Source organism: Corythoichthys intestinalis, chromosome 1, assembly GCF_030265065.1.
Source record: "Corythoichthys intestinalis isolate RoL2023-P3 chromosome 1, ASM3026506v1, whole genome shotgun sequence".
Taxonomy (NCBI): domain Eukaryota; kingdom Metazoa; phylum Chordata; class Actinopteri; order Syngnathiformes; family Syngnathidae; genus Corythoichthys; species Corythoichthys intestinalis.
The window spans coordinates 47,862,565-48,114,129 of record NC_080395.1 but is presented as its reverse complement, the minus strand read 5'-3'; the positions used below and the strand labels follow the sequence as shown (position 1 = coordinate 48,114,129).

At 39.8% G+C, this 251,565-nt stretch overlaps 1 protein-coding gene across 5 annotated transcripts; it reads left to right on the top strand.

Annotated features, from left to right (window-relative positions):
• The first annotated feature begins 19,545 nt into the window (after positions 1 to 19,545).
• On the top strand, positions 19,546 to 222,282 carry sox6 (SRY-box transcription factor 6). Of its 5 annotated transcripts, none has more exons than XM_057820051.1 (17): positions 19,546 to 19,584; positions 49,036 to 49,107; positions 59,920 to 59,970; positions 83,287 to 83,527; positions 86,016 to 86,226; positions 113,410 to 113,499; positions 136,089 to 136,261; positions 139,234 to 139,302; positions 159,952 to 160,075; positions 166,479 to 166,558; positions 176,075 to 176,224; positions 177,919 to 178,099; positions 178,415 to 178,602; positions 195,563 to 195,668; positions 211,398 to 211,571; positions 215,379 to 215,595; positions 217,067 to 222,282. In XM_057820051.1, exons 3-17 carry the CDS (start codon positions 59,936 to 59,938, stop codon positions 217,371 to 217,373), a joined length of 2,346 nt encoding a protein of 781 aa, XP_057676034.1. In that variant the 5' UTR covers positions 19,546 to 19,584; positions 49,036 to 49,107; positions 59,920 to 59,935; the 3' UTR covers positions 217,374 to 222,282. The 5 variants fall into 5 exon arrangements, with proteins under 5 accessions (XP_057676034.1, XP_057676183.1, XP_057676106.1 ...); XM_057820200.1 differs by lacking the exon at positions 19,546 to 19,584 and adding an exon at positions 20,384 to 20,771 and having other exon boundaries at positions 83,290 to 83,527; XM_057820123.1 differs by lacking the exon at positions 19,546 to 19,584 and adding an exon at positions 20,384 to 20,771 and having other exon boundaries at positions 159,955 to 160,075.
• Positions 222,283 to 251,565: the final 29,283 nt, after the last annotated feature.

Here is a 251,565-nt window from a genome sequence, read left to right as displayed (position 1 = left end):
CATGAACGACTGTCTCCATTTCAATTATAAATGCATGTCATGAATATCATTGTTAGTCTGTTTAAAATGAAAATGAAACCAAACTACTGCAGCGCGAGATAAATATAATGGTAGTTCATTTCATTGCAATTGGGAAAGATGATTTTGAAATCAAGATTGGTTATCAGTTCAACTCATTAGTTGCCATTGGCAGGGATAAAAATCCAATTAAGTTGAACTGGGAGAGCTGGCATTTGTCATTTGCTCAAATAAATTGGACGTCTATCAGCGTCATCTGCACTGAAAATATTCATTTGTCGGCAGCCCGTCCAGTTTAAACAGATTTGATGTCCACTCAAGCGAGTGAGTTATTGGGATAGTGTGGTGTGCTTTGAAAGCAGCTGAAAGGGAGTATGGGTGCATTTACCTCCTCCCTCTTTCCTTCTTTCTCCCCTGCAGTAGAGGAGCCCCACAGCGCCCACTGGCCCTGGTGGCAAGAAGACCCAGCGCAGCCTCCTTTCTGCTTGTTCGGCAAAAAAAAAAAAAAGAAATCGGATGTTTTTCCCCTCCTTGTGCAAAAATTCATTCAAGGCTTCCCCAGAGCTTTGTGGCATCTCCATGTATTGACGTTTGGCCGCTGGTTTATATACATTTGTGATTCCGTGCTCTGGACTTCAAAGGGAATGTAAGAGGGGCCCATTATGCTAATTGGGTCATATTCTGTTTAACACAATCAAGGCCTCCCACCGTAATGCCTGACTAAATTACTTTCTGCCTTCACATATGAAGCTGAGACATGATTTTTTTTAAAAACACATTTGTGGACATCAATCCAGAAGAAAGCAAAGCAGAAGAGACTCTTGCTAGCACTTGACATTCAGTCGAAGGCTTTTTTTCTTTCTTTCCAAAGGAGGCGGTGAGGGAGATTGTGCGACCTTGCTCTCTCGTCTAAATTGTTCACTGCATTTGTATGAAAGTGGTGCTTTTCCCTACAGAGAAACAGAAGTATTTCATTCTCAGTGATCCTTATTTCTTCACCATAAATACGATTGTTACTCGCTGTCAACGTTTGAGAATCAGAAACACAGTTGGCGCTTCCTTTAACACACGGTGGGGATCCTCATTGTAGTCCAATTGTACAAACACAAAACCGAGGAGGCCCATGCAAGAGGTGCTTTGATTTTGAAACAGTATATTATGCTGTTTTATCATTCCCGAGCTTCACGTACTGTACATTTTTTAATACGTAAGAAACGGAATAGTGATTTGCTGAATAATTGAAGAGCCTGGAATCACTGAATATTCTTGCTGCGTTATGAAAAGAATAGAAGAAAGCTGGATTGTCATAGTGAAAAATAAAACTATCATTTTTTAAAACATAACAAAGCCGGGTGTCGAGACGTTTCACCCTTTGGGCATGATACAATGACATTAAACATGAAATCACGTTGTTTTACATTAAACAATGAATTAATCTTCTGCTCTTTAAACGGGAACCTTTTACAATACCTACAGTGAGCGGGGCTTTTCCCACATAAAAGCAATTGCTTTGTAAATGAAGCAAATGCCCCAGAGCCTCCTCTTTAATCAGCTGCTCTCATACAAACCACACACACAAACTGAGCCGGGTAAAATTTACTTCATTTAGCGACTCCCTTGAAAAAGACAATAAATGCAGCTGGAGATTTACAACACAGCATCAAGGCAACACATTCATCTTTGTTACATCAGGAAAAATACTCTAAGAAAATGTTATTTAGCCTTTGAATGAATCTCAATGGCTCAACAACAATTCAGTTTGTACTGGAGTGTATGGCAGTAAATAAGATAATAAGCTGAAGAAACGGTGGTGTCGTTGGTTGAATTGCTGGCATTTTATTTTTGGGACAAAAACTTTTGACCTGTGGTTTTTTTTGGCAGCCTTTTTACTTCTTAGTCTTAGTCCTTAGGACGATAATACTTATTAGTTATAGTCATATTGTAGTCATCTTAAAATGTGTTTGTCTTTGTCTTTTTTGTTGACGAAATCGAAGACCAATTTCGTATCGTTTTACTCAACGTTTACTAAAAATTAGGGGTGTCAAAACTATAGCGTTAACGGGCGGTAATTAATTTTTTAAATTAATCACGTGAAAATATTTGACGCATTTAACGCACATGCCCCACTCAAACAGATTCAAATGACAGCACAGTGTAATGTCCAAATAATAGTGTAATGTATGTTATGTTGCAAATTTTATTAAAACGAAAACATTAAGAGGGGTTTTAATATAAAATTTCTATAACTTTTACTAACATTTATCTTTAAAGAACTACAAGTCTTTCTAGCCATGGATCGCTTTAATAGAATGTTAATGTTAATGCCATCTTGTTGATTTATTGTTATAATAAATAAATACAGTACTTATGTACCGTGTGTTGAGTGTTTATATATCCGTCTTGTGTCTTATCTTTCCATTCCAACAATAATTTACAGAAAAATATTATAGATTATAGAAATTATAGATGGTTTGAATTGCGATTAATTACGATTAATTCATTTTCAAGCTGTAATTAACTCGATTAAAAATTGTTAAAAATGTTTTCGTCAGTAAAATTAAAATATTTTACACAAAAAATAATGCCTTGAGATATGAGTTTTATTTGTTCAGGGGAACTTGTAACTAAAAACAATCAAATCCTCCTTTGTGACTGAAATGAATGGAAATGCTATTCAAGCTCACACCTAAGAACTTGAGGTGCAGCAGTTAATACAGTAATTAGCAATTAATCAACACTTGTTTTGATAATCAATTCATTGTTTAGAGACATTGCTAAAATTGTCCAAATCCTCAGAATTGCAGCACCTATTTTCAGATTTTTATCAGCCGCCATGAAAGCAGACTCATTCTTATGTTGGATCAAAATAAGACAGAGATCTCTTATTTTTATCTTTTTTTTTAATTGGGGGGGTGCGGTGGGGGGTGTAATATTATAATTGAGGGGGTGCGGTGGGGGGTGTAATATTCTCATATTTGCTAATTTTCTGATATGTTCAAGATCAAACCAGCAACTGAATTGTTAATTAATTTTGGGGTATTTTCTGCACACTCAATTGGAAATAATGTATATATGTTAAATAAGAAAACAAATTTTAAAACAGTCTTTATAAAATTTGATTAATTGATTAATCAAAACGATATTTGACGGATGAAAATTAAGGTGGCTTTACCTTTCAACCATATTTTGACCATTTTGGAACGATCTTAACAAAAACTCATTGCCTCTGGCATGACCTGCCTCTTTTTAACCCACCAAAAAGAAACTCGGCATATTGTTGAAGATCCCTTTCAAAATCGTTGTCAGACTTTCGCTCAAAATGTCTCAACTCCACTCATCTAATCAGTGTGATTAGTCACGGCAAGTTTTTACATGGGAAATAAATCTGGCGGCACCCCACAAATCAAAAATGTTTCAAAATTACTTTTAGTACAATATATTTAATGATAAAATAATTTCTCAATTTTATACTTACTCATTGTGAAACTTGAGCCTGTTTAGATGAACACAAAGCCGATATCCTGGCAGGAATTGAAGAAAGACACACAGGGTTAGCTCTTCTTCAACACCTCTAGCTTTAGCAATGTCTTTAACGACCTCAGGGCCGAGCATCTCGCTGACAACGGCTTTGCAGGCAGGTAATATTAATGTCTCTGCCACAGTGTGGGACTTTTTGGGTTTAGCAACATGTTCAGCAACAAGGTAACTGGCTTTCATTTACCTTTGTAGTTCTTCTCAAAAAAATTGCCTGTTTCTCTGTGTTTTCGCAAAGGCGAACAAAATAGTCCATCGACCTGTTTTGAAGTGACGGTGTTTCATTTGGAGGTGAAGTTAAAGCCTGCTTGGCAGTTGGCACCATGGCGCTGTTGGATAACTGCTTGTGTCGTGTTGAAAAACTGCTCGGATTTCCAGCCATCAGCTACCTTGCTGTCCTTGACAAAGTGTTGGAATAAAACACAGGGGGAGGATTGACGGTCGTCACGTATGGATAAAATAGAAAGGACATTTTCGTGTTTATCGACTCTTGACGAGTCGAATCAAATGATGTACAGTAGACGTGTTGGGGTCCACATTGTCGCGGACAGCAAGGTGGTTGATGGCTAGAAATCTTAGCAGTTCTTGAATGCAACATCTGCACACGAGCGAAACCGAAACCTTTTACCTACTCCTTCCATCATACTGCAACCCCACCCGACGACGTAAAAAACAAAACAAAAAAAATGCAATATTGGAAAATTTCTCGCGGCACACCTGACGATCTTTCAAGGCACACTAGTGTGCCGCGGCACACCGGTTGAAAAACACTGCTCTAGAATGAGAATGAGAACGATCTTTATTGGCCAAGTATGTATGAAAAACACACACAAGGATATTCATTCTTTAGTTTTAACCAGCCAAAGGAACAGTATAGCATGAAGGGAAGGATAGAACAAATGGGTTTCGGTGAGGCACCCTGACTCCTAACATAGTCCCCTTAGGAAATATTTGGCGGACAACAAACTGATTCCACGGAGAGTATTTCTTGATTTCTTCCATCTAAAATGACCGGTTACAAAGCACATTTATGCAACTAGAAACTGCAATTTCTGGAGAAATTACACCTGGTCTTTCCTGTGTGGCTATACAGATCGTAGCCCCGCCCAAGGCTATCAATAGAATGGACAAACATGCCTATCAATGGCATTAAACAAAGTAAATCCCATTAGAAATGAATGGGAAATTTGGACGTCCATGGCCGTCAATGGCGGCACCCTTAATAAGTGTCAATGGAATTGGGGAAGTTTGGGGGACATGTCCTATTGCTATCTGGTCATTATCTGTTGATTTTCGGAAAAAAAAAAAAAAATTCCCATAGAAAATGAATGGGAAAAATTTGGACGTCCATGGACGTCAATGGCATCACCCTCCATAAGCGTCAATGCAATCGTGGACATCTGGGGGACACGTTCTATTGATATCTAGTCATTTTCTGTTGATTTGGGGGGAAAAAAATGTTCCCATTGAAAATGAATGGGAAAAAATTTGGACGACCATGGACGTCAATGGTATCAACTTACATAGGCTTCAATGGAATCCAAGTACATTGGCATCAATAAAGTGTAAAAACATGCTGAAATGCCATTAGAAAATGAATGGGAAATTTGGACGTCCATGGCCGTCAATGGCGGCACCCTTCATAATCGTCAATGGAATTGGAGAAGTTTGGGGGAAACGTCCTATTGATATCTGGTCATTTTCTGTTGATTGTGGGGGAAAAAAAACATTTCCCATTGAAAATGAATGGGAAAAAATTTGGACGTCCATGGACGTCCATGGACGTCAATGGCAGCACCCTCTATAAGCGTCAATGGAGTCAGGGATGTTTGGGGGACAGGTCCTATTGATATCTGGTCATTATCTGTTGATTTGGGGAAATTTAGTTTTTTCCCCATTGAAAATGAATGGGAAGCATTTTGGATGTCCATGGCCGTCAATGGCATCGACATCCATAAAGTCAATTGAATCCAAGTACATTGGCATCAATAGATTCGACATGCATGGACGTCAATTGTATCAACTTACATAGGCTTCAATGGAATCCAAGTACATTGGCATCAATAAAGTGTAAAAACATGCTGAAATGCCATTAGAAAATGAATGGGAAATTTGGACGTCCATGGCCGTCAATGGCGGCACCCTTCATAATCGTCAATGGAATTGGAGAAGTTTGGGGGACAGGTCCTATTGATATCTGGTCATTATCTGTTGATTTGGGGAAATTTAGTTTTTTCCCCATTGAAAATGAATGGGAAACATTTTGGACGTCCATGGCCGTCAATGGCATCGACATCCATAAAGTCAATTGAATCCAAGTACATTGGCATCAATAGATTCGACATGCATGGCCGTCAATGGCATCAATGCAATGTAAAAAATTCAATTGGAAATCCCATTGTAAGTGAATGGGAAATGTTCTCATTAGAAATGAATGGGAATGTTTTTGGCAAATTTCCGGGGGACCGTAATTTTTATCAAAATTCTGTACTCAACTTTTATGCCCCCGGAATTTTTGACGCCCATCTTGTGTGTTTTCGTCAAAAATTGACGGACTAGTAACAGTTTGAAAGTTGTCTTTTTTTCCCATTAAAAATGAATGGGCAGGTTTTTGGCAAATTTCCGGGGAACCGTATATTTTTTCCAAATTGTGTTAATAACCTTTATTCCTCTCCCCGTCCTGGAATTTTTGATGCCCAAATTGTGTGATTTGGTGAAAAATTGTAGGACTAGATACATTTTGAAACTTTTTTTTTCTCATTAAAAATGAATGGGCAAGTTTTTGTCAAATTTCTGGGGGGGACCGTAAATTTTAAAAAAAATTTTATGCCCCTCACCGTCCCGGAATTTTTGATGCCCAAATTATGCGATTTAGTCAAAAATTGTAGGACAAGTAGCATTTTGAAAATTGCTTTTTTTTCCGGAAAATTGCCGTTTACGGGCAAACGGAAAATTTTTCGGGGACTTTTGAAAAAGTCCCTGCGTCCCGTAAAAATTCCGGTCGTGTCGGTACTTGAATGGTGCCGATCGGTCAAGCGGTTCGGGCTGCGCAGCGCGCCGAAGGATTCCCATTCAAAAAAAAAAAAAACAATAACATATAGGGAGGAAGTTGTAGAATCTCACTACCTGATCTTTCCAAAGGAAAGACCAGGTAAAGTGTGTCCACATGAGTGATTTGTAGCAATGTTTTTCTCTTTTCCTCCACCGTTCTTAAGAAGCTTTTTTATTTTTTTTAACCCATTTGGAGCTTCCTCTCTACTTCTCTAGACGACTTGTGCGCACTTTACCTTCACCGCCACTCTCGAGCGCCCCTAGTGGACCGCCAAGGAATTGCTCAACAAACATTGAGCAGTTTACAGCATCCAATAGACCCTGCTCACCTACGTCACAAAATGACGTGTCGCTGTATCCGGCCGCCATATTGTTCGTATTTTTTAGACTTATTCTCATTGTTTTCAATTAGTCGTGCAAGTTATAGAGCAATTCATGGAAGCCCCGGTGTTATCTGACGCTGTAAACTCATTGGATGCGTTGCATAAAAGGCGTTATGTGGAAAAGCTTCAGTTTATCTATTCGCCAGATCCATATTTGATGCCTAAATCGATGTTTTTCGACCCGCTGTCTTCGCCGTCTTTGCCTGACATCTGCTAGCTACCCTGATATTTACAACTATCTTGTCCACACAAAATCAGCCTATTCTCACGAAAGTTTGAAAAACTTTAAGAGCTTGGAGGCTTATAAATACTTCGTTGCTGGTTGGGGGAAACAGGTCCTCGTCCACGAAAATTCGGCAGGAATCTATCTTGTGCTCGGGAAGGTGAGTTACGAAATTTTCAATTCAAAATATTTTTTCTTGCTAACATCCACTGTCAAGTCTAATGTATTTCATGTCATTTGTCAATGGAGCTAGGGCTTTTAATGTTTATATGGTTTAGCGATAGCACTCTCACTACATACATATATAATATGTAATAAATATGAAGTGCGATAGCACTACTCCAGATTGTCCCTAGTTGAATTTATTTTTTGGCTTTTGACCTCAATAGTGAAATTGTAAATTAATTGTATGACAACTGTCTTATTATCCCCTTATAATTATATATTTTCAGGTAGTTCATTCACAACGTCTGAGTGTATGTTGTCGGCGATTAGCCTAGCAATGATCTTAATTGTGGTTGTCAGCCCAAAACCCTCTAAATATATATTAAATGCATTTTACCAGATATAAAATGACTACTACATAATCTGTGGTAGTCGTTTGGAGCCCAGTTTTCTCGTCGAATTGCTGCAGTCAATCTCGCTCTCCTCTCCGGGTCTCTCGGAATACGGTAAAACTTCAAGTCTCTCCGTCTATCTTCTCTGTTTTTGCAACCGACCGCCACACACGACTTCACTATTTTGATTATTAATGTTAACGAGCAGAAAAACACGCCATAATAGGAGGAATTTACGAAGCGCTAATGCATTAACATGACGAGTACACAGACAACATGGTGCGGGGGCGTGGCTGTGACGTCACGTGAGTAGGGTCTATAGCCAATATGTCAAATAAAAGTATCGATACCTGGAGGGAGCATATCGATAACCGATCGGTTTGCAAAATATCACGATATATCGCTGTACCGAGATATTGTCACACTCTTAACCAAAACACTGCAAAACATTGGGGTTACAAATAAATAAATAAATATCAATATTGTCTTTGTTACTCCTGGGCAAATTTATTGGCATTACTTATAAAGTGCAAAACATTTCATCAAACAATGGGTTCGAAGTAGAAGTGATAATGGAGGAAAGATTTAAACCAAGTGCAAACCACCTACTTGACTTGGATATAACATAGGCCTACAGTATGGAGCAGAAACGAATGACTTGTAACTGACTTGAAGTGTTGAACACTGAATTAAATAAAACGATAAAAACGAAAGTTACGTATGTAACTACGGTTCTATGAATCCCGAATGACCGCCAGAGGCGGTGCTGAAAGCACTGAATGATCCCTTCGCGCATGCGCAGTGCGAGTATTAATACCAAAAAAGTCACCTGTGACCCCAGGTTGACCTCCTGCCGGGGTATAAGTTCCGGCGTCAACCTCGTACCAGCCCCTACAGAACCTTCTCGCGTGTGGCACGAGGATTCTGAGTGACGGAACGCTCTGGCGGTCATTCGGGATTCATAGAACCGTAGTTACATACGTAACTTTCGTTCTATTTCATCCCTGCTAACCGCCAGAGCCGGTGCTGAAAGCACTGAATGACCAATACCAGCGGGGTCACGAAGAAACAGACACAAACCTCATAGGGAAGTCCCCTCCGATCCGAAGACCGCACCCAGCGGGTGGGGAGAGGTGACGTCCAAACAGTAGAACCTGAAGAAGGTGCCAGGCGCCAACCATGAGGCGGCGGCACAGATGTCCTCCAGAGGCACCCCTTTCAGGGCAGCCCAGGATGTGGCCACGCCCCTGGTAGAGTGACAGCGCACACCCGACGGCAGGGGGCGACAAGCCATCTGATAGGAGTAAGAAATAGTATCAACGACCCAATGAGAGAGGCGCTGCTTGGAGAGGGCAGAGCCCCGACCACGTGCCCCGTAGCAGACAAAAAGTTGGGACGACCTACGAAAACTTGCCGTGGAGTCCACATAAAGCCTCAGGGCCCTCACCGGGCACAACAGCTCCTGTCTGCCCCCACCCTCCCCAGGCGGGGGGCGGTAACGAGCAAGGCGTAAGGGACGATTGCAACGGGAGCCAGCCAACACCTTGGGCATAAACGCAACGTTAGGCCACAGTGTGACACCTGAACCCTCGGGGTGCCAAAACATGCACGACGGGCTAACCGAGAGTGCGTGCAGTTCGCCAACCCGCTTAGCAGAGGCAACGGCCAGCAGGAACGCCGCCTTGCGGGCGACCCACTGAGGCCCGGCCGCATCCATAGGCTCGAAGGGGGGGCGGCACAAGCTGTCAAGCACCAGCTGCAGATCCCAGACCGGGGCGCGAGGACACCTGCGGGGGTGGAGCCTCAGAGCCCCCTTGAGGAATGTAGCGACCAGGCCGTGGTTCCCCACAGATCCACCAGAGACCTTGGCGTGATGAGCAGAGATGGCAGCGACGTAGACCTTGAGGGTGGACGGAGAGCGACCAATATCAAGGAGGGACTGTAAGAAGTCCAGAACAGTGGGGACAGAACAACTCACCGGGTCATCCCCACGGTCCCCGCACCACTTCACGAACAACCTCCACCGGCCAGCGTACTGCAGCCGGGTGGAGGGCGCCCGGGCGTTCAAAAGTGTCCGCCTGACTGAACTCGAGCAGGCGTCAAACAGCGAGTCGGTCCCCTCAGCGGCCAGACGTGCAGGCGGAGACGGCGAGGATCGGGATGCCATAACTGGCCCCCCAACTGGGACAGTAGATCCCGCCTCTCGGGGAGGCACCAAGGCTCGCCGACACACAGGCTGCGCAGCAGGGGAAACCATAGGCGAGCCGGCCAGAAGGGGGCCACCAGCAGCAATGAGTGCCCCTCCAAAGACACCCTCCGAGGCGTCAGCCAGATCAGAGGGAGCGGCGGGAAGGCGTAGAGCAGGACCCTCGGCCAGGGGTGGGCCAGCGCGTCCTGACCGAGAGGGCTGGAGCGCTCCCCCAGGGAAAACCAGAGAGGGCAATGGGCCACCTCCCGGGAGGCGAAGAGGTCCACCTCGGCTTGGCCGAAAACTCCCCAAATCGCGCGCACCACCTCGGGATGGAGGCGCCACTCCCCCGGCTGGAGGCGACGGCGGGACAAGGAGTCCGCCAGACGGTTCAACTGGCCGGGAAGATAGGCGGCCCGCAGACTCGCAAGACGAGGGGCCGCCCACACAAGAAGACGGCGGGAGGCCTCCAAGAGATGAGCAGACCTCGTGCCCCCCTGGTGGTTGATGTGGTACACGGCGGCAGCGTTGTCTGAACGCACCAGCACGTGCCTTCCCCGTAGGAAAGGGTAAAAGTGCCGGAGAGCCAGGTGAACCGCACGCAGCTCCAGGACGTTGATGTGGACAGCGTGGTCCCGCAGAGACCAGCTGCCCCGAGCAGCCCTGCGCTGCCAGACGGCACCCCATCCCAAGCGACTGGCGTCCGTAGTGACCACCTCGCGACGGACTGGGGCAACCCCCAATGGAACGCCCTCCAACAAGAAAGCCCCGTTCCTCCACGGCGCCAAGGCCACCGCGCACCGGCTGGAGACTCTCAGTAACCGTCGTCGGTGCCGCCTGGCGTCCAGGCGAAAGCCATTCAGCCAACGCTGCAGGGGGCGCAAGAAGAGAAGACCAAGGGGCACGACCGCGGTCAGGGACGTCAGCACGCCCAAGAGACGCAGAAAGGTCAGATACGGACGTACCTGACCCACCGGAAACTGCGAGAGGAGGCGAAGAGCGGCCTCCACCCGACGGGACGACGGTCGAGCCAACATGGCCACCGAGTCCAGAGACACCCCGAGGAAGGTCGCCTGCTGAGAAGGAACCAGACAGGACTTCCCCAAATTCACCCTGATGCCCAAGCGATCCACGTGGGCAAGAAGGACTGCCGTATCGCCGTACGCCTGAGCGCGCGACGGCGCACACAGCAGCCAGTCGTCGAGGTAGGGCAGAATCTTCATGCCCACCGACTGGAGGGGAGCCAGACCAGCCCGCACAACACGGGTGAACACCCTCGGGGAAAGGGAGAGCCCGAAGGGGAGCACCCTGAACTGCCAGTGGCGACCCCTGTAGGCGAAGCGGAGAAACCGCCTGTGGCGAGGAGCGACCGGCACATGAAAGTAGGCGTCCTTCAGGTCCACGGAGGTGAACCACTCCCCCCGGGCGACCACCCGCAATACATCCGCGACGGTTAACATGCGGAACGGAAGTACCTTCAGGTACCGATTGAGGCCCCGCAAATCCAGAACCGGCCGAAAACCGCCGGTCTTCTTCGGAACCAGAAAATAAGTTGAGTAAAAACCCCGGGGGCAAGCCCGGGGATCCACAGGCTCGATGGCCCCCATGGCCAGGAGAGAAGACAGCTCCCGGCTCAGAGCCAGAGCCCTCGCCGGGTCCGAGACAGTAGTCACCCGGACCCGGCGGGACACGGGGGGCCGGCGTCGGAACTGGAGCACGTACCCATGGGTCAAGGTGGATATCACCCAGGGGTCCGAAACTCGAGCAGCCCAGTACCTGAGCTGCTGGTGGGACCAAAATCCGACGGCCGGCCCAACGGCCTCAGTCCCTGCCCCTCCGGCCCCGACGGGCCCTGGGGGGCTGGCGGGCGGGATGCCCCGCCTGCGCCCGACGTGGAGGCAAGCGGGCGGGGTCACGAAAGGAATCGGCTGAATGCCGGGAGGCTGGCTGGGCACCATAGCCCCCATCAGGGGAAAGGTGCGCCGCACGGCGAGGACGAAAACCAGCAGAGGGAGCCCCCAGCCCACCTGCAGGAGCGGAGCCCCGACGCAGGCCCGACAGCTGTTGCCTGGTCGCACGGGCCGAAATAGTCCTCTCCAAGGCAGACACCGCCGCCGAGCCAAAAAGATGGCCGGGTTCAACCGGAACGTCACGGAGCGTCCTCCGGGCAGGCTCAGTCAGGGGGGACTGAGCAAGCCACACCTGACGACGAGCCTGCACAAGATAGGACATCGTCCGCCCGAGCTCCCGCGTCACCAGGGCGAACGCGTGCAACGCCGCGTCGCAGAAGCCCACGGCAGAGGTGTCAGCACCTCTCTCGGGCAAGGACGCCGAGAGGGCCAACAAGAGGTGAGCCATGGAATTACCGATGCGCCCAGCACGCGCACCGGCACCATAGGCCCGGAGAATGAGTTCATCCGTCAGCCGACCCTGTGGCTGAGGGCACCGCACAACCGGGCGGAGAGACTCCTCAGGGGACACGATGAGGGATGCAATGGCGGGCTCAACACCCGGCATGCGGTCCAGGCCCACAGCGGCCGGATCATGCATGGCCGCCAGAGCCCGACCATCGGCCGAAAGACGAGAGAGAGCCGCCGGATCCCTCCAGCCCGCATGGAGCTCCCTAACAAAGTCGGCCGAAGCAGGGACCGCAAAATTCGGGGCGGACCGCTGGTGCCGAAAAAATGCGCTCGCCGGCGCCGAAGCGGGCCGTTGAGGCAAGTCCAGCTGTAGACGCGCCAACGCGCCGCGCAGCACCGCCAGTATGGAAGCGTCAGGGGAGCCGGCTGACGAGCCCAGCGCAGAGGACGAGGAGCCGAGCTCCGAAGGCACAAACGCCGACTCACCCACGTCATCATGGAACATGGAAGCCGAAGCCGCCAGCGAGACGGCATCGGCCTCCAGGTCAAGGTCGGGCATGCCAGGCGAACGCGGATCAAAAGCAGCCGCTGAGTCACCCGGGGGACGGTCACCCAATAGAGACCGCAACTCAGCCACCTCCCTGCGCAGCCGCTCGACATCAGAGGCGAGCAGCTCGTCAACTTTCGATCTCTTCGGACGGGGGCCGGACGGAGGAGCCGAAGGACCGCGACGCTTCGAGCGCCTAAGCCCAGAAGGGGGCCGCGTCTCAGATGCGGACGGGCCCCCGAGCACGACGGGGGAGGGGGACGAACAAACATCCGCAAACCCCCCGCGTGGGTCGTCAGATAGGCCACGGCAAGCCGCACACCGGTTCAGGGTGTCGGACGGCCCAAGGAGGGAACCGCAGGCCACACAGCAGTGAGAGCCCTCCATAGCGACGCGACCGTGAAAACAGCGAGCCGAGGGAAGGTGGCGCGAACGGCACCTACACGGCAAGCGCAGGCAAGCCAGCAAAAATGCTAACCACAGGTAAGCTAGCGAAAAAGGCTACCCACGGGTAAGCTAGCGAAAAAGGCTAACCACGGGTAAGCTAGCGAAAAAGGCTAACCACAGGTAAGCTAGCGAAAAAGGCAAACCACAGGTAGGCCAGCGACCGATCGCCCACAAGCGGCGGAAAAGCGACGCCACACGGCGAATGCCCGCGCGCGGCCAAACAGGGCGGCACGGAAGCCGACGCGGCGGTCGAGCAAGCGCCGGCGGGGACAATCAAACGGGCGAACGGAGCCGGCGGCCGCGCAAACAGCGGGCCAGCCGTGATCACTCACCCAACACAGACGCCGCCAGCCGGGAGAGGGGTCGCGCACGAAGCCGTCACCGGCGCGGGTCGGCAGTAGTCCCAAGTCCGGAAAACGAAACAAGAAGAAAGCCCAAGACTTCCCGATTGCCAATAGAGTGACGCAGCCTTAGGAGGGCGAACCCGCAGCTCCGACTCAAAGTCTAACAAGGCTATACGCGACACAAGTAGCAACTGCCACGCGAGAAGAAAAAAGGGGCTGGTACGAGGTTGACGCCGGAACTTATACCCCGGCAGGAGGTCAACCTGGGGTCACAGGTGACTTTTTTGGTATTAATACTCGCACTGCGCATGCGCGAAGGGATCATTCAGTGCTTTCAGCACCGCCTCTGGCGGTTAGCAGGGATGAAATAGAACTACGGATAAATTATCGAATTGTTTCATAATTGCTGCTGACTGCTGAAAAAAAATGTAACCATTCAGTCAGGCAATTAAACAGTTTGTTTTCTTTCTGTCGCAGGTGCTATTTTACCGCAACATCCAGCGTCCGTGATGAAAACTACAGATAAAACGTATTTTTCTGCACCTCGCTCTGTATTCCGTGTACTGTTTTGATTTTTTCGGAAGACATTGAAATTTATGGTAAATTTTGCGATTCTTGGGAGGCAATTTTTAGATGACAAATGGGAAAACAAAATGGGGAAAGAGGGAAAAACATCTCCAACTATGCTACTCTGGGTCGTGGGCACAGTGTAATTTAAGTAATATGTCACTTTTCACAAAGGATTTTGAGATCATGTCACCTCTGGAAGAACTCAGGACACTTGAAATTCGAGGAGGGGAAAAAAGTCTGTATGCATTCCTGCTATTTCAAATGTTGATGTTTACTCGCTCGGGGCCATGTAAGGACGTCCCTAAAAACTATATGCGGTCATTAGAATTGGCATGTAGCACTTCTTATTTCTACACGACTAATCAGTGCTCCTTGTTGACTTGAAAGAAAATATTAGATTCTGACTAAACTTTGATGAACTTCTGTGTTACAAGTGAGGGATTTGGGTCAGCTAATAAGAACAGAGTGTCCCGCTTTGCGAGGCCGACTATTTGCATGTATGCAGATGGCGTCTTGGTTAATTGCATAACTTTGCATTCACAAACTTGTCATGGGAGTTTTTCAGTCACAGATGGCTCTTTGCGTCATGTCAAAGCACGTGACCTCCCGCTGGTGGGTCAGGCGTGCTTGATGGTGCCTGAAGAAACATTTACACTTTTCACCCCTAAAAACCATCAAGGACAGCGCTGTGAATTGCAGAACAAGCAAGCCGCAGCCTGCATTTATATTCAGAAACTACAAATCTCAAATGACGACGCATCCCCTCATTTTCACATCACTTGTCCCACTTGGTGGCTTCGTGGTAAATGTGGAGCAGAGCGGCAAAAATGTCCTCTCCCTGCCGTCTCTTTAATTCTCCTCATTGGCCATGCTCTACAACAGCAGGCATCGTCCACTGCCATTGACGGCGATGGACTTCCAACCCATTTAGACTACAAGAACAAATGGATTGAATGTCTATCACCTCCAATGGCGGCATATAAATTACAGCAAAATATTGTACATTTGAAAATGTCTGTCTTTCTGTACAAAGCAATCGAGAGGTCCGCAGCTCATCCTCACTCTCATTGAGCATGCAGAACAGGAGATGAACACATGTTAATTTATTGTAACAAAAATGTGGATTTTCATGCGCTCTCCTCTTCAAATATTTATGGGCCAGACTTGCATTTCAAGATGCATCAAAAAGCCTCATAAAGATATGCAAATGTGTCTGTATTGCTGCCCCCCTTACCCACCAACACCAAGAAGATGGACTCTCTTTTGCTCTTCACTATCAAGGCAACGTCGTTATAGTCACCTCTAGAAAAATATCAGTTGTGTTATTTATAATGTCATCCTTGTGTGGGAATCAATGCTTTGTTACAAACTTTATCTTAAATCTAATTGTGACTAGACATGTGCCGTTTACTGGTTTCAAGATATCCCGTGGTATGAAAACATCACGGTTTCAAAACCGCAAAAATTTTCCGTCATACCGTCCCTACGGTATTAGCTATTTTTTATGTCCCAAAAATGCAGGGAAAAATCCCTCACTTGGAGCTGCAAGGCTAAATGCTCACCCATCGGTTAACGCTCAGTGTCAGTGAGTCAGCTGTGCTACATGATGGCTGGAGGATGTGAAACTCCTAAAATCCCCCAACCAAACCCCCCCCCCCGTTGAAGAAAATGAAATCGCTGGTATGGGAATACTTCAGCTACAGAAAAGTTACAGATGGCCGTGGCTTAGAGGAAGAGACCAACCCACATGAAAAACATGTTTGCGGAGGGTGGCTGCTGAGGAGGGAATACCTCCAATTTGATTTCGCATTTATACAAAATTAATGCAAGTTTGAAGGAAAATACTCATGTTTTAGCTTTTGTACTTGCACTATTCTCCGTTCTGACAGACAATGTATTATTATTATTTTTTTCCAGCTCATGTCCTTTGTGCCAGATTACAAATCAAAGGTGATGTTTATTATTATTACGATTATTATTAGTTGTAATATTTCTGTATTTCTGATACACAGCTCTCAGGAAAAACATACAAGACTGTTGTGAAATTAAACAATTGGACTGCAGAAAAATAACTGATCGGCTACCATTGACAGCGATAGACATCTAATATTCTCCTAGTTCAGATAGATTGGATGCATATCATTGTCATTGGCACGGAAACATGATCATTCACCGAGTTATGAGTACAGTGGTACCTCGACATATGATCGCTTCGACACACGATCTTTTTGAAATCGTAAAATTTGACTCGCTATTTATTTCTACATCCGATGAAATGCTTGAAATACGACGATTTATTACAGCGTCGCAATTTCATAGTTTTCCCCCAAGACGGACACATGGCGGATTTTCTTGTGAGAGAAATCAACATGGATTCCAAGAATGTTAAAGCAGGTGGTGACAAAAGAAAAAAGGTGAGGTTTACCATTAAAATGAAGATAGAATGATGGAAAAATATGAGCGTGTGGCGCGCGTCCGTGAACTGCTTGACAATACTTCTCCGACCTCCGTTCGCCAGGCTTTATAAGTTAAGGTGACAATTATTATTGTGGGACCATCGCCAGCTTCGTCAGGTTTTTAATCATTTATTTCAGAACTTGTGCTACACAAAAGCCAACTGCCAGTGACAACAGGACGTTAAAAGAGAAAGTAATACCTCAACTGCACTCTCTCTCACTCTGCCGTCACCCCCGCGGTGCGTTCAGGTACACCACGCAAAATACAACCGCCACATTAGAATCCGATTTGTTACATTATTACAGGTATTATTATCATTATTACTATTATTTGAGGTGCGCGAAATTCCCGATTCTTAGATAATTCGCGATTCGGCCGTGGAAGACTTGAGAAAGATTCACAAACATCCAAATTCCGATTATTGAAATATGTCAAGTAAGGCCGAACTAAAACACAGGCATCGCGTTTATCGGGACGCTTGTCATTACTCGGGTAATGACAATGCTCAACTCACGGCTCTAGCTCAACTCATGCCGCAAGATAACAAAACAGTTGTACCTGACTGCTGCCGACAGCCGCTACAAACTACATCCACATAATGCTACGGTAGATAATAGATATCATGTGTATATAGAACTACATGCGAAATGACAGACTCGACGGCATTAGCAGCACATGTATAGATAACTGGATGCGAAATGACAGACTTGCCGGCGTTAGTAAACAGCCGCCGTCTTAAAGCAGGAGACTTGCCTGGAAGGCTGTTTTAGCGAACCTTCCAAGCAAGCCTAATTAACTTTTTGTCTAAAATACTCTTAAATCGGCAAAATCTTGACTTGAATCTATCTTTAAAACAGTTTTAAAACTTTCACATGTTGAAAGTAGACAGAACAGAAATTATGGAATAACGGGAGCAATTTTAACAACTTTAACAGTTTAGAGTAGGTTCTTGGACTGTGGAACGAATTAATGGAATTACAATGTATTCTTGTGGGAAAATCCTGCTGGACATACGGCCATTTTGACTAACAAACAAGGTCCTGGAACGTATTAACTTCGTATGTAGAGGTACCACTGTACTTTAAAGTTAAGGACCAATAGGGGTCAATGTCAACTTTTTAAAAGTCTCCCTAATAAGCATTACGACAAGTAACACCATCACGATCATGACAGAAAAATGAATGTGTGGCTCATATTATAGTCACTGTGATATTATCCACATTTTGAACATTAACACTCTACTTAAATATAATATAGAACTAGGGCGTAGGTTTGCATAGGGACGGTAGGGACATAACACTACCAACTTTTCAGAATGCTCAAATTGTCCCCACCAACTTTTAAGCAACCTTATTTGCATTATGTAATGAGTTCAGTTATATACTGTAGGTTATTCAGATTGTCCTCCTATATGTTGTAAGGATAGAAGTGACCCTACCATTATTAAATGAATTACTTTCATTATGTTCAGACTTACATTTACCTCTTTAACTTGCTGAATGTGCCAGTCCATTTTTTTCTCCTCAAACACACGTTTGATTGGCTGATGTCTAGAACCCCCACATTCACACAATCCTGGCAGAAATACATTACAACATGCTGCATCCTCCACCCCCTTTGAAGAGGAGGTGTATTAGAAGTTTTTTTCGGCCAGCAGTAGCAGCCACTGTTAGTAATGTAAGAAGACATCAGTGTTGTGGAGGTGGGGGAACACGCCAATAATTTTGCTACTAAAAGTCCGACCTGCATCGGAGTTAGCATAACATTAAACCGTGTGAACTTGCTAACCTGTAAAACTCAAGTAGAAAGCTGCTTAAAGAGGTGTCTTCCTGTGTGTTTCCAACTGTTAAGTTTAATTCAACTGTGCATATTGTGCATTTATTTTCTACATCCTGTTTCCAAAAAATATTTTATTTGCAGCTTATGCACATTTTTAAACCCCCCCCCAAAAAACAACAACAACAACAACAACAAAAAACACAACTACTGTAAATTTCCTTTATATGATACAAGCATTCTGAAAACAGACTTTCTCCCATGAAAATAATTTTTAACTTTTCATTAATTTCATTTTTATGTAGGAACCACCTATTATTGAGAAATGTACCCAATCTGTTTGGTCTTATTAATGTCCCGTCCCCAGAAAAAAGTGTACATGCAGGTTATGCTGTTATGGCGTCCCTACCAATGTTGAAACCAAACCCTCGCCCTTGGTATACAACTTGTAGTAAAATGATTCAACCTTACTCAAACCGCATTACATATAGAAGTGAAACGTTTGGAATCAAACATTGTTAAATACAGCCAATTTGTATTTAATCATTTCGCAGTGGTCTGTTATGTATGTATGCGAAGCCCATTGTGAGAGTGAAAAATGTTATATTATTATTATTAAATAGTTCCTCAGCCAGCTTGGGGGGGACGTTAGAACGTGGTACCATCCACTACCAAAAGGTGGCGTATGAGGCACGTCAAACATGCATTGAAAACTGCGATGCACACAATCAAGTGGTCGCATTTTAATAAATGGTATAACAATCATTCTAACATCCACTAGATTTTATCAATGCATTCTGCTTATCTTGCTGTTAAAAATGACACATGTTCGTTTCTAGTGACATCATTTTAAACGGAGGATCTTAGAGTTGACAACTGCTGGAAAAGTTTATTCCATGACTTTTTTTTTGCGCCAGTGTGAATATAACTTTTGAGGTTTTGGTGTGTAGAGTTTGTGAATTGGTTCGTTAAATTCGGGATGCTCGCAAATGGGACGTGCTGCTGTTCTGGGGTTTGACGTCCAACTCCCTCTTTCTCTCGCACTCTCTCTCTCTACTCGCTTTCTGCTCAGTGTGACTCTACAGATAAGAATCAACATTTCCCCCCCATCCTGATGTCTTCTCAATTTGTAAGTAATTATTTCATATTCCTTCATTTCAAACTGTCGAAATAATGTACAGAATTTGTAAGCGTCACCCATTTAAAAAGTTTCTGGTTTATAGAATTAAATGCGTTAATAATTTATGGAATTGTTATCATCTTTTGTTTCTTTTAAAATGCCATTCAGGAATTAGTGAATGACTGCAATCCTTAATACATAATTGATATAGATCAGTGGAGCGATTGTTGATATTTGTAGTTAAACTATTTCAAAAGTTACCAGACAGTTTAATGATTCAAATAAATGTCTTGCTGTTAATAATAATTATCCTTCTGCAATAAAGTCAATATTATTCATATTTTGTAGTTAAATCATACACGGCAGTATTTTTAAGACACACTCTATAATATTTCTTCACTTGTATTCATGGAATAGCGATGAAAAATCCAAATTTTGTCAAATCCAGTCCGGTTGAATTGTTCCCCAAAATCGCACAAATTGTTGAGCCACATTGCGAAGGCTTCGGACAATTATCACAGCAATATTTTCGAGAAAACAACTTTAAAAACGAAGTTGCGCTGCAGAATATAGAACAATAAAATTGGAAAGCAACAAAATAAGGGCGAAACGGCAAGTTGTGTTCTGCCATTTATGCACATTATGAGTCTTATTGAAATCTACATTTCTACTCCGCTTGATTTTTAGTCAACATATGAACTTGATCGCTCGCTCTCATCTGGGAGGAGGAGGAGGAGGAGCGGGAGGAGAATGGGGGGGCTAAGGGGCGAGGAGGAGGAAGAAGTCCTCCCTCCCTGCAGATCAATGCCCTGGCCACTCACTTTGTGATGTCTCGCGTGGGGGGAAATGCTTTGAATACCTGCGACATGGCAGCGAGCATTGATTGTCAAGATTGACAGCACCAGAGAGAGAGAGAGGGAGCGAGCGAGAGAGCGAGAGTGTTGGAAAAAGAGGGAGGGAGATAAAGAAGAGAGCAACAAAAGCTTTACTTGTACTTTTGGACAGCTCAAGTTGGCCGAACGCGTGCGGGACCTTCTCTCATTCTGATGCCGGCGCCGCTTTGACACCCAGAAAGACAACAACAAAACCTATTAGAAGACTTTTCAAGTTGAAGCAACTCCACTTGTCTTTTTTTTGTTGTTACGACGCGGAGGAGACCCACGCGCGCCACATGCTCCTCGACTTACGTCGTCAAGGTAAACAAAAACGTCTTGCTTGCATTGCACTCGCTCTTGTTTGACTCGAAAAAGTTAAGACCACGCGTGTTTTGGAAATGAAACGACCGGACCAAACTGTCGCAAAATCGCTCACCACTGACTCAAACGTGTTTCTGTTGGACTTTTCAAGCTCTTCTCGGTCACGTTTCGTCCACGGAACATGCGGAGAGCACACTTGCCACTTTATGTTGAGCGCGCGCGTCAACTTCAGACTAGATTTTTTTGAGCGTCTTTTTTTTTTTTGATAGTGTCCGCGTTTAGCCTGGGAATGATTGCGCTCTCTTTTCACTTTCCGAGAGGTCGAGGGAAATGACCTGTTCAAGAATGCACAAGTCATAAATTAAATTGAAACAAACGCACGACCATTTACAGAAGATGCACTTGCACGCAACTCGTCTCTATTTACGAGCAATCTGCAAAAAAAAAAAATTCAAAAAAAAAAAAAATTTATAAAAACAAAAAATGCAAATATAAACTTAAAAAAAGTACTTTTAAAATTAAGGATAAATTTGAATTAATGCAACCAAAATCTAATCTTCAGAATATACTTTTTCGAATGCACTGTGAACTGGGGTTCTAAAAACGCAAATATTATTTATTAAGTTGGAATTTGATAATGGATATTTTTTATCAAATGAAAAATGGGAAATGTAATTGCAGTCAAAAATTAATTGGAGACTAGAAGGCCTGCCTCTTTTTATTAGTAAGTTCAAAAACCACCAATTGCAATTGATATTCAGCTGGACTCATGTATTGTTTCACATGAAAAAGTATCATGTCAATTGTCATCTCGTGAGCAATTAAAAGAAAAACACCCTTCTCAATTTCTTGAAGCAATTTTCCCCAAGTTAAAAAAACAGAATTTGAATGAAGCTATTTGTTCGTGCCCAGCTGTGAGCTTTCCACATAAGGTAAGGTGGTCGTGGACAGCAAATGCACACGTCTAAATGGCACATGTATAATTAGACTGGCCATTCAGCACATTGTCGTGATGGCAGCGCAGCTCGTGGACAGTGCACGACGACAGTGCAACACCTTCACGCACATTTTCTTACAAGTTGATTAAAAAAAAAAAAAAACAAAAAAAAAAAAACAACTCATCAAATGATAAAGACTATGCGTTTCATACGCAACCATTTAAAGATGAACCCCAGACTTAATTCATTTGCCTTTACATCACCTTTGCTCCTATTTCAAACTGATTGACGTGAGACTGAGTAGCACTTTATTAAGTTGATATATTGGGGATATATAAATATAAGTATACGATAAATATACATAAATATAATAATCTAAATATATATATTAGGACTCAATGGCATGAAGTTAACATGCATGCTTACCTGTATAAACATGTGTCCAACTTTTATGCTTGAACCCTCATGAATTTCTATTAAAAGTCTGATTATTAGTTTTAAGGACATCAGCAACCATTGTTTAGTCTAAGTGTCACAAATGAAGATCTACAGGTTGGATTCACTTAGCAGGAGATTTTTGTAGGAAAAATGATGAGAAGGAAAAGTGCATTTGATCATATTGCCGGTACAGATTTCTCTGAATAAGTACACACTGCTTCTGGTTTGGTGATGCACAAAATAATTTAGTAGGTTATGCGTGTCATTTAAATTCACAACAGTTCCATTTTTGTACACAGCTGAATTAAAACATTGGGATACTTTAAAACACTCACCATGCAAGCATATTTAAAAAAAAAAGAAAAAAAAAAGACCCTGCAGAGCAATGAGATTTATTAATTCTCAAAATATTTGTGTGTTATCTTCATGATTCAGTGTTAACCAAGCTGCCGATTTGGATTTGTGATTTCACGGTCATTCAAATCAGCATCCGAGTGACAGGACGTGTGTGGTGAAGTGTGGCCACAGCACACTGGAGTGCGTGCGTGCGTGTGTGAGTGTGTGTGGGTCTCCTGTTCTTTATAGTACAAGAGCCAAGGAGAAACAAGATGTGAAGAAGTAAACAACAGCAGGCCTGGTTAAGTTGGAGCAGAAGGCTCGCAGATAATAAATGTGGCGACACATGTTGTGACATATGTCTTAAGTGTTAACCAATTTGCAGGCACAATATTTCCGCAAGGATGCAAAGTGATTTGGAGTACGCGGCCGGCGGATTTGTTTTTGCGTCTTCTCCAACGAGAACTTTTTGAGCAGTCGGTACAGACACCATACTCTCTTAGAAGGAGTGCTGTGGAATTAATCGTTTCTTCCTAAGATTGTACTTTATAGTTTGGTAGGTAACATGCCACAGTTGGAAGCAAGGTGTTTGCGAATGAACAACGGCAGCAAAGCTTTAGTTCCATCAGTAGTTATCGAAATTTTTACACTTAGTACCACTGAAAAAGTTAACACTCCAAGTAACACTAGTATGGCCTACAGTGAAATACAGTAACATAGTAGGCTGAAGTGTTCGTCAAAATCGAAAGGTTTTATTTCTAGAAAGGATTTTTAAAAAGCTTGAATATGTACAGAATTATTCATATCTGCTGCAAGTTTACTGCCCCCATCCTTATTGTGCATTTGGCGAGCTTTGCAAAACTAAAAAAAAATATATTTGAAATCTGATTAGAATTGACAATTACATTTTACTCTTTAAATATTTGAAGAAAAACATTCCAAAATATCTGAGAAAATTGCCAAAAAAAGGCATGTAGCATATTTGTTTTTCAAAAGTCGATCTTTTTAAAATAACACTTCATAAAAAAAGCAACTTTGAAGTATTGGTTATCTCCTTTCTAAATGCTAATGAGGAGTCTTCTTACAAAAGAATGCTCGAACGCAATTTTACAATGCACAATTTGAAGTGAATTTTTCTGAGGTGAGAGTTTATTCATAAATCATTTGTAAAATATCCCTCCCAAATTTGTCAAATAAACACTGCATCCAGAAATCATTTTGACACTTAATGTTAACTGTTTGTTTTTGCTTGAACGAATTTCAAATACAACAAAACAGTGGTTAAACAGTTATTCTGCATACCACTAGAGGGAGCCCATGATCCAGTGACGGCACATGTAGCACACTTTGAGAATCACCGCTCAATTTGAATTGCAGTCTTTCCGACATTAAAGGATTGAAGATGAAAAAAAAATCTAAATATGTGCACATCTTCACAGGAAGCGTCTAATTGCGCGAGTAACTTAAGTGGCCCATTTTGGTCTGTATCATTCATTCTCCCACCCAATGTTTTTCTAAAAAATAATTGGCCATTTTCCTTTCGTCCATAGCATACTTTTGCATAATTAATGATGACTTCAAAATGGAACAGTCCGGCCCCTGTTGATTTGTGTGATTTACAGCACACATTAACATGTATACTAAATTGGACAGGCCTTGGTTTGTGTGTGTGTGTGTATTTGACTCAGGTCTTGGTGGGTAATCAGGTGCAGGAATTATTCAGGTTGATTGTTTTTTATGAATCGGATAAGCTCGTGTACAGGGAGGACACTCGCCTCGATTGCCGCATCAAAGACAAACGCGGAGTAGCCGGCCAGTAATTAAAATGTGTCGGTTTCTGGAGTGCCTTCACACACGCGTGCACACACACGATTTAGAATCATTTCTCGGACACTTACCCTAAGCCAGTGTGAACCTTAAACTACTTCCTCTGCTTTAAAATGTAGCTAAATATTGACACACCGAGGATGTAATTTTGTCCCCAGAAGGGAGGTGAGTCGCCGCACTGGCTGTGTAAACACTTATGTCCCCGCAGCATGAACAATACGCACACATACACACACAAGCAGAACACAGACCAAGGCTGAGAACTGTCAGGTTGTGTGAAAAGTGTGCAGGTGGTTGAAAGTGAATTTTAAACAAACACTCATGTCAGTCAGTGCTAATTGTTCAGAGTTTGGCTTATGAAATCCAAAGAAAACTCTTCTACCCCTCTGGCAACCAATTGAAAGCTTTTGTGTAATTATTTGTACCGCAGAAGCACTCGTGTTCTCCCTACCTAACCTTCACACTCAATGTACGTTTAAGTGTTTTTACAGTACGTCAGTTAGATGATCAATATCGTCTGTGTCCAGAAACTGCAGACTCTCGTTGGGGTCCTGTGAGGGAATGAGGCAAAAGAGATTAGTGTTTCCAACAAAAGGCAACCCTTGCGATTCCTCCCATTATACTCAGATCAGGCCTCCACATAGACAAGCCCTCAGGCTTGGAGAAAGTGTCAAAGGATCCGGCACTCCGGTCCTTCGCTTGAACCGGTGCAGCTGTTCAACTAGATACAAACCCTTAAAGCCATCACCTTGCGTTTGATGGATGGCATGCAAATATAGCACGGAGAAGCCTGCGTTCACAAGAATGTAACATTTGCTATGAAAACTCTGCATCGATAACAGTAACACGTTGCTCTTACAACTGTGGAAGTAATGCAAGACAGTGCAGGAGAATTAATGCAGTTCATATTTCAAGACAAAACGTCACTATCATTAATTGTACAGAAAACACAGAAAACAAATTTTTAAACTGATTTGGAATTCACATACAAGTGTAAAATAGTTTGACTTTGGAACAACTTGATCATTTTTTTTTTTCGTTGTACATGTTGAACAACAGTAAAAAGTAAAGATGTATGCCGATTGATCGGGTCCGATCACGTCATTTTCAAAGTATCGGAATCGGCAAAAAAATATAGGTCATGGCTTTTTAAAATATATATATATATATTTTTTAATTAAATCGTTTTCTAATTGTATTTAACGTTACAGACAAAATGTCTTACACTCATCCAGAGTCTTTAGTTTTGGCTTAAAGTAGGGCTATCAAATTTATTGCGTTAATGGCGGTAATTATTTTAAAAAAAAATCATTAATCACGTTATAATATTTAAAGCAATTAACACATGCGCTGCACGACCCACTCACGCATTGTCGCATTCCATCTATAATGGCGCCGTTTTACCTAAATATAGAGCTAAAAGGCAGCGTAAAATGAGTAGAGTGAATTTTGGCAGTCTTTGGAGCCGTTTTTTAGTTGGCTAAAGCCTTAAAATCCCTCTCTCATCAATTAGAAATCTCGTGGGAAGCAATGTGGGGAAGAAAGGTAGCAGTTGATCTTTTTCTTAACACCCTATGTTATTTCCCAACGCAGAGAAGATATATCAATTGGTGCCACTACGCACAGTCATGGTTGCACTTCCCATCATGCATTTGGGCAGAACAGTTAAATGGCTACAGTATCATTTACTGAAAGCTCAACAAATACACTAGATGGCAATATTTAGTCACAATATACAAAGTCACATTTATCCTTTAAGAATTACAAGTCTTTCTATCCGTGGATCCTTCTCACAGAAAGAATGTTAATAATGTAAATGCCATCTTGAGGATTTATTGTCATAATAAACAAATACAGTACTTATGTACTGTATGTTGAATGTATATATTCGTCCGAGTTTTATTCATTTTTTTCTTAATGCATTGCCAAAATGTATATGATGGGGAAAAATTATCGGGAATGATTGGAATTGAATCGGGAGCAAAAAAAAAGCAATCGGCTCGGGAAATATCGGGATCGGCAGATACTCAAACTAAAATGATCGGGATCGGATCGGGAGCAAAAAAACATGATCGGAACAACCCTAGTAAAAAGTATAACCATCTCCAATTTAGATCGAATAGGATGCGTAACCTCCATTTTGTGAGAGGAAAAGAAGTGTTTTCTACATCGATATTCATCTTTTTAACTCATTGGCTGTCAAGGACGGCGATAGATGTCCAATCCATTTTAATTGGCAGGGCTGGCAACTCAAACAAATCAGATGTCTATTGCTGTCGATGGCAGCAAATTAGTTATAAAATCATGGTGTTGTGTTGAGTGTACAGCATGCTTTTTTTGTAAGTGTTTACCGCTCACAAGATATCTACCTTTCCAATGTTTCCATAGCACTGAGATGCAAGTGAAAGGATCATTGCATGTATCCTAACACAAGTCTCCCCTGTCTGTACGATTACAAATGATCTAGTTGGTGAAAGCTGACAGACGGCTGTGTATCTGCCAGCTCGATCTGACATGAGACGTAAAATATGCTCCACGCTTGTGACTTGGCCCGGCGATCTGGCCTCTTCTCTCCCAATTATGGGGGTAAAGAGGCTGGAAGCCATTTTTATTGGCACGTGAACATTTTCAAGCTCGACGCCGCCATTCGCACAACATATAGAAGAAGAATACACTACGTACACTACTACTAAACTTTACGCGGTTGGTGTGTATTGTCTGGATGGAAACAAATACCAATCGGGCAGCTAATGTGACATGTAAAACAGGCGTGGGAAGTTCTGGAAAAGAGAAGACATATTGGGCTAGAAATCGAATTTCTGATTGTTATTCCAATGGAACATGCTCATGCCAAATATAAATCAACGTGACGAAGAGGGAGGAGGTGGAAAGGGTCTGGTGGCTTAAGTTCTGATGAACTTAACCACAGTGTCACAGGTCTTTTGTTTCTGATTAATTTATTTGAACACTGACTTGGAATGTGCATGCATCTTCTCTTGCTTTAATTCAATGACTGAAGGATGATAAAAATTACCTCACACTATCGCCTGGAAGTCCAGAAACTCATTAGTTACATTAATCAATGGTTATTTTGTAGTTGTATTTCTGGTTGATTCTCACATCTTTGCAACTAAAAATAGTTTGATTTCCATTTTTTATTAAAAAAACAAACAAAAAGAAATAGTCCATGATAGAATCTTGCCTTTATTTTCATGACAGAAAGTCTCGTTCCACTGTCTTGTGTTTAATAAAAAACATGTGAATCACGAGTGGAAGGGGTACCGGTAAATGTACGGTAAATACATCAGTTTCAGTGCTGTTAAAAACATGCAATCATGCCACACACAACATGTTTTTTTTCTCGGCTTGTAGCTGAAGGCTTCGTTATTTTGAGGAATGGACTGTGAACTAAACAACAGGCTTCTGTTCTGAATAGCCCACTTTTACTCTCTTATTATACACGCTCGTCACCTGATTCAACGGTGATGCGATGCCGTGACTTTCATGTAGGATGTTTGCGTTTCTGGGAATGAAGGAAATGGACGGCAGTGAATAAGCATGTGTCAGAGCTGTTGATGGTGAGACGTTCAATCCATTTTAACAGGGAATGATCACTATCAAGTGCCAACCCTCCCATTGCAAATGGATCTGACGTCAATCACCGTCAATGGCAGCGAACGAGTTAATGAAAATATTGGCTTGCTGCACGTTTATAAGCAAAGTACAGCTGCGGTGAGGAAAACCCAGAGAGCCTGAAGAATAAAGCCAAGAAAGTAAAGTTCTGCTATAATCACTTTCTTGAATGGGACTAAAAAAAGAGAAATCTGCTGAAATGATAGAGAAAGCTTGTGGTTTGGCCCATGCTGTAAATTTCCCATGAGCCTCTTTGACAATCTGAGGGGATAGCCACTCTGGCACACGACACCAGCCCACATCGAGAACACACACACAAGCACACGCACACCCACGCGCATAATCAGAGTCAGTTTGTTGAAGAGGGATGATTGGCGGATAAAAAAGAAAATAAAAATGGCAAATAAAAAAGCATGGATGGAATGGTTGTTATCCACAAATTTGTGTAAATCGAAACCATAAGCATGATGTACTTACTGTGACCGCTTGCCCTAACATAGCGCATTGTCTAAACAGTGGCGTACGCCGATCCCTAACTATACGTTAGCGAGCAATGTATCAATGTAAAGGCTTGCTTTCAAACTGACTTTACGCAAGAGAGCAAACACTTTTCCTAGATCTGCCCTTAAATGTATATGTTTAACCCAAAGTATCGGGTATGTCTGTTTCTCTGTCATTGCATTTTTCCCCAAACGACATTCAATGACGATAGTTTGTGTGTAGTTCTCGCTACCGTTTGATGAGTGGGGAAAGTTACCATCTTTGTTTGAGGTAAAGATAATGAAAGAATATCAAATGTTGCACAGGAGCCCTTGCGGGTCCGGAAAATGTGGAAGCAATTCCACCAGAATGCATACGAGCGCAGTGTATAAGAAGCACGGTCGAACTCTTCCGACACACATGGCCGTCGCTGGTTGTGGTCGTGTGTCAACAGGGAGAAAAGCTTTATGTTCTTGGTTAGGGGTGGAGCTGAGGATAGCCCGGGGAGGTACAATGTTCCTCCTCATCCTCAAAAAAGCTAAATTTATTGGTTACCATCTGCAGGGTGGAGGAGTTTGGGTTATGGTCAGGCCAAAGAAAGGCTTCTAATTAAACAGTCATCATTATCAAATTGTGGCCAGTGATCATCTTCTCCAACACTGGTTGTCCAAGGAACATGGAATCCTTGAGGCTTCACTCGGAGGCCTGAATTAGAACGGAAGAAACAGCGGAGAAAAGTGCAAGCGAGAATTTTCCCCCCCAGTCTTGGTTGAATTGGCTGTATGAGGCCTTGCACCAAATCAGGTTTAAACAATTACCCGACATCAGAAAAACCAGTAAAGCCTCACTGCTGGCATATGCGCTTGCCTGCTGTACTGGAGCCGAAAGTCCGGGCTAGGCTTTCGATAATTTCAATTAGCCTGAGGTCTGTCTTTAGAAAAACCGCTTCGAGAGGAGCACTCCTTTTGATTTTGACAGCCCCATAATATACTATTTCATGGTCTGATCATGTGGGAGTGACACAGAGGGGCTCAGAGAGAATGGTGGGGGGTTAGTTCATTAGAACCTAATTAGAACCCTGTGATTAAGGGGATCGGGACTGTGATTAGGTGACCTGCAGATCATGTGGCAACATTGATGAATATTCACAAGATTGGATTTATTATGATGTTTTGTCTGGGATGCCTTGTCAACTGGGAGAGTGCATATTAGCAGAGATGATGTTTACAGATACAGTATTTGATCATTTCGTCAACATTTCCTTTAAGTCACTCTAGAGCAAAAATAAGTCCTCTAAATCTGACACACCACAGAGAAGAGTGCTGTTAACAAACCTGCCAAATTTGAACATTCATAATATTGCCAAGTGTATAAAATGAGGCTTCAAAAACCTTTCTCCCTGTGATATGCATGCACTCGCAGCTGATGAGGCGCTCTAAAGCGGCTAGAAGATTCGATCCACGCACTAGCTGCCATGTTAGTTTTTCCATTCTCTGCTCACTCTTCTGTCTGACAATGAGGAGCTGTAATGCGTCCATAGCTGTAGTTCAAAGGAAAGATGCGTTTTTGGGAATAACCATACCGTAGGGAAGGGTGATTTCTTCCTTTGTCAAAGTGTGACATTAAGCATCATTTTAACCGCACACACACAAAAATCAGGAAAATTGAAATGGTGAAAATCAGTTTAAAACTAATCTCCACAATTTAATAATAATTAATTGAAATATCTATGTTTTCTGCAATTATTCTAAACAAACATACAAGTAATGTATTTAAAAACAAAACAATGAATTTATTTAACAGGATCTTTGAAGAAAAAAAAGTCTTGTGGTAACATCATGGATTTTTGCCTACAAGCAATGTTAAACCATTGACGAATGTGTAATATATGTCTGCTTTTAATCTAAAAAATATATGATCCAACTATCATTTGGGTCAAAAAACAGGGAGATTATCTGCAGATTTTCTTTGTAACACAATAAACCAGGAAGTTTTTGTCACATGTGTGTCTTACAAATCTTTTATGGGAGTATGCGAAAGGCCCAATATTGTGAGATTTGACAATTTCACAACTGACTTCCTCCTTCAAATGACACTGGCTTACCTGCACATTACTCCTTTTGATTTCAGCAGTACATGCCTCTGCGCTTCGAGGGGTATTCATAATAAGCTTAAACTCTGCTGGCTGCTTCGCTAAAAGGTGCTTATCTCAAGGCTATTCAAAAAAAAAAAAAGGGGGGGGCAGGGGTTAATATTTTTCCAATTTCAAAATTCGACTTTACTCTACCATTTGGCTACAGTTCCACCCCTTTAAAAATATTCACGATGTAAAGAGGACACACTCAAATAAACGCATACAATACTGTATATATTCACATAAGCTGACATAAATTGACATTCTGCCATGAATGGAAAAATAATATTATGAATGATATTTTTATGCCAGTGGTTCTCAAAGTCTGGTAAGTGGTACGCAAAAGATTGATTGAATTAAATGTTTAAACATTTTTTTTTAACCCACTTAGTGCATTAATCAAGTGTTGTTCTCAGCCGCTTATCTTCACGAAGAGTCTAGCCCAGCTAACTATGGGCAGTAGACGGGGTACACCCTGAATCGGTTGCAAGCCAATTGCAGGGCAAAAGGAGACAAACAACCATTCACGCGCACACTCATACCTAGGGACAAATTAGAGTGTTTAATCAGCCTACCATGCATGTTTTTGGGATGGAAGAAACCCACGAGGGCACAGGGAGAACATGCAAACTACACACAGGATGGTTGGAGCCTGGGATTGAACCCTTGATCCCAGAACTGTGAGGCTGATGTGCTAACCATTCGGCCAATTTCCCGAATATAAGGTGCACACGTGTATAACGCGCACCCTAAATTTACTTGTAAAATCTAGGGGAAATTATTGTACCCATGTATAATGCACACCCTAACTTTAGCACCAATAAATAGAAGAATACAAGAAAACAGAGCTCGTGTACGGATACAGAAATGTCATTTTACTGACTGGTGAAACACAGCACAAGCATAGCACATTGGTGGTTCAAAACATTACAGTAAACTGATAATATGTACGGTAATAATATGATCTGACAACTTCTCCAACTTAACAGAATCCAGGAGAAAACAACACAGATATGACTTTTCTTTTAAAGGCTGCTGTATAACTTGCTCGTTTCATCATGATGAATAAATGTTTCTTCCACGGATTGATACGGTAAAATAAAAGTGAGGACTGAAGTCGGAAACCGGAAAGAGCGCATCACAGTAGATCGTAACAAGAGGAAGTATTGTTATTTGGGTTTGAGTTTCTCGAGGGACAGATATAGTTGGCGGACACAGGAAGTCTGTGTTGTGTTATGTTTGTTATGGTCCGAGTTGCCGAGTTGCAATAAACGTCGACTCAAATGAGTTCAAGAAACTAAATTCTGTGCTTTATGAAGAGTGAAAAAAAGCACAATTTATTCGACCAATCAGAGTGAACTGAAACAAAATGGTGACGTCATGTACCGTAATGGTCGGCAACGGATCGCCGCATACGTTTTCTTCAACACAACATCGCCTTGTCGAAAAAAAAAAAAAAAATCGATCTTTATATATAAGTATATAATATATATATATATATATTTCTGTCTCCATCCCTGTACCCGTGTATAATGCGCACCATGATTTTACAAGTTGATTTTGGGGAAAAAAAGTGCGCGTTATATTCGGGAAATTACGGTAGTTAATTTTTATTCAATTATTATTATTATTGATTGTTTTAAAATCACATTTAAGAATGGTTTTATTTCAAATATTTAGGAACAAATTCTAAGTGTAATACACTTTTTATCAATCCTTAAGTGCAGTATCTTTTCATTTATTTCTACCAAAATCTAAGAGCAGTTCTCAAACTGACATAAAAATAACTAAAACCTCTTCCTTTGATTTCAACATTTGGCCTGCAAAAATATGTACAGTGGTACCTTGACACATGATCGCTTTGACACGCGATCTTTTCGACAGCCGACGTAAAATTTGACTCGCCATTTGTTTCAACATTCGGCGAAATGATCGAAATACGACGAATTATGACAGCGTCGTAATTTCATTGTTTTCCCGCAAAACGGAGACACAGCGGATTTTCTTGTGAGAGAAATCAACATGGGTTCCAAGAATGTTAAAGCAGGTGGTGCGAAAAGAAGAAAGGTGAGGCTTACCATTGAAATGAGAATGGAATGATGGACAAATATGAGCATGAGGTGCGCGTCTGTGATCTGCTTGACAATACCCCTCCGTTAACATGACAATTATTATTGTATTGTGGGACCATCGCCAAGTAGATCGCCAGCTTTGTGAGGTTTTTAATCATTTATTTCAGAACTTGTGCAACACAACAGTCCAACTGCCAGTAACAACAGGACGTTAAAAGAGAAAGTAAGATCTCAACTGCACTCTCTCACTCTGCCGTGAGCCCCACGGTGCGCTCAGGTACACGACACAAAATACATCTGCCACATTAGAACCAGATTTCATATATTATTACAGGTATTATTATTATTTTTGCTATTATTATATTATTATTCCGATTTTTATTCATAATGTATTTGTTTTGCTCTTTGTAATTGCTATTTGCAATAATAACAGCAGTATTTATTAAGGATTTAGTATAGGTTTTACAGCTGTGGAACGAATAATAGAATTATAATTAGGGCTGTCAAACGATTAAAATTTTTTGTCGAGTTAATCACAGATTAAAAATTAATTAATCTTAATTAATCGCAATTCAAACCATCTATAAAATATGCCATATTTTTTTGTAAATTATTGTTGGAATGGAAAAATAAGACACAAGACGGATATATACATTCAACATACTGTACATAAGTACTGTATTTGTTTATCATAACAATAAATCAACAAGATGGCATTAACATTATTAACATTCTGGTAAAGCGATCCATGGATAGAAAGACTTGTAGTTCTTAAAAGATAAATGTTAGTACAAGTTATAGAAATTTTTATAATAAAACCCCTCTTAATGTTTTCGTTTTAATACAATTTGTAAAAATTTCAAACAAAATATAAATTAGTAGCTCGCCATTGTTTGATGTCAATAATTAGACAATGCTCATGGATGGTGCTGAAACCCATAAAATCAGTCGCACCGAAGCGCCAGCAGAGGGCGAAAAAACACCAAAAAACACAAGTAACAAATGGACATGACACTGTCATTTTAATCTGTTTGAGCGGGGCATGTGCATTAATTGCGTCATATAATTTATGTGATTAATTAAAAAAATTAATTACCGCCCTTTAACGCGATAATTTTGACAGCACTAATTATAATGTATTCTTATGGGAAAATCCAGCTTCACATACAACCATTTCGACTTACTGGGAGAACTGGCTATGAATGCTAATGTTTAAGTGCCATTAACCGAGCTAAACAGTCATAATGGATTGGACGTCTAGCGCTGTCAATGGCATTCAATGAGTCATTGTTGGCTCTGATGATGGTACTTGGAGAGCCAAGTATTTGAAAAAGTCTGGAGGTTAGTTGGAAAACAAGATGATTTCATGAAGATTTATTTGATGTACCTTTCTGAACTGTACAATGCACTCTATTTACACTGGCATCATACATTTCAATGTGCACTTATGTAAAGAGCAGTTTTCAGTGAATCAGTCACTTCGGATCGGCGCGACGTCAGTTTGTGTTGTCGAATAATGAGAAGCATGTGTTGCACTAGCGAAATGAACTGGACTTGATCTTTCATGTGACCCACCTGTCATGCTTTCAGCACCGTTAACACCAACCTCATGTTACTGCTGTCGGGTCAGCCGCTTAGAAGAACCGTTGCCTCCTGCCACCTCACGCTGCACTCTGCGACAGAATTTCAATGCTCACTGTTTGACAGTGTAATAGGAGCTACATCTTTGTCTTGTACTTCATTTAAAGTGTGCTGTGAGCCTATACAGATTCCCTCCTGCCGTCAGTCTGTAGTTTTACTGCTTCTTGTCCCATGCTGTAATAGGCTCACAGAACATGATGGGGCTGTAATAACGGCTTGGCAATGTTTTTTTTACCCCCTCCCCACCCTCCCCAATTCTCCTCTAAATCCAACATGTACGCTGAAGTATGGCATACATGGCTCATGCTGTGATGTCACTTGTTATTGCTGGACAAGGTGAAGTAGTAAATTTGGGATTATTTTCCACAATCTGCTGCATTATGTCACAAAGGCCACATTGTAGGAGTGTGGGTGCAGCGCAGTGTTGTCTGCCTCCTTCCCTTGTTCCGTTTCAGTCCAGACTGAAGATTTGCTTTATGCCTGTTTCCTTTCCTTGTGCTGGAATCAATGGACAATGGGCCTGTAGCCCAACTCATATAATGGAAGAAAATTTAATACACTGGAGGGTGCAGACTAATAGGGAAGAATGATGTCCAGACAGATTGTATTTTTGGGTAATAAGGTGATATATTTTCTTCTAGATGTATTTTATTTATTGTTAAACCTCTAGTATCCAATAGAGAAAGCCTGCTGTTTTTTCCCCTCTAATTAAATTTCCCTTTAACATTCACTGGCAGGAACCTCTTACCTTGTTTGATTTATTTATTACCCTACTCTAGAGGTAATCTGACCTTTTATTTCAAAGGCTCTTTTTTTAATCCAGAAAAGGAGTGTTAAAGTCAATTAAGCGAGTGATCAGTGGCTCAAACACTACATTTGTTTTCTCTGAGGGGGAAGAGCCAACCCGAGTCCACCGCTCCTGGCCCTGCCACCCCGGGGGCAACAAGGGGGAGAGGTGAATTAGGAGGGAGTGATGGGGAGAAGGGGCGGGGCGAGACACGAGTCAGACGAGAAAGGGAGAAACGGGAGACCAAAGTGCCCATGTCGCTGGAGATTTGTGTCCCCCTTCTAAATCATTTCCCTCTTTAGAAGATTACCAAGGCAGAAATATTCTCAAACTCCGCTTAAATGAACCCATTTGCATTTCCAAATGCTGGTATTAACTCATTCACTGCCACTGACGGCGACGGACAGCCAAACCATTTGATCATTCTCTGCCAGCCCTCCCAGTTCAAATGAATTGGACATCTATCACTGTCAATATTTTCAGACTATAAGTTGCAACTTGGTATGGGTTGCAGGCCCAGCCAAAATGTGAAAATGTGCAAATTATACTCCGAAAAGTACGGTAAATAGATTTGATGTCTATCGCTGTCAATGAACGCGAATGAGAAAACCACCTTAGAAGAAATAAAAATCTTTTTCAGTGTTAATTATTGGCTACGGTTGGTGATATTACTTCTTCCAACACTGAAACTAAGGAACCTGATTAACAACCTGCCCACTATTGTAACTGCTTTAAAGGTATTTACTACATGAACCCATTGGCTACTCTTGAAGCATGCTCATTCGATACCAGCAATCCAAGTTTATATAGATTTGACATCTATCGCTGTCAATGAAAGTGAATGAGTTAAATGTGAAAAAGGCCAATAGTGAAATATGACTATCCTCATTTACACGTGCCCTATTGTATCACACATTTGTGCGTCATCCATTCCATCCAATAATGACAAGGAATTCCTTGTAAAAGATGCTGCACATCAACATCCAATGAAATGATGTCACCTACTCAACCACAAATGTTTTCCACCTCAGCACTCAGTTGGAAAAAGATTATTGGTCAACCGAGGACGACTTTTGCACAGCAATAAAAGTCATTGGTGGAAAACTCTCCTAAACTGTGCCAAACGCTTCTGGAAAAATAAAAATTAAAAAAAATAAAAAAACAGCATTATTTTCAGACACCACTGCTCTGTTGTAACCTGATCACTTATGGATCAGTTGTTTCTTTTCTGGATTAATTCTGCATGTGATGAATTTTCAGTGCAGTGCTGTTGGAAATATCCATGTTAAGCTGTGCCCGAAATAGGAAATCATTTACATACAGATCCTTAGGACTCGGGCCACTTTGCTGACAACAGCGAGACAATTGCAGATTGATTACATTGCCTCTGATGGAAATCGAAGCAGTTTCTTAATGTATATTGTTGACAACACAAACCAGCACAAGCAACAATTGGTACTCATTAGCTATGGTCTTGTTGTCACCACTTACTGATTGTGCTGCAAAGTCAAGGGACAGACAAGGGACAGACACCTTAACAATGAGCCTCCATTATACATAATCTTGTTTAATAAATTGAACAAACACTAAGGCTGTCAATCGATTAAAATTTTTTATCAAGTTAATCACAGCTTAAAAATTAATTAATCATAATGAATTGCAATTCAAACCATCTATAAAATATGCCATATTTTTCTGTAAATTATTATTGGAATGGAAAGATAAGACAAGACGGATATACACATTCAACATACTGTACACAAGTACTGTATTTGTTTATTTTAACAATAAAGCAACAAGATGGCATTAACATTAACATTCTGTTAAAGCGATCCATGGATAGAAAGACTTGTAGTTCTTAAAAGATAAATGTTAGTACAAGTTATAGAAATTTTATATTAAAACCCCTCTTAATGTTTTTGTTTTAATAAAATTTGTAAAATTTTCAATCAAAAAATTAACGAGTAGCTCGCCATTGTTGATGTCAATAATTACACAATGCTCATGGTGCTGAAACGCATAAAATCAGTCGCAGCCAAGCGCCGGCATAGAGTGAAAAATCACCAAAAAACGTAAACAAAAAAAGTAACAAGTGGACATGACACTGTGCTGTCATTTTAATGTTTAAGCTGGGCATGTGCGTTAATTGCATCAAATATTTTAACGTGATTAATTTAAAAAATTAATTGCCGCCCGTGAACGCGATAATTTTGACAGCCCTAATAAACACATAATTTCATTTTTATGATGTGTAAAAGTGGAGAAAAACATAAATAAAAAATGTGAATTAAAGCCTGTATATTTTCTTGAATTGCCCGAATGACATGGTGGCAAACATTTATCAATGTCGGAACTATTTTAGCCAATCAAATGTGAGTATTCCAAATTGCCTACCATTCCTCATGTATGTAAGTACTTTTGTCCTATGCACTTCTGTTCAACAATCAGTGTTTAAGTGATAGTGAAGATATTCGGGATGTCCTAGGCTACTAGGTGTTTTCTGTCAAAAAATCAAGGCAAATGACAAAGCAAATTATACAACAATATACTTGGTACTGTTTTATTGTATTGCATTTCCAGATGAATGCAGCTTTCATTCATGTCCATTCATTCTTTTCGAATTTAGGTGCATTTACAGTATGTATGTCGGCGCATGTGTGCGGCTGTGCGCAGAGTGATGCCCCCGCTGATTTTGCTCGTCGAGCTCTTTGTCCGGCACCACTCAGTGTGTCTGCCTCCTCTGGAGACTGCCGGCTTTCTGTAGTGTAGCTCCACAAAGACCCTGCCTCTTTTGAGGTGTTAAAAACTTCCATTATGCATCTCTCCGGACAAAAAAAAAAAAAAAAAAAAAGCACCAAGCCCATTTTAGCTGAGTTGCAACACAGGCAGACATTGTGGCCACGCTTCTCGAGCATTCATTTCACAGATTCTAAAACCAGTATGTGGTGAACAGGATTTGAGAGGCTAAAATGCCCCACGAGGGCCAGGCGATAAGAGGGCAGAAACACCGGCACACAGTAAACTAGAAGATGGGCTGAGGAAAATAAACACATTACCTGGATGAGAGGGACAGGCTTGTTGTACTCCTGCACCCTCTATGAAACGCTGATAAAAAAAAGACAGTGGCAAAATAAAAGATCTGCATATATCTTGAAAGTCAAAGGCAGAGGTTTCATTGGTGTGCAAGAAGACAAGCCTATTTCTGCGTTGTCTGTTTTTATAGGCTTTGGAGTAAAGAATACGTGAGGGTATCAAAGAGAATTGATAGGTTGCAAAGCCGCCTGCTAGGAGCACTGGGAGCCAAATATTCTTTGCCTTTTCTTATTTGAAAGATAGAGAAGATAAAAGTATATTTGTGCAGAGGCTCGTGAAAGTGTTGTAATTTCATCTAGCAGTTCCTTTGAAACAAAACCCAACTTTGCACTATAGCCAATCCCATTGTACCCTGGACAAAGATGTTTCACCAAAGTGTCACTCCAGTAGACATTCCTGACACACTGGTGCAAGACATTTTGTGAGTGTCTGGTCTGTGGTGGCTCAGTGTTGGGATGAGTTCATTCAGAGAGACAATAATGAAAAGGGGAGAAATGCGAGGTTAGGAAGGCAGAGACAGTTAATGCTGTGAGGGTAAACGAAGCAGCTGTTTGCAAGTGACTGACTTGTTTCCAACACCAAATAACTCCACCTAAATGGGACAGGCTGGCAGAAATACTTTAAAAACTGACGGCAGTGGACCTGCATCAGCCTTGAAAAAAGAGACTCGGTGGGTTTTATTTTCTGCTGAAATAAAGGTTTGGATTAGGGCTGCAGCTATCGATTATTTTAGTAGTCGATTAATCGATGAACTAGTTAGTTCGAATAATCGAGTAATCGGATAAGGAACATAAAAAATTAAAATACCTGAGCTGAGTCTCAAACGGTATCAAAAAATAAAATGAAGATCTGTGTACAACAAAAGAACAATTGGCTAACTTACATAGCAAAAGTCTGCTAGCTTAAATGCTATAAAACGCTAACATTATTTTTTTTCTACAATGCCCTTAACAAATGGTTAAGACACATATTCCCACAAAAAACGGCTAAATATACTTTACGAAAGCATTAAAAAAACTTTAGCTCAAACAAAAATTTAGCTTATGTTGGTCTTAACAGGGAGCAGCTGGATTCAGCCACGTGAAATGAGGCAGACTAGAGGGCAGTGCATCCACCCAAATCAATAAAACTAAATGCAAACACTTTTAAAACAAACCATTACAACGCCACTTCAATTAAACGAATACTCGAAGCAGCAAAATTTATTTCAAATCTTTTTTTCTAATTGAATACTCGAGTTAATCGATTAATCGTTGCAGCACTAGTTTGGATTATCTGATATTTTGCCAAGAGACAGTGGTACCTCAACATACAATCGCTTCGACACACGATCTTTTCGACATCCGACGTAAAATTTGACTCACCATTGTTTTCTACATCCGACAACACAACGATTTATGACAGCGCCGCAGATTCTATGTTTTGCCACAAGACAGACGCACGGCGGATTTTCGTGTGGGGGAAATCAACACGGGTTCCAAGAAGGTTAGTGCAGATGGTGAAAAAAAAGAAAAAGGTGATGCCTACCATGGAAATGATAGAAAAATATGAGCGTGGTCTGTGAACTAGCTCGACAATACTCCTCCTCCGACCTCCATTCGTCAGTCTTTATAAGGTGACAATTATTATTGTGTTAACATCGCCAAGTAAATGGCCAGCTTCGTCAGCATTTTAATCATGTATTTCAGAACTTGTGCAACACGAAACGCCTACTGTCTCCGTAGTTGACGTCATCAACAACAGAACGTTAAAAGAGAAAGTAAAATTTCAGCTCTACCTTTCTTGCTCTGCCACGTCAGCAATGCGGTGCGTTTAGGTACAGCACGCAAAACACGTCCGCCACATTAGAACGCGATTCATTACATTATTACAGGACTTATGATTACTATTATTATTATTAAATTATTCCAATTTTTATTTATAATTTATTTTCTTGCTATGTGTAATTGCTATTTGTAATAGTACCAGCATTATTTATTAAGGATTTAGTGTAGGTTTTCAAGTTGCGGAACTAATTAATGTAATGGAATTATAATGTATTCTTATGGGAAAATCCGAAATTTCGACTTACAAACAAGGTCCTGGAATGAATTAACTTCGTATGTGGAGGTACCGCTGTACATTTAATAACAAATTCTCAAGCTATTTCTTAGGATTAGAAAAAAATATTTTCATAAATAAATAGACCAATAATAATATTTTTAAATAAATGTTACTTTTACCGTAATTTCCCGAATATAAGGCGCAACCGTGTCTAGGGAAAATGATTGTACCCATGTATAACGCGCACCCTAATTTTAGCACCAATAAATAGAATACAAGAAAAAAGAGCTTGTGTACGGATACAGAAATGTCATTTTACTGACTGGTGAAACACAGCACAAGCATACCACATTGGTAGTTCAAAACATTACCGTAAACTGACAATATGTGCGTTAATAATATGATTTGACAGCATCTCCAACTTAACAGAATCCAGGAGAAAACAAAACAGATATGACTTTTCTTTTAAAGGCTGCTGTATAACTTGCTCGTTTCATCGTGATGAATAAATGTTTCTTCCATGGATTGATACGATAAAATAAAAGTGAGGACTGAAGTCGGAAATCGGAAAGAGCACATCGCTGTAGATCAGCGGTCTCAAACCGACTCCACAAAGGGCCGCAGTGGGTCCTGGTTTTTGTTCCAACAGATCCAGCACAAACAGTTCAACCAATGAGGTTTCTACTAACATAAGCAGCACCTGATTGCAATCAACTGATTACACTTGTAAGAAACCAGATTGGTGAAAAGGTATTTGTCTCGTTTGGTTGGAATGAAATCCAGTACCCCCTGCGGCCCTTTGAGGACCGGTTTGAGACCACTGCTGTAGATCGTAACAAGAGGAACTATTGTTATTTGGGTTTGAGTTTCCCGAAGGAAAGATATAGTTGACGGACACAGGAAGTCTGTATTGTGTTACGTTTGTTATGGTCCAAGTTGCCGAGTTGCAATAAACGTTGACTCAAATGAGTTCAAGAAACTAAATTCTGTGCTTTATGAAGAGTGAAAAAAGCAGAACACGGACGAAACCATTCGACCAATCAGAGTGTATTATTAAAAAAAAAAAATGGTGACGTCATGTACCGTAATGGGCGGCAACGGATCGCTGCATACGTGTTCTTTAACACAACATCGCTGTGTCAATTAAAAAAAAAAAAAAATCTGTTTTCATATATATATATATATATACATATATATATATTTTTTTTCTGTCTCCATCCCTGTACCTGTGTATAATGCGCACCCATGATTTTACAAGTTGATTTTGGGAAAAAAAAGTGCGCATTATATCCGGGAAATTACGGTAGTTTAAGTTTTTAAAAAAATCTACTGTATTGCTGTCAGCGTCAGTGAATAAGTTTAAAAAATAAACGTTCTGATGTACAGTGCTGCTCAAAAGTTTGTGAACCCCCTCAACATTTTGGAATTTTCTATTATTTCAACCTGATTTCCTAATCAATCAATTCAGTAGTTTTTTTTTGTTTTTTTAACAGTTGTGTTGTCGAGACTAAAATAAAAAGAGTTTTCATCAACTGATGTAGGTGCAAAATTGAACTGTTTGGTCACAACCAAAACCGCCATGTCTGGCGAAAAGTCAACACTGCATACCACCAAAAGAACCTTCTCCCAACAGTGAAGCATGGAGGTGGGAATGTCAAGATCTGGGCTTGCTTTTCATCCTCAGGACCTGGACAACTCCACATAGTCCAGGGAATCATGAATTCTGAGGAATATTGTCAAATCCTAGAACATAACCTGACGCCATCTGTTTTGAAATTAAAGCTTGGCAGAAGGTGGATCATGCAACATGATAATGATCCAAACCATTCCAGCAATACAACCAAGGAATGGCTGAAAAAGAAGAAGATTCGTGTTCTGGACTGGCCCAGTCAAAGTCCTGACCTAAATCTCATTGAAATGCTGTGGCGGGACCTGAAGCGAGCAGTTCATGCCAGACGCCCATCAAACCTCTCTCAACTGACTGCGTTCTGCAAGGAAGAATGGGCAAAAATCCCCCAAAGTAGATGTGAGAGGCTGATTAGTCACTACAGAAACCGTTTGGTTGAGGTAATCTCTGCAAAAGGAGGCGCAATATCCTATTAACTGAAGGGGTTCACATACTTTTGCACACATGATATCTGAGTTTTTCTTAAATCAACCACTTTTGTTAAATAAAGAATGACAATATAACTATTTCTTTTGTTTCAGTCCATTATTTGGAATGTCAGTATTGTGGATTTAGGTATAACTTAACATTTAATAAGGTTATTTTAGTTTTTTTTACAAAAAATCTGACCATCGCTGTGGGGTTCACAAACTTTCGAGCAGCACTGTACGTAAGCACATGTATATAAATAGACACAACATAAATACAACATTTTTCAACACTGCACTTCTTGAAAATTTCATGCTCACACTTACAGTATACATCGATTTATTAGTTGGCCGAATTACTGATTTTTCCACATGTGAAATATTAACTATTACAGCACATAGGCAAGTGTCTGTATTAACGGAACTAGACGTCCAATCCTTTTGAAGTGGCTCGCCACCCATTTCTATTGGACTTGACCTCTATTGGCATTAATACCATTTAAATATGATTAACACCTGCCATCTCAGCCCCTTCCAGTTAAATTGGATTGGACGTCTATCGCTGTCAAAGGCAGCGAATGATGCATGAAAAGAGGAGTTGAGATGCCAGTTACACATATGATTAAGGAAAAAATAAAACTCATAAGTCAAAGCACCGCTGTACTATGGTGATTTTCTTTCTTTTAAACTCACAGAACAACACACTGTGAAAATCAAGCTTAGCCGTCAGCAAGCACACACTAAACTGCAATCTTTCACAAAGCCCGACAAGAGGCTTCAGTTCAAACAGCGATCCCGGGAGGCTAAGCGTTTGCTTGATGTCTACTTTAAAGATACATGAACATCTTCAACATGGGAGGTGCCACTACAAAGGAATGGCCTTAGTCTATGTTTTCGAAAGTCATTCAAGATATCCGTCCATTATCTCAACCACTTATCATAGGTGTCTGTGAAGAGCTGGGTGAGAGGCGGGGTGCATCCTGGAAAAATCTAAGCCAGTGAGACTGTATTCAAGTAAAGTTGATATCCATTCATCCATTTCCTATGGCGCTTTGTCCAACTAGAATCATTGTCATGTCATTGTTGATTTTGCCCATATAGACTGGATATATGTACTCTCTTCTTTACATGTCTACACTCAGTTAGACACCTGTGTACAATTTTGAGTCTAATTCTTCCAACTAGGCATGTGCGGGATGATATTCTGACGGTATTGTAACCTTTAGCCAAAATATCCCGGTTTCACGGTATCACGATCTATTAGATATCTCAAAGTTAGACAGTTGCCAGAGAGCAAAAAAACACTACATGGTTTCGCACCGTTAGACACACCAAAAGCGCAGGAGTTAAGTCTCGTAGCTGGTGGGAAACGTTCACGACTGGGTTTACTAACATTTAATTTTATATAAATGTATAAATCATCAAATTTGTATTAATCATATCGGAGGTATTGCCTCCTCGGCAGCCACCCTCCGCAAACATGTTTTACATGTCGGTTGGCCCTCCTCCTCTAAGCCGCGGCCATCTGTAACCTTTCTGTAGCCGAAGTATTCCCATACCAGCGATTTCCTTTTCTTCGATGGGAAGTTCAGGAGTTTCACCTCCTCCAGCCATCATGTAGCACAGCTGACTCACTGACACTGAGCAACCACTGGTGGGTGAGGGTTGAGCCATGCAACTGCAATCGAGGGATTTCTCTGTGCATTTTTGGGACATAAAAAATAACTCATACCTTAGGGACGGTATGACGGAAAATTTTTGCGGATTTGAAACCTTGTTTCATACCACGGTGTACCTTGAAATCGGTAATCGGCACGTGTCTACTTCCAACATTCATGTTTTTGGAATGGAGAGGCCAAAGTAAACAAAGAAAACGGATGTTTAAATCCAAAATAGTATGAACAACAAAGCCACCTGGTTCAGCCCAATATCAGTGCTGGAGTTTGGACCTGGAGTGTATGCATTTTGAGGTCATATTTGGTTGAGTTGGCTCCTCGTATGCTCTGTGTGCTTGTAAGGTGTGATGAACTTATCATGAATGTTGGAGAAAAAATGACACTCTTATTCACAAATGCTGTGACCATGAGTCTTTAGTCCTTTACTGAATTTTAATTATTTTTTTTTGTAAAACAAAACACATGACAAGACAAATTCAGTTTTGTGGATTACGCTTACCTGGATCACAGAGAATCTGCACAAACATACAACAACCCACAGAATACTTAGCAAGCAAATATCAATTTTTATTGATAAAGTGGCAGAAGTTTTAGAAAATGACTCGGGCAATTGTGCGACGAGACTGCTGAATATTTTTCCACTGTGTATAAATTATTCACATTACAGCGAAATATAATCTATTTAGCTGCTGTTGGTTTATGTGGAATATGCCGCCTTGTGTAACTAACTAATGGAAAAAAATGAATGTATTATTTTATTAGGGAAAGTGTTTTGACAATCGGTTTGGAAAAATGTGGTGAAACTAATAATTTGCCCTTCACTGCAATTGTTTTTAACAAGTCCCCAGTCCTCTAATTAGGAGTGCTTTAATGTTTCCTGCCTGTAGGTCTAATTCACAGCAGGAAAAAGAGGGACTGCATGCTGCTACAATAGGCCAGTTGACACACACTCTTATTACCCTGCAGGGATTGCAGCATTTCATTAGAACATCATTCGGGCTCCCTCGTTATTAGCAATTATAAATTCTTTTGTTGTTATCCCTCACTCATGTAATTGACATAATAAGTCCGGGATAAGGAAAACATTTACCCATTTATTTTATCCCCTATTGTTCTCCATTACCATCAGACAGCAAGTTCAAGGGTTGGTAAACTCTACGTAATTACCAGAGCTCCCGTTTAGAGGAATTAGGCCTTCAGTCGGAATTCTGACAAGGCTGGCATATTGAATTACCATCCATGTTGTGTGTGGGTGCTCCAGCCAGACTAAAGAGCTGGAACACAAGTTAATCGTGAGTGAATGCGGAGGTGGGTGGTTGCGGCTCAAGCACCGGTCCAAACAGTGAAATTGTGAGCATTTGAAAGGCAGAGGTGCTATTCATGCAACGGCTTCCTATTGAGCCAGGGTCAGTCCTTGCTCCCCTCTCCTCCATTGTCACCTCGAGGCTCAAGGCTACCACATTCAGACCTGTCTGCAACTCTTTGCCTTTATCTACTTGCTTGTGTTTATCCACTGGCTGCCCACGCACACAAGCACACAAACTGATAACAATGAGCAGGCCGCATTTATCTGCTCGTCTCGCTGATGACGTATGGGCTGGAGACCAAGGTGCTGTAGCGCAAATTAGTGACAGATCAGTTAAGCGTGACCTTAGAAAACCCTTGGCCTTGCTTAATTGGCAGCGCTGATGCAGCCTAATTGTGCAAATCAGCTAGTAATGAGATAGAGGTTTATTGTGGAAAAACAAGATAATGCGGGAAAATTAACAGGAAATTATCTGCTGAGATGGTTCATCTAATATGTGTTTCTTCTGTTTTTTGACATCTGTCAGCAAGAGACAGGACAAGGGGCATCATCCAAGTTCTAGGACTAAAGTCAAAACAGATAGAATTCAAACTACAAAATGTGACTTTTCCTTTTGAGAAGATAGATGCCACAGGGAGCATCAGACAGTTCCTAGATGAGAAGAACATTGCTATCATTGAGCAACCTTTCTACTCACCTTCTGGAGCTAGTTCCTAATCCCCAAGGAGCGCCATTTGAAGATGATGGACGGTATGACAGTGCTACAGAGGATCATATAGGAATATTCCCAGAATTGCACTGAGGACTAATGCAGAAGTCCTGGAACATTTCTGACACACTATGTATGCGCACTCAAGCAAGGTGTTTAAAAAATGTGCACGCATTGGCTTTCTACTCACAAACAGTTTTGGGTGCCTGAGAATTTGTGTCTAATTGAGAAACTACATGCCCCCCCCCCCCCTTTTCAACTTATATTTAAGAAGTTTTATTTAACACTTGACTGGTTCTAACGATTTTATGGTATTAAGCATGCCAATTAGCATAGCCGAGTCAATCCGCTAAAACCGTACACTTCATCCAGTGTCAAAATGAGATATGATGACCTCCGGAGGCAAATAAAAAATATATATGTTCAAGATTATTTAAGAATAAACTCACCTCAGAAACTTTCACTTCGAGGTTTGAAATCTAAAGCTTTGTTTGAGCTTGAGTTTTTTGTAACGAGATCTATCATAAGCATTGACAAAAGAGCATAAGTGCAATACCCCAAAGATGCCTGTTGGTTAGAAGCTTTCACCATGTTAAAGATTCATTCATTCATTCATTCATTTTCCATGCTGCTTATCCTCACGGGGGTCGTGGAGGTGCTGGAGCCTATCCCAGCTAGCTGTGGGCAGTAGGCAGGGTACACCTTGAACTGGTTGCCAGCCTATCACAGGGCACAAGGAGACATTCAACGGCTGCGTTCCAATCACGGTTTGAGTTGCCCTCGCTCACTTGCCCCGAGCACTTGCTATGACGTCACACTGAGGCCACTAGGAGGGTGGAGGGAAAGTGGGTAGAGGGGGAGCGAAAGACGTAAATGGAACACACCTGCCTTCGTTCACTCACAGGCAAGAAAATCATGGAACAACCACAAGGTGTTGGAGTAGCGCTCTACTGCCTATTTCAAATCAGTAATGCCTCCAGAAATTCTTCATAGGGGTGGCCAAATGGGGCCACTTAAAACCTTGGGGGGCACACCAAAAAAATAAAAGCCATAATTTTAGGTTTTTACTATGTTGTAGTATTAAACAGGCCAGTAGAAAATTGTCAGAAAGACTACAAGACACACCTTCTGATATACTGGAGAGTTGTTGATGGTGTTATATTGTTTATTGTATGCTATTTTATTGTGTTAATGTACATAGTCCATAATAGTCCAGTCAAAATTTCGAGTTCGGCAGCTACTACAATCTGACGTTATACTGGCAAGTGGGGTGACCAGTGGGGTAGCCAACAAATTCATTGGGGGGAGCCATGGCCAGGCCTCGCCACCCCCTTGTGGCAGCATGATTCCACATCGCACAAAATATACTGCGACTCATGTCAATAAACCGGAGAAGTATTCCACCCTTGATGGCAATACGTTTGTACCTGGGAATTATCAGAATCATAAGTTTTGTATCAAATTTTATTTGGGCATTTCATTATTTATTTATTTATTTATACTTTACAATCTGTAAACAGGTTTGTTGTTCAAATACATTTAACCTATTTGAAGTTTAAGTTCAGTCCCTCCCTACGCCTTGATTGACAGACCATTCCTTTCGTTAAAAGCAAAATAGAAAAGGCAAGCGAAATAGAAACATCAATGACAAAAATTGTCATTGTTTTTTCCTTTTCTTTACTGACAAAAGTGAAAGTCAATAAAAAGTAACTTTAGTCTTTATTTATTAATTTCTCTTGACGTTTATTTATTTATTTTTTTATTTTGGCACTCCTGGGATTCCATACGCCCTCCTATAACTGCCACAAACAGTCTATTTTTTAATTTTTATTTATTAACAACAATGATAGATTTTACAATTCCAAAGGCAGTTTGGTATCACATTCAAACACCGTGCTGCTCTTCCATTCATTTTCTTCTTCTTTGGTAGTAAATAGACAGCAGCCAACGGTATTTGAGCTTCATTATCCCCACCGCATGGACATATTTTTCGTGTACCACTGCAATGCATTGTGGGATACAGGGAGCTCCGGAGTGACCATTGTTTTTCACTCGATCACTGAGCCCTCTGAGAGTCCATCTCACCAAGTTCACTTCGCTGTTTTGGGAATTGGAACGGCCCCTAAGATGGCAGCGGGGATTCCACCGGGGGGCGGTGGCTAGGGCAAATGAGCGAGGGCTCATTTAAACCGCGATTGAAACGCAGCCAACCATTCACGCACACACTCATACTTACAGACAATTTAGAGTGTTCACGCATGTTTTTGGGATGTGGGAGGAAACCAGAAACCATGTTACCATGTAACCATGTTACAGATATCAAGTGTAAATTTAAAACCCCAAGTGGCACTTTGATGGTGCTAATTTCAGTAAATGGTCAGATGTCCATTTATTTGCAATAAAAGGTGGTTTTTAAGGTTGTTTGAAAGGCAAAGACACTTAATAACTTCTTTGTCCATTTTCTTATATGATTGTGAATTTTCACAAATTTGAGGCAGAAAGTTTAAATTCTTTCTAATCGGATTTTTATGTTTGCAATTTTCTAAAGCATAAAGAGGACAGTTGACCCAGGTTTGACCCTAAATCTGGTTTCGGTGGAATAGTTCACATATGTAAATATGTACAGTAAGTATGTACGTATGTAACGTCACATGGTGTTAAGAAAAAGAGGCCTGAGAATACTAACTAATGGGGTTTTGTTGCTTTGTCAGACAACTAGTGTTGGGTAAAATGGCACTTTTTGTAAACTGCTAATACATGAACCAAAGTAGATTTTACAAAGAGAACAACGGCCAGGTATTACATAGTGACCTTCAGCCAACAGTGACCATGGCCCTGATTCACTTTCACTTGTTCTTTTTCTGTTTGTTCTGATGTCGGTAAACAGTGTTATCAAACGGCCTAGTTGTTTTAAAAAGCACCGAAAGTCGTCCTGTAGCATTCTTTTATCTCGTATTTTTCAATACCTGATTTTGGCTGTAATGCTACATTTTGTTTTGTCATTTAACAGCACTATTTAAGTATTTTTTTTCTCCTCTCTGTGTGCTTCTATTTCAGGTTATTTACATGAATTCAAAATCAACGTGCCAGTGAGTAGCTGGAAACTGGGGAGCGAGTCTTTCAGTTTTTGTAAGTATCAATTTGCACCTTGAGCTGTTTCTGCTCTTGACACGTCTCGTCGTCTCCTGCTGTTTGTCACCCACACTGAACACCTGCAGCAAATGAGCCGGACAATCGCATCGTCACAATGCGTGCCCAATTACATGCTTTTAGAGAAGCTAACTTTCCACAATTAGCTCCTAAAGCTGCTTTTATCTCATGAGTTGCCACTGATGGCGATAGATGTCCAATCCATTTTATCAACTGGCAGTGGCCATTGCCAGCCTCACAAGTAAAAACGGATTGGACGTGTATCGCCGTCACTGGCATCAAATAGGTGAAATTCCACACCCTATATTAGCTGAAATGATACAAGAAAACTAATTGCTGCACACCTGATTATCAGACAAGCATGTGAAAGCCCTACTTGAACTTAATAACATGGGATAACTAGACCTCTGTTTTGCTTGATGTACGATCTTATGATGAAGTCATTAAAGTAAAATATGCTCTCAGCGGATTAGATGCGGTGTTGTCTGGCTTCTCTTTACAGTGGTGATTAAAAACGGACGATCTTGAGTCGCAGGAAAAGGATCTAACCTCTAGGTTTATTGTTATTATTTAAATGAATGATAAACATGATTTATTTGATGAATAAAAATCCAATATAGATTTGGCTGCTGTCCTGTATCTCAAGGTATGATCCCCGCGAGTGTTAGACAGAGTTCACTTAGTAGCGGTATACGGCGAAAAACAGGAGCAAAGAACACGCCATTAATCTTCTTCCTACCCCAGCTGTGGAAAGTAATGCATAACTAAAAGTCCGCTTAAATGAATTAATGACTTCAACCATGAACTTTTCTCCCAAAACGCCATGAATCCTCTCTGACTGATAATGCACCGCGACCCTGGAGTGTGAAGTCCCTGTCGCCTTCAGAGTAGCCACTTAATTGATTTGCAAATTATTTAAAGTTTGTGGCGCCCATGGGAGTGCGCGTCTCTAATGCTGGCTCATTTCAGAGCCTTTACGGATTGGTGGCATGAAGACAAGCAATATGAGAATAAAGGCGATGGCTGGATAAACAATCAGTTTTCCTAGTTTTTTGGGCGTGTGGCTGAGAATGCACTTCCCCAAAAACAGACATTTAATGCGGGCACAGTGTCAAAATGGTAGATGGTGCCCTCTGGATGCAATGTGTGTGTGTCGTAAATATTTCGGCATATTTTCTAAGGGATTTACTTTCACCTAGGATGGAGGTGAGCAACTCATGGCTTGAGAGCCGCATGCCCTAGTGCTGCCCTAGTGGCTCCCTGGAGCTTCTTCAAAAATGTTTGAAAGTTGAAAAAGATGGGCAAGGGAAATATAAATAAATTGTTTTGTTATGGTTTCTGTAGGAGGACAAACATGAAACAAACATTCTTCTAATTCAATAATATGGGAATGGAGTTAAACTTGAGGTGGCATCGTACAACAGAGTAGTCACATGGTGCGTCATTGTCCATAGGATGCAATGCGGGGAAAATAAAGATTTAATCATGAAGGCTCATTATGTAGTGTATCACAAAAGTGAGAACACCCCTTGCATTTCCGCAGATACAGTATTTAGGTATATCTTTTCATGGGACAACACTGACAAAATGAAACTTTGACACAATAAAAAGTAGTCTTTGTGCAGCTTATATAATAGAGTCTATTTATTTTCCCCTCACAATAACTCAAAATATAGCCATTAATATCTAAACCTATCTAAAAAGTGAGTACAACCCTATGAAAAAATGCACATCCCTAAATGTCCAAATTGAGTACTGCTTGTCATTTTCCCTCCAAAATGTCATATGACTCGTTACAGGAGTTCTGTCAGCATTGCTTCAGAGATTGAAGAGGTGTTGGGGTCAGCCTGTTAGTGTTCAGACCATACGCCGTACTTTACATCAAATCTGTGTGCATGGCTGTCAAGACAGCCCGCAAACAATTTGCGAAGAATTGTCAACAAAGCACATGGATTACTGGAACCATGTCCTATGGTCTGATGAGACGGGCGGGCTTTCTTGTGTACCGTCTTCAGAAGAGGCTTCCTCCTGGGGTGACAGCCATGCACATCAATTTGATGTAGAGTGCGACGTATGGTCTGAGCACTAACAGGCTGACCCCCCACCTCTTCAATCTCGGAAGCAACACTGACAGCACTCCTGTAACGAGTCACATGACATTTTGGAGCGATATTCATGGCTATATTTTGAGTTATTTTGAGGGAAAAAAAAAAACTATCATACAAGCTGCACACAGACTACTTTTCATTGTGTCAAAGTTTCATTTTGTCAGTGTTGTCCGATGAAAAGATATACTTAAATATCTGCAGAAATGCGAGGGGTGTACTCACTTTTGTGGTACACTGTATTTGTAGCCAACTTAGTATTTAAAAGTAGGCTAATAAAGCTAATATAAATATATACTGCATGTGTTGCCTTCATTATAAGGCTTTTAATATTTTACGGCTCCATAGTGTACATATTTGATTTTTGTTTTTTTGGTCCAATATGGCTCTTTCAACATTTTGGGTTGCAGACTCCTGACTTAGGAAAACGTTCCCTTCAAGGTTTATATCTAGAGTTGTGTTTGTGCATGCTTTTGTAGGCAGACCCATCATGAGCTTTGAAAAAGCTTTTTAATCAAATGTCACCTTTGCTTTTTTTGCTGTTGTTGTTGACGACAGATATCAGCTTTGACAAGCATTATCCTGGGCAGCAGGGTGCTGGTGCTATTTTTGTTAATAACCCAAAAGAAGCAAGAGGTCAGTTATCTGTATAAAGCATGCTTTCAAATAGCTTTTAAAAGGCGAAAATGTCTCATCTTCGCCCATTTTCTCAGATCCGTATTCTTGAATTACTTTGTACATTAAGATCTAAAGGAGAAAAAGGAATTGGATTAGCCAATTCCAATCAGATTTTAAATATAATTTTGGAAGGTTTGTCAAAAACAATAATGAAATAACAAAATAGCCTACTGGTGTTTTGAGTGCCTCATTGTCGACCATGAGTGTATGAAGGTCACAGAGTGAGGAGTTATGCACGTTGTTGTCACTGTGTAAAATATCCACGCGAAACCTGTTTTTAAAAAAATACTTGCCAATAAGTTCGGCAATGTTGTTAGCCTCACTTGACTTGAGTTTTTCAAATGCATTTATTTATTCATTTTCTGTACTGCTACATACAGGTGACATCCTTTACATCTTGACAACAATTCAATGAATTTGGAGACTAGATTAAGTAATTGGATCATTGTTGAACAGGTTAATGAAATGGCTTCCACGATTTAGACTAATGCCGCTGTGAAGAAATCTGCGTTAATATCAAGGAGCCTCTAATCTGGAGCCATTAGCAACTGCTGTCATTCAGACACACGGTGTCGGCCTGATTTAAATAAAATGAAATGAAGATAGTTGTTTCCGGTCCCTCGGCTTCACTCATTGCCATAAACATATGCTCTGCGCCCCTCTTCTTTCCATCTTATTTATGACTTTAATTTGTTGTGTGGGCTGCGCAAGAAATCAAATTTAATCCAATCCTCCCAGGGACCCTGTCATATAATAACATGGTAATTTCTGTATATCCTTTTGAAAAATGAGGAAATTAATTCCTCCTGACATGTTCTAATTATTCCAGTGTGAACGGCGGACGGGCTCCCCTTTTTTCCTCCCCCCCAGACCCACCAAAGTGTCAGTTGCCGACGGGTGGCGAGGTGCTAATGCTGACCAGCAGCGCGTTTAATTTGAAACATGGGCAGACACCTTTCAACACACCTTGCTAATGTTGGAGTGGCTCACACAAATTAATTCACTACTCATCTGGCAGCGCTGTCAGAGGTGTGTGCGTCTACATCAGGGGTGCATGTGTGTGTGTGTGTGTGTACATAGATATCAGTGGGGCGAGGTCAATTGAAGCTGACTGACACAAACAAAGGTATACTTTTAGTGTGTATGTGCATCCAGGACATGTGAATGTATGACCAAATGTGACCAAATGGCACTGTATTCTCGTGTGATTTTGTGACCAGAACAGCATTGGGACACCTTCTTCCGAACTAACAGTACATTTCACACGTACACCACTCCACAAATAGACTTTATTTAATGAAACTGTCATCAAGCAGTCTTTAACTTGTCATTTTATTTTGAATATAAGGACACTTGTGCTAAAAGATTGTGCAAGTAATGACACATTTAGTATTCCTATCAGAAGAGGCACAAAATAAAAATCTTGGTTGCGGTACCAAAAACAGCAGTTGGTGTTTGACCTTATTATGGCAACATATACTGTCACAACGCCTCCTCAAAATTTCTTCTAAATTCAAATTTTATGAGAAATGTATTATACAGTTGTTTGTTTGTTACATACACATCAGCCATTAAAGCATATGTTTGGCCCGACGTTAAAACTGACAAACGCTATCAACAGTGGTTAAGTCATCTCCCCAAACTGTATTTCAAAATACTAAGCACCATGAGGAATGAAATATTAATTGCTGACTTGACAGTGTGAGAGAGGTGTAAATTAAGCTCACATTACTTACCTATAACTTCCCTCGCTATCAATCTATACATTAGAAAATACAAAATCGACATACAGTACAAGGTTTCCGCCTGAAAGACTAAATATACAGTTCAATACACTATACAAACATATTTGCAATTATTTTTGAAATACTCTATATTTATAACCTACCTACCTACCTACCTACCTACCTACCTACCTACCTACCTACCTACCTACCTACCTACCTACCTACCTACCTACCTACCTACCTACCTACCTACCTACCTACCTACCTACCTACCTACCTACCTACCTACCTACCTACCTACCTACCTACCTACCTACCTACCTACCTACCTACCTACCTACCTACCTACCTATCTATCTATCTATACATATACATATGGCGGAAAACACTCAGGTGACTTGAAGTTCCGCTCTGAAAACTGTCCTATATGCATGTGCATCATTGGAAAGCTTAAAATCTCAATTTTCTGTAGGAAGAAAAATTTTGAACAAAATGGCATTAAAAAAAAAAAAAAAAAAAAAATAATTTTAAACCCCTAAACCCTAACTCAAGGTGAGAGCACGAGAGAGCATAACGAAAGACACCATTATTTTAACGAGGTATTATGGCGTACTTACCTTGTTTCGATCCAAAAACTCTGTGTAGCATGTATCACCGAGTGTCAAGACACAGCTGTGAATGGTCACAGCCTGATTTTGGGGGGATTTTATTGGTGAAACACAGTAAAATAACAATGGTGGCAATGCAGAAATCACGGACATCAAAGTGTGGTCGAGATTTTCTTTTTCAAGTATTTACCCTTTAAATTTTTTCCCCCCAATTTTTCTTTGTTTTGATCAAGTATTTATCACCTAAAATATTGGGGAAAACGCGACAGTAACAAAAAAAAACTACAATTAAGCGATAGTTATGAGGTAGATATCCGTGACCTAATTACAGATACTGTTTTTATCATTGTGACATCATTTTTTAAAAAGTTTAAAATATGCGAGTGAATAATTTTATTAAGTGGTTTTTTTAAACTAAATATTAGACATCGATTAATGATTCCAAGCTAAAAATGATAGACATTCCAAATATTAAATATAGTTACTTACCTTCTTTTTATGGCTGGGTTGAAACAAAAGCGGTTGCGGGGTGTCTGTAAACGGGGGTCTCCAGGGTAAAACGGAAACATTAAAACTAGTTCGGGTTGCTTAATGTGCCATGAAACTGCCATGGCAGCATATAGACATATTGTTCTACCAAACACAACAGTTCTTTTGGCTTAAAATACAGCCGTTTATTTAAAGAGGGGTGCAAGAACTGTTTTTTTCAGCCTTGTAAATGTGTTCCGCCATATATAAATACATAGAGTTTAAGTTTATATATACTAGTATATATGTACATATATACTGTATATACTCTACCATAAATTTAGGGACGTAAATAGAACATTTAAAATGTAAATTTACTCACATAGTATTCACAATTCCACTAATTGTCCCTATAGTACTGATAAATAATTCAACAGCTCTTTCTTGCATTTTCTCAAACAGCTGGGTTTAGGTATGGAACAGAAGTTTGTCAGAAAAAAAAAATCCTCAAAGCAATGGCTATACATTTTTTAAAATCGATTTTCACAATCGGGCCAGCAAATAGTAGTCGACCTTATTCACTAATGAGCAAAATTTGATCTAAATGGGATTTTTTTTTTTTTTTTTTTTTTACATTATGTTATGACATACAGGCATCATTTACCCAGATTCACCTGAAATTGTACATGTGGTTAGCACAACTGCATCACAGTTCAGAGGTTTAGGATCGCATTTTCTGGGGACACTCTTACCACATTCCAAAAACATGATTTATTGGCTAATTGGAGAGCTGTCCTTAGGTATGAATGCTACCCAATGAGGATAAGTGGAATAATAATGCATGCATGGATAGAAGTAGTTCAGAGTACTCGACTGATGTGTGTGTGTCTGCCTCAGTACACAGAAACGTGTTTCTACTCCAAAGCTGAATAGTATCTAAGCAGTTGAGACAGGAGGATAAAAAAAATAAACAAACAAAACTTAGTGAGCAATGGAGTCGCCTTGAAACCACAGAGCTGTAATTGATTTGCTGTGTGAGCGTGTGTGTGTTGTCTCTGGGCCGCAGAACAGAGGACTCATGGTCGTGGCGTCATGGTCGAGGAGAAGAGAGCACGGCTTTGTGAGCGGTGGGTGGGTCCCCCATGAGTCAGAGACGGGAGAGGCGTCAACATGGCCGCCACGGCCCACTGGGACTCAAGTCCCCCCTTACCCCGCTTACACCCTTGTAGGGTTAATCACTGTCACTTTGGATCCGTGTAGAAGGAGCAAACAGTCTGGATGTGCTCCTCAGATAGTTTCCATTCAGCGTTTTTACTTGACTACTTTGGAGAAACTTTTGGAGACTTTGCTCAGCATCCCTCATTCTGAACGGCAATATCTCGGTTCGGAGTGACACCACGGCAGGATGTGTGCAGCTAATTTCTGAGGCTCACAGTGCTCTGCACACGACGTGAGCCCGCTAATGACTGAAGACTGAGAGCACCGTCTCATGCCAAGACCCACATGGCTGCTGGTGATGCATTAAATCAGCAGTCAATTTGACTGGAAGTTTGAAATCTGGCCTAGGTTAAGGGGATGTGCTGAGGCCGTGTTAATAGCGAGCTTGTTGTCCATATGGTAGTGCTTTAATAGAGCACATTTGTTGCAGATGGTGGGAGACTTGGTGAGGCAGAGGGAGCTTTTGGCAGGGGCTCGTTCTTCGAAAGGGCTGCCGCGCTGCATCGCCTGATCCGACTCGGGCCAACTTAGTGATGTCGATCCTCCCTGCCCTTGAATTGTGGTTCGGCTTTAATTTAAAGCCATTCTTTTTTTCTCATTCTTTTTCTCCAAGAGGAGCAGATATAATGGAGCTCACTCACATTTTCCTGAATTTGGTCGTTTGAGTTCCAAACCACTCCTTTGCTTCCATACTCTTAAGTTCAGTTGTTCCTGACCACAGCGGGACTGCAGACAGCCGACACAGCTGAGGAAACACTGGCAGTGAGAGTGAAAGAACAAGGGGTAATGGAATGAAACCCAAGATATAGATAGGACCCCAGCGTGGCCTAATCTGTTACGTCTTGTTGAAGGATTGAGGCCACACATACTCTTTGTCATCAAACAATACGGTTCAAAGTCAAATTTCTGAACATTCGTATTCGAATGGCAGTGAATATAGTCATTGTTTATATAGCCACTGGTGGCTTTTGCTTTTTGCACTCCGAGAAGTGAGGAGACACGCTTGATCTGTTCTGCACTGTTTGACGGGTGTTTTCTCACGTTGTCACCGACTTGGTGTGGTGATGGTATTATGTGCGCTGGGCCCAGCTGAGTGGAAAAAAGAGGCGAGCAGCGGTGCCCCTGGCTATTGCTCTCCCGCCTCCCCAGACACCTTATTGTGAGAAAAGTCTCAACTGAGCCCTCTGGGCCTTGCAGATCCACTGTCTCGCTAAGTGCTGGCCAGACTGAAAGGCACGGTGTCCTTGGGCCCGGTTCATTCTTTCCATTGTCTCACGAGCCAAGACGGCAAGCGGAGAAAATGCCAAATTACACACATATCACTACAAATCTTATGTCTAACGTCCTTAGCTCTTGTGGTATTCATGATGAGGTGACTGACTTATTGGGGCTGAAAATGACTGACATTGAACACAGGGTGAATATTAATCTGTGACTCTTGAGTTGAAAGGCCTGCACGGTGAATTTGGAAGGTTGTTTCTAAGTATACGTTTGAATACAATATCTGAAAAAACTGAAAAGAATGCAAACCATGGAGTTCCCAGTTGAGGAGATTTTTAATTTGCAGTGACCCACTTCGGCATCTGGCACAACTTGGATACCTTTGTTCGCATTAGGGGTTCTTTTTTTCTGAAAATTTCTTGAATTAAAAAAAACAAAACAAAAAAACAAATATATCCCTGACGTCGTGAAAACAGCCTTTGTAGTCTACGGGAGCTAAAAGTGAGTTCACAAAATTTAGTTTTTGTTACAGTGGCTTGTTTGTTGTAATAGTACAGTGGCTTTCACTACTGGAGACATATTCCTTGTGTCTTTCCAACATACTTAGGCAATAAAGATAATTCTGATTCCTGATTGGCTAAATTCCGTTTCAGGTCAAAGTTCAAGAAGAATGATTTGTAGGCATGTTGGCTTTCCCTAAACCCAAAGATTTTTGGTCGTATGTATTGAACATGGCAGATAGGTTAGCACGTCCGCCTCACGGTTCTGAGATCAAGGGTTCAATCCCAGGCTCTGGCCTTCCTGTGTGGAGTTTGCATGCTCTCCCCATGCCTGCTTGGGTTTTCTCCGGGTACTCCGGTTTCCCCCCACATCCCCAAAACAAGCATGGTATGCTGATCGAACACTCTAAATTGTCCCTAGGTATGGGTGTGTGCGTGAATGGTTGTTCATCACCTTGAGCCCTGTTATTGGCTGGCAACCAATTCAAGGTGTACCCTGCCTACTGCCCATAGTTGGCTGGGATTGGCTCCAGCACCCCCGTGACCCTCGGGAGGATAAGCGGCTTGGAATATGAATGAATGAATGAATATTATTGAACACATGATAAGACACAAAATCCTGTTTGCAGATATGGTCACATTAACGTATTTGCATCTGAGCCATTGCAATGTAAATTTTGTTCGGCCTTAAAATGTCCAGTTCGGACAACATGGTGGCTCCTCGACAAAAAAATTGAAGAATTTATTTGTTTATTTGTTATTTCACAAACAATATACCAATCAAAATGCAGAGTTTAGATCCATAGTTGTGAATACAACAAAAATAAAAAAGAAATTATATACACTTTATCTATGTAGTGTATCTACTCTATTGGCCCGAATATAAGACGCTGTTATTTTTTGCATGGAAATAAGACTGAAAAAGTGGGGGTCGTCTTATATTCATTACACCGATTCACGACGCTAGATGGCGCCAGATATCATTGAAGAGATGTTCTGTCATGAGAGATCTCAGCTACTCTCAAGTTTAACCAGTTTGCATTATTTTATTGCAATGTTTTTCCTTATTCAGATATGTTTCAAGACTACAGTTACAGTTAGACTTCACTTTGATGGTTAATGCAGTTATTGCAATTTTGTTGTTTTATCACAATAGATTGGTTTATTTACATTTTAAAAAACCAGAAGCCATTCATTTACGAATGTGATTGCCCTTTAGTTTACATATTTAAATATTCAGATATTAAGATTTGAATGAGGCAAAATAACATGCTTTTTCTCTCAAATATGTTGTTATAATCATTTGTTTCTGATGTACTGTAATTATTTTCTGTATAAAAATTAATTTGGTGTTCAAAAATTCTTTTTTCAAACTTGAGTCTTGAAAAAGAGGGTGTCGTCTCATAATCAGGGCCGTCTTATATTCGGGCCAGTACGGTATGTAGAAGAATGTTGTCTCGACCCTCCATTCTGGACAATGTCAACCCTTAAACTATATGAAATAAATTTTCATATCATATTGGATTTCGAAAAAAATCTGCTATTTGTCGTTTTTCGGAAAGATGCAAAAACTGTTTTAATGCCAAACAGCCCTAAACAAGGCATTTTCTCCTGCTTCGCCACTTGAAGCACATAAAATTCTCGAGCTTTCCAAACCAAGCCTCTAACAATAAAAGTGTAGAGGCCCCGCACCAATACCAAACTCTGTCGAAAGTCATTTTTAGCCAGGCATCCCGCGTACTTTGTGGATAAGGCTTCTGAACGACCCCTACAAGCGGTGACATCATGACCACATCCTCCTGCCTCATTGACGCTGCACGCCTCATCTCGGGTCCCTTGCGGCCGGGCTCCGAGCAGCCGCAGCGCCCTCGCCACACATGCGCTGCAGCTGGACCACCGTTTGCTACTCTGAACAAACTGAAGTTGCGCTGGGATCTGCGGTCAGAGTGCTGGATGTTCATATATATATCCGTACACAGTTGTGGGAAAGGGCTGTATAGTGATCAGTAGTTTATGTGATGCAAACATATCATCAAGCTCTCAGCACAAACCGACGTTGTATGCAAATCTGCTCCCTCGATGCGATAGGTATAATTAATGATGTCAGTACGTAAAAAGCAGTGCATGGATGCGTAGCCGTATTTCTGATTTAATTAAAGACACGCTGTATTATAAAGAGGAACATGCATACTCTATGTGTTTTCTGTTACTTCATTGTTACTATAGTTTCATAGTGAAAATGGTTCTCTGTGATTTCTCCTGCCAGAACCCCACACGCTGACATGGAAGGCTTTCTTCGTAGCAGCTTTTTACTGAGGTTAGTTTCATTTTCATTGAGGATCACAGGACGGGCCAGGGTGGACGTGGGCTGCCAGGGGGTTCAATTTCTCCACACATTTTTGGCTTCAGACTTTGTCCTGTGTGTACGTCCCCTTGTTTGTGTACATTTGAACGTGGATTCTAACATAGTCATGTGTGATGAGTGCGACCATGTTGCAGACAGGCATGCTCACCCTGACAGCCCCAAGTCAGACTGAAAGAAGTCATCAGCACCAGGGTTCGATGTAGATGGGGTGTCCCCTTTCTTTCCCCTTCACGTCTTAAGGGATCAGCAGATGAGGCTTTCTGGTCTTTGCACCGCATGCTTTGGTCCGACCATTCCCCACCGTCTGCCCTCCCTCGCTAACCCACCTCATCAGGGCCCATCATCTTTGTCATGTACTGTTCTTTCCTGTGGTTTTTTTTGTTTGTATTCAAGCCACCCTAAAGATTTACATTTTTTGCCTGTGATTCTAATTAAAAAAGTGTTCTGTCGTTAGACACAGAAAGTAAATAAGAGAACGTATTTATCATTGGCTTCTCTTCTAGTCAACCACCTTCTCTAGGCTCCAGTGTTGCTCCCTAATTAGGGTGGGCTCATTAGAAGCCACAGCAGCAGCATCTGCTTTTCAAAGCCTCTGTCAGCCAAACTTTACTAAAGCTAATGAATCCTCTTTGATTTCCTTTTCAAACGGTCACTTATTTGATTAAATTAACAGCATTTTTTTGTTGTTGTCTCGCTCTGAACAGTTGGGGCCATTTAAAAAGAAAGAACAATTTGATACTATTGCCCTCGACAGTTAAAGCATCATCAAGAAAGAATATGACCTAAAAGACTTTCATGCATTAACTTGTATTTTCTTCATCAATTTACTCAAATCATTTTGATCCAAACAAATGGCACGCTGCACCTAAGACGGAAACCAAACATTTTGCAAACAATGAAAATAAGGGTAACGTAACCCCTGACCGTTTCCGTTTGTCCTAAAGCTGTGAGAAAACACACCATTATTCACACACTAATCTACATCCTTCTGTCCGAATGTGTTCTAATTAAACAAGACATGCCAGAGGAAGGATAGTGCTGGGCTTTGATTCAGGGTTAGCCCATTCACTTGGATTGAACTTGTGTGTCCTGGGGTTGGGGGGAGGGAGGGTATGTGGCATTTAAGACATTCCTCAAGTGAAGAATCCCAGCATCTTTTCTCAAGCAAGCGAATTAGGTCAAAGGAAGCTTTGTGAGTGCGCATCTCTGCAGTCTACTATATATGATGATTGGATAAGTCTTTCTTAAATCGTGGAAAGTCAACATTATGACTCAAAAGAAGTCATTTGATGACATTGTTGAGAAACACATCAAAGTCAACTCATACCATGGAAGAGTTCAAACTTCCTAATAAGTCACAGACTGGTGAAAACACTGTCAAACAAAATACGCTCTTCTTAGTTCTGTAAAACAAAGCGACATCACTAACAATACACATCACTATATTTCACTGTTACTTTCTTTTAAAACTATTTTATATAGCTGCGGAAGACCCTATATATTGGTTTAGTCAAAAAGAGATTGTGAGAGAAAAGGAAAGGAAGACAAACAGAGATATGAGGAAAGGAAAGAGATGTCTTCAGTGTCTGTCTACTCCCAGTAGGCTGGACCCTTGATTCCCCCCCTGAATTTCTGCCATTATTTGATGTAATGAAAGGAGAAAGTGTGTAACATTGAGATTGTTAATTAATTTAGTCTAACAAGATGAAGATAAATGAAGCCCACTGAAGGTTGACTAGGCTAAGGGGCCCACTTAGCATTCCTCCTGGCCTCCAGCTCTGTCTCCCTCACTGGCTTGCAATGCTGGTACACAGCTAAAAGTGCTGCGCTGTACTTATCTCACCCCATAGGAAGTTTATCTTAAAAGTCTACACACCCCTGTTAAAAAAATAGAACAAAAAACATTCAAAGAAGGGGCTGTTCTCAGACATGATCTTTGTTGTTTATTTTTTATTAGCCCTGCATCTATTGACTTTCATGGTTCCCCTTAAGAGTAGACAAGCTTTCACAAGGATACTTGTTGGCAGCAAGTTTTAAATCACAAGAAAATCCTTAGTTTGAAAATGGGTGCGTTCAGTGGTGTTACCAGGATGACAGGGGTGGGTGGGCAATAGTCTTACCTGGGGGGGGGGGGGGAGCTACAATGCTCAAGTAGGTCGAAATCCAGCGTAGGGCTACTGCACCTTGAAACATGTTTTGTTTTCTCCTTGAGATAACTGCTGTTGTGATTTGGTCTAAACAAATAAAAGTTGATTTGATTTCATTTCACTTTACAACAGTATGGACATGCAGGTGACAATGTTTTTTGAGGTAACCTATTGTGGTTGTTTTATTATTATTATTATTATAGTTATTCTTTGTTCCAGAGCCCCTTTGAGCTCAATTTGACCCCCTTAGAATGCTTCAAAATGCACCAAAATCGGCAGACAGGCCAAGATAGGTGCAATCTTTGATACCGTGTAAAGACAAATTCCAAATGCACTATGTGGCGTCCCCTAGCAGTCATTCTTTGTCATGCCGACGCTTTGAGCCCTACTTTGATCCCCCTCATAATGCATCAAAACTCACCAAACTCAACAGCCAGGTGAACACTGGTAAAAACTTTGATAAAATGTAAAAAAAATAAATTAAAAAAATAAGCGTAATAGGAACAAAACCAACATTTCATTTCTTTTTTTTTTTTTGTAGGTGAAAGGAGGTAACAACGCAAAGGTTAAAACTTACAACACAGCAGTACAATATGAATGGGACACCATACGAGGTGCCCAGACTGCCGTTAGTACTATATCCAGTTTTCTTTGGGTGGGCAGAGCGTGTCCGTGGGTGGGCACCCCCCCCCGGTAACGCCCCTGGGTGCGTTGACTTTTTATTTTTTAATATCCACTCTGTAAAAAGCCATCTATCTTTGTCTTCATCTACAAAGGGGTTGGGCTAGCACCATAGATTAGCAATTATCTAATGGAGTCATGTTGACATGTTCAATAAAACTCAGCTGACATTCCCAATTAAGGAATTAGTCATTTGAATTTTTCCGTGTATTTACCGAATCACATTTTATCAAACTCTTTTGAATATACTATGCTACAGTACACATTTCCGCCACAACTGAGGCACATGATGGAAATGTGCATTCTGTCTGACATTGTGCCGCTCAACGGAAGGTTTGTTATTCTGTGAGGCCAGACAGTTGACAGTTAGGAGGATATCTGTAGTCTATCAGGCCCTTTCTTCCTCAGTGGAGCCTTTGTACAGGATCTTCATGACAGCACAGGCCAATCATTATCACTCCCATTCCTCACTCCCGCTGTTTTCGGTCTTAACAATGGCTTGTTGATTGTATGGAAAGCATCGGAACAAATGCGTCTTCTGTTTTGTCGGCGGAACATCGTTTCAAAGTGCAATAATTGATAATGGCCTCATTATTGTTATTATTGAAACTGCTTTTAGGAGAAACAAGTAGCATGTACATCGCTATTTACTAAAACGTCGATTGGCTCATCACAAAGATTTCTGGCCAAGAGAATCATTGCTGATTAAATGTGAGAAAGTGCTCTTGTCCATGACTTAACAAGGTTCATTTTGTTGGCAACAAAGTGTGATTTTGGCCAGTTAGGCCCATCAGTGCGAAAGGTTTACCAAGATGATAGAGGAGCATTAAGAACCATGGAGATTGTCAAAGTTTTTGCAATAGCTGTTTCTGTGTATGTTGTTCGGTCTAACATCAGTCACTCAATGAATGGCCAACAATCGACAACAAGTATTTTCGGTGAATTTAAATCTCTCTTGCTATGTCATTGATGTGACGAGCCACTCAAAATTGCCATGTTGTATCACATGTGCTTGGACGACAAAAATGATATTTCTGGGCTTGTAGCATAGACTTCATAATGATATTGACGGGAAACAGGGCGTGGGGCTGATTAATAGGGGGCCTATCTCTGTCAAAGCTGACCGAGTTGAAACACAGACAAAGAGCTTTTTTCGTTGAAAATTCTTGTGAATAAATGCTTAAATCCCTGAATTCTTTATAAAAATATGGGCGTAAAACCGTCTCGATTTTTGGTTGAAAGCAAAGAAAAAAGGGCAGTTAGCATTATTTTACATAAATATGTCGAATGTGCTGCTAGTCTTTAAGCCACTGTGGCACTGCCTTATCACCACAAAGAGCTTTTTACATTGAAAATTCTTGTGAATATATGCTTAAATCCCTGAATTAATTATAGATATGGGCGTAAAACCGTCTCGATTTTTGGTTGAAAGCAAAGAAAAAAGGGCGGTTAGCATTATTTTACATAAATATGTCGAATGTGCTGCTAGTCTTTAAGCCACTGTGGCACCGCCTTATCACCACAAAGAGCTTTTTACATTGAAAATTCTTGTGAATAAATGCTTAAATCCCTGGATTAATTATAGATATGAACTTAAAATAGTCTCGATTCTTGGTTAAGAGCAAAAAAAAAAAAAAAAAAAACAACGGACAGTTAGAATTTATTTTACGTAAATATAACAAATTATGGCGTCAATGCCGCAGCGGTTAATTTCTCCCATTGATTTTTTTCACAACGTTTCAAAATGTCCGCATGGTACGAAAAATACGATAATTACCTTGAATCCTCGAACAAATCACTCCTGAGACAATCCTTCCTGTTTGTATGCGGTACAGCTCTCGTACCTTTTCAACCTAAATCCGGCGTTGGATCGCTGCATGTGTTGAATAACTGCGACTGACTGCGAATAACTGAAGCGGACTGTGGAAGGTGTGTCTGTGGAATGTGTCCTGTCAATATCATTATGAGGTCTATGCTTGGAGTGTCATCCAAACGCTCACCACATTGTTTTCCAACAGTATGTAACTATATTAATAATTTCAAACATACCGAGTGCTAAAAAGCATAGTGTGCAGAATATCTATCTCGCAAAAACTAAAAGAATAAAAATAAATAAATAACACGTGCCCTCACTCGCGTCTTGACTTTCAGCCATTCTATTCATACTATTAGAGTCTGATTCCTTCTTGACAATCACAGCATGTTGTGGCTCAATTAAAAATATAAAATTAACACAATGCTGTTTTTTAAGTTACAGTTTTTTGTTGTTGTTGTTGTGGTGCGGCAGTTGTCTATAATATTTAGTTCTGTTGCATTTGTTTGGTTGGTGATTTTACATTAGGCTATTCCTAAAAACTGCTGCTGGTCAGAGACACAACCACCAACCAATTAATAAAACCCTACAACTACTATTGCTTTTGTTGATTTTTTGTGTATTTATTAATTCATCTTCTGAACCGCTTATCCTCACGAGGGTCGCGGAGGGGCTGGAGCCTATCCCAGCTAACAAGGTAGGAGGCAGGGTATACCCTAAACTGGTTGTTAGCCAGTCGTAGTGTTTTGTGTATTTACTATGTACTATATGTTATTCTGCAGTGTATCTGTAACCTGCTGCTTAACAAATCGCCCTGCAACAGACATCTAATAAAGTAAAATGAACCAACAAATAGATCACAAAACTGTCCAGTGCTTGGATTGCTTTTCATTTCCAAACCGTTTCCTCAGCCTGGCTCATAGTAATCTCAGTACATGGAACTGTTGTGCATGGCTGTTAGTTCTGACTCCAAGATGGCCCTCTGATTTTTAGTCAGAAGCACTCAGTGAAACTAAGAATAAAACCACAAAGTAGATAGCATTTTTCATGTGTCACTGCAGTTTGTGTTGGAATTGGGCGACATAATCGGCTCAGTGTTATGTTAAGCTACTATAAATCAGTCTCCAATCATATTGGAAAGGGACCTCTTGCATAAAACTCTTTTGTTGTTGTTGCAGACATATTGACTCTTGGACTCACTAACATGGCCACTTTTTAATTTAATCTTTAAAATCTGTCAGTCATATTACAGTTTTGAAACTGTCTTTAATATAATAGAATTTTCACAAGCCCGACTCAAATTGAAGAGCGCTGCTTCTCTGAACATGATCACTGCCCAGCTATAATGATCCATGACTACGGAGGAACAGTATCTGTTTCTCTTTGAGTTTTATGTCCCTTATTACAGCTGCAATACGTCTGCTCCCATTAAGCTAATTTATGGCTGAGGCCAGTGCAACAGCAGTATAGGTTAATGAATTTGGCATTACTAATTAAATGTTATTGAAGGATGAATATGAATCCTCTAGCAATAGCAGGGCAAAGAGGCGGAGAGGAGAATGGGACAGAGGACTTTTCTGCACTTTCTCTTTGCCGCAGTCAGACAATGAGGACAGACACGGCGCCCTCGAATGTTCTCTTTATGAACTTCTTGGCTGCCATTGACGGCAATAGACGTATGCTCCATTTGGATTGGACATCTATTTTGTATTCACAGGACTCTTTAGAAATACAAGTCACTCTGAGAACAACCTATTGAGCAATTATTGAATTCTGAGGCAGACTCTCCACTTAGTGTGTTGAGGAAAAAATGATCGCTTTATTCCTGGATTTAAAATATTTCCCCAACCTGTAAAAATAAGCCAATACATAAACTAAATCATTTTCAAATCCATCAGCTGCCTGCACAAATTTCAAACCAATTGCGGCTTCCACAAACTAAACAGCGGAGAACAATTTCATGATTCATAAAAGTTCCACAGTCCACATCGCTCTTTTGGAGGGTTGCGCCTACTGTATATTTTTCAAAATCATGACTTAGTAGCTCATAATAAATATGGAGTTCACAGCTTACTTTTCACACTTGGTGAAATATCAGATATGCTTTGTGAGAGCTAAAGCATTCAATTTAGATTTCAATTATCATGTTAGTTTAGTGATTAGACTTTTTAGTCCTTCAGGAATCAGACCTCTCAGCTCCACTCTATTCCACTTCCCCTGCAATCACATCCCCTTGATGAATTGCGCATATAATTACGGAAGTTATTGAATATGCAGATCGCTGCTGACTCTTCATGTGTGCTTCATATTGCATCAACTCTAACTATATCAAACAGGGCTTTTTCAGTGGTAAAGACCCTACACTAATAATGAGAGTGAACCACTGTGAACTCAAATGTGAGATCATAAAATGTTCAGACTCTTTGCTGTGACCGTGTTTTTGTCTGTTCTTGGCCAAGAATCGGTTTGAAGTAGATACTTGGCACCATGCAGCCAGGTGTGCCATTACAACCTGTCTGAGTGACCGGCCAGTCAGTGTGCGAGGCCTTTATGAACGTGTCTTACATGAGGTATTTCTTCCATGTTACAATATGTCACTGCTGTGCCCTTACACCCTTCTCCGTGATGCAATTCTCAGAAGTAAAGAGCACTTTGCAGGCAGGCACACCCACAGGAGAGGGACCAGGAAATTTGGAAAGTTCTGATAGCTTTATAAAAGCTTTCTTATTATGTGACTGATGGCACAAAAGCTTTTGGCCTATATTGTTTGCATACTGTATATGTATTCACATATATACCAACAGTTATTTTTTCATTCATTTAAACTGGAAGGATTGGCCATTAATGCTCATCTTTCAGTGCCATCATTTGCCCCTCCCAGTCCAAATGGATTGGATGTCTAGCACTGTCAATGTGTATAAACATGCACAGTATGTCTTTGACCACTAAATAAACAAACCCAAGAGAAAGAAGGCTTGTCATGGTGATAGCAATATACAGTATACATTGCTAACCTAAACCAGAATATTATTTGAAAAAAAAATGAACAAAAAGTTATCCCTTTCATTTAAAATAAATTAATTATCTTAGAGAAAATGCTACAAAATGTTTTTAAATTGAAAGCCATTCTTTGTGGACTTATTACATGCTCCAGAAGCTGTGAAAAAGGCAGGTGTTCGTTATACTTGAGTAGAAAGCAAATAGAGTAGTACGATTGAGGCCTGTGTGTGTAGGCGGAGAGTAAAAACACTCTCGAGCAACTTCAATCCCTTATCAAATATTTGCTCGGCCTTCACTCACTATTTGCCTTCTGTTTATATCTTCAATAAGATTGAATATGGGCACAATATATATCCATATGCATTTTCTTTTCAATTTTATGATCTAGAACATTGACTGCCATGGTCAATTGACCATTGCATTGGTGATGTGGAGTCAACCTAGGATATTAGACAGTTATTGATGAAATTCCTTTTACAATATTTTTCAAAAATGGAAAATACATACTTATCCAACAGGATTGATTTGCAGCGTAGGAGTAATGTTTGACAATAGCCCTCTTTGTGTAAAGGACGCCTTAGTTGAAATCGAGGAATATATCTTGAGATGACCAGATTATTTCCTAACTGAAAAAAGCAGCTGCAGTTCAGTGCCGTGCTGTGCTGAGGCTCAGCATAATGATTGTGGTAGCAGGGAACCACAACAGAGCCGGCCGGGGCGAGAGGCTGCCCAGGAAACACGGACTAAGCGCACATAAACCCTGCAGCAGTACACTTGTGGCTTTTTTTTTTTTTCCCGAAAGAGTAATTGACTTAATGATTTCATTTCTAAGTCTTGCCTCATGATTTACAATGTCCACTTTAAAACTTAGAACAAGACGATATATAAACAAAGAGCTTTCATTTACTGACATTCAACGAATAAAGATTCTGTACGAGCAAATATAGCAAAAATAAATAGGAGACATTTTCAAAATTATCTGTGAAAGAATCCAGACACTTATTGCAGAGTGTCAAAATGCACGACGCCCTTTTTGAAATAGTTGACAAATATACCCTCACCTCAGAAACATTCAATTCAATGTTTGCACCCTTAAGTTATTTGAGTGTTTTGCATACCTGTCAACCTGAGGCCGTTGGCAATCTTACAAGTAGTGTCGTATGCCCTCAAAAAACAGTGACTAATCTTACAACACTTTATATAGCGTGCAATATGAAACAAAAATAAAACTCAATTTTGAAAATAATATGAATTTATTGGTAATATTGTCACACATAACCTGGTGCAATCAAAGAACAATCAATATCTTCAGCTACATCATGATTACTAAAATTTAACAGTGACTTTTGTTATAATTGTATGTAGCACTTGCCGAAACAATGACAAAATCAGAATGGAGAAAAAAAAAAAGTAATGCATGAAAAGAATAACAGATTCTTAACGTACGGCGTACACATTTAAAAATCATTGCTCACTTGTACATATTACGCCGAAACTGTACAACTTGACAGGTATGGTTTTGTAAATACACCAATCATAAGCATACAGCTAAAACATTATTCCAATGTTCACTTTTTGAGAAGCTTTCCCTAGGCATGTGGCGGTATGAGATTCTGATGGTACGATAACCTTAAGCAAAAATATCACGGTTTCATGGTATCACAGTATTGCAATTACAGCCCTAAAACGCCTACTTGTCAACCCGAGGCCGTTTTCAATTTTACAAATAGTGACGTATGCCCTTACAAATTGGTGACCAAGCTTACGACGTCGTATATAGCGTGCAATATGAAACAAAAATAAAACTCAGTTTTTAAAATAATATGAATTTCTTGGTAATATTGCAACATATAACCTGGTGCAATCAAAGAACAATCAATATCTTCAGCTACATAATGTTTACAAAAACTCAGGCAAAAACTCGGACATGGGAGGAGTTCGGCAAGGCCATGGAAAACGACTTCCGGACAGCTTCGAGGAAATTCTGGTCCACCATCCGACGTCTGAGGAGAGGAAAGCAGTGCACCATTAACACTGTGTACAGTGTATAGTGAAGATGGTGTACTGCTGACCTCGACTCGGGACGTCGTGAGTAGGTGGGGAGAATACTTCGAAGCCCTCCTCAATTCCACCGACACGCCTTCCTTTGAGGGAGCAGAGTCTGGGGACTCTGAGGTGGGCTCTTCGATCTCTGGGGTTGAAGTCACTGAGGCGGTTGGTAAACTCCTCGGTGGCAAGGCCCCAGGGGTAGATGAGATCCGCCCGGAGTTCCTAAAGGCTCTGGATGTTGTGGGGCTGTCATGGCTGACACGCCTCTACAACATTGCGTGGACATCGGGGACAGTGCCTCTGGATTGGCAGACCGGGGTGGTGGTCCCCCTTTTTAAAAAGGGGGACCGGAGGGTGTGTTCCAATTATAGAGGGATCACACTCCTCAGCCTCCCCGGTAAAGTCTATTCAGGGGTGCTGGAGAGGAGGGTCCGTCGGGAAGTCGAATCTCAGATTCAGGAGGAGCAGTTTGGTTTTCGTCCCGGCCGTGGAACAGTGGACCAGCTCTACACCCTCGGCAGGGTCCTCGAGGGTGCATGGGAGTTCGCCCAACCAGTCCACACGTGTTTTGTGGATTTGGAGAAGGCGTTCGACCGTGTGCCTAGGGGAGTCCTGTGGAGGGTGCTCCGGGAGTACGGGGTACCGAGCCCCCTGGTAAGGGCTGTTCGGTCCCTGTACGACCGGTGTCAGAGTCTGGTCCGCATTGCCGGCAGTAAGTCGAATTCGTTCCCAGTGAGGATTGGACTCCGCCAAGGCTGCCCTTTGTCACCGATTCTGTTCATAATTTTTATGGACAGAATTTCTAGGCGCAGCCGAAGCGTTGAGGGTGTCCGGTTTGGTGGCCTCAGCATTGCATCTCTGCTTTTTGCAGATGATGTGGTGCTGTTGGCTTCATCAAGCCGTGACCTCCAACTCTCACTGGGGTGGTTCGCGGCCGAGTGTGAAGCGGTTGGGATGAAGATCAGCACCTCCAAATCCGAGACCATGGTCCTCAGCCGGAAAAGGGTGGAGTGCCCTCTCCGGGTCGGGGATGAGATCCTGCCCCAAGTGGAGGAGTTCAAGTATCTTGGGGTCTTGTTCACGAGTGGGGGTAGGAAGGAGCGGGAGATTGACAGGCAGATCGGTGCAGCGTCTGCAGTGATGCGGACTCTGCGCCGGTCCGTTGTGGTGAAGAAGGAGCTGAGCCAAAGGGCGAAGCTCTCGATTTACCGGTCGATCTACGTTCCTACCCTCACCTATGGTCACGAGCTGTGGGTCGTGACCGAAAGAACTAGATCCCGGATACAAGCGGCCGAAATGAGTTTCCTCCGCAGGGTGTCCGGGCTCTCCCTTAGAGATAGGGTGAGAAGCTCGGTCATCCGGGAGGGGCTTGGTGTCGAGCCGCTACTCCTCCGCGTTGAGAGGAGCCAGTTGAGGTGGCTCGGGCATTTGGTTCGGATCCCTCCTGGACGCCTCCCTGGAGAGGTGTTCCGGGCATGTCCCACCGGCAGGAGGCCCCGGGGTCGACCCAGGACACGCTGGAGAGACTATGTTGCTCGGCTGGCCTGGGAACGCCTTGGAATCCCGCCGGAGGAGCTGGCTGAAGTGGCTGGGGAGAGGGAAGTCTGGGCTTCCCTGCTAAAGCTGCTGCCCCCGTGACCCGACCCCGGACTAAGCGGAAGATAATGGATGGATGGATGGATGGATACATAATGATTACTTAAATTTAACAGTGACTTTTGTTATAATTGTATGTAGCACTTTTGGCAATTTCTATCATGTCTTTTGATGGCTGCACTTCATGGCACTTCAGCTCGCAATTCAGTTTGACTTGAAGATAGTTCGTTAGTGTGTCCAATTATAATTTAAAAAGGTCAATTGATAAAATTAACTTACCGATGCAATCTTTGAGTCAGGGAACATTTCTTTTGCTAATTCTGAGAAGTGATCAGCAATAGTTGCGGGCAAATTGTGTTCGGCAACAAACTGGCAGAATAAAATCTCCGCTTTCGTGACTTTTCATTCTGCTGACTTCATCTTTATGACCAGTGTTGTTAATCTTACTTTTAAAAATGAATTACAGTTACAAATTACTTCTCCCAAAAAGTAATCGAGTTAGTAACTCAGTTACCTGAATGTAAGAGTAATTAGTTACTTGGCAAAGTAACCGGTGTTACCCTTCATGTTTTTTTTTTTTCATTTTAAAAACAAACAAACAAACAAAAAACAACATAGTAGTATTTGCTATGTTTGGAAGTCATTTAATGTTGTGAATCAACTATTAAAGTTGTTAAAATTGCTCCCAGTTTTGCATTAGTTCCCTTCTGTCTACTTTCGACATGTGAAAGTTTTAAAACCGTTTCATCATTTAAAGATAAATTCAAGTCAGGATTTTACTGATTTATGAGTATTTTAGATAAAACGTTACTAAGGTTTGCTAGGAAGGTTCACTACAACAGAGCCTTTCTGAGAAGTCTACTACTTTAAAATTGGCGGCTGTTTAGCAACGCCACCGAGTCTGTAATTTCGCGTGTAGTTCTCTATGCTCGTGATATCTAGGCGTAGATTGTAGGGTGTCGGCTATAGTCAGGAAATATTGGCGCCACCTAGCCTAGCATCGCGTTTGCTACAGCGTCACAACAAACACTCTTCTCTCTCTGTGTCTCTGACTTTTCTCGCGTCATTCAACCAACGTAGTAACGCATAGTAACGCAAATTGTCTCGTTGCCGAAACGGTAACAAAATCCGAACGGAGAAAAAAAAACGTAATGCACAAAAAACGTACGCCGTACACATTTAAAAATCAGTGCTCACTTGTACTAATTACGTCAAAACCGTACAACTTGACAGGTATGAAAACGTGTTACTTTGAGATATCTGGGTTTAAAAAAAAACAAAACTTTTTTCCAGAACAGGATTTTTATTTTTCAAAACATATTAGAAAATTTGAACATAAGTATAATGTTTACTTAAAAACAAAATAAAATAAAATAACTGAAATATTTTTAATAAGATTAAGTGACAGTGTTTACTAACCTTACATGTCGGTGGTCTGCAACTTTTCTGTGGCCGAAGTATTCCCATACCAGCGATTTCGTTTTCTTCGATGGGGGGTAAAAAGTTCAGGAGTTTCACCTCTTCCAGCCATCGTGCAGCACAGCTGACTCACTGACACTGAGCAACAACCAGTGCGAGAAGGTTGAGCCTTACAGCTGCAAGCGAGGGATTTCTCCATGCATTTTTGGGACACTAAAAATAGCTAATACCTCAGGAACGGTATGACGGAAAATTTTTGCTGTTTTGAAACCTTGACGTTTTCATACCACGGTATACCTTGAAAACTGTAATCGGCACATGCCTAGCCTTCACTATATTACAGATATAAGTAGATAAATGCATTGCACTTGCAGCAGTGCAGTGGCACCAGCTTTCAACAATGTTCAGAAGTCTATTCATAAAGGAGAATGTTGCTGAGGACCTTTACAAGGCAAACATGCTTTATGAATTCTCTGTGCATTTTCTCATTTTTTATGATCTTTAACTTCCTCTAATTTAATGGAGAAAAAAATGAGACGTCAAATAGCTTTGCAGTTTTGGAAAGTTGGGCAAAAGCACAATAAGGACAATAGGAAATATTTGTTTTTTTCTTTTGAACGAAGTGTCTGGTTTTGGTGGACTAGTTCACATATCGTGACAGGCAGACTAATCTTAGGGGTTTCTACAATAATCTGGTGGATCCACCTGTTGCCATTCATACAGCAGAACAATAGCTTTTGGTCAACTAAACAGCCACATTTTACACTGAGGAAGTCCATTTATACAGTTAGTAAATGGAGACTCTTTCATGTAAATGTAGACCTAGAATTCCCTTTTTTATCATGACTTTTTGTTTGGCGGTGCGGCGTGAAATCTAAAATGGGTTCCGCGGCTCAATAAAAGTTGGGGAACACTGGCCGGGCAAACAAACGGTTCGTGGCAGACTGATGAGACATTTTGTGTTTCGGTTAGCGTCTGGGCCCGCTAAGGCGCGTACTTCCCTGGAGCGCACAGAACATTTTTCTGTTCAAGCATGACTGTCAGCCCGTTGATTTTTACGACCGGCATGTTTCACATTCATTTACTCAACTTTTCTCTGTGCTGACCCGTGAATCTCAGCATTGGTAAAAAGCACTTCATTCATGTCTTGTGTGAACCAGATTTTGGGGCAATTACTTGGATTGGTGGGTCGAGCGAGGTTTCTTTCTTTTTTTTGTATCAGCTGTCAATCACTTGAGGTAACTTTTAACCGCCTCCAAACAGAGCTTCATCGAGTCCTTCACATTTGCCGCACTTCTTCCTGTCCAACCTGTCAGAACGCCACACACTGTTGACCATGCTTTCTATTCAGTGTGGGCAAATTAATTGGTTTCAGTGGCTTAAATCAGCAATCAATGTCAGTTTCCCCAAAATAATAAGGTTAATCATAAATCTTGTTTGACCCTTCTTGCTCATGGCTTTCTGCTAGAGCAAATGAATTACTGGTTTGATTTTCCAATTGACATGTCACATAAAACATCACCCCTCCTCGGCCCCTGTTGTATCTCAGCAACTCTTGCCAAAGACACATGCAACTTTTGGTGCGGTCAAGTCAGTGATCTAGAAATTACCAAGAGTTGTCTTATTCCGAGGGACAAGTTGTCCTCCTAAAAAAAAAAAAAAAAAAGCTTAGTTTAGCTGCAATACTTTGATGTTAATGACAAATAGTAATTATTTTGCAGCAACACATGTAAAAAAGCAATCTGACTCGTGTCGTAATGGTGAGCTGGGAGGAGTTGTGACAAAAAGATGATTGTTACAAAAAGATGGTTTATTTCTTGTTTGAATCTGACAAATTATGTGGTTACAATTCATTTCTTGGGAGAGTTTTGATTTAATAGATTAATTTAATAGATACATTTTCACTAAGCGAGAAGACCTATTGATGCTGTACTGAAGGCATTTGGGGTTTGTTGCCTTCGCTCAAAAAACTTTGACCAATGGATTCAAAATCCAAACTTACATCCATCACTCAAAATATTCTAGGATAAGAACAAAAGGCAATCCATACACCATGACCTGTTGTCATGAAGCATTTTTGTGACTCTAAGGATCCGCTTTCTGTTCCTGACTTCTCTTTCTGGTTGGGGTTTTGATGCCCTCCTTACACTTTTGTGCTTCTCTTTGGTAACATAGGAGGTTTGCCCTAATGCTCTGCCACCCCCTCTTTGCTGCTCAGTTCACTCCTCTGGCAACTGTACAAGATGTTCCACTGAATTTGCTGAAGGGCAGCCATTTGTTGCAAAACCTTGCAGCACACAGAAGAAGTTATCTTTATAAATGACAGAGTGGACATGGCTTGAATGGCGCTTTGTTTACGCTTGTACAAAAAGGGGGCCCCGCTCTATATTTCATCTGTCACCATTGCTTTTCTTTCCCTCAACAATGCTTGATTGTTACCATGAAAATTTCACGTTCCACGAACAGGAGATTTCTGTATTATTATGCTCCTGCCAAATTCCGATCTCTGTTTTCCTTCTCCTGCTCACAAAGGGCTCATAACTTACTGTCAAGTGTGGAAAGCCACAAAGCGCCACTGTTGCTCGGCAAATAGGCTTGTGTCATGGACAGCTTGACTCGCTGTGAAGTTTGCTTAAGTGTGGTTGCACCAACAGTGGCAACGCAAGACCCTTCGGGATCACCGGCGCTCAGCGGGTTAAGTGAAAGAAAGAAAGTGAAAGAAAATCATCAATAGCTTTTCTTGTCTATGTCTTTAGTTTTGTGCCAAAATATTTAGCTGCCAGTATCAGTACAGTAATGTCATGAGATACTAGTGACTTAGAGGTCTTTCAATAGACAAGTTGCTCTTTGGCCGATTTTTTATTTTTTTTTGTTCCTTGACTTACTCAACTCACATCGTAATAAGAAGCTTTGGCAAAAAAAACAACAACAAAAAAATCATGCCAAGAAACTAGGGCTGTCAAAATTATCGCGTTAATTTTTTAAATTAATCACGTTAAAATATTTGACGCATTTAACGCACATGCCCCACTCAAACAGATTAAAATGAGAGCAGTGTCATGTCCGTTTGTTACTTGTGTTTTTTGGTTTTTTTGTCACTCTCTGCTGGCGCTTGGGTGCGACTGATTTTATGGGTTTCAGCACCATGAGCATTGTGTAATTATTGACATCAACAATGGCGAGCTGCTAGTTTATTTTTTATTTTTATTAAAACAAAAACATTAAGAGGGGTTTTAATATAAAATTTCTGTAACTTGTACTAACATTTATCTTTTAAGAACTACAAGTCTTTCTATCCATGGATCGCTTTAACAGAATGTTAATAATGTTAATGCCATCTTGTTGATTTATTTTTATAATAAACAAATACAGTGCGAATGTACAGTATGTTGAATGTACTGTATATATCCATCTTGTGTCTTATCTTTCCGTTCCAACAATAATTTCCAGAAAAATATGGCATATTTTATAGATGGTTTGAATTGCGATTATTACGATTAATTAATTTTTAAGCTGTGATTAACTCGATTAAAAATTTTAATTGTTTGACAGCCCTACAAGAAACATAAACATAAAATAGAATTAAACCTTGTGTATTTAGAATTGAAACTATGCTTAATGTGGAATAGCATTTATGTTGCAGAGGTATAAACCTGCTAGCAAATGGTTGAATCTAAACCATGTCTACACTACTGATAGTCATGTGTTTATTGTCATCCTCTGCGAAGAGATGGGAGGACTCACAATATAGTGGTACCTCGAGATACGGAAGCTTCTAGCCACGAATAATTCCTTTAACGACATTTTTTTTGGTTTGTTTGTTTCATATTACGAAAAATTATTCAGCTTACGAAAGATAATAACTACTATTAAAGATAATTCCTGCTTGCGGAAATATTGTAAAGTTGTGCCATAATCATGCCTGTACTGTTGTCTCGAAGTGCTCAGCTTAAGTTTGACAGTGAGCTAAAGTCCGAAAACATGAAGTCTGTGCTTCGCTGCCTTTATTGAGTTGTTCCTGACATCAACGCTTTGCAGAGTGAAACTAAAAATGAAAATTACATTATCACTCTGGTCCTCAATAACAGACATTCACAACAAGGTAAATCCGTGATTAATAATTTGTTTGTAATACAGCAGTAACACCTATACATAAAGTTAGCATGCATTAGCTAGCGTCCGCACATCGTCCAAAACAACTATATAACTCGCTTTAAGTGTCCGATTACGAGTGAAAACACACAACAAACAATATAAATCATTGTACTACATACAGGCATTGCTTCTGTAGATGTTTTACAAGCATCAAAATATGTGGTTAGGCTTAAAAGTCCCAGTCACTCCGCTATGTGACTTCATCACGTGCCTAAATTACTTCTTCGCGTGTGTAAATGCGTTCTTCTTCTTTACGTGTGGAATTCTAAAGCACTAAGTGGTCGAAGCTGCTCGAGCCAAAATAAAGGAAAGGTTCCACCTTTTTGTAGTTTCTTTCTTTTTTGGGAGTCCCCCCATGTTCTATTATAATAATGGTTAGACTAGGTATATTGCATGATTCAAATGTATTCAGGTCTTATTTTAATCCGGTTTTACCCTTATTATAACATTTAATGTGGTGTTTTTGGTATTATTTGGAAAGAATTAGGCGATTTACATGTCAAACGCGGTTCATTATGCAAAAAAAAATCATGATACAAAAGCCACTCTGGAATTAAGTACTTTCCTATCTTGATGTACCACTGTACTATAAAAAGGTGTTTGCCTGATAATATACGCATAATATTCTTATTACTAGGGTTGTTCCGATCATGTTTTTTTGCTCCTAATCCGATCCCGATCGTTTTATTTTGAGTTTGTGCTGATCCCGATATTTCCTGATGCGATTGCTTTTTTTTTGCTCCCGATTCAATTCCAATCATTCCCGATAATTTTTCCCGATCATATACATTTTGGCAATGCACTAAGAAAAAAATGAATAAAACTCGGACGAATATATACATTCAACATACAGTACATAAGTACTGTATTTGTTTATTATGACGATAAATCCTCAAGATGGCATTTACATTATTAACATTCTTTCTGTGAGAGGGATCCACGGATAGAAAGACTTGTGACTATGTATATTGTGACTAAATATTGCCATCTAGTGTATTTGTTGAGCTTTCTGTAAATAATACTATGGCCATCCCAAATGCATGATGGGAAGTGGAACCATGACTGTGCGTAGTGCTACGAATTGATATATCTTCTCTGCGTTGGGAAGTAACATAAGGTGTTAAGACAAAGATCAATTGCCACCTTGCTTCCCCACATCACTTCCCATGATATTTCTAATTATAGGGAGAGGGATTGCAAGGCTTTAGCCAATTAAAAAAAGGCTCCAAAGGCTGCCAAAATTACTTTACTCATTTTGCACTGCCTTTCATCTCTCTATATGGGTAAAACGGCGTCATTACATATTGAGCGCGACAATGAGTGAGAGTGTCGTGCAGCGCATGCATTAATTGCGTTAAATATTTTAACGTGACACATTTTAAAAAAAAATTAATTGCTGCCGTTATCGGGATAAATTTTATAACCCTACCTTAAGCCTAAACTAAAGATTAGATTGTGTGTGTGTATATATATATATATATATATATATATATATATATATATATATATATATATATATGTACATATATGTACATATATGTATATATATGTATTAAAAAAAGGCATGGCCGATATTTTTTTGCCAATTCCAATACTTTGAAAATGACATGATCATACCGATCGATCGGGACATCTCTACTTATTACCGTAATAACCGTTCGGACTATAAGCCGCTACTTTTTCCTTTCATTTTCAATCCTGCGGTTTATAGTCCAGTTTGCCGTATTTGTTGATTTATTTTTGTTAATAGGTGACTTTATTTGACAGCTGCGTCATAAGACTGTCATAAGACATAATTATGACGACATGGGCATTACTGAATGCTTATGACAGATGTTTTTAAGTGTCTTCCGGCAAATTATGTCACTAACTCCACTTATGTCCAGCTTGGATCTTTTACATCCATTCAAAAGTGAGATTTGCCGGATAACGTGAAATTAACATCTGTTATAAGCATTCATTAGTGCTCATGACAGTGTCGTGTCATAATTATGATTGTCTAATGATGGTCTTATGGTGCCATTGTCAAATAAAGTGTTACCAAATACCATAACTAGCAATTAATGAAACAACTGGAACAGTAACTGAAGAAATAATTAGCACAGAACATGAATTTTTATTTTTATTTACATCTATAGTGCTGCAATGCATGCCAGGAGGCATGTTAGACAGCAACAGTGTTGACAGGAGGTGGCAGCAGAGGTTGACTGTTTCCCCCAAGGGAGCAGTAATGGCAAAATGAAGCCTCTTGAAGCAATGATGTTTTGAAGCCAATTGGTTCAAAACTTCATGGTGCTTCATTTTGTCTTAAAGTGTTACTGGTTAATAATCTTTTGGTGTAAATATCCCATGATACTTTGAGGATAGCTGTGGCATATAGTCCAGTGTGGCTTATCTACGAACAAATTCCGTTTTCGTGCCAAATTAGGTGGGTGGCGGCTTATAGTCAGGTATGCCTTATAGTGTGAAAAAGTTTTTTTTTTTTTTTTTTTTTTTTTAGTAACTCACTCTCTGACACCCCTCCCAGTTATGATAGAATTGACATCTATGACTGTTGATGCCAGTGAACACATAAAGGAAAAGCTAGAAGTAATTAATGCCATTTCCATTCATTTCAGTAGGGAAAGAACATTCGAGATAAAAAACAAATGTTATGAACATGGTCAAGGAATGAATTTAACTCATATATCAAGGATTCATACTACTCCCTTTTTTTCTAGTTAAACATACTGTAAGGTGAACTTGTATGAATTTCAAGGAATTGACATTTCTGATCTACTTTTGCGAGATCATGAAAGAGGCCACGGGCACAGGGGAGGAGGTAGTAGAGATGGGTGCGTGGAGGGATTTAGTGTGCGAGTGCTCATCGACCCTTTCTGGGGAGTCAGACAGTAACACTTAAGCACTCTCACACCTGCGTGTGCCTTTGCCTCGCGCTGAGCAAGGACACCAGGCACAGCATCCCAGCAGCTGCATGAGTATTTAAAGCGGGGGACGAGGTACTTCCTCTCACGGCATATTATTGCAAATAATTTACCCCGCAAAGTAATTATCAATACTCAGCTCGATATGTAAAGTGTGCACTTCAGGTGGCTCACTTAATTTGCTCTAGGCGGCACTCGTTTGGGTTTTAGGCAATGCGGTAACGGCGGACATGTCTAATAGAGAAGCTATCAGGAGAGAGTGTGAAGTGGGGATGAAGTACAGATATAATTGAGTTGACTTTTTGCAGGGGAAGGTCAAGAATAATGGAGGAACAATTTTACAAAATTAATTTGGACAACTCTCCAGCCTCTTCACTGCAGTAGTTGGAAAAAATTCCATCTTCCCCACCATTTACTTTATTTGAATACCATTATATTTCATGACATTGTCAGCTGAGGCTTAAGACATTCTCACAGACTGCACTGAAAAAAAAAAAAGAAAAATGTACTATTGTTATAATTTTTTAAATATTCCAAGACTTCTGTGTTTGAATTCCCCAGCGCCCTGAAATCTCTGCGTTTCGGCGAGTGAGTGTGTGCGGTTTACAGGCTTTTATTATGAGTTGATTATGTACCCAGAAAGCTGGCGGCTGCACAGCATGGCACAATCACAATGGAGGGTGATAATTTAATTGTGCTAAACGGTGGCTTCCGTGTCAATGCTCCTCCAGCTGGGAGCTGTCAGGTAGTAATATCTCATTATGGCAGGTGAAGAACCCCGAGGAACCCTACCATGACACCTGTTAGAACAGGAGGAACCCCTGAAGGAAAACGAGCAGATGATTTTGCTCATCTTGTGCGCACACTCATGTCTTTAAATCCCCTAAGTAATCAGTTCACAAGCTGCATTCCAAATATTTCTACAATTACGCTTTGTATTGGTAATTTATCATGGTAATTAATGAAGATGTGAGTGATTAATGGCTTGTAAAGTGACTTATTTATACTGTAGCTCATTCGCCTTCATTTTTAGCTCCGTCAGACAGTTTTTTTCTGTTACAGAATGTGTTTCCGAGTTTACATGTGTCTGTGATGTACAGTATCTCCGCAGCACACATCTTGTAAGTCATTTATTAGGCACTAGGAGTTGAACAACTAAAGATTTCTTTTTATCAATGCTGCAATTTATGCACTTGTAAAAAATCTGCTGATGAGTTACTTGTTGCCAGTGTCAATAAAAGGTTAGTAGTGGGTTCAGGCGGGCACAGCAGGTGAAAGTCAGTCGGACCCTTTCGCGATGAAAGAAGAAAGCGGATAGCTGAGGACAGTTTGCCCCCTAGTCAAAAGAGTGCATAGATGAGTGGTGCACAACACCCCCTCTAATACTTTCCAATTAAACAGAGCTTGTTTTGCTTGACGCTGAAACATTATCACGGGGAACAATTCATGAGTCAAAGCATTCCAGGCTATATGAGCTTGTAGCCAGGGAACATAAGTCCTTCAATATTGTCACTTGTATATATATATAGAGTGAGAGAGAGAGCCCTTCTCTTTGGTAGCTGACCCTTCCTCTTGGGGCTGCCTCCTCAATATCACTAGGGGCTTTGTCTTAGAGAAAGTGGGCAAGAAGACAGCATTTCATGGACTTATTGATTAGTTTGGCTTGTTAGCTGTCCATTGTTACGTTGTAATCAAGCGTGAGGGATGGCAGCTTGTCAGGAATTTATGAACTTGAAGTACCGACTGTTTTTTTTTTTTTTTACCGTCTTTACCATATAAAGGCAAAGTTGCCCAAGGTGACGTCGCTCCAAAGTTCCAGAATACATTTGATGGCTGTTTTGTTTGCATTTTAGACCAAGCTTGTAAAATGTGTGATTTCTTTTGGGGAAGATGATTCATTTGCACATGCTTACACCCACACTGAAATGAATATACTGTAACTCCTTATTTTTCTCCTCATAAATTGCTTTTATTGTGTCAGCACCGATCTACCGCTGAGAAAAGCCGTTAGATCACGTCACTGTGTGATCCCAGCTCCTCTATGAGAAATAAATACCATACTTGCCTTTAGATATTTTTCAAAGAGTTATTTCCCCTTTCAATGATATGAGGTGGTATTGTATGGGGCTCGTCAGAGAAGGGGAGGAGGGGCGGGGAAAAGGCAGCTCTCGGCACTCTTTAGCTGCCTGAGCACAGAACCTCCTTGCTCTGCGAATAAATTATTAACTCCTGCTGACAAATACTGTTATGGAGCCTGCCGCAGATCTGTTGCATTCTTTAACAAGATTGCTGTAGACACATGTTACAGGAGGATGGAGTCTCCATCGCTCTACCTCCATCCCCTTGTCTTGCTCACGCCTCAGCAGTTTGACTGATGGCTGGAGACTCAAGTAAAAGTGCCTGAGAGACTGAATATTTTAGAGGTAAAATAATGCCACTTGATTTAATGTGTAATACAAAAGCAGTGCTTTGTTTCACTCTCACACTCCATTGAGGACAGGGCGTTTGTTGTACTTCTGGCCCAGGCTTTTTGGGAGCATTAATAAAAAATACGTCAGTGTAAAAAGTCCCCTAGCGCACATGCAAACTTCCATTTCTCAGCCCTCGATTAGAATTGTAATGGACTTTCTGAGCTTTATCAGGATTTGGGGATTTTCAATTAACAGTACACGATGAAAACACTTTACAGGAGAACGGATTCAAATTAAAGGCAGAGTCCCGCTACACAAAGATATAAGCATAATGCTTATAAGCACTGACAGACTTGCAGACAGGTAAACATACACACAGACAGGTACGTTTAGTGGGCTTATTTGTTCAGCTGCTTAGACATGTGACATGAACTTAGGCCACCTTTGTTTCGGCCCACTCCCTGTTTAGGCTGATCTGTCACAGTGCACCAGTGTGTGATGAATGTACCACACTTGAATAGACAAGTCAATGTTTGTTACTCACCTAGAATGGTCATTTGAAGTTATTTATAACACACTTATGAGAAAATGTTAGTCAGATTTATTATAGTTTAGAATTTGTTATAACAAAAATTACATTAAAATTATTGAACCGTGTTACTTTTTAAGCAGGAAAGTTTGGATGCGCTTCTTAAAATCCAAATTTGCTTTCCAAAATGCATGAATGGTTCAATTATTTGTGAAGTTGTTTTCTATTCCTGGCTGATAGCCCCACTGTCTGGCTGACCCACTGCCTGAGTATCAAGGGGTTTGGCCCAAGCCCCAAACAGGCACAGTTCCAGGCCAAGATCAAGCCATCCATCTGCATTAAACAAAAGATTAGGGACCCCACAGCTTGCTCTGGACCCTGCAGGCAGTTAGGTGGAACTTTGTTGCACAGGTGCACTTCTTGTAGTTCCTAAAACTAACTTCCACCACATCTTTGAGGCTTTGTGGCGAAACCAGCCTTTTTTTCTGCATTGCTCATACCTATTCCATTAGTAATAATAAAGTGTATTTTTCTCACTCTATAGCAGAGTCATGTCTTCCAAGCAAGCCACATCTCCTTTTGCCTCTGTGGTTGATGGAGATGATGCCATGAGCCAGGACCACTTGTCTTGGGAAAAAGAGGAGACGGCTGACGCCCACTGCACACCACAGCTGCCGCTGCACAATCTGCTCCATGGAAAAGCCCACCCAGATGAAATTCAGCCGCTGAGCAGTGTACCGCCAGAGAATGACTGGGACAGTTTGGTATCTGCCCAGCAGCGCATGGTGAGACAGAATACAAAACGAACAATTGCACCTGCACTGAAGCTGACAAAAAACAAATACACGATTTGAAATAAGCCAGGGGGGGTGTTTATTTTTGTTCACCCCAAAAATCATGATTTCGGTTCATAGAAAAATGAAATGTATTTTATTGCAACCCTATGATTCCAGTCAGAAAAACAAATAACTTGCAATTCTTTAGGCTTCCGTTTTAGACTCGCAAACATACACCACAGTATTACTAATCTCCCCTTGGTTTTGCCGATCCAGTCTCAGTAGGCATTCATTGTCCCTGGCTTGTACAAAGAAGCTGATATTCTATCCGTGGCTCCAGCCCCTTGGAGTAATGAAACCTCAGAGGTCTCTGTATAAGTGGCTCTGCCAAATACTAAAGCACCATCTATTCTCAGCGTAAACAGAGGAACTTTCCCCTAAACATTAGCAATGACACAAATCCCAACTGTATCATGGCCAGAAGACTTGGCCTTTTCTGCTTCCCTTGAGCTTGCATTCTTGTTGCTATAAAAGACGCATGTCTTGTCCTTGGTAGCTGAGTGTTGTTCGCTGGCTTGTTTTGTCAAGCTAAATCTGCAGCCACTCTCCAGATGCTGTGCATTCTTAGTACGTAGCTACTTTGATGTTAGTGGAGTGAAGAGTAGAGCGAGCACTTGTGAGCGAGATGCGCACAAGAGGCAGGTGGCTGTCTTTGACAGACGGCAGAACAGTAAAGACACCCAGAGGGCCTCTGAAGTGGCTCTGCAGTTGGTCACAGAGACCCTCAACACATATACAGTATGCACACACATGCATACAGTCACAAAATGAAAATCTCCTAGTTATGTGAGTGCAAGGTACTTTGTATTAGTGCTGTTCGCTCAAACAGGTGTTGGTTGAGGACCACACATCTGGATTTGCTTTCACAAATCAATTGGTCTTGGTCCTGGCCCAGAACCCCAAAAGTCTTGTAGTGCATTCTGGTTTTGTACAAGTCTTGGTCTGGACTTTGTTGTGGTCTTGAGCACAACACTGTAAGGTAGTGAAGAAAACCTACCTAAACATCATCAGGAATTTGTAATTGAAACTCAGCTGAAACCTCATTAGTCTAGTTTCTTTTACGATATAACAGTTGTTAAAGGGTCTGAAAATAAAAAAAATAGAATGAGACAAGTCAACCAAAACAAGGGTACAAAAGAAAAGTATCAGAAGACTGCGTGGCATGATACAAAGGAGAAAATAGGCATAAGGCAAGAGGAATGAGAGTGTGTTGATTACCTGACTCCACTGCTGTGCCATGCGTCTGTGGAGGCTGTGCCCTGAACCCGTGCCAGCTGATTAACCCAGCACTCCTCCGCTAGCCTCAAGCACTCTCCACTGTCTCTGCCATGCTGCATAATCATCCAACACAAGGTTGGGAGGCGCACAGCGGGTCAGACAGTCGTGCCACCATGGCGCTTGGTACCAGACCACCCGACGCACTGTTGTAGCTCTGCCTGCAATGGGGAATTGCATTTTGGTGCATTAATTTTACTCACCAAATATTGATCCAGAAATGGCTATCACGTAGATTGTTTGCTGGATACAGAAATGCTTCCTCAAGTTGTTTGAGAGCATGACCAAAACCAGACCAATACTTGCCCAACACCAGAAATCCCAGAGACAAAGTCAAAATCAAGACTTTTTAAAGACCAGATGTAGACTTTCCAAATGTGATCATGATCCAAGACAGGTCTTGAAAGTAAAACACTACCTTCCGCTCCTTACTATGAGGGCGAATGTTTAAATCACACCTAACTGTTCCCCTGTTAAAGGCAGTGGCTCCTTGCTGCTTAGCGACCTTCTGCTCCACAAACCATAATTAACACCACCTTCTGTCAGATGTAGTGCTCAGCAATGGCCCATGTGCCAACTATAACCCCACATCTGCAGTGTATTGCTCCCTCTCTCTCCCATTCAAGCGACATCCCATTCTTTTCGACTCCCTTCATGTGTGCTTGTGCACAGGGAGCACTCAGCCAGCCGGCTAAAGACAAGATTCTAAGTTAAATACTAAACCGCGCACAGGTGGGATTGGGAAAAACAACAAAAGCTTGTGACAGGACACAGATTTACGACATCTCCAGGCACTCAGCTGAGAATAGGTCTGCACTAGAAAATGAACAAATTACACAGTAGTCACCTGAACACAAATGCACGCTCAAAGGCAATTTGACGAATTACAGTCAGGAGATTTCTCTGAGTAGTCTGGGCAGCTGAAGTCAAACCGTGTGAATATACCCTATGCAAGTGTATCTCATAATTTCATCTCAATTTTCTACATCAAGTCCTATTTAGCAATGCTGCGAGTTCTGTTGAAGACACAAGACACTGCTGTATGTAATCAGGAAAGCAGGCATTACATACGTCCAGATCAGTGTTTACAATGTTGACATTGTGTCAATCAGCTTTAAGGAAACCACTCATCTCTTGTCATTGTCAACTCTTTGTCATTCAGGAATCTGACAGCAATAAAGTATGCTCCTTGTACTCCTTTCGCAACAATTCCACTTCCCCACATAAGCCTGAGGAGGGGGCCCGGGAGCGAGGCGACCTGCTGAGTGCATCAGCATTTGGAACTCCGGAGCGCCGCAAAGGAAGCCTGGCAGACGTTGTGGACACACTGAAGCAGAAGAAGTTGGAGGAGATGACAAAGACAGAGCAAGACGGTAGGGCTTTCCTCTCTGTTTTGTTCTTTTGGATGAAGAAAAACATTTCCTGGAATGCAGCTTTCAAAGTGGCTTTCTGCAATATCTGACTATCTTCTTAACTTCTTCTGCGTTACAGTAATACTTCAGCTCATCCTTAGGCATTTTACAGGTCATACAAACTTACCTGTCAGATAAATTTCTTCATCTCACTGCCATTGCAAATTCTGACACTTTTTAAATCTTGACGTCTGCGTCCTATCTGAAAGACATCTTCCTATGTTGGTTTCTCTCTGCCAGAGCCTGCAGTCTATAAAGAGTAGGCTGGTGAAAGAAACAAATATTTGAACAAGCTCCAGGAACACATCCCCCTTCTTAATTAGGGCTGTAGTAATGTAACTACATCCAATCAAATGTTCAGCCCCCTTGGGAATGCATGTGTCTCATTTAGTGTCTGGGGAGCTCTTAGCTTAAGCACTACATCAGATGAATAAATTAGACCTCTGTTAGCCCAAAAATAATTTCCCCATTCAACTTTTAAGTATACGTTTGCCAGTCTTTTTATGACACTGGTAATAAGAGACTTGTCCTTTTACGGCAGATAAATCTGCTTCTCTTCACTGTATATGAATGTGTATTTAACCAAGGAGATGTCTCAAACAAATCCATTATTCTAAAATGTTGAGACTTTTCACTATATATTTGCTTCATCAAGTTGCTTTTCACCCTGATCTCTCTATGGCAATGCCAGGCGTTATGGTAATGAACCTCAGCTGGTGAAGCTTGGTTGGTGCCGTAAATTTAAATGGTCAAGTGCATCTTGTAATCCAGGGCCGTATGTCAGTGCGGAGAGGAGAGGGTACGTTGGAGTGTCATACAGCTGTTTTAATCTCCTGCTAATAATAGAGACTTGGTATGCCTCATGCACTATGTGCCACAGCCACCGAAATAAAGTCCCCTGTCAGAGGAAATTAGTTTCTAAGAAGGAGAAATGGCAGAAGACAAGAGAGGCACAAAGTTCAGAATATTGTTCCCATGCCGCAGGAACTGAGAGACACTCAAATTCGGAGAGCTCTTGAGGAAGCTTCATTGGTGATGATCAGTGATTACTGTAAAAAGGGAGGGAAAAGGACTCTCCAGTAAAAAGAAAAGGGAACTTCACTGAAAATGAGTGAAATCAAATTGTGACTTTTTTGTTTATGGACACAGATATAGCAGAAGACTGAAAAGGCCAGGATGGAGAGAACACAAGAAGGTTAGAGAAGCCATTTGTTGTCTTAATGACACTGCTAATGTGCTGCAAGCAACAGATGAGCTAAATATACCGCTTATCTAAGCAAGACAACTGTTGTGTCCAATTCGGCCGCTTTGGTGTCTGTGTGATCAAGATCACCGAGGTCCTTGGAGACTATTCACCATCTGCTACCATTCTTCTTAGGGGTTCCCTCACACGGTCAGAACAGTTCATTGTCCTTACTGACTTGGACTCAAATGGTGACCACAAGAGTTGTGGATGAGCACATGTCTTGTCAGTGTCATAGACATCCAATCGATTTTGAGTGGGAGGGCCGAGCGATCATTCGTCAATGGCAGCCAATAAATTAGGAATTGTTTAATGGTACTGAGCCTCACAATGACTTTTAATTACTCAGCTGGATTAAAAACAATAGCCAGCTTGCACAGAGTTGTGCAGGGCAGCACTCGGACATTCCTCAGTCTATATTTGTGCCCTTTTACCCGCAGAATGCGTCTACTCTTCTTTTCCATTGTGGGTCCTTAAAGTGCTTTAAGTGCTTGTGATTGTGCTAATGAATGAAAATGTCCTCCAAGCAGTGTGCGCTGCATTTAGCTGAATAGTCACCTTTGCTGTAAAAGCCCTATTAGGCGCAGTTGCCAGCAGGGCTAACGATTGTGCCCCATGTTTACTTACTAGCTATTGTAAATGCATTATTTACGGCTGCGTCTCCCGACAGCATTCGTCAAGAGTTGAAAATGTAAGTATAAGAGGTTGAGGTGGGTACAAAGAAAAATGGCCAGCATTATTAAAAAGACAAGGTGACTGCCGTCATTGGTCTCGCATGCAAGTAGAACAGTTTTATAAAATGTACTAATGTGGCGTCTGAATCAATACTCCACAAGTCAATGCAAAAATACTCTGTGTGGGGAGTCGAAGATGTGTAGGCTTTGAACTTCCAGTCTTTTAAGGACTTCCACTCACGCATAGTTCTACTTGTTGAATCATCCTTGAGCATGATAATATATTCTTTAGTTATCCTGTTTTTGATGAATATTCATTTTAACCTGCTGAATCCATTGGGCTAAATTATGATTTTTCTACAGAAAAGGAGTTTTACCTGAGCAGTTGCACAATCTCAACACATGATTCAATTTCAAATAAACTAATGTAAATATGGACAGGATAACATGTGGCTCAAGGTCAAGCTGCTTGTCAGCAGGTGCAATCATTAGACACTGCTGTTAGTTGGCATTGTGGACGTTTTCATCCATTATTTGACATTAAACACACCAAATCATTATCTCAGGGGCAGTTTACATGGCGACTCTGCGACAATAAGACGCAATGACTGTGTTGCGGAGTTTCCTCGCGTGCATATGGTGTCAGCGAAGACGCAAAACCTGCCTCCAAAGTGGATGAATTCGATTGCGGGGGATTGAGGAGGGCTATCTCCTCATGCATATTAAAGGCTCCCGCGGCGCGACACCGCGCCGATAACGTCAGCACTCGTACACGTCACATTGGGCGTGCGCAGCGGGGCTACTAAACATTAAAAACAGCAAATATGGCGGAATGTCAGCTTTAATTTACTGTTTTAATAATATTTTTAAATTAAATATGTTGAATGTTTCCATTTTTGTGCCTTTTTGAACAAAAGAAAAATGCCATCGCTTCAAGTGGGCAGGAATATTTTTTACCGGGCTGAGGAACTTTGGTGGGGTCATTCGCTGTCGCCTTGTAAATCTGCACTGCCCCCTAGGGCCTGGCATGATTACTACATCGTTTTCATTCGGAATTGCAACATTGTTCCAATGGAGACGGGCCCATATAAATGAAAACATGAAATATTTCGTCTTCTCGGAGAGCCACCATGTAAACGGCCCCTCAGATATCATTTTAGATGTGTGGATTAGATTATTAACTCATCCGGTGCCAAAATTGGTAAAAAATCTTCAATCCAATAAATCCACTCATTAGTCATGATGCATGACACAAGTGAAAAGTTGAGCCACCTCAGGATTACACTACATGGAATGGTAGTTAAACTCGTAATGCCACATTGGACCCACCTCAGTCTTTATTCCACACTCTGTTATCTGTAACTTTAATCCCCCTTGCGCGGTTGTGTATTATCACTGTCTAATGACTGCACACCAGGCTGAGCGATCATCATTGTGCGGTCATTACGCTCTATTACGACAGGCGTGTAATGAGATTCGAAGCTGCGGGAAAGCTTTGGAAGAGAATAGTTTGGGCGCTGATTAGCGCTGATCAACTCTGTTGTAACACTTTCTCCATCAGCGGCGCGACCCCCGCTGAGTCCACACGCAGCCTTGGAGGAAATTGATTGCAGGTGCAACAGCGTACCATCAGATTTATTTTGGGGCTAATTGAATAATTTTGAAAATATAACCTATAAAATCAATCAATCAGTAGAGTCGTATTACTAAAGTACAGAATATATGTGATATTCCATAAAATATGGTGTACTGTATATTAGATATGATAAAATGGTCCTTCCCTTCCCCCAGACAGACTGATGCACTTTTTTCCCTCCTCTCCTCGTTCCCTCCCTTCTCCCCTCTCATCTCATCCCAGCTGCCGTGTCATCTGCTTCTGCTTTACCCCACCTAATTAATAGGAATCTTTGTTATAATGATCTGAGCATGAGCCTCTGACTCCATGCATATGCAATGAGGGTTTCGAGAATCCGGTTGCCTTGGTTGCAGATTTCGAGGCCTTCTTCAGCCACGTAGCTGTTTGTGTTTCCTCTGGGTGCAGCGTCCCACTGCTTAGGCCCAGGATCTTCCTGGCAGGACTCGTGTGCACACTGGCCAAATACCAGTCAAGCATTTTCCCATCCCCTTTTAATAATACGCTGCTCATTTTTTTCATCAAAATCTTTCACTCACATATCTTGATGCAATTTATCTGTCTGATTAATGACTTACTACAGGTTTATGTCTGCTACAGCAGGGTGGGGGGGATTTTTTTTTTTTTTTTGGTGGGGGGTGCATAAATGTGTGTGTTCTGTCTTGGCCTGAGGCGCTGCGTACCAGCCCAGCGGAGCAGCGCTTGGGTCTGTCACTTTTGTTTGAATAGGTAATGCAGATCTGTTCAGGCTGAAGAGACATGAGCTGGAATCGCTTGTTAGGACATATGATCAAAAGCTGCTCTCTGCTCTCTGCCAATCAAGCCTCTTGTCGCCCTCTGAGGCAGACGTTAAATAGATTTTTCGGCTGTACAGCGTGGGCAGTCTGCCAGTCTGACATTATAACTTTAGGGGGAAAAAACTGTAGCCTGGCCCTCACAATCTCTGTTTCCTATCTAGTCAAAGTTTTTTCAAACTTTTACTCTTCTCGCGTTTAAGTGACATAAAAATTTCTACATTGTGTTCTTCAAAACTGAAAAAAAAATGACTATACTGTATAATATTGCAATATTAAAACACATTTAGAATATGCCGCAATTCATTTGATTGTGCTTTTCCTTCTGGTGTACTTGCCTTGTCCAGAAGGAGGGAGTATAAATCAGTCACGGAAACGCAAATAATTATTGTTTTTACTATTTTCTTCTCCTTCAACTGAAATTGAATCAGTTAGTGTTAATTCGTATTAATGGAGGATAAAAAATTTACACCCGGGGATGTCGTGGCTCAGTGGTAGAGTAGTTGTCCCCCTACCCGGAGGTTGTGGGTTCGGTTCTCTGATACTGAACCCCACATTGCTCCTGGTGCTGCGTCACTAGTAGGTGGATCGCGATGTAGAGTAAAGCGCTTTGAGTGCCTTGAAAGGTGTAAAAGCGCTATACAAGTATAACACCATTACCTCTGAGTATTTTATATTAGTATTTGTCTATATGTGTTGCTTCACTGTTTGTGTCCAAATATCATTGCTTCTAAAACTTTGATGATCAATGCTAATGTTAGAATCAGAATGTTTGCATCAGTATTTGTACATGTTATTTTATTTGTTTTTTGCTTGCAATTTGCATAGCTGCTGTTAAGTGGAAAGTGAGTGAATTGAGTTCACTCCCACTTTGCAATGCTCTTATCTCAAGTTTGCACACAAAAGTCAAAGCAAAACATTTGGTCCCAAAAAACTCTTACGTCAGCTCACTTGAATCTCGAGGCACCAACCACTGAACTTATTTTAGTTCCGCATCTTTAGGTCAGCCTCAGTTCGTTCAACATTTGTCCACTTTTTGTCTGATTCCTGGCTATGCTCTCTGGTGAAAAAGCTCCTCGTGTGCCAGGCAGAGATCCGAGCCCGGGGCTAAACAGCGTGTGTACAGGCCAAACATAGTGCCCGGTCCTCTTCCTGAATTATGTATTTACTATCAGTCCCAAAGCAGATCTGTCGCACAACACACCCGGACGCACTCCCTGCAGGTTTCACTTTACACAAGTGAAGATATAGATTTTGTCGCCCCTTTCTGCCGCTGTCTTCGTCATTCACATGACAAAACAAGCAGCTGCTTCTTCAATGTTCCATTCTTTGCATTCAAGATCACCTTCCCCACTTCTCATATTCCGATTAGTCAACAGTAGCAACTGCTGGGGAGCATTCCAGGGGCCATCTTCCTGGGTTTCAGCTGTTCAGCGTATCCCCCCCTTGCACCCGAGCGGCACAAAACTCCCATTGTGATCCTGGCCATTCTGGCTGCACAGGAACCCCTTGATAGGAGGAAACGGGTGTTTCTTAGAGACAAATCACAGCCAGAGTTACACAGAGCCTTGTTTGTCCTCACACGGTATACCTCGTCAACTGCATATCAAATCCAGTTAATTATATCACCGCTCACCAGTGAGAGCCTTGTGTTTTGTTTCGTGAAGAAAAATAGCAGCAGTATCACTTTGACTGTTTTATTTGACGCGGCAGCATTTGGAGAGGTGCAGTGATGGTGAAACGCTGACACATAAGAAGGCTGAGGCCATTAATGCTGCTATATTTGTCAGGAGGCTGTGAAACCTCCCTCACCATTGAATAAATAATAGCCGGCTATAGCCTGGGAAACAGGGCATGACAGGAATGGGAAACAATCAAACCTGAAATTGTTTTAGGGAGGAGGAAGAGGAGGTAAAAATTAGGGAGAACCCTTGTTTAGATTCAGCGTTGCTCATTGTCGCCGCCCTAGCTCTCAGTTCTTCGAACTTCGTACTTGTGCCCACAGGCCCACAAAAGAGCCGGTTTCATCTGACCAAGGATCAAAATAGTTGACATGTAACCCACACCCTGGGCACACACTACCCGTGTGACTCGCTAATGATTTCAGAGCACATCGCAGGCTTGTTCTGTAAGTCGCAGGTACGTCAGCTACGCGGCACAGAGATCCGCCTTGACACCAGACAACATGACAACACACGTACTCAGGGCCTATTAACAAATTTGCATTGTTTTCCTTCTCTCTGCAATCATGCGTGTCAAACACGAGTGACAAAGAGACTCTTTAATCCGGCAGGATGAAACAAGTGTTTCCTCCCACTCACAGCCTTTCTTTTCCATCTCCTTGTTCGAATGTAATATTACGAGTGCCATATGCATCTCAGGGCGAACAAATAGAAATGTGTTTTATTGCACTGTAAAGCCGGAGTGGCAATGAGTATAGTCATCTGACGAATGTCATATCCTTTTCGATGTTCACTGTTATTTTTGTCTGCTCTGGCGCACTGCTTAATAGGCTTTAATGTCACATTATCAGTTGAATATCATCAAGTTTACAGTGATGAATAGTGACTTTAAAACCACAGAAAACGTGGATGTTATATTGCTGGCACAGCATTTTTCTTAACCGTACTAACTTTTTATACGATTATAAAATGAAAAAAAAAAAAGGTTTTCTGAAATTGTCCAATGAAAAGGATAGGAAAATATTTTTGTGTATAGTTAAAAGTGCTTTTCCAAAGTCAATAGTTGTTAGATTGTCAGAGTTAAAGCTTCAAAGTGTATACTATTCTACATATAAAGTTTAAGCTTTCACTTTATAGGGAACCTCAGACTTATAATTGTAGGCTTTAACCCTTTAACACCGAACGTGTCGGCATGGACGCGTTTACCCATGTCGTCTTTGAAGCTTCGTCACGCCGTAATTACATCACCCACGTGCCGCTGGTTGGTCTCATTTGAAAGTACGGAAGTTGATGTCCACACCAGTTTTTATTTGAAGTCAATCGACCAAGAAAAACGGGAGATATTGTCATTTGAGTTTTATAGTTTTATTGCACTCATAAATATGCATTAAAACGCTGCATGGACCATGTATCTATCTCCATATTTCCATCATTTCTTGTCCTTTTTCAAAACCGAAAGAAGCACAAAAGACTACATATCCCAAGAGTTGTTGTGATGTCAAGAAGGACAAACCGAATGTGGACAGTTGTTGGAAAAAATATAAATAGATACATTTCCGAGCGAGGTGCCAGCTAAGGAAAAGGAGGCATGCTGAAGCAAACAATGGCCAGTTTGAGCAAGCGACTTTGAAACGTGCAGAATGAATCTAAAACTAAATTTAGCGCAAGCTAATGCATTATTTCATTAACTCAAGGAAGAAGATGAGCTGTATTTGCCGTTGTTTTCCTAGGATGAGTCGGCGTTTCTACGAGTAGAAGTGACAGGCTGACAGCAGCGCGCAAACGGGACGGAGATTGGTCATTTTACAGGGATAATTTTCATTTTACAACCTCACTTCTTTTGGCACTATTCTATCTCCATAAGTAGGCTGTGTGACGTTGTGTGTGACGCAGCTCCGTGACCTGTTCATGCAGAAGCTTTATTGAGTTCGCAAAAAAAAAAAAAAAAAAACTTTATTGGTCTGTATGCCAGAAAAATTTGAATTGAACTGAACTACTTGTCAATATTTTTTTAAATACTTTTTTTCAATTTTATATATATTTTTCTTCAAGAGAATTTTATAAAGATGAGTGTTCGAGAAGCTTGGTTGCATGTACGTAAATACTTTAGATAAGGTGATGGGTATAATACCTAACTTCACAAAGAGATATCCTCCAAACCCTTTTTGTGTTAGATGATATATATATATATATATTTTTTTTTTTTTCTCACTATTTTGCACTGTATATAACCCGTTTTGACCATAGTATGTGTAAAGGCCAAAAACGCCTATGACCATACTTGCTGTTTGTGTTGAATTGTCAAACATAAAACTATTCAATCTTATTTTTTTCTATTGAATGTTCATCCTAACAAGTAGAATAAATATTATCAGGCTTCAAAACATTTGGTCGAGCATGTTTGGTTGTCAATGGGACATCAACATTACAAATTTTGAAAAAATATTTTGGGATTTTTTTGTCTTTTTGGGTCCAAAATGTGGATTATAATTGGTCAGTGAAGAAAACAACAGTTTGGACATGAAGTTCAAGGTGTCCTTAAAAAAGGGACCCAACTTGGCCATTGTGAACAATTTTTTCTTTGAAATATAAAGGCAACATCAAATGCATGCAAATTCGGCCAAAATAGGCTTAGGTGTTAAAGGGTTAATAAGCCACAATTGTTCTGTTTTACTGAAATATGTTATTAGAAACACATAAAATATTGCCATTTATTTAAAAATCTATAAAATTTAGTATATGTTTTGTCCTACGGAGGGCGCCAAGTTTAACGTGGCAATGCATGCCGAGGGTGATGACGTGTTTGGGCTGGACTGGGAGAATAGCTGTGCTAGCTAGCAAGTGAAGCTAGTATGACGACTGGCATGAATTTGTCACATTCTGCTGCTGGCCAGATTGTTTTGTTACACAGCTGTGGGATGAGTTCCCAACATCGTACCTGCATCCAATTCCAGCTCATCAGCAGTGTCTTTAAACTGATCCTAGGTGGCTTGTCGAAATATTGACGTGCTGCCATTTGACAGTTTGTATATCCCATCGTTGCTAGTTGCATCATTGCCTTTTTTTTTTTTTTTTTTTCCGTTTGTATGACTCTCACATTGTTTTCCCCTCTGCTTTGTTTTTTTTTTTTTTTTTTTTATTTTTTTTTTTTTCACTTTTTAAAATTATTTTTAATTTTTTTATATTGATCCGGACCTACTGTCACGGACCCTTCTTGTGTCTCCCTTTTCACAATCGTGTGATTTTTTGTGTGTTAAATAAACCCTTTTATGCCATCCCTATATGTTATTGTTGTGTGCTTGCTATCTGAAGTGAGCCACGTTTTCGAATTCTTTTCAGTTGCAGTTCCCTTTCAGGTTTTACCGCATTGACAGACAGTGCATGTGAGTTGCGATTGCTTTATAAGGAAAATCATGACTCCAACGTCACGCGGAAGTAAAGCCCTGTGGTCTACGCGCTCGTCTGTCGCACAGGAAATGCGGATTCAAATCCCGCTTGAGACCTTCATTTAATTGCTTTTGCTTCTTGTTTTGTGAAATATCGATCGTGCTCTCCTGCTCATCATTTTTTCGCTTGGGTTAAAATTGGAAGGGGAGAAACAATGACATGTTTATGTAGCTAACAAGTGACACTGTAGATGTAAGGCAGCGCTGACCAGTGACGTCACCGCCCAGAGTGCACTGCGTCGTCAACCACAATGACGACCTACTAGTTAAACTAATTTTTCAAATTTTATAAAAACGAAAACATTCAGAAGGGTTTGAATATCAAATTATCATAACTCATACTAACATTTATCTTTTAAGAACTACAAGTCTTTCTGTCCGTGGTTCCCTCTAACAGCAGTTATATATTATATATCTGTGTGAGTATGTTTGTTTGCGAAAACATTAATGACAAATTTTCATCTGATAAAATGTTTCTATTCATATACTTGAAATTGTTTTTTTAACACTTGGAATCTGAGAATACACATATTGGGCCACAGGAAAACTGTACACTGATACTCTTGGTCAGAAAAAGTACTGAACGTAATAGGCATGTTGACACTGGGCACAGTGAAGCATTTCAACAAAAAATATATTTGAAAAATGAATTAAATTTGATTGTGTCAAATACATTTAGTTAATAGCACTAACCCAGAGTTTTAAAATAAACAAGTTAACTTATGTTTCATCTTCCCACGGGCGGCAGAGAATCTCCATAATGCAACTTCCTGTTGATCATGTGACTTGTGGAATATGAGCAAAAAATCAGAGAAGGTATTTCAGGTAGAATGTGTAAAAAAAAAATAGAGACACTTGACTATGAATTTTAATCCAGTATACAGTACATACAGTGGGGAGAACAAGTATTTGATACACTGTGTGTATCAAATACTTGTTCTCCCCACTGTACATGTATATAGATATGGCAGAAGACACTCAGTTTCGCTCTGCGACCCCCAATTCGGCCAAATTTTAAAATTGTCCTATATGCATGCGTGATACATCATTGGAAAGCTTAAAATCTCAATTTTCTGGGGGAGGAAAAATTTTGAACAAGAGGGCATTAAAAAAAAAAAAATTCAACAGCAAAACCATAACTGGAGGTAAGAGCATGAAAGAGCATAATTAAAGACGCCATGATTTTAACAAGATATTATTGCGTATTTACCTCTTTTCGATATAAAACAAATATATATATATATATATATATATATATATATATATATATATATATATATATATATATATATGTTAGGGCTGTCAAAATTATCGCGTTAACGCGCGGTAATTAATTTTTTAAATTAATCACGTTAAAATATTTGACGCAATTAACACACATGTCCCGCTCAGACAAGAGTCGGTCTTTATGACTCACTCCCATTCGGGAACGAAATGGGCCAATAAAAGAGAGCATGCCAGTTTGTATTGTGGATTAAGCCACTTCAACAACTGGAGATTGAGACAAGTAACAGCAGGGAAGTGAATGTTTCATCTTTAACGTTACTTGATCTCGCTATAGTAGCAAGCAAATACTGCATGGTAAAAAACAAAAAAACAAAACACATAATCCAGCTTCATAAAAGGTTTCACAATGTTGCTAGAGGAATGATACTACATAAGCAGATTTTTCTCTCATTGAAGATTAAATATAAAAAATAATGACCTTTGGTCTTCCGCTCCGGTAAACAAAATCTATGCATTCTGAACTCTGGCATCTCTGTAAACAAACTAAGTTTGCGATTTAATAATTAACTACTTTTGAAAAGGGAAAATGAACTGTGCTGGAAATTAAATACACTCTTGCCTTGACTTTAGTTAGTTTTCTAAGTTGAAATTAAAATATACTATTAAAGCTGAGAATGTTCCCACGCACTCAGACTTATGATTATGTGCAGCTCTGATACAAAGTCCTACAAGTGGCAGTCACTGGCTCCATGTTGTCGCGTAATTTATGATTTATTTATTTATAAATACCTGATGTTACGTTTCGATCTCGCTCGTCGTCCGGCAATTATGATGAAATAAAGTTATGCTGTCTATACAAGACTCTTGGCTTGACTGTAAATTTTAATGAATTCATGTGAATCCTATTAGTCTCTTTTTGTCCTTGTAGAGTCAGGCAGCTATTAATTTACTAAATCACACTGAACGGCCGTGATCACAGAGCTTCACGTTTCCTCTCACACATCTATTAACATAGATGAATAAATGGGAATGTTTTTTTTCCAGCATTGATTAGTTGGCGAGTGTATATATGACAGTTAAATTGCCGGGCATCCTAACAAAAAAAATCCGATGCAAGGCAACTGGTAATTAAATTTTTGAATCAAATTATATTAATTTATTACAGTGCGGGTGCCCAAATGATTACTGACATCAAATAGAAATTATAAATTCAAATCAAGTCCATGTTATGTTCATTTGGAAAGAGATGCTCATCATCACCACTCATCATCACTGTAAGTAATGTCAAACACCATTGAGCAACAACACTTTTTTTTTTTTTTTAATTTAAATAAGGTTTCAGATATCCAATTTGCTTGTTTTTGGGGGCATTGTCCATTGGGATTTACACTACTTAAATGATAAATTAGGCTGTTCTGATTGATTCGCTGCATAACAAAAATGATTTTTGACTTGCCGATCAATTGTGCTGATGCTGGAAGCGAGTGGAAGAAAAAGTTGATTTGGCTGCGGTAGCGTTTAATGGACCCGGTTCTTAAAAGTGACCTTGTGGGGTAGAGAGTGAAGCGGCACAGCAGCTCCTTCCAGCTGCACACATGGCATCCATCGGGGGCACAATCACGCACAGTCCCAACACCTCAGGCTCGGACATATGTTGAGTTTTATTTCATTCTTCTGACATTAATCCTATTCACCAGCTGTTCTGCCAGCTGCCACTCTTCGGCTTAAGGGGAGATTGCAGTTTTGGGGGCTCTGAGTCCTGGTTTATCTTGGCTGCTCGTAGCCTCCTTGCAAAGTTTTGATTGCATCTTTTTTTTGCTCTCTTACAACTTCCCCAAAACTTCCCTTTGACCTTTATTTTATGATTTTGTTTACACCTGTCGAGTACTGCAGAATCAATGCTCACGTCTTGTGAGGTTATGATTTATTACACATGTGCTGACAAAAAAACTTTTTTTCCCCCACAGTACTTTAGAGTGCCTCATAGTTGGCTGTGAGTCCATGCACATCACAGAAAGAAGGCAAGAAATTAGCATTATTATTTTTTTAAGTGCAGCATGACAGGGGCTGTGATAGAGCACCTTGTACTCGTACGATTTATTGCAGGCTTGAAGAAGTCTCGTTTTTGTGTTCGAAAGACGCTGTTTGAGATAACATCCACGTTGTTGAAGAGGGATTTGATTGACCGCTTAACAGTTGAGTGGGGTGTGGTCTCAACATTTCTAGCCGTCACGCCCTCGATGTTTGAAAGAGAGCTAAACGGTTTGATTTTTCACAATTTTGAAGTTGTTTTATTTATTTATTTATCATTCCAATTTGGCCAAGTACTTAACAACTCTCTACTCTTGTGTGTGAAAAATTAACAAGATGTATTTATTTTCACTTTAGAGTGACTTGATGAAAAAAAATGACCAGCACCACTAAGTACGGAGCGCATCCATCTCGCGCTGTCAAACTGTATTTCTGGGCATGGCCTCAGCCTGTACAGTTATGATTATTGACATATCGGGTCCGACATAAGTCATATTTATGTGCATTGTCTGGAGGCTTACTCAAGTGTTCTCAATGTCATTTCTGCTGAGGTACGGGCGGGCGGGCTGCGAGCGGGGGCCGCAATGAATTGATCATTGCTCACTGCTCACTTTAATAATTCAAGCCTGATTGCCAGCGAGTGCCGCAGTAAAATGGATCAGGAGGAGTCACACGCTGCTCGGCTCAGGAGGTGAAGCCTCCCGGGGATGCTTAATTCATATATGCTTGATAGACACATGTATTTAGAGGGGTCAAGGTGCTGCATATGTGTATACGGCCTCTCCAAATGGCCATATCACCTTGGTCACATTGAGGCATGGGAAAGGGGGAGATATGTACCAGTAAATGGGTTTTATTAATTTTTGTTCATTATTACAAAACTCAATTCATGCACATTAAGGATGTCTGCGAAGTGCATAATGTGGTGCTAATTTCATTCAGTTTCCAGGCCCTAAAACGTCTTATATAAAGTGAACAATGAAGATTTCTCCTATTTAAAGTTATCCTTATTATTGCTTTTGCCTTAGCTCTCATACTTGAAAAACAGTTGCATGTTTAATTCATCAATAACTATTTTGTGTAGTCCCTCTCCCTTCAAATGCAGTGGACTATCCCATTTTCTTACCGCACATTTTCAGATATACCGTATTGGCCCGAATATAAGACGGTGTTTTTTGCATTGAAATAAGACTGAAAAAGAGGGGGTCGTCTTATATTCGCGGTCTAGACATTATACCCATTCACGACGCTAGATGGCGCCAGATATCATTGAAGCGATGTTCTGTCATGACAGATCTCAGCTTCTCTCAAGTTTAACCAGTTTGCAATTTTTTATTGCAATGTCTTTCCTTATTCAGATTTGTTTCAAGACTACAGTTACAGTTAGACATCACTTTGATGGTTAATGCAGTTATTGCAATTTTGTTGTTTTATCACAATAGATTGGTTTATTTACATTTTAAAAAACCAGAAGCCATTCATTTATGAATGTGATTGCACTTTAGTTTACATATTTAAATATTCAGATATTAAGATTTGAATGAGGCAAAATAACATGCTTTTTCTCTCAAATATATTGTTATAATCATTTGTTTCGGATGTACTGTAATTATTTTCTGTATAAAAACTAATTTGGTGTTCAATTTTTTTTCTTTTTTTCAAACTTGAGTCTTGGAAAAGAGGGTGTCGTCTTATAATCAGGGCCGTCTTAAATTCGGGCCAATACGGTAAGTCAGAAAGAGTCTCAGTAAAAAAAAATCTTGCTCTGTTGTAAACTAAATATCCCAAGAAGGCAAGAGCAAAAGAAAAAGAATTTGTGAGTTGTTCCACTGAAATCAGGCTCTCCTTGCACTGTCTAGTAAAATTTCACCCAAAAAACGTTCACTTCAGTGTTTGCGTTCAAGAGTTGTTTTTCGTGTGGTTTTGTAGTCTGACCCGTCATAGCATTGAGAAACCAGTTAAAAAAGAACAACAACTTAAGTTTCTAATTTTGGAGGAACTTTCACAATCTTCAGTGACAGGGTGGTGGCGCTGATTTACCATCAATTTTTACCGTCAAAATTTGGGTCAGTCGTCTTTTGTTAAAGCATGGTTACTCAGGACTTTTAAAAGTCAAACATGCCTCATGACTTGTCCATTGTCCATTTCAAACCCTTGTCCTGTCTTTAATTTCCTCAAATCAGAAGGAAAAAAAGTATGATTGCTTTGCCAATTCTAATCACAAATCAGATATATTTGCGTTTTGTAAATCTTGTCAAAAGCACAATAAGCCAGACATTTTTGCCTGTAGTCGCATAGCTGTCAGTGTCAGCTGAGGAAGCTGCAGTAGTAGAAAATGACACAAGTGGAACTTTTAACTATGAAATGTGAGAATAATGGTAAACTATAATAATGTTCGTTAATGTTTTTGTAAAGGCAACAAGATGACTTGTAAGATAATATTCCTCAAAAATGATTGAGGGACTTTACTAAGCACAGTCACGGTTCTCATTAGATAATAAACATTAATATCCCAAATCTTTGCACTTCACAAAGACGGCCCCCATGACTGCCTTAAATATGCATGTGCGCCTGTCTTTCGGTGCATGAACAGGAAAACGATGATTTACAGTTTGGAAAATCAAATGAAAAAACTGAGTTGTCTGTTTCTAAACAGATACACAGCTGAAATAAAACTTAGGAAGAAACCGGAAAGTGTCAAGATTGAACCCGAGATGAGGCGCAAGCCGTTAGATGAGGCCGCCTATTCATAGCAAGTGTTTACGTGAGCAGACAAGATATTCGAAAGGTGCCGAACATCAGACGTTCACCAAGCGGAATAATGATTAGTTCTCAGTTAAGGTGCAGGTGCTCCACAATAGTCTGCCACATCTCAAGGAGGTGGACCTTTTTACGTATGCATGCCAGAACAAGCAATTACATCCTTGGAAGCTAGAATTATTTAACTACAGCAAAAAAAGTCATCTTGAAACGGTGGAGGTTATTAAAAGTGTTGAAAACGAGCAAAGGTAATTGCCTGAAAATGAGCGACAACGCACTGTTGTGCTCAGAATGTTTTTTTTTCATTCCCCTCTTTAGCATTTGCATTGTGCAACATCACCCGGGTGTGTAACCTATTGCGTTCCGATTGCTCCCTTGCAATTAGTGCTCTTTTTGTCTTCGCCTCAATAACGTCATGATTATGGAGAGTTCAGGAGTATTTGTGGCACTAACAGCTGTTGTCTCGGGGACTACCGGCTGAATGACAAAAACATGTTTTCTCCCTGCATTTCATTTCCCTGCCTGCCTCTTGTGATTATTATGTTTTATTTGCTGTGATTATGTGGGTCTTGTTTTTAGTGTGTCTGTGATTAAGATATTCGAAGGACCCCTCAGAACGGGTCCCAGTCATTTTTTTGTTTTTTTTTAATCAATCATTCTCAACTTCTGATTTTTTCCCCCATGCAGTAAATAATGGATGGCAAATTAGTGTCATCCTATCATTGTCTAACTGCCATTCACACAAAATCTAGCCTGGATTCATCTGTCAGTAATGCTAAACGCACACAGAGAAAAGAGAAAAGCTTTCAAATATACTAAATTTTTTTTTTACCCTGTCCTATTCAGCTGCTTATCACAGAGAATGGGAATCTGAGTGTCTCTATGGTCTGAACAGTTTTAATGTATCACATGAGAGTTTGGTGTACTCCCATTGTGGTTGTTCATGATGTTTTATTTATAAAGACAAAGCAGCGAGCAGAAAGGGGGTATGGGTGGACAGAAAGGAAGGTATCAGACTGAAGAAGAGAAGAACAAACAACAAAAAAATACATTACAAGCCTACGCTACCTTTGAACATAGTGGTGCGATTGTTAGCTAATTATATTTACCCGTGGACACCATGTGGGGGGCTTGATGACCAAGGAGAAAGAGGAGGGGAGGTGAGTCAAAAGGAGACCCGACTACATGGGGTGGAGTGGACACAAATAAGCAATGTGCGGTGTGGAACCCAGTATTTTGTGAATCCCAGTTAAGTGTGAATATATTGTAAGCTAATAGCTTACAGTGGGGCAAATAAGTATTTAGTCAACCACCAATTGTGCAAGTTCACCTACTTGAAAAGATTAGAGAGGCCTGTAATTGTCAACATGGGTAAACATCAACCATGAGAGACAGAATGTGGAAAAAACAGACAATCACATTGTTTGATTTTTAAAGAATTTATTTCCAAATTAGAGTGGAACATTTGTATTGGTCACCTACAAACAAGCAAGATTTCTGGCTGTCAAAGAGGTCTAACTTCTTCTAACGAGGCTCCACTCGTTACCTGTACTAATGGCACCTGTTTTAACTCATTTTCGGTATAAAAGACACCTGTCCACAGTATCAGTCAGTCGCACTCCAAACTCCACTATGGCCAAGACCAAAGAGCTGTCGAAGTACACCAGACACAAAATTGTAGACCTGCACCTGATTGGGAAGACTGAATCTGCAATAGGTAAAACGCTTGGTGTAAAGAAATCAACTGTGGGAGCAATTATTAGAAAATGGAAGACATACAAGACCACTGATAATCTCCCTCGATCTGGGGCTCCATGCAAGATCTCACCCCGTGGCGTTAAAATGATAACAAGAACTGTGAGCAAAAATCCCAGAACCACACGGGGGACCTAGTGAATGACCTACAGAGAGCTGGGAGCACAGTAACAAAGGCTACTATCAGTAACACAATGCGCCGTCAGGGACTCAAATCCTGCACTGCCAGACGTGTCCCCCTTATGAAGCCAGTACACGTCCAGGCCCGGCCCGTCTGCAGTTCGCTAGAGAGCATTTGGATGATCCAGAAGAGGACTGGGAGAATGTGTTATGGTCAGATGAAACCAAAATAGAACTTTATGGTAGAAACACAGTTTCTCGTGTTTGGAGGTTAGAAGAACACCATACCCACTGTGAAGCATGGGGGTGGAAACATCATGCTTTGGGGCTGTTTTTCTGCAAAGGAACCAGGACGACTGATCTGTGTAAAGGAAAGAATGAATGGGGCCATGTATCGAGAGATTTTCAGTGAAAATCTGCTTCCATCAGCAAGGGCATTGAAGTTGAGACGTGCCTGGGTCTTTCAGCATGACAATGATCCCAAACACACAGCCAGGGCAACAATGGAGTGGCTTCGTAAGAAGCATTTCAAGGTCCTGGAGTGGCCTAGCCAGTCTTTAGATCTCAACCCCATAGAAAATCTTTGGAGGGAGTTGAAAGTCCGTGTTGCCCAACGACAGCCCCAAAACATCACTGCTCTAGAGGAGATCTGCATGGAGGAATGGGCCAAAATACCAGCAACATTCTGTCTCTCATGGTTGAGGTTTACCCATATTGACAATTACAGGTCTCTCTAATATTATCAAGTGGGAAAACTTGCACAATTAGTGGTTGACCAAATACTTACTTGCCCCACTGTATTTTGCATGGACAATTACGAATGTTGTTAATATCTGCATTAGAGTATAACTGCGTTACTAAAAGCGTTATTTTTTGTCAGTAGTGAGTAATCTAATTAACTACTTTTCCCATCTTTGCAACGCCCTTACCGTTACTGGGAATGTGAAGGCACGCATTACTACAATTTGGTTGAATGACGCGGGAGACACGGAGAGAGCAGAACAGGGCGGGGGAGGAGGAAAGGGGGTTGTAAGGCCATTGCAAACGCGATGCTAGGTGGCTCGGGCCGTTAGCATAGCATTCGCGTTCTCGCGTTCTTTTTTATCTCATCATTTGAAAGTTAAAAGTTTGTATACCATGCTAGGTGGCTCGGAGCGTTAGCATTCACGTTCTCGCTCGTTGGGCAACTTTTTTTTTTTTTTTTTTTTAATACATACAGTCCGTGAACAGTCAGGTGGATACAAAATAAATTGGAAAACAATGGACTGTTTTCCGTTTGAGTATGCATTATCATCACCAAGTGGGTGTTGTCCTTGTAGATGCTGCAATATAATAATATTTTTTTTGTTGTTTTTTATTACCAAAAATAATAACTTGCCTTAAACTTAGTGAATGACGTATCCGTCTACAGTATATATATTTGGGGTGTGACGGTACACACAAGTCACGGTTCAGTACATACCTCAATACGGGGGTCACGGTTCTGTGCGGGTTCATTACAACAGGAAAAACAAAAATTGAAAGTTAAACATCATTTGAAGGTTAAACGTTTGTATATCATTACACACTTATATAGGTGAAATTTTAAAAAATGTAGAAAAACGTTTTTGGGGCGAATGAAAAACATATTTGAGGTGAAAGACTGTATAGAATGGATCATGTAATAACGTGCAGAACATGAAAAGTAACATCAGTTACTTTATCAGGTAACTTATTTCTCTTACATTGAGGTAACTGAGTTACTAACTCAATTTATTTTTGGGAGAAGTAATTTGAAACTGTAACTAATTACTTTTCAAAAGTAGGATTAACACTGACAATTACAATGACCTGTTCAGTCAGACATCAACATTTCAAATAAATCCATGTAGTGTGTATTTTAAAGAGGATTAAAATAATATTGGTCGATATCTTTAATACAGTACTTCCTCCTGAAGACCTCCATTAATCCTTTCCTGTATGTTAACAGCTGATTTACTGTGAACATGTGCAAGAAATAATGTCTGCCATTCATCCAGTGTGTCTCTCTAAATCCTACTTTCTCTGCACATCCTGACAGAACAAACCTTTTGTAATGTTTTATGTTTGTAGGGAGAAAAGAAAAACATATTCTGATATGAGAAGCAAACTTAATTTATTTGGATTCTTTATAAAACCTTTCAGCGACTATACAACGAACAGGAGTAAGCAATTAAAAAACATGACGATGTATCGTAACCTATAATAGATAGGAATAGGAAAAAAATGTGGCAGCATCACACTTTGAGGATTCAAAATTCAACAGTTTCATTCTACTATAGATGCAAAAGTGGTGCAAACGTAATAGACATTTGCCATGTTTACATGGAGCCAAATATTCCAATTACGATCGGAATATTTGTTCAAACCGAATAAATGTGTTCCATATAAACACCTCATTCGGAATGAACAGGCCCAAACCGAATGGAATTTCATTCCGATTCACAGGGGTGGAATATTCCTTTTCCCAAACCGATTAGAAGTAAAATTATATCATGTAAGCAGGGAAGCGGAATGGTGTCTGGTTGCGTTCTTTCTGCGCATGCTCCGTACTGACGTGGTGACGTCACTTGGTGACGTAAGTAACGTCACTTGCAACATGGCTTCCAAGCACACGCACAGCGCACCCACACAACTTTTTAAATGAACGGCGTATCATTCTGAAGTTTTGTTTCCACTCGAAAAGTTAAAACAGCAGATGATCTGACGATCGATCTCCATGTTTTGCAACGTGACGCTTTGTTTTGATTAATCTGCGCATGTCAGACGGCAGTTGTCAAACGTCCTTTCGGAATAAAGGCAGTCACATGTAAACGCTGGATCGGAATAGATGAAGTGACATGTAAACAGCTGATGTGAAATTTCCATTCGGAATGATTTGAATCGGTATGAATAAAAGTCAGCATGTAAAAGTGGCAATTGACATGAGTTTGAAAGTTTATGGTTCATTGTGCCACAGCCAAATCACCAATTATATGAAGGTGTGTACTAGGGCTGCAGCTATCGATTATTTTAGTAGTCAATTAACCAATTAACTTTTTAGTTCGAATAATCGAGTAATCGGATAAGGAACATAAAAAATTACCTGAGTTGAGCCTCAAACGATATAAAAAAAATAAATAAATGAGGATGCATCTACAACAAAAGAACAGTTGGCTAACTTCCATAGCAAAAGTTCGCCAGCTTAAATGCTATAAAATGCTTACTTTTTTTTTTTTTTTTTTTACAATGCTCTCAACAAATGGTTCGGACACACATTCCCACAAAAAATGGCTAAATATACCTAGAAACTAAATTACGAATGCATTTAAAAAAACATTAGCTCAAAGAATAACTTAGCTTATGTTGGTCTTAACAGGAAGCAGATGGATTCAGCCATGTGAAATGAGGTAGACTAGAGGGCCGTGTATCCACCCAAATCAATAAAACTAAATGCAAACACTTTCAAAACTAACCATTACAATGCCACTTTAATTAAACGAATACTAGAAGCAGCCAAATTTAATTCAAATCTTTTTTTCTAAATGAATATTCGAGTTAATCGATTAATCGTTGCAGCACTAGTGTGTACACTGATGCAACCACATTATCTCAGGTGTTTCTTTTTACTCCCACCTCTTGAAAAATGCAGTATTTTCAATCAAGAGGTTACATTTCATCCTTTGGTGTCAAAGGTTTGGAAATCATACATAGAATACGTACAATCCACACTGCCCGAACCTGGACACGCAAGCGTCCATGCTTTGGCTTTTTCTTTCATTTAGCTGAAGCCGGCCGCCCTCTATAGTCAACGAGAGGAGATGCTGCTTAGTATGGAACGCCAGGCTGCAAATCCTTCGGAATATCCCCCACGGACTGTTATCCTTGACTTGTGGCTAATTTCTTTCTAGATAGTCCTCTCCTCTCTGCCAGTAGCTTTTTAGCTCAGCAAACACTCAAAGGCGAGTATCATCTTTCTCCCAGGAGAACGGTGTACACGGAGAGGCTCGGAATGCGGCGGCAGACAGTTGAAACCATTTCATTGCTGACAACACACTGTAATCAAACACCCATTGGCAGCGTGTTGTAACAAACCATTTTGTCAGGCTTTTTTCAAACATAGTGTTGTGTTACGTCAACAAACTTTCTTATCATTTTTTTTTTTTTTTTGAAATCAAATAAAGGAACACCTTTGAACTCAATACCAGAAGAAGAACAAAGAAGAACCGCTTCAGAATCATAAATTAGCATTATTTTTTTGTTTGAAAGAGCGACAGAATATCTCATTTTAGCATAATACATTGACCAAATCTACCAAGTGAAAGATATGACTCCCTATTTTTATTCTAGCGTAGTCATCAGTTGAACATTTTCTGGATTTGTATCAGCTTTTCACAAAAGCTGGTGGAAATGACCTTTTTGGGAAAAGGACATTACCTAACAGAACAGCACTTTGACGCTAATATTTTTACTGCTAATATCTGAACAATGGTTTACAGTTTGGAATGCATTTTGATTGCAAAATAATCCCATATTAGCAATTCAGACACGCGTTGTCCGTGATGTAACTTGCCTAAATGCACGCCATTTGCTGTTCACATAGCGACAGTCAGACTTGCGATGGTTAAATACACTGTATATCTGAGTTGTACTCAATTGTAAATGTCAAATTCTTCATTCAACTACCGCAAGACACGTGCTACTAAATCGACACATATACTGTACTTAAACTGCACAAGAGCAAATTGTTTCAACCACGACGATTTCAATTCACTCATCCATGTCCCGTGTTGAAGGGTCGAATTTACACAAAACAGATGATACTGAAGTACAAAAAATAGCACATAACTGAGTTTTAGGAGTGATTTAGCCCATTCATCAGCTCCAGAAACTTTGTATATCACTAATACCTTTGGAAAAAAATGTACAGAATTATGTACAAAATACGTCCCTGGGAGCATACCGGGAATAAGACCTGGGAAAAGGCTTGCTTGTTACAACAGACTCACCGCTGTTCCAGTGATTGAGTCTGGCGACCGTCTGGCGGACAAAATTCCCAGGGTGGAGCAAGCCACAGTAAACAGACAGCGGAGTGGACCAATCAGCGACGGGCAGACGTGACCGTGGTAAAGCGACAAGCAACTAATGCGAGCGGAGAATGGAGAAATTTATTCAATATGGCTAGCACGAGACAGACTGTTGTCAATGATTTGTGTCGATGTGTTTTTGGTAATTTAAAACTGATTTTACCGCAGATTGGAACATATTCTCGGCTCTCCTGTTCGCCATCTGTGTTGTCGTGGAGACGACTTCCGACGCGCAAGAGTGACGTTGCTCGATAAGAACACGTCACGCAAGTAATCGAATCTGATTGGACACATGATTTCGTTCGCCTCGAGAGGCCATTAAGGAGATGGGTCCCAGACTATTCTCACAGTGTTTGAAAAATACAGGGAGAATAGTCAGGCGGTGCCAGGCAACGAAAAGGCATAAAAATCCGTCTTTGGTACTGAATGAGTTAACTCACTGGCCGCCAATGATGGCGATAGACCATCCATTCAAACTGGGAGGACTGACAATGATTGATCTCTTAAAATTGCTGGGTGTCCACCCAACGGATTCAATCATTTAGTGGGTTATTCTTTTGGCTTTGCAAACATTGTAGAAATTTCACACAGCAGACATCGTTGTTTGTTTCAATAGCTAGTGTCTGCCTGCCTGGCTGCGAGGGCTTATTATCCCTGAACAAGGGGTTTGCAGGCTAAGTAGCTGCTGTTTGCAAGGTGGTAGTACCCTAGATGTGGGTTGTAGGCTTACCCAAGATGGCAATTTTTGGTATTTTGATGAGTGATAAAAGGCATGGATTGGATGGAAATTGTTTGATAATGATCGGTGGCTGATTGATAACGCATTCCTTGTTAAGAAATTCATGGATATTGTTACGTCCCAAGAACGGCTCGCGAAGGGCGTAACATAAAACGAGCCACACAAATTCACAAGTGGCACAAAATTATTTACACAGTCAAACTCGCAATGAACAATATAAACAAAATGTGGATGAAGGGCGGCTTCAGGGTAAGCCCAGGCCAAAACAACAAACAAAAGGAGTCTACACTTGAACCCCACCCGCTAACTAAACTTTGATCGTGTAAAAGGAACAAAGAAAAGACAGCCACTAACCTATCTTCTTACACTAAACAAAACAGGAGAAAACGATCCAATAACGAATAAACACAAAAGACCTCACCGAAAAAGCGAGAGTGTATCAAAGTAGCGATCAAACGCACACGAGAGTGAATGGCGAGCAAACAGCTGGCGAGGAGGACCGCGGCAGAATGCTGTCAAATGCGACCTCCCAGAGGGTTGACAGCAGCAGGTTTAAGAAGCTTGGCGCCTTTCTTCGTGGCCAATCAGCGGCGGCGACGTCGTCGGTCCATTCAGTGTCAATCAGTTTTCATCATAGTGGGAGGGGAAGCAGCCAGCTGGCAGAGGTGACGATCAGCTGACTGGAGGCTTCTCAAAATAAAACGGCCAGGGCCGTCACACTCCCCACCTTAAAAACAAACATATACTGCATAATACCTGGGCATAAGGGCCTGACGTTACAGGGGCGCAAGCCCAGGAAAGTGCATCAGTGATCACATTGTCAGTACCCTTTTTGTGACGAATGTCCAGGTTGAAGTCTTGGACAAAAAAGGGTACTGACAATGCACTTTCCCGGTCTTGCGCCCCTGTAACGTAGGGCCCTTATGCCCAGGTATTACGCAGGGCTGTCACAGATGTACTGATATTTAAGCGTAAAAGAGTAGAAATAAACTTTTTTTAAAAGACGAAAGATAGGAATCTAATCTTTATTATTGTAAGTTCTATGTTCGTGTCGCCATAGAACACGATATTCTGTGGTGCTTTATAGAAGGGCATGTCTTGTGGCATAGTTGGCAGTGAAGGAGTTAATAATATGACCTATGACAACAAAAATTGGACTAACTTATAAAATAGCTGGGGAACCTATTTGTAAATAAACAAAACAAAACAAATGCGGTGAACAGAGGCAACTTAAGAGCTATATAGTAATATTCTGTCAGTGGTAGTACATAAAACTGGAAAATGTCTATCTCTATGTATAAAAGTTACTTTGTTATTATGACAGGGAAGAAGGAGGACTGTAGTTTCTTATCTTTTTGGTGTTAGGTGTCGCCCACATCAATAAGATCACACAAATGGTCCACAGGAAGATGATAGTTGTGATGGAAGATACTCTAAACATTGAATTTGGCAGATGACTTCACTTTCAAAGTGCCACTTGGAAACTGAAGAAGTCTCAGGGAAAAAAAAGGTTAAGGGCAATTTTCCAGCAATACAGCACCAGCCCCATAGGGGACAATGCGACCCAGACAGGCTTAGCGGTCCAAAAAGCGTTCCCCATCTCAATGGGAGCACGTCTTGGACACAGACTCCTGTAGTTTTGTCTTGTATGTTGCTATCTGTGCTCGCCGCAGAGCGGAGGAGGTTCGTGCCAGGCGAGGGTCCACAGGGAGCGCTGGAATCGCTGGGGCTGGAGGAAGTTGGTCCAGGTCCAGTGGGGTGATGTGGGCTTGGTGACGAGCCAAGCTGTCTAGTGCGGCGATGCTGGGAAAATGTAAATAAGCGCCTGATAAGGGCTATTGTTTTCATTCCATTCTCATCCCAGCTGAATGGTCTGCTCCCGGGCTACAGAGCATTTTATCGGCAAAGGGGGAGGAAAGGCAACGTGCAGAGAGTTAGGAGCCCCCATAAGAAAATAAAAATAAACACACAAGAATCTCTTGTCGGAATTAATTCCGCTCAATGTGATGTCCTTCTGTTGGGAGAGAAAAGAAATTGTACACAAATGTTTTGTTACTCAGTCGCTTGGCAATCAAAGAGAGTTTGGACTATTTGTCAGACATAATTCAAAATGAATATAATAGAATTCAGTGTCAAGGCAGCAATTATTTTATCAATACCAAGCATCGGCATTTATAATTGCTCCAGAGAAAACAGACAGGCATTTCAGAAACTGAAATAGCATTCTTTTAATTAATTTAAATTCTTGGGTTAAAAATGCACGTCTGTTTACTTCACACACAAAAAAGTGAGTCTGAATTCATTGGGCAGCCTGTTTTGTTGACAATGTGCAAACACTGAAAGGTGTTTGGGACTTTTTTTATTGACTAATCCCAGCCCATTATTCAGTCCTTCCAGGTGGAAGGCAGGGAGGACAGCGGCGCATTCCAGCTGCAGTCTTTCCTGTCGGAACGCTTGGCAGGTCGGCTCTGGAGAAGTGAGGGAGTGGTGCTTCTCCTGGGAGGGAGGGCAAGGACTGGAGTAGAATGGAAGCTGGCACCACATTATCTCTACCAGTTGGTGCATTCCTTAATGATCAAGCGCTAGAGCGGCATCTGCCATGAAAGTGTGTGTACGTCCAGGGAAAAACACTGGCATATGTGTTCTTCCTGACATACGTTGACTGTTTAATCCTTTTCCATGCTTTGGGATAAAATAATTCGAGGGGCTTTTGTTAGTTGTAGCGGACTTGAGGTGAGCCAAGCCGCCTTTTGATAGCTGTGATCTTAGTGCCACACAGGAAGTCAAAAAACGCGCAAATACACATTGCCTTTTTACTCTCTCACTCGCAGGGTCAAGGGGACATACTGTGAGTTGGGAATTGGAAAGTCAATAAAGCAGAAATAATGTTATAATGACCCTGAGCTGAAGATGTCCTGTCGACCCCATCGCATTGGAGGAAGTTGACAATCAAACAAAATGGCCACTCTGCTTGATCTCGGAGAATGTCCTCCTTAAACAAGCCAACAGCAACACTCGCCCCCTGTTACTCCCCAGTCCCTCTGAAGTTTGTGTGTTGTCAAAGGTGGCAAATAGTGTCGGCTCGCCTAGAGCAGAGCTAAAGAATTACAAAACAACAAATAAAAGGATAAACCGGGGGAGAAAGGAATCGATTATTTCGTGCAGTGTGGTCATTGTGCTTTCAATGTGTGATTGACACCAAGGATGGTGAAAAGAAAGGCTAAATCACACATTTGAATTAAAAGGGGTCTGTTGTCACTAGATTTTGGGAGGGTAATTACGAGAAGGATTGCTTGAAAAGGTTTTTCTAATTTGATAGTTAAGAAAAGAAGAGTATTTTTGTCTGTCAAACTGTCAATATGTTTCGTTCACATTCATGCCATTACAAAATAGGAACTGAACCTGAATTGGCTGCCATTGATGGCGATAGACATCCAATCCACTTGATCACTGCCAGCCTTGCCAGTTCAAATTGATTGGCCTTCTGTCTATAAGTTTGAAGGCATTCGACTTGGAATGGCGCAAAATGAAATTGCATAAAAATTAAATAAAAGAAATTTGCGTCTTTGGTGCAATTAAAGCCTCGAAAGCGTTTGTGAGCATGAAGCCTCAAGGTGAAAGATTGCGTCCGCTGCTTGCGTTTCATGAGAGCAAGTTGACCTCCAAGCGGTGCTGGGATGGCCGAGGTCCGGGTCAGCTGGCCTGGTGTGTTCTTTATCAGCTATCCCAGCGACAGCGTGGCAGATTGCTACCATTCCTCCCCTGATTCATTGTCAGCTGGACAAATGTTAATTGTTTTCATCATTGGCAGCCATATCCACACACTGACCAACCTAGTCTCAGTCCTTGCCTTCCAATAATGTCTGCCTGCTTCCTTGCTCAGCTCTTTTCTGACTTGTTTTCCAAGAAATGTCCTAAATTTGTTCCATTGTTTGAAGTATTATCTTTATTTACAGATTCATCCTGCATGGAGAAACTACTCTCTAAAGACTGGAAAGAGAAGATGGAGAGGCTCAACACAAGCGATCTTCTAGCCGATGTAAAAGGTACCGCGAACGTATACAAATATCACAATCCGTCTGTCATTCCTATCGGTTTCTGCGTAATCTCAGAAACAAGCTTTTACTTTGTAAGAAGACAAAGGCCTTTGGCTGCACTCTTCATTGCAATCACCCCCATTTATCTTTTGTTGGAATGTCCAACCCTCTTCAAAGTGCAGCCTCTTTAATTCTGGACTATTTACACACATTCATAGTCTCAAAATATCGCGGTGCAGTTGTCCCTTTCCATAGCCGCTCGGCTGCATTTCATGCTGAGCAATTTCGCCACCCAGGTAAGTTCTGAACCTGGCGTGTGCTTGATGTAAACAGAGCAGGAGCAATGCCACTTAGGGGAGAGGCGCACAATCGTCTCCTCACTGAGTCTGCATCGGAGTGGAATGTCTCCACTCTGACAGTGAACGCCCCGTGCCGTGTGCAGCACAGCAAAGCACAAATCAGTACTCCCTGAAAAAAGTTGTTTATGATAAGGTGAAGGTGGGCCGTGGATGGGTTGGGCAGGACTGCTTCTTAGTTCTTAGCACCGACTGTTACCGAGTACTCTTGAGTGTTTATACAGCACAGGAAAGCACAATACCAGCTGGCTGATAACAGCGGGCTGTCACCAGCTCTTCATCTACTCCTTCATGATTTCTTTCAGCAAAACAAAAACAAAATCATCCTCACGGCAGTTTGCTTCCATTTTTTTTCAAATGACTTTTCAAATATAGATTTTTCTGAATCAAGCTTTGAGAAGAGGGAATTCTCTGAAAGTCAACTAAATCGCACAGGTACTCAATTGATTGTGCTTGCTGTTGTTTACTGTGCTCTATGAGAAGTGACAGGACCAGTGTCACAAAGGCTTTAAGTCCAAATTAACTTTTCCCCTCAGTAGTAATCATCAAATTTGTTGATGTCGTTCACTTTGAAGTGGCCATCTCGAGCTTGATGAAGAGGTGGACCCCCCCGTTGCGCCATTACATTGAGGCTCCTGGCCGGCAACTATCAGATGGTCAGAAAATAGTGGTGTTGCCAATTTTTCATAAATTTTCAAAATAAGGATCAGAAGCCAGCTGATTTGAATTGAGAAGTGATGCAAAGGACTTTTGTAAGGCAATCATGCCTCAAGGCTTTTTTTGGTGGCCATTTTCTCTTATTTCATAATTTTGAATTTCCACAAATTTTTTAGCAGTTTCTTTGTCAAGACCTATCTGGTTTCAAATATCTGCAGTTTTGGGAATCTCACCAAAAGCGCATTAAGGACAGCCAAATGTCTTTTTAATAGTAAGGGTTTTGCTTTTTTTCAGGCATACGGTATCATTCTACAGCACGTAACAATGTTACCTTAAGTTGATTTGTGATATCTATACACTTTGTACACAATCTAATATAGACTTGTCTTTGCACCATGGCTACCTCAAACGGCTCGAAATAGGGCTCTTTAAGAAACTCTCCTCTTTCTTTCTACTTACTCAAGATGTTTGGTTTACTTTCATTTTAGAGTGAAGCCATTTCTGACAAAACACGTCATCATATGGAAGTGTGTAAGTGAAAACTCTCCCTTGCATCAAAAACTAAATTTTATATGTATATAAATTATTTGATTAAAAAGGCTTCCTTGAGCGTTTTTCACACTTGAAGTCTGCCCAAGCGCTAAGTGTTAGCTAAGCTGTAGCATTACATGCAAACTTGTTTTAAGGGGAAAGGGAGGTGGGGTGCGGAGGAGGGGAGTGTTGCAGCACATCTTAGAGCAGAGGAGAAGGTAGGGGAAAGAGGCGGAGGGAGGTACCTCTGAGCGTTTCAACAGTCCCAAACGGCAGATAGGAGACACTTGGCGATTTCGCAAAGATACTGTATTTTTCGGACTATACGTCGCACCTGAGTATAAGTCGCACCAGCCAAAAAATGTGCAATAAAAAAGGAAAAAAACATATATAAGCCACACCGGAATATAAGTCGCATTTTTTGGGGGAAATTTATTTGATAGAATCCAGCACCAAGAACAGGCATGTCATCTTGAAAGGCAATTTAGAATACAACAGAGAACAACAGACTGAATAGGTGTACGGTATGCTAACATTACATGACGCGAGAAGTCCGGCCTAAAAAATCCAGCCCGACCCGACCAACCCAAGCCCGATCAATTAACTTGATTTGCTTGACGAGCACCAAAACCCCCAAAATTTTATGTTTTATTTGTAGGCACGAGCCCGGAAAACCCCCCGAAATTCTATGTTTTATTTATAAGGACTCAGGAGAAGGAGGAAATGCGGGGATGCGATGCGTGATTGAGTTTTGTGTGATCACGTTTGTGACGATGCCAGTGCATATATGCATAATGATAACAAATTAAAGCCTGTCTTTTGTAACGAATTTTCCCAGTTAAACAAGACTGTATGATGGATATTCAATAAACATTTATATCTTTTATATTTGCATGTCTGTTCTAACAGGCGGATAGTGGTTTTGACATTTATTTTAATCTCCTGGAGTTTTCTCAATGTTTAAATAGTCTATATATTTTTATGATCATTATGAATGCATTTACACAACGAAATAAAGCTGAAAAAGTTTGTTAAATATATTTTTCGTATGAGACCAAAGCGCCACATTCGTTTACATTCAGCAAAGCCGACACAGGTTTCCGTATAGCAACTTCAACAATCAATTTGATTCCTTTCCATATCCCACTTCAATCGCAGTTGTTTGCTTTTCAATTCTCCTGACTTTAGTTTGTTTTTCACTCCTATAGCTGCTCCATATCAAAAAGGAAATACCAGGATGCTTGCGTAGGACGCCAGGGCACGGGAGGGGAAGATTGAAAAGAGAGCGGGGCCACTATGTTCACGTGCGCAGGCATGCACAGCGCCTTCTCTGTTTTATCCAAATTATTTATTTTATTTAACATCCATACATCATTTTAGTATAAATATATGAATATATATTCATTTTTAAAAAAGTTAGCGAGAGAGAAGTCGGCCCGACCCGACCGTAAATAATCACTAATAAGTGGCTCCAGAGTATAAGACAGCCAAACTATGAAAATTTTTTTTATCATCAATGGGGTTGGGACCTTCATTTGTGTTGCATTGGATAAGGTGTGTCCAATACGTGTTGCCTGTACTATATATATGGTGTCTAACACTCAGGTGACTTGAAGTTCTGCTCTGAGACCCCCGATTTGGCCAAATTTCAAAATTGTCCTATATGCATGTGTGATAGATCATTGGAAATCTTAACCTCAATTTTCTGGGGGAAGAAAATTTCAAAATTGTCCTATATGCATGTGTGATACAGTGGGGCAAATAAGTATTTAGTCAACCACTAATTGTGCAAGTTCTCCCTCTTGAAAATATTAGAGAAGCCCTTTAATTGTCAACATGGGTAAACCTCAACCATGAGAGACAGAATGTGAAACCCCCCCCCCAGAAAATCACATTGTTTGATTTTTAAAGAATTAATTTGCAAATCATGGTGGAAAATAAGTATTTGGTCAATACCAAAAGTTCATCTCAATACTTTGTTATGTACCCTTTGTTGGCAATAACGGAGGCCAAACGTTTTCTGTAACTCTTCACAAGCTTTTCACACACTGTTGCTGGTATTTTGGCCCATTCCTCCATGCAGAGCAGTGATATTTTGGGGCTGTCATTGGGCAACACGGACTTTCAACTCCCTCCATAGATTTTTTATGGGGTTGAGATCTGGAGACTGGCTAAGCCACTCCAGGACCTTGAAATGCTTCTTACAAAGCCACTCCTTTGTTGCCCTGGCTGTGTGTTTGGGATCATTGTCATGCTGAAAGACCCAGCCGCGTCTCATCTTCAATGCCCTTGCTGATGGAAGGAGATTTTCACTCAAAATCTCTCGATACATGGCCCCATTCATTCTTTCCTTTACACAGATCAGTCATCCTGGTCCCTTTGCAGAAAAACAGCTCCAAAGCACAATGTTTCCACCCCCATGCTTCACAGTGGGTATGGTGCAATTCAGTATTCTTTTTCCTCCAAACACGAGAACCTGTGTTTCTACCAAAAAGTTCTATTTTGGTTTCATCTGACCATAACACATTCTCCCAGTCCTCTTCTGGATCATCCAAATGGTCTCTTGCGAACCGCAGATGGGCCTGGGTGTGTACTTTCTTCAGCAGGTGGACATGTCTGGCAGTGCAAGATTTGAGTCCCTGGCGGCGCATTGTGCTACCTATAGTAGCCTTTGTTAATGTGGTCCCACCTCTCTGTAGGTCAATCACTAGGTCCCCCCGTGTGGTTCTGGGATTTTTGCTCACCGTTCTTGTTTTCATTTTGACGCCACGGGGTGAGGACGGAGTTGAAAGTCCATGTTGCCCAACGACAGCCCCAAAACATCACTGTTCTAGAGGACATCTGCATGGAGGAACGGGCCAAAATACCAGCAACAGTGTGTGAAAAGCTTGTGAAGAGTTACAGAAAACGTTTGACCTCCGTTATTGCCAACAAAGGGTACATAACAAAGTATTGAGATTAGCTTTTGGTATTGACCAAATACTTATTTTCCACCATAATTTGCAAATAAATTCTTTAAAAATCAAACAATGTGATTTTCTGTTTTTTTTTTTTTTTTCCACATTCTGTCTCTCATGGTTGAGGTTTACCCATGTTGACAATTACAGGCCTCTCTAATATTTTCAAGTGGGAGAACTTGCACAATTAGTGGTTGACTAAATACTTATTTGCCCCACTGTACATTATTGGAAATCTCAATCTCAATTTTCTGGGGGAAGAAAATTTCAAAATTGCCCTATATGCATGTGTGATACATCAGTGGAAATCTTAATCTCAATTTTCTGGGGGAAGAAAAATTTTGAACATGAGGGCATTAAAAAATAAATAAATAAATAAATAAATAAATAAACAGCAAAACCCTAACTGGAGGCGAGAGCACGCAAGAGCAGAAAAATAAAGACGCCATGATTTTATTATATTATCGCGTACTTACCTTGTTTCGATCCAAAAACTCCATGTATCATTGAGTGCCAACACACAGATGTGAATGGCCACAGCCTGATTTTAGGGGGATTTTATGGGTTAAACATGGTCCTATAACAAGGGTCGTCATGCAGAAATCGCAGTCATCAAGGAGTGGTCAAGATGTTCTTTTTCATATATTTACCGTTTTAAACATTTTTTTTTCTTCCAATTTTTAGTTGTCTGGATCAATTATTTAACATCTAACATATTGGGGAAAATGCGACAGTAACAAAAAAAATACAGTTAATTGATAGTTATGAGGTAGATATCCGTGATTTTTTTTACAGACGCCATTTTTTTCATTGTGAAGTAATTTGTTTGAAAGTTTAAAATATGCGAGTGAATAATTTTTCAAAGGCGTTTTTTTTTTGTTTTTTTTTTAAACAAAATATTAGACATCATTTAATGATTCCAAGCTAAAAATGACAGACATTTTGATTAATAAATACAATTACTTAGGTTCTTTTTATGGCTGGGTTGAAACAAAAGCAGTTGCGTGACGTCTGTAAACGGGGGTTTCCAGGGTAAAAGCGAAAAATTAAAAATAGTTCGGGGGCTTAATGCACCATGAATCTGGTATGGCAGCCTAAAGACATATTGTTCTATCAAACACAACAGTTCTTTACTAGTAGGCTTAAAATACAGCAGTTTATTTTAAAGAGGAGTGCAAGAGCAGAAACTGCTTTTTCAGTCTTGTCTGTGTTTTCCGCCATATATATGTGTATATATATATATATATATATATATATATATATATATATATATATATATATTTTTTTATTATTATTTTTTTTTAACCTTGTTTCAATGTATCAATCCTGAAACGTTTTACACACCTTGCACGTTATTATCATTAGTGCACCATGTGAAATAGTTTGGTAAGTTTGCCTTTCAAAACTCATTTGGTAAATTAGAGACAGAGCATTCCCACCGTTTGATCAATAGCAACCAGAAGATTACTTGATGGTCTGTAAACAGCCTGAATATACACATTACAGCTTGTGCGCGCCAATGAGTTATAGAGCCAGTCCGTGCACCTCGGTTCTTAATAGAAATGTTTCTGCTATCACAGTGGCAGACTTAGATTTTTAATTAGTGTGCCATTTCATATGTCTGTAGACATTTCAAAGGGCTGCTTTGTGCCCCCGCTTACAAATGTCTCGCTCTCTCTCTCTCTCCACGTTTGAAGTCAGCCTCATGTAAATACGGGCAATTAAAAAGAAGCCCAGGGTTGGAGACTCACAAGGTCCGCCTAATTAAAACACAAACAAAGGTGCCAAGTAGAAAACACCTTCTGATTAAGATCTTAAGTGTTATGATGAATTTGATGTGCCATTCATTGTTTGGTTAAAAAGCAGTGCAATGATGAATAAAAGAGAATGTGTAATAAAGGCTGACATACACTCATTACTGGCTGTGTGGCCTTGGATCAGCCGTGTTAATCGCTCACCATTTACTACTCCAATTATAGTCAGCAGGCAACCTTTTGTTATTGCTCTGTCTTTGTAATTGTTTTACAGTTGAGAGAAAATAATTTCATTTCACAATACGTCTGACACAGATTGACTCTTGATCTTTATTTTCCACCCTTGAAAAGACATCCTTAAACTCGCTTTGTGTTGGAACACGCCTCAAATACCTCGTCCTCTTGAGGTGATCACACATGTCAAGTAAACAAATAGTTTGAAAAACAATCACATCCAAGCCAACAGGACATTTAGAAAAGATAATTCAAATCACAGTATGTTAAGAGCAAGTTGATTTGAGGCCAAAGATACAAAATTGTACATGTTTATAGGGTTAAAGAGTTCAGATAGTTGACTGTAAATGCTCACATGTTGTTCGTAGTATCAACAGCAAAAAACATTGTATGGCGCATTCTTGAGGGATTTCTTTTCAGGAGTCAATTCATCAGCACTATTTGTTTTCATACCTGAGCTTAGCTGTCAGTCTAAAAGCACCACGAAGAGGGAGATGAAATCTCCTGAACAAAACCACAGAGCAAAAAAACCAAGGTTGGCTGGAAAGACTCCAAACCGCAGCGAATACAAGATAAGAAAGAAGAATAGAAGAGACAGATCTTCAGTGGACATGTTTACTGTAACTCATCTGGTTATCAAAATACATCTTCGAACCCAATACATACACGAGGACAATGTGATGCACTTTACTGAGGCCAATCAGATCATAGTGGGTGGCATTCACGTTAACAACCTGTTCTCACAAGAAGTAGTGCAAACAGCAAATCACTGTCATTTGTAGACACCTTTAATTACATATTATAAGTTCTTTTATTAGAATGGGTTTTCTTCATCACTGGATTCATTGCACAATTACAAAAATTTGCAAATCCAATAGTAAACCCTTCTGATATACAGTGCATCATAAAAGTGAGTACACCCCTCACATTTCTGCAGATTTGTTTAAGTATATCTTTTCACGGGACAACACTGACAAAATGACACTTTGTCACAATGAAAAGTAGTCTGTGTGCAGCTTATATAATCGAGTTATTTTATTTTCCCCTCAAAATAACACAAAATATAGCCATTAATATGTAAACCCCTGGCAACAAAAGTGAGTACATCACTTAGAAACTACGTACATCCCTAAATGTCCAGATTGAGTACTGCTTGTCATTTTCCTTTCAAAATGTCATGCGACTCGTTACAGGAGGTACAAGCAGTACTCAATTGGACATATAGGGATGTACGTTGTTTCTAAGGGGTATACTCACTTTTGTTGCCAGGGGTTTAGATATTAATGGCTATATTTTGAGTTATTTTGAGGGGAAAATAAAATAACTATTATATGAGTTGCACACAGACTATTCATTGTGTGAAAGTGTCATCTTGTGTGTGTTGTCCCATGAAAAGATATACTTAAATATCTGCAGAAATGCAAGCGGTGTACTCACTTTTGTGATACACTGTATATTTTATCTACAAGTGTATCTGCAGGTTCACAACCGCCAAATGGAATGCTTTGATGAAATCAAGGCCTCTCATTCATATTATCTGACCGCTACGTGTTTTGGTGATTAATTTAAAATTGGTAAAAAAAACACTATGATCGATAGAAGGTTTTCCATGCCTACTTGTGGATTTCATCAGACACTGAATCAATTGGGATTCCATTTCCCAACCAAGCAAATCCAAACAATTCAGATGCAAAAACTCATTGAAAATGAAGGTGTTATTTCAGAAACCAATAGGTGCAATACACATTTTAATGTTGGTCGCGTCATCTCCTATTGAGAAAACCCAGAGCCTAAAAGAATTTATGTCATCATGCACTAGACTCTTAAAACTCCTTCACTGCCATTGACGACCACAGATATAAAATATCCTTGGTAACTGGGAAAGAATAAATGTTTGGAATTGTGGAATTTACATCAACTTTTTATTAAAAAAAAAAAAAAAAAAAAAAAAAAAAAATCTCATTTTTTACAATACAAATATCAAGATGTCTACTTTTGCCTTTGAACTCTTCACTCTTGTTCAACTGCATTACAACTACACTTTTCAAACAGTCCAATGTCATTAGCCTCTAATTTAATAATCAATTTGATAAGAGCATTATTATTTAAATAAAAAATAAAAATAAAAGCTGATATGAGGAAATTTATCCAATTAGATTGTACCCGATGCAGTGGTGAGTAGTGGACAAATACTCAAACTTGCACCAACAAGCAACACACCCTTACCCACAAATACAGTAATATGCAGTGTTATTGCAGATAATGTTGCTCTGTGCTGCTTGCATTGCTATGTGCGGTGGCTTTGAGCCTGCAACTCAACAGGGCTGTTTACGTTTCCCTGCCGAGTGCCAGTTTCCAGGAGGGTGGCTGGGGGGCAGAAAAGAGAAAAAGCAAAATGCTCATGAATGTACTCAAAGTGAAGGAAAATATCTAGTTACTAAATTGGAACACAAGCTGTATTCATTCTCTTGGAATTTGCAAAAGCGGGAGGGGAAAAAAAGCTTAACATTGTACACTGCCGTTCAAATGTGCAGACCCAAATCTTCACCAGCAAAATTGGGGCTCTCACACTGTCACAATCAATTTAGGAATGGTGTCTACATGACAGTGGTCGGGCGCGAACTGGCGGCCCTGTGGCCAGCAGATAAGTGCAAGCGCTTTAGGAAGAGAACACAGGGCAGGGCGAGACTGATTAGATTCTAGCCCAACTCTACCTGTGCTGAACTGACTGTTAACACAGGGATTTGTCACACAACTGGCTTAACATAAATAAAATACTCTCAATTTGAATATATCAAAACACAATAAGTATTTTCGTAACCCGGCAAAGTGCACAGGACCGCAGTAAAGTAAGCCTCCTAAACGACTACAATAAATCAACACCTCACATATAATATTTGCACAAACAAACAAACAGCACAAAACCGTATCTGTCCACTTGCTCACGTCCAAAATGCCTCCGTTAGCATTTTGTGCAAAACACCTCAGTCAAGTGTTTGCCCTGTGCACTCAGGTGAAATATGAGCCACACTAAATCATTATTCCTCGGGCCACAGTCACCAGATGAATGTAGTGGAGTGTTGCTGTGTGTGTTTTTTTTCTCCTCTAATGAATTGCGGAATTTAACTTGTGGCAATGTGAATACAAAAGTAAGCGCTTATGTTTTGCTGGCGTTTGTTTTGCGGCTCTCTTACAGTGTTTATGACTGAGGATGGTATATCAAATATAAGTGACATTTCCACCCAACAAACACAATATAAACTAAAATTCTGTGTTTTGACCTGTGGCAGCATATACAAAATATTTTGGATAAAATAAAGGTTAGTTCCATTTCACGGTTAAAAGAAGATATGACACCAAATACTGTAAAGCCAAGAGGAGTGGCAAGAGGTACAATAGCCAAACAGATCGAATCATGTGAGTCGGTTTGATGGAAGGGACACTTATTTATACTGAAACCGCCATTATAAACGCACTGTATTGTTGAAATAAAAACATGATCTTGCGTCTGTTCAGTCAAAGCAATTACATCCTTGATCCTTGACTGACGGACACAATCTTACCTGAATACATTACCAACAGAATAACATCAGTATTGACACTGTAGCCAATCTTCAAGAACAATGACCTGAAAGTTATTCAAATAAGTCTCTAGCTCAGTCTAATGTAACAAGGACTGTACATTAGGTCCTTATGATCACAACCAATGAAAAGAATGAGGAAACATTCAAATCTTTATTTTTCTCACAGATTTTTCTGTTAAACTCGTTGATCACTGGCTCATAGTCTTTATTGCTTTGTTCACGGCAAACCTTGAAAACTGTTTATTTTATATTCTAAAAGGCACAAGGGTCAAAATCTAGTGCGGATAAGTGGTATATAAAATGGTTCGATAGAAGAATAGAGGGGTCAGAATCAACATAATTAAATGGATAGCAAATAATCTTTATTAGGTAATGTTTTTTGTTCAGTGCTGCGGTCTCTTCTTTGTCAAATTGCATCCTAAATAATGAACACCTCAACACCAGCAAACAAGTTTCTGTTTCTCTTGCCTATGAATTTAAGGGCCATTGGCATTCATTGGAGTGGTAATGTTTAGGTCGAGTATCTATCGACTTAGATGAAGTGTCCTACCTTGTCAGGTGTCACGGACAGTCACTGAAGTGTTGGAGCTTTCATATTAACATAATTAAACTTGAGCGTGTGGCTTCCTCTATCATCAAAATATTAGTCTCCATCAGTGTACAGCTGAGCAGCGCAAAATGAAGTGGGCTGTTATTAATAAACACTTGAAGTTGCAATCGAAAGATTCGAGAGCATCTGTTGGGGCCCCTTAAATGATTTTAGTTCAATAAAATAACCCCCAAATTATGATGTATATGTGGTTCTACCCTCTTGATGTATGAAGTCGTTATGATATCACTCAAGTGCAAACACTTTGGAAGTGGTTGAAACTAAGAGGGTCAGACCTCACCATGCTCATATAGTAAAGAGATTTTGCACAAAAATATGTTGCAGGAATTTTTCCATTTCTTGTCTTTAACTGGTAAATTCTCCTTTCAGATCATAGATTGATGATTGGTCATTGAGAATCATACTGAGATTGGTTCATCTGCTAAAGCGCGACTGCTTTACTTCTATGTCAATCAAAATACTGTATAAACCCAATAGCAAGGAAGGAAGGATGGACTAACAGCAATTTCTTTTATAACGAGGATGCGATGTACCGACAGTATCTTTGAGATCCCTCAGTCGATTGCAATCGATGTATTAAGCACTTCTACTCTGCAGTTTTCTGAGGAAGATTAATTTGATGTATTTAAAGTCCTTTTAGAAGTTTCTCCATTTGTTCTTTATTTGCTTCTGACAAACAATGGACAAAGAGTCAGGTGTCCTGTGACTTCACATGACAAATACACATCCCTTTGTTCATAGAACATGTGAAGACACCTTTATGATAATGACCAACAGCAGGCAAGGCCTCCAGCGAATGAATGTTCTGAGTGCTGTAGAAGCTGTACGCAATCATAGCTTTGAGATATATTTGAACTTAAAGGTAGTCCCCGGGTTACGATGTATCCTACTTATGTGATTTCAACTTTATGCCGGAGTCTCGTCCGTCATTTTGTCTCAAGGTTTTTTTTTTAATAGTCAATTTGAGATATGGGGGTATTTAGGAGTACTTAATGTGTATATGACACCAGAACGCATGCTTATTTCATATTACACGCGGTGTTTTATGCTCCTAAATGAAATGAGCCACTTGGATGTGTGTGGAAGCGATTGATACATTTATTCAAATTTTTGAATTCCACTCCATGAAAATGAGTGACTTCCGGCCAGAGTCTCAGATTGAGGAAGAAGGTGAATGTGATGTCAGCGGATGAGATCATCTTCACTATATAGCCATACTATTGTATGCACAAGGACTGCAGATTCAGCTGATTTTGCGGATTCATTCATTTATTTTTCACGTCACGCCAGCTCAATTTGCTGCAGGCTTTTGTTGCAACACTAGAGAGAGTGGTATGAGCCTTTTTGGGTTTCCAAAAGATCCTGTTCACTGTGACGAATGGGCAAAACAAGTCTGACAATCGAGGAACTAGGGATGTGAATCGAGGACTGGTTCCTATGGAGAACCAGTTCCGTGTGTTTCAATTACATGTAATCGTTTGGCAGTTTATCTGACGATTACCATACAGATTCCAACCAGCACGAATTACATCACGATATTTTCACATGTTACGCACACTCGGACAAGCATGTAAGACTGCATAATTATTCCAGAGAGCTCATTCACCAAGTATAATCTGGAGAGTTATTGCTAAGTGGTTTTGCATTGATTTTCACAAGCCAAGTCATTATTCATGAGACTAGTACTTAAAGAAATTGTGATTTTTTCCCCCCAAAAGTCTATTAATGGGTCTATCGTATTCTTCGTCGCATAGTCTGTAAGAAAAATAAACCATATATGCATCTGAAATAATCCTAAACAAATCTTATTAGCAATTTTAAGAATCATTTAGGTCGGTAGTCAACCAATCAGTATTTTTTTTTGGAATAAATTGAATTTGGTGGGTCGTAGGGCCAATCTGACTACTGATTTCACACAAAAGTATATACCTCCGCATCCGATGGTGGTATTTTTGTGTTGCTACGACTAACGGAAGTGGATGTTCCAAATTACTTCCCGAATGCGCCTGACGACTACAGCCCATCAGCGTATTTTTGCCCGTAATTCGAGATAGGATGGTCCCATTGGTCCCAAACCAAATTTATTCTACTCACGCAGGATTGTGCTAAAATTCCTCTTATATTGTATGAGACCCAACCGTCCTTATGTAATTACACCAACCTAATTATAAACTTGTTAATATTTCGGACAACAAAATAGATACTCTGGACTAGCTGAACACTTTCTGTGTGTGCAGGCTTTCTCCACCCCATCTGAGAGGGTGTTCTCCACTGCTGGAGACACCATAAGTCCAGAAAGATCATGTATCCTACCTGAAAAAGCAGAGATGCTTATTTTTCTGCAAAAGAATTGTTAATTTTGCACATTTGCACTACGTACTGTTCTGTTGTATTTGACAGTATTGATATTTTTTTTATTATAAATTTTGAGTGCTATCAGCTCATATGTCCTTTCAAAAAGGAAGATTTGTGATTTCTATTAGAAAAATGTTTCAGTAAAATGTTACACATTCTTGTCTATTTGCCACAGGTACATATTACCACAGTTAACATCGAGGCTTTGGGCCTCTTTTGACCTCGTTGTGAGTTTGTAAGGTTGTGACTTCTGATTAAACAAACTAGATGCCAATCAAAATGTTTGTTCTTCTGTTTCCCAAAATTAGAATCGATAAGAGAATTGATTAAGAATCGAATTGTTAAGCAATATCGATAATGAAATTGGAACCGTAAAAATCCTATCAATTCCCAGTCCTACGAGGGACCATTGGACGGACAAGGAAGTAAGATTAGTGTTTAATATTGTGTCAAATACAGGGATCATAGCACGTTTTAATAAAGAGGTGGCTTGCATTTTGTGGCTGATAAAGCTTGCCGTCAGCCAGTGAACCAGGGCATGCTTGCCTTCATCGGCCGGAGACCGTGACGTGTGACAAGCCGCCGTTCGTCGGATAGTTAAGGAGGGAGTACTTAGCTTCAACGGGCGGCGACCATGCCGTGTGACAAGCCGCCCGATGTCGGCCAATTTGTCCGCCGAAAATGAGGCATTTTTGGCGTTCATTTCCCTGCTGCGTCCTCTGCGACGAGCACTCCCACCGGACACTCGCTGACATTGCTCTGGGTCCGGCGAGACTGCTTGCCAGTGCCGCAGCAGGGGAATGACGAGCCGTAATAGTCAGCTGAAACTTCCCCGCCGCCGGAGGCTGGCCAATTGGTGAAAGCAATGGTGTTACACTTTTATAGCGCTTTTCCACCTTTCAAGGTGCTCAAAGCGCTTTACACTACATCGCCATCCACGGTGGATGGCGATGTACATGGACATGGAAGCATTTGCATGGTTGAGCACCAACGTGTTATTCCACAACACGTCCAGGAGCAATGTGAGGTACAGTATCATGCTCAAGGATACTTAGGCGAGTTCATCAGGGCAGAGAATCAAACCCACAACCTCTTGGTTGGAAGACAACTACTCTACCACTGAGCCACGTGTGATTTGTATGATTTTTCGTGTTCGAAAGGCGAGGAAGAGACTTGGAAGAGCCACTCGATTCAGGTTGGCATGGACTCCGGTGGCATAAAATACTGTACAGGAGGTTTAAGAAGTAGGCAGTTTTGACCATTATGCGGTAATTTAGCTCTGTCATACAGAAGTACTGCATTTTTAAAATGTCATATTCCATTTAGCATAAGACTTTTATATTTCAAAACAATGCAATTTGTATAGCAGTTGGGAAATCAATACTTACACAAAGAATTTTCTGTAATAATATTGGAGTAGAGAAATAAAAACAATGATGACATTTTGTGCTGTCCACGCAGGCTGCTCTAGTCATCAGCGTCCTGTTTGTTGTCTCTATCGCGCTTTTCTCATTCTGAATCTTCTTTGTCCTCCAAATACGACTCAAACATATATGGCTGTATGTCACATACTTCCTCTAGATCGAGAATATTTTTTGAAAAATCCACACTTGAACCAAAATTGCTGAAAAACGCTTCCTCCGCCATTGTGCCCAATGTTTAATACTTCACCTAGTGACATCATCACTAAGATGGAGGCGCCGGAGCGCTATGATGACAGGAGGAGCTAAACGGCAGCTTTAAAGACATTGTCATCTGCGCTTTGACAAATTATTTGAAATAGTTTAATGATCCCAATGTATAGTTTTTAATTCAAATAATAATGCTTTTTAAGATTTCATTTGTTATGTCACATCCACTTTAAAGGGTTAATTCTGACTTCCGCAGAAATTCGGGTTACATCACCAGCGTAGGAACGGAACTCAGTCGTTACCTGGGGTTTACCTGTATGTAGTTTGGGTTGGAGCATAGGGACATATCCACAAAGCCAACTGATTCGGAGACAAAGACATTCCAGTCTTGTAGCACACAAAAAAAGAAACAGTTCAGTTCTGGTCATAATGGCTCAGCTGTCCTAACCAAGTGAGAGGAAGAGAATAGAGCGCCTTGTGATTTTTCCCCCTTTTCACCCTCGGCCTCCCTCGCTTTTCTTCTTTTTTTGTGCCTGAATCTTTTATCTGTGTTATTCACTCGGGACTCTTCAAAGTAACAAGCCTCCTTCTTTTTCCCTGTACTGGACTTGGAACCCAAATTAGAGACTGCTTGATTAGAGCAGAGAGGAGGGAGCCAAAGAGAGAGGGAGATGTGAGTATTGGACAGAACAAATCGCACCCCTACAAAGTGCCTTTTATCCAAAGACCCCAAGGCTCAAATACCCCCATTCCTCCCCGAGCAACCATGGCTCTGCTTGTTTTCCTCTTATCATTTATTTAGTCACCCGTTGATGTTTTCTGCCCTACATTGTGACATTTAAAAGAAGCGAGAATGTCAAAAGGTGAATGTTGAAGGTACTCAGACTAAACAAACAAATTTCTTCTCCCGTGAGTGTCGCTTCCCAATGTCTGACAGCAGAAGTCTGAGAACACCTTGACCACTCTATCCAGGAACATACCCATCGGCATTGTCTTCGCTCGTCAGGAAGGCGTTTGTCCCAGCGAGTTAGGTGGGGCCTCATGCTCACATCGCTTTACGCAGTGGCGATGTCTGGGCTGTCTGTCTGTGTTCTTTGGTGCAATGCGAGGAGACATGTTAACGGGCTGACCCTGGCCCCAGCACTGTTAAAAGCCATACAATATGCAGGAAACGGCCTCTTTTGTCAGCAGACTGGTCAGACGGAGACCACAATTTTCCTCTTCTGAACCACCCAATAAAACTTTTAGCGGCATTTTAAAGCTGATCCATAATTTAGAGCAGGATGAAGGAGATTTTTACACTAACCAGTGAACAAAAACACACAGGTATACGCTTGATTTACTTCGGAGCTCTTCAGGTATCGTGTTACAAGTTCTCACTGTTAGGTCATTCTAAGTGTCATTTTAAAGGTGTTTCTCTCTCACACGCGCAAGAAAATAAAGAGCAAAACAAATAAATGGCACTATAGGCAGTCTGGGCTTCCCACAAACCAGCTCACCCATCTCAACAATGGACCCTCTGTTTGTCTTCTCTTAAGAGTCTGGACAGGACATTGAATGGAAAGCACCCAGCGGATCCTTTTGTCGGTCGTTAGCACCACATTAAAACAGCCTATACTAGTGATTATTTTTGGTGTGCATTCAACTTTTATTCATTATTATTGACATTCCTGAATAGGGTTGGATATCGTTTGGGTTGTATCCAATACCGGTTGATATTCGGTATATATATATATTTTTTAATGATTCTAAGCTTATAGGTTTCCTGATCAACCCCCCAAAAAAGAAAACACACTTTTTAAATTACGGTACCAAATTGAATGCAATGACTCAATGAGCTTACCTTGTATCTGGCTTACACTTGTATTTTTATTTTATATATCTTTATTTACATATATGTATTTACTAAAATATATAATTTGTTATCATTTGTGTGATATTATTTATGAAACAAAATTGCAAAAAAGTGAAAAACGAGATAAAAATGATTGCACACATGAGTGCCACATTTTTGGGCTAAAATGCCCAAGTTATGTTTCGCCTGAGAATGAGGATTTCACCTCAATCCTCTGTGTGGTGTAGCCCGAAATTTGTGTGCCTTGGGAAGCCACAAGAGTGGCGTCATGCGCCCGGATGTACATAGCTGTATTGTCAGCCAAACATGGTCGAAAACGAACATAAAGGGTCATGTCAAGCGACCAGGCGGGTTCACGTTCATCACACCGTCTCAACGTGCCACATTTTGTCCATTAAACCCAAAATTACATTTCACCTGACAACCAGGATTTCACTCTGGGCCCGCATGACCAAAAATACTGCATCTCTGGTGGTCCCAAGACGAGAGCGATGCAAGTTCTCTAAAGGTTCAAACTACGGGGGGTGTGAAGGGCCACAATAATCACATGTAAAATAATAAAGTTAACAGCGTCAAAGGGAATTTGTGTTATCGCTATTATTAACTTCTTTAACTGAAAGCACAAAAATTTACATACAGTGGGGCAAATAAGTATTTAGTGAACCACTAATTGTGCAAGTTCTTCCACTTGAAAATATTAGAGAGGCCTGTAATTGTCAACATGGGTAAACCTCAACCATGAAAGACAGAATGTGGAAAAAAAAAACAGAAAATCACATTGTTTGATTTCTAAAATATTTATTTGCAAATCATGGTGGAAATAAGTATTTGGTCAATACCAAAAGTTCATCTCAATACTTTGTTATGTACCCTTTGTTGGTAATAACGGAGGCCAAACGTTTTCTGTAACTCTTCACAAGCTTTTCACACACTGTTGCTGGTATTTTGGCCCATTCCTCCATGCAGATCTCCTCTAGACCAGTGATGTTTTGGGGCTGTCGTTGAGCAACACGAACTTTTAACTCCCTCCACAGATTTTCTATGGGGTTGAGATCTGGAGACTGGCTTCGCCACTCCAGAACCTTGAAATGCTTCTTACGAAGCCACTCCTTTGTTGCCCTGGCTGTGTGTTTGGGATCATTGTCATGCTGAAAGACCTAGCCATGTCTCATCTTCAATGCCCTTGCTGATGGAAGGAGATTTTCACTCAAAATCTCTCCATATATGGCCCCATTCATTCTTTCTTTTACACAGATCAGTCGTCCTGGTCCCTTTGCAGAAAAACAGCACCAAAGCATGATGTTTCCACTCCCATGCTTCACAGTGGGTATGGTGTTCTTTGGATGCAATTCAGTATTCTTTCTCCTCCAAACACGTGTACCTGTGTTTCTACCAAAAAGTTCTATTTTGGTTTCATCTGACCATAACGCATTCTCCCAGTCCTCCTCTGGATCTAGCGAACCGCAGACGGGCCTGGACGTGTATCTGACGTGTACTTTTTTCAGCAGGGGGACACGTCTGGCAGTGCAGGATTTGAGTCCCTGGCGGCGCATTGTGTTATTGATAGTAGCCTTTGTTACTGTGGTCCCAGCTCTCTGTAGGTCATTCACTAGCCCCCCCCCCGTGTGGTTCTGGGATTTTTGCTCACCGTTCTTGTTATCATTTTGACACCACGGGGTGAGATCTTGCATTATCAGTGGTCTTGTATGTCTTCCATTTTCTAATAATTGCTCCCACAGTTGATTTCTTTACACCAAACGTTTTACCTATTGCAGATTCAGTCTTCCTAGCCTGGTGCAGGTCTACAATTTTGTCTCTGGTGTCCTTCGACAGCTCTTTGGTCTTGGCCATAGTGGAGTTTGGAGTGTGACTTACTGAGGTTGTGGGCAGGTGTCTTTTATACCAATAATGAGTTAAAACAGGTGCCTTTAATAAAGGTAATGAGTGGAGCCTTGTTAGACCTCGTTAGAAGAAGTTAGACCTCTTTGACAGTCAGATATCTTGCTTATTTGTAAGTGACCAAATACTTATTTTCCCCTCTAATTTGGAAATAAATTCTTTTAAAATCAAACAATGTGATTTTCTGTTTTTTTTCCACATTCTGTCTCTCATGGTTGAGGTTTACCCATGTTGACAATTACAGGCCTCTCTAATCTTTTCAAATAGGAGAACTTGCACAATTGGTGGTTGACTAAATACTTATTTGCCCCACTGTAATAGATATAATTTTTCTCATGATGCCTGACTCTGTAGCTCATGAATCGTGCCACTGATGTCACGCTTGAGTTTTGAACAAGCGGGTGGATAGCGAACAGGCTCTAAGAGTAAAGCTGAATGGGCTTTACTGTTGTCTTCATTCACTTCACAAAGCACTTAATTTGTAAAACTGAAACGACATAACTATATCGTCTCCATGCTACTACGAAATACTGGATGTCACACATGTGTAAACTATCCACAAAGTGTTAAAGTGAAGAGCAGGGCACAACTTATAAGCAAGGTAAAAATGCAGTTCAGTTTGACTGCAACATTACTGCCACTTAAATCTAAACGTAAGCAAACAAAATAGTTATACCACAAATGTGATACATAACATTCAAGTTACATCAAGCAAAGGCAGAATATAACTCAGTGATGCTTGTCCAAGGCATAAAGAGCAAGAAGGAATGGTATAAACTACAGTTATACAATAGCTGTTGAAGTTAGCTCGTATTATCTGGATTGGCTGCGTACACTATGAAGTCAAGACATCATTTGATTACCTCTACAGAAAAAAGCTGGAGTTTAAAAAAAAAATCAGCTAAACCAAAGCGCCTTCGGGTGCGACAAAGTACAAACACGTAATTAGGGGGACATGACAAGGGGTATAAAATAAAAATAAAAACTGAAGCACATAAAATGTTCGTTTGGAACCAAATTGACAAGTGACTGTTCATCAGTGATGTGTAATTTGAAAATGGTTTCTTGCTTTAAGTCCCCTATAAGCCTCCATAATGATTTTCTTTCTCTCATCCTTTGTGGGTTCTTCTTTATAGTTGGCTAGTTGCTTCACCTACAGCTGTTATTTATTGTGACAGTGACTGATGCGTGTAGCGGGTGACCTGTGAAAGCACAGACACTGGCAAAGGTTAACAAAATTGCTGGGGATCGTATCAATTTTACAGATAAGCCATTCACAACAAGTCTAGTTGGGTGAATAAGAAGTCAATTCAAGCTGCACGCAGGGCCAATGAATAGCTGCTTTTAGGTGCTTTTTTTTTCATAAGAAGTATAAATGGAGAATTGCAGCTCTCTTCCATTGCAGCAGGCAGCGAAGGAAGAGAGTTTCATAGCAGCCCGCCAGTAAATTGCCCTGAATGGCTTCTGGAGGTTGACAGACCCTATTAAGACAAACGGCTTTCCTCATTGGAGAGATAAAATAAATCAGGTGTTTAGTCAAATTAAAATAGTTTGAGTGGAGAGCGCCCCTGGGAGCTCTCGCAGAAACACAAGACAGATGTGGCCAGGGACAAGAGGAAGACACCCAGGAAAGAATAAAGCTTCTTCTGGCCCCAAGCCAGCTTTCACTACACTGTTTTGTTATATCACTACGGCTTCATCCTACTCTCCCTCCACTGTCACTTCTCCCTATGTTCGCCACAAACAGCTTGTCACACAGAAGTGCAGTCGGAGGAGAGTGAGTTACTGTCCAGCCTCTCACTGGCAATTATGTTGGCTGTGTAAGTCAATGGTGGGATCACTTAGCATTGATTAGGCAGATGGAGAGCAATGCGGACATGTGACCGCAGAAAGACGGGAACATATGCAAAAAAATGTTGCTTCTTTGTGGCCTGACTGCAGACTTGCTATGTTTATAAGTGGAAAATTGTCCTGGTATTCTGTATTCAAAATAAAGCAATGACATTTTGGAGGTTAAAAAAACTAAAGCCGTACCTGGGGCCAGACACATGAAGGAGTGGTGCCAGATTGCCTAAAGCAAAACTTCTTTTATCTCTGAATATCCCAGAATCTTGGACATTGAAGCACACCGTGACAACTGATGCTCATCTCTCTCAGGGTAGTGTGTTGTCTGTGTTGTCCAAAATCCTTTGGCAACAAATCGTTGCCTTTTATTCTGATGCTAGCTTCCTCAAAATGATCAGAGCGATCAAGTTTGGAGTTTCATGTGGTGAAAACCACCAGAGCTATATGAACCGCAAAAAAAATACGTATATTAAATACAATTGCCACCCCCGCTTTTACACCTGCTTCCAACATCACGCACAACTTGTTTGAATGAGTCAACGATGCTATTTGAAATCTCCAATCTCAGTTTCCAACATCACGCACAACTTGTTTGAATGAGTCAATGATGCTATTTGAAATCTCCAATCTCAGTAGATCATAAGCAACACGAGTACCAACACTTGTATTGCAGGGGCGCCCAAACCAGTTTTCCAGGGCTCCTGTGGGTGTAGGTTTTTGTTCCAACCGATCCAGCACAGACAGTTTAAGCTATGAGGTTTATGCAGAAGCAATCAGCACCTGACTCCAATAGACTGATTAGATTTGGAAGACACCAGATTTGCGAGAAGGTGTCTTCTTGATTTAGTTGGAATTAAAACCTGCACCCACTGCAGACCTTTCTCTGATAGTTTGCCCACCCAGGTTGAGTGTGATCACACAATTTAGTCACTGATATTTGAGATCCTTCCAAACTGGGAACCTCTACCTTTTCCACAATAGCCTGACTTTTCCTGACTGAAACTGCTTCCTGTTAGAGAGCTCCCCGCAGCTTTTCATCAACGCAAGGAACAATCATTTCCTTTTATTCTTCTGAAAGCTATGGCCACCAGCTACAATCAAATGGCCCATTGCAGACTGCATGACCTTAACACTGCTGCAGTCAGGTTCTCCGCGTGCAGTTTTTTTTTGTACAATGGATTGTGAAGTATACAATAGAACAACATAATGCATGTGCAGCATGCACTCCTATATGGTTAGCAGTACACACCTAGCTAAGGCATTTCCATGCTTTTGTACAATGCAATAGCACTAGTTGAGCCATTACCTTTTTTGGCCATAACCAATTTGTTCTTTCAATACTTTCTTTCTTTCAAATGTCTTTTTATTGGTTTTGCAAAAATACAGAACAACCCCCTCCCCAAACTAAAAAAAAAAAAAAAAAAGTTTCACTCCAAGTTATCCAACACAACCAACCATAAGGTCTAAGTCTAATCGTAAACATCCAGGTAGCCATAGAAAGTACTTCCGTGCCATCACTTCCAATGCATACAGTAATGGTTACAGAAACAAAATACAAAACAATACAATACATTCAAATGTCCCACCGTATAGGAGCAGCATGGAAAGCGACCGTACCATTGCCCATCCCCCATGTTCTTTCAATACTCAATCTGAATCATTTTAGTTTCCCCCCATGTCTGTTTTCTTCACTTTTCCATCACATCTTTTTCCATCGAACCCTATAGCCTACATCCTCTCTTCCATTAGCTGCCTTCATCTTTTTCAACCTTATTTAAGGTTTTTCTTTTACCATCTTTCTGCCAATGTACTCACGGTCCTCCTGTCCAAAACATAAAGTCTGGTCAATTACCGTTGTCTCCAAAACATCTGACCCCAGCCGTCTCTCTGATGAGCTTGTCTCTAATCCTTTATCCATCCAAGTCACTACTTATGTCTTCATCTTCACCATTGTGAGTTCTTCATTCTGTTGTTCCTTCAGTGCCACTGTCTCCAAGTCATACCTGGCATTACCACTATCCAGTGTTGTACAGTGGAGATTGGTCTTTGTTCAAGACCACATTTCGAAGTCTGGTCTGGTCGCTGACTCCCGAAAGGCTTAGTCTTGGTCTCTGTATTTATCTTTATATATGTTTTGATCTCAATTTTGTTTCTGTTATGTCTTGTTCCAGGCAAGTCTTAATTCAGTTTTGAGCACAACGCTATTGTTATTATTTTGTAAAAACTTACCTTGAATCCTAGCAAGGACTATACTATTACATGGCACACCTGACATGTTCTTCCATTTTTTCCAGCCCTGGTGCCTGACCTCCTTCATTTCTCTTTTCTAGGTACTCCAGAGAGCCTGGCAGAGAAGGAACACCAACTCTCTACAATGATTAGTCAACTGATCAGCCTACGAGAGCAGCTCCTGGCTGCCCATGACGAACAGAAGAAGCTGGCTGCTTCACAAATGGAGAAACAAAGGCAGCAAATGGAGTTGGCTCGTCAGCAGCAAGAACAGGTAAATTCTCCTCTTGGATTGTTGCTTTCGCACAAAGATTATTTCCTTGATATTCCACATAAGTTTGGCGATAAGACATTAAATACATTCAAACTTAAGTGCCACTTAGCACTCTATTCCTTATTGAATTTCATTCCCGGCACATAAATAAAATCTCACTCCATAGAAGTAATAGGGGATCATTTAAGATTCAGTAGATGCTACTGTATAGCTTTGGATACTTCAGTCATGCTCTCCCGCACACGTTGGTGCTCTACAGCGGGAAAAACATTATTATGACTTGTACTAGGAAATGCAATGGGATGTGAGAATTAAATGTTATATAAACATGAACGTCCTCTAGATCTTATAAATCGACTCCTATTAGAACGAGGCTGGCATTAGATTTGCAGCACAAATCAGGCCAATGAGCCATATTGTACAAATCAGCAAATTAGCAGAGGCCATGAAGTGTGTTAATGTCTGGGAAGAAATAAGGACACAAACTATCCACATGGGCGACACTTTTATTATCAGCAGCCAGCCTAATGGCTATGAGTCAATTATCAGCAAGGAGTTCACTCAGAGTTTTCTCAGCACACTCTCAGACCTTGCTGGGCTAAACGAGCAGATAGACCATATACCTTGAAGTGATGCATTTGCTTAAAGTACACTAATAATACATTAGCTATATTGATTTCTTTTTCAATCCATGATGTTCATTTGCAAACTACATTCAACTACGTGGTCTTTGTGGACATTGTGGCATTAATGAGCGGTCACGCAGGATGTTTTATTATTTCATCTCGTTTGAAATCAGAGGAATATTAATAGGTTGGGGGGAGAAGCACAGGAAACCCGCTGAGAGCGAGAATGTCATCAAGCCATCACCACACAACGCAGTAATTAGCTGTTGACACTCGTGAGGGAGCCAGCACAAATTAATCTTGACACATTTGCAGACGGACGATAGCTTACAGTGAACACTTTGTAATTATATTTAAAAATGAAAATTAAATGACACTTAAAACTAGGTTGTCATGCTCAATCAAGCAGGCGTGTAAGGAGGGAGAATGCTGGAATGAGAAGGATTGCCGTGCGGCTGATTGTCACTCAGACATTGCGGGACCTTGGTTTGGCTGTCCTTTAAATCATTTAGGATCCTTTGCCACCATTTTGACATTGTGGTTTACTCTTCATTCCATATTTATAATGTATTATATAGTTGTAAACAGGTATGTATGTACAGTGAAGAAAATAAGTATGTGTACACCCTGCTATTTTGCAAGTTCCCCCACTTAGAAATCATGGAGGGGTCTGAAATTTTCATCGTAGGTGCATGTCCACTGTAAGAGAGATAATCTATAAAGACAATTCCAGAAATCAGAATGTATGATTTTTTAAACTATTTATTTGTGTGATACAGCTGGAAGTAAGTATTTGAACACCTGAGAAAACGAATGTTAATATTTGGTACAGTAGCCTTTGTTTGCAACTACAGAGGCCAAACATTTCTTGTAGTTTTTCACCAGGCTTGCATACACTGCAGGAAGGATCTTGGCCCACTCCACCACACAGATCTTCTCTAGATCAGTCAGGTTTTTGGGCTGTCGTTGAGAAACACAGTTTGAGCTCCCTGCAAAGGTTTTCTATTGGGTTTAGGTTTGGAGACTGGCTAGGCCACGCTAGAACCCTATTATGGAGCAACTCCTTGGTTTTCCTTGCTGTGTGCTTCGTGTCACTGTCATTTTGAAAGACCCAGCCACAACCCATCTTCAGTGCTCTGACTGAGGGAAGGAGGTTGTTCCCCAAAATCTCACAATACAGGGCCCCAGTCATCCTCTCTCTCTAATACAGTTCACTTGTCCTATCCCATGTGCAGAAAAACACCCCCAAAGCATGATGCTACTACCCCCATGCTTCCCAGTAGGGATGGTGTTGTTGAGATATTACTCATTATTCTTTTTCTTCCAAACACTGTCAGTGGAATTGATCAAAAAGTTCTATTTTGGTCTCATTTGACTCCTCTGTATCATCCAAATGGTCATAGGCAAACTTAAGATGAGCCTTAACATGTGCTGGTCTAAGCAGGAGAACTTTCCGTGCCATGCATGATTTCAAACCATGATGTCTTAATGTATTACCAACAGTAACCTTGGAAATGGTGGTCCCAGCCCTTTTCAGGTCATTGACCAAATCCTGTCACGTAGTTCTGGGTTGATTCCTCACCTTTCTTAAGATCGTTGAGACCCCACGAGGTGATATCTTACATGGGGGCCCACTCCGATTGAGATTGGCCGCCACGTTTAGCTTCTTCCATTTTCTAATGATTGATCCAACAGTGGACCTTATTTCACTAAGCTGCTTGCATTTGCTCTGTAGCCCTTTCCAGCCTGTTGGAGGTGAACAATTTTGTCTCTGGTGTCTTTGGACAGCTCTTTGGTCTTGGCCATGTCACATTTCTGAGACCAACTGATCGTATGGGGTGGACAGGAGTCTTTATGCAGCTAAGGACCTCAAACAGGAGTATCTGATTCAGGATAGTACCTGAAGTGGAGGTGGACTTTAATAGGCAGACTAACAGGTCTTTCAGGGTCAGAATTCTCTCTGATACACAGGTGTTTCTAATACTTGCAGCTGTATCTCAGAAATAAATCGTTAAAAAATGCATTTTGATTTCTGGATTTTTCTTTTTAGATGATCTCATGCACCTACGATATAAATTTCAGACCTCTCCATGATTTCTAAGTGGGAGAACTTGAAAAATACCTGGGTGTTCAAATTCTTATTTTCTTTACTGCACATGTCAGATTTTTTTTTCGGAAAAGAAGAATGATTCGTTTTTCCTTATTCATAATCTTAATGTACCATGTACACTGTATACCTCGACCCTGATGTACTGCATCCATCGGGGACTAGCGGACAAAAATTCTTCTACCTCATACTTTGAGCAGTGTTTTTAATTTCACATCTCATTTTCTTTCATCAAACAGATTGCTAGACAACAGCAGCAGCTTCTGCAGCAGCAGCACAAGATCAACCTTCTACAGCAGCAGATCCAGGTCAGTAAATGTTTCTCTAGGCCATTGAGACAGAAAATGTCTTAGAAGGCAAGGTTAGTCGCCTACGCTGATGGTTGATTCAGGATAAAACATTTCTTATTTACTATTGCCCTCTCCACACAAACTTAAAAAAACATTGCTATCACTTGTTCATTGCCACAATATATGAACTAAATAAAATGTAAAGATAAAATTACTTTCCACTGTGTGTCCCAGCTAATGCTTCTTCACACTAATCATTTGGTGGGCTAAGGAGTAGGGGGTGCTATGAAATACAGGGGAGAATAATTAGCACATGTTAATTAAGAAAGAAAATAAGTAACAGGATCTAATGAGTAGATGGAGCAGAGCCCAGAGGTGGGCGACATGAAAGGGGCTGGTAAATGCCTCTGAAAGTCAGTCAGTCTCACAAGGCCAAACTCAGGATTTATTGTCATTTTGCCGCACGCTTTCTGTCTTACGATTCCTTCATCTCCACAGTTATCAGCTTATGCTTGTGTGTGCTTGATGTGAGCATGAACTGTTGCCGTGAAGGACCACCCAGGCAGAGCTTTGGTGGTGAAGGCAGTGCGCACGGGGCGCTTCAGGGACGATCACTTGATGTGGTCAAGGTTGCAAGCCTCCCTGGCTAAATAAGGCTAATGCAGAGCATTCGAGATATGTGCGCATACTTCTCCACATTTGTGGCTGCTTTCAGTCGCAAATTCATTTGTTTCAGCAATGCGCGAATGAATCATCTTAACAGTATGTGGAATCTTGAATTCTAATCAAACCTAACAAAAGTTATGAAAGATGTTGAAACAGTCAAAGAAAAGACTGGATTCAAACGGCACGCTGTCTAAGAGGCTGCTTGAATTTAAAAGAAATGAAGAAAAATGTGTGTTGGCCTTTTGTTATGTAAGTGGAAGTTTTTGTTGAAGCAGTTGGTAAATGCAGATGGTACTCACCTGCTCTGCATATTAATGTTTGTATTCATTCCAGTGAACCTGTAACTTTTCAAAAATGTAAAGAAAGAAAATCAAACTTTTGTTCTTGTCGCAACATAGTTGTGACACGACTGGCACAAATACCTGATCATGGATTGTCACAAGATCGATATTTTCTTTTGGTTTGGCCACTTCAATTTCAAAACATTATTCGATGCATCGTCGATATCTAATCAGTTAGTCAAAACTGACTTATTTTTGTCAAAGTGGAGAACAACCATGTTACCATTCTGCTTGGCCAAATTCACACTTTTCCTTCTTAACATTACCCAAATGATGCCAGGAAACAGTATTTTTTTGTTTGAAACCTTTTCATATGAAGACAACTGTTGCTTGAATCTGGAAAAAACAAATTTTTATTTTCTATACACAAGGAAGTAAATTGATATAAATTATTTGGTTTGAGTTTTAATTACACAAATGTTTACAGGCCAATAGCAAGCAACCCATGCTACACTTCCATAAAAAGAGAATGTCTTTCAAGAAAAATCTTTTAACAAATAACCATAATAGACAAGTTCAAATGAACTAACCGCCTCCCTAAATGTATCGTAAACAAGTAGAAGCTGATGTATGAAAACGTTTGAACAGTCAGGTCAGTTATTTCATATGTAACTATCATCTGTATCAAAGGGTGTAGAAATTCAGACGTTAAGTGAAATTTAGTTGCCGTTCAAAATTAATCGGTAAGAACTTAGGTACTGTTTCAACAGACATACAGTACTCGCTATATTAACAGGAACATATGACCATCAATGTTCTTTTCTATTGTCTTGAACTTTAATTAAAACGGCCGAACCAAATTACAATACAGACTTTTTTTTGACAAGTCATATTATGTTATAGTATCGGTGACAAAAGACAAATTTAAATTGACAACTCTATAGAACGGCAAATTAGTTCTTTAGATTAACAACTAGTGGTTTGATTAACAACTGGTTTGACAATCGATTATCAACCACAAAATTATGGTTACAAGTCTATGCAGCACAGGTACAATGGGCAAAAGAACAGGTAAATGAAGAAAGATTAAAGAGAGAAGCTATATCCTAACCTACAGCTAACAATAGGTCTGCAATTGACCCCCCCCCCCCAAAAAAAATCACCGAATAGAAAACATTTACTTAACTTCATATTTAACTGTCCACAAATAATTCCACAGTAATTTAACCTTCCCTTAGGGCAGTGGTCGGCAACCCAAAATGTTGAAAAAGCCATATAGGACAAAAACAAAACAAATATGTCTGGAGCCGCATGAACCCTGCATGTATCTGTATTAGCTATATTAGCCTACTATCAAAATGACTAAGTTGGCTAAAAATACATAATGAGCTTTCATGATTTAATGTTTATTTTCGCTGCAGTGCATCCAACGCACCACGTGACTACTCTGTTGTATGATGCCACCTCATTTTAACTTTATTATAACATTAATGAATTGTTTCATTGCTTTCATGAAATGGTAGAAATGCAATAACGAAATCCGATTTTTGATGTCATTTTTATTTTATTTTGTTTCGAAAAACAACAAAATGGAACGTGCATAACATGCCCCTTATCTGGGCATGTCTTTGATTTTCTTTATTATCTTGGTTTTGTTTTTTAAGTCTGCAAATAGGTGTTCTGATATGTTGATGAATGTCTCCTTCATGTACTCACCATCTGTGAACGGTTTTCCACTCCCATCTCCCAGGTTGCAACAAAACATGCAGCAGTAGTGGAATTTGGTGATGCAATCCACTTCTTAAATCAATTTTTGCACTGCTCTAAGTTCTTCAGAAGTAATGGAATCGCACTTTTTCTCTCACTTCCAACTGAGTACTCGGCTGACGGCCAGTTTGTTTACAATAGCCACCTGCCTGGCATCCTGCCCTGCTGATAGAAACGCAAAATCGCAAATCTTCGTAGACAGAAATGTTGAAATTTAATATTTATTCTACACGTTTTTACAGCATTGGTAAACGTAAAGAATGTTTGTGTCATTTTTGTCCTCCTACAGAAACCATATCAAAACAAAAAATATATTTCCCTCAAGCATCTTTTTCCATTTTCAAACATTTTGGAAAATGCTCCAGGGAGCCACTATGGCAGCGCTAAACAGCCGCATGCGGCTCTAAAACATTGGTTGCTGACCCCTGACTTAGGAGGAAAAAATTGAATTTTGACTCACTACAAATTTGAGTGAGAAAACCCTACTCTATAGTACTAATTTAAAATATAAAATCTATAAAATTTTAAAATCTTATTTTTGAGGGAATTTGGGAGAAAGCCAGAAGAAGGCCAGAGACATTTGAACCTGGAACCTCTTTGTAAGCCAGGCATTATAACTAAATATTCTCCCAACGTAAAACATATTATATCGCATCATACTGAGCAGAACCAAAACACACTGAACAATCTTGGAAACACTCTCAAATGAAGTACCTTATAAACTACAGAGTACTGGTATTAGCACTGTCACGAAGGGCCCTCCATTTGAGAGGGCAGATCCTTACTGCATCTTTTAGTGGCCTCTACTTAGTCTCATCATGTAGTTGAAGGTAAATCACACCTGAAAAAGACACTTGATGCAATTTTTGAGAGGATGGATGCAGTACCAAATGTTCAATTCCATGCACTTGAACTGAAGTACTAAAGCCAGATTTTAGCCACAAGTAATCCGTGACATCTCTTGTCTCCTTTTGAATTACATATTAACTTAATGATATATAAAAACTAGGGATGAAACTCACTTAAATAATAATCAATTAATTACTTTTTAATTAATTAACGTTGTTTTTGCTATAATGACTCAAAATTAAAATGGTAAATAATTAATGTCCCACTCTTAACAAAAAAATAAAGTAGAGCGGCCTCTCTTTAAACAAGACCCTCTAATCACCAATAGAGAGGAAAAACAGACCACAGCGTTTTGTTTCCGTTAAAACCATCTTAATACATGACTCTTTTGACTGCATTAATCATGTAAACAAACTTTGTGCCTGTATGTCACAAACCTTTATTGAAGCAATGAGTGTTGTTGAGGGATTGAGTTACTCTGCTGCTCACTTAGAGAGCATTAAACTTTATTGAAGACCTCACAACCCATCAAAGTCCTTCTGTTTTTGGCGTGACGGAAGAAACAAAATAATCCATCTTGCTGATGCGTCACATTGATGAGGCAAGTGATCACATCTGTGGGAATCGTAAAATGCCCGGACAGTAAAACCACAGGTACTGCAACACGAGACTGTTGTTGACAGTTAGTACGTTTTTCCCTTTCAAGGTATTTTTTTTCTTCCCAGGCATGTGGATCGAAGAGACTCTGACAGTTGCTTTTAGGTTGAGTTCAAGAGGTTGAGAACAAGGCTGCATGAGGTTTAATCAAGTAGCCACTCTCTTCATCCTTACGCACTGTTCTTACAAGAGCGAGGAGGGGATTTAGTCTTTGTCCTTTGGGATTACAATGTCACTTGTTTTAGAGATAGCAGATGTTTCGATTGCAATGTTAGGGGCTTATTGAAAATGTCAGCTCACAGCTTTGTGTGTGTTTTTTTTCAGGCGGTAGATCCTTGTTTTTGGCACTAATTCAATCCGACCATGAGATTAGCTCTGGGTTGATTTAGTCTAGAGTTTTTCACAGGATTTTATGCCACACTTGATAAATAAACACACGTATATATTAGCAGGTAAAGAATTTGTCCAGAAGTTTATCGTGTTGTTCTGCAAACATAACTTTAATGAGCAAACTACATTTATCTTTTTTTATTTTGCCTCACATCACTAATGCACATTTAAGAGTATGCCCCTCTGGACTGCGTTTATTTGATTTTTGTTGTTGTTGTTTGTTTGATTGTTTTTAATTTATTTACTTCACAATAACACACTGTTGTATGTGCACATTCACAGAGATGACAACACAAGACACCACACACTGATACAAACATCAAGAGAATAAATAGTATCTCAAAGGTCAAGCTGAACTTTATCTTCACAAACAGACGGGAGAAAGCACATGAAACTGCGGAACTCTTTTAATCAAAACGCAAAAACACAACGGCTCTTTTTCAGTGAGATCAAGAACAACATCACACCATAGGGCTGAAATTAGGTGAGGCATTCTTGTGCCAATTGTGAGAAGTTCCACAACGGGAATGATAACAGCCTTCTATGGGAAGCAAAGTCAACTAATGTTGCAATGTTTTCACTAACATCCCCCCCAAAACTAGTTACTTAATAACTTTACGTTCAGCACATGCACACATATCCCAATTCTCAGCATTCCACTCTGAGCTTTTAAACCCATAAGGACAGGATGAAAATGTGTCTGATGTTCATTAAAAAAAAAGCAAAAAGGATAAAAAAAAAAAAAAAAAAAAAAACTGTTCAAGTGATGTCCAGAGTGGAGGTAAACAAAACTTAAACCCATCCATCTCTTTAAAAATTGTAATTGAAAACGAAAGACGTCCACGGCAGTCAACGTTCTATTCCGTTAGATGCCTTTTCATGTCATTGGCAGTAAAAAAATTAATATGTTGTTACCCCCCAAAAATACGATTTGTCTGTTATATATATACATATTAGGGCTGTAAAATGATTAAAATTTTTAATCGAGTTAATCACAGCTTAAAAATTAATTAATCGTAATTAATCGTAAATCAAACCATCTATAAAATATGCCATATTTTTCTGTAAATTATTGTTGGAATGAAAAGATAAGACACAAGACAGATATATACATTCAACATACTGTACATAAGTACTGTATTTGTTTATTATAACAATAAATCAACTAGATGGCATTAACATTATTAACATTCTGTTAAAGCGATCCATGGATAGAAAGACTTGTAGTTCTTAAAAGATAAATGTTAGTACAAATTATGGAAATTTTATATTAAAACCGCTTTTGATGTTTTCGTTTTAATAAAGTAAATAAAGTAAAATTTTCAATCGAAAAATAAATTAGTAGCTCGCCATTGTTGATGACAATAATAATTATGGTGCTGAAACCCATCAGTCGCACCCAAGCGCCAGCAGAGGGTGGCAAAACACAAAAAAACACAAGTAACAAATGGAAATGACACTTTGCTGTCATTTTAATCTGTTTGAGCAGGGCATGTGCGTTAAATGTGTCAAATATTTTAATGTGATTAATTGAAAAAATTCATTAACGCCCGTTAACGCAATAATTTTACAGCTCTAACATAACAGCCCTAATATATGTATATGTATATATATATATATATATATATATATATATATATATATATATATATATATATATATATATATATATATATATAAGAAAAAGAGCACTTCTAACTTTTAACACAAATTTTAATGATTGCAAAGGATAAAACAGTTTGCTCATCTAAATTCATTCATTCACCATGCAACCCTCCAATCTTTGATTTTTTTTCTTGCAAGTCAAAGCAGATAATCATTCATACGCTACTCATATTGCAAGGCACCACTGTACATATTAACAAAGATCCTTGACTAAGAACTACTGATGAAATCCATGCTTAAGAATTGATAATCCAACTTCATTATGTTCAAATAGAATATGCTTATGCTCTAATGCCAGTGAGTCAGACTGTCTCTGGATGCCAATTTAAAAGGGACAAAGGCTTCAGAAACGACATGATTGTAAATATTTTAAATCAGTCAGATTAGTTTAAATAATCACAGGGCTGCATCACAATTACATAATAGGGCTAATGTGTGTTCTCATATGCTTTTGTTGTCTCGCCTACAAAAACGATTGTCACAGTGTTAGACCCAGTTGTGGAAAGAAAAAAGCACAAAAATAAAAATTAATTAATTAACTAATTAATCATTCAAAATAAATAAATACATAAAACCAACTACAACAATGTGTGATACCCCTAATTAGCACAGACAAACACGAACCGAAAGCATCATAATAAGAGAATAACAGCACAGGGAAATGATAACATGCTTGTGTTGATGTTATGTGGGGCAATAACAGCCTGGTAAGACACACTTGGCCCACACTTACTGAGGTTGAGTCCAGCCCGCCTGTTCATCCCCCATTTAAAGACACTGTTAGCTGATGAAGATGTGTACATGCAAGAGTGAAGATAAAGGAAAACCATGACCTGACTCATTAGCCCCTGTGATTTAATATATTGACACTTGGATACAAACAATTCCCTTTAGTGGACTCTACTGGCAGGGGAGGGCTCCATTTAATTAGTTATGAAATGTGACTTCTTGTCTGGAAGCAGGAGAAACGCTGATGTTATATAGTCGTGCGCAAATTGAACAATAAAGCCATCCTAGCACTGTTAAAACTTAATCACATGCAACAAAAAAAAAAAGGTGGAGCGGATACAATGAGGTTTGGCAAATATGCAGAACACTTAACACCAATTCCTGTTCCACAAATATAAACAGACGGTCTTGCTTGAAGGCTCCCCTCTGGGAAACAAAAACACATTTTCACAGCATGAAATGTGAAAGTCGATAAATATGCATGATAAGGTGCAGCGTTGAACACAAGCTACGAAACTCAACATAACTCTCGATGCCGTGCTCCGCCTTCGCCCGTGATTCAAGACGGTAATTAAATGTGCACTCATTATTGTTGGGAATTACACAATAAAAGGCATGCATTGTTATGTGTTCAGTCACCTCAGCAGTTTTAGCAGCGATCATTAAGGGCTCATGTGAGAGGTGCCACATGAATGTGTGTAATGTGCGAAATCACACCTGAGGGTCTACTTCAAATAAGACACCTGAGGGATCTATAAAGAGTGTCTGTATTATGAATTTTTATCTGCAATTGCAACGGGTTTCTTCTATTAGAGCAGGGGTCGGGAACTTATGGCTCGCGAGCCAGATCAGGCTCTTTTGACAGCTGCATCTGGCTCGCAGACAAATCTTTATTATTATTTAAAAAAAAAAAAAAAAAAAAAAAAAGTTTCGTCATACTCCTTTGCACATTGCGCAAAACAGCGACGGTCACCGGCGGCTGGAACGCAGGTTCGCAGTAATTTTAGTGGGAAAGGGGAAAACATTCAGGTCGTTGTGTCTATCTATTTATCTACTGTGTCTATCAAGCGCATAGGCAACGCAGAGGAGGCAGAGAAACCGTTCAAGTGGTGTTGCCATATTTTGCCGTTGGAAATAGCGGCCAATGTGCGCATGTGCGTGAGATCAGGAAGTGAACTTCCCTCGTTTTCAGTTTCGTTTTCTGCGCTGTCAGCTAATTATAGAAACCTTTTTGAGAAGACGGCTTAAAGAAAAAAAAAAGACAAGGAGTATCGTACCTTTCAGCAGGAACGGACAGAGGAATTTTGCCTTTGTGGGTTTTGTGAGTTTTTGACGACTTTTCGGATAAAGACAAGATAATTAAACGGATAAAAGACATGCCTCTGTCGGCAAGAATTGTTCACGATCGTACCATTTTGATTTCAAATCAAATTGAGGTACCACAATTGAAGGATATAAATGTGGCACCGTTTTGTCCTCTATCTTTGGATGAGTCAACAGACAAAAGCAATTTATCCCAGTTCAGCTTGATTGCAATGTTTTGACTATGAAAGGGACAATAAGAGGGGAGGATTTATTCAAATCCTTCATTTAGTTCGCTTAAGAAAAAATCTACCGATGGATAAACTTGTTTCGGTGTGCACTGATGGTGCTCCGTGGATGGTGGGGAAATACAGAGGATTTGTGGCGCTTCTTCGTGAACATGAAAAGAGACACATCTTAAGTTTCTCAACGCCTCCATGAAGCTTAACCTCACAAAGTATCAACCAGACTACATTAATGGTAGGAAATACTTAGCATTGATTAGCAACAGCATAACAATGTTATTAAAAAGAATTCAGAAACGTATTGTACTTTAAAAATGTTGAAATTCCATAAAATGCACACATTATTTGTATTTTTAGTTTTAAACATATTGTGTGGCTCTCACGGAATTACATTTAAAAATTACGGCTGTCAAACGATTCAAATTTTTAATCAAGTTAATCACAGCTTAAAAATGAATTAATCATAATTAATAGCAATTCAAACCATCTCTAAAATATGCCATATTTTTCTGTAAATTATTGTTGGAATGGAAAAATAAGACACAAGACGGATATATAGATTCAACATACTGTACATATGTACTGTATTTGTTTATTTTAACAATAAATCAACAAGATGGCATACACATTATTAACCTTCTGTTAAAGCGATCCATGGATAGAAAGACTTGTAGTTCTTAAAAGATAAATGTTAGTACAAGTTATAGAAATTTTATATTAAAACCCCTCTTAATGTTTTTGTGTGAATAAAATTTTCCATCAAAAGATAAACTAGTAGCTCGCCATTGTTGATGTCAATAATTACAGAATGCTCATGGGTGCTGAAACCCATAAAATCAGTCGCACCCAAGCGCCAGCAGAAGGCGACAAATTACCAAAAAACACAAGTAACAAGTGCACATGACACTGTGCTGTCATTTTAATCTGTTTGTGCGGGGCATGTGCGTTAAATGCGTCAAATATTTTAACGTGATTAATTAGAAAAATTAATTACAGCCTGTTAACGCGATAATTTTGACAGCCCTATTAAAAAAATGTGGTGTTCATTGCTCTCTCAGCCAAAAAGGTTCCCGACCCTTGTATTAGAGGCTTTACATTGTCTTTTCAAGGTGATTTGTCTGAAATACCGAATTAAATACCCTGTAAAGAGAAAATAAACAGGTTAAAAAATTGGCACTAAAAAGCAGAATTAACTCTTAAATATGTACATCAAATAAACCATGTGAAATTATATAGAACATGTCTTAGTTATTTCAAAATGCTTCCATTTCTCTACAAACCCCTAATATACTGGACTGTCTCAGAAAATTAGAATACACAATATTCTAATTTTCTGAGACAGTCCTGTACATTAATCCACCATTTAAAGCAGGGGTGTCCAAACTTTTTGCAAAGGGGACCAGATTTGGCGTGGTAAAAATGTGGGGGGCCGACCTTGGCTGACGTCCTTTACATAGAACAATATACAGGACTGTCTCAGAAAATTAGAATATTGTCTATTCTAATTTTCTGAGACAGTCCAGTAGACTTAAAACCTGGGCTTATTTCATTTCTAAAATGGCGCATCGTTGCCATCGTCTGGCAGTTATGCAGTAGTGAAATTAAATCCAAATTTGAAATTCACAGTGAAGCAACTTCAGATCCTCTTTCACCCCTCCTCGTTGAAAATCATAAGTGAATGACATGGAAGGGTGGGGGATGTTGGGGGTGATCGCTTATTGCAGTTAACCCCCTCGCTATTGAGAGCTCCAGGTTCATGGTCTCACCCTATCTTAGATTTGGTTTTGGACTGATTTGTACTATTTTTTTCTGCCTCTAAATGATTTTGGGTTGCAATTCCATAGTTGACCACAATATGGTGGCTGTAGAGTTGTCCAGTGACCGGCACTGTCTAAATTTGACTGTAAAAGAAGAATGAAAGCATTGCACATAAGTGTGTCACCTGGCCCAGTTTTAGCGAAATGATTAGAAAAGCTGAAATAATGCTCCATAAAAAGAAATATATCTCCAAAATTACAACCATACAGTACTTCTCAATCGTCTCACGTTTTCAGCAAATAATTGCGAACATTTAATATTCCAGTGTGTTCAGGTTCCGTCAAAGTATTACAATGAGGCACCTGTTTTCTTAGACCTAGACTACACTGAGGCAGCAGTGGAGTGCAATGAGTTGAGGGAGAACACATCTCTCAGTGTGATGCCGACCTGGCGTCTTCTGCCAATATGCATGAACTGTGTTTTTTCTGCTAATGTTGTGCAAACTGTTTTGTCTTTGCCTTGGCTTTACATGCCCATCGTCTTTAGCGGTGGCCACACTCACACCGAGAAAGCATAGCATAAAAAGGATCCACTATGAGTAGGGGGCGCCGACAGTGTGAGAGGGGCGTGTGTTTTCTTAGTGCTGGAGGCGGCAAAGCAAAGCCTTCAACCCATCGGCAACGTAAGAAAAGAGCTTCTTGTCTTGGAGGCGGAGGCGAATCCAAGCATTCCCTGTTGGAGCAGAATGAATGGGCTGTTTCCGTGCAAGGTCTTCATAGAAAAAGAATGGGATGGCCTAGGTTTGGTTGTCTTCATCACCAAAGTAGTTCCCTACAAAAACATTTTTTTCTGTGACACTTCAGTTTGCTTCCAAAGTTTAGAATTAAATATTAGGAACCCCCACCATTTTTGTAACAATAGACAGTGATGAAGTCATGTCACATAAGTGAAAAGTTAGAAGTAGCCCAACATTGCGCCATTTTCCTCATTCCCATTTTGCTGTGCGGTCGATGTATGTGAGGTATAATGATGCAAGCCTCAGACTCGTGGGTTTGTTTGTCTGCTCGCTCTTTCTCGTCATTACAAATGCCGTTTGAGGGGGTCCCTGTGGATATGCGTGTTCTGCGCAAACCTTTATTTCATGGCGAGACCTCGGAGAGGTATTAATTCAGAAGATCCCATATCCTTTGCAAATATAACATTTACTTTTAATCTTGAAACAGTGTTTTAAGGGTGAAATACTGCAAATATGCATGCTAGTGAGGAAATTGTGATTGTTTTTGTATGATGAAACTCATTCCCACCACGAGATAAAAGACCTGAATTAAGGCGGAATTAATCATTTTGAAAGTATTTTTTTTTTCCAGAATGCAGCTATGCCAGCAGTTATCCTCAGAATCGTGATGAAGTGTAGGGGTTCATCTTGGGAGGAGTGGGGGGAGTTAGGGTGTGGTTTGTAAGGCGGGCAAGTGGGTTGGTTTAGCCTGCTTTAAATCTCCCATCGACGTAATACAGAGTTATTGAAATGGCCGTTTTCCAACAAGGCTTGTTTTACTGTGTAAGGAATTAGTAGAACAAGAAGTCATCTATTGGTTGTTCCCTCTTGATGGCTTGACCTCATGACACTCAAATTTGCTGAAGACTGTCTACCCAGTGATGAGTGTTTGCACTGTCCACTGGCTGCTGCTGTTACTAGGGTGGAAGCCCGGCAGCTTGCCCTCAATCGCGTTTAAGTGGATCACAATAAGGTGATTTGTTCTCACTCGCAGTTTTCCGTGTGCAGCAAGCAGGGGGGAAGAAGCAGGGCCGGAGTGGGACTCATTTTCGGCCCTGGAATTTCATGCCTCAGACCGGCCCACTCATTTAAAATTATGTCATTATGCATACACGTGTTAAGTTCAGTGTTCTCTAAAGCCGTGTACTGTAATTCTGTGTATTCCAATTCAGTGCAGGTAATGGTTGTTTAACAAGGTGGCTCTATTTTAACAAGTGCAACACAACATATTTTGAACAAATTTAAAAATGGATTAAAAAAAAAAAAAAACTATATTAAATGATACATTTGCAAAATAAATTAGGCCAGTCAAACGATTAAAATTTTTGATCAAGTTAATTACAGCTTAAAAATTAATCGTAATTAATCGCAATTCAAACCATCTATAAAATATGCCATATTTTTCTGTAAATTATTGTTGGAATGGAAAGATAAGACACAAGATGGATATAAACATTCAACATAAGGTACATAAGGACTGTATTTGTTTATTATAACAATAAATCAACAAGATGGCATTAACATTATGAACATTCTGTTAAAGCGATCCATGGATAGAAAGACTTGTAGTTCTTAAAAGATAAATGTTAGTACAAGTTATAGAAATTTTATATTAAAACCCCTCTTAATGTTTTCGTTTTAATAAAATTTGTAAAATTTTCAATCAAAAAATAAACTAGTAGCCCGCCATTGTTGATGTCAATAATTACTTACACAATGCTCATGGGTGCTAAAGCCTATAAAATCAGTCACACCCAAGCGCCAGCAGAGGGCGGCAAAACTCCATTAAACACAATTAACAAGTGGGCATGTCATTGTACTGTCATTTAAATCTGTCTGAGCAGGGCATGTGTATTAATTGCGTCAAATATTTTAACGTGATTCATTAAAAAAATTAATTACCGCCCGTTAACCCGATAATTTTGACAGCCCTAAAATAAATGAATCAATAAGACCTTTTCTGCAACATCAAATATTAACAAAATGAGTGCTTACAGATAAAACAAACATAGCAACATAACAATATGAAAAATAAAGAATACGTATTGCACATTGTTGTAACAACTTCTAATGATACTATTATCCATTTTCCATTTCCACTTTAAAAACGCCACGTAATTGATTATATTAATTCTAATGTTAACTCGCTGAACGACATGGTAATCTTACCTTCCAACTCTGCACCTGTGGTGTGTTCATTATGGCTAATGCTTGCTGCTACATATCCCTTGTGAGGTGCTACAAGAAGCCAAAGTTTCCACAATTACATATTGTCGTATCACACGGTGCAAGTTGCATTTTATTCGCCATCTGGCCTTACCACTTTCGTTGTAATCCTCTGTAGTTTGAGGCAGCAAGGTCGTTGCATGAAAAAAGTTAGCTATTTTTGCGCATTTTGCCGATTCTTTCACGAGTGCTTTTCTTTTTAATTCTTATTTTTCAGCGCCACCCTTGCTCTTTTTATCCATCCGAGCACCGAGTTAGCAGCTAATTTGGCTCAATACAGACTACAATTAGGGGGCGGAGCTGCATGCTGTATTTTTCGTCTGCACACGTGAGGATGAGTCTGGGAAAAAAATACTGTTTTTTTTTTTTTTTTTTTTTTTTTTTAAGACGGCCCACAGGGACAGCGGTAACAGAATGTAAGTTATACTCAGTGACACTGTCACAAATAAATACCAAACAAAAAATGATAACAGTGTAATTTTTTTTTTTTTTTTTTTTTTTTTTAAATAAAACCCGGACCGGCCCATCTGGCCGGCCGGCCCTTCTGGAATCGTCCAGAAGCTCCCGATTAGTCACTCCGGGCCTGGGAAGAAGTGTGATCTTTCAGTTCTTATATCAACAGCTGGGTATAGTTACAGAAAATCCCTCCTGTAGAATTTGTGAAGAAAAGAAAGAGAAGGCAAGACAGAAGCTAATAAAGTGTGGATGTATGAATTAGAACGAGATTTAAATGAAATGCAAGAACTTCTCTCAAGGATTTTATTGTAATTGGGATATTTTTTCAATATTGAATATCTGCATCTCGACCACAACTTCATAAGTTGCCTTTGTTTTTTTGATAGCTTTTTTCCAAAGTCCTCTTCTAAGGTTTTACTTTCTCAAAGTGTGCTCGAGGCAGATTATTTCCAAGCATCTGTGTGAGGGGTGTGTTTCAGGGCGTCAAGTAGCAATGAATCAGTATATTAGACGCCGAAAGTCCTTTCAAGCTAATAACCATGAAACATGAAGGGTTAAAGAGGCAGGAGTTTTTCCTCACCGCTTCTTTATCTTGTTAACGCTCAATGATTGTGACAGTAAAAGCAACAGCCTCTCCCTGTTCTCTTTACTTGGCAGCGTGCACGTAAGCAAACCCTAGCTTGGATCAGAGCATGTATGTTCATGGGTGAAGGTACGGGGGGTCCAAAGGCCCTATGGGTGCTTTGAAGAGGCTTCTTCATCAGACAGTGAAGAACACGGGTGCTGACAGGAGGCACAGGGCCAGTGTTCTAATGCCAGTCTAATCTCCATTAGCATTCTGCATTTGGGGAATGCGTAGTTGTTGTACATTATTCAAAAATATAGAGATACCCTACTGACCTAGCAGTGTAACTTATGGTAACTAACAAGTCCTCCAAACTGTATTTTGAGTTATAATTTTCTGCTTGGTTCATCTCTAAAATACATTTATATTAACTCATTGGCTGCCATTGACGGTTATAAATACTCTAAAAATGAACTGTTTTTACATTGACCACACAGTAACTTTGACACAGCACTGAAACTGAAAACACAGATCAAAAACCTTCCTACTGTTTTAACTGCTTTAATATTAATTCATAAATAAACTTAATGGCTGCCATTGACTGTGATGGATGTCCAATCCATTTGGACTCGTAACGTATCCCGAACAACCCGATTAACAACTACAGAAGGTTTCAATATGGTTTTCCTTGCCTTACAACTACAAGCAGACTATTTATCAAACACTCAGTAGAGTGTCCCCTCAAAGCCAAACAGCTTGCGCACTGGTCTGCTACAGACTTCATCGGGTCATCTGAATTGATGATCTATGTTGCGAGGAGGCGAAAACCTCTGCTGGAGCGAGTCCTGGCAGAGTGCAAGGCCTCAGCCAAGTCTGTCTGACTGATCACTACAGATGCTCCTCCTCAAGTATTCCGAGTCAGATCCTTAGTGCCGGGTCTTGAGGGACAAACAATAGCACCTGTTCCTCATAAGATTGCCCACTCATGGTTCTTTAATGAAGCCTGAGGGCAGATGGTGTGAAATTACATTATCCAGTAGTTAGTGGCGCTGTGACAAAGAAGCACTGTCGTATCTGCGTACATAGAAAAGGCAATGATGGTGTTCAAGTTCTCACACAAAGGCTCTTTTTCAAAGGAAACACACTCTAGACTTTTTGTTTGTCCAAAAATTCTTATTCTTTCTTCTCGCCTACTTTTAAAACACATGTAATTATGCTATGAACGCCTCTGCAGCTTGCGAGCACTTAATTGACAGCCCAACTAAGCTCCTCTATTTGTTCCCACCTTGAAGCTCCTCAGAATTTGATTCGCCTCGCTCTGACATTAGTTGCTGCTTATTAAACTTTAATGCTCGGAGCTCATTACTGCAAATCACGTCCATTCGAACTTGATACGTTTATTTCTCAACCAATGCATATTTATACTCTCAGTTTTGGCTCGGTAAATCCTGGATATTTTGCACCATATCTTAAAAAGATAAAGGTAATAAAATATGATATCCTGAAGTTAATTATATCGTTTATGGTTAATGTTGCATGGGGGAAATGTCTTGGGTTATCTCCATTAATGGTTTTATTTGCAATTAAGTAGTATCAATTAAATCATAGCATTACAGAAATTGAATATATCTGACACAAAATATTGTGATGTACTGTAGATGTAATAAGCATACAAAGTTCTTGCGTCACACAAAAAAGGCTGTTTGTACACTGACTCGCTTCATGTTGAGTATGAAGTTGTTTTTGTTTTTAGTTGATTTTTTTCATATGGTCCATTCAAATGAGACCAAGAGCCATTGGAAACATACCACAGCAAAAGCAATTTTTTGTCACTGTCTCCTTAACCGTTTGTTTCAACTTGGAAGAAACAAATGTTTAAAAGACGTTTTACAGAGTAGGTGCACACAAACGTGGGACTCTTACCAGGCTAATTTCATCCAGTGACAGTAAGTCCCCTTTTTATTGCGACTTGATTTTAAAGAGGCTTGAATGGTGAAACATTCTGTAAAGTGTTTATTTTAGGGGATGACCTTTAATTAACCCATTTTCCAGGCAGGTTCCTCTGAGGTGCCTTAGTCTGATGTTAGATTAACCCTCTCGGGCCCACAACTGCGGGCCATCAGAGACCCTCAGGAAGCTGGGAGTGACAGTAAGATTGGACCTTGCTGCATGTGTGCAAACCCCCACACAGCACTTTGGAGACATAAACTGCTCACCCACCCTTGACACAAGTGGGGAGTTTGTGTTGATGTTCCCTGTAGGATAGGGAAGTCAGCAAATGACTGCCTAGTGAAGGTTTAATGTGAGACTGCAACAAACTGACATAAAGTGCCAGTCTCATGTTGTTGCAGGAAAATGGCTGTGCAGTAGTGCTTAGACGTACAAGTTGATCAATTTAAAAATATGAGATATAAGATTTGGCTTGACCCACTCCTTGCTTTGACTCTTGAACGCAGGACTGATGTAGAAACATTGTCAGGTAGCTGTGAATTAATTCAAGCTGCTTTTTGCAACTCCTAATTGTCATTTACTGTCAAGCTAAACAGAAAAGGTAATTACAACTTGTGTTTTTAGGGTCAAAAGCTTTTTCAATACAAACGTGCAGCAAAACCTGTAGACACACAATAAAACAAGGCTTAGTCATACATGCACTGTATGTGAGTCATTTCACTAAAACCAGACGCTTTGCACGATGTCAAAATAAAATATGAAACCCTCTGGAGGCAACGTGTATATTTTTTAATGAAATATATTCGAAGTGATTAATAAATAAACCATAACCTCAGAAACTTTGCTTCAAGGTTTGTATCCTACTGTTGTTTTTTAGCGTGCTTTTGTAAGCAGAGTCATATTGACCATTGAAACACCAGCTAAATAAATTTCCCCAGAATTGCCTGATTTTGAGAAACTCTAACCAGACTACCACCAGATATTCTCTCTCTCTCTCTCTCTCTCTCTCTCTCTCTCTCTCTCTCTCTCTCTCTCTCTCTCTCTCTCTCTCTCTCTCTCTCTCTCTCTCTCTCTCTCTCTCTCTATATATATATATATATTTGGGCTGTCAAAATTATCGCGTTATATATTAGGGCTGTCAAAATTATCGCGTTAACGGGTGTTAATTAATTTTTTAAATTAATCACGTTAAAATATTTGACGCAATTAACGCACCCGCTGGCATATTGCCTCAAACATTACAATGAGGCTGTTTATGGACATTAAGAGTGAAGAGAATGCCACCGGCCGCTTGAGGGCAGCGCCGTTCCATACTCATGTTATGTCTTCTAAACGTGGGAGAATTAGTAGTTGTGAGACGTTTATGCTGTATTCACAATGCAATGCAAATTGCTATTTGTGCTCCACACATATTTTGGTAAGTTTTCTTTCTTTTAGTGGCAATTATGTGTCTCTTGTTTTATTTTGGGTAAGATATGTACAGGTACAGTGGGGAGAACAAGTATTTGATACCCTGCCAATGGGTTTTGGCAGTGTATCAAATACTTGTTCTCCCCACTGTATATGTTATACAGTAAAGGCGAGTGGACACAGGCGCGCCGTTTATTGGCATAAGCTTCTCCTTCACAACAAACATAAGTATCGTTTAGTGAAAGCACAACAAAAATAATCTTCCTATCTCTCAAAAAAAAAAAAAAAAAATGTTCTCAAAAAGAAAAGCACTTCAGTCTATAGTAATGAGGCCCTATTCTGACACACAGTTAAACAACAATGCTAAATAAACTGGCATTCATATCAATTTAGCTATGCAAAATACACGTAAAACTTTTCACTCTGTTTTTATTATTGTTATTTTTATTCTTATTATTATTCTATTAACTCTACTTTTGATTGAAAATTTTACAAATTTTATTAAAACGAAAACATGAAGAGGGGTTTTAATATAAAATTACTATAACTTGTAACTATAACATTTATCGTTTAAGAACTACAAGTCTTTCTATCCGTGGATCACTTTAACAGAAAGAATGTTAATAATGCCATTTGTGGATTTATTGTTACAATAAACAAATACAGTACTGATGTACAGTATGTTGTATGTATATATCCGTCATGTGTCTTATCTTTCCATTCCAACAATAATTTGCATAAAAATATGGCATATTTTAGAGATGGTTTGAATTGCGATTAATTGCGATTAATTATGATTAATTAATTTTTAAGCTGTAATTAACTCGATTAAAAATCTTAATCGTTTGACAGCCCTAATATATATATATATATATATATATATATATATGTATATATATATAAATGTATATATTAAAATTATATATATATATATAATTTCTATATATATATATATGTATATATATATATACACACACACACACATATATATATATATATATATATATATATATATATATATATATATATATATTATATGTTAGTCCTGTCAACAATAACGCGTGAACAACCATGATTAATCTGGAAATATTAACGCATTAAAAAAAATGCAATTTACCGCTCACACTAAGTTTGGCCACAACCGCCTCCCGTAGTCCCACACGGTGATGTTTACATTCCCCGCGCGGCAATGCAGAACAAAATGCAGCCAGCCATGATGAGTGAGAATGAGACCCAGGACTGCTTCATGGCAAATTCCGTTTTAAAAAGCCGCCTAATGGAAATCTAGATAAAAGAAAAGTTGTGTGCACATACTGCCGTGATGAACTATCCTTCCATCGGATCACAACCAGCCTAAAGTACCACCTTCGGGCAAAGCATATCTTCGCTAGGGTTAGCAATGACGCTAACACTGCAAAAACAAGCCGCAGTCATCAAACTACACTGGCAGAGTGCGGACTCGGACTTGTCAACAAAAGGACAACAAGTAGGTTGACAACTGCTATCGCTAGATGGGTAGCCAGAGACTGTAGAGACCCATTAACTTAGTCGAAGACAAGGGCCTTGAAAATCTCATCCAGATAGCATCGGGCAACCCAACATACAGAACACCTTCACGGGCAACTATTGCCACAAAAATTCATGAACTTTTTGAAAATGAAAAGGCAACGAAGGTGGAGCAACTAGCCAGAGTTACGTTTGTTGCACTGACAGGAGACCACTGGACAAAAAAAGGGTATGACTGGCTAACTTAAGTAGTGTTTTTAAGCACCGTTACACACATTTGAGTGTAATGTTTTTCAGTTAACTGTGTGAAAATTGACAAATTATTATTATTATTTTTTTAAATATCACACAGCTTTCAGGCAATTTAGTGTAAAACTGCAAATGCTGCATTTATTTGTGTGAAATGTTTTATTTAACAGACAAGTTGTTTACACATTTTTTGAAACACTAGCTATTGTTACTGCATTGTGCTTGTCTGCTCTTTAAGTTGGCAGTTAATTTTGGGCAATATGCCAAACGGTACTTGAGCCACATTGTTAGTCTGAGGCACTTTAATATGTTAAGCTCTTTTCTGTATAATACTGACAATTTATTTTATTTTATACAAGCTGAGTTGTTAAATAACATTTTAAAACTGTATTTGGTTAAGTATTAATTCATTTATACACCATACATTTCATCTGAAAATAAATTTTAAGTAAATTATAGTATTTTCCTAGTTTTTTTTTTTTTTTTTTCCTGAAGAGCAACTTTATTCATCCTGAGGGAAATGTGACAGCACTAATATATATATATGTATATATATATATATATATATATATATATATATATATATATATATATATATATATATATATATATATATATATATATATATATATATATATATATATATATAAATGTGTTATGTTTACATAAATATATACTGTATATTTATATTTTAAGATAAACATTACAAACTGTGCATATTTTTGGGGAGGTGGGCCTGGTAGGCTTGAGCAGATTAATGGCATTTCCATTAATTTCAATGAGATATAGGGTTTCCCCAAAGTTGACTTTATATTTGTGAGGTGTATAGTGCGCTGAACAATCCTCCCACTGAAGAATCTCTGCTGTAACAGTCAGGCAGTTAGTGAAAGCTTCACACAACATTTGCAGTACTACTCTGCAGAAGTCATAAAGACCCTTTCAGTCATGCTGTGACTTCCACTCGCTGGCGCTGGAACAATAAGTGCGGTCTTTGATGTCTTCAAGCGAAACAGTGGTTTGGAGTAAGAGCAGTCGTAGATCTGCCAGGTTTTGTGTGAGGACACGAGGGTCCACCATTGCCACGGAGCGCCCTGTCAGCACGCGTTAGGGAGACCTGTGATCTGGATTCTCCCTCCCTCCCCACCATGAGTGTAATCTGTGTTTCTGTGTACCATGCCTTCACTTAGGCCTCTCTCTGATCTTCGCTCTCTATCTGTTCAGCAGGTCCAGGGTCACATGCCTCCGCTCATGATCCCCATTTTTCCACACGACCAACGCACTCTGGCAGCAGCCGCCGCCGCCCAGCAAGGCTTTCTCTTCCCTCCGGGAATGTCTTATAAACCAGGTATGCTTTGCAACTTAAGCCGTTTCATCCCTCCTGTGCTTTACCGACATACGTACAGTATGGCATTCTTTCCCTCACATCTGCAAGTTTTAGCACTGCTTTTGAAAAAGCAACAAACAAATTAGGTTGAGGATATTGTAGTCTACACAAAATAACAGATAGTATGGTTGCTGAGACAGAGCCAGCCTGATAGGTTTTCCGATGAGAATAAAAACCTTTTTACTGTTGCATGCGACTACTGTCTTTTGAAATAAAAAGTCACACGAAAACCATACATCATGCTTGGTCATAATGTAAGAAACAGATTTGAGAATACAACAAGTATAAAGGTCGATTTCCCTTAGAACGAAAAGGAAAAAATAACATTTTGGTAAAATAAAAAATGCGTAATCACTATAAATGCCTTTTTTCTTATAAACAAAGTGCTTTAAACTCATTCACTCTCATTCTCTTTCAAAGCATCAGAGGATCTTTTGTGACACATAGATGATTGTTTTCTGTAACAAGCCAATCAGTGAACTCAATCAATGATAGTGTAGACTCTTCATTCAGACTAAAAGCAGAGAGGCTCTTTGTAAAAGATAATGCATCAAGTAGAACAGCGACTTTGATGCTATAGTTTTGGTTTTGTGATGCCTAAAAATAGGAAACAAACAAACAAACAAACAAAATCAAGGCAGCATAACTTTTCTGATAACTGACAAAGAAATTTACAGAGAGATGCATGGCTGTCGTTACGTCCTAAACATAAAATCTCTTGTTTGTTGTAATAATGGAGTACTGTTATTACTGGTGACAAATTCCATGCATTGAAATTTCTCCTTGCCATATTCAAAGTGACAAGCTACGATTCACCACTTCCAATTTTTCTTCTTTTGAAGAGCTGATCTGAAATTCGAATCAACTCTGTCTACAGTGATTTAAAAGCCTGAATTTCACAGACAAGGTCGACCAAACCCTCTTCAACCCACTCCAATTAAAAATTTAGTTGACAAACATATTCCTTGATGGCAATAAAGGGTTAAATTATAAATGTTATTTGACCTAAAGAAGAGTTTTTATAAATAGAAGGTAGTGTAGTCTTGATAAAAATGTCAGAGGTAGAACAAAGCGAGCCCATGTGTATTGTAAAAGTTAAGCAGAACATGAAAGATGACTGAAATCAGCAAAGGGAAACACTAGGAAGTCAGCAGGTTTGCAGCGGCAGTACATTAAAAAGGTGTGGAAGTGCAGTTAATGAATTAACTATAAAACCACAGGATGAAATGTCAGCTATTTTAGAACTGTGGAGGCATGACAGCCTAAACAAAGTGCCTGGGGGGGGGAGTCTTTCACCACTGTGCTTTTCGCGATAGGTTGGACATCAAAAATGTTTTAGTTCAAATAACAGAAGCTATTAAAGAATCAGAGGTCACCGTGTATACGCTTGCTGCATAATGCATGACTTGATGAAGAAATAGCTTGGGGAGTCTGGAAATGACTGTTACAAGAGAGGTATTTCAAAACATCTATTATTTCCCCACGTCCAATACAATACACACAATGTGACCGGAGAGGACAATGTTATCACCCCCACCTGCAGCGTACGCAGGATGCTGCCGTGTTCTTTCTCTTCGATGGAAGTGGCCGAGCTATTACTTTCAAGACTAAAGCGCACTAATCTGATGTTATCATTATGAGACAGCTCCCAGGGACCACTGATTATGAGCCCGACCCTATAGTGCTCACATGGCAACAAAGTCGCTCAGGCACCACGGTGGCAAGTCATCACCCCGTCCACCGGCTGTGCTCAATGGCCTGCTATTGTACGGTAGACAAGCACAGTCTTTCAAGCAGCAGCTCATCTTTTAAACAAATAGGACTTTCCACCCCATCTACGCTGTTTACTAAGATTTCAATGCATTTGGGCCCATATGGATGGAAGTCTCATATTACTCCATGACAACTTTTTTTCTGTAATGAGTGCTGATAAAAAAAAGTCCTCCAATACATCTACTGTATTTGAATACACAGTATATGACAGAAAACACTCAGGTGACTTGAAGTTCAGCTCTGAGACCCCCAATTTGGCTGAATTTCCAAATTGAATTCAAAATTCAAAATTGTCCAATATGCATGTGTGATACATAATTGGAAAGCTTAAAATCTCAATTTTCAGGAGGAAGAAACATTTTGAACAGGAGGGCATTTAATTTTTCTTTTTAAACAGCAAAACCCTAACTGGAGGTGAGAGCACGAAAGAGCACAATTAAAGACGTCATGATTCTAACGAGAAATTGTCGCGTACTTAACTTGTTTCGATCCAAAAACTCCATGAAGCATGTATCACCGAGTGTCAAGACAAAGCTGTGAATGGCCACAGCCGGATTTTGGGGGGATTTTATGGGTGAAACATGGTAATATAACAAGTGTCGCAAATGCAGATTTTTTTTTCATATATTTACCCTTTTAAACATTTTTTTTTTCAATTATATTTGTTTGAATCGATTACTTATCATCTAACATATCGGGGAAAATGTGATAGTAACAAAAAAAAAATACAATTAGGCGATAGTTATGAGGTCTATCTGTGACCTATTTATAGACACCATTTTTTTCATTGTGACTTTAAAAGTTAAAATTATGCGAGTGATTTTTTTTAAACGAAATACAGACATTTTTAATAATAAATATAATTACTTACCTTCTTTTTATGGCTGGGTTGAAACAAAAGCAGTTGCGCGACATCTGTAAACGGTGGTCTCCAGGATAAAACGAACAAATTAAAAATAGTTCAGGGGTTTAATGCGCCATGAAACTGCTATTGCAGCATATAGACATACGTATTGTTCTATCAAACACAACAGTTCTTTTGGCTTAAAATACAGCAGTTTATTTTAAACTGGGGTGCAAGAGCAGAAACTGCTTTTTTCAGTCTTGTCTGTGTTTTCCGCCATATATATATATATATATATATATATATATATATATATATATATATATATATATATATATATATATATATATATAATTTTTTTAAAATGGTGTTAAGAGGTGAATTCAGAAGTTCTGAACTACGAATATACAGGGGAATCTTTTCAGATATCTTGAATTAAATTTAAAAGGGGGGAAATTGTATCGTGAATTAATTATGGCTAGTCAAAAACAGTGGCTTTTGCATTGGAGTGGAATACACGCGTACAACTGAATTGTGAATATTTGTATTAAAAAAGTCCTTGCGCATAAATGGCAAATGTGAAATCATTTCTCCCATGATATGTTGCAAATATCTGTACATTCTCACATTCTCAGGCTAACGCTCTCCTAACTACATCTTATTACATTAACTGTAATACAATATATAATATGTATATGTATATATATTCATTCATTCATTCATTTTCCAAGGCGCTTTTCCTCACGAGGGTCGTGGGGGTTCTGGAGCCTATCCCAGCTAACTACGGGCAGTAGGCAGGGGACATATATATATATATATATTCTGTATATAATACCAGCTTCCTCGCATGAGAGAGAAAATGTCTAAAAAATATTAGAAAAGTCCAGTGGGGATCATTTCAGTGCCCTTAGAATGAAAAGACGGGCACATGAAGTAATTCATTCTTGGTGGTGCAAAAATTAAAAACCGATATCTTTGTCAATGGGAATGTTCAGAATCAAATTACAGATATCTTCAACAAAAATTCTGATGGTTAAAATGTAATAACGACTAGTCACAACAAAAATTCTGATGGTTAAAATGTAATAACGACTAGTCAGACTATTAGATACACGAAATGTTCATTTCAGATAGTTGAACCTATTTTATAAACGTTGACTTAATTCAAACCCCCAACTAATTGTCCACCGTGCTACTTAATAGAGACTTTTATTTTCACAAGATTTATAGTTTGCAGTGACCTGGCCAACAAGGGACAAGTCATGGTTAAAATGGTTTTAAAACTTAATACCCTATTCCACCAATGACACCCACCTGGCATCATGCCCGTTCTGCTGAAGCCAAATGCCTGTATCTAAGAAGCATGCCACCCCTCCCCAGCATTGGGCCACTCATAAAGGACCTGACTCTCCCCAGGTTTCACATAACATCTAAAGACACCCGGCCATTTATTCTTCCCAGACATCTACGTCACAGGCAGCACAGAGAGACAAGAGGGAAAGCGATACCGAAATGAAGGAGGTGTAGAAATAACCACGGCGCGAGCCCGCACACCCAAGCCAGCACTATTTGAAACCACTACTGCCGTGTGATTTTATTTGCTCCTAAATGGGGATTGAATTTCCATGTCCCCGTCTCACATTGTGCTGTGCTGTACAAGATTGCAAAAAGAGGCAAGCGGGTGAGGGCAAACTGAAAGAGAAGGTACATACATTTACCTTGTCTGCGGCCTAATGGCTCCATATGTTAGTGAGGAGAAGCGACAGGAAGAAGTGGGGTCTGAACGAAGGACTACTTGCCACACTCGCACGGACGCATGCTATCAAACAGCCATCTAGCTACAAACACCGTGCTACCCCATCTCTCTCTGTTAAACCCCGAGACTACCATGGCTATTAGTCATACAGCAACCTGTTAATGACTGACATTGACAAACAAGCTTTTGTGAGCGTTGCTACTAGGGCTGTTTGATTTTACCTAAAAAGAAAATCCCAATTATTTTCTCTCAAACCCAATTTTCCGATATCAATTACAATTTCTTGGCAAAATAAAAATAATGACAAATAAAACATTCGGAATGTCTTCTATTTAAACTTATTCTTCTTTGCTAGAACTGAATGTGCCAGTGAATTTAACTCTGTTAATGCACAAAGAAGATCATTTTATTTTTACAACAGTCTCCAGCTCTGTTCTTAATTAAAGCGATAATTAAAGAAGAAAGTGCATATATCATTTAAAACAAAATCAAACATGAGACAAGGTAGTCAGTCAGTCAGTCAAATTGTCTGTCAGCAAGTCAGTCTGCCAACCAGCTAGCCAGCCAGTCAAGCATGTCAGTCAGGTGACGTAGGCAGTCAGGCTCAGGGTGATGTGCTGTCACATTTCTCTCTGGTCTTATTTACATAAATTAAAAAAAAACTGTCACTCAATAATAACAATATGCAAGGTGGCAATCACCTTGTCTAAACAAACACAAATATGCACAAGAGTGAAGGTAACTAACAGAATGATCCTTTAGATTTATGAGCACCTCATCTTTACAAAAGACGTCAGGTCAAACACATTAATGGGCCAACGGACATATACGCATATAATTTGATTTTCAAATGTAAACCTATGAATTTTGCCAAAATATATTACTATATTAAAACAAAAAACAACATGGCATGCGTTTATCTACTGTAATCTAGTAGCAGCAATATTGACAGGAAAACGAGACAGAGGGACAGACAGACACACAGACACAAAGCAAGACAGATGGACTCAAACACATGCACACGCATATACTGTACTTTCATACTTGTGGTATAGTGCAATATACACTAAGCCAGACGTGGCGCTATATTACTGTCTGGCGTGTTGTACATGAAAGTGCCGATGAAGTAAATGAGGAAGTATTGAAGGTTTCAAGGCTGCATGTTTTATCTGACAGTCCACTGCAAATCTTATACATATACAACAATATTTTAATTACATCATGATTTACTTACTCAGGGTGTTATACAATTTGTGTCCAAAGTTGGCCGGGAAAAGGTAGCAGAATCGCCGGTAGCCATGGTTGTTGTTCTTGTTGTTTATGACAGCGTGTTCTCGTGGGAGGAAGCTGAAATGCGGAGGAAACTACGACGGCTTAGATAAACCAAAATGGTGCAGTTTTGAAAATCAAACGTACTAATCTCAACGTTTTTAACATTGTTTTAACCAGAAAAGTTGGTTTCGGTACAAAATCGATTAATCAAACAGCCTTAGTTACTGCCGTCTAAAGACCAATTCCTGATCACAATGATGTGTCAATCACAATATGCAGTATTGATTTAAACCAGAATTTGCCAACACTCTTGTAACCAATTCATACACGTTTGTTTTCACTCTGCTGCCAGTCAGAAGCAATATTGTTCTGAACAATAGTCATCCAAGCTGTCAGCTGCATGAACTGCCTGAAAGGGTATTGCATAATTGCTAATTGAATATCACAGGAGCTTATTGTACTTTTGAACCCTGCAAGCACACACAAGCCCGAAGAATTCCTTGAAGAGGGCGAATAGCGCGCCACATTTCCAAGTAATCCTCCTCCAGTCCAACCGGTTGAACCTTTTGTCAATGCAGATGTTCGGGCTTGATGCCGAGGGATTGCCGCTGTGTACCACATTGCCGTGTTAATGTACCACAGGACTCGGGATCCATGTCGGCGCTTGTCTGTACACTCATTGTCTCGACCTGTATACATTGTTGTCTCTCCCCTGACAGGTGATAACTATCCTGTGCAGTTCATTCCCTCTACAATGGCAGCTGCGGCAGCGTCAGGACTCAGCCCCCTCCAGCTGCAGGTATGCACAGCGCTATTACAAAGAATGTTAGGGGCACCTACCAAGCCTCAGCCAGAAAGGATGGCTAAGCAGCTGCACGCTAAGTAATGAGCTGCACACTAAATAATCCTGGAGGCCCCCGCGCACACACATGCTCATCATATTACATATGTAATTCATCTAATTTTATAGAGGCTTTATCCTCTCTGGCCTTCCAACACAGACGAGGTATGGAGATAATAGTTATCAGAGGGAATGAGAATCACTTTAGTTGTCTCAATGGCCCACCAGTAAATGTATTAGGGGTAATTGACAGTGTGAGCAAAGAATCTTTCTTATTGCTTTATATCTTGTAAACCCACTGACATAGTTCTTTTATCACTGTCTCATATCGGAGCGGGGGAAACAAAAGAAGATACAGTAGGAACAAAAATGTGAACAGTCATATCAGATTGTGTGTGCAAAGAAAATGTTGGGAAAGACTCCACACCCTATAGACTGCTCCAGGATGTGTCTTACACTGTATTTAGCAAAACAAAAAAACGAACCCAGGTCAGAGCCTAACCTGAGGCCATAATCTTTAATATAGATGATTATCTAGGTTCTTTCTATCACATTGTACAATAAATACAGCTGTCAGTGTGCGCTTTGTACTCAAGTGATTAAGATTCCTTTGAGGATGTACTTTGACATTTTCATACAGAAGACACTACATAAAAATCAGTGAAAGGCTTATTTTCACTGAAATCTCTTATTTTGAATTAAAGAGGAAAATAGCCGACTGATTAATAGTAGCTTCTTAACATTTTGATTCCAGTTGATGGCTTTTCACATCATTGGCACTGGAAGAGTTAATGGCATCTCGATTCATTTATATGGCGAAAGATGATTTGATATAAGAATGCATTCAGTTATGAGTGTGCATGTGATAAATTATAATGCACCACTAAATAAAGCTACTTCTGTATATCAAGACTAGTGCCAATACGTGTGTTGAGTCAGTTGCTGAAGTAGACCCTGGCAACGCAACAGCCAAAACAGTAAAAGCTGTGAAAATCTGTTATGCTTGATGCTCAACACTGCCAGAGAATCATGTCAAGATTAAACAAGCGAGCTGAAGACGAGTGAGTGGGGGACTCTGCTCATTGATATATGTGGCATTTGTCCTTCGGAAGCAACCACTGTCAGTGTTAACGAGCCTTGGCAAGTTCTAACAGTGTTTGCAGCTGGCTCTGAAGAGTCCTATGTCATTATCTAGCCATGAAACGCACTATCACAGGCATGTAAGGTGTTCTGCTTGTGTTTGAAGGGAGGATGCCCAAGTGGATGTGTGGTAATATTTGGTTTTGTACGTGAGTGTATTGGCGTGGCTCAGCGGTAGTCATTCCTCAACCCACAGGTTGCGGGTTCGATTCCCCACCCTGGTGACCTCGTCTAAGTATCCTTGAACATTGTTCCTGATGCTGTGCCATCAGTAGGTAAATGAGCATATGGTGTCAAAGCGCTTTGAGTGGTGGAAATGTGCTATACAAGTATAACTCCATTTACAATTCACAATAAAGTAGGCCTACTGCAAAGGTCGGGTGGTTCTGAACAGACATGTTCTGACTATCTATAGTGCTATAGGAGGTCAAATGAGATGGTCATATAGCTGAAGGTTAGGGTGAAGGGGGAAGACAGGTTGACAGTCATTAATTGTGACTATGTATCTAACCCTGGGAATGGGCTAACGCAGCGGTTTCACGCCCATGACTTGACTGACCTTTAGTGAACATTGTCAACAAAAAAGAGGTGCATTTGCCATTAATTGAAGTTTGTCAGCCTGTCATATATTCCAAATGCTTTCTGCTATTTACCCTGCACGGAGACTCCCCTTAAAACAGCAAGGAGAGTCAAACATGCCCTTTTCGATATGGCTGGGACCAACAAACCGTGTGACTGCCATTACTTCTCAGCAAGCATGAGATAACTATTATTAAATCTTGTACTTCTGTCTTGATTTATCAGCCACAATATTGTTTTTCCACTCTTCATGGTAGAAAGAATTAATGGTACTTCGAGATGCAAGTGACCTGACTTACAAGATTTTCAATATATAAGCTACCATTCAGTTTTTCAATTTGTGCCTTGACTTTTGGGCAAAGATTTAAAATATGAGTGGTAGCAGTGAAGAGTATGAGTATTTCATAGAATTTTACTTAACAGAAGAGAAGTACAACTTTTGAAGTCAAAACTACATCACTTTGCTTACATAGAGTGTAAGAGAACAAAATAACATACGGTAGTATCTAGGATGTGGTGTTATAACGCTTTTAATGATATTCTAACTAAAGAATAAGCAACATATGGACTAGGACAATATAATATACATTCATAAGCATTAGTTCTTAATCCTATGCAATAAACGACTATTATTTCAGATCACATACCAGGATTAGGCCCAATAACTGATTTATTGCTTTAACTGTATTTACATTGAACAGAATTGATTTAATTATGGTATATAATCATTTTATTAGGTGCTATAATTCAAATTAAACTTCCATAACAATTTCTTTGACAGGCTAGAATAGATGATTGGCATTTCCATTATTTTAATTAAGAATCATGCTTTTGCGATTCGAGTGTTTTTACTAAACTTACCAAACCAATATTATGAATAAAAACGGTCTATTCAAGAATCAGTGTCGGTGGATCTTAAAAGTATTTTTTTCTTATTATAATACTGACCTAAATTAATATCTTTATTGGAAAAAGTTTCATATGGCTGGTAATTGAAGAATCTTGCTCAGTATATTTGTGGCTGGAATTCCACTATACACCCCTAGTCAAACATTCCTGTCATCTGCATAGCAAGGGGTTATTTTCGCCAATTTTCTCCAGTTGGATTATTCAATATATGAACTGTTGAGGTAGAAAAAAATATAATCTGATTGGTAGAATTAATTCCCACAATGCTACCGAGGTAATGGGATCCAGTCAATGAGGCAGGCTGATCCGTCAGTCTTAATGTTGCTTGTGTAAGCCCTTCACAATCTCCTCTGTCATAACATTGTGGGATCCAGGCCTCGCCAAGAATAAAACCTCAACAAGGTAACAAAGGCTCGTAGCTGATGGATGTAAATGAATGTCGCCGGATGTGTTTGACTGCCGGAGACTGTAATTCGCTTGTCAATATGGGGTGCTCGCGTCACAGTCTGCAAGTGGCTTGTCAGCACACACGGTTGTACCACAGGGCAATTTCACTCAATGTGTTCCTGACAGATTGGCTCGCATCCTCAACTCACAGGAGAGAAGGCGGGTAAACTATCCCAGCGCGACGTGCCCCTCTTCATTAGTGCCCACACAGTGCGGCGATGAGGCCGGGATCAGCAGGAAACAATGGCCGCGTCTCCGCCTGTCCTTGCCTGATTGCAAGTGACACCACTCACCTAACAGAGGAAATTGTGCTTAGATTGTGCCACGACATGTCCCGACACAGACTATATTCAGCTGAGTGAACAAACCAGGAGCGAATTTTCCTAATTCTACAAAAGACAAATCCATTTGGGACATGAATTAATGTGTAGCTTATGCTGGTGCAGGGTGCGAAACAATAAGCCGAAAAGCATTGAAAACTTAATGCACACTTGCTTTCCTTTAAACTGTGAAATAATTCTAATAATTAATAATGATGTTATTTAATAAAAACAAATGTGATCATAATGATGTTACGATCACGTTTTTTGGTTTGCACTCGAGTTCAATCCAAATCATTTGTGAATGTCTCCTGATACCGAGTCCCGATCTAAATAAACAAAATAAAAACTGAAAAATACAATTTCAAAAAATTTCACTTAGTTTGGTAACAAGTAACAGTAAAATGAATGACTTTCACAGAGTGAAACTATTTTAGTGATGAAATTAAAAATCACAATCTCGCAACTCTCAATTTAAAGACAATACTGTATAATACGGTATAAGTCGCTTTTGCACTGTTGTCACATTAAAAAGTAAAATCAGTATTTGTGCCTCAAGGTTATGATTAATTTGGTACCTTTAAAAAATATTTTTTTCCCCAGCCAATACCTATTTGGAACTGAATAATGTGACGCTGTCAAACCCACTCTGTTCGTCAACTTTGAAGAACATTTAACGCTTTGCTCCTTCTCTACAGATGTCAAATTTGCGTTGCATTCAGGCTGTTGGTAAGCCTTAATATTATATGCTTTCAAAACGCGCAACAACTCTAAGCGATGAAAACCAGTACCATGTGCAGACCTGATCTCACACAGACAGATACAGTACATCTGAGGGAGTTCTCATTGCTTTCGATGACTCGCGTAATGAGAAAAAAAAACCATTGCAGTGTGATCTTGAACAAACAGGAAGAAAATGCGAGTGAAACTGTGCATTGTCTTTTGTTTGGATATACTTAAATGCCTGTAGCTTGTAGATGTGAAGAAAGACATTCCATCATTAACAAGTGAGGCACTTTTGACTTTGAAAGAGAGAGAAGGGGAGAGAGGAGGGCAGGACACAGAGAAGCGACATACTGTCGAGAGCAGCTGTTTCTGTGTTTATGAGCAGAGGAGGCCAGTCTTTGAAGGTAACCCCGAGCAGTGTGCCGATGCTAGCCGCGTATGGAAGGCTGGCTAATAGGGTGGCTAGGTGAGCAGCTGGATGGAGGCTGTGGCGCACAGAGGGACATATGGACAGATAGAGTGGATAATGCTGTGAGCATCATAGAATAGGGAAGGCTGGCTCAGGGGCCTCTAGCCCTGGAGAGCCAGCCAAACTCCCATCTCAAGAGGAAAATTGTCTTTGAGTGTGTATTGAAAAGAAAACGGGAAGTGAAAGGCCTAAAATATGCTGTGGTACCTTGAGATACCCGCAACCCGACCAGAGCCTTCAGCCAAACTCTATCCTCTGCATAGAACCACTGATTTTACTGACATACTAATGGGCTGAGAGGAGTTGAGACATTGGAATCAAGCCGTTACTATACATTATTACATCCACTGTTATGATTTTTCCGCGCAGGTTTACCTAGAGCTGTACAAATAGTGGGATTCTATTTCAGACAATGTATCTGAGTCAAAAATTAAAACAAATTTTTTTTTGGGCGGTCCTTATTCTGCTTTTGATGAGATTTGTAATCTGCAAAAATGTTAAAATTAAATTAGAATTGGTAACATATTGAAATTCTTTCTCCTTCAAATATGAGAAAATTCAACATCATAAAATACGATAAAATGGCCAAAGAAGCCAAGAAGCATGTTTGTCATTCAGAGGTCTTTGGGGACCATGCTTTATTCAAACTGACTTCTAAACTTCATTTTGATCATTTCTGGAAAAGTGGCACCACTATGCTGCCCCCAGGTATTATTTTTTTACTTCTGTTAGTTAAAAATACAGTATCTGATAATAAAACCATGCTCAGACAACTTGCAAGCAAATTTTGACGTGAAAGTGTCTGGGTTTAAAGTTAATTTTCACATCATTTAAAAATATATTGAATTTTTTTTTTTTTTGGGTGGGGGGCGGTGGGCAACATACTCACATTGCCTCCAGAAAGCATCAGATCTCATTTTGACACCGTGTTAGAAGTGCCTGGTTTTGGTGCAACGCCTCAAGTATTATTTATAAAGGACAATTTTGCTTTCCCTAATGAAATACACACTGCAACAATCCTTTTTTATGAAGGCTTTTAATGGTTAATTTGCTTCTATTCATTTCAAAACAGTTGTATTTTGAATAAATTAAGGCACCGCTGTATACTGTAGATGGCAGAATAACTACAAATGGTGAACCCAGGGGAGATGAGGGGGGGTGGAGAGGAGCAGGTTGGGTGCCAGCAGATGAGACAGATGTTGGGCCATACTGGAAAGAATCGGCACAGTGCACCAGGACGCCGCCTTCTACTCTTGACATCTGGGCTTAGCCCGGGTCAGCCTGCCTGTTTGCCCTGGGCAATGAGCCTGTACAAGCCTTGTGGCAAACAGGGCTGGCGCTGTTCTCCCTTTTAAATGGTGAGGAGCACTGAAGCACACTTAATGCCCTCATATCCAATCCAGTGCTTAACGTCCAGGCCAGGCAGCGGTGAATGACACATTCACACACATGCAAGCGCACGTACACACAAGAAGGTGGTGTGTAATTAGCACAAGCTAAAGCTGACGGCATATCAAAATTTACCCGGTATGAGCAATTGTTATGGTTTGAAGGCAATGTGTTTGTGTTTTATTTTCACGGGCCGTCGTGGTTAAATGTCGCATCATCACTGGCAGAGACAAGTCTGACAAATATCTGCCACTGTGTTTTCCAACACACACTATAGCCACACTGAGCCACTGCCTTTCTTGAAGCAAAACAACTGGCTCATTTGTTTTTCCACAGAAAGATTTTTCCCCCTTTTATGGCATATGTCTACATGGGGAACTATGGGGTGACATTCAGAGATTTTGAGAGGTTAATCATCAAATAAACAAGACTTCATGTTTTAATTACCATCATCTAGTAAAGATTAGTTTTGTCCGACTCATCAGCAAAGAGTGTAATTTAACTTTAATGTCGCAGGCAGCAAAGAAAAGTGCACATCCCGTTTAACCTCTGCTGCGACCCGTGGGCTTGTTTTTAATTAGCACAGGCTGACCTTGCGCATGCCATACTCACTTTGAATCCATGCTCACTCAGATTGGTTCCACTCGATTGGGAGAAGGAATACGGACATCAGGAGGGGGATCTTTGATTTTATTTATGAGTTTCCTTGTGTTGAAACAGTGGAAGTTTTTGATGATGACACTCAGAAGACTGTAAGGTGTGTCACAAAGTATTTTATTTTTCACTTCTTAAAATACAAAACACAATAAACCAACACAGTATATTACATGTTACTGCAGGGATTAGAGATTCACTCATTCTCATTTTGTCCTCAGATAGCCTCAATGACCTGGTCTAGTATGAACCCTCAGCTGGCATAACCATAAGAAGAAAGCACTGTTACATGTAAATGGGGGAAGGGTGGTGGTAGTGTAGACAAATGTCTTTTACTAAGGGAGGGCAGCATTGGGAGGAAGGCATCACTTCTCAGCCATCAGTATAACATTGGCAAAAATCAGCAATGTCCTGAACAGCCCTCAATAATAATTGCCATTCATCAAACTCTAATTGCTAACAAAATGCCCCAAGAATGGGACATTCATTTCTTTATGCACTGAATGGCAGGCCAGCCTACCTTGTTTAATTTTTTTAACTCTTGATTCTACTTATTGTTCCACGGTTCTTGGGAGGTGGACTGTTCCTGGTTAAGAGGGTAGGCACCGCTTATCACCCGATGGCACTGACCTGCTAATCAGAGCTGACGACGGCCATCCTGACAGCGTCTAATTTGTGGCAGAGTCTAATTATGTTCTTTTTCCTGGACAGTAAAGTTCTTCCCACTCAAGGTCAGGGGTATGCCTGTGCACAAGACTGTTAGCCAACATCTGTCCAACAGATTTCACTCGTTTTTTTTTTTTTTTTTTTTTTTTTTTTTTTGTAGTAAAGGAGAATGAATGCCAGTGTTGTTAATCTTACTTTAAAAAAAGTAGTTAGTTACAGTTACAAATTACTTCTGCCAAAAAGTAATTGAATAGTAACTTAACGTCATTGTAACAGTAATTAGTTACTCTACAAAGTAACTGACAACACTTTTCATCTACACGATATTACATTATACATTCTAAAACATCTTTCACATCTTATACTAACGATTGAGAATAAAAACACGAAATACAATATTTTAGAACATTTTGTATTTATTTGGAACAAATAAGTCTTTTAAGAAAACACAAATGTAAACTGACAACTAACCAGTGCAAATCTCTGAAACTATATTAAGTTAGGCCTACTGCACAATAAGCAGAACACTATCCTTAAATATTCTGTGAAGTAACAATATTAAATACTGAAAATAATTCAAGTTTGAGAACGCTACCTTTGAAATTCCCTGGCCCGTCGCCATTATCGCTGACTTGTTATGCTTGCCATAGCGTGCAGTGAAGCAGGCATTATCCGCCCACTGAGCCAATCATCATCGCGTTAGCAACGGCGTCACCGCCTCCATCCCTCCTTCCCCTCCTGCTCTGCTCTCTCCCAGGCAGCAGATGCGTGAGAAAATCAGTCGACTGGCGCTTCATTCAACCAAATTGTAGTAATGTAACCCTTCACAATACTCAGTAACGGCAACTTAAAAATTGATTTATTAGATTACTTCCTACTACTACTGAAAAAATAACACCGTTAAACAAAATTTTTACCTTTAATGTTAACTAAGACTAGTCCAGACAATTACCAAGGTTAAGGAAGACATACAGTTTGGCTAATTCTGAATGGTGACAAGGGCTTTGCTATCTTTTGGGAGAAAGTTTTCATTTGCATTTCATGTGCTTTAATATCTATAAATCTGTTAATCCTTGTCTCTTGTGGTCCTATCTATGTGGCTGAATGTGAGGCTGGCAAGATTAGGTTACTTTTTTTTTCCATTTGCAAATACGCGGTCTGTACATGGCCAAAAGAATCAGGAAATGACACATAGGTTGTTGATTGGCTAAAGGAAGAGAAATTGGATTCCCCATAGACGGCACCATTAGACTGACAAAAAATAAGCCTTACCTTGTGTCAGAACGGCAGACGGTGTGGGAATTAAAGGGTGCATTGTGTCTCGAAGAGTAAAGTGGAGCTACACTGTTTCTTATTAGTTGTATTTGCAAAGACCTTTTACAATTCAAAGCAGTGCACAAAAGCTGACTTCAACGCTAAATGGAGCAATTTTGAAGTGCGGTTTCAGCTATACAGAAGTGTTTTCACAGAATCACACAACTTACTGTGAAAATATAAAACTCATTATCCCCATGCAGTCCGCGTTGGAAATATAAAATGATGCTTGAGACTCCAAAACATTCAGAACACTTGTTAAGTTTTTGGCCAATCACTTGAACCGCCCTCTTGTGTGGTAATGTCACTACCACTTGGATGTTAAACTGACTGAATGCCAAGGAAAATAATATCAGTGTTTTTCATGCAGGTTTCTAAGCCTTCATAATGCTTACGTTTAAGTTCATCTACGACGGCAACTCTACTGAGGTTTTGGGTTTCAAGTATTGTTTAATGGGACTGTCTCACATGGTTGCATGAGGTTAAATATTATGCCAGAAATGTAAATTCGAGGCTGTATATAGAGCTGATTTAGAGCTATGAGAGATCTTCACTAACAACCTTGCACACTGCAAACTTTTCTCTGTGATAAGTGGAAAATAGGGGCTCCAAGTATTCTGAACGTGAGCCATCTCTGTGTGGTTTTCAAGACTGCTGTCTCTCTCTGGGTTACGCCTTTGAAACACAGTTAAGACCTTTGATGGAGGTTCTCTGCCAGCCTCATGGAAAGAGAGGAAAGACACTAAAGAGAGAGCGATGAAGGCAGACAGAAGCTCGGAGAGGAAAAGACAGAATATAAAACTTTGAATGTTGGCTCTAGCTGGATGTTAACATCTTGTGGCTTTCTCCGCCTCCCTACAGCAACTGTACGCCGCCCAACTTGCCAGCATGCAGGTCTCTCCTGGAGCCAAGATGCCTCCACTCCCACAGCCCCTCAATGCCAGTGGGCCCATTTCCCCCTCCTCTCTGAAGAATGACAAGAGTTCCTCCAGCCCTATCACTCAAGTCAAGGTACAACCCTCAACTCTTGAAGCCCGGGCCTTGAGTAGTACTTGACCCAACTTGGTGTTGTCCCAATAAACTAATAACTGTACTGTTGTCACATTGCTCCAGTGTTACAGCAGCCTCCAGCGGCTCATCAGTCTGTGGGGCTGCAATGAACTTTGATTCTGTTTTTAACTCCACATATTAAACGTTTTGTGATGCATTTTCCTTCTTTTCAGTAGAAAACAATGAATTGAGACTCCAAATCAGCCTTCTAAGACAACCAGAACAGTACTGTGGCAATCAGAATGAAAAGATTAAAAGAGCACAGCATGATTTGAAATGTTTTGAGTTAGAAATGTTGGTCAAATATTTTTATCACTTGGCACTAACGTACTGATAAAAGTTAAAAGGAGGGAAAAAAGTTGTTTTATTGTAAAGAAATTGACGTTTGTATTATATGCTGCTGTATGGCATGGTTCCACTAGACCTCCGTGGAGAGGAAAGGCCATATTCAGGACATCATCTTCACTTACCGCACTAATCACAAACACACAGCCACTTGGAGTGGCTCAACTGAATAAAATCACAATGGAGAAAGACCACAAATCATATCTTGGAATAGCAAAACAGTGTTCGATGTTTTGGCTCGTGGATACGCAGCAACTGGCTTGTGATCATCATCAAAATCAAAACAAAACAAAACAAAAAAAAGTCAGATTTACAGCACACATTGTAGAGTGACGAAAGACAAAGCGATTTTAGGTAAGAGCATAAATGAAAATCAAATTTAAAGTGGCAAGCCTCCATCTGTAGCCACAGTGGAAAAAGATTGCCTTTTTATGTTTGTGTGCTTTCAGCTTCACTGCATGACAAACTGTTATTGGCACAGCAAAAACAAGGCCTTGGGGCAGCCTATGTCCGGGCCATATGTTTGGACAAGGAGGCACTTGGGCTTTAAACAAGACTGTCAACAGCAGCACGTCTTCATATACGCTGAAATACTGCTTATTGATACATACTGCCTTTTACTGTATCATGGCAAATACATTAGTCTGAAATGGTATTTCATGTATTCATGCAAATGGGCAGAATTGTACTATTTTTTTCATTTTCGTGTGCTTTCCAGATATTTTGTAATACACGTGAGCTATAAAAGTATACACACATTTAGCGACTACACTGATTCACCTCACTAAGAAGCATGTACATCACCCAAAACATGTCCCCCCTTCAATATCAGAACTACACAATTTAGGCATTTGCTAACTTACATTCTATATTTCAAGGGTGAAGATATCAAAATATAAACATAAGAATGTGCCGACGAGGAATGAAACACGAAAACAAGCTAATTAAGTAGATAATGTGAGTCGAAGTGATGAATGGAACAGCTGTCTTTGATCACTGGCAGCGGCGTTATCTGGTCATTATTTATTCTTGCAACCAGAGTGCACAGCCAGAGAGGAGGGAGAACAGATGAAGATGTACAGAAAGCCAGAATCTGCTTTAATTACTGTGAACAAAGGCTCTAAGCAACTGTGAGGAAGATCACAGTGGCACCGTTCGGCAAACACGAGGATGAGGACAAGGAACGAATGAAACACTTTACAGTACAATAATATAGCACTGTGTTTGCTCATGAACAAGGAGAAAAGTCAAAATTAGAATAAGGGGGGGCTGTCCCACATGTGTGCTTATTTGTATCTCTGCTACTGCAGGAGGAAGGAACACAGCCGCTCAATCTTTCAGCTCGCCCAAAGACGACAGACATGGTCAAGTCTCCGACTTCCCCCACGCAAAACCTGTTTCCCGGCTGCAAAGGCAACCCCAACAGTTTCGCAAACAAGGGCGGTATCCCCAGCCCGCTCGGAGGAGGCCTTGGCCGTGGCTCCTCGTTAGGTAAGCCTTTTTAAAAATGGATCTTTATGTCCATGAGACTGCTCCGCCACGGAAAATTTCTCAGAATAGGGTCTGTTCTACGCAAACCTTGCAGCACAAAGTCTATTATGACAATTGGGGATGAAAACACAGAACGGGCAATTGTGCTAATATGGGGAAAGTATCATAAGATCAACAAAAGCTAAATTAAACAGGTGCCCCGGCTCATGGTAAAGCTTTACTGATATTGACTTCAAGTGCAGGATCATCATTCTCAACAACCTGTAGTCAATACTTGACATCTCTGACTCAAGCATGTGACGTGTCAATATGCAGACATCCTGTCCAGCCTCAACTCTACTGCATTGTTCGGGGACCAGGACACAGTAATGAAGGCCATCCAGGAGGCTCGAAAAATGAGGGAGCAGATTCAGAGAGAACAGCTGCAACACCACCAGCAGGGCATGGAGGCGAAGCTGTCTGCCCTCACCTCAGTCGGCCTCAACAACTGCAGGGTTGATAAGGTAAGGCCTACTTATACAAGTTGTAAAATAACCAATTAAAAATCATAACTCTTAATCATCAATTTTCTAAAATTAGTACCTTGACTTACCAGCACATGAGTTTTCAGAATACAATTTGGAGTTTTATTTTTTTTTATCTAGAAAACTACAAACTACAGGCTCTGTCATGTAACAAATTGAATTATTAAGTGGAGCTACAACTGTGGTTCCAATCAAGCAACAACTGCTGCACCAACCAGTCTTATTTCTAAACAAGAATTCTGTCATCGTCTGCACTTACTAAGCTATTTCTGCCACGTCTGTCACCCTCACAATGTACATAGTGCAAGCTGTCATGTGGCCTTCGGCACAGACAATGTGACTGTGCCAAAAGGAAATGCCCGACATTTAACATAGATTTGACACGTCATAAAACAATTATTTATTTATTCCCTGTTGCTACACAATCTGTTTATGCTTGCAGGGGAGTCGAGTGTATGACATGTTCAGAGTGCACGGTAACAGCACACCTGTTGAGAGTTTTTGTGTCTGTGCGCTGTTATCAAGTGGTTTGCAGGCCTGGTGACACACAACTAAACCTAGGAACATCAATGTTGCTATTGAGCCATTTCAAGGCACACCTGTATTGTTTTATTCAGGTCACTTGCACCTTGATTCTGCTTTTCTTCAAAGTACATGAAAGTAGTTGAGGAAATAAACTTGCACGGTGCCTTTAATAACAGAGTCATTTTAAGAATAAATTAGACTTTCATCCGTGTCCAAATTGGAGGTGCAAGACTTGATGATTTCTGGCGGTGAGCATATGAGCGAGTTGATGTTGCTGATGTTGGTGTGAAGGCCATGACTGGCCACGCCAGTGCCCAGTGTGGCCCAACACCACTCTGAAGTCTTTGCCCACTTTAAGCATACATGCAGCCCTTTGCGTCCCTCAACACAGGCGGGGGCTACTTTGTAGCGGGAGCGTACACTCCCAGGGATTCCCTTTAAAAATATCTTCAATCGATGAGTCAATCAAGGAGAGAGAGGAGAGGGTGTGGGGGGCTGTCCTGCTCTCTTCAGCTTGATGCCATGGTGCCAGTTGGCTGAGAGGAGCATGCAGGAACTGGGAGCGATGCTCATTAATATTTCAACCACGAACACTTTTAAGCAACAGCATCAACTAGGTCAATGGATGTATAAAAAAAATGTTTTTTTTTTTTTTTTTTAAGTCAATTAATATAGATACATGTATTTTCCTCTCACTTGGGTTTTTGAGAGGACCGTTGTCTATTCAGGTGGTAGTGAACTAGTAAAAAGTAGGTGATAGCACTGAGAAGGGACTGCAGAGGAGGCAAAAGTACTAAAACTCTTACTTGTACACTTACGTTTTAACAAAAAGAAAGACTCAGGTAAAAATGAGGTAAAGACTGACATACAGTGGGGCAAATAAGTATTTAGTCAACCACCAACTGTGCAAGTTCTCCTACTTGAAAAAAATTAGAGAGGCCTGTAATTGTCAACATGGGTAAACCTCAACCATGAGAGACAGAATGTGGGGTAAAAAACAGAAAATCACATTGTTTAATTTTTAAAGAATTCATTTCCAAATTAGAGCGGAAAATAAGTATTTGGTCACCTTAAAACAAGCAAGACTTCTTCTAAAGAGGTCTAATGAGGTCTAACGAGGCTCCACTTGTTACCTGTATTAATGGCACCTGTTTTAACTCATTATCGGTATAAAAGACAACTGTCCACAGCCTCAGTCAGTCACACCCCAAACTCCACTGTAACCAAGACCAAAGAGCTGTCGAAGGACACCAGAGACAAAATTGTAGACCTGCACCAGGCTGGGAAGACTGAATCTGCAATAGGTAAAACGCTTGGCATGGTAAAACGCTTGGTGTAAATAAATCAACTGTGGGAGCAATTATTAGAAAATGGAAGACATACAAGACCACTGATAATCTCCCTCGATCTGGGGCTCCATGCAAGATCTCACCCCGTGGCTTCAAAATGATAACAAGAACGGTGAGCAAAAATCCCAGAACCGCACGGGGGGACCTAGTGAATGACCTACAGAGAGCTGGGACCACAGTAACAAAGGCTACTATCAGTAACACAATGCGCCGCCAGGGACTCAAATCCTGCACTGCCAGACGTGTCCCCCTGCTGAAGCCAGTACACGTCCAGGCCCGTTTGGGGTTGCTAGAGAGCATTTGGATGATCCAGAAGAGGACTGAGAGAATGTGTTATGGTCAGATGAAACCAAAATAGAACTTTTGGTAGAAACACAGCTTCTCGTGTTTGGAGGAGAAACAATACTGAATTGCAGCCGAAGAACACCATACCCACTGTGAAGCATGGGGGTGGAAACATCATGCTTTGGGGCTGTTTTTCTGCAAAGGGACCAGGATGACTGATCTGTGTAAAGGAAAGAATGAATGGGGCCATGTATCGAGATATTTTGAGTGAAAATCTCCTTCCATCAGCAAGGGCATTGAAGATGAGACGTGGCTGGGTCTTTCAGCATGACAATAATCCCAAACACACAGCCAGGGCAACAATGGAGTGGCTTCGTAAAAAGCATTTCAAGGTCCTGGAGTGGCCTAGTCAGTCTCCAGATCTCAACCCTATAGAAAATCTGTGGAGGGAGTTGAAAGTCCGGGATGCCCAGCGACAGCCCCAAAACATCACTGCTCTAGAGGAAATCTGCATGGAGGAATGGGCCAAAATACCAGCAACAGTGTGTGAAAAGCTTGTGAAGAGTTACAGTAAACGTTTGGCCTCCATTATTGCCAACAAAGGGTACATAACAAAGTATTGAGATGAACTTTTGGTATTTACCAAATACTTATTTTCCACCATGATTTGCAAATAAATTCTTTAAAAATCAAATAATGTGATTTTCTGTTCTTTTTTTTTTTCCACATTCTGTCTCTCATGGTTGAGGTTTACCCATGTTGACAATTACGGGCCTCTTTAATATTTTCAAGTGGGAGAACTTGCACAATTGGTGGTTGACTAAATACTTATTTGCCCCTCTGTACTGCATTTAAGCTTTAAGAGAAAATATGGAAAGAACAAATCTAATATCTTGGATGTCTGTTGTAACCGATGTCTGTTAGAGGTGGTAGTCTACTAACAGCCACTGCCAGTGACGGCTGTAAACGTACTGTATGTATTTTTAACTGGGAAAGCTAGAAGTGAATGTTTAAACTTGGGGAACGCTGATGAAAATCAGTTACATGTTCAAAATTAAAGTACTAAGCAAAAACTATAATAACTATTGTTAAAATGTTGCAACTTTGATTAAGTTAACGTGAATGTTGGGATGTGGCAAACAGGTTGAGGTGAACGAGTTATTTAATTCTTTCCGTTCTTTTCACTTATGTACTGACTAGACAGTATGTTTTATACAGTTATAATTCAGTGATATTTTCTTTATTAGGTAAACAAACGTTTTCCTTGTTGATTTTTTGGGTGGGAATTGGAAGAGAATAATGACTTTTCCAATTATTAATTAGTGGGAGATATTTTTAGATAAGAGTGTGTTGAACAATGGACAAAAAACTCAGTCACCACAGTATAGTTTTAACCAATTGCTTGAAAGTTATGTTTCCTGAAACAGTGTACGACTGTTCTTTTAAAGAAAAACAAAAACACATTACATAAGCAAGTACTTTATTTCTGTTCATTACATCACTCGTGCGTCTCTCCGTAACACCTAACGCCAGAAAGCTTTGTGTCGGTGGGGCAAATTGTGGTGGAAATAATGTCACCTCTTATTTTAAAAGACAGCGGCCCAATTAGAAAGGTTTGACATTAGAGGGGCACTTATCAGGACTGCTCACAGATTGGGGCCATCACTGTCACCCTTCGCTGCTGTAAAGAACAGTGAGTGATTCAACCTTTTGCTGATACAATACAACGGAAGGTTTTAGCTTTAACTCTGGTCAATTACACAATATGTAGATTTTGCAGACCCCCCACCCCCCCCCCCCCCCTCCATTTACACACACAGCATCTTGTTTGCGGGTTGATCATAGTGAGAGCTGACAAAAGATTGTGAAAAGGTAACCTAAATGGGATTAAGGAGAGGTTAAAATCATCCAGTGTAGCTGTTAGAGGCGGATATTAAATATTGATTTATTCTACTGTAATGACCGAGCTGAGGGGTGGGCTAAGTGCTGCTTACAGATGGATCAATTCATCTTTTTGTACAAAGTGTGTCCGATCAGGACAATGCCTTCCTCCCTAACCTTTATCTCTACAACTCCATCAGTCCATCCCGGCCACCAACCGAGAAGAACACAGTAGATCTGAATGTATGCACGCCTTAAACCCGAAACCATGTAAAATATTTATACTTGACGAGAGACTTGTCTTTTTATTTGTCTGTTTTTACTACAGTATATCCCCCTCAGCACAATAAAACCTTTTACAAGCCTACCGCAATTTATCTTTTTGAAATATTAATCCAAAGGTATTATTGTGTGCTGAGGGCAATTACTTTGTTCCATTATTTACTCTTCCTTCTTCACCCAGAGGAGGCTTTTACCTCGAACCACTATGCCTACAGTCAAATACACTGGATCTGAAGCCATTTGTAACCATTTGAATTGTTTCCTTCTATTATGCACTGGAGCTATAAACAGACACAGTGTTTTTGCACGCCATGGGTGAATGACAAAACGAGTACCGTATTTTTCGGACTATAAGTCGCACCTGAGTATAAGTCGCACCAGCCATAAAATGCCCAACAAAGAGGGAAAAAAAAAACGACATAAGTCGCACCGGAGTATAAGTCGCATTTTTGGGGGAAATTTACTTGTTAAGATCCAACAAATAGAACAGGTATGTCATCTTAGAAGGCAATTTAAAATAAAAATACAATAGAGAACAACATGCTGAACAAGTGTACAGTATGATAATGTTACATAATGCATGAACAACGAAATGCAAACGTGGCCGGTATGTTAACGTAACATTGCTATAAAAAGTGATTCAGATAACTATAGCATAAAGAACATGCTAACAAGTTTACCAAACCATTAGTGTCACTCCAAAACACCAAAATAACATATGAAATGATATAATAATGTGTTAATAATTTCGCACATAAGTCGCTCAGTCAAGTCAAGCAGTCCTCAATTTGGACATTTAGGGAGGTATGTAGTTTCTAAGCGGTGCACTCACTTTTGTTCCTAGGGGCTTCGATATTAATGGCTATATTTTGAGTTATTTTGAGGGGAAAATAAATTAACTCTATTATATAAGCTGCACACAGACTACTTTTCATCGTGTCAAAGTGTCATTATGTCAGTGTTGTGCCATGAAAAGATATACTTAAATATCTGCAGAAATGCGAGGGGTGTACTCACTTTTGTGATACACTGTATATGTTGCAAACACACAGTGGTGGATGAAGTGCTCACTTTGTTTTTTTGTTGAGTAAAAGTATCAAAGTAGAGATCCAGCGGCAAAAAAAATACTTAAAAGTATTTATTAAAGTTATTATTATATTATTATATTATATTATTTATTTATTTATTTGTTATATATTATAGTTATTATTATTAATGTATTAAAGTATTATCTTAGAAACTATTCACGCAAGTAAAAATACTTGCTTATTTATATATTAAACACACAGAGATTTGAGCCAATATTTAAAGGACCAGAAAATTCATTGACTGCTCAATTTTGTTTAAAACCGTGCAGAAAAAAAAAACAAGCAATGCAATTGACTGTACTGTAAACAAAAGTGTAACAATTGTATTAAGTTCATTTTGTCTACACTTACAGATTAGTTGAATTTTTCTTTTATCCCAGACAATGTGTTTTAGGTTGTTTTATTTACCTGCATCCTGGAAGAGTGAAGGATTAGCAGAGGGCGTTACTCGCTTGTCAATCTGACAGATGAGTCACGCCTTCATTCATCAGCTGATAAATGACAAGTCAGACCAACATCATTGACACTCTGATGAAGGCGGAAGTAGTCGCCGAAAAATGTCAGGTAAACAAAACAACCTGAAACACATTGTCTGGGATAAAAGAAAAATTCAACTAAGAAGCTTAACAAGCTAAAAAAAAAAACCTTAAATTTAGCTTAATGGCAGGTTGCAAGCAACTATCAGGTGCATACCGCTACCCGCTGTACAAGATTGTGCAGCACCCATCTGAAGCCGCGCTCCTCTCGCTGTTGGTTTTTATTGGTCAGTATCTTGTTCACCTTCCTAATCTTGCTTGTACTCGTGTTGCTGCCTCTAGTTCTCAAATATGGTATAGTTGCACGGGGCTTATCGATTGCGCCGCAGGCATGAAAACGAAACTATCCACTCATAATGAGAAAAAACAAACAAATAAAAGTTACATGTAACCCAGGCAAAAAATTGAAAAGTAGTGGAGTAAAAAGTACAGATACGTGCTGCAAAATGTAGTGAAGTAAAAGTAAAAAGTACCACTTCATATTTGTACTCAAGTTTAAGTACAGATACACAAAAATGTACTTAAGTACAGTAACGAAGTACTTTTACTTCATTAGATTCCATCACTGAAAACACATTAGGATGCAAATCTTGAAGTCCAAGTTTCTGAAGTGAGAGTTTATTTATAAATCATTTGGTAAATAACAACCAAAAGTTACACAAACTGCCTTTATTGGGCATCATATCATATTGCGACACTGTGAAAGTGTTTCATTGGAACAGCTCACATATTGTACAGTATGTAGGGATACAGTACGTATGTAGGCATAAGAAAGATAGATGGAGGGAAAAATCCTTTTACATGTTCAGTGGTCACACCAAAAGCGTTCGGGAAAAAGGATTGATATTACATGAATTCTAGGCCTCATTTTGAATAACGGTCATTTATTTCTAAATCATTCATGGCAAGGTTGTTACCAGCATGTGGCGTTCCACTTCATTTCAAACATTTTTTAAAACGTCTGCGTGTCAGTTACAATTAATGCTGAGTCATTTCTAACAACATTGCAAGTGTTCAGCAGAACACCTTCAACGCAGACTTAACAGTGCCAATGTTAAGTGTCCTATCTGCCAGTTGGCCACTCGGTGCCTATGTTGGAAATGTATTCATCCTGGGCCAACCTTTAACCAGGTATGATTTGGTTTTGACACTTGAACATGCCTTTGTCTTGGTTAAATTCTGGGAGTATTTGTTAGCATCTGCCTTTGTGATGACCCAGGAGTTCTTGCCAGATAAAATATATTCCTGTGCTGACATGTTCCCTCCTGGAATCAAAAGGTGAAAGGCCAGTATTAACCTATTGAAGTGGCCTCCTTGCCCTAGAGAACCTCCTCTCTTCAGTATTGATGACTACAATTGTCCATTTCCCCTATCTAAATCTCAGCCTGTAAATATTCAGATGGAGCTTACACTTCTCCTAACCTATTGCTCGTAATGGTTACACAGGTCCCGTCTGCCAGCGTGTGTGTGCGTGCTCGTGTGCATGCGATGCCAGGGCTCTATTGAGGCAAAGCCTCCACAAAGACTTTGAATATAATCTTGTCTGGTCGGCCGCCCTGGAAGCAATTTTCTGCTTCTTTTCGACCGCTGTCTTGGAAATTGCAAAGCAAAGCGTTTTAGCTGCAGTGTAAATCCTTGGCATACAAGGCTTTGCCCATCCAAATTAGATTACCCCCCCCCGGCACTCAGACTATGACTACGTCCAGCAAGTGCCATTGTGACAATTACTTAGATTATTGCTTCGTTCAATTGTTACCCAATAGAAAAATAAATTGAATTGTGACAGTGGGCGTCAGAGTTTAGCTTGTTCTTATCAAGAGCGACAAAACATCAAGACCGAGCCTAGGATCGGACGTTTGGCTGTGGTGGGCACGACCATTTTTTTCAGACTGAAGGCCTGTCAAGGCACAATTTAGGTAGTTGCTGTTCTTCTTCTTGTTCTTCATGTGGAATCTAACTTTGAACTCCTATTTTTATTTTAACTGTAGTTTTATCTGGTAAGTTTCTGGCCTGTTGTTTGATCAATAAAAACAATGTTATAATATGGTTCCCACAAAGGACATATGTATTATTCATAGCTTATAACGGTTTAACTTTCCAGGCCCTTTATTTATGTTTCAGTTTTTAATATTTCTTATCAATGCCCAATCAATATCAATATTGTTATCGTTCAAAATCGTTGTTAAAAGCCGTTAAAAATCTAACGACGTCGATGTTGAAAGTATTTCTTCTTCAGATAAAGTACATCATATACTGTATGTAATCATTTTACAAAATGCTACTGTTCAGTCTCAGATGCAGGATAAAATAAATTCTTTTTTTCAGGCTACAGTAAAAATGCCAACTGTGACAAGTGCCACGTCAAATTTCGTTGTTTCCCAATCTTCACTTCGTTTTATACAATAACTATTCTATGCTATTCTATTGTTAGAAAAATGCAGCTGGATGTAAAAATATGAGTAAAAATGTTAAATGTGTGCCTCGTCAAACTGCAAATATCTATTTTTAATGTGATTTAAGTCATTTAGAAAAACAACTATTTTTTTCCCCCTTCAAATTTTTCGTGATTGAAGCCCACGTAATGTGATAAAATGGCAATAGATTAGATATTTTTGCCAAATGATCTTGACTTGTTGATGACAGCTTGAAACTTTAGGTTGGAAATCTAAACGTGAAATTATCAGAAGTGGAAGTTTAGTCATAAGTAATTTTGAAATGTATATTTACTAACGTTCACTAAGAATCACAGGAAGCGTATGGTTTCAGAACATCTGGCGAATTTCTTTAAACATGTTTTCATCACAGACATTATCAAATATCAGTACTCGGCAACAATGAGTACGCAAGAATGTGTACTCATACACTTCACTAATACTCGGTGTTTAACAAATGGTATCACTACAATTCGCATTTCCTCCCTGACTTTTCATTACTTTGATCAAAGAGTGGAAAATTATTCCATATATTTCATGTCATAACTATTAGAATGCAATATCATCAACAACAAAAAACATTTATTTATTCACTCATTCACTTATCCTCAAAATCCCACCTGACTATCAACGAACCAAAAACTGGTTGTCAGCCATTCGCAGCAACAATGAACAGGCCACATAATAATAATTACATTTGCATTAAATATCATTTAGTGACATTGGACTTTTCAGACAAAATATGTTTTAAATTACCACTGAATAGTCATTGAAGTTTTTCTTCCAACAAAAACCAGAAAATAAGTCATCCTGAATAATGATGCTATAGTGTTTTATTAAAAACAAACAATAAATGCCAAATTGGCAGCAAGCCTAGAAAAGGTTTAGCTCCCCTTCACTTACACAGTTTAGGCCCCTTAATTTAATCAAAAGCTTGTGTTTTAAACAAATGAGGTGATGCCCTAGCAGCGTAAATGCGAGGGGAATGTCAAGCCATGTCTACATCTATGTGACGTTTAAGACAACTAGTATGGAAGCAGATGCCGAGCTTTTGCGGCAGCTACTGTTTGATTCGGCTGCTGCCAACATTAGTCCTAACAAAGGCAGAGCAGCGGGTTAAAAAGAGAGCAACAGTCAGCATTAAAGAAACCGCGGGTTCACCGCGTGGCTGGATATGCTTAACATCGAAATGGCTCAAAACTCACAAAACTACTGGAAAGCTGCAGGATTATAAATAACATGGCAACTGGTTACAATAAAAACACAAAACAGATGAGCGTTGAGCAGCCTTTGTCTCTGTAGGACTGTTGAGACGTTTAGCTTTTCTTTTCCCTTTTTTTTTTTTTTTTTTTTTTGAGGGTAGCAGACCACACTGACGACTGAAACGTGATCTACCCAACCCCATATTGTGGTCAGCGAGCCTTCAACTTGCCTTGCACCAGGTGTGCGATATTACCAGAACCACTTCAGCACATTATCAAACTTAAGTGGCTGCTTAGAGTTCTGCAGCTGTTAAAGGTCACATTTATGAAAGTGTGATTGTATTATTTTTCTATGAAAGAAAACACGGCTGAAATTTTAGCCAAAGCTTCAAAATTGTGGATAATCCAACTGTCTGATTTCACTGAGATTTCTAAGCACAAAACTCACTGTATTAACTCTAGTCTACTTTACTGTATGGCCAAAAGTAACAATAACAGAGTGCAGCAAGCTAGAGTGAACCAAAAGGCTTTTGGTTTAGATATTTTGCAAAAGAAAATTGAAAAACTGACTACATATGATTTTCTTAATTTTTTTTCTTTTATCACTTACACAAACATTCGAGTGTCCCGTCCCACACTTTGCCATTGGAAAAACATTCATAACATGGCAAAATGTTCATCCAAGGCTGAATCAGTCCAGTCAGGTATGTTTGGTTGCGGCCGTGGTGCAGTTGGTAGCTCGAGTTGTCCTGGGACCGAAGAGTCAGCAATTCGATTCCCAGCTAAGACTCCCCACTGTCGAAGTGCCCTTGGGCAAGGCACTGAACCCTAACTTACCTCCAATGAGTTGGCAGCGCATTGCATGGCAGCAGCACCATTGGTGTGTGAATGTGTAAATGTGTGCTAATGTAAAGTACTTTGGGCATGGTAACCATTAGAGGTGTGCGAAATTTCCGATTCTTAGATTATTCGCGATTCGGCCGTGGAAGATTCGAGAACGATTCACAAATATCCAAATTCCGATTATTGAAATACTGTATGTCATGTAAAGCGGAAGTAAAACACACTCAGCGTGCCGTGCGGTCTTCGGGACACAATGAGGAAAGGAGCGAGAGTAGCTAAACATCATGCTTGTCATTACCCGGCCCCTCGGGTAATGCCAATGCTCAACTCAAGGCTCTAGCTCAACTCATGCCGCGAGATAAAAAAACAACAACATACCTGACTGCTGCCGACAGCTGCTACAAAGTACGTCCTCATAATGTTACGGTAGATATCATATTTATATAGGACTAGATGCAATATAGACTCGGTGGTGTTAGCAGCACATGTACAGAAAGCTAGATGCAGGCGTTAGTAAACGGCCGCCATCTTAAAGCAGTAGACTTACCTGCAAGGCTGTTGTAGCGAACCTTCCAAGCGAACCTAATTAACTTTTTATCTAAAATACTCCTAAATCGGTAAAATATTGACTTGAATCTATCTTTAAAATAGTTTTAAAACTTTCACATGTTGAAAGTAGACAAAAGGGAAATTAAGGTATTAACGGGAATTTTAACAACTTTAACAGTTGATTCACAACATTAAATTAATTGAATGTAATTTAAAGCTGTTGATACAGAATGGGGATTTGAGTATATTATTTATTGTTTTTAACTGTTAACTTGATACTGAAATAGTCGTTTATTTAAGCCTGCGAGGCTTTTTTTTTTTTTCAATTTTTTTTTCAGATAATAAGGGGGGGATCAATAATCGATTTATAATCGAATCGTAGCCTCCGAATCGTAATCGTAATTGAATTGTTAGCTGCCCAAAGATTCCCACATCTAGTAACGATGTAGATAAATGCAGTATATAAGTGATCTCCATTTTTTGGGATAAATCCTAGAAATTGATTTGCTACTTCTCCAGTTTTTAATTGTGTGTGTGTGTGGTGGAGAAGGAGGTGGGTGCAGAATAGGGTCACATGTCCACCACTGGGTGTATTGGGAGGATGGCTGGCTATTTTACTCAAGTAGTGAGTAGTTAGAACATCATTCATCAAATTAAAAATAAACTACTTTTAATTACAAAAATGATAACACTATTATAGAAATGACACCTTTCCAAATTTTGGGCCTGTTTTTTTTTCTCCCTGTGCACTGCACAAAGAATCATGCCATTAAAGTTTTAAACTTTGCATAATGTTAAAGTGACTTTTACTGTTTTTAAAAGTCCAAAATAATGCATTGTTTTATTTTTTTGTTTATTTTTTTTCTTCGTTCATTAAATTTGATTTAGCTGTATTTAGATTGTAATTACACGTTTTATTGTTTTGAAACATGTATTTACTTTTTAAAATTTAACTTCTGTTTTTACCTTTGCATTTAATTATTCTTTGAATCATTCTTGAGATAGTTTTACATTTGTCTATATTTAGTCTTAAAGTTGTGCATACTATTACAATGTACTTATTTTGATTCAACTGAATACATTTGTCAAGATAAGCTGTATTTATCAGACTTGTTTTTGAAGAACAGGCTGTAACTATTTCATTGTTGGTCAAATACATTTGTTGAAGTTTCATAAACAGAAACCATTTTTATTTGGGGAAAAAAGAAAAGAACAAAAAAATGAGGAAATGGAAAATTCCACTCAAAACAAAGTCAAACTCCCTTATCATTAGAAAACGCCACCCTAACATGAAACCTAGGTCTTTCATCGCAAATCAAATTTTCTCAAGCTCAGTGTTTATGAAGTTGTTAAAAACTTTAGTAACTACTTATCTCGTCTAGCAATCGGTATCATGGACAAAAAGCATGCTGATTTCTATCCCGCCCGTCTATGTTTGCCTTTCATCTCCATTTGAACAATCTCTGGCCATATGGCTTTGCCTATAGCCTGGAGCTATTTACAAAGAAGCTGAAGGAGTGTCAGGATTGGCAGTGCCTGGCTTAAATATAGGGCAGGAGAACGCACAATGCACAGGGCTGTCCGCCACCCGCCTTTGCCCAGAATACACCCTGTGGGCAGAGCAGCACATGTTCTGCGGTCTGCCAGATTAAAGCTCTCTTTACAGCACTGACAAGAGCTCCTTTTGGCTTCCTCTCGCCCGACAAGTTCTATTCCTCCTCATTTCACTTCCTCCGTGACGCACGTCTTCTCTCGGCGGCCTCGTCTGCAACCAACAAATATTTTCAAAAAAGGCGGATGATAATGTGTTATTGTGCAGCGCGGGGCGCATCTCTGTAAGTGGAGTTGCGCTGGGGTGGAGTGCGACATGCTGAAGTCATTTAAGGGAGAAACTGGTGGCTTGCCAGCGGTCGTGGTCAATGTGAGAGACCGATTAAAGTGTTCCCTTTTAGCTTTTGTTTCCCTACTTTTGAACGTCACCTCCTCTCTTCATTTATCCTTCTGGCTTGGTTGATCTACCTTTTTTTGTTATATGTGCCTCTTCTCTTCTCTCTCTCTGGCAAGAAAGACTGCTTCCCTTGATACTGTGTGTCCTTTGCTACTCCTCTGTATCAGAGTGATCAGTAAAAATTTAATGACACTATAAAATAATAAAAGTGCCATTAATTTATCACAGCACTTGATGCGTGGGCAATAAAGAAGCATTAGTTCAGTGAATATTTTCAAGGTTTAAAACAAAACCCTGATGCCATGCGAACATAAATTACCACACGTATAACCAATAAGTATATTACGCTTGGTATATAAAATTTTATGGAAATTTGTGCTTCCATATTGCACTGGCAGCATGAAGATAATTAGCATATCAAGCACAGTAAGGGTACGAAAGTTACTCTGGCTAGACCTTCACATCAGGTATAAATATGTTGGTGCTCATAAAGCAAGATTTCTTTAGCATGCATGGCACAAAACGTATTGCTGGTGTGCAATCTAATCACGAGGCTCATTTGGTTATTCAAGTCCCTCGGAAGTGAAAATATGTGAGCCATTCCACTGAAGCCACACACTTGGACCACAAATTGAATAATTAGACTTTTGACTGTCCTTATTGTGCTTTTCATAACTGCAACAATATTTGAAATCCAATGAGTATTGGTGGAATCATATCGCCTTCACTCCTTTATATGTGAGGAACTGCAAGTTCCTAAAATCTGAGAGAATGTCTAAAGAAGGTACGTATGTTTGACAGAAATGCAAGTTTGTCTTCCAAAATTATGTAGCAGCCATCTTCTATTCAAATAATTTAACTTCTGCCCTCATTTCAATCATTTTGGCAAAATTGGAGGCAACACTAGGCCACTTCTTAATCTATTTTCTCAATGCATATAATTGCTTGCTTACGTACAAAAGCATATATAACTTTAGGATGCAAATTTGAAGTAGAATTTACTGAGGCAAAGGTTTATCCATAAATCTTTTTTGGGGTGGCTGGGTGGTATGGTATAACATGTTGTTAGCAAGGCTGCCAGAAATACGAAAAAAAATCGCTTTTGAAATGAGATTTTAAGATAATTAAAATCAAGCTCTTATATTTGCTATAAGATGCTGCAATGGTCAATCAAATACTTCTACTGGAAAAAAAAATCTGAAAACGGAAAAACAGTTAACAACAGTTTAATGCGTTATCTCCATAACTCGACACTCTGAGCTTCTCAGCCCAACGCAATGCTTAATGATCATGAGTTTATAAAAGGACTTGATTGATCGGAAGGGACCAACAGAGCACGGAGGAGGAACGACGTGACGACTTTATTACAGAGACGCAGCACCCGTGAACGCCGACTGTCCAAGTCACATTTGAAGCAGCCCATTGCCCGCCCGGCTAATCAGACATCAGTCACTTTGTCAGTAGGCTGCTGGCTTCTTTCATTAAGAGTAATAATACGATCGGCTGATGAATACTCTTCTGTGGGCGCACGAGTGCACGCATGTGCTGCTGTAAACGGGACGGCGCACTAAATCTTTTCATTACAAAGTGTTCATATGTCATCATTTAAAAACACTTTTGTAAGCAAAGTGCCACAAGCACACGATCACTCAATTTGCCGCGAATAGTTGTAAAAAAGAACTTGTGATTGGAATCGTGTACAGTGGTTTCTTGCAGGGCCGTTCCTGACCAATTTGGTGCCCAAGGCAACATATTTGTTGCCCCCCCCCTATTTTCACCGCATATATTTAAACACTCACACTGAAAAAGCACGTTATCTCTTTGTATATAAAAAAAGACAACGAACAAGTGCAGAAATTAAAAGAAAAATGCTCTAATAACTATTCAAAAGCACCGATAAAAAACACTATTTTACACTATATTACAATTGTTATTACAATATGATTAACACCCACCAACACAAACCTATATAAAGACACACACAACACTTTAAAATGCAACTTTTTTTTCACCTTGACCTAGAACCTTACTCACCTTGTCTTCACTGATGCAAAAGCATCTATTGCACTTTCATATGACAGTTGTTTTGGAAGGTGCACTTCTTTCCTGGACTTGGTGGGGCTTGGACTTGGTGCTGATGTGGATAAGTTCGCTGTAAAAGATGGCCCAGGATCTACAGAGGTAGAAGGAAAATATTTCAGAAGAGCATCTACAAAGAGAAGAAAGTGGAATGTTACATTATATTAGTCAAATTGCTGCTGATTGTGAAACCAGCATGACATAACCATAATAGTGCCTAAATTCTTGCAGCCTACTGTACCTGTCTATTGGATCCGATGGGCGTAGTTGAAAGAAAATACATTCTTGAAGCACTGCAACTACACAGGACTATCTGATAATTATGAATTAAATAATATATGATAAAAAAATAAAAATAAAAAAAAACTAAATAAATTGAATTTTTTTTTTTACATGAACGTGATCGCCATTTTAATGAATTAATGTCACATTTAAAGTCAAATGTTTGCATTTAAATCCATGGCACTTTTAGTCCCCCATACTACAGAACTTTGAAATTGTTAATTGCATATTTAATGGTGTATTCATTTAATTAACCTTGGCACTTTTAGGCAAGGCAAATTTATTTGAAAAGCACAATTTAACACAAGGTAAAAGTCGGTCACATCACATGAAAGTAAGCAAGACAATTTTAGTACCCCATAGACTTTGTCCAAATTTTTCAAAAATTGGAGGGGGAGTAAATTTAACTGAAACTAATCAACAGCTGGCTGAATACTAAAAATATTTCTAAAACAACAGCCTGGCTAATGATACAGTATAGTTTTGCTTTAGCACTGTCATATAAACTCTATGTAAATAACCGCTAGCTTGCAGTTGCGCTAAGTCTACGTGCTTATGCAGTTGAAAAAAATCATCACAACAAACCTCTGTTTTCTTCACGTTTATGGTCTCGACTTTCTTTTTCTTCCGACCCAGAGGGCTTTTGTCTTTGTCTTCATGAAGTTGACTTGTCACCGTAACGTCGCTCAATTGCGGAGGCTAAAAATAGCACCTTCAGGTAGCTCGCTCGTCTGCTGGTTGGTGAGGGAGACTAGGGTCTGTGGTGAAATTATCACATCACAGGAAAAAGTGAAACGGGCAGAAGGCACACTAAAAAATGATTTCATTATTATTTAAAGACGTATTATGAATGGTTTTGTTGTTCTTTTTTTATTGTTTTGTTTAATTTTTTGAATACTGCTATCATCAAATATTATTTGAATATTTTTCTTGATGCCCTTAGGACGCTGCTGCGCCCTTAGGCAGTTGCGTAAATCGCCTTATGGGCGGCACGGGTCTGGTTTCTTGAGATATAAATTTTTCAAATTATTTTTCCCCACTGAACAGAATTAAATCGCAATTAATATGTCGCCCCCCACACCCCAAAAAATATGTTTTTTTCTTTACATAAGGAGAAACTCTTCACAACTACATAGAGTATTGAAACAATTTGGCAGTTTTGCCACGTTTTGCTTTTTAATTCAATATATCATCTTTGTATCATAGACTAAAGTGTCCATCTTCAAGTTAAGTCTTTGGAGAGCAAGGCAACCCCTTGCTAAAACCCTGTCTATTCACTGAGGAAGTAGGTCATTTAACAATAGAGCCAGCGGCAGTCAGTACTCTCCCCCCTGCATAATACATTAAGTGTAATGTGCATCAACTATTCAAAAGCTGTTATTTTATTCTGGAAATGCACATGGACATGACATTCGATATTGTCACGGCGCTCTGAATGACAGGGTTTCATTGTGCGTCAAGTACAACACTGTGCCCAGTTTAATCACAGCTCAAGAGGCGACACAGCAAACGTTGAATAAATGATGGTGGCGGGGCTCTGCATCGTTTCGAGAAAATCACAGCGATATGGCGTCACTTGTGCGCTAAGTGTCTTACTGTTAGCCTTCATAATAAAGTATGTTGTTCAGTCCACCTGACTATGTATTCTTCCTTTACAGGAACGGGCCCATTTTGAAGGACTCGGGCACCACCTTGGCAAGCTGGCTGAAGATGGGAAAATTGGGCACAGAGTAATTGATCTGACCAGGCCTGAGGATCTTGACGGTCAGGACATTTTTTTTTTTATCGTACATATACTTTTTGCGTTCTGCTGTATGAGTACTGTAAATTTCAGATTCCAAGCTACTTGTAAGTCAAGGCATGGATGTGTACTGCAACTTTACATTTGGAATTTGGTTCACTGAACCAAAGCTGAAAATAACACAGATGTTTGGTTTTGGTTTACTTCATTTGGTTCATATTCTTAACAAGGTGCTCGGTTAAAATGTGTGATTTTAAGAGCAGTGCTGTTTCTGCTATTTTTACCATCTGTGGTCTCACAAAAAACAGATACGTGAAATGAAGAGTCTCTGCATTTAACACACAGATTTCCCTGTCATTACCACTTATCCATGTGGTTAATGCGTTACGTACATTTCAGATGACGTGAATCAGTTTGCAAATGGAGCAAAATTCTAGGTTCATATCATCACTTTCAGAGGGAATCCTCATATTGACCAATCACACCACACACAAAAAAGTTACAATGCACCACATTGTTCAAGTAGGTTTTATACATTACTGTTCTTTTACAATACGTCTCAGACAGTCGAATGGTCAAGAGGTTTGTTCTGGATTTGTTCTGGGCAAAAGTATGTTATAAACCAATCCAGCATGGCAAGCATGAACAGTGCGCCTCCATCTGGCGACGACTGACGAATGACTGGTGTAGAGGCGAATGCTTGGTAGACATGTGGGGGCTGGGGTGAATGCTGCTTCAAAGGTTATCACAGGTAGGTGAGCTGGAGGACAAGGGCACCTTAGGACAAAGCTGGCTTTTCTCCAAGCTTGGACTCCTGCTGCTGTTGTGCTTGTTTGAGGTCTCGGGCACAGGAGAGTAAATTTTGCTTGCACCATAGTGACAAAGCGTCACCTCTCTTTGTGGCCCAGGCTTCTTCACAGGAGAGAGCAGTACGCACACAGCGGCACTGTTTGTCCGGCATAAATATTTGTGGCTGTTTCCATGGCATTTGAGAGCTCGAGCAAAGAAGAAAAAGGTTGTGACTCACCTCTGATACCTCAAAGTGTCTCAGGGAAGGAGGATAGATATTTCTCAGTACAATGTAACCCAACATCTTGCAGCTGGCATCACACACTCACAATACTGCATCTACTAATTACATCTACAGCTACCACTGAGCAAGTGTCAAGAAGGTTATATTTGGGGTGAAAGTGGACCGGAACAGGTCGGAACGGTACTTTGATCCCGAAAATATGACAGCAACTGTCAAAACCCCATGATGAAAAAAAACCCTGCCAGGCTCCAAGAAGGAAACAATCTACTAAACGTCAGATTTACATAAACCAGTGTTAACAACAAGGCTAATAAAGTAATTGTGTAGTGTAATCTGTTTTCACCGGTATTTATTACTTATTTATTCCGCGGAGTTCTGCCCAGCGGCTCTGTCTCAGTGTATCTCAGTGATGAGTCGTCCGTTCAATTGGCTGACAGACTGGCACGTAATCAGCATGGATAGTTAACTCTGATTGGTTCAAATGCACAGGTTTTCTAGAACAACAAACAAGAAACAAAACAAGAAAGAATGAAAATGATAAAAAAGGATAATGCCATGGAAAATTGAGAGAGAAAGACACTTATTTTTGTTCATTTATGTTAGGCTACTTATTTATTTCCTTATAGTTTAAATTTCAATGTTTGCATTATCTTTAAAATATGCTCCATTTCAACCTGCATAATTCAAGAATCAAAATAGCAAGATATTCTGGCTACTTTCACCCCTAGTTAAATTAAACTGACTCTGTGTGCAATACTAGTCGTGCTTTGTAGATTTATTTGTCATTATACATACTGTAGTACAATGAGATTAACTCATTTGCTCCCGGAAACGAATAAATACGTTTTATGTTTTAAATGCTTCACTGTCCCAAAAACGTATTTATACGTCTTTTGCGTTTTTTGTTTTTTTTTAGTAAGAAGCATATATACCTTCCACTGTATCTGAGAAACAAAGAACAACACTCCAAACCCCTTTTAAAGCAATAAAACTGGCCACTGGAGGGCAGTAGCGCATTTTGCAAGACCAGACAACCCGATTCAACAGCAGTGAACGGCCGGTGTTGTGCCGAAAAATAGCCGCCCCGCGTGAAATGTCCCCCCTGACAGGAACGCTTATTTATAACGCTTTATTGAGCGTTTATTTGATTTATTTGTTCATTTATTTTATCATTGAGCGCCCACACATCACTCGTACAGCTTTTCCGACCAATCGATGGACATGGAAACGATTTTCTTGTACCGTGAATGTATGTATTATTTTACTCTGCCTGAACAAATAAATGTCATACCTGTGTGATTGTCATTGAGATATGGTCGTGAAAACCTGTAGACCAATAAATTTCTGTTCAAAGATGGTTATGTGGCCCAGTCCACGATTTGTTACTAAAATAAAGTACGAGTATTTTGTCAAATTTATTTATTTATAACTGATCATAGTCATAAATCCATTACTGTAATGCGTCCATGAAAACATTAGATGTTTTCACCTCAATAAAGCGTTATAAATAAGCGTTCCCGTCAGGGGGGACATTTCACGCGGGGCGGCTATTTTTCGGCACAACACCGGGCAGCATGGTCGGAGCGCTGCCGGCAAGATGCCATCTTTGTGAGACAGACAACGATGAGGGAAAAGTTTACACGGCTGACGTGGCGACAGCGGCGTCATGTCGGCGACAAACCGTCATCTCTCAGTAGTCATGTGTGAATAAATTGCTACTTTGCTATCAAAAGCTCTATTTGGCTGGTTGTTCATGTTATTTTGTAAAAGGAAAACATTATTCAGATGTTTGGAATGTCACTGAAGCAAAAAATGGCCATGTTAAAGTCAAACTTATGTTTGAAATGTATGCGTTTACAAAAAGCTCATTTTCTCAGTTTTTTCATCAGAAATTGAAAAACTGCTCAAACTTAACTATTTTCTTTTTTTTAAAAAACCTGTCCTGTTCAGCTGTTTGACACAGAGAATGGAAGTCTAAGTGCCCGGATTCTGAACAGTTTTAATGTTTCACATTGAGAGTCTGACATACTCCCATTGTGATCATTCAAAATACCTTTTTATTAAGACAAAGCAGCGAACAGGAAGGGATTATGGGGGGACAGAAGAAAAGAAATACAAGAGAAGAAAGAAAAGAAACACATACACAAACAACAACAAGAAATACATTGAACATCTAAACTAGTTACTAATATGCTGGTGCTATCGTCAGCGAGATGTATTTCCGGTTTACACCATGTGGGGGCCAATTGGCCAGTGAAAGAGGAGAATGGGGGTGGGGCCCATCCCTCCTCTTAACTATTTTCTAATGCTTATTTCTAAAGAATGGAAAAAGATATCAACTTATTTTTTTTCTGCTGAAAGAAGAGAGTCTAATCTTTCTTTTGGTGGGTTCCATGTTTATATAGCAATGGAACAGAATTTTCTGTGGGCCTTGCAAAATCAGCCAAAATCTGGAAAAAAACGGCCGGGAGCGAAGGGCCTTGCTCTGGTGAAAATGGCTGGGAGTGAATGAGTTTAAAAGTAGCATCTCCCCTTCCAGTGAAATAAATTATTCAATAAATTTACTTAATAAATATATAATCTACAATTAAATTATCTAAAATCAAACCAACTAAAACAGTATAATTATAAAGGGGGTAGAGTGTTGATTTTGAAATAAATAAATAGACAGATTGACAGATTGAGAATTCTTCATTGCAGCAGTCCGTGATAATTGTAGCAGCGACAGTATTGCAACACGGACAATAGTTACACCTTTACATTAAGTAAATTGACGGCTTTGTGGAAGAAGCTATTCTTTAATCTGTTTCTTCTGGCTGTGATGCACCTGCAGTATCTCCCGGAGGGAAGCAGTTCATTTGAGACCTAGTAACATCGGTAACGATCAGAAAATGGTCCATGTCCATAACTGTTTCCCCCAAAAAAGAACAACAAAAACATTCTAGTTACGTTTTCATGTGAAAAACATAATCTAGTCCCTAATAGACATTATTTTTAATGACACAATTGAATACAATTAACCAGTTTTTGTCACAGTTTGTCTTTGAAAGCATATTGTCGTACTTCTTCTAGTTAGCACAATTTAACAACTGGGGGCAGACATAACTGTATGGATAATAGGGATGTCATAATATATTGAAATAATGATATATCGTGGTTATCGATATGCAAAGGTGTCAATGTTTATAAAAGAAAAAAAAAGAAAAAAAAAAAAAACAACTGGCTACTAAAATCTTCCACCATAATACTGTCCCAGTTAACTCTAAGGCTGCCATTGACGTTGCTCAAAGACCAATCCATTTAGACTGGGAACGTTATGTCAGGCCGAGATGACGAGGCGGGCTCAGCTGCGGAGTTTCAGGCAAAAACTTTTATCGAGAAAACAGGTTCTTCCGCAGGCATGCGGGGATGAGAAAAAAATATAAGCAAAAGGCGCTCCAAACGGAGGAATAAATCAGGACAATCACGATCAAAAGCTCAAACAAAAAACACTCCAAAAGTAGGAAAATTACAAACATAAAACCTTCCAAATGGAGGAAAAAGCCAAGATAACTATGATCAAAAGTTCAAACCAAAAGTACTCCAAATGGAGGATAAAATCTAGACAACTATGATTGCTGTAAAACCAGGCCGACGTGACTAACATGGGTAGTTAGACAATTTGGCACAAGACAAGGGAGATGCAGACTATTTATACACAAGAGGTAATGCGGAACAGGTGGAAACAATAGGTGATTAGGTGACAAGAGGAAGGGCAAGTGTACAGACACAAGGAAGGTGAAGCCTTCAAAGTAAAACAGGAAATGACGTGACACAACTCCCCCGTGACGTGACACGTTTGTTCATTCATAACCAGTCATTCAGTCTTTCGGTCCGATTTTCGGGGCATCTACATGCTGTTCATTTTAGGGCATTTACAATTCATTCCCTGTTGAGTTTGAGTCACTGCCTATTCATTTGGGTCATTCCCAGGTCACTTCCTGTTCTGTAACTCAAACAGGAAGTGACCCATAAAATACCCCAAAGTCAACATGGACTAACTGAAAATCAGCAGGTTTATAACCTTAAATGGCCAAAAATTACCTCATTGCCTGGCATTTGGCTGCCACTGATGGCCATAGACGTTCATCCGTTTGAAGTGGGAGGGATGGCAGCGAATTCGTTCATTCGCTGCCACCCTCCCAGTTCAAATGGATTGGATGTGTACTAGTGATAAACTGATTCCAATTCACAGCAGAAGCTAGTTTTTCTGTTTATTAGTTGTTTGTAGAATATCCTGTAATGATTTCCTGACCAATGTAGCGATAATCGTTGAATCACCATATCGTCAGATCATCGTTATCGTGAGCTTTGTATCGCAAATCGTATTGTATCGTGAGGGACAAAGGGGTTCCCACTCCTAATAGATAATCTGTGGTGGAGATTCAGCTTCTCATTACAGCATTAACATTAGTCATTCTTCGTGGCGGGTAAAGAATATTTTCTCGTGAGTAGTGTAATTGTTATCAATAGTCCACTGTCGTATTTTAAGCCACCACTGAATTTGACGCACATGAATTCATGTGAGCTAGGAAAGGAAGTCATCTGAACAACTCCTCCGTGGACGGATGTGCTTCCATTGCTTAGTCTCCCAGTGGGGGTCGTCCCTCCGGAGCAATGCTGGAGTCAGCCAGGACTGAAAAGGAGCACACCAGGGCAGTTGTGCCCTTTTAATTCCTTCACAAGGCCAAGGGAAAGGCTCACACCCGACGCCTCCCGTCAGAGTTCCCACTGGGCGATGGATTATGGGAGCAAGCCGGGGTCAAAGGGAAGAGAGGTCCCGTTCCCAGAGGGAGATGGCTGGGAGCCGGGCTAGTAGGCATAACTCAAAATACAACTTTTGCTCTTTTACATAGTGAATAATGTGGAGGAGCAAAGCACACTGTTGATTGATGGGGAGCAGGATTTTATGATGTGAACCACAAAGTGTTAACTCTACTCACATCATTTTTACTCTGAAAGCCCTTGTAAAGATCTGCAAGCAGTCCTTCCTTGGCATGATATTCTCCATATATTCAAGCATTTAGCTAAATCCAGTTGCGTGTGCTCTTTAATTATTGACAAAGCTATGATTAAGTTATTTTCTGGTCAAAAGTCATCCAGATGTGAGGGGAAAAGAGGGTGACAGTTTTCAGCCGTTGTATCTCCAGAACACGTACAGAGGAGGGGATTTATCGAGAGCACACTTGTTTCTCAGTTGTAGACTTTCATGAGGAGGAAAATTACATGGTGTACCTCCCAGTCATTGCATAGGGTGTGAAAGCCCCTTAGTGTGATGCAGGTCTCCCTCTGGAAGTGAGTGGCCGCACTGAGCGGGCTCTGTATGCGAGCACGGCTCTGTCATCGTAACGCTCCACAGAAGGCTTTAAGTTGCTTAAGTTAATATTTGCAAAGCACGAAGCAACGGCGCAGACTGAAAAGCGGCAGCCCACGAATGGAAAAGGGAGAGGATTCCCTCCGTTTGACAAAACCACCAGCCAAATGTGCGATCTCGCCACACTTTTATTTGCTCTGATAAAAACATAGGGCCTTAGATGCTATATTGTTGCGCTTGCACATGTGACTACTGAGGCTCCACAGACAATGCAGATTTAAGCATTGCTATAAACATCACGGAATAGGAAGAAAAGAATATAAGATTGCATTACTGTTGCGGATGATTGCTGTTTTCTTTCTATATCTTGGAGCGCTTCCAAATGTAATTGTTTGAAGAGCATTTGTTGTTGTTTTTCTTTTACTCCGTGAGGCCGTGGGACTTGAGCTTGGGTTTTTATTGCGCAGGAAGGCTGAGTAAGCATGGGCATGCTAATAATTTTTCACAGCAGAAAGGGTCGAGTTACTCCATGCAAACAAAGAGAAAGAAATGATTGTTGCTTAACTGTGTGTGGAAACCACTGTGACATTATATTCTGTATATTAAAACAATACTAAAAATGAACAATTAGTAACCTCTGCCAAAATAACAATGGCAAATAAATGTTGCCTGTTAAAACATATTTAAATAGTAGTATTTTCTAACTTCCAAAAATATCCCCAATTTCTAAAAGGGAATGTAAAAATAAATGAATAAACTCACAAATGCCACCATAGTGTGTGTGTTTATGTGCGCACAACACAAAAGAATTCCACCAAACTAAAGTTGGGCACTTAATAGTCAAAGTACCACAGTAGTTAAGATATTTTATCAAATGTCATGACTAAATATTGTCTTTCAGTGATCATGTATTAGCACCTAGCTGGATATTGTGAAAGATGAGAATTAAATGCAACTGAGAGGACAAAAGAACAAGCGACATGTCGATGCACGTTGGCTGTGAGTTTTCACGTGTTAGGAGGGTGATCACACATGCATGCACACACAGGCACACACATTTTTAATGATGAAGAAAAAAAACTGGGGGATTGACATGTTAAATGGGGTTTAGCTCTCTCGTAATTTGTGTCACTTTAATTAGCATGCTTTGAGCTTCGGCTGGAGCAGCCCGCACCCCGAATGTCATGTCCTGTTTTCCCACACAATTAATCCAACATGATCCCTCTCCAAGGGAGAGGCTTCATTGTCGCCGATAAACGCCTCCAGTCAGAGGTTTGAAGCCATCCCAACAGGTTTGCCAATTCTATTAGTCAAGCCCATCAGGTTGGCCGACCTTTGAGCTATATGACGTGCTACATGTTAAATTGCAAGTTGAATCCCGACCCTCTCCCATCACAATCGTTTGAGGAGAAGTTTGACTTCTCCACACGCTGCAATTGAAGGCAAAGGCCGCCTTTTTCTACACAGCCAGCACGCGTGCCTGAAGGCAGCCCTGGGAGCAAACGTGCGAAGAGGTGTGGAGGACTAGAGTGAGGCTACCTTGTGACTGAGTGTGCGCTCAAGTCTCAGCCTGCAGTCATGGGTGCTATTTCTTTCACTTTTTATCCGCCCCTCATTCACCACCTCCTCGTAAACATAAAGCCATTTTCCCTGACTGTAATTCATGCTGTTCATCTGCAAGGTTTACAGGAGAGACAAATTAAAAAAGAAGTGTAATATTCCTCTGTCGCACGTGAGCCACGGGCCTCATGAATCACAATAAATTCTATTAAACAGTACTCCCTCTTTGTTATCCCGCCCCAACAAAAACGCTAAAGTATTACCCGGGCCGTCACTGCTTAACATCTGTGTTTATTTACACTGCCACACATCCACCTAACTGATTCCCAACCGTCCTGCCACTCGGAGACAAACTGTGCTTTAACGCTAATCGGCAAAATGCCGGATCCGTGTCATGACCTTCAAGCTGGAAGATCGAAACAATATTGCGGCAAATTGCTTGTTGGGGATTGAAGGGATTTGATGAGACAGGCCACTAATGTGTAGGTTGTCTCTGATAGTCATATATTACCTGACTGAATGGAAGGCGGCACGTTTATCTGAGCAGGAAGCGCCCATGTTTAAATAGCCATTCTTCAATTTGCAATCTTGCTGCATTTGTAAATGAGAGGATTCCCTAACATTTCTTATTGTGTGTAAATGACAAAAACATAATACATTTTTCCCCAGTGAGTTGTTCGTGCTTGTGTATCAGTCAGGCTATTATTCATGCGATGTTTTTTTTTTTTTTTTTTTTTTTTTGTATGTGGAATGGAGTACCGCATGCATGCAATTTTTAGACCGTGACGTCGCATCGTAAAGCGGAAGTAAAGCGAAAGTGGGACATTATAGACACGCCCTCGCATTGAAACCATGTTAATTCTGCTACTAATCTTTCAAAAACGAACATGCCGATCACACATTGTTTTTTTGAACTTCTAGAAACGACTCTAGACATGACGACATATGAAGGATGTTTTCTTCATACGTTTCCTGAAACCAAAAACTGCGGAAAAAATTTGTTTCAAGACTGCAGTTACAGTTAGACTTCAGTTTGATGGTTAATGCAAATATTGCAATTTTGTTGTTTTATCACAAGAGATTGGTTTATTCAAATTTCAAAAAGCAGAAGTCATTAATTTACGAATGTGATTGCACTTTAGTTTACATATTTAAATGTTCAGATATTAAGATTTGAATGAGGCAAAATAACGCTTTTTCTCTCAAATATATTGCTATAATCATTTGTTTCGGATGTACTGTAATTATTTTCTGTATAAAAATGGTGAAAATGAAAATGGTGTTATACTTGTATAGTGCTTTTCCACCTTTCAAGGCTCTCAAGGCGCATTTAAAAAGTTTTTTTTCAAACTTGAGTCTTGAAAAAGAGGGGGTCGTCTTATAATTAGGGCCATCTTATATCCGGGCCAATACGGTACTTCTCTTTTAGTGTGACGTTGTGCCGTGCTGCTTCTGTCTGACAATGAATGACCTGAAAAGAATTAAAATGGTATCTGACTGCCACTGTTACCTTTTCTGTAGTAAAAAAAACAACTTTAGTAAGGGGAAAGTGTAAATAAATTATACAATTAAGATTTGTTATCAATGAAAAAATTAAAAGTGTTCGTCACTGAGTAGCATTTGCAATTGCTACAGAAAACTAACAATATAAATTACCCCCAAGAAAGGTCAGAGATGTAGGACAACCAGAGGATATAATATATAAGAAACACAGGGCTGGTGGTAAAGGATAGCTTGTTGAAACAGGAGAATGTCATTGTCAGTCGCATAAGAAAAAATTGTCGATAACAAAAGCTATGGTTATGCTCAGGTCGGCTCATTTTTTCCATTTTTTCAGCCCTCGACACTCAAGCCATCTCTTTAACTGAACAATTTTATGTTCTTCCATATCTTTGCCAGTGAATTTAACACCAGGAACATCATTTTCAGAGAGAATTGGTAGGTTTAGCTCTGTAAACATCTCCTTCGTACACGATTTCCATTCATTTCTTATTGGGGACAAACGATAGCGTATACCCCCTTAGCAACAGTAGCTAACGTCATGAATATTAATGAGCGGAAGTTATTTAACTATTACAGGTAGTCCCCAGGTTACAAACGAGTTCTGTTCCTACGCTGGTGACGTAACCCGAATTTCCGCGTCGGTCAGAATTAACTCCTTAATTAGGCTACCCCTAAATATCCCAAAACATGTATTATATGTCATATTAATAAAATGAAGTAAAAAATAAGATACATATTACTTGTCTCTGGCAACACCGATCACACCATAATTCTTCTTACAACTGATACAGTAAGTTATTAATTTGTCACTGTCAGTGAACACACTATTAGAAAATAAAATACAATAATGACACAGAGCGTAGAATAATGCTATAAAGTAAATAAATAGAGACATATTTGCTTACAAAAACATACTTCAATGGCTGCACAATAATACAAAGGGAAATAAGGTCCAAATCTTGGGCAATCCAACAAGGAAAACGACAGCTATTAGTGGCACCGCTCCAGCGGTGAAAACAAACGCTGCTCAATAAGCTAGCGGGATAATAGCGAGCTAACAGCGGAAGTCATCGCCGACCTGTGTCGTTTACCGTTTCTCTGCCTTCTTGAAATATTTACTTGCATTTACTCCTGCTTCCCAATGTAAAAGCAATGCTCAAATCTAACACAAAATAGCGCTGGCGTGATGTCAAACAAGTCTGAGTCCAACAAAAGAAAGTGGACTGCACATACACTGTACTACAATGAAATATCATATATGCATAGCAATTACTGTAGAGATCAACCATTTAAATTAATCAGACCTATGACAAATAATATGGGCCTACTGTACTTACCATGAATGCTGAGAGGTGGCGGACGAGACACTGCGACTAAAAAAAAAAAAAAAAAACGACTGGAGAAAAACAGAGGAGAGACATGCGTCGTAAAGTTGAAATTACGTAAGCCGGGTACGTCGGAACCCGGGGATTCCCTGTATATACTTTTGTTTTATGAAACATGGGTATGTGACTGTCTACATGGTGGAAGCACAGTGTTGGCGCTTTATGGTCCTCTCCTTTTTCTGTACACATTTCTTCACGTTTAGGAGAATAAAACTACCTAGGGAGAAAAGCAAATGGCATGAAAAGCCTCCTAGAACGTCTGAACTTTATCTGGGGTGTGTTAATCTGAAACACTTCGAATCGCGGCAGGTTTATATTAGATGAGATTAGTTCTTGCAGAACGTGGTGACAAAAAAGCAATGAAATAATCTAACCTTTATAGTCAGTCTTCAAAATATTTTTGGTTCAATTTTAATGATCAATTTTTTGGGGAGAAAAGCGCTAAAAATTTGTAATCTTAGTCTCATTTGTATTGTAAAAAAAAACAAAAACAAAAAAACTCACATAGACAGGGGTGTGCAGACTTTTTATTTTTTCCTATTGTTTAATAGTGGATAGGGAGTGATTAGTAACAAAACGTAGTAATTCCATTTCAATTTCCATTTCTTTTTATTTAGAAAATCAGTTTTAAATGTTGACAAATTAAACATCAGCCAGAAACAAGGAAAGGCTAGTGATAAACTTTAATGGTTCCAAGATAGACAAATAGACAAACAGACAGACAGACAGATAAAAATGTTATTAAAAGAATAACTCACAACTTTATTTTACCACAAAAGCCCCTGCATTTGCATTACAGTGGCAAGAGTTTGTGTGTGGAGAAAAAAAAAGCAGAGAAAGCCCAAAGTGGCTGCCCTCCAGTGGAGCAAATCACGTGGCTGGTTTGCCGGTTAACTACGGATGTGGCACAAGCTGATGGAAGGCAGTTGTTTTGTCCCTCCCTATAAGCAGCTCACCTCTGCCCGTGTGCATGCACACCAGTATATAAATTGCTGAATCAGTGTCAGTGATAGAGTAATGGGCTGGGAGGCATCGTAAATTACGGCGAGCGCTCCCCGGGCGCAGACACTGGCTGTCTTGTCTGAGTGAGCGCTGCGCTCCTGAGCTAATGAATACCTTCATCTGGCCCCGGCAGTCAGCAGATTGGCCCTCGTTGATGGATACTGTCAGCCCTCCGCCACTCCACATTTCATTGCACAATAAACATGCTTGTCAAAAGCAAACAAAGTGAAATCAATTCATCCTGTACAGTGAGTGCATGCTAAATGAAATTAACCAAGTGTGGGCTTCGCTGACAGCGGTGCTAGTGTATTATTTCCGCCTGCAGCCTTCCGGAGAGGCTAAAGACGGATGAAACGTAACACTTTGATTTTGCTCTTTGCTATTTTTGTATGAGCTGTCATGTGTGTAGTACATATATCTTTGAGCACCCGTACAGTATCCAGGGTAACAAAGTAGCATCAGGAGTGAGTAGCAAAAAATTGAAATAGCATGAGATGTTGTTGGGCCAGTCCACGGAATTGGTGGCATTTGCTTTAAAAAGTAAACTTGAATATTGGCCCCTCAATCGACTGGTGACCAGAGTATACTCTTTGCTGGACGTCAACAAGGATATGCTCCAGCACCCCTTGACCCAAAAATTGGATTAGAATAATTGATAATGGATTGATGGGTGTTTTGTTGAACTGAAACTGCATTTGAGTAACAAGACTAAAATAAATCATGTGTGAGTTTTTAAGCATAATATAAGGAGAAATATGACAAGAAATTACTTGACGATAGTGCTGGATGGATTCAAATGGAATAATAATAATAAAAAAAAAATACTCGGACACGAGTGTGAAGCCGACGACGATTGCGGAAAACACTCAGGTGACTTGAAGGGACAAATTTCAAAATTGTCCTATATGCATGTGTATTTCTTTATTGTTTTTTTTAATTATTGTTTACAGGCTTGAGAACATTAAGTTGTATTGATTATACAGTTCCTCATCTGTGCAGAAAGTGTCATTTGAGGATCGCTTGACTCGGTTCGAAGCTCGAGAAAAAAGCGCTCGCCCTGACGCTTTGTCGGGTTCCAGGAGGAAATCCACACTGGCATTGGAAAACTTAAAATCTTAATTTTCGGGGGGGGGGGGATTTGAACAGAAGGGCATTAAAAAAAAATAAAAAATTAAACCCCTAAAACCTAATTTGAGGTGAGAGCCTGAGAGAGCATAATTAAAGACACCATGATTTTAACGACATATTATCGTATACTCCGTGTAGCATTTCTCACCGAGTGTCAAGACACAGCTGTGAATGGCCACAGCCGGACTTTTGGGGGATTTTATGGGTGAAACATGGTAATATAACAAGGGTCGCAATGCAGAAATCGCACACATCAAGGAGTGGTCGAGATTTTCTTTTTGAAATGTTTACCCTTTTAAACTTCTTTGATAGATTATTTATCATGTAAAATATCGGGAAAAATCGGTAACAAAAAAAAAAAAAATACAATCAAGCGATAATTATGAGGTAAATATCCGTGACCCATTTGCAGACACTATTTTTTTCATTGTGATGTAATTTGTTTAAAAGTTTAAAATATGCAAGTTAATAATTTCATAAAGTCATTTTTTAAACTAGATATTAGACATCAATTAATGATTCTAAGCTAAAAATGATGGAGATTTCGAATAATAAATATAATTACCTTCTTTTTATGGCTGCGTTGAAACAAAAGCGGTTGAGTGGTGTCTGTAAACAGGGGTCTCCAGGGTAAAATGGACAACATTAAAAATAGTTCTGGGGCTTAATGCACCATGAAACTGCTATGGCAGCATATAGACATATTGTTCTGTCAAACGCAACAGTTCTTTAGGCTTAAAATACATGCTTTTTCAGTCTTGTCTGTGTTTTCCGCCATATGCAGTGGGGAGAACAAGTATTTGATACACTGCCAATGGGAAAACCCATTGGCAGTGTATCAAATACTTGTTCTCCCCCACATTTACACAGTATTAAATAATTACCTACAAAGTCTTTTAATACAAATAAGGTAACAGACTCATCAGTCATTTTTCACCCCCAGAATAATAGTTGAATAATTATTGTAATAATTAAGTGAACTTACTTTTGGCCTTGCAATGACCTGCAGGAGATCAGAATGAGGCAACATCTCTTGGATCATGTGATTTGTGGAATATTCCAAAATTTTTCAGAGGGGTAATTTGTAAGGGTAACAGGACTGAGTGAAATTTTAAGGACATGACTAAAGTGAATTAAAAACAAACAAAAAAAGTCTACCACAAATCTGTAAAATATCTAAATATTATCATATGTCAGTTTAATTTTAGTACGAGGGAGTTTAGATTAATCCAACTTTCAACATTTGCAGTATTTATGAAATCTGTAATCATATCCATGTGCTTATTTTTTTGTTGGAATGGCCAAAATATGTGCGTAATCTTCTATTAACGTGACTGTACAGTAAGTATATATACTGTGACGATTCACAAAACTTGTGTTTCTTTTTTTTCCTCCAGAGATACTGTATTTTGCTCTTGACTGTTAAAAAACTTAAAATGTTGAACAACGGAAGCAGGCCATTTTCTACCGTGAGAACAACAGAAACACGAACTCTTCCATCGTGGAAGACGCTAGAGCCGTTAATACTTAAATGAACCAGTGGCGTCTCGAGTGATTGGGGAAGCACGAGAGTGAACGAATCTTAAGGGGCGGCCCCCGTTATTCATTAAGAATGTGATTTTGTTTATCATTTGAAATCATAATAGAAATCAAAGGCCAGGTAATGTGTGCCAGGCTGCTGGTTGCGATGGTCTAATGAGAAGGCTTCACATGTGGATGATGAAATATGCATGAGTCATCCCAAGCTTTCTTTTGCAGACTTGAGATCATTAAAGATGTATCGTAGCATATGGAAGACTTTTTTTGTCTTATTTTTTTCCAGCCTTGTTTATCAACATGTTTTTGTTTGTTGAAATATTCATCGTGCTTTTATTTAATTCTTTCACATCTTACTTATAAAAGGAAGCAAATGTGCATGCAAACAGAAATCATTATCAGTTTGATGTACAGTTTAATACAGAGAGAAACTCTGCTCTCTCTGTTGAGAGTGAATGCCCTGATTGAGAAAGCAATCATCTCATCACCGATGTGTGAAGAACACTTTCTTTTCCAAAAGTCTCAACTTCTCTGCTTTGCTCTCCTTTTCCCAAACTGCCTCAAGCGCTCGGCTGCTTATTTGTTTTGGCACACATGCGCATTTTATGGATGCCGAGCCGAAATGTAAGCAAGTGATGTGAGAAGTTTGAGCCCTTCCAAAAAAAATGCAAATAGTCACTGCACTTACTATAATAACATTGAATAACTGGTTATAAATTTGTGTGTGATTTTACCAATATTCAAGAATTAATGCAGTGGCATTCAATGAACATTTGAAGATGAATTTGTATTAATAAATAGATAATGCCTTTTGCTCAAGATGTGCCTTTCTGGGGTTACAGGCAATGCCTAAGTCACTCTTTCTGTGCCTAATTGGTTATTTTACTCAGGCACAGTGGTTTTAAGTACATCAAATTAATGGAACGCAATAGGCCCAAACATGCAGATATGTATGAAAATAAACTAATACTCGATATCAATCGATGACAGCAAACACAAAGCAAAAGCCTTTTGCTTAGAAAAATGTGCTGGAAACAAATTGAATCTCCATAGTATTTTACGTCTTCAAATTAAAATACCTTGCGAAAATCATATATTTAAGTTTTTACACAATAGAATCAATGATTGTACTGATTATTTACACAACCTCAGTATTTGTGTATCATTGCATATAAAACTAAATGGTCCTTTTCCGATCATCAAGTCAATACCATCGCTAATAAAGCACTACTTTATCACCTTTGGTCACCAGGAGGCGCTGGATCAGCCGAGGCGCGAGTCTTCAGGGAGTCAAGAGGGAGGAACAGCAACGAACCGCACATTAAGAGGCCGATGAATGCGTTTATGGTGTGGGCCAAAGACGAGCGACGCAAGATCCTTCAGGCCTTCCCGGACATGCATAACTCAAATATAAGCAAGATTTTAGGTAAGCCAATATATTTACTGCACCCAGTACTAAAAGACACCAAAGGTTCAAATGGGTGATTCTCATGAAAGCTATGCATTACGGTAATGAAGGATAATTACCAAAGGTAGCTTAAAACATACGAATGCTATGATGACCAGTGTTGTCACAGATTACTTGAAAAAGTAATATAATTACTGATTACGCCTCAAAAAAGTAATCTACTTACATTACTGATTACTTTATTATCAAAGTAACTAAGTTACTTTAAAAGTAATTTACCAGTTACTTTTTACCTTTTTCTTTTTTTTTTTGCTTTGCTGCGTCAACACCTGACGTCAAAAATTCAGAACTTCCCTTTTAAAATTAAGACCTGGCCGTTAAAATGTTGTCTATAAAAGTTGTAAAGCAAATAAACAACAACAAAAATTAACAAAATGAACAAGAATCCTTCAAAGTATTTCATAATGGGCCCACATTATTTTTCGAACAAATCACGTGACTAGCACCTTAGAGACGGTCCTTTGCTTTGCTTAGCCAAAACTACACCTGAGGAGGCAAGAGGGACATTTAGAATTTCTTCAAAACTTTCAAAAGCTTCAGCATCAACTGAGCTTGAACCGACGATTGAAGACGAACAGTGTCAAGATGTATATACAGTATACCATATATACACAGTACAGGCCAAAAGTTTGAACACACCTCATGCAATGCGATATAAATGATGGTCCCAACCACATTGAAAAGGCAGCAAATTTCACATATTAAACCTATGAATACCTGTGAAGTGAGAATCTTTTCAGGTGTCTGCATCTTGAAGCTCGTTGAAAGTGTCAAAATTGTGCAAAAAAGTAATAAAAGCAAAGGGTGGATACTTTGAAGAAAGTAGAATATAAAAACTGTTTTCAGTTATTTCACTTTTTTGCCAAGTACATAATTCCACATGTTCATTCATAGTTTTGATATATTCAGTGAGAATTTACAATGTAAATAGTAGTGAAAATATACAAAACGCACAAATGATGAGGTGTGTCCATCAACATGCCCCCCACCCCGACGCCCCACAAAGTCTGCCTATGGTTACAAACTATAACTATACAATGTATATAATTGGCTGGTTACAAACTGTAGAAGTGCTCTCGTTACCTGTAACCTTTGCTTTGACTTGAATAGTGCTGTGCTGCACCTCCAAGTGGTTCCTTCAATTGAATGTGGAGTTTTTAGCGGTCCACAGTCTTTTTGAGCCAGCGCAATGTTTGCAACGCACGGGGATATTTTTGTCACCGTTACTGGACAAAAAGTGAAGTAATGGCTCTATTTCCAGTGAGCAAATGCAGCCGTTTGTGGTATCTCTCTTGTCTCTTTCATTGATTGTTCTTGTTCTGACGAGGTAGCTAGGCTAATTCGTTATGGTCGGAGAATCTCAGCGCTCACATCATGGTAATACATGTGACCCGCTTGTTTTTGTCCTCCGATGGAAAAACGTGACATGTGATGTCACTCACAAACTCAAGAGCAACATTTTCTATTCAAAGTGGTCTTCGTACATGACTACAGTATTCTTCATTCTACACACATTATGAGGCAATCACAAAATACTAACGCACAGACACTAAGGAAACTTACTTTAATCAGATTACTGGTTTGGAAAAATGAACTCGTTAGACGCGTTACTGACAACAGTGATGATGACGTAGTGATTTTTTTTCATCAACTGAGCGCCCTAAAATTTTGTATTTTAATTTTATTTATTTTATTTAAAATATCTGATTAATGTCTAAAAACATGTAATATTACACATTATGGTAATGATTACCTATGGCGGGGAAGTAGGCCCATAGAAAAACATACCTAAACTTAACTATTTGCAATATAAAAAAAAGGCCAAACAATCTTACATTGTACCACCATCTTTTGTCTTGACTTCTTTGTAAATGGTAAATGGTGTGCATTATGGGTCAGTAACTTTATTTAAAAACAAAAAAAAACTGTGATTATGATGGCACCATGAACATCATGCAGCAGGTCAGCAAGCTGCATGCCTGGATTCTAGATTTTGCTGATATTTTTTTAATACAAAATAAGAAACCATTATATCTTATCACAATGTGCTAAATTATATAGTTTTAAGCAAATATTAAATATTTAATTGTCCATAAAATTGATTGACTATTTATGATGCTGTATTGCGGTGAAAACATCAAAGCTTTTCATGGACGCATTACATTTATGAATTTACAACTCTAAAATCAGTTAAAAAACATTAAAATACTATTTCGGTAACAAATCGCGGACTGGGTTGCATAATAGACATAACCATCTTTCAACTAAAATTGAACTATTTCAGGTTTTCATGAGTATATCCCTAAAAGGGATATCTTCAAAGAAATAGTTTCTTGAGAATTACCTAAACGGTGTATTCAAATTCTCTCATAACTAACTTAAATGGTGAATGGAGTTACACTTGTACAGCCCCTTTCCACCTTTGAAGGCACTCAAAGCACTTTGACACTACTGTACATCCTCATTTACCTATTTCTGACGCAGTATCAGGTTCAGTATCTTCCTCAAGGATACTTAGATGAGGTCACTAGGGTGGGGAATCAAACCCATGACCTCGGAGTTTGGAAACTGACTACTCTACTACTGAGCCACATCGCCTCAAATTACCTTACAGCCTGTGCCAACAGTGTGACAGAGGATTTAGAGCCATTTACTATCATAAAATATACACTGTATACATGTATACAGATTGGTTGTCTAATCCGGTTGTTTATTCCATCCATTATACAGTAATTTTGCCAAGTGCTATCATGGAGGCCCTCACAGTCGCAACCCTCAGATTAAGTATACTTTGAACACTGGCTTGTTGTTCTTTACTGTCTGAAACCAGAAAATGTCTCTTGTCTCACTTAAGTGCTAAAGCCACTCAGAGAGTGTGGAATGGAAAACTCGTTTTTATGCTTTCACACTGCAAATAAAGGCGGTCAGAATACGGTACACTGTAAGCTCTGTGGTGAGAACAATACATTCCAATGGTCAACCTATAATTGGGAAACAAATGTTCCCATGGTCAAATAGTCAGTAACAACAATTAAATTTCACATTCTTAGAACTTTTGGCTGTCATTGATGTCCAATCATTTTTAACTGGGAACAGTCGGCAGCTGCCAATGACAGAAATCTAACAATAAGCTAACTTTTAACATTGAAAAGTAAAAATACTCAATTTCATTGCTGTAGTTATTGTATTATTTTGTTCTGCTTTGTGCTCTGTTTCAATCTGCTTCCTCCTTGACCGTCACAATATGTTTTTGTGGTTTAATAAACACAAATATTACTTAGGCGCCTCAAAATTTACGTTAATTTAAGTCACAGTTTTAATTTCGCATACCAGCTATGGCCTGCTCAGTCACTCGATGTTGATTCAAATTTTTATCTATGCTTCTGCATCATCTAGGCCACAGTCTTGGGTTTTGATGGACAAAAGACAAACTGTAATGCGAAAGTGATTTCTGTTACAGATGTGCCTCACTGAAAAACTTACTTTTACTTACTTTCTTGAAAAGGGTGTAAAATTCAATCACTTCAAAGCACACATCAAATCATTTAACAGAAAAAACATTTATTGAAATGACTGAAAGTAAACCTTTCTGAACATGAATAAGAACTGAAACAGACAGGACACATTATAAATAGTATTGCTCGGCATAAAACTATTTCCATTTTGTCACAATGCGGTTTCGACTTGTCAAAATGTCAATTGGTCACGAAATGTCTTGATTGCTCTCTTTGTTGTGAAATGCAAACTCATTTTTACTCTGCACAGGCTCCAGGTGGAAGTCAATGTCCAACCAGGACAAACAGCCGTACTATGAAGAGCAGGCCCGCCTGAGTAAGCTCCATTTAGAGAAGTACCCCAATTATAAGTACAAACCACGGCCTAAGAGGACTTGCATCATCGATGGCAAAAAGCTGCGCATCGGGGAATACAAACAGATGATGCGCTCACGGCGGCAAGAGATGAGGCAGTTCTTCACTGTCGGGTATGCGCACACTCGCAAAAAGCGGATTCATTATATATTTTTTATTTTTTTTCAAAATTTAATACATAAGTTGGTAATCAAAAATTTCAAAAAAAAATTTGGGAGTCACTTTTACCATAATTTACACAACATGTGTGCATTTTATATTTTGTGCTTCCTTTATTCAAAATTTCAACGGAGGTATACAGAAAACACCCTCCAGTTCTGGAATGACGCATAAAACTATAAGTTCTGTTCATGATGTAACACCATTTCCCACACGCTCTTGTTGACTTAACCTTACTGCACATGTGTGTTAAAATCAATAGCAGCGGTTTAATCATTTTTGACAATAGCAGCCTGCAAATGGGGCATGAAGTGCATTGCTTATTATAGGATTGAGGCCGTAAGTACAGACTTGGAGAAGCCCGTGGGCGGCTGGCACTTGAATTTACTGAGAGTGGCGTATTCCAGCACTCTTCTCCAGGTGTTCCAATGTCAATCACACTCTTAAGTGGCCTGCCCATCAATCATCCACTGCAACAGCACATGAGTCAATATTACTGTTCCTTTCAGACTCCCCAATGTCACCCAAAAAGTTGTATTTTTATGTCATTCATTCATCTCTTTAGTTTAGTCCTCGGCAATTCCAAGCCAAAAATCTTATTATTGACCCAGACTGACCAGGACGTTTTTAGTTTCCAAAAATTGAAGCCATAATAATGGAAAGATTTGTGGTGCAAAGCCCAAAAAACAATCTTACAGATCTAAAATTTAATCTAGATAAAAAGAACGGACTTGATGAGACTATTAAATAAAGATCTTGTTATATCTCTATTTCTGCCGTGCTAAAACTTTTGGGGAAAAAATTGGAACTTGTCTTCATTCAGTAAGTACCGAAATTTTCAGAGTATAAGCTTTCGCTCATTTTGAACCCTGCGTCTTATTTGTTGATTTATTTGGGATCACAGATAACACTTTATTCGACAGCTATATCATAAGACTGTATTGACATGATTATGCCATGACACTGTCATGGACATTAATGAATGCTTTAAAACAGATGTCATTAAGTGTCATCCGGCAAATTTTGTCTCCAACTCCATTTATGTCCAGCTCGGATCTTTTACATCCATTCAAAAGTGAGATAATTTGCTGGATGACACTAAATGACATCTGTTGTAAGCATTCATCAATGCTTATGACAGTGTCATGTCATAATTATGAGAGTCTAATGACAGTCTTATGACGCCACCTTTAAAATAAAATGTTACCAGTTAATTTTGGAGTAAATATCCCATAATATAGTGAAGACAGCTACGGGTTATAGTCCGGTGCGGGTTATCGATGAACAAATGCCGGTTTCATGTCAAATTTGGTGAATGGCGGCTAATAGTCAGGTGCACCTTAATGATGGTACAGAAACAAGGTAAATTCAGTCAGTAAGATTTTGCATTTTTACAGAAAATGTCATGTCCTCTTTTACATACAGGCAACCACCACAGATTCCCATCACCACGAGCGCCAACATGGTCTACCCTGGAGCCATCGCCATGGCAACGACGACACCCTCACCGCAGATGACGTCGGAGTGCTCAAGCGCATCGGCGAGTCCTGAGCCGACCATCCCCGTCATCCAGAGCACTTTCAACATGAAGCTGGAGGCCAACAACATGGCCAACAACAGCGAGCCGGTCAACGGCGAGGACGACATGGACATGTACGAAGACTTTGAGGACGAGCCCAAATCAGACTACAGTAGTGAAAATGAAACACAAGAGCCAGTCAGCGCCAACTAACGGACGTCCCCAAGTTTTAAAACGGCACCACCGAGGTTTGACAGTATTCAAGAGGAGGACGAAAAGATGATACAAGACAGAATGTGGCTTCCGTAAATCAACAAAAAGCTATTTGGTCTTAAGCGTTTCTTCGTGTGTGTGTAGCTATATATATCTTTCTTTTTTCTAAATGTCATTTTCTCATGTCATTGTGATCAAAGGCATCTAAAACAAAACGGCTGTGACCTAGAACATGCAGAACTTGAAATCAAACATTTGCTCGTTTTTATTGTTATTGACCTTGTTTCCGAACCGTTTTGGGACATGACATAAATGTCTCGCTCAGGTATAGTGTGCCAGCCAACAGCTTGTGAATGTGTCTGATCATCATGGCGACATTACCAGTAAAAAAGGTCACATAGTTCCAACATGCATCAGTATCAGTAAAATGTATGCTATTAAACTCCTTGAGCTTCAGTGCCAAACAAGTAACACCGATTAAGAGAGAAATTAATAACAAATAATCAGAATGCATTATCTTTCCAAATTAGGAAGTGCTCCCTGTAATCATGAACCCAATCCGCTCAAGACAAAGCGGTACCACATCGTCACTCGCTCTTTCCCAATTCTACTAGCCATTCCCAGTCAGCAATGTTTTAATCTGAGTGGTTGTAATCAGGCCAGAATGCTCCAGGGCCAACAGGCCGCCAATCCGCCGGATTGGAAGAGCGGCGAAAGGCAGCTTTGGAGGCATTACAATCTCAAATTGTGTAGCGACACATTCTCTTAAACGCTTTAGCCCCATTTAGAGGGCAAGTTTAAAGTCTTAGCTCCTAAACTTTTTTTTCTTTTTAATTATTTTTTTTCAACATTGTAAATCTTAAACGGACACTAAGAAGTCTTAAAGCAGAGCACAGTCATTGGGTCGATGCAATGACTTGATTACTGGTGCAGTCTTAAGACGTGAGGACATTTGTACAATAGATAACCTAAAACATTAGTCAAGTGCACTTATTCTCATTGTGTCCTCTTTTTAAACCACACATTTCTCAACCAGAGCAATGTTTTTGTCTCCTCCAGGGGTGTCCAATTTTTTTTTTTTCACAGAGGGCTACATTCAGAAAAAGGGAAAAATGCAAGGGCCAAATACATTCTTCTCCTTTTGACGTGACATGCTAAAACCAATCCATCAGTGTACGTAGATATGAAATAATACGATTGATTTATTGATTTCAAAACCAGCTAGACAATAGAGTAAAAAGTCACAGAATGATAAAAATCAAGAAAAATGAAAGTGTTGAAATTTCTAAGCTACACACCCCCAATTGAGAAGAACAGTCTTCAGCTTTGCACATTTTCATTACTTATCTATACAGCTTCCATTACCACCTGTTTTCTGAACAGCCAAAGCCATATTGCGATGAAAACTATACTGTATATCAAGTTCAAGTCTACCAACCAAGAAAATAGGCTAATTTTATTCATAACTCCAGGGAAAAAACTTATTGTTTTCATTTCTTGAGTAATCAGCAGTAGATGTAGGTGTTTGGTTTCAAACATAAAATATAGATATTTCCCCCAAAAACCTCTCAAGTAAATTCACTAATTAGGCCGATTTCATTCCTAAAATGGTGCGTTGCTGCCGTCTGCTGGCAGTTGTGCATTAGTTAAATTGGTTCCACACTTGAAATTACTAGTGCGGTAGTGTCAGAGCCTCCCTCACCCATGCCTGTTGAAAAACATGCACCTCTACAAAATTACTGTTAAAAAGCTCATATATGAACTTATGTGTTCTGTGGCCATTGCTTGGACACCCCTGGTATTTGCTGACAAGTGACCTCCATGGCTCGATAAAGCTCTCGAGCAGTCAAAGCCTCCATTTTAGACTCAGATCCTCTTTATAGGGCACAAGGTTTTAAGTGGCTCCCCCCACCCCTGCTCCCAACGCCCAGCTCTGACCCCCACCCGGAATAACCCGAGTCCACAGGGGGCGCCATCTGGCTCGGAGAAAACACACAAGGCCAACAATAGAAGCAAAGGTGTGCGTCCTTCCATCAAAGTGCTGGATGTGAGGCCTCCATGGGGCCAGCGCCACGGCCCCGTCATCGGCCGCTGGCGAGCAGATGGAACAAGTACATCAAGCTGTGGGGGATTATTAAAATGACTGACGACTGGATATCATGTGAAATGCACCATTATTAATGCATGACTTCAGTTATTCTCCCCGCTCGCCCTTGAATCTGTTCATTTTTGATCCCGCCGGCCGATCACTGGATCTCCCCACGCTCGCATCACTTCATCCCAATTAGGAGGCATCCGTCTCTTGTCTTCATTATTATTTATTGTCATTCTTTTCTGAATTTAAGCTACAACTGAATTTACAGAGTGCATCTCCTGACAACTTGTGTTCCTCCAGGCTGCTGGTGGTTGAAATGATTTGTATGTGATTGTAAATATCGTCAATATGACCATGCCTCACACGTTCAGTGGGGGCTAACTACAAAGGACTGAAACTTGACCCCTCCTCATGTGGCGAAAAGACAAGGAAGAAGAAAAAAATAATAAGACGAACTCATAAAGGAGACGCTGTTTCACAAGTGTTTAAAGCACTGGATATAAATTGTATTTTTGATCAATTCTGATTAATGTGAATCTGTTTGAAGAAGAAAAAAATACACAATGAATTAACTAAAGTCCCCATATGTGCTCAAGTGGGTTTGCTCTCACAGTTGCCAGATTTTAATACTTTTGTGTTTGTTTTTAAGGTCTATTTAGTTTATTTATGCAAATACACATGTGTGACGGATGAACACTTTTGAGGGGGGAACTTCAAATTTGACAGCAGGCTTCCTTTAGCCAGAAAACACCAGTGTTGTGTATGACTCTATTAACTAGTTGTATCTATTACGAGTTACAAGAATTGTCACTAAAATAACAAAAAGGACAATCAGAGAACCACAATGGGAATGAAACATGTTTATTAATTGGAAGTTTGGAAATTCACCATCTTATTTCAGATGTTAATTGTACATATATGCTGGGGCGGAAAAAAATCTATTTTTATTTGATTATTTTGGCAAGTGTGAGTTATGTCTGTGGCTAATCTATTTGAATTTCTTTTCATCGATCTATTTGAGTACACGTTTGAAAAAAAAAAATCATTGTACTGAGCTGAATTACGATCACATGTCTGAGTTCTGATAATCATCCCTGGGCTAATTAAAATCTTTCAATCAAAATATGTCACAGTGATGCCATGAGATATGACTTAAATTAACTTGGTAACCATAGAAATGACAATTTGTTTTTGTTTTATAACCATTAAAAAGATAATTGTCACCAGCTGCAAAATGGTTCATAGATGTAAAGTGAGTTGAGTTCACTTTAATCATACTGTACTCAAATCTTTTGCTTGAAAGTCGAAACAAAACATAATAAAAAAAAAAAAAAAACTAAAATAAAATAATTTTTAAAAATCCAGCTCAATGACAATTTGGACCTCCCCCAAAAAATGTCAAGGCACCACTGTATCACTCTTCCAGTCGCGTAAAAGAGGAGTATTCATTTCAACATGAAGCACTTGATATTAATAAATTGATTCTAATCATTGTACAAGCATACAGCACTAAGACAAAAACAGCCGTGTATTTACTTTACCAACAAGTGTGATTGTTTTCAACATGCTGTTTTCTATCATATGAAAAGTGGGAATGTGCATATATTTATTTGTGGCAAAATGCTGTTCTCTTCTTGCCAACTTTCTTCTTGTATTTTCAATGTGTTCTCTTAATTCTCCATGCAAATGGTTAGAATGAACAACTAAGGACAAAAAGCGCATATGCTGGTTCAATCTTTTTACTGTAATTTTTTATTTTTTAACTTTTTTTTTTGGAGCAAGGAAAATGGTGAGAATGTTGTGTGTGTTAATTTAATCAGCACAATTCACTGACATGCTGGACTGATGTGCTAGCTGCTGTTCAAAAGGGCAACATTTTATTTAGTGTTGTTCTAGAGGTACTTGTTGCTTTTTAGTTGTTTCTTAAGCAACACTGTGTCAGGCTCTTCCATCACCCGAGCCTTGATTTTTTTTTTTTTTTTTTTAACACCGCTGGCAATCTGCGTAAATATATAAATATACCTTTTTTCACCTGGCAGGTACCTACAGTAGGCAAATGGAAAGTATTGTTTGCGTGTTTTAGAGAGAAAACAAATTACATAGTGTCTGTTGCTGCTTTAAAAAAAAAAAAAACTATGTCTGAATATGTAAATAGTTTATCATAATATCTTGTACAGTTCAATGTAAAGTTTTTAATTCAACTTAATAATGTTGCCATCATTGTGTTCACATTCTTTATACATGAAAAAAGATTATTTGTTAGGTGATATTGCTAAAAGAACAAAATGTTTGTTTCCTATGTTTATTTGGCTTCCTAGTGTCCACCAGCAGCTCTTTGTTTCCATGTGCAGTATTGACGTGTGCTAAACTTAACTCATTAGATGCCATTGACGGCGAAAGACGTCCAATCCATTTTGACTGTCAATGGCAGTGGATCATTTGACAATGTGTGCGTGTGAGTGCGTGTGTGCAATCTCCCTGGCTTTTTTAGTATTACTTGCAGAAAGTCAAAACCAAGACATGATGCATAAATGACATATTTGGATGCATATAGGCATCATTGAAATGTGCATACTGTATAAAAATAAGGAACTAAATGATGCTGGCAAGAATCAGTTCAGGCATTTGATGGTGTAATAGCATTTCTCTATGTGTCAGTCCATTGTAACAATATGACAGGAGGCTGACTAGCAGCCTGTTTACTCATTTACCTCAAAAAGTTCCCCCATTTGTGTAAAAGAGAAGAAAATTGTGTTGCAGAGAGCTTCTCACATCACTCCATCTTTTGTACTGCTGTTGACACTTACACATTAAAGAGGCATTTTGTTTAAACACTGGACTACCTTACTGTCTTCTTTTCTCATGGGGAATATTGTGTGACATCAATTAGTCTGTTGCAACACCGTTGCCCCCCCGCCCCCCAATATGTTCACTAAAAATGGCATTGAATCTGTTTGCTTTGTAGAGGCTTTTTTGTGTGTGTTTTTGTTCTAAAAATAAATTGAAATATGACTTGGGCAACTATGTTATTAGGATAACTTTGTAATCAGACATTAAAAAAAGTTATTTAAGGAAATTGGAGGATCTATTCACAAGTTATCATTAGCTTGAGTTATTCACTACCAGCCCAGATCACAGGTGTGTTTTTTGTTTGTTTGTAAAATATGGAAATTGATATTGAAAACATCTATTCTGCCAAGGGCTGGTAGCAATCGAATGTTTATTCGATCATTAATTTGATCGCTTTTAGCCCCTCGCAGTTGAAATGGATTGGACGTTTATTGCCGTCTATGGCAGCCAAAGAGTTAAGCTATGTGAGGCCAAAAGAGATTTATAAAACAGGACAAAACAAAAAAAAATGTATTTAAGTATACAAATCTCGCGTTTCTCAGACCTCTGATAATGGAGAAAATCATTTTGAATACAAAAAATGCTTACGAGCGCAACAATTATAAGATGAACTTGACGTCAGTCAAGCCACGAGCGTGCAGCACATAAACGCAGTTCAAATTGAAACAGGTAAAAAGCACAGCCGGTTGCAGGCAGGCATGTATGAGGGGACAGTCAGAAATGTGTAGAAGACATCATATGTACACATCATGCTCCAGCAATCCCATATTTTCAACAGGGGAAACAGATGGGGGCATCTCGTACAAGAGAATACTTTAGCCATGGTCGTGTGCGGTACCAGGTATGATTGAAGGATATTAATGTTGTACCAAATGCACACTTTGGGTAGTTACCCAGTGTTGGCTGAGATAGTGCACTGCCATTTAAGTCACGGGTAGCTTAGCAGGCTGCTTTGGGACAGCTTTGTTGGTGGACGTACAGGGTGTCACAACCTAATTGGATGTGAGTGGCACATTCATAGTACATGCACTAGCTAACTGTGCATGCATTGGTTTGCGACCTTTTTACAAAAGTTTGGGTATATGATGCGTTTCGGGGATTTTTTTTTTTTTTTTTTTTTTTTTTATATATATAAAAAACAATATTTATTTGAATACTAGTACTATTAATAATGGCTGTACTTTGAGTTATTTTGAGGGAACAGTAAATTTACGCTACTATATAAGCTGTACACTGACTACTTTTACTCGTGTAAGAGTCATATCTTCAGTGTGGTCCTATTAAAATATATAATTAAATACCTGTGGAAATTTTAGGGGTGTACTCAATCATTTATATTACAGGTGTCAAACCGATTCCAGAAAGGGCCTAGTGGGTGCAGTTTGCTTTCCAACCAATGAAGTCACTTGTGTCCTGAAGTGGACGTGGACTTATTTCTGTGCTTGTTGTGACCAGTGTTGGGCACGTTACTTTAAAAAAGTAATTAGTTATAGTTACTCACTACTTCTTCCAAAAAGTAACAGTTAGTAACTGAATTACTCTATAGTAAAAGTAACTACTTACCAGGGAAAGTAACTATTTCAGTTGCTTTAAAAAGAAGTTGTTGTATGTCAAAGAATTTGAAATTTTCTGAGCAGTATTCGAGTCAGTTGAATAGAGAAGAACAGACAGTTGTGTTATAGAACCTTTTAATATTTATTGCACCTTACCAGCAACAGATTTATCCTACACTTGAAGTGCAAGAAAAATAAACAGATTTGAATTGCTTACCACAGATGTCGACAAAAGCTTTGCCGCGGGACATAAATTACACTTTCCATGCACGTTCTTTCTTTTGATTTCGACCAAATTTAAATAGTGTTTATATCTCCACCTCGTAAAGGACAAATTTTCCTCTGAATTCTCTGCCATCATATCCCTCTGCATCTGTTTTGCGTGTGTGTTTTTGCCGCACATGCTGCTCCGGTTTGTGTGTGAAAACACTGGCTCTGAAGTTTTTTGTTTTTGTTTTTTTTAAACAAACTTTATTAACAACAAATACACATAGGGCGAGACAATTCACATGTAAACAATCGGCTCTGAAGTATGTGCGCTATGGCTCGAGCGTTTACGTCACAGAATGGGGGATCACGTGAGATTTGACAACAACGCAGCCATATTGGAAGCTGGTCTGGCTCACGGGACATTAAACGTTAACTTGCCAGTTCAACAAAGAGACAAACTCGTTACTAAGGCGAAGAACAGATATGTGATCAAACTTAAGGATGTGACCAATGTTGACCCTTACGAGCAAGCCGAAGACAAATGGAGTAAAGATGTTGATGGGCTTCCAAAATTACGCGAAACGGACATTCTGCCTTATTTATTGTTTGGTGTATGTTACTAAACTCATCAGCGATTCCGAAATTACAAATCGCTACAAAACTACGAACAGTTTTGCTGCGGATGGGTGCAGGACTTGCATATTATGACAATATCAAACGGCAACTCCATCGTTCTTGCAAAGGTAGGCTATGTGTGTTTACTATTTTCATTGCCATGAACCTGAACGCACCCCAAGTCTTGAATGACAAATAAACAGAGCAGAGTAGACTCGCTACGGCTGGTAGTTTCTTCAATTTATTCAAAATAAGTAACGCACCGCTTTTGACCGTCAGTAACGGTAACGGCGTTGTAACGGCGGAAAAAATAATTAGTTAGATTACCCCGTTACTGAAAAAATAACACCGTTATGTAGCAGCATTATTTATAACGGCGTTATTCCCAACACTGGTTGTGACTGAGAAAACACATCTGCTTCTTCAAAGTCTTCCCGCTCCATGACCGCGCTTACATTGTCTAGCGACAATTTGGCTCATTTACATACTAACAGTGATTGGATTTTAAGTGCGGGCTGTGTGCACTTTACGGTGCACACGCTGCGACAATCCTGTGAAAATAATATGGACAAGTTTCCTGATTGAAATATGGGCGGCGCCATCTTGGAAAATGTCTGCTCCGAATTTCCGGTTTAGAAAGAACAACATGAATTGCGGTTGAAGTAAGCAGTGCGTTGACAAAGTTAAAACTGCAAAATCAAGCCAGAGGAGCCCACGGAAAAATGGATTCAGCACGACGTAGATGAGACGTAGATGAGATTGTATGATTGTTCTTATCACTTGGTTGATCATTCGTGGACAAAATTATAACAGCCTGTCAGCCTGTGTTGACGTGAGGTAGATTGATACGCCAGCCACTTGAGTGACCAAAATGAGGTGAAATTACAAATTATATTACATTTGCCGAATGCAGAAGGACTGACACAGATTTTGTTTTTACAAGGAAATACTACAGTGTATGTACATATAAACAAAAATAGTATGTCATGCATTTTTGTTGTAAATATTGATTACAATAAAACATTTGAACAACATGATTCCATTTCTTGTTTTATTTAAAACGACTGGTGCATGTGCAAAACAGGTCAATAAATCACAATTTATGAAATCATTGGAAAAATAGCATACGAGAATGTGATATCAAACAGCAGAGCCTGAAGCCTCGCCAAACTTTCACCCGATATTACAGTACAGCCTCCAGACGGGCTCACACTTGCCTCCCGCTGTCCTCGGCAGAGGCGTCGCGTCTGATTAGGCAAACCAGGCAATTGCCTAGGGCCTCCAGCCAGCAGGGGCCCCCAAAGGGCCAACAGATTTAGCACACACAGCTTTACTGCACTGTTGCAGCGACAAGTGCGACAGTGCCAGTGATTTTGACGGTGCCGATTTGGCTTTTTTAAAATTGATGTATATCCAAAATGAAGAGAAGTTATCCTTCTGGAAGTGACAAAAGAAAGAAAAAAAGCAGAAGAGGAGAAAAGGAAGCAGGACAGCGGTGAGTGTACCATGTTACTGTAGTTTTATGTCCTAATGTAGTAGAAGCCGGCACTCTGAGTGTCCTAAAAAGCGCTCTATGAGACCGAGGCGTTATTGTACTTTTATTAAATATGCTATTGCTCCAACTCCAACTGTCCCCCTTACTTGCACACGCTCGAAAGGCCCCATGTTGCTTGTTGCCTGGGGCCCCCAGGGACCCTTGCTAAGCCTCTGGTCCTCGGTAATTCCAGCTCCAATAGTGTATCTTAAAGTTGCTGCGGTTAAAAAGCTCGCAGTTGGATCTCGGGATCAAGCTGACGGTCCACCGCGAGATGAGCCACCGCCTCCAGCTCCAGCCTGGTGTAGTCTCGATATATGTCCATCAACGTTAGGCCTGAACGATATTGGAAAAAACTATTGCTGCGATTTTTTGGGGGTTTGCGATATATTGCGATATTATATTGCGATATAAAAAAAAAATGTATATATATTTTTTTTAAAGAAATTTTCACAAGATGACTTAAATAGCTGTTTGGAAAGACTTTAGATGACTCACCATCACCACAGTGTAGAGTCATCCCTTGTTTTTCGCAGTTAATGGGGACCAGAACCCGCCGCGATAAGTGAAAAACCAAGAAGTAGCGCACCCCCCCATTTCCATTTTTTTTTTTGTGTGTGTGTTTTTTGTGCCCAATGTATTTATTCAGATTTAGCATTGGAAAGAGATACATATAAGACATGTTTTTTTTCTCACTTTTCCCCCCATAGATATTTTAAAAATGTATATAAATAAATGGTTTTCAAGCACTTACAATGTCATAATTATGATAAGTTTTAAACATAACTGTCCAACCAAATCATTTTTGAACAAGAATAAAGTACCGTAGCAGATAAATGCTTGGCTTTATTAAATGCTTCTGTTTATCTTCTTTAGCTGTGACCGTTGAAGTGTCATGTAGAAATTTCAAACTCCTCATGATCACTTCTGGCATTTAAATGTCTCCAACGTCCCCACAGTACACACATTCACTCCAGCGCGGCTTCCTTGCAACTGTTTAACAAGTTAAACGATGATTGACAGATGCCCGTGCGAAGTCTGCTTCTTTGGCCAGATCAAAGCCATCGTTGTGCCGCAGTAACTGAGAGGATCAAAAGGCTGGGAGAGGGAGGGTAGGAGGCTGTGCGCAGACCAGAAAGTGAGGCGTATGTGGATAAAAAAAAACAGAAAAACTATTGCACGTGCTTGCGATGGGACTATTGCGCACACGCACATCGTGATGGCGATGTTTAAACGATATATCGTTCAGGCTTAATCAACGTACAGTAAGTGTTGCTGTGAGCCACATCAACTTATCTTCCCTGGCCTAACAGCGTTTTCCACCTGTAAACAAACAAACAAAAAACTTTTAACACTTGCATAAATGCGTTGACATAATTGTGCCATCTACACGTACTGATTAGCAACAGGCTAGCAGCAGATACAGTAGTTGTAGTAAATAATGAAAGATCAGCATAATTACAATCATCATCATAATAACAATATTAAAGACAAGAGTCGTTTCATGCGCAAGATTTTAGCTTTAGTATTTTTTGATCACCGGACACATGAAAATGCAGGGATAGGAAGAACATACCTTCCATAACACAGCGGCAACACCTGGTCTTTGAGGTGGCACGAGCTTGGTTCCACATCTTCCTTCATGAACATGTTGTCTTTCCCTGTAGTGATTATTGCAGATGGATGCGGTATATCCAGGGTTGTCTATTTTCAGGGATTTTGATGAGTAATGTTACTCCAGCTCCACTATTGTTTTGGATGGAGAAATTCTAAAACGGAAGCTGCCTGCAGACAGAAGGAAGTAAAGCGGAAGTACCTCGGAAATCTGTCTATACACACTGCGGAGGGAAAGAGAGATGAGAGAGGACTGATACGATATCGTCTTCGTGTCCCCTTTTCCGGTGGATTTTTGTCCACTACTGCAGATTAATCTTTCAACTTGTATTCATTTTGTGAGTACAGTGATACCTCAGCTCACGAACATAATTGGTTCCCAGAAAGTGTGTGTAAGGCGAAAAGTTCGTCTTCCGAACATTTATTTCCCATAAGAAACCATTAAAATGAGAATAATCCGTTCCCAGGTCCCCATAAAACATAATTTTCTACTAAATAAGCCTTAAAACTACACAAAAATATACCTTATTTTATGTATAATAAATGTGCTATTGTATTATAATTAAAGAAATAAACTGTACTGTATAATAAAGTCGTTTTATTTACCTTTGTGATGGTAGTTGGCTTGATGGAATGGAGTGGGAGGAGGAGGGAGGGAGGGAGTTACTGTTTGGAAGGAGAGTGTTACCGGCAAAGTGCGCAGTTAGCGTAGACTCCACTGCTGTGCCCCCCACATGCTTTTGGTTGTTAATAAAAGTGCCCACAAAAAGCCATCCGACGCCTCTGGGTGTTTGTATGCACGCCGCCTCCTTTCTGGAGAGGAAATCGGGCGAACCGAAGACAACCGACGACAACGAGCCAACGTGACTCCCCGGTCCACTTCTCACTACGGTGGGAAGCTGAAAGCACCGCCAATTACCAGTCGAGGGCGAATTGGTAACACGAGTCACCTTCCATAAGGACTGTAGGTAACTCTTTTTCGGTCCCATAATAGCAAAAGTACACTCAATATGGTCCAAAATGTCTATCAAACACAAACCACGTCCGCACTCAACGAAAGTGAGGGGACGAACTGGGACGCCGTGAGTGTGCGTCAGCTTCTCGTGGCGCTTTTCGACCGCGTGAATTGGTTCGTCCGCCGAAAACTAGTTCATCAGCAGAGACTATATGCTCGCGAATTTAATGTTCTTGAGGCGAAAGGTTCGTGAGCTTAAGCGTTCGTGAGCTGAGGTATCACTGTATATTAAAAATGTGCTTTCTCAACTTCTAAAATTTTGATTTAAGGGGGCGAGACATTTATTTGAGGGAGCACTGCCCCCTCTTGCCCCGGGTAGAGCCGGCGTTGGTAAAAAGTAGCTAATAAAATTGGCAAACACTCTAAATCAGGGGTCCCCATCCGCAGGGCCGCGGACCGGTACCGGTCCGTGGCACATTTGCTACCAGGCCGTACAGAAATAATATTATATTATCGACCACATTCTGGCCGAATTAACTTTGGCCTGTGCCCCTGCTTAACACATCAATATCCCTGTCTACTCTAGATATAATACTACGGTATAGATTACAATGTCGTCATAGAAAACCATTGATTGGACTGCAAGCAGTACATCTTGTTATGTATATATAATATATCTATGTGCACTTGTCCTCCATAATAACGTATGACTAGGCCCCGGGTACAGCACATTTGTTCCCCCACACCAGTGAAAATGACTGGAAAACAGACGTCTTTCGAGAGATTTTTATGGCGAAAAAGGGCACCTGACGAGCCAGAAGATGAGCCTAAAACCTTGAAGACCTACAAACTGCGAAGGAGTGGATTCGTGACCCGTTTGTGAATAAACCGAATGATTCGAGCATGTCTGTGCAACAGGAGGATCTGCTTGTAGAGATCGCAAATGACGGCAACCTTAAACGTACATTTGAGACAATTAAAGTAATTCTGGAATATCCTGACAGCGCTACGAGAACAATGAAAACCATGCTACAATTTCCAACATCGCATTTTTGTGAAGCAGGCTTCTTAATTAATGCTTAACAACACGGCGAAGGCGTTAACGGTGAGAGAGCGGTGTGCAGCTAACATGGCAGGATGGATCTGAGGAGAACTTTTGTCCAACCACGATCAAACGTAAGTGAATATTCCTTTCTTTAAGAAAGTTTGTAGTGTTTACATTGGAATCACTGCATTCACGGCCATTTTTAATGTTACGCTCATGAGCAGAACCGCATAGTTGCAGTTTTTGATGGGTTGCAAAATTTGTCAAAACACCGGTCTGTGAAAAAAAGACCCAAATCACACCGGTCCATGGTGCAAAAAAGCTTGGGGACCCCTGATCTAAATAGTTTCTGTGCCTTGTCAATCTGTTGTTGTCCTTCTCCTTTCTCCATCTGAGACTCAGACAAAGTCCGCTTCACTTCCTGGGTCCATATAAGGGTGTATAGGCCATTGGTAGCGCATTGCACAGTGGATAGTCAATGCATGACAATGAGGTTTATGTTTTTCAGCAGAATTACACATCGTATAAATGAAATTCTATGTCTTTTTACTTTATTAAATAAGATTTTTTTTTACTGGGATGCACGTGATAAACTGTGTATACTGATATATAAATAATAACAGTAACATAGTTTCTTTGTTTTTTTTTTTTCACTATTAAAGCTCTACAGATTTGAATATTTATTGTTTTAACTATACTCCATTAACATAAAATGTATTGTTAAACAAAAACGTCTCGTAAATGTAAAACGGGAGCAATAGATGTGTGTGGATATGTGGGTGGGGGTGTGCATGTGTGCATTTATGTATGGGGGGGAGGTCAACTTGAGAGTTATGTGTCCATCATTCCAGTTTGGCATCAAGCCACCTCTCCCTCATTGCCATCCACAGTATTATAGTATGTACGCACAGTCTTCCTTTCAAATGACGACCAACTTGATGTGACTGTAGCATTATTTCTACGCAATCTTGCTTTTTTAGCTTTCTTTATCCACTTAGTTATAATGGTGTAATTTACCAAATCATACGTAGACATTCCTGTTTAAAGCACCTGCTACAAATCTGAGGACACCAAATAAGGACAAGTAGCTATTTCTCCTCATCAATGTCATATGACCCATTCTTGTTACAAGGTCTCAGGTGTGAAGGGCAGCAGCTGTGTGATAAAGTATTTGGTGTTCTTGACACTCTCACATTGGTAAATATAAAATCGTTCACATTGTGGCAAAGAACTCACTGAGGCTGTGAAAATATAAATCCTATAGCTCTAAGGAACATTGAAACAATAGTGGGGAAAAATAGGTGGATTGATGTTTTAGAGATCACTAGTATGTTAAGAGTCAGACAACATCTGAACTTGATGCAGACCTGTGTTCTGGGCACAAAAAAAATTCTTAATTATGAATCCAACGTGGGCATCTCGAAACCTGCTCAAATGAACTTGTCAAGTCTGGACAATCATAATTAATATGAGTGTTGTTGGGAAGCCGCAGGATTATAATTTCACAAGTCTGATAAGCACACAGTGAGGCGCGGAATGAGGAGGCATATTTTATGCGCTTAGCGCTACAGCGCTTGCACCCTGCGAATTTGTCAGGCAGCCCCATTTCCCCGAGAACAGCTGCGATTTATCAGATTTTCTCATTAGGCTTGACTCATTACCTCATTGTACTGGCTTTGCTGTCGGGTATTACGGGGCTTCCGAAAACAGCTGACTTGTTGCTATATGCGAAGATGCGGTCCACCTGCCTTTGGAGGGCCCTGCTTCTTCTAAAGCAGGACGAAAAACACATTTTAACTGTTTTAATCCACAGACGTGTATGTTTTCGTGGGAACTTTGCGAGCATGCAAAAGGACAGAAGTTCATCCCAAGTGTCCTCCACATGTACACAAGATGAGGGTGTTAGAACAGCACAGCCCCTTGGTGATGTTTTAATCCTTGGAGGTGAAGGACTTAAGGAATCTTGCTCATTTCACAGATGGTTTCAAATAGATTAGTGTGGAGCTGCAGCAGCGGCGGCAGCTCCCTGAGAAGAGCTGACCCACCAGGCTCCCTGCGCAGCTGCCAAAAGCCCACGCCTGATGCTCACAACTGCCTTCCAAAAGTCCGGCAAGGTTAAACTCAAACTTAAGCGTCCTGAAACGCTACGCTGATTGGAAGATTAACTCCTGACACAGTTTTAGCCTTTGGATAATTGTGTTGGTCCTTTTCAATTGTTGGTGAGATTAAAAAAAAAAGTAAATGATCATGAATCATTTGATTTGCTCGATGGTTACAGCTATTTTTATTTTATTAATCTAATTTAAAATAAATAGAGATTTAATAAGAGAACTACATTTCTCATAGTTTCTTCGCAGTGCACAGTACAGGTGTAATCAAGATCATACGGAAATGAAATAATCGACAAAAATGAAAACAAAGAATTAAGGATAGTAAGTTTTAGTCAGTTTTGTTAAAATAAAATATCATTTCATTTACTTTACACTAGGGCTGTCAAACGATTAAAATTTTTAATCGAGTTGATTACAGCTTAAAAATTAATTAATCGTAATTAATCGCAATTAATCGCAATTCAAACCATCTATAAAATATGCCATATTTTTCTGTAAATTATATATATATTCTGTAAAATAATTTGTTGGAATGGAAAGATAAGACACAAGATGGATATATACATTTAACATACGGTACATAAGGACTGTAGTGGTTATTTCACTCTACTGTCATTTAAATCTGTCTATGCTGTCCTCACTCCGAAGCGTCTACTTTTTCCAAAGCTAGACAGCTAGTGAACGACGCCTGAATAATCAGACTTCTTCCTTTTTCATCTGATTTATTAATAAAATGGCCTCAAACCATTGTCCTCTTTAGACCGTAGTGAAACTACAAAAAAAAGTACACAAGCATTGCATTAGCAACAACGTTAGCTTAGCACGCTATACAGGTTCACTAAACATAAACAAAAAGCGTCTCATACAAAAAATATAACATTTCGCTTACTAACATAATATGTACATTCTTTACAACAACCATACTTACGGACAAATCTTGTCCAAGGATCATATAAGCACAACATTACAACGTAAGCGTCAGCCCGAGACGTCGTGCAGCCATATTGAACTGGCAAGAAGGCAATAAACCATGTCGCAAAGCGACCACAAGAGTTCGCTGTTAGCACAAAAAACCTTGCTGTAAAACTTACCAAAAGGCAGAATACTGTCTGAGCGGGACATGTGCGTTAATTGCGTCAAATATTTTAACGTGATTAATTTAAAAAATTAATTACCGCGCGTTAACGCGATAATTTTGACAGCCCTACTTTACACACTCAAGAGATATGATCTTGTGTGACTTGCCATTGTGGCATTAGGCATGCTGATGACCATCATTATTGACTTTTGGGGAACTTCAATTATTAGTACAGTGATGACACAATATTCACATTATGTCATTTATTTTCATTATCAACCAACGTTCTCTAAAAGTATCATGATTTATTAAAAATCATTCTAAATTGAAAACATTGCTAATTTGAGAAAAGTGATACAACATTTGGTGCTGCTTCAAATGGAATTGTTTGGAGTTCTACTGTGTATCATTTTAGCCAGAAAATGTGCGTTCCTGGGAAATAACGCTTGAGCACTTCCTGTTCAGCACCCTAACAATGCACTGCAACACAAAGACTTTAACTTGGCTTAGGAGCCACAATAACATGTTTTATGTTCATCGCCAATAGACATAGGAGACAATGCCTCCAAGAGACATTTCAAGTAATGGAATAATGGAGTGAATCAGTCTCTGCGTGCTATTTTGAAAAGGCCAAGCCTGCTGCTGGAACTGGAGCGGGTCCGAAAAGGCCTGACACAATCCTGGCGAGGCTGAAAAGGCCCAACTTGGACTTCATGTGCAAAGACAATGGCCCAGCGGGAAAAACTCGACATGCTTTTGTTGAACTTGTCATTCCTTGGTACATCGCTGTGACTATAGCCTAGCGACCATCTGAATGTTGTTTGTGCCTTTTTGACCCATATTTGGGACAGCTTTCACAAAGGACTAAAACAATGCAAGGACGGCTTCAGTGGCAGCCAAACCGTCTTGAAGCGGCGTCCTTTTGACTAGAGGGCTCCAGAACTGATGATGTCACAGCTCGTGATTTGAACAAGTCAAAGAGGAGTGACTAATTATGAATACAAATGATCGTTAGAATTATTTCTACACAGAAATATTGTATCCAGAATGATTGATATGATTTTTAAATTTGTATGAAGCTAAGAATTTTCTGCATTTTGCGGCTTATGCATTTGATGTGATGTAAATGTTTTCTCTCTGTGGTGACGAGACACGAAATCAATCAAAGCGATCTTCGGTTCACAGTTGTTACAAACACTGGCTTGCTAAATGAACTTTTGAAAATCCGCATGGGACAATATTTCAGAAAATGTAATTTTGCAAACTGTCTCACATCATTGCACCTCGTCAGAGCACTTGTCCCCCAAAGCATTTGACTACATTTCTGTGGGGAAGAATAAATGTTCAACGTGCATCTCTGATACCTCGTTTTTTTTAGATGAATTAAAAGAAAGAAAAAAAAAGAAAGAAAGAAAGGCTTCTTAGGATATGTGTTATCCTCACTCAGCTATCACTCAGCTCTCTCATGCATGTGTGAATTACACACCTTTATGAATATGTAAATGTTGAGAATGCCTCATTAAATCGTAATTCATGCATTTTTCACATGCCCAATACTTAAACAGTATAGTCTGATGAATTATCATTTGAAAAAAAAATATTCATCATCATGTTTTGAAAGGTTTTTGATCATTTTGTATAGTTGAGTGAATATGATTTGTGTGGCTTTTTATGTTGATATTGCAGCAGCTGTCTAATAACCAGATCTATGAATTTCCACGCTGAATGAGCAAGACTACTAATGTTAAGACATCCTTTTACATGTAGATTCTATTTCATATTCAAATGAAATATTTGTATTGGAAAGTTTCTTGTTTAGTTAGTAGTTTTTGTAACATTAAGGAAGGCAAATTAGTGTCTTAATGTTACGTATAACATCAAAACATCATGTAAAAGCAAACAAGAAAAAAAAAAATCGGCGCACACAGCTTCCATGTGCTTAAATGTCAATATGCACTGGATAACACTATTTCTTATATATTTTGATAATTTTTCTTAAACGCATTTTAAATGAAAATTTTCTGCATTATTAGTTACTTCAAGAGAGAAATGTTGTGATTCTCTTTGAGTTTGGTACATACAGGAACATCTTTGGACAACATTTTTAGGGATGAATGCAAAATTTGTATTATGATAATATGAAAGAGTATACATAATCAAAACTATACATCAAATAACTTGCAGAAAATATGTAAAGCTAGGCACTGCTGTAAGAGTTTTTCCAGTTGACTTCAGTTATCCCCAATCAAACCAGCTCCGCCCGTTCCCTTTATTAAATGTGCTGCCCTCACATGGATATAGTGTATGACAGCATTCTATGTGTGAAAGTGAATATGAGCAATAACAATATTGTGTATTAACAGCTATTCATGTAGAGGCAAAAATACCATATTGCTTGAGTCTAAATTGCAAGGCTTTTTATGGTTCAAGGGGTCAACTTTGAAATTTTTACAAGAAATGTTGGTTTCACTTATTAATAGCGGTATTTAATAGGTAGTATAACTCAGGTACATTGTAAAACACACAATGAAAAACAAGCCACTTAACCACAGCTTTATGTAAAAAATATATTAAAGTGCTTTGGCCAGTGCATTCTGTTTGACCATGAGTTTAACATAAAGGCAGTGATACAGAAGGGCATGAATTTTATTTTGAACAGTTCAGTCAATTACCTTAAGGAAGGAGCCACTTTGTCCCCACTTCCACTTGATGCATAGTGTATGTACATGTATGTAAATAGGATAGGGGGGCCCTCACCTAAGAGGGTCCTAGGGGCATTCATGTAGTAAATTCATGCTGGTAAGCTGTTTGAGGAAGAAAAAAAAATGTCATTATGATAATCAGCAAATAAGAAGAAATCATACACATATTGATTACCGTATATGGTAATACACTCAAATCTGTTATCAGGTCACATCAAGGTCTTCTTGTCTAGTTTTCTAAAATAAAGAACAAATGAGCTTTATTTTTTTAATGATTGGTTTGATGTGAACGCTTCGTAATTCCAATCTGAACCTGGAAATGAATATAACGTCAACTCGCATGATAGCGTTCAGGCAGATAGTGTTATTACTTGTAATTTTTCCGGACTTGTGCGCTCTATTGGGATGTCTGCGGACACGGTAGCAGTGATGAAAAGCCAACACAAGATTAAAACATGGTTTCTAAGGGACTCCACATTGTCTGCACTGCAATTTTTGCATATTACAAATCATACCACATCAAGCCTGTGGCCTCCAATGTTCACCAAGCAACCATATAGATACACCATACTGTACGTAATATTAAATATTCATTTACAAAATCCTTGAGGAATAATGGTTAAATAATCATGTTCTCTATTATTAATGATTGTTTTAACAAAACTAAAAAGAAGTCGAGCTTGGGTGAGGGTCATATTTAGGCTGCTAAGAAATTGGGTTTAGAGCTTTGTAATGATATATGTTGACAAAAATATGCCCTAGTTCTAAACTTTTGCTAATTCCAGCTATCACAAAAACAAGATTGACACAGTGATGAAGTGATGTTAATTGGACATACTTTGAAATTCTCCATTCTGCTCCTCTACATGCCCGAGCTGAGCTGGTGGCTTATTAAATCATTTGCTGCTCTTGGGTGATCTTCTTTTGAATTTTGGTTTGACCCTGCGGGCACAATTTATTTTTATTTAAAAAGATAGATTTCCAGCAAATGTTGCATTAGTTCAAGAGAATTAGGCTTCATTATACAGGCAGACACTTCAAACATTTTGTTAGAGTTTTCTGCGCGATGAGGCATCAAAGGGGATGTTCATCCTGATGATTGCAGTACTGGCACATGTCCATACAGCACATTCGAGTTGGCATGATCCTTTTTCCACCAAGTGATATGCTTCAAATCAGATTCAAATGGTTCTATGGGTGAACCCGGATCAGGCTTTTGTATCGACTTAGAAAAAAGGGAACAGCTTGACCTACAGCGATTTTAAAAAGTACACTGTTGTCTTTAAAAAAAAGAGATCATGATAAATAATTTCAAAACTTAGGTAAAAATAATGAACAGAAATAATGTGATCGCTAAACATTGTACATCCTATTAAAGCTGTGAGGTCGTTGTATTTAGAATTAATGGGTGCTTTTACATTTTCTTTTATTTGAAATAGATCCTCGATCTTAAAGACATATTGTCATATCTGTATGCCTTCTCAGTTGTTTTTTCTTTCCAGCATCTGATTCAGCTGGATGGGCGGGGCCGTGGCCGCACACCTGTGGCGCATTAGGAGCGCTCATTATTTAAGGACTCCTGTTACCGTCTGCGAGTGTCGGACTATTGCATATGCTTGTTCCTGCCTTGCTTACCGCTGTGTGCTCATCGTCATCCTCGGTGCCTTCCGACGTTCTTCGGTCGTGTTCTAGTTTGATCTTATTTACTTTTGTGCTCTTCTGGATTTTGTAGTTAGGATTTTGTACTCGGTTATATTCACGCCATCTTGGGTGCTCTCTTAGTTATATTTTGTTATATTCGCGTTTTCTAGCGTGCTCCCTAAGTTGTACTTGTTATATTCGCGTTTTCTAGCGTGCTCCCTAAGTTGTACTTGTTATATTCGCGTTTTCTAGCGTGCTCCCTAAGTTGTACTTGTTATATTCGCGTTTCCTAGCGTGCTCCCTTTGTTGTATTCATTAAACACAAACATTTGCTCTATTGATCTCCTGGTCTGTGTTTTTGGATCCACATTAACGGCTTGCCGCCATAACACATATAGGCCCTAATAAACCACAATTGTTCACTTGTACTAAAATATGTTGTTAGAAACACATAAAATGTGAAATCAATGGCAATATTTTATGATATTTAGTACATATTTTGACCGATAGTTGGCGCCATGTTTTGTGGGCTTGGAGTGATGACATAATTAGAATGTTTCCACTTGTGTACAATTGTGTATTGCTGCCTAAACTCGCTAAGTAAAATGCCACGATGTGCTCCTTTTGGATGCAATTTCCAGTCAAATGGAAACAAGGAAAGTGATGTGAGTCTCCACTGATTTCCTATTGACAAGAAGAGTTGAAAGGTTTGGGAAAATGCCTGTATTTGACAAAACTTCCCAAAGACCCGAGGCTTTGCTCTCGACATTTTTTCCTACCGCGTTCGAGGCTGTTAGTCAACGACAACTTATGAAAGTTCTCACCGGAAGGCTGGATATAAGCAGAGACTAAAATCGAATGCTGTTCCAACTATTTTCCCTCACAAGAAGCCTCAACGCGCTCGGCTAGCGAGTGAAATGCGCGCAGTAAAGCGCCAAAGACAAACTCTCTTAGGCAGGCAAGCCGCTCCTGTCGCTACAGCGGTAGGCAAACCTTCTGGCATACCACTAGACACAGAGGAAGCTAATAATTCACCTCTACTATCAGTTCATCAGGCAGTAAGTGTGTCTATTCAGTATTCACCTAATATGAGTGATGCTGCGCACTCAAACACATCCGATGCAGCGATAGTGGCCAGCTGATGCGTGCCGAGCACTTAATATGGACCACCGTTACGTAGCTAAACATGAGTTGGATGTACAAGACATGGAGGACACTTTATCCAGATGATAAATTTAATGAGGACAGCCATGACACGACTCTGATCCTGACTATCACACGTGTGCATTCATAGTTTTATTGCCTACAGTGAGAGTTTATAATGTCAATAGTCATTAAAATAAAAATGCAGGAATGACAAACTTTTGGCCCGTACTGTATGTAAAGCACACAACAGCTCTGGATGCTAACAATCTACATAATTATATTAGAATAAGTTTGATCACACAATAGCTCACCTTGAAGATCTGCTAGCAAAAAACGGTGTTCTCAACAGCATACACTCTCTTGCTCCGTTGTCATTGAGACGCACTTGCCGCGAGTACATCACCAGTTTTGCCTAACTCTTTTCTTATCAGGTATTTCCTGTTCTAAATTTTGCCTTTGCTGCTCGTCTTGTGAACAACCGAAAGTGTTGTCCTGCTCTTCAGTTTTATGATCTGGTTCAAATTGGAAGGGCAGAACCAACGACATGTTGGGGTAGCTAACGAGTGACACACTGGAAGTTCGGCAACGGGCCCGGTGACGTCACTGCACTGCGACGTCAACAAGAGTGGCGACCTATCACTTAAAATAATTTTACAAATTTTATTAAAACGAAAACATTAAGCAGGGTTTTAATATCAAATTATTATAACTCATACTAACATTTATCTTTTAAGAATTACTTGTCTTAAAAATTGAAGATCCCTTTAATAACCAGGGAATCAAACGTTGTATTTATATGATGCTGGTTTGTTCAGGGAGCAATTGAGGATCACGGGGGAAGTGACGAAAAACATCCCGCAGACTTTTAACCGACCTTTTAAGGGAACATTTTGTATTTCAAGCGAGGTCTTCATGGATGTACGTATGTACTGTAAACATTGCTCTCAGTGTGCAAGGGTGTCCTCCCCATTTATCATTTGGTATTATCGTCTGTTTTCTTGTCATTAATAAACATTAAGCCATTTGTCCAATGTCTGTCCTTCCTGTGGGCTCACCACGTGCAGTGTTGTCACAGATTACTTAAAAAAGTAATTTCATTACTGATTACTGATTACACCTCAAGAAAGTAATCTAGTTACTTTACTGATTACTTTATTATCAATGTAACTAAGTTACTTTAAAATTAACTTATCAGTTACTTTTTACCAATTATTCTCCTTTTGCTGCCTCAACTTAAAAATGACAACAAAAAAATGTCATCACATCTAATTGAATTTTTCACATAAGGTTTAATCTTTGAGTTAGCGGGGGTTTAATTAGTCGATGGAGTTGATTTCAACCACCATTGACTCGCGCTAGCTTAGCCACTCCGGAGCCCTGAAACTAACAAATACTCTAACTGACAAACTGCACGGAATTTGTCCAAATCAACTCCAACGACTACATAAACCCCAGCTGACTCCAAGATAAAGCCTGATGTCAAAAATTCTGAACTTCCCCTTTAAAATAAAGACCTAGCTGTTAAAATATTGTCTATAAAAGTTGTAAAGCAATAAAACAACAAAAATTAATGAAATGAACAAGAATCCTACAAAGTATTTCATAATGGGTCAAAATCATTTTTTGAGCAGATCATGTAACTAGCCCCTAAGAGACTATCTTTTGCCTTGCTAAGCCAAAACTACACCTGTGGAGGCAGGATGGATATTTAGAATTTCTGTAAACCTAAGCTTTCAAACACAACCAACAACTGAGATTGAACAGTTTTATATATATGTATATATACAGTATTAGCCAAAAGTTTGGCGACACCTCAAAGGTGGATACTTTGAAGAATGTAGAATATAAAACCTGTTTTCAGTTATTTCACTTTTTTGCCATTCCACATGTTCGTTCATAGTTTTTATGTATTCAGAGAGGAATTACAATAGCAGTGAAAATATATAAAACGCAAAAATGATGAGGCGTGTGTTCAAACTTTTGACTTTTGTTTCAGTCATTAACATGCTTTGCCCCCAGCCCCACAAAAGTAAAACGGTTACAAACACTAGCAATAAAATGTGCATAAAGGCTGGTTACAAACTTTAGAAGTGCTGGCTGTCTTGTCACCTGTAGGGTTGTTTCGAGTTTTGTCGCGTTGTTCTGTAATTCCAAGTGCTTCCTTGTTGAATTGGATGTAGAGTTTTTAGCGGCTGACAGTCTTTTTCAGCCAGCGCAAAGTTTGCAACGCACAGAGATATTTTTGTCATCTTTACTGGACAGAAATGTGAAGTAATGGCTGTATTTCCAGTGAGCAAAGCCATCCATTTGCGGTATATACTGTAACCTGCCTTTCACTGTTAGCCTCGCTGCATCGTCAGAATGCTATGTTGGTGACCGCCGTGGCAGACAGCACTCAAAGAGCATGGTAATACACGTGACCGTTTTTTTTCCCGCGATGAGAAAACGTGAGATGTGATGTCACTCCCAAACTCAAGAGCAATATTTTCTATTCAAATGCTCTTCGTACACGACTACAGTATTCTTCATTCTACGTACATTATGAGGCAAAAAAAAAAATAGTAACGCACAGGCACTAAGGAAACTAACTTTAATCGGATTATTGGCTAGGAAAAATGAACGCGTTAGATTGCTCGTTACTGAAAGAGAGTAATCAGATTACAGTAACACATCCACGTGTTAGAGGGGCCAAGGGGGTCGAGGGTAAAAAGAGCTGGAGGGCTCAATGCTCACATGGGCAACGACAATGAGATATGGAGTGGCGTGATGAAGCACCACAAACAAAATATATAATGGAGATGGGGCACTGCTGACCTTGACTTGGGATGTTGTGAGTCGGTGGGACATATATTTTGAGGAAACAAAGATCTGGGACTCTGAAGCAGGCTCTCTCATTTCTGAGGTTAAATTCACTAAGGTTGTTGAGCTCCTCAGTGGTGATGCCCCGGGAGTGGATGAGATTCGTCCGGAGTGTCTGAAGGCTCTGGATGTTGTGGAGTTGTCTTGGTTGACACGTGTCTGGATCAGCAGACTGGGGTGGTAGTCTCCTTTTCAAAAAAGGGGGACCAGAGAGTGTCTTCAGTTTATAGGGGGATCACAATCCTCAGCCTCGGGTAAGGTCTATTCAGGGGTACTGGAGAGGAGGGTCCATCAAGAAGTTAAATCTTTGATGCTGGAGGTGCTGTGTGGCTTTCATCATTGCCACCTAATGGTGGACCAGCTTTATACTTTCAGCAGTGTTCTTGAGGGGGCATAGGAGATTAACCTGCCTGCCTATACAGTGGAGCAAACAAGTGTTTAGTCAGCCACCAACTGTGCAAGGTCTGAGAGAGGCCTGTAATTCTCATCATAGCTATACCTCAACTATTAGAGACAGAAAGACGGGAAAAAAAAATCCAGAAAATCACTCTGATTTTTAAAGAATTTATTAGCAAAATATGGTGGAAAATAAGTATTTGGTCAAGAAAAAAAGTTCATCTCAATACTTTGTTATATTCCATTTTTTGGCAGTGACAGAGATCAAAACATTTTCTGAAAATCTTCACAAGGTCACACAATGTTGCTGGTAATATGGCCCATTCCTTCATGCAGATCTCCTCGAGAGCGGTGATGTTTTGGGGGTGTTGTTGGGCAACACGACTCCCTCCAAAGATTTTCTATGGGGTTGAGATCTAGAGATTGGCTAGGCCACTCGAGGATCTTGAAATTCTTCTTACGAAGCCACTCCTTTGTTTCCCAGGCAGTGTGTTTGGGATCATTGTCATGCTGAAAGGCCCAGCCATGTTTCATCTTCAATGTCCTTGCTAATGGAAGGCTTTCACTCAAAATCTAACAATACCTGGCCTCATTTATCCTTTCCTTTACACAGATTGGGCGTCCAGGTCCCTTTGCAGAAAAACAGCCGTAAAGCATGATGTTTCCACCCCTTTGCTTCACAGTAGATATGGTGTTCTTTGGATGCACTTCAGCATTCTTTCTCCTCTAAGCACAAGCATAAGAAGTTGCATTTCTACCAAAAAATTACCTTTTTCACATTCTCCCAGTCCTCTTTTGGATCATCCAAATAATCTCTAGCAAACTTCAGATGGGCCTGGACGTTTACTGACTTAAACAGGGGGACACGTCTGGCACTGCAGGATTTCAGTCGTTGGTGGTGTAGTGCATTACTGATAGTAGCCTTTGTTAATTTGGTCCCAGCTCTCTGCAGGTTATTCATGAGGTCGCCCCATGTGATTCTAGGAGGTTTGTTCGCTGTTCTTGTGATCATTTTGACCCCACAAGGTGAGATCTAGCATGGAGCCCCAGATCGAGGGAGATTATCAGTGGTGTTGTATATTTTCCATTTTCTAATAACTGCTCCCACAGTTTATTTCTTCATACCAAGCTGCTTACCTGTTGCAGAATCAGTCTTCCCAGCCAGGTGCAGGTCTACAATTTTGTTTCAAGTGTCCTTTGACAGCACTTTGGTCTTGGCCATATTGGATTTTGGAGTGTGACTGTTTGAGGTTGTAGACAGGTGTCTGTTATACTGAGAATGAGTTTAAACATGTGCCGTTAATACAGGTAACGACTGGAGAGGACAGAGGAGCCTCTTGAAGAAGTTATAGCTTGGTGAAAGCCAGAAATCTTGATTGCTTATAGGTGACCAAATACTTATTTTCCACCATAATTTGCAAATACATTTTTTAAAAATCAGACAAAGAGATTTTCTGTTTTTTTTTTCTCATTCTGTCTCTCATAGTTGAGGTATAACTATAATGACAACTACAGGCCTCTCTCATCTTTTTAAGTGGGAGAGCTTGCACAATTGGTGGCTGACTAAATACTTTTTTTACCCCACTGTATATGTGTTTTGTGGACTTGGAGAAGGCATTCGACAGTGTACCAGGGGAAAACCTGGGGGAAGTGCTCCGGGACTATTGGTTAACGGAACCCCTGATATGGGCAGTTCGGTCCCTGTATGACCAGTTTTCTGCATTGCCGGCAACAAGTTGGATTCTTTCCAGTGAAAGTCGGACTCCGTTAAGGCTGCCTTTTGTCACCGATTCTGTTCATAACGTTTATGGACAGAATATTTAGGTCCACTCAAGGTGTTGGGGATGTCTGGTTCTTTGGCCTCGCTCTGCTATTTGCAGTTTGTAGCTCTGTTGGCTTCATCAAGCCATGATCTTCAACTTTAACTAAAGCGGTTCACTGCAGAGTGTGAAGTAGTTGGGATAAAAACTGGCACCTCCAAATCTGAGACCATTTTTCTCAGTCAGAAATGAGTGGAATCCCAGATCTGTGAGAAGCTTAAGTATCTTGGGGTCTGGTTCAAGAAAGAGAGAAGAATGGAACAGGAGATTGATCAGTGCCGTGTTTGCAGTGATGCAGACTCTGTATCGGTCCATTGTGATGAATAAGGAGCTGAGCTGAAGGGGTAAGTTTTCTATTTATCGGTCAACACATTCCTACCCTCACCTATGGTCACAAGCTGCGGGTCGTGACCGAAAGAACAAGATCTTTGATACAACAGCCAAAATCCATTTTCTCTGCAAGGTGTCTGCGCTCTCCCTTAGGAATAGGGTGAGAAGCTCGGTTATCCAGTGGAGGCTCGAAGTAGAATAACTACTCCTCCGCCGGGACAGTAGCCAGCTGAGGTGGCTCAGGGTTCCAATAAGGATGCCTCTTGATAAGGCATACAGGACACGTCACAAAAGGAGGACGCCCCGAAGTCGACCGAGGACACGCTAGGGGTACCACTGTACGTCTCTCAAATGGCCTGGCAATCCCTTTGGAAAAGATGGACGAAATGGTTGAGGATGGGGAAAGTCTACGTTTCCCTGCTGCTTCCGTGACCTTGCCTAGGTTAAGCAGAAGAAGACGAATAAATGAATGAATGAATTCTCATCAACCATAATACAGGTTTTTGTGCTGAATTAATCTAACGGGCACATTCTGAAAATGCAGGTGCTTAACAGAGATTATCTATTGCTGGTCCCAAAAATATGGAATGACCTCCCTTTGAACCCACCTTCAGAAGTCATTTTCATTAATTGGCATTAAACACAGCATGAAACCTGGGCCCTTATTTTAATGTTTTTAATAGTGTCAAAAAATATATATTTTAAAACTTTGTAAGTGTTTCATGTTCAAAATATAAAATGCTAATTATCTTTGTCTTTTATGTACAACCCTTTTATAAAATGTGATTTATAAAATTCTCGACAAACAAAACTGAATTTTATTTTAGATTTTAAAAGTGTGAAACTGCTTGAATACATAAGGATCATAAGTGTCAACCTTCTGGATTTAGTGACTTGATTACACAATGAGAGTTGGTAAAAGAGGAGTGTTATAATTACTGCACAATAAAGACAAGTGAGAACACCATTCTGACTCCCCAAACATCATTACAGTTCAAAGTCTCAGACTTTCACATTCATGAACTTTATTATTCTCATTTAATTAGTTGCGATATTCAAGCATGCATTGAGTCAGTGTAATTGTATAACCCATGAGAGGCTGGGAGAAATATTAAGGGTTCACCCATGCCTATGGCACGGCCAGTGAAATAAGAATGCATCAATTATTACGGCGACGTGATGAGTGTGGCTTTGTCTGCCATTCCCAAAGAGCTAAAGCACAGGCAGCACAATTATCCTTCACCCAGAGATGGCCAGAGCCTTTTGATTTGCCCACCTTTATATATAACTCCTGCAATTCTGATAGATCTCATTAAAGTACCACTGCCTACATACGGTACTGCACGTACTGGCCTCAAATGTTAAGCCCTGGAAGAGATCACAGGAACTTCCATAGCAGTCATTCCTTCCACAACAGAATTAAAACAAACCAGCTCAGAATCAGGATTACATCCGACTCATTTATGCAATATATTTTTCCCATACTATTTTTAGAATTATATGTTATGTATATGTTTGTGAAAAGGATTTTCATTCACCGTCATTGACTTATGCGTCAAAGATCCAAGCTGCAGTGAATGAGCTTGGACCCTTCATAAGACACTCATTTAACTCACTGGCTGCCAATGACGGCGCTACACGTCCAATCCATTTTGAATGTGAAAGGCTGATTGCATTGAAACATGAGCATTCACAGCCAATCCTCCCAGTTTAAATGAATGGATGTCCATCGTCGTCAATGGCAGGCAATGAGTTCAATACTGTCAAGCGGGGGAGGCGAGGTGGACCCAAATGCAGGGAAATCACAGGGAGGCGAGGCAGGGTGGCAGTGAACTTAAGTTCAAACAAAAGACCAAGGGATCTAAAAACACAAAGACAAACAAAACTCATGGTAGTAACAAAACTTATTTAAGTATAGAGGAACAAGAACACGAGGGCTTGGAAGCTGAAAAGAATAATGACGCAACAGGAACAGACAGCAAATGAGAATCTTGAATACAGACATGGGGTAACGAGACAATGAGGCACAGTTGGGTGACACAAGAGGCAGCGGATTGGTCAACACACAAGGAGCAGGCCACAACAGGTGAAATCAATGGGTAATCACATGGACAAGACATACCAGGGCACAGAACCAAACTCAAACCATGACAAAATACTATGAAAAAAAAATAAATAAATAAAATTTTTAAAAAATCAAGAAATCAAGAAATCAGAAAAAAAAATCAAGATTAGAGTATTATTGGAAGTCAGAACCATGGGGTATTTCTGCTTTTATTTATTTTAATTATATACATCTTTTTATTTTTTGTTTTGTTTATAACATTTTTTTTCCAATTAATACGGTTATTTATTCATTAAAAATATACAAAATAATTCTAAAAACTATTGATAATTCAAAAAATATTTATTGTATAGAATTATAATTGAGATCTAGAGTGCAGGTACGGGGCCCTTACATTTTGAGTCATGTACGCCGCACTTGTATACCCAATGTAATAATGTGGCCACTTTACCAAAGATGTGATTTCCATGTGTAGGGATGCCAGACCTTTATGGGGTGAAGTTTTTGGTTTTTTTATGATCAAAAAATATTCACAGTGAAGGGTTAAATCATGTTCTTCATGTAATTTGGAGACCGCTCGGTATATAAGATGTCTTCTTAAACACTACTTTAAAAATGATAAGGATACAACGGGCAGTTCTTTCGTTAACCTGAATAAGATTATATAGTTGCTTTTGAAAAGTCCAAAATCTTTGCTGCACTAATTCAGAGTGTGACGCCGTTGAAAATAAAGGTTTAAAAGGAATGACCAATTCCATATACAAACAGGCATGAAAATGGGTCAGGGGTTAAAAAGGTGACAAGGGTGTGGAGGAAATATGTTCGGTAGGGCTGTCCCAAACGACTAATTTTCTCCCGATTAGTAAGCCGACTATTTTTACAATTAGTGGACTAATACAAAAAATTTAAAAAAAAATTTTGTTACTAATTTACAGGCATGAAAATGGGTCAGGGGTTAAAAAGGTGAGAACGGTGTGGAGGACATATGTTCCGGCGTTTTGTCAAAATGAATACATTGGCGAAGCGTTCTACTGTATATGAGGTAAAGTTGACACCCAAAGTACTACCCTGTGCTCTCAACTTGTTTTGTTTAGATGCATACAGGCAGAACGTACTAAAAATGCCTTACGAAAGACTTAAATGTAGTTACGTATATCAAATAAAGACGGTTTAAATATGCTACGTGACTAATGTGGTCAACTGCTTTAAAGCTACCACAAAAAAAACACAATGGTTAAAAGTATGGGAGGATAATACATGCAAAAAGTATTTTTGAGGGAATGAAAAGGTCATAAAAAACTCAGTAAAAACAAAAATAGTGAGTACGCGCCACTTTTAACTGATGTGCGCATGCGTGCGAAAGTTTGCACAACTGCGCTGAGCATTGTGTACAGCGATAATAGAAAGAAGCTTGCGTTTCTTCTTTTATATTACCGTTAAATACACAAGCTTGATGCTAACTTAATGGGAGCTATTTTTTCACTGGAGATTTGGCTAGCTCTGGCAGTGTTCGACGCAAGTTGCAACAAACGGCAGTAACTTTGTTATACAGCAAAATATGAAAAGGATTGAAACCGTTACTCACCAAATCCAATGTGCTGGCAAATGCATTCATCTGAAAAAAATATTGGGAGTGAGATCTGTCCTCGTCCAGCGAACGTGAATTTGTGCTTAGGGCAAGATCATCTGTCGCAATTAGCGATCTTTGACGCTATCCTTTTTTCCGCTTCAAGCTTGTTTCTCACTTAGCGGTTGTGAGACTTAAAACCTCGACGAAGGTGCTCTTCCAGCTAAGCTAGGCTAACATTCGACTTTGTAAATTTTTAATTAGTTTGTAATTTGAATTTAAAAGGAAAATGTGTTTTGTTTTTGGCGAACAATTTCATAGTGCTAACCAGTTGAAGCTACTCATACATGGAAAAATACTATTGTACAACGTTTTAAATGGATTCATTTTGTATATTTCAGTTACCACGATTTGAGAGCTCAATAAATCGAAGAAATGCACGCCTTGTGTTTTGTTTTTGGGTTCCCTGGAATAGCGTCACTGACACACAAAGCAACAAACGGGAAGGGGTGAGCGCTGCTGCGCCACTTTTGGCTGCATTTTTGACACATGAAAAATAATAGCGAATCATGTACTACGGTGTGACAGATAATTTTAGTGGTTTTGAAACCGCAACGTTTCCATACCATGGTAAACCGTGACACCGGAAACCGGCACATGCCTACGCCTGACACCCCCCCCCCCCCTAAAAATGTTCTCCTTGGATCTACACGATTCATTTAGGTCACCCTTTTTGACTTCAAAACAGCGAATTTCGCTGAAAGGTGAGAGATTTTCATGCCTGTACAGAGCAATGACAACAGCCATTTGAGTGTTATTGAACTTTTAGAATCAGTACAGTAACAAGTTTCCTTCAGACGAATCGTTCACCGCATTGTTTTTCTTATCATGTTTATCACTATTATTTTGTGCATACTATCATGACAACTAAACTGTATTTGGTCAATGGTTGTTAACAACAAATAATAAGATAACACTTGACCAGTGTTGTTAATAACGGCGTTACAATATAACGGCGTTACTAACGGCGTTATTTTTTTCAGTAGTGAGTAATCTAATTAATTACTTTTCTCATCTTGGCAACGCCGTTACCGTTACTGAGGCGGGAAAGGCGTGCGTTACTATGCGTTACTAAGTTGGTTGAATTAAAAAAGTCAGAGAGACGGACTCACGGTGACGAGAGAGCACAGCAGGAGTGGGGAAGACGCCGTTGCAAACGCGATGCTAAGTGGCTCCAATAATACCTGACTGTAGCCTACAAACTACGCCCACATGACACGGTAGATATCACATATCATAGAACTAGATGCAAATGATAGACACGGCTGCATTGGCAACATGTTTTAAGGACTACATGCGTTAGTAAACAGCGGCCATCTTGAAGCGGTAGACCTCTCAGAAAGGCTCTGTTGTAGAGATCCTTCCTAGCGAACCTACTTTTTTATTATTATTTTTTTTTATCTAAAATGGTCCTAAATCGGCAAAATCTTGACTTAAATCTATCTTTAAATTATGAAACAGTTTTAAAATTTACACATGTTGAAAGTAGACAGAAGGGAACTAATGCAACAGCAGGAGCAATTTTAACAACTTTAACAGTTGATTCACAACTTTAAATGACTTCCACACATAGCAAAGGTTACTATCTAGTTATCGCAATACCCTTGTGTCTAGTTAAGTGGAGGGTAAAGAATTGGGCTAGGGCCAATTGTCCCAAAAACCCGTTAAACTTCACATTGTGTGACCTTTTTTTTTTTTTTTTTTTTTTTTTTGAGAAAAAAAAATAAAACATGAAAATTATCACTAGTTACTTTGCCAAGTAACTAATTACTCTTAAATTCAGGTAACTGAGTTACTAACGCAATTACTTTTTGGGAGAAGTAATTTGTAACTGTAATTAATTACTTTTTTAAAGTGAAATTAACAACACTGCACTTGACATATATATACATAAAAATAGTTTCATTGCAAATCAGTGTTATGATGAAATTATTAAATGGTAATGTTTTGCTGTGCGGTGATACTAATTGATAAATATACCCCCCAGCTCAGCTCAGATCACCTACTACGGGCAATGAAGTATCACTCTCTTTACAGTATGAAAAAATGGGATCCGAATAAACGCCCAGTGTATTGTTTTTGTGCACTTAAGTAGCACAGGATGGACACGCTATTGAAGAAAATAACTAATTGCTTTCAAAGTCATTTTCTTTCGTTTCTTGAGTTGTTCAGTGTGTGAACAGGAAGTGAATTCGCAGAACGAATCACTGAGTGATTGATAAATGACCGATTTGTAACGTAAGTGAATAGGAAGTGACAGACTCAGTTCCTCCCCTGCTGATTCGTTCAGTCTCGTTCTGCCTGAAGATTCATTCTTTTGAACGAATCGCTCGCAACTGAATCAACACTAATACAAAGTCAGCGAAGAGTCTTAAAACAGAAAGAAGTGTGAATAATGTGGATAATCAGAAGGAGCTCATTTCGGCCAACTTCTTGTATAAATGGTTCCAATTTGGGTGTGAGCCAACATCCACAAAAAGGACATTCATGTACTCCCAAAATAAAATGATTGGACCTTTGTAAATAAAAAAATACAATTAAAATTGTTTGGTTTGAAAATATGACATTTCACATTTTAATATATTTGTGAAATTGGGGAGACCAAATTTTTTCTCATACGCTCCTGATATGAGATTTACAAGTGTGCTGAGCATGGGAGTTTCGTGTATGTGCGGGAGGCGGGGTACTGTGGTTGCAAGGGGGTGGAGTGACAAGCTATTTCGGTGTACGCTTTCACTTTGCATTAGAGTGCGCAATATCTGGTTGGCTAAACTAACCTCGTGAGGCCGGATTTCTGGCCCGAATGACGGATCACTTACCTTAAGAAATGAAAGTCGGAGGCTAAAAGATGTGATGGCACGAGGGCCCTGGCAGTACGGAGAGAAACATATGAGACCTGGAAAAAAAGAAACAGTCATTGAAGAAATCCATTACCAACCAGCAGCCAACAAGAATAAAAGGAGCTGTCGTGTTATATTGGCTGCTTGATAAAGCAGGTCTTTGGCTGGGGAGCCACTCTGAGTCTTCACTAGTGACACCAGACAGGGCAAAGAGAAAGGCTCTTATTGATGACACAACTGTTGAGTCACTTGAGTCCACTATTAGCCCACACTTACTGTATGGAGAAGCCATAAAAAAAGAAAAGAAAAGGGTGTTCTCTGGTTATTTCCTCAGTTGAATAAGTTTGGTTTGGCAAGTTTATTATAACAGTTTAAAACATCATTTTTGTTCCCTCTGACTTTGAATCCCACATTAGACTGGACCCTTTTAATGTTTTAGGCTAGTTCTTTCATTAATTCTTTTTTAATTTATTTTTATTTAATCTATTCAATTTTTCTGTTTAAATATATCAGTGCTGTTAATCTTAAAAAAAAAAAAAATAATAATAATTACAATTACTTCTCCACAAATTACTTCTCCCAAAAATTTAGTCAGTAACTGTTACCTGAATGTAAGAGTAATTAGTTACTTGGCAAAGTAATTGGTGTTACTTTTCAAGTGTTTTTTTTTTCATTCACAAAAAAAGAAAAGAAAACCATTTTACCAGTTTACCATTTACCACGAGCGCTCAACGTGCGCTCATGTGCTAGCATATTGCCTGATATTACATCAGGCTTCCATCACAAAGTCTGTTCTGTCATGTGCCACCATATTGCATCACACTCAGCAGGGGGACACGTCTGGCAGTGCAGGATTTGAGTCCCTGGCGGTGCATTGTGTTACTGATAGTAGCCTTTGTTACTGTGGTCCCAGCTCAGTAGGTCATTCACTAGGTCCCCCCTTGTGGTTCTGGGATTTTTGCTCACCGTTCTTGTTATCATTTTGACGCCACGGGGTGAGATCTTGCATGGAGCCCCAGATCGAGGGAGATTATCAGTGGTCTTTGTATGTCTTCCATTTTCTAATAATTGCTCCCACAGTTGATTTCTTTACACCAAGCATTTTA

Excerpts from the sequence above, each read along its gene's own strand:
- sox6 (XM_057820051.1), top strand. The coding sequence starts at position 59,936 with ATGGAAGGCTTTCTTCGTAGCAGCTTTTTACTGAG. Across the intron at positions 113,500-136,088 it reads TCTTCTAGCCGATGTAAAAG|GTACTCCAGAGAGCCTGGCA; the intron begins GTACCGCGAACG and ends TCTCTTTTCTAG. Across the intron at positions 139,303-159,951 it reads TTCTACAGCAGCAGATCCAG|CAGGTCCAGGGTCACATGCC; the intron begins GTCAGTAAATGT and ends CTATCTGTTCAG.